Source organism: Scyliorhinus canicula, chromosome 5 (assembly GCF_902713615.1).
Source record: "Scyliorhinus canicula chromosome 5, sScyCan1.1, whole genome shotgun sequence".
Lineage (NCBI taxonomy): Eukaryota > Metazoa > Chordata > Chondrichthyes > Carcharhiniformes > Scyliorhinidae > Scyliorhinus > Scyliorhinus canicula.
The window spans coordinates 115021312-115265104 of NC_052150.1; the positions used below are offsets into that span (position 1 = coordinate 115021312).

The window sequence follows — 243793 nt, forward strand, 5'->3', positions numbered from 1 at the left end:
GTATGCGACTGGAGCCCATGAGGAGGCGTCATCACATTGAAGGAGCACTGCTCCAATGCCAGACTGACTGGATTCAGTGGAGATCTTTGTCTCTTTGGCAGGATCGAAAAATGCCGGGACCTTGGTCAGTTTCGCCCTGAATTCTCGCCACTCCGGTTCGTGGGCAGGGAGCCATTGGAACTCGGTTGTCTTCGTAACCAGATTTCGGAGAGCCGTGGTGTGGGATACGAGGTTGGGGATGAACTTTCCCAGGAAGTTGACCATGCCCAGGAAGCGGAGGACCGCCCTCTTGTCCTCCGGTGTCTTCATGGCAGTAATGGCTGACACCTTGTCAGCATCCGGCTGCACACCAAACTGTGAAATGTGGTCTCCGAGGAATTTAATTTCTGTTTGACCAAAGGAGCATTTGGCTCTGTTGAGGTGGAGGCCATGCTCATGGATTTTCCGGAAGATGCATTGGAGGCGATCAATGTGCTCCTGTGAGGTGGTAGACCAGACAATGATGTTGTCTACGAATACGCAAACCCCTTCGAGGCCCTCCATCATTTGCTCCACTATTCAATGGAACACCCCCGATGCTGAGATGATGCCAAATGACATCCGGTTGTAACAGTACCGGCCAAATGGGGTTTTAAAGGTGCAGAGCTTCCGACTGGACGTGTCAATTTGGATCTGCCAGAACCCCTTGGATGCATCTAGCTTAGTGAAAAATTTGGCGCGAGCACGCTTTGGGATAGGGTAGTGTTCCCTCATTATGTTGTGGTTGAGGTCCTTGGGGTCAGTGCAGATGCGTAGTTCACCGGATGGTTTCTTAACACACACCATGGAACTGACCCAGTCAGTCGGTTCTGTTACTTTGGATATGACACCCTGGTCCTGGAGGTCCTGCAGCTGCTGCTTGAGGCGGTCCTTGAGGGGTGCCGGTACCCAGCAAGGTGCATGAACCACAGGCGTGGCATTTGGTTTTAACAAAATATTATACGTGTATGGGAGTGTGCCCATGCCCTTGAATACACCGTGGTATCGGGTGATGATGTTCTTCAGTTGTGTTTGAAAGTCAGCATCCAGAGATGCTGAAGCCTCAGTGGGTGACAAGGATTGAATCCTTTGGACGAGGTTTAGGAGCTTGCACGCCTGAGCACCGAGCAGGGAAGCTTTAGTGGACCCTACTACCTCAAAGGGCAGGGTGGCCTTTAAGGAACGGTGCAACACCACAAGCTGGCAAGAACCACTGGCAGCAATGGCATTGCCATTGTAGTCAAGAAGCTGGCAGGCTGATGGCAGGATGGTAGGCTTGACGTGGAGGCTTTCGAGGTCAGACCGCGCAATGAGGTTGGCTGAAGCGCCGGTGTCCAGGCGGAATCAGATGCGAGATCGGTTGACCGTGAGGGTGGCACACCACTCGTCGTCCGCATCAATGTTCAGCACTGGGAAGGACTTAGCTTTTGTTTTCTGAAGCACCTTGTGTTTGGTGATGATGCCCACCCGAAGTGGTGGTTTGGGATCCTTGGTGTCAAGGTCCGGAATCATGTCGGAGTCGGAATCGGTGGCCGGTGGCTGGATGATCCGGACATTCCTGCGTGGCTGGTGGGAGCGACGAGGGGTAGTTGGCTGAGCAGACCTGCATAGGTCTGCATAGTGGCCAAGCTTGCCACACTGGAGATAGCGTCGGGATTTTGCAGGACACTGCCGCTTTAAGTGGGCGGAGCCACAGTTGTTGCACGTTGTGATGTCCGAACGTTCGGTGCACCACCACGCATTGGTGTGGTCGTACGTAGTGCACGCCTGCGCGGTGCGGTCGTACGTAGTGCACGCCTGTGCAGTGCGGTCTTCGGACTCGCCGTCCCCTCGGTCGGTGCGCGCATGCGCGGAAGCCCGTGAAAAGCGCGTGAAATGGCCGCCCTCATCCAGGCTCAGGCCCTGGAGCTGTTTTACGGCCTGCACCCACTCTGCCTCGTGGGGGCCTTGCCGTGCCGTCTCTGCTGCTTGAATGTGCAAGTATCGGTTAATGGCGTGTTCATGCAGAACGCAGGTCTCGATGGCTATAGCAAGGGTGAGCTGTTTAACTTTGAGGAGCTGCTGGCGTAGTGGGTCTGATTGCGCACCGAAAACAATCTGGTCGCGGATCATCGAATTGGAGGTGGAGCCGTAATTGTAGGACTGCGCGAGGATGCGAAGGTGGGTGAGGAAAGATTGAAAAGATTCATCCTTACCCTGCAGACGCTGTTGAAAGACGTAGCGCTCAAAACTTTGTTTACCTCGATGTCACAGTGACTGTCGAATTTGAGCAGAACCATCTTGAACTTGGACTTGTCCTCACCTTCAGCGAATGTGAGGGAGTTGAAGATATGGATGGCGTGGTCCCTGGCCGTGGAGAGGAAGAGAGCAATCTTCCTGGCTTCTGAAGCAACTTACAGATCTGTAGCTTCGAGGTACAGTTGAAATCTTTGTTTAAAGATTTTCCAGTTCACACCGAGGTTGCCGGTGATTCGGAGTGGCGGGGGAGGGCGGACGCTGTCCATACTACCGATGGCTGATCGCTGGTCGAAGGCAGATTATTTGAGGGTAGGTCCATCAAACTCTAACATCACGTACTGGTGCCATGATGTGTTGGGTATGACTGTGATGACTGCGTTTACCAGAGCAGTAGAAGAGACAGGTTACCAACACTTGTAGAAGTATAACTCTATTTTATTTAACTATGAGCTGTTAAACATACTTGCACTGTGGGTCGACACTATGTTAGGTTGACTGAAGACCTATGGCTAACCTGACCAGACTATACTGCTGGCGCATGGTAGATGTTTATGCTACTGACAGCGGGCTCTGTCTATCTCAGAGGCTGCATCCCGAATGAGCGGGAAAACTAGTGCCCTCTGGTTTTATAGTGACCGTGTCCTAACTGGTGATTGGCTGCTGTGTTGTGCGTGTTGATTGGTCTTTCAGTGTGTCAGTTAGTGTGTGCCTCTGCACCATCATATACTTGTGTTTTTTCCCACCTGGAATGTGTACCCCGTACTCTGTACCCCGGACACCACATCGACAAGGCACTGGTCCCCACCCTGTGGAACTTACTAACCCTCCAGCCGTGGACTTGTTCTCGGAGCTGTGTCCCATCCCCTGGGTGTTCGGATGTTGGCTGGTGCATGTGTGGTGTTGCCTGCCACAGTGTTCAGGCAGAGTGTCTAGGCATCGCGGTCTGACTAGCATGCTAGGCAATGACACCCACATCTTACATGGGCCGCCAATGATGGGAATTTCCTTGGTTGTGTGAAGTGCTCACTTCATCATGATTGGCAATTCCCTATCAGCAATAGCCTCAGTCACATGGCTAAAGGCCTCAGTAGTCTGTGGGGGTTATGGGTGGTCGGTGGGGCAGACGGGCAGGGACGTGAGGTGCCCCGGAATGGGCACACACAATCCAGGGGTTGGCATGCTGGTGCCATGCGCGGTTGCCCTCTGGTTGCCCTCCCCAGCGCATTCCCTCCACTTTCCCATGGCGGCCAACTCCTGCGAGGGTCCTTGCACCTGCTGAGCCCTTGGGCTCTTTGCCTGCGAGCAAAGATGGCTACTCATCTTCTCGGCTCCCCACAGAAGCTCTTCTGCCAGGTTCACTTTTTCAAAAGGAATACTAATCGGCGCCAGCATGACCACTTGCTGGAGAGGTCACTGAATGACGGAAGGCTGTTGGATAAGAGGAGGCGCTCATTAATTATATAGAAATAGGGCTTAAGTGGTGATAATTGATTTCTCGCCACACTACGGTGAAATCCGTATTTCGCCGACGGGAGCGGGCCGATTGCATCACAAACTATTTGGCGCCTGGTGCCATTCTCATTTTCGGCCTCTCCTGCTATTCACTGGCCTCGTGTCACTTGAGCGGGAGCAAAACAAGGCCGGAGAATCGCACCGTTAGCCTCAGGAACGGACAGGATGCAGAATATTCTGCAGGAGGAAAGGGAATGTGCCAAAAGTTGTCATCCACGTTGGTACAAATCATATATAGAAAGCTGTTAGTGAGGTCCTACAGTCAGATTTTCAGGAACTGGGGAGGAAGTTAAATAGTAGGACCTTGAGGGTAATAACCTCTGGATTACTCCCAGTGTCACGGGGGTGATTCTCCAAAATGGAGCCCATGTGTTCACGCCGTCGTGACCGCCGTCGCGTTTCACAATGGGCATGGGGATGACCCCCACAGGGGCCAGCACGGTTCTGGAGCGGTTCACGCCACTCCAGCCTCCTTTCCTGGCGTCAAATGGGCGTCACGCCAACCCACGCATGCGCAGTTGGGCCGTGCCAACCTGCGCATGCGCGGGAGACTTCTTCAGCGTGCCAGCCCTGACTCAACATGGCGTCGGTGTTCAGGGGCCGGCTGTGCAAGAAAGTAGACCCGGGGGGGGGGGAAGTGGCCGGTCCACCGATCAGTCGGCCCCGATCGCGGGCCAGACCTCATCGGAGGCCCCCCCCCCCCCCCGGTGAAAGATCGCTTTTTCCCGCCCCACAGGCCACCCCCCGAACCTTCGCGCAGAGTTCCCGCCGGCAGCGACCAGGGGTGAACAGCGCCAGCGGGACTCAGTCATATCCGTGCAGCCGCTTGGCCCATCCGGGCCAGAGAATCGGCAGCACCGCCGATTCCAGCGACCCGCAGCCAGCACCACGTCAAACAAATGCACAAATGGCGCCGATTCTGTGCACCTCGGAGAATCGCGCGCCAGCGTCAGGCGTCATGGCGCAGTTGCACCGAATCTCCGGCCCGGCGCGGAGCTCGGAGAATGGCCCCCCCACATGCTAGAGCTGAAAGAAGAAAGTAGGGAGGATCAATGTGTGGCTTGAAGCATAGTGCAGGACGGAAGGCTTCAGATCCTTGGAGCATTGGGACTAGTTCTGGAACAGAAGGAACCTATTCAAAAGGCATGGGTTACAATGTCCTTGTGAAGATATTCACTACTGCGCTTGGGAACATTTAAATTAAAATGGCTGGAGGATGGGCATCAACATATGGAAAAGAAGAAAAGGTGCATAAAGTGAGAAATGTCGAACAGTATGAGAGAGCAGTACCGTATTAGACAGGTGTAGACTAAGGACAAAGGGGAGCACAAAGGTAGGATTACATTACATGCAGGTAAAGGGTGTGTGATGAATAAGGTGGTGAGCTACATAGCCATGTGGGAATCTGAAATATTGGCAATAGTGAAAAAGTGACTTAAAATATTGAAGTCTGAGCAGTTAACAGACAAAGATATAAGATGTTCAGAAAGGAGAAAAGGGGTGGGGAGGTGGTAGTAATGATTAGAGGAGACATTGTAGTATTGGAAAGAGGAGTTTATTGAGGAGGAAAGGACAAAGTCCATTTGGTTTGAGTTGTACAACAGGTTTAGCCAGGCATGGGGCTGTCAATGGGATCCCTGAGGATGCAGAGATAAGTATAACCCCCCGGAGCGTAGTGGGACATGCCCGGGCAATGCATTGGCACTGCCCCTGGACCGGATTGACACAACTGGGTTGGCGCTGCCATGTTGGCAGATTGGCAGTGCCAATCTGTCAGTGCCAACTTGTGCCGGGGGCAGTGCCATAGGCAGAAGCTAGTGGGAGCCCCATAAGAACATAAAAATTAGGAGAAAGATTAGACAATTCAGCCCCTCGAGCCAGCACTGCCATTCAATAGATTATGGCTGATCTCATTTCGGCCTCAACTCCACTTTCCTGCCCGTTCTCCAAAACCCTTGAAACCATTATAAATTAAAAATCTGTCTATCACCTCTGAGGTAGTGAATTCCATAGATTCACGACCCTTTGAGAGAAGTATTGTCTTCTCATCTTTGTTTTAAGTCTGCTACCCCTTATCTTAAAACTATGACCTCTTGTTCTAGATTGCCCCACAAGAGGAAAACTCTGCTCTATGTCCACTTTTATCATCTTATATACCTCAATTATATCTCTCTTTCTTCTAAACTTGAGACTATAGGCCTGAACTGCTCAATCTCTCTTCATCTCTAAAATCAATCCAGTGAACCTCTTCTGAACTGCCTCCAATGCATCTACATCCCTCCTCTCATAAGGGGATCAAAGCTGTACACAGTACTCCAGATACGGTCTCACCAATGCATTGTTCAATTGCTGCAACACTTCCATACTTTTATAGTCTATTCCTTTCACCATAAATGCCAAAATTCCATTTGCCTTCCTTATTACCTACTTTACTTGCATATTAGTTTTCTGTGATTCATACATGAGGACACCCAGATCCCTCTGCATCGAAGAGCTTTGAAGTTTATCTCCATTCAGGTAATAAGTTGCCTTTCTACTTTTCTGACCAAACTGGATAATCGCACACTCATGCATGTTAAACTCCATCTGCCAAATTTTGGCCCACTCACCTAACCTATCTATATACATTTGTAAATGTCTTATTTCCTGATTGAAACTTACTAGCCCACCTATTTAGACAAAGGGGCTGTTTAGCACAGGGCTAAATCGCTGGCTTTGAAAGCAGACCAAGGCAGGCCAGCAGCATGGTTCAATTCCCGTACAGCCTCCCCGAACAGGCGCCGGAATGTGGCGACTAGGGGCTTTTCACAGTAACTTCATTTGAAGCTTACTTGTGGCAATAAGCGATATTCATTTTTCATTTCAGATTTTAGTGTCATGTAGTGATCTCTGTATGTGCATGTACAAAAGGCCTTAATGTGTCATCAGAAGACCACTAGAGGGCAGCACTGATGGGTATAAAAGCCAGCCTCAGGCTGTTCCTCTCTCTCTTTTTGGTTGTACTGTAACGAGAACAGGAACATAGATTTAGCTCGGAGTGATTAGTGTAGTCAAATATAGCTACTATATTTAGATCTTGTAACCTTACTACCAGTATTGATCTTAAAGAACTCACAAAATTGTTGATTTAGTTACTCAATAAGCCATTCATTACTTCGGGATGACTTTGAGTCTTTTTCATCAAGATACAGAAGACCTCATCAGCAACATGATTGAGTAATGTATGTTACGTTCAGTAGTATAACCAAACATACTACAGAAGAGTAACAAAAGAACTTGAAAACTTTGCTCCAGTACCTTCTATCCCCCCCCTCCCCAGTTGCCTGGGGGGGGGAGGGGGGGAGGGGGTGGGGGGGGGGGGGGGGGGTATATGGTGCATATATATGTGGTGGACGGGCTGGGACATTGTGGAGGGATGCTGGGTGTTGGAAAAAAATCCACAAAATCTCTATTATGTGGGCTGGGGGCTGTTAGACTGCAGAACTGGTCAGGGCACCCTTTAAGGATGGAGCCCCGATCTGTTTGGAGCCTGTTCTCACTCACGTTTCTTTGGCAATGTGACTCAAAATCCCATGGGAAATCCCACCGGTCGCATTGGTGGAATTCGCACTGTTTTTCTCACCGGCACTGACACTTCGCTATTTTTGGTAAGATTCTGCCTAGAGTTTCTGTTTCAAGTCCAATATGACTCTTCTTTGGAACTGGTTCCAGGGGCCTAACAAAGAGTCATATTGGACTCAAAATGTGAACTTTGGGTTTTTCAGCATTTTCTGTTTTATTTCAGATCTCCAGCATCTGCAGTATTTTGCGTTCAGAGTAAGGGGGCTTTGCTGGATCTGGTGCTGGGAAATAAAGTGGGCCAAGTGGACCAAGGATCTATGGGGGACCATTTGGGGAAAAGTGATTATCATATTAAAAGGTCTAGATTAGTAATGGAAGAACAAGGAACAATCTATCATAGAACTTCTAAATTGGAAGAGGGCTAACTTCCATGCAATGTGAAGGAATCAAGCTAAAGCAAAAGAGAGGCTGTATGATGCATGTCAGGTGAGCCTTTCAAGTGAATACCAGGAGAAATACAAAAGAATGAAAGGAGAATTGAAGAGAAATGGTAAACAGGTTCTGGACCATATTACGGACAAAGATGGTGATATATGCTTTTAGGCAAAGGGCAAGGCTAGAATATTTAGTATGTTCTTTGTATCAGTGTTTGTTAAGGAATATATCAGTAGAAGTGGAAATAGTAGAAATAATGGATGGTTTGAAAGTTAAAGCTAGGGGCTGCAGGAAATGTTGGCTATGCTTATGGTAGATGAATCGAATTCATAGAATCCCTACATTGCAGAAGGAATTAATTTGGCCCATTGAATCTGCACCGATCCTCTGAAAGAGCACCGACATATGCAAATTCCCCCACCCTATCACTGTAACCTTCCCTAACCTGCACATCACCTGGTCTAGATGCCTTGCATCCCAGGTTAATAAAGACAAAGAGGGTGGAGATAGCAGAAGGGCTTGCAGATAGAGGGGGAGTGCCACAGGATTGGAGAGTGGCAAATGTGACACCCTTATTCAAGAAAGGGTGCAAGAACAGTCCTAGCAACGACAGGCCAGTTAGTTTAAGTTAAGTGGTGGATAAGGTTTTGGGAATCCACAACAGTGGCAAAAAAACAAAAAGCACTTGGAGAGGTTTGAGCTAATTAAGGAGAGTCAACACAGACTTTTAAAAGGCAAATCATGTTTTACTAATCTAATTGTACTTTCTGATGAAGTAACAGAGCAGGTCGATGAAGGGAATACAGTGGATATTGTCTGTGTGAATTTTAAGTAAGTATTTGACAATACCACATAAAAGGCTGGTTAACAAAGTAGAGGTTTCTAGAATAGAAGGCCTGTGAGCAATTGAACAGAAAAACTGGTTTAAGGATAGAAAGTTGTTTTTTGATTGAAGGGAGGTAGGCAGTGGTGTTTCCCAAGATTCAGTGTTAGGCCCACTGTTTTTGTTTTGCTATACATAAATGACTTGCACCTTGGAATACAGAGTAAATTTTAAAATGTATCAAACTTACCAAACTTTGAGGAGTGGCAAACAGATATGAATTATCTGCAACATGACATTGATAGGTCAACAAAATGGCCAGACAAGGGACAGTTGGAGTAATATAGAGAAGTGTGAGGGGATGCATTTTGGCAGAAGGGTTAGGGAAAGGCAATATAGACTTGTTAGCACAGTTCTAAAGAGTGCAGGAAAAGAGGGATCCGAGGATGCAAATACATCAAACCTTGAAGGTGACAGGACACATTGAGAGAGTGATTAGCAAAGTATATCGGATTGTGGGCTTCATACATAGAGGCATTGAATACAAAAGCAGGGAAATTATGCTGAATTTGCATCTGTTTGGCGCCAACAAGAATATTGCAACCAGTTGAAAGGTGGGAAAGTCCTTGAGAGATTGCAGGGGAGATTTATCAGGAGGTTTCTGGGATGGAGGGTTTTAGTTACAAGGTTACATTGGCAAGGCTAGATTATTCTTACTGGAGCAAAGGAGATTGAAGGGAGGCAAAGTGTACACGATTATGTCAGGCTTCGATAGATATGGAAAAACTCTTCCCATTAGTTGATTGTGCAAGGGGTGGGATTTTCCTGCCATTTCTGCAGGTTGGATCTTCTGGTCCTGCCGGCAGCAGAGAGGCTGCAAAAAATGTGAAACCCTGTTGACCATAAGATTGCACAGCAAATCACGCAGTGGGTGGGAGGGAAATCTCAGCCAAGGAAAATCAAATTGAAGGTAAACCTGTTCTAGCCACTGGCGGGAAAAAGGTAAGTAGTGTTCCCCTCACAGGTCCCCATTTCTGATCACCCCCCACCGTCCCCCCCAAGTGTGTCCTGCCTGATTATTTCCTCACCTTGCCTTACATTTGCACCACATCTCTCACACCCTTGGTATCCACAGAGCCTCTTTCTGGCCTGCTGAGTGCCCCCACAATACTTACCTTGCATCCAGCTCCTGGCTCTTCTTCACTGAGACTGAATTCAGCGGTAGCCACTGCTCCTGGTGGCCCTGCTCGGACAAGAGAGCTGCCAGCCATACGGATGCCAGCAACTATCAGAGGTCAGATGTCTCCCCAGATGGGGGTGTAAGACACGCTTCAGACCAATTAACACTCCCCGGAACATTAAATATCTGTGGGGCTGTCATTCAGAATGGGGGTGATTTACCCATCGATGTTTTTGGTGCCGAGATGGGAAACCCTATCACCCGGTCAATTCTGATTTTTGCATATTGATAAGGCCCCTTTGATGTTAACAGGATTCCCCAAAGTACTTTGCAGCCAATAAAGTACTTTTGAAGTGTGATCACTGTCGTGATGTCGGAAACGCAGCAACCAGTTGCAGTGCAGCAATTGCTAACAGACAGCAATGCTACAATGATCAGCTAACATATTTTTTCCTTTGTGCTGTTGATTGAGGGCTAGATATTGTTGAGGACACCGGGAATAACTCTTCAGATGTTCTTCAAAATCGTCCTGTGGAATCTTTTAAAGCAAGTATGTCAAGAGAAAGCATCCGACAGAAGAGAAATGATAGATGCATAACCGGGTCAGAGGAAGGGGAGCAAAGAGAAGGGAAGGGGTTTGGGGGAGGGGGGGGTGGTGGGGTGGGGGTGGGGAAGAAAGATTAATCATCTAATAACTTGTGACATTTGTAGCATTCAATCATCTTTATGGCATTTGGACAAATGATAGCACAACACTGAAATAAAATCAGAATCATATAGCAGCATGACACTGACAGATCAGCCCCATAATATTAGAAAATAGAAACTTGGATGAATTTCAACAACAGATGTCTGAGATGGATTCTAGGAGTACACTGGGTAGAACATGTGATCAACAAAGGAAAGAGAAAGGACTGAGAAACATCTGGCTAACAGTTTTATCTCCAAGGAAAGGCTCACACGCCTCAATAAGAATTAGCAGCACTTGGTGACCCATTGAAGAAAGGTCAGGAAATAGATTGCATTTGAATTCAGTTCATAGAAGGAGTCCAACAGTTGTGGTAATGGAAACTTGCACACGTGCAACATCTTACATATCAGAACCTTCAAAGTGACAGCGAGTTAGACATTGAATTCTTTTCCTAACCCTGCTCAAACAGATGACTGAAGGCACTGTCAGAGAGATAGATTTGTTAATGAATCAGTCTTTGTAATTGAGTCTGTTTAATTGGGATTTCTTGAAGCCTAATAACATGTCATGCATAAAACTCCCTCAACAAAAAAAAGCCTTAATAGTGATTGAAAGCTGTTCTCATCCAGATAGCTATAAGGTGGCCTACTTTATTTTCTCTTTTGATCGCAAAGAGAACACCTTCTTATTCTTCTTATTCCTAGGAGTGTCAGTACCAGTAAATTGTAATATTATTTTATTACCAGCATCAGAAATGCAATGTTACCATAGAATAAAGAAGAAAAATAATACTCTTACTCAAAGGTTATCATAGAATTTACAGTGCAGAAGGAGGCCATTCGGCCCATCGAGTCTGCACCGGCTCTTGGAAAGAGTACCCTACCCAAGGTCAACACCTCCACCTTATCCCCATAACCCAGTAACCCCACCCAACACTAAGGTTTTTTACTTATTACTTAGATATTCCGTTAAACTGCGACACTTTGTAAAATATAGATTTAATAACAAGGTATCCTTTGCAACACCGAGATATGCAGTATTTTTATTTTACTTAGTCGCTTATTTTATTTTACCTTTCCATCGCTGAACTTTTTACACATCCTAAGGAATAAAAATGAATTACAGTTGTATTAATTTTGCATTTATTCTTATGTGACAAATTGGTGAGTCAGGCAAAAGTGGGCTCTACTGGTTCAAGCACAAGGATCAAATTTGCCAGAAACTCCAGGAACAAATCCCACTGGATCTTCTAATGGGAATTTGTCTGTCCTGTTATTTTGAAAAGTTACAAGAGAAGGAAAAGTTTGACAAGAAAATTGGATTTGAGAGTGCAAACCCATTGAACCAGCAGCTCTTAAAGGACTGAGGTTTGCTATAAGTGAGAGTTTTCCTTTGAGATATCCATCTAATGTAGATTTCCATTAAGGGGCTGCACAATGAAGAAATTATGGCTTTTTCATGGTTACAGGTAGCACGGTGGTTAGCACTGCTGCCTCACAGCACCATAGACCTGGGTTCAATTTCGGACTTGGGTGACTGTCTGTGTGGAGTTTGCACATTCTTTCCAAGTCTGTGTGGGTTTCTTCCAGGTGCTTCGGTTTCTTCCCACAGTCCAACAATGTGCGGGTTAGGTGGATTGGCCTTGCTAAATTGCTCATTAGCTGAGGGGATAGGGTGGGGTGATGGGAATAGGGCTGGAGAAGTGGGCCTAGGTAGGGTGTTTTTTTGGAGTGTCGGTGCAGACTTGATGGGCTGAATGACCCCCACCAACGCCCCCACCACACCGCAATCAGTCGCCACCTGCCGGTGGGGGAGGTCACCTGCTGTCAAGGTGATGGTCACCCTGTACCTTTACACCATGGGATCCTTCCAGGTGCCGAGTGGGGACCTGCCCGGAATCTCACAGACCTCAGTGCACTGGTGCATCCGCATAATCACCGGGACCCTATATGCCCAGTCGGCACAATATATCAAATTCAATGTAGACTAAGACCACCATGATACCCAGACAGTGGGATTCGCCGTCATGCCAAGATGCCTTGGATCCAGGGCATGATCGACAGAATGTAATAATAATGATAATAATAATAATAATAATAACCTTTCTTATTGTCACAAGTAAGCTTACATTAACACTGCAATGTTACTGTCAAAAGCCCCAAGTCGCCACATTCCGGTGCCTGTTCGGGTACATGAAGGGAGAATTCAGAATGTCCAAATGACCTAACAGCACGTCTTCCTTGTGGGAGGAAACCGAAGCACCCAGAGGAAACCCACGCAGATAGAGGGAGAACCCAGGTCCCCGGCGCTGTGAAACCATAGTGCTAACCGTGTAGTTCCCCCACGAGCACCGGCCCATGACAGGCCAGTCTCCACAAACCAAAAAGGGCTCCACTCAGTGAACGTGCAGCTGGTTTTTACATAGAATTTACAGTGCAGAAGGAGGCAATTCGGCCCATCGAGTCTGCACCAGGTCTTGGAAAGAGCACCCTACCCAATCCCACACCTCCACCCCATCCCCGTAACCCAGCAACCCCATCTACCCCAAGGACAATTTAGCATGGTCAATCCACCTAAACTGCATATCATTGGACTGTGGGAGGAAACCGGAGCACCCGGAGGAAACCCACACAGACACGGGGAGGAGGTGCAGACTCTGCACAGACAGTGACCCAAGCGGGAATCGAACCTGTGACGCCATAGTGTTAGCCACTATGCTACAGTGCCATGTTGAATGATGACAGCCCGATCTGCGATGAGCTGTGAGCTCAGAATCGTTAGACAAAGTCTGACTCATGGCAATAGCTGAACCATCCATCTCGGTGGTCGCTGAGTTCATCAGGGACACTCCATCACGTGCCCGCGTGGGGTAGCTGGCATCGGAGTGCCGAGGACTACGGTGTCCGACTGTGGGAGGGGGGGGGGAAGGGACTGCACACCCGGCACCGAAGTTTCACCGCTCATCAACCCCAGCGACACTCGGTCACCATCACGATCCCCGTGGCAATTGAAAAATCACACAGTCTTGCAAGTTAGGTGCAACAGTGAGTTTAATGGTAAATATTATGTACAGATGCCCTAGCCCCTACAACTAAACTGTGTCCTTCACCCGTGCCAACCTACTCTGTGTCCCTCTTCATTGCCTTACGGGCCCTACCACAATGTCTAAGTGAATCCCCAGATGGTACAGCAGGAGTGGAGGCGGACTGCTGAGAATCACGCCCTGCGACATGTCTCCTCGTCGGCACTCGTTTCCTGGGGCGACCCGGCCTTGGTGGGCCAGGCTGCTCCTGGACGCGGTTTGACTCCTCTAACTGCGTCTGCAGCTGCTGGAAGACGGCCCTCATCCCGTCATTGTGTCCCTGGGTTTCAAAATGCATCAGATGTTCAGGTGGGTCGAGTAAATCCAGGAACCTGGGAAACGTCTGGGTGGCAGCTGGATGCTGGGCCTGGGCTGCCCTCCGACCATCCAGCCCCTCAACTGCTCCGACCTCCACCTGCTGTACCGGCTCAGCTGTGTGGTGCACACCAGACCGTGACCCAGGAGCCTCATCACTTAATTGCCCAACCGAGGTGAGTGTCTCTGGGATGGTGGATGGTGTGGGAGACAGCAGTGCCGCAAGCTCTAGATCCTCGTCCATCAGAAATTAAGGAGTGTCCTGGTCCCAGTCATGTCCCAGCGCAGGGCGCACGCGGCCCATGTACAGTTCAGCGTCAGGTGAGTCCGTTGACTGCGTCACCGTCCTCTGTGCGTCTGGGTCCACTGACCCCGTCCTGTCCTGTCTCACGGCCCGACCTTCGGGCATCGCACAGCCATGAAAGTCGTCACTGTCCGTCCTCTGTACGTCCCGCTCGAAAGTCCCGGATTTGGAGGATGGCATTCCTGGCCGACCTCCTGCCACCCTCTGGCGTGCGACCCTGGGTGCGGTGGTCGTCACGGATGGTCGCCTGTGTGTGGCACCAGACGGCACTGGACATTCGTCAGCTGGCCCTGGGGAACAGAATAATACGGGGTTAGTTAGATACGCTCGGCCGGGCGTAGGATGGTCCAGTGGGCAGAGTGTGAGGGGACAGAGGATGGGGGGTCCAGTGGGTAGAGTGTGAGGGGACAGAGGATGGGGGGTCCAGTGGGTAGAGTGTGAGGGGACAGAGGATGGGGGGTCCAGTGGGTAGAGTGTGAGGGGACAGAGGATGGGGGGTCCAGTGGGTAGAGTGTGAGGGGACAGAGGATGAGCTGGGGGGGTGGGGGTTGTCATGCAGGGTTGTCTCACTTGGTTCTGCACCTCCAACCTCACATTGCGCGACCTCCCAGGTGGCAGATCCCCCAGCAAGGTCCAGTGCCCTCTGCTCGAACACTGTCAGGGGGTGCATAACGGGTGAACCCGCTCCGGTTCTGTTGTGCTCCCGGCTGTTGTGAGCAATCTTGTCCTGTTGTGGAGGGGCATAGATAGATCAACCCCATAAGACAGGTATCATCAGGGCGTTCAGATATTGGCACAGGGTGGGGGGAAAGTTGCAGCCACACTATGGCATCTCTCCAGGGGGTCGCAGCGCTCATGTGGGTCTGTGACAACTTTGTTAAACACCTTCCACTCACTCTCGCCCCCCTCCCCCTCGTGCCCGTGGGGGGGGGGGGGGGGGGATGAGTGATGAGGGACATGGGGGGGGGGATGGTTGTCACCCGGGGGCACCCTTTTGGCACTCACCCTGGCAGCCCTGGTGAGTTTGTGGAGCTTCTTTCGACACTGCTCCCCGGACCGAGGGGTCTGCCCCACAGCATTGACTGCCCTTGCCACCTCACGCCAGGCCCGTCGCACGACGCTGGAAGGGTGGCGATGCCCTCGTCTTGGGCAGAGGATGCACCTGCGCTGCTCCACCTCATCGAGGAGGGTCTCCAGGTCCGTATCACGGAACCTCGGGGCGGCCCTCCGTGGCTCCAACATTTCCCTCCCTCCTTTCCGTGCGTGGATCGCGCCCTTCTACGACGCGGAGCGGCGTCATTTGGGCGTTGCGCGTTGACGACGTGCATTCAACGTCACTCCCCCCGTGTTCCTCGCGGGCCCGATGCTAGTGCATTCCCGGGACCAGAATCGATCGCGATCGGGGCCGTTTCGCGCCGTCGTTGAACTCGACCGAGTTGACGACGGCTTTCTCGATGCGGCGCGACAACGGAGAATCGCACCCACGGTGGGTCCCAAAGCACCAATACATCTAAAACCAGCAGGTGGTCAGGGTGTTTGTAATTTTATTTTGCTGTGCAAGGATTTGCAACAATCTTAATAATTTTTAAATATGCACCTGCAAGATAATGTGCAAATGGCATGTACATCAATGAATAATTCTGCATAATTTTAGGATGTCTGAAAGCTTGACAATATGTGCAGCTTTCACTTCCCGAGGGGCACTGAGACAAACTGTGCTCCATCATTTACAATTAACCATCACATTTTATAGTTAATTTCTCTTGTTATTCAATGTTGGGCTTAAATAGTTTCACATTATTTGTTTGTGAAAGATTGCCTTTAATAAACTTGTAAGCTGAGTGTCAAGGAGTTGAATATAACAAACCCTACTCAAAATTCAGTTGTGTCCTGAAATGGTGCCCAGTAATACAAGTCACTATACTTGCAGGTACACTCAGTACAACATATGGCTTTTTTTATAGATAGGGATGTGGTATTGGTAATTAAATAAATGGTTTGTAATGAAACTGTCACTGCACTAATAATGTCATGAATCATTCTTGGCGATCTGTTTCAGGAAAACTGACTGGTAATGACTATCATTTTGTTGCTGTTTTCTGCTTTCGAATTACTTAAAGTACTGACTGATTCAACTCAGCAGAAACACTGACATTAACAAATATTAACTGCTGTGACTCTGAAGGCAGAAATAAAAATGTTTTGACTATAACTACAGCACGTTTTTTTCCCCAAGTTATATCATGCAAGGAGCATGCCGATTGTGTTTTTGACCACATTAGCAAATGAAAGATGTGTGAATTTCCACCTCTCCTTCGGCATATGTTGCACTTGGCTGGGAATTGGAAAGCTGGTCAAACCTCAACTGGCTGCTCATAGCGGAAGGAGTACCTTATGGCAATGTAATTGACATGGGAAGCAATATGGCTGAAAGTTCTTAGAAAAAAAATCAAACGACGAACTGCGTTTTTTATACAACTGAAAGGGCCATATTTTCTTTCTTGGTCGAAGAATTGCTGAAGTAAGCATCTTCAAAGATTATTTTCTGTCTGTTTGCAAAATTACAAGAATTTGTGACTTTGAAATGAATTGCACTGAAAAGCACTGAGCATGAGCAGTAAGAAAAATATATGGAAAGAAATGTTGTTCCTGCAATAAACTCGTTTTTATACACATGAAGTAATTAAAAGGCCACTGAAAAGTCAAAATATGGAATCGTTTGGCTCCGGAGCGTTCAAATAAGTTTCAAAACTCGTTGGTGGGGAGTGGGGGAGATTCAAGTGGGCAGATGAGATTGAGCTGCTGTCTTCATGAAGCTAATGGCAAAGCAACACAGATCGCACAAAATCTGTAATGATTCACTTCTCACAGCATATACATCCTTTCTTCGCCACAAACTACATATATTGGAAAACACCATGAAGATTCGCCATTATTTTGGCAGCAAATCCTGAGCTAATGTATAACTGGCAAAGCAATGCAGCAGCTTTGAAGTCTAAACAGGAGCTCTGGAAGAAATTGTATGGCTTAAGGAAGGGCACAAAGACAAGGCGATAATATTACTGCACAATGACCAGATACAGTATATTACAGCAGAAAGGAATGGAGTGAATGCACGATACTGACTCAGAGAAATGTTAGCAAGGATATAGAAGTTAAGGTTAAACAAGAGTTATACAGACAGGAATTATGCAATTTATCTTTAAAACGGCATGATAGTAGAGAAAATAGTAGGAGAAAATTTCTACCAATCAGACCACTTTATTTTCATCCACCCTGCTGTTAGATTTAGAAGCAGAACTGATACATAGTGGCTAGTGGTGTCCTTCAGGGATCCGTGTTGGGCCCACAATTGTTCACAATTTACACAGATGATTTGGAGTTGGGGACCAAGGGCAATGTGTCCAAGTTTGCAAATTACACTAAGATGAGTGGTAAAGCAAAAAGTGCAGAGGAGACTGGAAGTCTGCAGAGGGATTTGGATAGGTTAAGTGAATGGGCTAGGGTCTGGCAGACGGAATACAATGTTGACAAATGTGAGGTTATCCATTTTGGTAGGAATAGCAGCAAACGGGATTATTATTTAAATGATAAAATATTAAAACATGCTGCTGTGCAGAGGGACCTGGGTGTCCTAGTGCATGAGTCACAGAAAGTTGGTTTACAGGTGCAACAGGTAATTAAGAAGGCAAATGGAATTTTGTCCTTGATTGCTAGAGGGATGGAGTTTAAGACGAGGGAAGTTATGCTGCAATTGTATAAGGTGTTAGTGAGGCCACACCTGGAGTATTGTGTTCAGTTTTGGTCTCCTTACTCTAGAAAGGATGTACTGGCACTGGAGGGTGTGCAGAGGACATTCATTAGGTTAATCCCAGAGCTGATGGGGTTGGATTACGAGGAGAGGTTAAGTAGACTGGAACTGTACTCGTTGGAATTTAGAAGGATGAGGGGGGGATCTTATAGAAACATTTTAAATTATGAAGGGGATAGATAGGATAGATGCGGGCAGGTTGTTTCCACTGGCGGGTGAAAGCAGAACTTGGGGGCATAGCCTCAAAATAAGGGGAAGTAGATTTAGGACTGAGTTGAGGAGGAACTTCTTCACCCAAAGGGTTGTGAATCTATGGAATTCCTTGCCCAGTGAAGCAGTTGAGGCTCCTTCATTAAATGTTTTTAAGGTAAAGATAGATAGTTTTTTGAAGAATAAAGGGATTAAGGGTTATGGTGTTCGGGCCGGAAAGTTGAGCTGAGTCCACAAAAGATCAGCCATGATCTCATTGAATGGTGGAGCAGGCTCGAGGGGCCAGATGGCCTACTCCTGCTCCTAGTTCTTATGTTCTTATGTTTGAACCCAGAGCACTGCATTGAACAGATGGCACTGTACCCAAAACCCGGATTAGTTATTTGGGGAGAGAGAGCATGCATGTATTGACAACACAATGCCCAACTGGATAGGTATGCTTGTAATATCCCAGCTTGTGTATTCAAGAAGCAATGAGAATCAAATGGACTGCAAAGAAAACCTAAAGAGCACTATTGACAACACAAAGGATTTGAAATTGCTATAGTTTAGTAATTGTTCACTGTAAGACCCTGGACTGTACCAAACATCAAAAACTTTGCTTCTCAAATTGTTCTGGTGAATATTTATATGTTCCCCACAAATTATCATAAAACACATCTGGTCAATATGGCATTGCTGTTTGTGGGTCCATGTGCAAATTTGCTGTCACATTTCCTACGTTACAGTAATGACTAATTTAATCCCCATAAATGAATTTGGTTCAAGCGGAAAATTTAAATTATTTGTTTAAAAATTAAAATCAACCATCCTACTTCCAATTTTAATGGGGACGGTATGAGGGGTGGATGGTCAATTGGCAGGTCAGTCATTGGAACCTTGCCAGGAGGCTATTTGCCTCCTTTTAACAAAGATTCTATTTTCAATCACAGTCTATTGGCTTTCCCAAGCCTCGAGAAACTCACCAGGTAAAAGGAGGCAAGAAGGTCAGATCCATAAAGTAAATGCTTTTACATCACTGTTGAGGGCCAAGAGGATCAGGAGTGTTTCTGCCCAGCCCAACAAGTTTACCTATGAAACCCTCTACCAGCCCCCTTTCCTCCCACCATCAATCCAAAACCCCAGCTTCATGACCTCTACTCAAACCTGCCTTGTGATCACCAACTCCTTCCCTGCCCAACTCTCACTGTCCCTTTGCCACCACTTCTCAACATTATTGCACCCCTTCCAGGCAGACCAGCTACCTGGCTGTTGGGCAGAAAAGGTGACAAAAAGAGTTGAAACACCTCATCAAGTTTAGAGAAGCCCATGCCTATAGATTTCTCAATAATAACTCCTCCCAGCTACCTGCACCCACAACCCTCTCGAAGAACACATCTCAGTAAATATTGGGGCCTATATTATTTTAAAAAGCACATCAATAGCCGTAAAGCATTTTGGATCTCCTTGAGGAAATGAAAGTTGCTTTAATAGATGAGAGTTCATCTTTCTTTCTTCAAGACCCTAGATACCTGTCAAGTGAGAGCCATAGTTTTATATATGTATTCTTGTATCTCTTATCTCTCGGACTGATGGGTCATGCGTTTGCACAACATAGTTCACATTTCCAAGAATCCAACCCCGTTATATAAGAGCTGTGGTGAGAAATGGAAGTTGACAGCAGTTTGTTCAAGATCTGACTAATGTGAAGAATATTTCTAGTAAAGTTATAAAATTGTTGATAATTTGTTGGATCAGGTCATTAATCCAAGGGAGATAGATGACAGTAAAATAGATCTGAACAAATTAAGTGGGTGATTTAAGAAATGGCAGTGAGAATTCAATGTGAATAATTATAAGGTAATTTATTTTGCTACAAACAACATGGAACTTGCAGACATAATGAATATGTCCATTAGTAAAGAAGGGATAGGATTTAGGTTGTGATTATTGATTGTTCATTGAAAATATCCAATTAATGCAAAGCTGTGATAAAAAAAGATGAATCAAGTACTAGAAGGTGCCTTAAAACAACTGCTATAAAGTCTGAATAGAGTCTATAGAGACTGAATAACTGGGAGGCCATACTTACAATATTGGGCACAATTCAGTGGCCTCATTGCATCTGATTTGGTGTCAGGACAAGGCCGTTTAATCTCACGGGAGGCCTGGATTGAGATTCGCGATGCTGGAAACATCTCGTGAGATTCAACGGAATCTCAAGGCGTGTCGCGGTCTGGATCTCGATCTCGTTGGGACTTTAGTCTCATTTAAATATGCGCTCACCCAATTCACCTGGGGCCCGGGATTCACTGGCCTCACCTGCAAGGCCTCTACTGAGCGTTGTTTGGTACTGATTTACAAAGTCGTGAACCAGTCAGGAAGGCACCTTGGAGGATCTCCCTTGGAATTGAGGCCCCTGGGTGGTCGCGGACATGGCGGAATGATACCCAGGCACTCCCCTGACATCTGGGCACCTTGGCACTGCTGGACAAACAGGGGCACTGCCAGGGTGCCAGTCTGGCAGTGCCAAAGTGCCCAGGTACAAGGTTGTCCTTGTCAGGGGTCAGGCCCGAGAGTGGCCTTGCCCATAAGAGGTGGGGTGAGGGGGCCTCGAGAACCCCGGAAGAAGTAAGTTGGGTGAAGTAAGGGGATTCTGAAGCCATGGTGGGGGCACTGAGAGGGTGCGAAAGATCGGGATGGCCTTTAAAATGCAGGAAATTACTTAATGAGTGGCCTTGGCGGGGAGTTTCTCACTGAAGCCAAAACATAACGGCAAAGTGCTGTTGAATGTCGGGATCTTCCTCGCTGCTGCCACGCTAAATGTGTCATTCAGCAAACTTTAACGTGAGTCCGCTGAATGACATCCATTCTGTGTAATTCAAGATTGACAACCTTCAAAAGATGCATGATGAATATTCAGGAAAGCTCAACATCAGTAATTCTGAAATTTCAAGACTTAAGCTTTTTTTTGAATCAGTTTATATGCATTTAATAAGACTGGGAATACGATGTTTTTAAAAAATGATGAGGCAGTAAACAGATTATTTAGTTTAGACTGCGACCGCAAAACTAACCAATACAAGTACAACATTCATAAACTTCTAATCGAACTTGGAATTAAGTTAAAATAAATTTCTGATATAGTTGTAGCAATTGAATAGATTCTTATCAAAAGTTGTTAATAATATGTTGAAAAAGGTAGATGTCTATCTGGTTAGGAATGGGATTAAAGGTTGCAAAGTTTACTTGGATGTACATGATTAAATGCTTTAATGCAATACAATGGTTCCTTTGCTTTTGGGAGTATAGAAATGTCATCTGTGAAATTAAACTGGTCAGGATTGTAATGTTAAATTGATAACCTGGAGTTTTAATTAATTAGTTCAGAAGTCACAAAGAGATACAACAGAACTTTTACCTTCCTGGAAGTTTTATCTATAGTCACCCTTCGGAGGTGAGTAGAGGCCATGATAGTGTGTAATTTTCATCCTTCCGTTGAATGTGCTGGATTTGATAATCAAATTAGTTAATAGTTCATGCTTTCATGAGACAGCGCAGTCTATTGCAGACAGTTAAATACTGTTCCCAATGCAGGAACAAAGGAATGTTTCCTGAAATAACTTCATAGAAAGGAATCTCGTAACTGCCCCTTCAAAATGCTTCTTCATGAGTGCAAAGGTCAGGGGAAAAGGGTTGAATTGAAACCCATTGAGGCCTATTCGCTGCCTGCCTTAACTTGACATTGGCTTTCCATCCACATGTGAAACCAAGTTCCGCACTGACAATTGAAACACCCTCCAACCTCAATTTCCTATGAGTTTGATATAGCAGCACCTAAAAAAAACCTTTCCCCTGAGTTAAAGATCAAAAAGCGGAAAGGTGAGCAGAACCAAAATTATAGGCCAAACATTTTTTTTAAAATAAAGTGAACCATTGGATCCTTGTGCTTTGGGGCCTGATATAACAACACCCAGAGGTTGTAGAAGTTGATGGCCAGGACCACAATTGCTGGTTGTCCCGTTTACAGGCATGAGACTACCAGGAACAGACCTGTGCCAAAGGTTATGTTTATGGCCCAGCCTACTAAACATGAACATTCGTCCAGTGCCTGGGTGGGAAGTGGCTATATAGTGACACCTTGTGTGGACGCACAACTGGAATAGATGGAGAGTTTCAATCACTCAGAAAACGATAGAGATCAGACTTTTGTATGCTGGATAGATACAGAGGTCCACAGATCCCATTCAAAATTGGTTATTGTCATGAAGGCTGTTCAATGCCAAGAAATCTCTTAAATCTAAAATATACGGGCAGCACGGTAGCACACTGGTTAGCATTGTTGCTTCACAGCTCCAGGGTCCCAAGTTCGATTCCCAGCTTGGGTCACTGTCCGTGCGGACTCTGCACATTCTCCCTGTGTCTGCGTGGGTTTCCTCCGGGTGCTCCGGTTTCCTCCCACAGTCCAAAGATGTGCAGGTTAGGTGGATTGGCCATGCTAAATTGCCCTTAGTGTCCAAAATTGCCCTTAGTGTCCAAAAACGTTTAGGTGGGGGTCACTGGGTTGTGGGGATAGATTGGAAGTGTGGGCTTAAGTGGGGTGCTCTTTCCAGGGGCCGGTGTAGACTCGATAGGCTGAATGGCCTCCTTCTGCACTGTATGTTGTGTGATTCTATATTGCGATAACAATATGTGTCTTAATCATGAACAGGAATACTTTTTTTAAATCATTGCACTTCCTATCTTTCTATTAAAGTTTCACTCTTTCTGTCATTCTCTTCTTTTCTCTACAACGCACATAAACCTTCTCTCATTAATGTCTCCATATTTACATATCTGTTAACCTTGTGTTCTTTGGATCACTCTTCCTCTCTCAATTTCCATGAGAATCTCCTTCCCACTATGACCACTATCATTTTCCGTACATCTCCCATTATGTGTAAAGCTCTCACAAACTTTCCTTCCTTTTCTCTCCATAGCAATAGTTATTGCCAGAATATAAGCCACCAAAAGGAAGTACAATATATTCAAAGGCTCATGCATTGCATGTCTGACCTATTCTTAATGACTATATAAATTGAGCATTCTGCAAAGGCAACTTGCCTTTAATGAGAGAAGAGCTCCTGCAGAGCAGAACATCAAGACACTAAAATCTGTAAAGAGTGAAAAACGTTTTCAGTGGTTCCTTAGCATTAGACTAGTCTGACGGAGATCAGCAAGAACAGAATAGGATTAGAAAATTCATTTGATGAGACACAAAGCATACGATTAAGTCCCATCACTGTACGGTCCATCAAATCAACTACACCAGGCACAGTTACTGGCGAATGAATGAAGGTCGCTGCCTTAGAAAATGAATATCTAACGAGGGATGCAGTGACTTTTCCAACAGAAAGGTCAACAGAAAACATCTAATATTGGTGCAGCAATTCTAGTGGCAACCAGTATAATCACAGCCCTTAGCTTTAATACATTTGCCGCCTTCTCGGTTAGGACTTGGAACCTCCATATTGTCAGCCCATTTGCTATTCATTGATGGACCAAGGAAATCACAGATGTGTTATTGAAAAAAAGCCATTGTTTTCACCAATAGTCAACTATAGTGGCAAGAAAGAATTGCAGAAGTCAATGCATCAGGGTTTTTTTGGGGGGTCCAGGCAAGCATCATTGCACCAAACCCCTGTGTATTATGCTGCGCCCTATGTGAACCAAATTGGCTTTTACTCTGTCTATATGCATATAGGTGGCATGGTAGCACAGTGGGCAGCATTGTTGCTTCACAGCGCCAGAGATCCGGGTTCAATTCCCAGCTTGGGTCACTGTGCGGAGTCTGCACGTTCACCCTGTGTCTGCGTGAGTTTCATCCGGGCACTCCTGTTTCCTCCCACAAGTCCCGAAAGACGTGCTTGTTAGGTGAATTGGACATTCTGAATTCTCTCTCAGTGTACCCGAACAGGTGCCAGAGTTTGGCGACTAGGGGATGATGTGTTGGGTGCTCTGGATCCGTGAAACACATACAGGCCACCAACACTTAAAATAGTACAACACTATTTTATTAAATTATAAACTGCTAAACATACTATGACTGTGGGTTACACGATGCTAGAGTAACTAAAGACCTGTGCCTGTCCTAACCAGTCGAATCACTCGGCACGTGGTGAGAGTCTGTGCTGTAACTTATAAGCTCTTGTGCTTCTGAGAGGCTGCATCCCGAATGAGCGGGAAACGTGATGCCCTCTGTCTTTATAGTGAGTGTGTTCTAACTGGTGATTGGCTGCGGTGTCTGTGCTTGTTGATTGGTCCGAGTGTATGTCCATCAGTGTGTGTGTCTGCACCATGATATACTAGTGTATATTATGACAGGGGATTTTCACAGTAACTTCACTGCAGTGTTAATGTAAGCCTACTTGTGACAATAATAAAGATTATTATTAGTATATGTTTCCCCAGTGGAAACGTCTGCCAGGCATGAAACTAACATGGTCAGATTGGCAGGATTTTGTTTTTACTTTGACCTCAGAGCCTAGAAGCTAAGAGCTGGTTGCAGGGCAGAATCTGATCTCTCCCCTATTGTGGCAGGAGCTACAGTTTGTGTATCTGTGGAGGGAGAACCTCCTCCTGGTCCCTGGTTCCTCTCGGTTGGGGTGAGCCCAGATTCTCGTGAACAACTATATGCTCGACTGATATCTGCAATGAAAGGAGGTTTCTGGATGTTGCCAAAACTACAGGCTCTAGACTCCAAAATCATGGAATAGATTCATAAAATGGTTCTGGCACAGAAGGAGGGCATTCAGCCCATTGTGTCCGTGCTAGCCTTCTTCAAGAACAACTCTACTAGCCACCCTAAGCTACTCTTCCCTGTAGCCGAGTAATTTGTTTGTCTTTCTGTGCTTATCTAATACCCTTTTCAAAACCTCTGCTTCCATCAGACACTCAGGCAGCACATTCCAGGTCCTAATCACTAGCTGCATAGAAATGCTCTTCGTCTTGTCACAGTTGCTGTCAGTTGTCACATATTGTCCGAGAATAACCTTGGATATGAAAATGCAGACAGATGTCCCTTGAAGAACTCTCCTCTTGGGTGAGTACCCATAAGTTCTAGGTCCCTACAAACCTAGAATTTTGAGAACTCTTCTCCTTAGCCTGGAACAAGCTCACGCATGTCCACTCCTGTGGTTCCTTCTACTCTTTAAATTCTGCTCAGTGCCACATTTTCTGGAACATTTTTCAGGATTCTCCGGCCTTCGGGATTCACTGCTTCCGTCGGCAGCACACCCCCACCGATGGGTTTCCTGGCAGCGACAGGTGGCTGAAATGGGAAGTCCCAATGACAAGCAGAGGGAGTAGGGAATCACGCTGCCAGTGAATAACCCGTCGCCTAGAAACACGTAGCTGGGGGACCGGAGAATCCAGCCCATAATTTCCCTTCATATTTGAGCTAGTGCATAGGAATGAGAAAACATAAAACACAGATGGGATGAGATGGAACAATATGAAGCAGAATCATGTACCAGGGATTCTTACATAGCCTTTTCCTTAATATTCTCTTCCTCTGCGCCATCATTCTTTTCATCAGCATCATAGTGTTATGATCCCCTCAGAGACATATAACCTTAAAAAAAGGGATTTGTATTCCCAGTGACTGACTCAAATGATCATACAACATGATGTCACGTTTTAAGACTTCTACTGTTATAAACAAACTAAAATCAACATTGACAAAACATTATTTCAGAGGCAACCAATGCACCAAACTGCAGAAAAATATCCCCCTTAGCTTCCTAACATGACCAGAAAACCCCATTTATACATTAAACCACACTCTGCAGATTGTAATTTTTTCAGAAACCAATCCAGAGTTACTCCAAGCTTCCAACTGGCTCATTACTCAATGTTTTGCTGAGTCATAGGACGAGTTATACTGACCAACCTGCTGCGTATTTTTCGGCAGCAGAGGCAGCACACCAGCAGGATTTTCTGGTCCCGCCGTTGCCAATGGGATTTCCCGTTGTCAATGGGATTTCCCGTTGTCAATGGGATTTCCCGTTGACTGCACCCCTCCGCGCTGGTAAACCCATGTGCCATCAATGGGACCAGAAGATCCTGCTGGCGTGAGCAGCTGGCAAATTCCACCCATAATCTCCAATATCTGTTAAAACTTGTTACCTTCAGTCTTTTGGGATTCCCTGAACCAAATTCGAATAGCAAGGCCCAATCCACCAACCCCCTCTCCTGGCCATGGCAGAGAAGATCTTCAGCGTCCTTAAATCCACACAAGTCCTGTCTCTTGAACCAGAGAATAAGCTCCCACCAGCATTCTGTCTGATGGCTAACAGAAAACAGCCATTTCCCCTGGTGTACACAGCAGTTGTTGTTTTCATGTTTCTCTCTGGGAATTCCTCTATCTGTGGTTTCTGAGACAGTTAATCTGACAGCAGGAAGGTCTGCTGTTTATTCCTTTGTTTCACGGTGTTAAAAATTGGCACTTTGCTTTCAATAGAGCTTGAACTGGGTCCCTGTCTGCATGGTCAAGAAGTTGTGTGGGTTTATTATAAAGCAGTACAAGTAGGAAGTCACATGTTTCTTGCTATTTTTCCATTTTACCTTGAATGAAAGAAGACAGTTTAAAACATAACCACTTTATACAATCGCACATTCGTAATAGCTACTAAAATTAATTTTCTAACCTACTGCTGTTTCTCTTCATCATCATCTTTTTCTTCTTAATAGTCTGTGCTTCCCTCTCTCTGCATTCCACACCACTCCCCCCCAATCCAATTGTTGGGTTAGATCTACAGAAACAGACAGTTTTGAGTATACCTCCAAAGGGATTTAAAAGATAGGAAGGCTACAGAATGTCCTGGTTGTTTGATGCTTTACAGGGATGCTATGGTGACAATATAGGTCGGTACAATTTAATCTGCCCCCTAAAGTGTCTCATAGATCACACCATCTCCCATTCCCTGAGAGATCTCCAGTCTGATTTTCATAGCGAAATCAGTACCCTGATGTTTGATGTCTGGGGCACCCCTTCTGAGCTCCAAACATTTGTGCAACATTGTCCCACATTTAACAAAATTGAAGGAATTAGGTGAGGGCTAACAGTTAAGGGTTGCTCCCAGATCACATTATTCAGCTAGTGTAATAGATCTGTTAGTTCAACCCTGTTCAGGTGGAGCAAGGCGTTTTAAAATCCTACATGCAAGTAATTGCTGTTCGAGGAGATGGTGATGCATTTTGTATGTTCTTGTGTTTGTGACCCTCTTAATCACAAATAGAGTTAGCATAGTTCCTTGTGCAGCTATTAATTTCAGGGTGTCACTGGTGCGTTGATGCCGAAAAAAGAAAAATGATAGTAGCTGCTGTTACCTTGCCTGCCCTCAGAGAGTCATTGAAATTGCTCCAAAACTGGTGTGCAGCTCTGAGCTGAGAGAGGTGATCCAGTGTTACTGTCCATTCCCTTCACACAGCAGAACACACTTTCTGCAGTTTCCACCCATGGGACTCAACAGTCATTTTCTTTTTCTTGCATTTCATTTAAAGAGCAAAGAACAGGGAACAATACAGCACAGGAATAGGCACTTCGTCCCTCAAACCTGTACCGGTCATGACACCAGCAGAGTGTGATGGTCAATCTCATTAGCCGGAACTTTCCGGCCCTTCTGTTGGTGGGATCTTCCGATCCCAGTGAAGCCAATGGACGTTTGAATGGTTCACCGCATCGACTGTGGGGGGACCCACCGCAGCAGGGCCAGAAAATCCCTGTCATCGAAACTGGCCATTTTCATTTCTGCTTCTTTTTCCTCCAATGCTCTAAGAGTGGTATAAACTCACATAAGTCACACACCAGGTACTGTCAATCCTCAGTGCACTTTTCAGAAGCACAGCCACAGCTCAGGGGAAGCAGGGGAGTAGCAGAGCTCACCCCAAACAAAGGACACATGTCCCATGGCCGCTGGCACCCTCCCTGGCACACTGCCCATTTCAGGACAGCGGCCTCACCAGTGACACTGTCAGCCAGCCCACCCCTAAGGACCACCATCTGGATCCAAGCATTGCCTGCCCACTGCACCCCAGCTCTCATCCACCCTGCCCCAGGATAGGTTGTCACAACTTATGTGTCACACCCAGGATCCACATTACACTGTAGTTAAGCTCTCAGCAGACACACATTTCCATTGCTCACCCCCATCTATAGGACTGGCGCACACAAGCCTCTAAGCATGGACTTTCTCCACTGCACAACCAGGTACCACCCTGCTGGCGAGCTAATACACGACCCACCCAATGAGGACACCCAGAGTAACACCCATCGTAGACCCCACTGGGGAGATGGGACAGGGACTGCAGAGCCTATTGTGGCACCCACCAGTATCCCTGTTGACACGGATGGGTGGTGAGGATAGAGGTTCCCCGCTGCCACCCACTGATGGGGGTGGGGGTGCAGTGCAGATGGCAACATATCGGGTGGACCAGCTGAAGGGCCACTTCCACCCAGGCCTTGTTTACAATAGTGGGCTGCAGCCTCCTGCCCACCCTGGGGAAGAAAGTGTCCTCCTCTCCTCCACTGCATCCAGCATACTGTTCAGCTCAGTCTCCAGGAACCTTGGGTAGCTCTCCTTTATGCCACCTTCTTGGCTGAAATGAGTGTGTGTGGGGAGTGGAGGGCTTATAAGTAGCTCCAGCTTGTCAGGCTCTCCAGCGCCAATTCCGGCCCCAGCAAAACGGACACCTGCCGGAATGGGAATTGCTCTAGATTCATGTGGGCAGAGTGCTGTCCTGATTGCATGTCCTGACTCGCTTCCTGAATAGCACCTCCATGGGAACGCGAAACACATGCAATTCAGCCACATAGCAACACTTGCGGAATGATTCTCCGGAAAAGTTTCGCCGTGTGCTAGCAAGCGGGAATTGTCACATGTTTCTCAGTGTTTGGCCCAGCGAGGCCGGAAATTCTATTCAATGTTAATTGGTCCACTTAACGAGGCCTCACGGGCTTCCCGCCCTGAATGACGGTTCACCACCTGATTCGCCGTGATCGTGCTCGTCAGCCCACCTATTAACAGGTTCAATAAGCACTGAAGCTGCACTTGGTCAGCCAACCCCAGCCAGCTAGCAACAATGACGCCAATGAGACCGGCCCCAAGGTTCAGGGACACTGTCCTGGGGAGGCTCCTGGACGTGGTGGAGGCCAGCAGGGGTGTCCTGTTCCCCCGAGGGTCATGGAGGGTGAGCCACAAGGCAGCCAGTGCTGCCTGGGACGAGGTGGCGACACCAGTCAGTTCGGGCAGTGTGACCAGGAGGACTAGCCTCCCTTGAGCAAGATAGAGCCGGAGTGTGTCGGCCCTCTACGATCTCTCACACAGATCCTCTTCTTACATCACCTATAACTGTATTAATCTCTTAAAACTGACATTACCACTAACCTCTTTCTTTTATGTTCTCCTGCAGGTTTGAAGACTCTCAGAGGCCCGTGGAAGGGACCTGATGACCCGACCTGGCAGGACTCCTACAACGACCCAACCCGGAAGTTGAAGACGCCCAAAGCGAAAGTCTTTTTCTCCGCTGTTACCAGACACCATCGCCGGGATGCCCCAGGTCCAGGGGGTCATAGATGCCACACATGTTGCCTTGTGCTCAACAGGCCATCTGAAGCTGCCCTTCCTTAACCAAAAGTGGTTCCACTCCCTCAATAATTTACAGCTTGTGTGTGACCACCAGATGAAGATAATGCACCTGTGTGCACGCTTCCTGGGGAGTTTGCACGACATCTACATACTGGAGCTGTCGGTCATCCCCGGCCTCTTCGAGGAGCACCCCAGGATGGCCGGTTCGCTCTTGGGGGATAAGGGGTATCTGCTGAGGACCTGGCTAATGACGCCAGTATGGAGGCCGAGACTGAAGTGGAGATCTGATATAACGAGGCCCATGCAGCCACCTGGGCTGTGATTGGGCAGTTCCGATGCCTTGACTACTCCGGAGGTGCCCTCCAGTACACCGCCCAGAGGTGCGCCCACTTTGTTGTGGTCTGCTGTGTTCTCCACAACCTCGTACAGCAGCGGGGCGACGAGCTGCAGTTTGGTGATGAAGGACATGTGGCCACCTCGGAGAAGGAGGATGAGGAGGCGGCACCGGACCAGCAGGGACTGGAGGACGAGGTCGGGCAGGAACCTGAGGCCCTGCCAGAGGCTGCAGGCCAGGTGACGGCGATGAGGGTCCAGCAAGCCCAGAGGGGCAGGGAGGCCCTCATACTCACCCGATCCACTGTGCACATGGCCTGGCCCATTGTTGCAGCCTTACCCACATTCCCCACCCCCATTTCCCACCCTCCCAGGGTATGGGGAGCACGGTAGCATGGTGGTTAGCATAAATGCTTCACAGCTCCAGGGTCCCAGGTTCGATTCCCGGCTGGGTCACTGTCTGTGTGGAGTCTGCACGTCCTCCCGTGTGTGCGTGGGTTTCCTCCGGGTGCTCCGGTTTCCTCCCACAGTCCAAAGATGTGCAGGTTAGGTGGATTGGCCATGCTAAATTGCCCGTAGTGTCCTAATAGTAAGGTTAAGGGGGGGAGTTGTTGGGTTACGGGTATAGGGTGGATACATGGGTTTGAGTAGGGTGATCATTGCTCGGCACAACATCGAGGGCCGAAGGGCCTGTTCTGTACTGTTCTATGTTCTATGTTCTATGTGTCACATCACTCCAGGGTGTTGGGACTGTGTTGACACTGCCAGCGGGTCACTGTCCAGGGCAGGGAGGTGATGATAACCCGCAGAGAGCTGGGTGCTGGTGCTCCTCAATCTATGCCATAGTTTGACCCCTGCCTGTCTGCTGAGTGCTCGCTCACACCCATCACCTGCACGCGGTGATGCATTGTGGAAGAAAGTGACAGAGGCTTCCTACTGGTTGTGCACAAGGATGTTTATTGTTCAAAATAAATCCCCACACTCCTAATGGTGCAACCGCCCCCAACCTGTGCCGTCCCATCCCGTGTGTTGACCCTGCGAAGCGGCGTCATTAGAGGGGTGGAGAGCTGGTGGCTAAAATCACCGCCCCATGGGATGGGTCTGGGTGGGCACCCAGCACCCCCTCCCGGTCGGTGCCCACAGGCCCAGGGGTTCACCTTGGGACATAGGGGCAGCTGGTTCAAGCTCAGGCTGCACCTGCATCATCTGGCTCTGCCAACTCTGGCAGTTCTCCATGGGCGGCACTATTATGTCGACGCCCTTGGTGATGCTCCTCAGTGATTGGCCCATGCTCTGCAGTGCATCAGCCATTGCCATCTGAGAGCGGGACATGTCCCGCAGAACCTCATCAAGGTCAGCCTGGTACTGGGTGACATCCCCCAGCGAGGCGGACATACTGCCGAAACCCTGAGCCATAGCCGTTACCGACTGCCCAACGCCTTGGACACCTTCACTCATGGGATTTAACGTCAGAGAAGACTAAACAGTTTGCAAGGCAGGCAGAGCTGCAAAGGCAGAATCAGGTACTCGAGGCTCAGGAGCAGTCGATCCAGAATTTAGACCCAAAATCAGGAGCCCGACTTACTGAAAGCCCACAAAGAGACCCCCAACATCACCGATAGTGCAGGAAGACCCCTTCCAGCTATTTTAAAATGCTCCAGATGCGGTGCCAAAAAGCAGCATTTCCTCGAATAATGCCCAGCAGTAAGAGTCCTTTCTGTGTGGAAAGACAAGACATTTTAAATAATTCTGCAGATCTAAAGTACAGGTTAAGTGAAAAAAGCTGCAACAAGCTTATTCAACTTTCTACAGTACAGAAAATTGGAACTAAAGACATTGAGGATGAAGATTTCTGAGGAGAAATCAAAGATCCTGATAAGCAGTTCTCGTCTGTCGAACAGAATTTAAAGAGGACACTAAGGCCAGGGCCACACAGTCTTATGGGACAAATTGAATTGGCTTCAGGACTTTCTTAAGGAAGTAGAAATCCAACCATCTGAAATAAAGCTAAGGGGTCAGGAGGAGGCACAGTCCTCAAAGTGAAGGATCAGTTCAATACAACCCTTATGAAAGTATAGAAATTGATTAAACTCTTTATATCTTAGTGAACCATTAAATTTCACAGCTCAGCAGGACACCGTGTGCAGGGCTTCGTCCTCTCCAATAGCTTGATGAGGTAATAATAAGTGACAGCAGAGCAATATTCAGGAATGAATTTCCAAAGTTGTCCAGGGCATTGGGAAAGCTCAAAACTGCAGCAGAAATTGAAGTCAACTCATTCTGCAGTGATTCAGTCTTTATTGAAGAAACACCAGGCGCGATTCTCCGCAAATGCGGAGAGTCGTGAAGGCTGCCGTGAAACTGGCCGTGTTTCACGGCAGCCTCTGCGCCCCCTCCCGGGACCCGATTCTGCTCCCCGGTCGGGGCTAGCAGCGGGGCCCCGTGAACCTCGGCATCGCAGGATTAGCGAACTTCGCTAAGCCCACGCGCCAAGGGTAACGACGGCTGACGCGCACGATGACGTCAGCCGCGCATGCGCGGATTGGACGGCTCCAACCCGCTCATGCGCGGATGGCGTCATCACGCATATGCGTGAAACCCGTGCATGCACGGGCCGTTATGCCCCTCAGCCGCCCCGCGGACTGATCCAGCGGGGCGGCGGAGGAACAAAGAGTGCGCGGGGTTCGGACCCTATGCCCGTGATCGGTGCCCACTGATCGCGGGCCCATGCCACCCTTGGCACGGCCGTGGTGCGGCCGTGCCAATCGGTGCCATGGTTCTCGAGAACGGCACTTTGCGGCCGTTTTCACGAAGTGTGAGAGCAGGTGTGTTATAGTTTGTGAAAACGGCCGTAAAGGCCTGGGAACTCGGCCCATCGGATAGGGGAGAATCGCTGCTCGCCGTAAAAAAATGGCGAGCAGCGATTCGTGTCGTGGGGCGGCCGTGGGGGGGGGGGGGGGGAGAATAGCGGGAGGTCGGGAAAAATGTCGGGAAGGCCCTCCCGCTATTCTCCGACCCGTCGTGGGGGGCGGAGAATCACGCCCACCATTCGTGGACCACGGGGGGAGATTGCAGGGGTGGGATTCTCCGAGCCCGCGCGGGCTCGGATAATAGGCATTTACAGTGGAACTGCCCGCAATGCTGTTCCGCTGCCGGTTCACAAACCTCCAGCCCCCCGAAAACCGTGTGATTGCGGCGGGCGCTGCACGGCCCGGAGAATCACAAGAGGTGGGCCGATGAGCGATTCTCCGGGCCCCCAACGATACTGCGTCCCGGATGGGCCGAAGTCCCGATGGCATGACCCAAGATCACACCGGCGTGGTTCTAATCTGGTATTAAAAATCATCAGCCAGTCGCCCTGGCTGGCGATGTGGGTTGAGGGGTTGGGGTGAGGGAGTGGGGTGAGGGGGTGAGATGAGGGGGTGAGGTGAGGCAGGGGGGTCTCACTTGGTTGCGCGCCTCCGATCTCGGAATCGGCAACCTCCCGGTCCTCGGGTCTATCAGCGAGGTCCACTGCCCTCTGCTCATGCACGGTGAGGGGGTGCAATACAAGGTGCACCCGCTCTGGTTTTCCCCCACTCTCTGCAGCTACAGGCATTCTTCTCCTGGGGGGGGCACACAAACGTAAAGTGTTAGATGGTCTGACGCATGCAGCCCAGCGGTTGGGTCTACGATGGCATGGGTGCACAGGGCACCTGGCCAATGCAGCTGGCATGGGTGGATGCAACCATGTGGGTCAGGGCGGGGGTTGACCCATCCCCTTGGGGGGGGATCACATGTGTGGGGGGTAGAGGGGTTGGTGCCAGGGGCACAGTGCTGGGTACTCACCCTGGCTGCCCTGTGTAGCTCGTGCAGCTTCTTACGGCACTGGTCGCCTGTCATGGCTACTGTCCCGACGGCGCTGACAGAGCGCCCACCTCCCAGCACGAACGGCGAACGGTGTTGCCTGGGGTCCTGTAGCCGGATCCGAGGTACGGTCATCTTCTGTGTAGGGGGTCAGGTTGTTTCAATGCGATGTGGCCCGTGTATCAGACGCCAAACACGGGCCTCTCCCCCGCGCTTCTCGCGGCGCCCATGCTGGCCGCCTTGTGGGCCGCAGAATCAGTGAGCTATGGGGCCCTGTTGACGCAGTTGTAAAACGCTCCGATATTTACAACGGTGTCAATGCTCAGCCCCACTATCAGAGAATCCCGCCCCAGATTTCTCACTTCTTTTTGGAGACAGGCTGCATGAGATAGAAACAGAATGCACTGACAAAGATGGTGACCGCTCGCTAGATGAATTTCTAGACCTTCAGTCCCTCTTTCAGGACAGATTTCAATAGAATGAAACCATTCCAGTGGCAGATGATCTGTTGGAAAAGGCCCAAGATCTGAACTACACTCTTTGATTCCACTGCCAATGGTCATGAAGTCTTTGTCGTCTCTTTGAGAAGAATCATTCGCTTGTTGATGAAGGTAATATAGAAGTGAATTTGACAACCTATTCTACAGAACACACTGGTGACATACCTCAACAATTACAATCAACCAGAAAAAAGCTGAATGAAGTGCTTGACTGCAAATTGGATCACGCCAAAAATAAGCAATAGTGTAAGTTCAGGTCTTATTCATTTGCACAAATTCAAGCTGAAGCTCACACTTGAAGCTCACACTTGGAGCTCAACAGTAAAACATGGAAGCTCTTCAAACTTTCTTGAGTAAAGAAGCAAAGGTCCAAACTTTAGAGCTTCTACAGCTGAAGAGTACTATGTAAGAATGGCCTAAAGATCCTGGTCCTAAAGATAATTCCATTGTTGATGATGGTGCAATCCTGCTTTCTCCTGCTGACCCCAAAATCCCATTGTCTGTAGCAGAGTAGCCTGACACTGAAGCAAGCATGGAAGTGAAATTCCTACTCCAAGACTGATAGGGAAGCCCTTCTTTCCTCATATCCAAGAAAGTCTTCAGGATGTTCTTTGTTCTTCCCATCTACCAGATTCATCATTGACTTAGTGTACAATGCAGAAGAAGATAACTGATAGAATTTCAGTTAATTGTCTTCCTTTTCAAGGGGTTGTGATCGTTCAAGTCCTGAAGGGTTCTCACCTGAATCAATTTTCCCTTGAGTCATTTTCACTGCCTCTACATTCAGGCCATTGTAAGAGTCAGAGCTCAGGTGCCAGCAGTCGTAAGAAGCTGCTATCCCACTCCACCAATGTATTTGGTTTGCAAGGAGAAGATAACGGAACATGACGCAAAAGTGACTTGGAGGAGGGGTGGGTAGGAGTTGGATGGAAACTCTAAATAGCACATGAGGTTAACATAAAGTCAGAACGTGATGTAAGTAGTTTCCCAAAATAATGTGCACAAAATTATGAAGGTCATAAATAAGGTAGGTTGGATGCAAATAGTCCTAAATAAATAGTTTCAAGAAAAAACTAAACACTGAATATCTCTAAGTCATTCATAGAGTAAGTAAAACCTTGTTGAACATGGGGACGACACAAACCATGGTAAACACACAAACCATGGCAACAGCACAAACCACGGTGACAGCACAAACCATCATAACAGTAAAAATCATGGTAACAGAAAAAACCATGGTGACAGCACAAACCATGGTAACAGCACAAAGCATCGTAACAGCACAAACCATGGTAACAGCAAAAATCATGGTAACTGTTATAACCTGCACAAGACCTACGGGGTTGGAGCAATCAGTCTCCCCATGGGTCTCACCGAGTACGGGCTCCCCTGCTAAGGGGACGGGAAGCCCAAGGACATTCATGGTTAAGTTCTGTATAAAGTTGACTGGATATGGAACCAAAACAGCTGACCCGGCACATACCATGGTGACAGCATAAACCATGGTGACAGCACAAACTATGATGGCAGCACAACCCATGATGACAGCACAAGCCATGGTAACAGCACAAACCATTGTAACAGCACAAAACCATAGTGCCAGCACAAACCACGTTAACAACTCAAACCATGGTAACAGACAAACCATGGTAACAACACAACCATGGTAACAGACAAACCATGGTGACAGCACAAACCATGGTAACAGCACAAACCATGGTAACAGACAAACCATGGTGACAGCACAAACCATGGTAACAGACACACCATGGTAACAGCACAAACCATGGTAACAGACAAACCATGGTGACAGCACAAACCATGGTAACAGACAAACCATGGTGACAGCACAAACCATGGTAACAGACAAACCATGGTGACAGCACAAACCATGGTAACAGACAAACCATGGTGACAGCACAAACCATGGTAATTGCACAAACCATGGTGACAGCACAAACCATGGTAACAGACAAACCATGGTGACAGCACAAACCATGGTAACAGACAAACCATGGTGACGGCACAAAACATGGTAAAAGACAAACCATGGTGATTGCACAAACCATGGTAACAGACAAGCCATGGTGACAGCACAAACCATGGTAACAGACAAACCATGGTGACGGCACAAAACATGGTAAAAGACAAACCATGGTGACTGCACAAACCATGGTAACAGACAAGCCATGGTGACAGCACAAACTATGGTGACAGCACAAATAGTGACAACCAAAAACAGGGAGGAAGAGTAAGAACACAACCACACTGCTGATGAAGAAACATTGTCACTTAATCCAACACTCACAGACTCCAACTCAGACACTGGCACAGCTCAAACTTGAAATTAATGTTCGGACTTGTGATGAGTCATTAGGCATGAGTGGGCTGCAGCCAATCAGAGGAAAGGATAGTTTCTGTTGCAGATGACCAGAGGGCGAGTTTGGAGATGAATTCTGTCACAGGGGACTGAGATGAGGACTTCAGTGGGGCAGGATACAGGAGAACACTGATGAGCGTGCACACTAACATACTCAGTACATTGGCAGGCCTGCCAGAAAGCCAGTGTGTCACTTTCAGGGAGCATAGAGGAGTCCGTCTCCAACTTGACAGAGGGCATCGCATAGAGCTGGGGCTCATGCTTTCCAGTGTAGAAGTGGTAGCCAACTCCACAAGAGCACTTGCAGATCTAGCCTGATGTCTATTGTCTCAGCTTACATTGCAGCACAGACAGAAGGCACCTAACAGCCCAGGGCTGCAGCAGAAGCTCAGACAGAGGTCATTATAGTTATTTTGGTGCAATTGCAGGCTACACATCTCAGTACTCATGGGCTTTCAAATTCTCATAGAAACTCAGCAATCTGTCCTCCAGCAGATTATGAGGATTGCTGAGATGCCAACATGGGTAGTAACTCCATGGAGCATAAATCTGTTACCATCTCTCAAGAAGATAGCATTTACCTTCTCACTAGTGGCACTCTGCCAGTGCCTTTGACGGTGACTAACAGACTCTTACTGCCTGTGCCAACGTGGGGCAGTTTGAATCTGAGCCACCTGCAGTCTCACCACCTGAAACAGCAACTTTCCACCAGCCATGCTACAGTTGTTGGCATGGCGATCATAAGAGGCCGAGGATTTCACGGCACCTGCAAGATACAGCAAGACAATGGGCCTCAACAACATCCCAGGTGTTGCACTGAAGGCTTGTGCTCCAGTACCTCCCATGCTCCGAGCCAAGCTGTTCCAGTACAGCTACAACACTGGCATTCACCCAGCAATGTGGAAAATTGGCCAGTTGTGCCCCGTACACAAGAAACATGACAAATCCAATCCGACCAATTATCACCCCATCAGTCTCCTCTCAAACATCAGATGTGATGGAGGGGATTGTCGACGGTGATATTAAGCGACACTTACTCAGCAAAAATCTTCTCACCTCTGAACTCATTGCAGCCTTGGTCCAAGCAGGGATTCAGGAGCTGAATTCCAGAGGTGAAGTGAGAGTGATCAATACCTGACATCAAGGCAGTATTTGACTGAGTGTGACATCAAGCAATTCTTACAAAATTAAGTTCAATGGAACTCATGGGGAAAGCTCTCATCTGCTTGCAGTCATTACTAGAATTAAGGAAAATCGTTGTCGTTATTGGAAGCCTAACATCTTAGCCCAGGACATCATTGCTGTAGTTACTTAGGATAGTGTGGGCAGCACGTAGCACAGTGGTTCACAGCTCCAGGATCCCAGGTTCAATTCCTGGCTGGGTCACTGGCTGTGCGGAGTCTGCACATTCTCCCTGTGTCTGCGTGGGTTTCCTCCGGGTGCTCCAGTTTCCTCCCACTAGTCCCAAAAGACGTGCTGTTAGGTAATTTGGGGATTCTAAATACTCTTACTGTTCACCCGAACAGGCGCCGGAATGTGGTGACTGGGGGCTTTTCACAGTAACTTCATTGCAGTGTTAATGTAAGCCTACTTGTGACAATAAAGATTATTATTAGTGTCCAAGACCCAACAAGCTTCAGCTGTTCTTCAGCTTTCTATCCATCATAAGGTCACAAATTAGGATATTCTCTAATGATTGCAGAATGTACAGTACCTTTCACAACTCCTCAGATACTCAATCCGCATGCACGTGCAGCAAGACTTGGACACCATTCAGGCCTGTGTTGATAAGTGGCAAGTAATATTCACACCACACAAGTTCAAGGCAATAACTAATTCCAACATGAGAGAATCTAACCATCTCCCCATGATATTAGTGCGCAGCACGGTAGCATGGTGGTTAGCATAAATGCTTCACAGCTCCAGGGTCCCAGGTTCAGTTCCCGGCTGGGTCACTGTCTGTGTGGAGTCTGCACGTCCTCCCCGTGTGTGCGTGGGTTTCCTCCGGGTGCTCCGGTTTCCTCCCACAGTCCAAAGATGTGTGGGTTAGGTAGATTGGCCATGCTAAATTGCCCGTAGTGTCCTAAAAAGTAAGGTTAAGGTTCGGTTACGGGTACAGGGTGGATACGTGGGTTTGAGTAGGGTGATCATTGCTCGGCACAACATCGAGGGCCGAAGGGCCTGTTCTGTGCTGTACTGTTCTATGTTCTATTCAACAGCAATATTATCACTGAGACCCCCACCGTCACATCATCGGGATTACCATTGACCAGGAAGTTAAATGGACTCCACAAAGCCTGCCCACAGTTTACAAGGAATAAGTCAGGAGTCTTTGCAGTACACTCCACTGACCTGGATGCTCCAACCAAACTCAAGAAACTCAACACTATCAAGGATAAAGCAGCCGGCTTGATTGGAACCCCATCCACCATCTTGAATATTCACTCCCTCTACCACTGGTGCACAGTGGCACGGCTGTGTACCATCAACAAGATGCACAGCAGCAACTCACCAGGGCTCCTTCAACATCACCTTCCAAACAGTGAATTCTATCACCTAAAAGGACAAGGACAGAAGATACCTGGGAACACCACCAAGTCCCCCTCCAAGCTCCACGCCACCCTGACGTGGAATAGTATCACCAATCCTTCACTATTGATGTGTCAAAAACCTGGAACTCCCTTCCTAACAGCATTGTGGAGGTACCCATATACCACATGGGCTGTGATTGTTCAAGAAGTCGGCTGACCATCATCTTCTCAAGGTCATTTAGGGGTGGGCAACAAATACTGGCCTTGCCAGTCACCCCATGAAAGAAAAAGACAACCTTTAAGGCAATGCGCAAATGTGATTGTTCATGAATGTTTTTTGGTAAATCTGCTTTACTGGCAAATCTCCATACTCACTCATCCTCGTCCCTTGGCTTCGAGAGAAAATGATAGATTCATAAAATCCCGACAGTGCAGAAAACGTGCCTCTCTGCAAGGACAGGGTTTCCATCACTTCTTGAACCTGCGACGGATGATGGACTGAATGATGTTTGCTCTCTCACATGTTGCTTCCTGGAACAATCTTGATGTATAGAAATTGACAGTCAAGGTGAACCTGACAGCAGCTATTGTCACTCTGCTGTGAGGCTCTGTTGAAGGAGGCGGCAAAGTTATGTGACCGCCTCGTTGTTGAATCTGAGGTATTGCTCACGGTGAGGAAAAAATACAATGTGCTCCTTAAAAACCTATGGGTTGGGTCTTCTGTGGAGAATCTTCCTCCCTCTCTGCAAAGCTTCGCTTCTCAGCAGCATCAGCTCTATTTAACAGTCATGTGAAATGAAATGAAAATCGCTTATTGTCACAAGTAGGCTTCAAATTAAGTTACTGTGAAAAGCCCTAGTTGCCACATTCCGGTGCCTGTTTGGGGAGGCTAGTACGGGAATTGAAGCATGTTGGCCTGCCTTGGTCTGCTTTAAAAGCCAGCGATTTAGCCCTGTGCTAAACCAGCATGTTGCAGATCCAGAGGCACTGCAACCAAAATCCCATACTTGCAGACATGGGCCTGAATTCTCAGAATGGCCAGGGCGCATCCACCATCATCCGAAGAGTGGGGAAAACATTCCTGCCAACTCCAGCAGGCCCAATTCCATATTACATTCAAATGAGCATTGATTGGCATGTGATGGAACTTCCGCCCTCGCACGGGAGGAAGTCGTACCTTTGTTCAGACAGAGTATCCTGCGGCACAAGCTGTCTATCACCTCCTTGAAATACCAAAATAAGATTGGCTGGCAGCAGTCCCTCCAGGCACAGCATTGCAGTGGCCGGGAGAGGAACTACAGGAACCTGCCTGAAACTTAGTGCAGGGACTCGAAGGACAGCGATCCCAGGGCGGGGATAGTAGGAAATCTGGTGGTTGCTGGGGGGGTTAGGGATGGGGGTGGGACAATCATGATCTCCCGTATAGACTGTGGTGGGAGGGAGACCCAGAGGTCACCAGGTTTTAAGGGGAGGGTATACCTGTCAGCAGGGGGCTTCCAATGGGACCGCCACAACTCCTTTCCTATCCCAGATAAACTTTGCTTTTGCCAATCTGTCTGCCAAACTGTTATCTGCTCACCAGCCTAAAAATTGCAGCTGGGTGGGAAAAGGTCCTGTGTCCATTAAGTGGTGACATAATGGCTTTCATTGGGACAAGGCAGGCTTCCTGGCCGTGTCTCTGCCCATCCCAACGTGAAACCACAAGCAGTTCAGGGTGGCGGAAATCCAGAGGGAATCCCGTTGATACAATTTCACGCTCCCCCCCCCCCCCCCCCCCCCCCCCCCCCCGATCTCAGAACTGACTGGGTGGTTGGGGGGGGGGACATGGAGAAGCATAAAATTCTGAACTTGGTATGAGCAGGTGACCAAATCTTCTGCCCTCCATGAATGAATTTGGGTGCACCAAATCACCCAATGAATCTCCAAAATCAAGCCACAAATGCTTCCATTAATGTTGTCTGAGCAGAAATAAGTCAAAGGCTTTAATCTGCAATTGGATGGCTGGTCCATTAGATAGCTCAATTTGCAGGACGCCCATGCAGATGAACTCACCTTCAGCTGAAAGTTATTAGCACAGGCACACTCTGGATCGGCTGGCAGAAGGTTCCAGAGAGAACTTCGTATCAGCTAGAGTAGCTAATTGACATCACAATCTGACCACTCCTCATGTTTTGAACAGGGGTACAGGGCATGGCATGCCCCAAATCTGAACTAGCCGGGCCCGAAAGTCTGTTGCCTGTTATTTTTTTGCATTGAGTTTCTGCAGTGCCAGCACCAGAGGCACTGCCGAGCCTAATTTCAAGAACAAAAACTTTGTTTGTATAGTTTGAACAAAGTTTGACTTTTTTACAGTTAACAATGGACAATCTGAACAATATTGGTTGGTGGAAATCTTGATTGTTGGGCATAAGACTGGCGTAAAAATTGCTTAATTGAATCCTAAAATCATTTGTATTCATTGTACACATTTACTTATCCACTACAATGGCTTAAAAAAAAGATTTATTTATTGTTCCAGGAACAAATCTAGAAACACTGCACCATCCCTGAGTGGGTGTTTTAGACACTTCAAATTCTTTCAGTGGAGATCTACCCTCCTTTTAAAGCAGCTGCTGATTCACCAAGATCAACTTTACACGCAATCTGCCTGTTTCCAGCCTGACTTCCAGCCAGTGAAGGTCTAAATATTTGCTTACCCAATCTTCTAGTTAGAAATTTGAGAGAAAAAAAATACATGGTATGTACTGTACCTTATTTTCTCTTAAAATCCCACTGGTTGAACTATGAATTTTACATTTATTGAGATGCCAACATGAGCCATACCCATTAGAAAGTGGGTACAATGAGTGGGTACAATGGCTTAATGAGACAGACCTATTCAAGAGAAAATGAGAATGTCAAGTTTTTAAGATAGTTTCATGCTGCGGACTCACATCCACTGAAACTGGATTAAGTCTGTCCAAACCCATTTCCTTCCAGACCCTCAATTCACAAACTATGGTGTGAACAGAATATCTAATAATGTATGATGCACAAAAGTGAGAGGAGATGCTTATTATAAAGTTCAATTGTTCTGTTTGATCATGTGATCCTGCTTACCTTTGAAGCTCACTGAGTTTGATTGGTTAAGCCTGGGTGTGGATTCAGAAAAGTAAACAGAGCTGGAAGCCAGCTGCTAGAAGTATGAGAGATCAGACATTCCTTCACATTGGGAATAGAACTACACACATTGAAACTCATGTGTCATTGCAGCATAGCTCCATGTTCACACGTTCATTCTCTATTTGTGTTTAAAGTGAAGTTTCACTGAGAATGTTGGCATGTGGAGAGCACCAATCATAGAAACCACAACTGTCAGGATGACTGTCCAAACGGCGCTCCGATCTCTCGAACCACCTTGGCATCCTCACCACGGCCTCTTGGCCCCTCCACGTCCCCAACCTACCAGTTAAGGGGTACTTGAGAGCACGCACACACATTCCCCCCCCCCCCCCCCCCCACCGCCCCCCCGCCCCCTGTCACCCTATGTCATAAGGACACCTATCTCTGGCACGGGAAATCTGGCACCCGGGCACCTTGGTACTGTTAGCCTGGCACCATGGCAGGGCCCCTGCCAGTCTGTAAGTTCCACCAGGCACCCTGGAAGGGTGGCACTGTCAACATAGAACATAGAACATACAGTGCAGAAGGAGGCCATTCGGCCCATCGAGTCTGCACCGACCCACTTAAGCCCTCACTTCCGCCCTATCCCCGTAACCCAATAACCCTTCCTAACCTTTTTTTGGTCACTAAGGGCAATTTAGCATGGCCAATCCACCTAACCTACACGTCTTTGACCTGTGGGAGGAAACCGGAGCACCCAAAGGAAACCCACGCAGACACAGGGAGAACGTGCAGACTCCGCACAGACAGTGATCCAGCGGGGAATCGAACCTGGGACCCTGGCGCTGTGAAGCCACAGTGATATCCACTTGTGCTACTGTGCTGCCCAAGGTGTCATGCTGGCAGTGCCAAGGTGCCTGGGTGCCAGCAGAAGTGCCAGGGTACCACCCTGCCCAGTGCCTGACCACCCGGGTGCCTCCGATGGCCTGGTGCAATTACACCTAGTGCATGTTTGTGTGGACCAGTACTGAACAGCGCCATGGCGAGGTCTTCTCGGGAGCACCCACCGTCAACATATATAAGTGAACCTAACTTCTGAATTAAATATGTAAATCTGGATCATGCCGAGTGAGGGCAAGATCCAGATTGCGATGTCTCACGAGATCTCATCAGATCTCACGAGGCTTTACGAGTGTCTCTTTCATTTCTTTGATGTGACAATGTGGAAGAAAATCATTGCCCAGAGAGCAGCACAGTGGCACAAGTGGTTAGCCCTGCAGCCTCACAGCACCGCGGTCCCAGGTTCGATCCTGGCCCTGGGTCACTATCCGTGTGGAGTTTTCACATTCTCCCTGTGTTTGCGTGGGTTTCGCCCCCACAACCCAAAGATGTGCAGGGTAGATGGATTGGCCACGCTAAATAGCCCTTAATTGGAAAAAAAAATTTGGATACTCTAAATTAAAAAAGAAAGAAAATCATTGCCTAATTATATTGTCAATAAATCTGGGCTTCCCTTAAACTTCACCAGGTTAAAATTAATTACTTATTAACAATGTAGAATCAATAATAATAACCAAGAATTGGACACTGGGCCTGATCTGTTTCAAATTGGATTTTAAACCAACAATGATGTAATATTTGGCACTAGAGTAAAATCTAAAGCCAGCTGCCAATTCTTTACTTCTTTTAGTTTGATAAACTAATGATTAAAGGTGTTATTTTACTTCTTAAAATGCAATTGTTACAAACATATAAAATAATTTCCAAAGTTAAACAAAGTAAACTTCTTCATTGAAATGCACTGGCCACGATTTAGCGGCTGTGCTAACCCTGGGTGCAAATCCCATAATGGCCGCTAAACCACACAAGAGATTCAGTTTCCAATCTTCCCCATCCCGTCCGATGACGCGACCAGGTTCACGCCCAGGACGGTGTCAAGCCTGATTTGCATACATTATAATATCATTAGCAGTTTTGATGTCGCGACTTCCGCCCTCAACGTATCTTCCCACCCAGCCGGCGTGACGCCATGTCAGCATGAATCACTACTAATTTTCAAGCACGAGAATCAGTCACGATGGCCATGTAGATATAGCCCCTGGGTAGTGAGGGACATGCCCAGGAAGTCCTCTGGCACTGCCCCAGAACTTCCCTCTGGGAGTGCTAACCTGCCAGTGTCAGGGCAGGCCCATTGGAAGGGTTCCCCCTGAGGGGTGCTGAGTAGGAAAGGTGGCTAACATTGTGGCGTGAGGCAGGATGGTAAAAGAGGCCAACAGCATTTGTGTGTGTGAAAAACTGCATCTCTGCACAATGAATTTCGTGGGAACAGATAAAACAAAGTCTTGCAACTGGACATTTTGCAGACAACACTTTGTTTTAGAATAGCGAGAACAAGGCTCTCTCAAGGACAAATATTGTCTGTTGGGTTGTTTATATGAATGAATTATAAACTACAAGCAAAAACAATGTAAAATAGTACGTATTTCCAAGATTTGGTGGTGATAACATGGGATCAATATTCCCGTGCAAGACCCTGAGCTTGGAAGCTCCCAGCACACACCCTCCAGAATGACCCAGGTCAAGTTCTCTCTAGCAGTTAGTATTTTTGTTCAAGTTATGAGTCTTGAAACTTGCGGAACTATTTAAATAAGAAATCGTAATGAGTTAAATAAAAGCTGTATAAATCAGATAGTTGTGAGAACTGATTTGTCTGTTTCATCAGCTGCCATCAGCAAAGGGCAGCAATACCCATTTGTGTTGAGGGGGTGCACCCCGATGCATGTGAGGGGGGAGAGTGCCCCTATGGTTGTGGGGGTGGGGAGTGCCCATGCTAGTAGAGGGTGGGGTTCCCCGATGCTTGTGGGGGGTGGAGTTTCCCAATACTTGTAGGGGAGGGGGAGGGCCCCTATTCTTGGTGGGGGGGAGGTGCTCTGATGCTTGTGATGATGTGGAGATGCTGGCGTTGGACTGGGTTGAGCACAGTAAGAACTCTTACAACACCAGGTTAAAGTCCAACAGGTTTCACCTGAGGAAGGAGCAGTGCTCCAAAAGCTAGTGATTTGAAACAAACCTGTTGGACTTTAACCTTTGTTGTAAGACTTCTTACTGATGCATGTGGGGAGGGGGAGGAGTTCCCCAATTGCTATGGGGGCGGGAGTGTCCCTGTGCTTGTGGAGGCTGGGGCAGTGATCCGATGCTTGTGGGGGCTGGGGCAGTGATCCGATGCTTGTGGGGCGGGGGGGCGGGGGGGGGGGTGGAAGTGCCCCGATACTTGTGGGTAGGTCCCCCAATGCTTGTGGGGTGGGAGAAAGCCCTGATGCTTGTGGAGGGGGGAGCTCTCTGATGCTTGGGGGGGGGGGGGGGAGTGTCCCGATGCTTGTGGGGGGGGGGTGCCCCAATGCTTGTGGGGGGGGAGGGGGGAGTGCCCTGATGCTTGTGGGAGGTGTGGGAGTGCCCAATGCTTGTGGGAGGTGTGAGTTTCCCAATGCTAGTGGGTGAGTGTCCTGATGTTTGTGGGGGGGGGGGGGGGGGGGGGGGGGGGGGAGAGTACACTGTTGGAGTGCATGAATGGGGTGGGGGTTGCGTCCCTGGAGGTTTGGGAGGCCAATCGCGTAGGAATTTCTCCCATGTGCACCGGGTGTACTCCCAGATTGACTTTTCCATGGTGGACAAGGCTTTGCTGGCGGGGGAGGGGGGGGGGGGGGGGGGGGGGGGCGGGGGCTGGTGAGGGCTGCCATCCAGGGGTATATGGAGCTGAATGATATGGCGGAGGTCACAGCCGCCATGCTGTGGGAGGCACTCAAGCTGGTGTTTGGGGGTGGAGGGGGTTTAATCTCAATTTGGGCGCATAGGGAGAAGGCGGAATGGACGGAGATGGCAAGTCTGGTGGATGAGATCCTGAGGGTGGATAGCAGGTACTCAGAGGCACTGGAGGCAGGGCGGCTGAAGGAGAGGCAGAGGATCCAGGTGGAGTTTGGATTAGTGTCCATGGGAAGGCAATGAGGCAGTTATAGAGAGCCAGAGGGGCAGTATATGAATACACTGAGGAGGTGAACAGGATGCTGGCCCATCAGTTGAGGAAGCAAGAGGCAGCGAGAGAGATTGGCAGAGTTAAAGACAATATGGGAAGGGTGGTATTGGTCCTGGAGGGGGTGAATGGTGTGATTGAGGCGTTCTATAGGCGAATATATCCGTCAGAACCCCAGTCCGGGAGGAGGAGGGAATGTGGTGGCTCTTGGGTGGGTTGGAGTTTTGGCGATGGACTTGGAGAAGGCTTTTGACCGGGTGGGGTGGGAATATTTGTGGGAGGTGCTGGGACAGTTGGGAGTTTGGGCAGGGGTTTGTAGACTGGGTCCGTTGTGCTGTACAAGGCAACGGTCACAAGTGTTCGGACGCACCAAGTGAATTTGGGATATTTTGGGCAGCATCAGGGGACAAAGCAGGGGTTTCCGCTTTCCCTGTTGCTCTTTGCCTTGGCAATAGAGCTGCTGACAATGGTGCTGAGGGCGTTGTGCTCACCGAGCTGCGGTCGACAAGACGCTACCCTTCCAAGTCGAGAGCGATGCATCAGACGTCGCTCTGACCGCCACCCTCATGCCCGTGGCATTCTTTTCACGCACCCTCCATGCCTCTGAAATTCGCCACTCCTCCATCGAGAAGGAGGCCCAAGCCATAGTTGAAGCTGTGCGGCATTGGAGGCATTACCTGGCTGGCAGGCGATTCACTCTCCTCACTGACCAATGGCCGGTTGCCTTCATGGTCAATAACACACAACGGGACAAAATCAAAAATGATAAAATCTTGAGGTGCAGGATTGAGCTCTCCACCTACAATTACGAGATTTTGTATCGCCCCGGTAAGCTCAACGAGCCCCCCGATGCCCTATCCCGAGGTACATATGCCAGCGCACAAGTGGACCGACTCCGGACCCTACACAACGCTCTCTGTTACCCGGGGTCACCCAGTTCTTTCACTTCATAAAGGCCCGTAATCTGCCCTACTCCATCGAGGAAGTACGGACAGTCACCAGAGACTGCCAGGTCTGCGTGGAGTGCAAACTGCACTTCTACCGGCCAGAACGAGCGCACCTGGTGAAGGCCTACCGCCCCTTTGAACGCCTCAGTGTGGATTTCAAAGAGCCCCTCCCCTCCACCGACTGAAACACGTACTTCCTTAATGTGGTCAACGAATACTCCAGATTCCCCTTCGCCGTCCCATGCCCCGATATGACGTCTGCCACAGTCATCAAAGCACTCAAAACCATCTTCGCCCTGTTCGGATTCCCCGCCTACATCCACAGCGACCGGGAATCCTCCTTTATGAGCGATGAGCTGCGCCAGTTCCTGCTCAGCAAGGGCATTTCCACATGCAGGACGACCAGCTACAACCCCCGGGGAAACGGGCAGGTGGAGGGGGAGGATGGGACGGTCTGGAAGGCCGTCCAGCTGGCCCTACCGTCCAAATATCTCCCGGTCTCCCGCTGGCAGAAGGGCCTCCCCAACGCCCTTCACTCCATCCGATCGCTACTTTGCACATCAACCCCCCATGAACGTCTCCTTGCCTTCCCCAGGAAGTCCACTCCGGGGTTTCGCCTCCAATGTGGCTGGCAGCTCCAGGACCCGTTCTCCTCCGCAAGCACGTGCGGATCCACAAGGCAGACCCGTTGGTCGAGAGGGTGCACCTACTCCATGCAAACCCGCAGTATGCCTACGTGGCGTGCCTCGACGGCCACCAAGGCACAGTCTCCCTCAGGGACCTGGCACCAGCTGGTTCCCCACCCACCCACCCCCCCCCATCTGCCCCGGCGTCACCCTTCCTCCCCCCAGCGCACCTCACCACAGGACCCCCGCTCCAGGACGATCCGCCCTCCCCTTGGTCCCACCTGGTGTTGAAAATGAGGTCTACACGCTCCCGGAGTCACCGGCAACCGAGCCGATGCCTGCATCACCACCAGGACTGCGGCGCTCGCAACGGAGGATCAAGGCACCCGATCGGCTGAATATGTGAACTTTCCCCAAAATATAAACTCTCAAATGCTCGCTTACATGTAAATAGTTTTTCCATCACCCCCGCCGAACTCTTTTTTAACAGGGGATGAATGTGATAGTCGCCACTGTTGTATATATCACATACATGAGATGTAATACGGTAAGGCTCCTGTGCTAAAGATACGGGGGTAGATCCCTGCCTGCTGGCTCCGCCCAGTAGGCGGAGTATAAATGTGTGTGCACACCGAGCTGCAGCCATTTCGGCAGCAGCTGCGGGAGGCTACACATCTCTGCTTAATAAAGCCTTGATTACTCTCTACTCTCGTCTCATCGTAATTGATAGTGCATCGAGCGCTGAGAGGGTCGCCCACATCGTGGTGGCATGCTGCGTCCTCCACAACATCTCACAGCAAAGGGGCAATATGCTGAAGGATAAGGATAAACACCAGACCTCGTTCGATGAGGAGGATGTGGGGGAGTGTGGGGATGGGCTGAACATAGTGCCCAGGCAGGCACAGGAGGCTGCTCAACATGTGCAATAGGGCCAACGCACATAGGATACTATAATCACCTCCAGGTTCACCAAATGGAGGGGGGAACAGGTCAACAACATAGACACCTCATCCCTCCTCCTCAACATCCCCCCCTCCCATCACACCGACCACCTCACTGCCTGAAACCCCCTCCATGTCATCTTCCTGCCGCACTATGGGGTGCAGACCTTGGGTTGGCAGTAACAGCGGGTGTGGCCCAAAGGATAGAGGATGATGTCAATCCTCTCTGCGAATGAGCTTTGGTGCTCTGCATCGTTTGACAATGTCTGTCTCCTGCCCACGGTAGCACTTTCCACTGACCAGCTTGGTGATCCCTGCATGTGGGCTGGTCATGCCATCACACGGTGCCATTGGATCCTTGGGGTGGAGGAGGTGGGGACGATGGGTGCGGGGTTGAAAGGGGGTGCTCGGACACCGGAGACACCAAGCCCAGCCCAACATCTGCCCAGTCCCCCAGCCACCCCAAGCCCTCTCTGCAGCCAGCCCAGACCAGCCCACCCCTGACACCCTTCTGATAGAGAACAGAGGCAGGTTGGACACAGGTGTTTGATGTGAACAACTATATACAGCTTTGAGATCTAGACCGTAACGCTACATTGTGCCCTGCATCTAAGCCAAATTAACTGGTGTCTACTTTTCTGGCCTTACGGGCCTGAATGCTATGTCTAGGTGAATCTCCAGATGGTGCAGCAGGAGTGAAGGCAGCCTGCTGCAATTCCTGCTCTGTGGCCTGGGCCCCCTTTTGCGGCTGTCTTCTGGGACGATGGGGCCTTGATGGGCCCAGCTGCTGCTCAATTGTTCCAGGTGGAATAGTACCGCCCCATTCTGCCCGCTAACCATGTGATGTGCCAGGGAAAGGTGGGGGGGGGGGAAAGTCCAAGGTGCTGCGGCATTCCAGCATCTCCCCTGTGGGAGTCACCGGCATGGTCTCCATCACCTCCTCATCCCTTGGGGTGCCCGGTGGCCCCTGGGCTCCTCCATGGGAAGGGAGTGCGAGCGGAGCTAACCCTTGAGGCTTCCCCTCCACCTTCCGCTGCAAGTCCTGGAGGTCCCTGCCCCAACAAGGGTCTGCATGCTCACACCCCTGTAGCACAGGAAGTGGAGAACTTCCCTCTGGGACTGCGCCACATCATGGACTCTGCCGCCACCTTCTGGATCTGTGGCACAACAGCCAGTGACTGCGCCATCCCCCACTGGGACTGGGCCACTTCCCTCTGTGCCTGTGCCAAGTCGGCCAGCGCCTGGGCAATGCCGTTGACGCTCTCAGCCATGGCTCGCTGCAATTTCCAGGTGTCTCTGGCACATGGCTGCCTGTGAGAGGGCAGCCCTGTCCCAGGCCTCAGCCAGCGCCTGTACAGAATGCACCAGGCCATGGTCATATTGACCCTTGGCCGTAATCTTCACCTCCAAGGCCCCCACCGCGGACGCCACCCATGCGGTGTTGGCCTGGGTGGCACACATGGTTGGCACCACCTCCTGCTCCTGCACATGTCTGGACTCCTCCAACTGCACCTGTAGGTACTGGATGCTCACCGACAATCCCTCATGTAGTCCCTAGCTCTGTGACAGGATCTCCACAATCGATGGGACTATCAATTCCGAAGCCCAAAACCCATTTGGACGGCAGCTAGTCCCTGGTGTCGGCCTGCCCTCCGACCGTCCGCCCCCTCGGGAGTTCCTCCCTCCATCTACTGCACCAGTGTATATGTGTGGTCTGCATCAGATTTTTCTCCAGGAGCCTCTTCAGTAAAGTGCCAAACTGAGGTGAGTGTCTCTGGGATGGTGGAGGGTGTTGGAGACAGCTATGACGGAAAGTCCGTGTCCTCCTCCAACCCGAGCTCCGGGGTCTCCTGATTCTCGGGCAGGGGGCTGGTTTTCGGGCTGCTCTCCCTATCAGTGCTCGGCTGTCGGATGGGCATCGGCTCTGGCACTGGCTGGGGGCGGGGTATCCGGATAGACAGGGAGTCAGTGTACCCCCGGACCGGAGCTCCATGGTGTCTCGGGATGCGGATCAATGGCTTCCGTCCCGTCTATGTCAGTCTCATCCTCATCACTGCTCAACACCTGAGGTTCTTGCTGTGGCTGGGTCAGGGTCAGGGGACACCATCACCATCATCATCACCATCAGCTCCCGCAAGACACAAGACAAAATGCATGATCGTATAGTGGGCCGGGGGAGGATTGGGGGTGGTGGGGTTGGTGGTGGAATGGGGGCGAGGGAATGTTGTGGGTGTGCCATGAGGAACCGCAACTCTCACTTTCTCACCCGATGCCGACCTCTGCCCCAGTTAATGCCCATTCATTGGGCCCACCGACCAAGTCCTCTGCTCTTTAGCGGTGAGAAACTGCAAGTCCAGGGGTCCTCCTCCAGTCTTGACCCGCTCCCGGCGGTTGTAGGCAGCCTTCTCCTATGGGGTGTTTGGGGGGGGGGGGGGGGGGGGGGGGCATTTAACAGAAGACGTGCAGTGTTAGACAGTCCAATGCATGCTGCTCAGTGGGTGGGAAGGTGGCAGCTTCAGTGACCAGGGCACCCGGACACGGCGGCCAGTATAGGTATCGGCATGTGGTGCAGGATGGGGGTTTGGCTGCCCTCTGGTTTGAGGGGGGGGGAGGTGACGTTACGGGTGTTTGGGAGGAGGATTGGTGCCAGGGACACACTGCTGCTTACTCATCCTGGCTGCCTTGAGGAAGTTGTGCAGTTACTTCCGGCACAGCAGGCCATTCCAAAAGGTGCTGACTTCCTCTGTCACCTGTGTCCAGGCCCGGCAAATAACGGTGGCTGGCAGCCTCCCCAGCTACCCCCACCCACTCTGCCCCCCGGTACAGGGTAGCCTGCCTCTCCTCCACAGAATCCAACAGGGTGTCTAGTTCCGTGTTGATGAATCTCAGGGCCGTGCGTCCTGCTACCATCTTGTTGGCTGGGATGGTGTGTGTGGGGAGTGAAGTGTGTATTTGCGGCTGTAGCTTGTCAGCTTCCTGAGTGTGAAAACCGGCAAATCCGGCACCGTTTCCTATTGGAATCAAACGTGTTCCACATGGTGCCAGTACTAGCCCCGCGACGGTTATTGAGTCTGTCCAGGAGCGGTGCCAGTTTTGCTGTTGTAGAACTCCACTAAACTTGCCCCGGCAACAACACCTCAGGCTGGATTCTCTGATTTTGAGGCCATGTCCAGAGCATGTGTCGAGCATTACGACCCAAAAATTCGGCGGCGCCCCAGCACCAATGCTCCGCCCAGTGATGAGCTAGCAGCCATGCCACGTAAAACCTCCGGCTTTCTCTGCAGATACGGACGGAGAATTGCCGGGTCCGTGGCCGTGCATGGCGGCGACCTGCAGCAGTCACGGCGTACAACATGGCACTGTCCACATGCCAACCCAGCCTGCCTAGATTGTGCACCCCTGTAACCTCCCTCGCCACCCCGAACAACCATCAGCCATCCAGCACCCGCCCCCCGCGGTAGGCCGCCCCCCCCCCCCCCCCCGACTGTGGCGGCGCTGGGCACAGTCCGCAGCTGCCACGCAAGGTTGACGAGACTTCAGAACACATGTGTCCCGCGCTGTCGGGAAGTCGGCCTTTCGGGGATGGAGCATCGTGGGAGGGCTTTCAGGTGCTGTCCTGAGGCCATCCCAACGGCGTGCGACATACTCACTGATGAAGCCGTTTTGGAGGGGACAGAGCGTCCGAAAAACAGCACTATTTCGGCATCAAAAGGGATTCTCTGGCCAATTGCCGAATGAAATTGCGGCATCAACAATCGGAGAATCCAGCCCCTAGTCTCAGGAACAGAGGCCAGGATTCTCCAAGCCCGCGCCGGGTCGGAGAATCGGCGGGGAGGGGGCACGAGAATCCCGCCACGCCGCTCCGACGCCAGGCCGCCAATTCTCCAGCGACCGGAGACTCAGTGCCAATCGCGCCCATGCGGTTGCCACGGCTCCGGTCAGGGGCCGTTGAAAGCGGCCCCCACGGTGATTCTCCGCGCTCGACGGGCTGAGTGCCCACCGAGTTCCGCTGAGTCCAGCAGGCGTGGTTTACATATGGTCCCACCCGGCGGGATTTCGCCGTTTTGGCTGCGGGGGCCATCCTGGTGTGGGGGCGGGGGGGATTCGACTCCAGGGGGGGTCTCCATGGTGACCTGGCCTGCGATCGGGGACTACCGATCGGCGGGCGCGTTCATTTCGAGGGGGCTATGTTCCTCTGTGCGAGGCCCCTGTAGGGCTCCGCCATGTTGCGCAGGGGCCAGCGCGGAGACGGCAACCATGTGCATGCGCCAGAACGGAGCCGCCCATCGCGCGAATGCGCAGACCTGCGCCGGCCATGCAGGGCCGGCTTTCAGAGCCGGAGCAGCGCACAGCACTCCGGCACCGTTCTAGCCCATGAAGAACAGGAGAATTGCTGCACCTGGAGGTCCGATGATGCTGGTGTCGCTCGCGCCGGTTTTGACGCCGGAGTCAACACTTGGACGCTATATCGCAGAATCCTGTCCAGAGAATCCAGCCGCTCGTCTGTGCAACTGGAGAGATACACGCTGGTTTTCAGACTGAAACTGACACTCTGATAAATGTTGGGACGTTCTATCCCCTGTTTTTTATTCCTCAATCAAAAGGTTTTAAAAATTTAAGTTTGGCAACATATAATAATTGCCTCTTTGTCTATTTTGTCCAAACTTTTTTTCATTCGAACTTTGATGATATTGGACCAATGTGAATTGACTCTTCAATCCAGGCTTTGATTTTAAACCGATTCTTTCCAATATATAGAGCTATAATTGTCTTTCACAATGTGACAACAGACCAGTAACAAAGGTGTCAGATTTTCAATCACACCACTTTTTGAGTCAATTTTGAGTTTGCAGTTGTGACATTTATTAATATACTGCATTAAGAAAATGAAACAAGGAGAAATAATTGGCCAGTGGACATTTTTAGAAACATTGGCGAGTGTAAAATGGATAACTAATCAAAGACCCAGTTTATTTTCCGACCAATTTTTATTCCCATGGAATTCAATAGAAATAAATTTTGGGAGAGATGTAAAATGAGCTGCCGACTCGTTATCACCCACTTGAAACTCGCATAAAATCAAGCTCTACATGATTGTTTTTTTAATTGCGATGTTAAGTCACTGCTTTACCCTCACAAATGAACAAATTAGTCATGCATTCCACACAATTAAAATTAAAAGTTAATGTCACAAAACTTAATAACACTGACTAGAAGCTCCTGTTTGTGGTAATGTTGGTGCCTGGTAACTGTTACAGGAGTGCGACTATTGTGTTAATAATCCTGAATTTTGTGTAATTATTGCGAGTTCTTAAGAAGTTAAACACAGCCATAATAGTTTAGAGCACAATGACTGAAACATTAATTGATGCACTAATTATGCCATTCTGCTATTTTCTGCATTTTGTGTGCTAACCAGCTGCACTATAAGGCACAATGAAGTAGGATTTAATGCTTCCTACACACTTAAACTAGTCATTAATCTCTCTTGCATGTTCTGTTATACATAAATGTTGTTTTAATTTACAGAACTGCAGGGAAGCATTAGCATATTCTGTGATGTAACCCTGGAAGAAATCTGAGATTTTAAAGCAGTACGTGACACATGACGTGACAGATACAGTGATTACATTATACTGGACAGCTGAATGAAGAATTGTACTAAGTATGACATAAGTGGAATTTGTAATATTTCTATATGCATTCACAAAGAATAGGAGAATCCAAAGGATATAGATGCAGTTTTAGAGAACTTGACTGAAAAAGCAAGTCTCAGAGTCACGTTCCAAGAATAATCAGAGTGTGCTGACCAGCACGGAACATATAAGGTGAGGCAATGATTGCCTTCCCTGTGCTCCTCGCGGAATACGAGCTCCCTCGCTTGGGGTGGGGTAGCTTACCCGTATTTATATCAAAGGTCGGCCTGTATGGAACCAACAGAGAGAGAGATTACACTTCATGTACATGTTTGTTGTTTGAATAAATGTCTTTTACTTTTACTCACATCTGGACACCCCGTGCCTTACTAAACATAGAACCATACAATCCCTACAGTGCAGAACGAGGCCATTTGTCCATTGGGTTTGCACTGACCATCTGAAGGAGCACCCTACTTAGGCCCACTCCCCTGCCCTAGCCCCGTAACCCCACATAAGCTGTACATCTTCAGACACTAAGGGGTAATTTAGCATGGCCAATCTCCCTAACCTGCACAATTTTGGATTGAGGGAGGAAACCGGCGCACCCAGAGGGAACCTATGCAGATACGGGAAGAATGTGCAAACTCCACAAAGACAGTGGCCGAGGCCTGAATGGAACCCGAGTTCCTGGCGCTGTCAGGCAGCAATGCTAACCACTGTGCCACCATGTAGCCTCTGCTTTCCTGCTTTTATTTTTATTTGTCATGGCAACCATCTATTTAGCATTAATAAAAGGAACTTAATTGTAAGAGTGATTGAAAGTAATATTTAACCTGAATGAAAAAGGTTTTGTGGTGATTATGATCATACAATTCTAAACTCTGTTTGGAGAATCAGGACACCAGTCCTGACTGCCACCCTTTTGGAAGTGCTGAGCACTCCCAGCATTTGGCAGCTAGTACTATATAAATCTTTAAGGAGAATGAAGTTAACAAACTGTTTTACCTAAATCACAAATTTATCACCAAGCTGCATCAACCTGAAACAACTATCGCCAGACAAGTGAACTCTGAGACCCTGACTAAGCTTACACAACGTAGCTTGGTAAATGGATGTTTTTAAATTTAGTTGTTCAAATATGCTGGGCGCGATTCTCCCAAAACGGGAGAAATCGTAAGGCCCCTTCCCGACCGGGAACCAATTCTGGTCCCCGGTCGGGGCTAGCAGCCCGACGCCGTAAGCTCCGGCATCAGGGGCTTAACGAATTTCGTTAAGCCCGCTTGCCGGAGTTAGCGCCGGCTGACACGTCATATGACGTCAGCCGCGCATGCGCGGATTGGAAGACTCCAACCCGCGCATGCGCGGATGACGTCATCGCGTATTTGCGCGAAACCCGCGCATGCGCGGGCCGGGATGCCCCTCAGCCGCCCCGCGAATGGATACTGCGGGGCGGCGGAAGGACAAATAGTGCGCGGGCATCGGGCCCGCTGCCCGCGATCGGTGGGCACTCTTGGCATGGCCGTGGTACTGCCGTGCCAATCGGTGCCATGGTTATAAAAAGCGAGTTGTTCCCGCCGTTTTTACGAACGGCCAGACCAGGTGTGTTTGCCGTTCGTAAAAACAGCGTAAAGGGCTGGGACTTCGGCCCATCTATCAGCTGTGAATCGCTGCCGGCCGTAAAAAAACGGCGGCAGCGATTCGTGTCGGGTGTTGGGCGGGGGGGGGGGGGAGAATAGCGGGAGGGCGGAAAAAATGTCGGGAAGGCCCTCCCGCTATTCTCCGACCCGTCGTGGGGGGCGGAGAATCGCGCCCGCTGTACTTGTAGATATTTTGTTTTCATTCTCCATGGGTTCCTCTGTTTCTTTAAAATTAAGTAACACAAAATATGCCTGAAACATGGATTACACGTTAGTTTGCTTTCCTACACACTTTCCAGCGTTTGCCAACAATGGAAATTTGTTTGCAGTTTTTATCTATGATCAAATGTGTTGACTTTGTAATATTCAATTTAACTTTGCATTGGATGGTTTAATATTAAAATTGATTGCATAATTTGCTCTTCTCTCAAACTGTATTAAAAACAGATTAACTCATCATTTATTTTGACGCTGTTTGTTGTATCCATCACCTTTGCAAATACCATACAGGACTTGCATATCAGTGGCAGTGTTTGTTCAACATTGCTAGCCCATTCACCAATGTGCTGTTCAAGGAAACCACAGATATTTGTACTGCGTCACTATATCATGCCGATCTAGACCTGCCGCTATTGTCTGAATCTGAATTTATTGCAATTATGAACTCAATAAATCACACAGTTGAGTTTAGTTTTAATGACACTGGGCTGGATTATCCACCCCAGACACCAGCAAATATGGATTGCGATAGGACAGAGAATCAGGCATCCGGCTGAAATCAAAGTTGGCGCCGGGCTCCAAACTGACCACGATGCTTCAGTCCCCCATTGATGGTAAGATCAGGGTTTGCGCCCATGCGCCAGCAAGAGGATGCTCATGGATGCAAATGATTCCTCATGGCCTATTTGCATCCACTTAGCGGGCCCGGTACCAGAGTCACCAGGCCCTCACAATGTACCGGTCCTCCAGGCCGGGAATCAATTGGGCATGGGTCACTATAATAATAATAATCTTTATTGTCACAAGTAGGCTTACATTAACACTGCAATGAAGTTACTGTTTAAAGCCCCTAGTCGCCACATTCCGGAGCCTGTTTGGGTACACAGGGAAAATTGAGAATGTCCAAGTTACCTAACAACACATCTTACCGGACTTGTGGGAGGAAACTGGAGCACCCTGAGGAAATGCACGCAGACACAGGGAGAACATGCAGACTCCACATAGACAGTGACCCAAGGAGAGAATCGAACCTGGGGCACTGGCGATGAAGCAACAGTACTAACCACTGTGCTACTGTGCCGCCCCTACTGGTATTTACCAGCGTGATCCTTACATGGTGGACATCCCCATGAGCCAAGGGAGCTGCACCCAGAGACCCCCTGGATAGAGACACCCTCTGCAGAGACCCATAGCCAGGAAGACCCCCTGAGACTCCTTGAATAGGGAGACCCACCAAGACCCCCTTAATAAGAAGAGGAGGCTCTCTGAAAAAGGGGGACCCCCTCAAGGTCCCCTAACTAAAAGAACCCACCACAGACGCCCCCCCCCTCCCCAGAAAAGAGACCCCTGTCTGGAAACTACAGAGCAGTCCAGACAGTGGCCAGGAAAAAAAATTACTGTTGTAACACTCACCTGCTGGCTCAGACAGAGGAAGCACTATGCGCCCATTCCTGGAAAGAGAATATCAGTGACCTGTGTTTAAACCCCCCGGATCCTTTAATTGCAAGCCATTCATTAATTTAGCTTAGTGGGCTGTTATTGACAGCTTCCACAAACACAGCTTTGCTTCATTTATCTTCTTTCATAGGTGAGCATCTCTAAATGCTATACCCAAAATATTTATAAACATCAACCACATCAAAGAGAGTTCATTCCAATCAGTTCCTTCACACTTGAGTGATTTTGAAGAGCTGAACTGAAAATTGACAGCACTTAACACTCTTTGAAGTGGTTGATGTTTGTAAACATTGTGATTACAATACTTACAGCTACTGATCCATTAAGGAAGATGAATGAAGCAAGGCTGACACCTGTGTTTGGGGAAGCTGTCAATCACAGTGCACTAAGATAAATTAATGAATGGCTTGCAGCTAATGGGTCTGAGGGGTTTAAACACAGTTCACTGCTTTTCTTTTTACAAGAATGAACATGTAGTGCTTCCTCTGTCTGAACCAATAGATGTTTGCACAGATGAGTGTTACAGCAGTGTGTTTTTTACTGCCCCTGTCTGGACTGCACTTTAGCTTCCAGACAGGAGTATCTTTCCTGTGGGCTGTGTGGGGGAATTCCTTTAGTTAGGGGGTCTCTGTGGGGTGCTCATTAGTTAGGGGTCCCTGTGCGGCGCCCTTTAGTTAGGGGGTCTGTGGGAGGTCCCTTTAGTTAGGAAGTTTCTGGGGGGTCCCTGTAGTTAGGGGATCTTTGTTGTGGGCCCTTTAGTTGGGGTCTTTGTTGTGGGTCCTTCTAGTTGGGGGGGTCTGGGAGTGGTCCCCCTATCCTGGTAGTCTCTGTGGATTCCCCCTATCTGGGGGGTGTCAGGGGGAATCCCCTATTCAGCAGGCCAGTGAATCCAGTCACCCCTGTACTTGGGGGAAGGTGGGGAACCCAGAAAATATGGGTTGCGGGCTGAATCGCAATGCGGGGGGTGGGGGGGAGGGGGGGTAGTGGGGGCTGGTTTGTGATGTGGGAGGGGGGTGGGAGGCTGCTCTACAATATGGGCAAAGGGGTAGGGGGCTGCTTTGCGATGTCGGGGAGGGGTAGCTAACCGCGGGACCTCGCTATCTAGCCGCCTGCTCAAAATGGCAGTCCGATTTCGGGATTCCCTCAGGAATCCCTTGTATTCCTCACCATGCATAAATTTTCATGATGAGGAATACTAAAGCCTTTCCTGATTTCCTGATCAGTTCCAATTCACCTCCGGTGGGAGAAAGTCTCCCAAATGGAGAATCCCAGCCACCTTGTATGCCTAAATAGATGCTGTCACTAAGGGATCGCCTCTAGCCCAGTTCGCACAAACATCTTTATTGGTTTCCATGACAAACATGTTTTCAATGAAATGACACCCTTATGTTTCCGATATGTAGATGATAGGTTTGCTATATTTGAATCTGCAGCTACATGTAATAATTTCCTTGCACACCTTAATGGGCTCCATCCTGTGTTCAAATTGACCTTAGAAATTGAGCAGTCAAATGAGTTCCCTTTCCCCGATGTGCTGGTTGAGAAACCTGCCATTGGATTCTCTTCCACTGTCTACCACAAGCCTACCTTGATAGCTCAATATACATGTTGGAATTGCTACAGTTCCATGCGTTTTAAGATTGGCAACCTCGAAAATAGGGCCCAACGCATTTGCTTACCTTGGAAGCTTGGTGCTGAAATAGGGAGCATCAAATCTATCCCACAGGATAATGACTACCCTAATCAGATTACTACTCACCGTAAACCTTGCAAACTCATAAATGGACCTAAGGCTGCCGCTTCTGTCCTGTAAAGTATCCAGCCTAACTCAGATGATCTGGAAGAGTAAGGTGTCTGAAAAATGTGATCAACAATTTGTTTCATGTTGCTACTATGCTAAAGTAACATGAATGGTATTCTTTGCTGACAGGATGCTGCCATCAATTCCACAAATTCTTTAACTTATCTAAAAGGGAACTAGGTTCCACTGTCACATATGCCTGCAGGCCTTGTAGATGATGGAACTGGACTTGGGTGCATGCTCCACTGGACTGCCAGTAACAAAAAGGCTCCCTTCTGTGTGGTGGTGTAAGTGCTTGCACATGGCATCCAAACTGATGAAGCTAGCCAGTAGAAGGGCTTCTTGCCCATGTGAATGCACTGGTGGCTGGTAAGGCTCCAGCAGCAGGCAATGGGAGGCTATACCACATATGTTGGACTGAAAGGACTGCTCACTGTGACAGCACCCCTTTTTTAAATTCTCTCACGGGACATCTGTCACTGGCTAGGCCAGCATTTAGTGTCCATCCCTTGAGAAGGTGGTGCTGAACCGCCTTCTTGAACCACTGCAGTCCATGTGGTGTAGGTGCACCAACAGTGCTGTGAGGAAGAGAGTTCCAGGATTTTGACCCAGTGTTAGTGAAGGAATAGTTCCAAGTCAGGATGGTGCGTGGCTTGGAGGGGAACTTTCAGGTGGTGCTGTCCCCATGCATCTGCTACCCTCGCCCTTCCAGGTGTAGAGGTCACGGGTTTGGAAATTGCTTTCGAAGAAGCCCAGGTGAGTTCCTGCAGTGCATCTTGTAAATTTAAAATGCTGCCACAGTGTATCAGTGGTGGATGAAATGCCGCACACATTGTTGCATTTTAACGAACGTTTCTGCCTTTACCTGGATCTCTTCATTCTAAATTGAAGATATTTTATCACTTCTGGAAAGATAATGAAAAATAAAACTCCAAAGAAGTAACAAACCCCCTAATTAGGGCATAAAGTCTTTGATTTTATCAACCAAGGACAACTACAATTACAAATGCAGGGCACTGAATAACAAGGGGCGCGATTCTCCGCTCCCGGGAAAAATCGTGAAGGCCGTCGTGAACTCGGCCGAGTTTCACGACGGCTTCGGAGGCCGCTCCTCTCACCGAATTCACCCCCACTCGGGGGGCTAGGAGCGGCACTCCGTTATTCTCGGCCGCTGGGCCTTGACGCTTGCATCAAGGCGGCGTGCCTAGAATGACGCGACAGCGGAGCCTATGTGACGTTAGCCGCGCATGCGCAGGTTGGCCGGCTCCAACCTGCGCATGCGCTGCTGACGTCACGACGGCTGACAGCTTGAACCCGCGCATGCGTGGTGGCCATCTTTCCTCTCAGCCGCCCCGCAAGATGTGGCAGCTTGATCTTGCGGGGCGGCGGAGGGGAAATAGTGCGTCCGATTGAGACGCTGGCCCGACGATTGGTGGGTACCGATCGCGGGCCTGTCCCCTCCCGAGCATAGTCGTGGGGCTCATTCCCCACCAGGCCCCCTACAAGCCCCGAAACGGGAATCTCACGGCGATTTCACGACAGCAGCGACCAGGTGTGGTTGCCGCCATCGTGAAATAGTCACGAACGGCAGGCTGCTCGGCCCATCCGGGTCGGAGAATCGCCGGTCGCCGTGAAAAACGGCGAGCGGCGATTCTTCCGAGCGGGGGGGGGGAGAATCGCAGGGGGCACCAGGGGGTCATGAAATTAGTCGGGGGGGCCCTCCCGCGATTCTCCCACCCGGCGTGGGGAGCGGAGAATCACGCCCAAGATCTTCACAAAAGCTAATTTCAGCTCCACTTCACACACTCGACCATTTCACCGGCCTCACATGATATGCACCTTCTTCAGCCATACTGTTCAATCACAGCAGCAGCATGAGCTGTGTAGCCTGCCTGCCTGACACTGAATCAAATTATACCGTGCAGACAGATTCAATCACTCTCCAGCAGACCATTGCACATTCCAGGCAAAGTGTTGGGTGTGTCTTGTCCTCAAAGGAGGCAATCAGAAATCTGATCCCACCTCTTGTGTTGCAATTAGACACTGCGGAAGGTGTAATGTGTTACAGTAGTAAACTGACAGATCTTTATGAGCACTGGCAAACATATCAGTCAAGAAGAAATTTATCAACCAATATGTTGATAACAGCATTGAAATGTATGCATTCACCAGACATGAGAGTTGTGCTGAAAACGATAAGACAAATGTGGAGATAAAAAAGTTTCCAGCCACTATATGACTTGTCATGGATATACTTTGTTGCGGCATTATCTGCATGCTGTCAACTGATAAGCTATCCCATCAATTGTGAAAATTATTCTGTTTTGGAACATGACCATTTCCCACTTGATGTATCCATACTGGTGATTCAAGTCCCAATGAGCCTGATGAAAATCTTGAATTGTTGGGGGATTGGAAAGAGGAGAAGGAAGATAGGAATATGAACAATGAATACATGAAACTCATCAGCTTATGGTGGCGCAGTGATTAGCACTGCTGCCTCACAGCACCAGGGGCCTTGGTTCAATTTCAGCCTGTGTGGAGTTTGCAATCCTCCCCGAGTCTGTGATGGCTTCTTCCGAGTGCTCTGGTTTCCTCCCACAGTCCAAAGATTGCAGGTTAGGTGGATTGGCCGTGCTAAATTGCCCCTTAGTGTCCAAAGTTGCGTAGTCAGGTGAAGGGGTTATTGGGCAAGGACAGGGAGTGAGCTCGGCTGGGGAGCTGTTTCAGAGGGTCGGTGCAGACTCAATGGGCCAAATGGTTTTCTGCGTGTAGGGATGACTCACGACTCTAAGGAGAATGTAACAGCATGAATACAAACATTGGGCAGGATTTTCCCGTACCCGGCGGAGCGGGGGGTCCCGGCGGGACGGAGTAGCGTGAACCATCCGGCGTCGGGTCGCCCCAAAGGTATAGAATCCTCCACATCTTCAGGGGCTATGCCGGCGCCGGAGTGGTTTGGTCCCCGCCGGCCGGCGTGAAGGCCTTTGGCGCCGCACCAGCTGGAGCCAAAGAAACTCCGCAGGAGCATCAGCGGCTGTTGACGTCATCCCCGCGCATGCGCAGGGGTGGGTTCAACTTCGCGTCAGCCATCGCGTAGGCTTACACAGATGGCGCGTAGGAAAAGAGTGCCCCATGACACAGGCCCGCTCACGGATCAGTGGGCCCCAACCGCGGGCCAGGCCACCGTGGGGGCACCCCCAGGACTAGATCACCCCGTCCCCAGGACCCCGGAGCCCCCCCGCGCCGCCAGGTCCCGCCGGTAAGGGACCTAGTCCAATTTACGCCGGCGGGACCTGCATAGAACAAGTGGGACTTCGGCCCATCGTGGGTCGGAGAATCGCCGGGGGGGGCCACTGCAAGCGGCTGCCGACCGGCGTGGCGCGATTCCCGCCCCTGCCAATTCTCCGGCACCGGAGAATTCGACGGCCGGCGGAGGCGGGATTCGCGCCGCCCCCCCCCCCCCCCCCACCGATTCTCCGACCCAGCGGGTGGTCGGAGAATCCCGCCCATTATCACTAATACAGCACTTTTAATGTAGAAAAACATTTGAAGAGCACCACAGAGGTTTAATCAGACAAACGTGAATGCCAAGCCAACAAGGAGATATTAGGATAGGTTTGGTTAGAAAAATAAGTTCTGAAGAGCATCCTGCAGGTGCCGAAGTTTAGCAGCTGTGTTGCAAAGCAGGATATTGACACCTGAAGGCATGGCTGCCAAGAGTTGTACAAGGTTATGGCAGGTTTAGATAAGGTAAACAAAGACATTTGGAGGTTTTTTGGCACTATGGTTAATGTCCCTGCCACTGAGCCAGATGCAGCAGGTTCAAGTCCCACTCCAGGTCTTGATGGTCAAGCAAAGGGTGAATATCAACTTGTAAATCATTCCAACACATGCCAATGGCAGACGGCAAGAGCAGGAGAGATTTCTAGTCAACCATGCATCTGCAGAAGGCAGTGGCAAATCATTGTAGTATCATGTCAAGTATAACCACAGACCACAAAGGCCTTGGTTACCAACGCCGCTTAGGGCACGATACCTGAAGAAGAAGACAGAGAAAAGTTGCTCCCCTCAGCTGATGGTACCAGAACTAGGGAACACAGATTTCAGAATTTGGGCAAAAGGTGCAGGAAGTATGTGAATTGCTCACAAAGAGATGGCATTGACTTTATTGGCCTTTCTATGGCCTGGGTCTCGTGGTCAGCAGCAAAGCAGCGAAGTTTGCCACTTACTGTATGTAAAAAATATGCCCCCCACATTTTCTGTCAGCTACAACAGGAACATGTTCACCCTGCTGCAGTGTAGATCGATCAGTAAATGAACTGGAGAGGTCGAGTGCACATTCCCAGCAAAGCCACAATAACCTCTGATATTACGAGCTGAAGAAGGGCCGCTTGAGATCTATCTTCAGCTCAATTTTAATTCAGTGTTTTAAATCTGTTTTTAAATCTGTTTTTAGATGTGCTTTTAATTGCAGCTACCCCACCACCACCCCACCACTTCCAGTTCCCCACCATCCTCTGGAACTTGTGTCACCCCCAACTCCCAGGCTTCCTGATCCAGCACATTAACACTACAAGCCTGGATGCTTCACCCGATGCAGCTACATTATGTAGTTACATTGTGTACCTTGTGTTGCCCTATTATGTATTTTCTTTTACTTCCTTTTCTTTTCATGTACTTAATGATTTGTTGAGCTGCTCGCAGAAAAATATTTTTCACTGTACCTTGGTACACGTGACAATAAACAAATCCAATCCAGCTCACCCCTTGGCATCCTGGCTTCCCCCAACGACCCCCAGCCAATCCATTGGCTCCCCCAGAATGACCAGCACCAACCCCCAGCTCCCCACAACAGCATGTCCAGCTCCCTCAGCTCCTTCCCCCGCATGTCCAGCTCCCCATCCCACCACCCTCGACTACATACCGCCACTCCTCCAGATCATGCATATGGATGGAACCGAGGTGTTTTACGAAGTGGCCACCCAGAGCTGAATTTTCCTGAATAATGGGAACCTCAGGAGTTCAACTGTACTGGGTGCCCAAGCAAGCCATTTAAGTGCCAATTATGGGCTTCCAAATGCATTCTGCCCTGGTGGCCAACCAATGGGTTTCTGATGGGGGGTGTTTCACTCATTGATGGGCACTCCATGGTCCCCAGAAGGGCTGCCTGTGGTAATGGCCATCCCTCCATCTGACTGGCCACTTTTGCACAACGAGTCCCCTACTCTTCAATCGCTGGGGCCTGCGTGCCAGGTTCTGGCTTTTCCAGATACACCAACCTGACCTTCAAGACACCTCATCATTGAGGAGCTATCATCCTGGAGCTGCAGTCACAGCAGTGGACACCACCAGGAATGGTACTGCTGAGCTGCCAATCCACAGAGTGAAAACACTGCAGTGAAATTAAGAAGGAATTTCGGAAAGCAGAGAGAGGGTATGGAAAGATAGTGGCAAGTACCGTATATACTCGCGTAACTTTCGATCTCGCGTATCATGCGACCCCTAAATTTTCGGCCCAAAAACATGCTTTTATGGTATACTTCATGTATCATGCGAGTGACTTTTTTGGAAATTAATTTTGGAAACTAAAACTTCCAAATGGTATCATTGTGTGTGGTTTCTGCAGAGTGGATTCTGCTGTGAAAGCTGTTCGCGATTCGAACAGCTTTCCAGCTGGCTTTACTCGCGTTGTTCAGCCACTTGCCGTTTCCATTCATAAAAACATGAATGGAAACGTCAAGTGGCTGAACATCTTCCCATCAGAATGCTGTGATCACAATCAGTAGTATTCTGATGAGAAGATGGGAAGAGTGGATTCTGCTGTGAAAGCAGATTCGAACAGCTTTCCAGCTGGCTTTACTTGCGTTAGAACATAGAACAGTACAGCACAGAACAGGCCCTTCGGCCCTCAATGTTGTGCCGAGCAATGATCACCCTACTCAAATCCACCCTATACCCGTAACCCAACAACCCCCCCCCCCCCAACCTTACATTTTTATTAGGACACTACGGGCAATTTAGCATGGCCAATCCACCTAACCCGCACATCTTTGGACTGTGGGAGGAAACCGGAGCACCCAGAGGAAACCCACGCACACAGGGGGAGGACGTGCAGACTCCACACAGACAGTGACCCAGCCGGGAATTGAACCTGGGACCCTGGAGCTGTGAAGCATTTATGCTAACCTGCTGCCCCAATAAAAACATGAATGGAAACGTCAAGTGGCTGAACATCTTCCCATCAGAATGCTGTGGTCAAAATCTGAAGAGTAGTATTCTGATGGGAAGATGGGAAGATTTTGACCACAGCATTCTGATGGGAAGATGTTCAGCCACTTGACGTTTCCATTCATGTTTTTATGAATACAAACGGAAAGTGGCTGAACGACGCTAGTAAAGCCAGCTGGATGCTATGTGACTTATCTTGGCCAGCATTTCACACCCGCGATTTTTGTACCTCGCGTATCATGCGACCCCCGAAATTTAGGCTTCAAATTAGGTGCTCAAAAGTCACATGTTACGCGAGTATATACGGTAAAACATTGGAAAACCCAAAGATGTTTAATGAATGCATAAAGTGTAAGTAGAATATATTAGAGAGCAGGAAGGTAATCTTTCTGTGGAGCAAGAAGATAAGGATATGGGCCGGGATTCTCTCTTACCCGGCGGGGCTGGGGGTCCCGGCGTGTTGGAGTGGCGTGAACCACTCCGGCGTCGGGCCGCCCCAAAGGTGGAACTCTCCGCACCTTTAGGGGCCAAGCCCTCACATTAAGGGGCTAGGCCCGCGCCGGAGTGGTTCCCACTCCGCTGGCTGGCGTGAACGGCCTTTGTCCACGCCAGCCAGGGCCGAAAGGACTTCCTCGGCCGGCGTACGTCCGTGCATGCGCCGGAGCATCAGCAGCTGCTGACGTCATACCGGCACATGCTCGGGGAGAGGGTCTCTTCCGCTCCGGCCATGGTGAAGACCATGGCAAAGGCGGAAGAAAAAGAGTGCCCCCGCGGCACAGGCCCGCCCGCCGATCGGTGGGCCCCGATCGCGGGCCAGGCCACCGTGGGGTCACCCCCGGGGTCAGATCGCCCCGTGCCCTCTCCCAGGACTCCGGCGCCCGCCCGTGCCGCCTGCTCCCGCCGGTCAGGTAGGTGGTTTAATCCACACCGGCGGGAGAGGCTTGTCAGCAGCGGGACTTCGGCCCATCACGGGCCGGAGAATCGCCGCGTGGGGCCCGCCGACCAGCGCGGCGCAATTCCCGCCCCCGCCGAATCTCAGGTGGCGGAGAATTCGGGACACGGCGGGGGCGGGATTGACGCCAGCCCTGGGCGATTCTCCGACCCGGCGGGGGGGTCGGAGAATCCCGCCCATGGTTCTTAATTAATATTTTATGTCTATTTTCACAAAAGAGGGAGATGGTGCAGATATATTGGGATGGATTGTCCATTGCCCGACACTGGTATTAGGATACCGATTGAGCGGAGAATCGAGTACGAGAGAAAAACGGTTTGCCACTGAGTGTCAAACTCATTGCGATGCTCCGATCTCCCACCGGCAGCCTCAATGCGCAACCCGCCCCAAGCCAGTGGGAAGGTGTAAACCACTGATTTTCATCCATTTCCACTTGATTATCGGGCTGGATGCCCAATTTGCCAACCCCCCCCCCCCCTCAAGGTGAGTCGAGGGGATCAGGGCAAAACATTGCCTCCAAAGTCCGTTGGAAGGCCCCCCCTCCACCCCGCAATCCAAATCCTGCCTCCCCTCCTCCCTGTTGATAGGTAACGGCATCCACCCCCCACTACGGGAATAAGAAGTCACCCCCCCCATGCACTGCACATGCATGAGGGTGACCCAACCCACCCACCACTTCAAAGGCAGCTAAGTGTTTTCTGCTATGAAAAAGAGGACGTGAAAGCACTTTGCTCCTTTTGATGTCATGAGGAGCTGCCAATCATAGCAAGAGTATTTATAAACATTGCGATGGGCATCAAAACAGGGTTTAAAAAGGATGCATCAAACATATACAGAAATATAAATAAACAACCCTTGAAGCAGCTGTGTCTGGATCAATAAACCTGTCAATCACTGGCTCCTGCAATGTTTTGCTGTGTGAAATTGAATGGAATGTTTGCATTTCAAAGGTGTCAGTGGATTTGAAACCCTTTGAGGTGTACTTGGCTTTCGAGAAAGTCTCTGACACTTCTTTTAACAATTTTGTCTGACATAGATGTTTCAGAATGATAAATGAAAATGCAGCGATTTTTCACTCTACTGCCTGGACTGGTCTTCAGCATTCAGGCAGTAGACTGATGGAGGTCTCTGATTGGGGTTCTGGTGGGTGTTCTAATTGGAGGAGTGTCTGATGCGGTCTCTGATAGTGATCTCTGTTGGAGGTCCTAGATGGGTGTCCATATTGAGGGTTTTAATGGAGATCTCTGTTGGCAAACTCTGCCGGTGGATATGATGGGGGTCTGATGGGGGGGGGAGGTGGGTCTGACAGCAGCATTGGTGTGGTCAGTGGGGGGGTGTCCTCAGGTCACCCTCATGCATGCGTGCTGTGGGGTGGGCAACCCATTATTCCCATGGTGAGGGGTGGAGGATGCCCCTACTTTTCAGTGGCGAGACCTCGATATTGAGCCGCCCACTCAAAATGGCTGCCCAGTACCAGAATTCCAATGGAATCTGGCGAGCTCTCCCCTATGCATAAATTTGCATGGTAAAGGGGAAATGTATAAAATTATGAAGGGCCGAGAGAAGCTGGAAAGGAGGATGCTATTTCACTCAGCAAATTGGTCAATATCTAGGGGAAAGAGGTTTCAAATAATTGGTAAAAGGATTTAAAGAGAGTTGGAGGGTAATATTTTCACTCAGGCAGTGGTGAGGGATCATGGAGCTGGCAGGTCAGATTAGGCTCGATAATCATTTTCCAGCTGGTACAGACAAAATGGGTGGAACAGCAGTAAATTTTCTGTTTTATAATTCATCCCATCTTCACTAAATTTCCGCAGAAGATAACTGGATGGCGATCCGTTAAACAATCCAGGCTGGTCTTCCACTTCCAGGGACAGTGAGCTATTTTTCTTGCTTATCAGAAGCTTGATTTAAATGTTACAATTGCAAATGGCATAAATGCTGGGCAGCACGGTAGCACAAGTGGACAGGCCTGTGGCTTCACAGCACCAGGGTCCCAGGTTCGATTCCCTGCTGGGTCACTGTCTGTGCGGAGTCTGCATATTCTCCCCGTGTCTGCGTGGGTTTCCTCCGGGTGATCCGGTTTCCTCCCAAAGGCGTGCAGATTAGGTGGATTGCCATGATACATTGCCCTTAGTGCCCAAAAAGGTTAGGAGGGGTTATTGGGTTACGGGGATAGGGTGGAAGTGAGGGCTTAAGTGGGCCGGTGCAGACTCAATGGGCCGAATGGCCTCCTCCTGCACTGTATGTTCTATGTAAAACGTCCACGTTTTTTACAAATGATTGTCTGAGCAATTACCTCGTATTGTTTTCCATTCCTCCTTCATCCACCATTAAGCTTCCTCACTGACGTAGTGTATGACACCAGAGGCATTCTGCTACAGCTGTTTTTGGCACCATTGTAATCCCAATCCCAAATCACCTGTATGTTGCATGGATAAATCAGCAGGATGAGCTCAACTACATCCTTAAACAGTCATGAAAATATATAGGATAAAAAGGGTTGTAAAAAGTTGAATATTGAGTAGTTGTCTGCTCTTATGATGAAAGAACAATACTTGATTGCTATTAGTAAGAGAGAAAATGGAGGCTGGATTCTTCGCCGCCCACCGCCAGCAGCGGAGTTCCCGATACGGCTGAGAATCCAGCGATGGGCAGAAAATGGGATCGGCATCGGGATGCTCTGTTGGCATTATGATTGATGTTTGCACCCTGCACCGGAGGAAGGATGGAAATGGCCATTAAGACCCATTTGCATCCTATTACTGGGCCAGGTTCTCTAAGCCCGTGTGATTCTCCAGTCCTCTGGGCTGGCAACCATGAGGGTGAGAATTGGTGCAGGTCTTGACAAACGTGGCCCTGACCAGTTGAACTCGTGGTGGTCAAGGGGGCAATTGTTTATGGGAGCTGACCCAAAGTCCATCAGAGGGTCACCCTTGCCCCCACAATGCGACCTGTCCACCCCATCCCCACCAGAACACCCCCCCACCCCCCAAACACCCCTATCAGAGGCCCCTTAATTAGAGAGATCCCCACCAGGGATATCACATAAGGGAAAGTCCTGCTTGGAAACCCCCATAAGATAGATCCCTTTCTGGAAGCCCCCCTGTAAAAGAGACCCCTGCATGGAAGCCCCCCCATTAGAGAGACCCCTGCCTGGAAGCCCCCCATAAGAGAGTTCCCTGCCTGGAGTCCCGCCATTAGAGAGACCCCTGCCTGGAAGCTACAGGGCAGTCCAGACAGAGGCAGTGAATACTCATCACTGCTTTAAAAGTCATCTGTGCAATACATTTACTGGCTCAGGCAGAGGAAGCAACAACTGTCAATTCCTGGAATGCGAAACCAGTCAGCTTGGTTTAAACCACCTCAGATCTTTGATCTGCAAGCCTTTGTGCAGGGTACAGTTCTTAATGGAGAGGTGTCAGCAGCAAGGGCAGAGGGGGCGGCTCTCAGCAGGCCCCTCTTCCATATTCCAGATCACATCATCAGGCATTGAGTGCCTCTGAACAAGAGAACCCCACCCCCCCCCCCCCCCCCCCGGGGGGGTCTAACAGCCATCCCACATGAATTTGCTTGTGGGACTTCCTGCAAGGTGCACCCCCACCCCCTCTCACCCCACCCAATGCTGGGCAACTACAGCAGCAGCAGGCTGCAGCCCTTAAGTGGGTATCGCCTGCACACTTAAGGCCCTCAACTTTCAGCAGGAAGGTCCCAACATGGACCTCATTGAGGTAAAGAAAGTAGGTGGTGGGGTCCCCACTTGACATCCTCCCACCTGATTAAATGCCACCCCTGCACCACCAAACCTGCACAAGGTTCCACCCCATGTCACGGAAGCGAAGAAGTAATCCATCCCTCATGCTCATACACAGTGCTATCAACATTGCAGGCCAGGTGCACTGTTAAATTTGCATACTTTGAATTGAATCTTAGCTCCCAAAAATGGGGTGTTGCGGTTTGTGTCAAAGATTAAACCGCATAAAAACAGAACAGGAACTAAGGATGCCTTGTACCCACGTTCTTCCAGTTTCATCAAAGACAGGATAAGGGATGGGCAAGCAACCCACTCTCAAGAATCTGTTAAAATATTATAATGAGGCTGCATGCGTTCATTTTAATAGTTTAATTATTTTTAGCTGCAGAAGTTCAGGTTTCCCAGGCTTCACGACACATGACAGTTTAAAGGAGGCAATAACGTCAGAATTTAATTTTCCCCTCCAAGTCACTCACCAGCCTGACTTGGAAATATATCACAGTTCCTTCGCTGTCGCTTGTTCAAATTCCTGGAACTCCTTCGCTAACAGTACTTTTGGTGTATGTACACCACATGGACTGCAGCGTTTCAAGAAGGCAGACCACCACCACCTTTTCAAGGGCAGTTAGGGATGGGCAATAAATGCCGAGCTAGCCAATGACACCCACATCCCATGAACAGATAAACTTAAAAAGTAATCTTTACAGCATTACTTGTGAGCTTGGAGGAGCAGAGTGCTTACTCCAGACCTAACAACTACCCAGTAAAAACCTTGTTCTACCCTCCTTCATCACAATCTGTCCGCTTTGTCCCCAAAACCAACATTGGGCCCCCTTTGGACCACCATGGGCTGGGCTGGGCTGGGCCACCCCCCCCCCCCCCCCCCCCCCCCCCCCCCCGTTTCATCATGGGATGCCTTCATCCACTGAGGGACATTCCCCTCCAGCCAGAATCCCAGGAAGCACCACCTGACCCTCCCCTCCATGATCTCTGTAACTCCCCCCAACCCACCACTCTGCTGTTTTAGATGTCAGTCCTGTGAGGCGGGTTTCCTTCCTGAGGGCCCTCCCAACAATCAATCAGGCTGCCTGAGGGCTGGAATTTCACAGGATAAAAAGTAGTCCTGCAAACAAATTCTGTTGGTCATTCAGGAAACCCATTCTTTTTGACTTCCCAACTTCACAGCAGACCCCAAAACACAAGTCACCTCCAGGCTAAAATCCAGGCCTTCGTGTTTATGCTTGCTCGCATTAAACTTGAGGAACATTTCAGCTGGCATTCTCTGAGGAGAAAAGGCAAAATATGCCATTTTTAGATGTTTACTCTGAGGGTTGCACCGTTCGCCTCCAACAGTTCCAGTCAACTGTGTTAAATACAAATACAGAGGAAGCCCCATATTGCTATCTAACGAGCTGAGCAGAATTCTAGGACGCGATCTACCCAAATGGAACAGAATCCCATAACGTGTTGATTATCTGGGTGTTTCCCGGCACTTGGAGCGCCGAGAAACACAACGTTATTGAATAGCCATTCTGGTAGATTGAGGGCCTCAGCGGGGAATGGGCAGCCATTTGGTCCAGTTTTCTGTACTGAGAAGCTTTGACCCCTGGCCTGACCCCCCCCCCCCCCCCCCCCCACCCCAACTCATCTACTCATCTATAAGAGGATCCTCTTGCCCCCCGCAACAATCCCTCGCACCCGTGCATGGTACTCCCGGGCCCGATCTACAGTGTGGCAAAATGCCAGTTAGCACCTTGACTGTGCCAGCCTGGCACCATGGCAGTGCCATTGCCAGCTGTCAATGCCACCTGGGCAGTGCTAGGCTGGGACCCAGGTGGCACTGGCAGTGCCAAGGTGGCACCAGCAGTGCCCAGAGGGCAAGTATCTAGTGGCCTCCAATCCCCTGGGAGAACCCCCCATGAGTGCTGTTTCATCTGCTCCCCATTCGCGGAAAGCAGCACTGAACGGCGCTTAACCGAGATTGCCAAGATGAGGGGTTTAGATCCCATGCTTTGGATAGATTGTGGGAGTTCATATCAAAGTCATCCCGCCAGCAATGGGCAGGATTCATACCGTGACATCTTGCAAGATCATGTTAAATCTCGTGAGGCGAGATCACCCGGCATCTACTGGCTACGACGCTCTGCCATCGGACGCAACGCCATAGCTGGATCTCGCCCCTAGATGCTCAGTGTCCATTCAAAATAGGTGCTTTAGGGGACCCTGGCTATAAAAGTATAATCACTGTTTATTGTCAGATGGCCTTTTCCTTCAGATAGGACAAAGCTTTGTGCATTATCTTGGATTTGGATGTTGTTTTATTGTTTTATTGTTTTTAGGGTAGCCAGCAGCCTTTTAGTAATGGTTGATGCCCGATAACTTGCCAATGCAACTCTATTTTTCTTCCAGTGCTTCATGTGTAAGGGTACCACTGAAATATATAAATTAGCTGATTTTGCATGAGTGAGTACGGCCTACGGGCAGCTGCCCCGCAATGTCCTGTTAGATTCCCTCTGAAATAGAAATTCTGTCTTTTAAAAATCACTTTTGTAGGAATTGCCTACATCAATATTAATTGCATTTTTAAGAAATTAACCTAACAGTTTAAACCAAAGTACTTAATTCTATACTACTCTCCAGGGTCAATCCAGGGTCAATGAAAGCAAGTTGACAGCTTGTTTTACATCTCCGCTGATATTTATTTCCACCGAAGTCAATAAAAATAAAAATAAATTCAGGAGAGAAATAAAATGGACTGTAACTAATCATCACCCATTTTACACTAATGTCCAAAATGAAGATCCACCCTCTGGCTTTTCTCCTGCATCAACTGGTATACTTTTACCAACATTATACTTTTTTAAACATGTTTATCAAATCATTGATAAATTAGCAGAATGTGTCTTTTGAATAAAGAACTGTTTCGATCAGACCATTAATAAGTTGATCCTCATTCCATGTTTGAACAATTAAAGATGTGTGCACAGTTTCAATTACAATGTAAGGTGGGATTAAAAAGTGCTGCACTTTTGGAGTCTCTCTGAGGCTAGATACTTGAAAAATATAACTGGATTCAGCTTTGGTAACAACTGAATAAATTTATCAAACACCAATGTAGCAGCAGCTAACATTGTGGCATGTGCCACTGATCAAAATAATCACCCGTAAGTACTCAGTCAAAGTAGTTATGTGAGCAGTGATGCAAAACACATGTTCTGAATGGAAATTTGAATTTGTTCAGGGGTCTGACTCACTCTGCAAGATTCATTCGGCTAAGTTCGTGGAGCAGAAGCATATATATGTATAATATATATACACATTCAGCATCTGAAGAAACAAAGTCTTGAAGAAAGTTTCAAGAATTATTGATGTGACATAATTGGAGGGTATCCACATTTTCAAACTGAAATCTTTTAGTATTTTATTCCTATTTACATATCATATCTTCCAGAAATAAAATACTTTAATACAGCGATGAGTAATATGGTATATGTATACCTCTTAAATTGTTCCTTCACCAGTTACATTAATCTTAATAATTTTCTGTACATGAGTTTGTTGTAAGCTATAGCGGCTACACAAATAAAAGGTTATTTTTCATTTCATTTTTTCTTAAAACCATAAACAAGCAAGAGAGACAGTTACAAGTTAATGTTCATAGGTAGCTCAAATAACACTGGATAAACTATATACAGTACAAACCATTCATACAAATGAAGACTAAGATATAGAATTCATTACAATAACATAATTACAGTAACCGTTTTCTCAGACGCCAATCATGTCACCCTCAGCCAGAGGGGAAATAAGGAGTGTCACTGTGATAATTGTAATCTGGACACACTTTCTGCACTAGTTTATAATCTGTACTGTAAAATGAAATATAAATACATATGACTTTAAAGGGTTTGGAGCAGAGCCATGACACATGGCTTTGAGTCTGCTCCTGGTAACAAGTTTTTGATGGATCATAGTTGCAAAGCGTAGTCTTCTTCGCCTTGTCCACTTTCTCGTACTCAATGCGGCAGTTAAATGTCTTTGAATCTTTGGCATCAATCACCGTCTGTTGAGCCAAGTCAAATTCCACAATTTTTGTAGGGGGCACCAGGCTGACAGAAACATTCCCCTGGCCAGTAGAATTGTGACGAAAGTAGACACTGAAGGTACCATTTCCATGGTCCACTATTTTGCCTGTGATGAGTAGGTTTAGCTTAACGGTTTTGATGTTGGAATGAAAGTCTCCCCAGCCGAACATTTTCTTAAACTTGCCCGTTTTAACTATAGGTCGCCTCTTAAGCCGAGGGCGGGGCTCCTTCTGATCTGAGGCATTTCGTAACCAATCCCATATATCCTGGTCAGAGTAAGGTACTGGAGTTTCATAGTGCAGATCCACAGCAGTAGCATTTTCTTTGCCAGATAATGTCTGTGAAAGCAGGCGGCTGATAGATAGGTCTTTGCTGCTTTCTGTCCATATGTGCTTTTGCGTATTCTTGGGGCTGTCAGTTTTTAGAAGTTCTGATTTTTGAGGATTATTTCCATGAATACAAGTAACCTGTAGGTATGAAAATAGAGATAATGAGTTTTTGCTCATCAAATGTAGAATCTCTGCACATTTGTCTATTTACTGTGTAGACAACATTATCTTACTCACGATAGTAATTATAAAAAGATTACCATCTATATAGGGATGGTCACAATTTTCCAAAATATTTCAAAGTGTTTTAAATACAATGGGTGGGATTCTCTGTCCTGCCGGTCCCGTTTTCCAATGCGCCCCGCCGGCAGTGGGATTCTCCGATCCCACAGCCGGCCAATGGGGTTTCACACTGTCACTACCCCACGCTGTCGGGAAACCCACGGGCATGGGTGCACTGCCAGCAAAGCAGAGGATCCCACCGACGGAGAATCCCGCTGCACATATTACTTTGAAGGATGCAGACTATTATTTAGACGAATGCAGCAACCATTTTTCATATAGCAAGATCGTAAAAGCAATAAAAGAGTTCTGCTGGCGAGAGTGGAATAATAACGAGAACGTGGGGAGAACTCCCGGTTCTTTAACTAGTGGCTGAGGATTTTTAAAATATAGCTAAGTTGCTGGAACAGGCAAATGAAGCTTAACATCTCACCCAAAGAATAGCAGTTTGAACAATCAGGACTCCTCAGGTATTGAACAGGATTCTTAGGCACTGCTGGGGATGGGAGGAGAAGTGGACTGGTACTGAAATATTGCCACAGCTCACCTGATTGTTCCTCAGCTTCACCCCACCCACAGGCCACTTTTCCAGATGGAGGGGCCGAGGGGCCGAGAGGATGGGGGGCGCAATTCTCCGCTCCCCACGCCAGGTGGGAGAATCGCGGGAGGGCCGGTCGAATCACTCCACGCTGCCCTGGCACCCCCCGCGATTCTCCCAGCCCCCCCCAAAATGGCGTGTCGCGCTTTGCTCACACGCCGGCAAAAACGGCGAGCGGCGATTCTCCGGCCCGGATGGCCTAGCGGCCTGACAACCCCGACGGGTTCACGCCGGCAGCAACCACACCTGGTCGCTGTCGGCGTGAACAGCGCGCGACAGGTAAGTGTGGGGCCTCTGGGGTGCGGGGAAAGGATTGATCACCACAGGCGTGCTCGTGAGGGGACTGGCCCGCAATCGGTGCCCACCGATCGTCGTGCCAGCGTCTCTAAGAAACGCACTCTTTCCCCTCCGCCTCCCCGCAAGATCAAGCTGCCACGTCTTGCGGGGCAGCGGAGGGGAAGACGGCAACCGCGCATGCGCGGGTTGGAGCCGGCCAACCTGTGCAGGCGCGGCTGACGTCACTTAGGCGCCACTGGCCGCGTCATTCTCGGCGCGCCGCTTTGACGCTGCTCCTAGCCCCCCCCCCCCCCCCCCCCCCCCCGAAGGGGGGGGGGGGAGAATAGGGGGCGAGGAGCAGCCTCCAATGCCGGGTTTCACTCCAGCGTCGGCACTCAGTCTCGCGCCCGGGATGTGTGTAGGTGGCAGGGATACCCTCCCTGTGATGGGTAGCCAACTAAACTAATTAAAAGCCTATTAAGGCCTTTTATTTGCAGCCCTGTGGGATTTTCCAGTCAGTCTCCAGCTTCCTGCAGTCAGTAGGAGACAATGCAAATGCCAGGAGACAGCCTTCCAGTGGCTAACCAGGGAACCAGTACCGCAGGCAGGCTTAAAGAACCCACTAACCTCTATTGGTTCAGCAAGGCCAGCGGTTGACCCAAGTAGGGGGTTACCCTAGATCCCCCCATCCCCCCCTCTCTCACACACAGTAGTGATCTTCCTGCAAAGTCGTTTCTCAATAGTAAATTTGGAAGCATTGAAATGAAATGAAAATCGCTTATTGTCACGAGTAGGCTTCAATGAAGTTACTGTGAAAAGCCCCTAGTCGCCACATTCCGGCGCCTGTCCGGGGAGGCTGGTACGGGAATCGAACCGTGCTGCTGGCCCCTGGTGCCTCAATTTTGGAATGCCTCCCCCTCAATTACCTTCCGTGGTATCCTACTGCTACACTCAAAGCTCCCCAATCTGTTCATTGGCAGCTTTTATAATCAGCAATGTCAATATTGCTGACAGCTTTTAGAATCAATGTTCACTTCTTAAAGGGTTTGGCTGCAGGCAACAATCACTAAAGGTGTAGACAACGATACCCAGACAGAAACTGCAAGGGCCGCCACAGTTTTCTAAAGCTACTTTAGACGCTTTGGTCAGCAAGAGTAACGGTTTCAAAAAGGCACCAGGAAGATTTCCCAGCAAGCTGCCTAACATGAGTGGGAAGAGATAGAAGAGTAGAAGCATTGCCCTCAGGATATAGTTCAATGCAGGAAGACAGGGCTAGCTAACGTAAGCCTCGTAACTCATCACTCTCCGCCTAGCTATCTATGACTTGTAGCCCCATAATTCTTACTTCTCACGATTACCAGCACTCTCTTCTGATCACTACAGTACACCACTCCACCTCCCACAGCTTCTACAACAGCATATACTGAGATACTTTCCTCACTATTACTGCCTTTCGTTCCTCACATCTATACCATTTTTCACACATCTGCAATGTTAGTCTATCCTGACAAGCCCCTCCTCAAAACACATCACTACTCTGGCACTCACACAATTCCTTCTTTGCTGTAAGGTAAGCTCTCACTCAATAGCAAGGAGCAGGGAGCAGGCAGCCCCAGAAGCACAGCCACATTTCATTTGTGTTCTGTCACAACTGGAAGAGCAGGTGATGGATATTGTGAACAGTGAACGGACAAAGAGAGTGGCATCTGGTGAGGCTGGACGACAAGTCCTGCAGGGTTTGAAACTATCTGGCCCCTCCTTCCCTTCTCACTTGGTGCATGATAAATTGCTGCTTCTGTTTACACACACAAATAAACGCCAACACTTGTCTCTTTCTCCCATTTCAGGTCAAGAAGGTCTACATAGCCCTCATGGAGTACAAGATGAAGAGGACAGCAAAATGTTCTTGTTTTTGCATTCAAGCAAACATGATTGAAAACTAGTAGTTAAACTGTTCATATGCCTATTTGTTAATGAATGATGGATATTTCAACAACAGGTCAATTGTTTGAAAATAAGGTTTAAAAAGTCAATGCAATAATAAAATATCAATTATATAAAGATTGATGCACTATGGATATCTAACACTAGATGGCAAAAGAGCATTTTATACATATTGTACCATAAAATGCTTACAGAACATGTTACAGCCATTTTAATGCACAATATGTTCAATGTATTAGTTTTTACACTTTGATTTGTTGAATCCAATACTGGATTCCTGAAAATGGGACACAGAAATCTAAAGAGAGAATCAATTGCAGGTTTGCCAATCTAACAATTTCATCAGCAACAACCTCCTGAGGGCCCAAAGAGACCCCTATTCAAATCTGCAAGAAGTTAAGGAGAAGAAGACAGCATCTGCTGTAGAGACAATCTTCAAAAACTACAGGAAAAGAAGGCAGCTGCCATGGAGACACAAGGTCTCACAAAACTGCCGAGATGGTCAGGAAGGAGGAGGAATCTGACAATGCAACAAAAGAAAGGATTTGCCTGACCACTTAAAACAATATTATCTAATAAGGTATGCAGCATGTAAATAGATAAATGTGGGCTATTTTAGGAGAACAATATTCTGCTAGGGGGATATTCTGGGGGAGCCTAAGAACCCAGGTAAATGTGACAGCCTCGTCAGGACTAGTCAGGCAGGCTTCAATGAAGTGGAGTGGGTGAAAATGAGGGTCAATCGAAAGGTCAGGGAGGATCTTTTAGTGGGTCCCTCCATTGGGCACAGGGTGGCTGAGCAGGAGAGACCCCCTAAGCTCATGGGAGGCCCACCAGTGTGTATACCTGGTGGCTTGACCACATGGCGTGGTCCCAGGGTCATCTGAAATGGTAGGTCGTGAGCCTTAATTGGCTTGTTATTGGCCAGTGGGAAGTTCCGGTCATATCTAATGAATAAATACATCATTTCATGCCATTCCATGTATTAATCCCTTCATAACAAGTTCCCTAATAGCCTCGCCATTATTTATACACAAAATCTGGATTTTTATATTTGACAGTTCAAAATCTCACTACCAACAGGAAAACGTTATTACATAATTGAACTGCAGAACAAATATGCAGCAGCACTCTCAAAAGACCTGCTATAAGATCTAACGTTTATGACTTCCTCCTGGGTGAACGTGTTAAGGTGTATGATTCATATGTTCTCATGACACATTTATACTGAGCCTTTGGTGTGTGCTTTGCACAGTAGCAACAAAGGTTCCATTTCAGGCTGCACCTGGTGCCAACATGATTGTCTCCAAGGGATAGTCATTGTTCCGAAGCTAAACAGCTACTGCGCAGAAATCCCACATTTCAACTTAAAATCTTTAAAAATCGAGTGCCACAGCTGGCCTCCTTTCGGTTTCTGATTGCAAAGTGCTGATGGTTCCATCATGAGTTCATTACATTCAACAGGAACTAGCCAACCTGTCATTAACCAGTGAACATGTGTCGAGCTCTGTTTAAGTAGTGTAATAGTTAGATGGTTTGCCCAACATCCAAAAAGTCTCTGGTTCGAAACAGGGCAGAAACATTGTGTGGAGCTCTGTCTTAACATTTTTCTCTACAATGGGAGGGGACAATGCAAAGAGCGCCTCTCACTGTTGAAGTACAATTGGACTGTAAGCAGAGTGGAGGGTGGATGGCAAGGGGTGGCAAACTATAAAGGGAACATAAAGTTCTCACAGTAACACTATTGTATTGTTGCCAACAAAAGTGTTAAGGGATAGTGCTGTGCTGTGTTTCCAACCAAGTGAATGGTGTTGTTTCTGTTGTTATTTGGATGTATTTTCACATCAAATTAACTCACCTGATAATTTATGTGCAGGTCATTGATTGCCCTTGTTGCATTTCTGGCATTCCATTTACAAGGTTTTGATTTTCATATAATTATGCAACAGCCCAGATGTTCACAAACCCCCTAATTGATTTGACATGTGAAGATTGAGAAGAAGAAATGAGGAAATATTTGCTCTCGTGATAAATGTTGCTGCTCAGTAGCACAAAATAGCCGCAAGAAAGTTTCTTGTTAGTCTGACTGCCTCCTTGTTAAAAGTGAAGGACATAAGGGTGTCTTATGTATATATAAATATAGAATACGATTGTGATCAATATTTCTACTGTATCATTAGGCATTTATTTGGTTAATCAGCTGGAGTACCTTTACTCCATAGGCATTATTTGTGAGTTATTGATTATTCTACAGTATTTTAACCCCGTATATTAACAATTTTCAGCTGTTCCTTTAGAAAATAATTGGACATCCATCTACATTTAGTTGGACAGGATAGAGAAGACTTTAAACTTTAGAAAGCTGTGATATTTCTAAATAGACTGCTAAGCTTAAAATAACTTTTAAATCAGTGACTACTCTTACTGCCAGCATGGGCTACCTTCATTCTGTGGGGATCTATGGCTCTGATAATAACTCGGAACCTTGTTTAAGGAAGCTGAGGTATTGAATTGAGATTAGTGGTGTCCCTGACCATCAGTGATGGAGAGATTGAAACTTCATAGTTACCTGGTGACAGACTTAAATATCATTGACCCACGTGCCATAGAACCCTCAATCATGCTGATTTGATTTCAACATTGAGCGAGATATGATTATTTTCATAATGCTAATTTGCAACTTTCCTATCTCGCAGGTACTAATTCATGTCTTTTTTCCTCGCCAGGGTCTTCATAGCAGCAGTTAATGGTCTCTTGGGCAATTAATGCTTGGAGCAGCCAATTCCTTCTGAACGTGCTAAAGTACTCAACCTTGCCATGCATCAAGCACAGATACTTGCCCTTGGCCCAATCAGGCTTTTCTTTGATTCTTCACAGTTTACAAATGAGCTCGAGAACTCTCTGGAGAGAGCTGTCAGGCTCAGCTGGACACAGATTCTGCCTTTGGATTCATTGATGAAAAGGATCATCTAAAAGGGGCATAGAAAACCTGTGACATACTGGCAAAAGAAAAAAAAGCAAAAAGGAAAGATTTCCATGCACACTTTCCTTAATTACAGAGAGAATGGAAAAGTTCACATGGTAAGTTCATGCCACAGGGCAGTGCAAGGATGCCTTCTTCCATAGCCAAATTGGCAAACTCTATTGAACATCACTGGTACCAATCAAATTAGACCACGCAGGCCTTGCCCACATGTTATGCAAGTCTTAGATACCAGCATATCTGCTGCTTTGAATAGCATAACAGATGCCTTCACCTTGACCTTACAACACACCATTGATCTGCGATCTGCACCAAGCTGTTCTCCAGTAGTATTAGACATGAAGTGTAGCTGGCCCATGAGATGGATGTGGGTGGAAGGGGTCCTGGAAGAGGGAACTCCACTGAAAGGACTCCCCTCTTCAACCAATACCGAACATGCTGCCAAGTGTCTTGATGGTCAAGTCTGACCTGAGCCAACTGCAGATGGAATAGTCTTTGGAGGGGCTTTCACTGGCTTCAACATCCAGTGGTTATTGACCAAAAGCACCTCAGTAGACAGGATATTGAGCCAAGTAGCCCGAACAGAGAGTAATACAGACGCTGTACCACATAGGGGCAGTGGAAATGGGAAGAGTAAACTTCCACAAAGACATCTGCAGACATTTAACAAAATGTTATGGTGTTAACTTGCTGTTGTTTGGTCGAATCGCAAACATAATTACTCTGCATCACTTTTGTGATGTCCATTCTTGGTCACCAAGCATCAACTAGCCTTTTCAGTAGTTTGTTGATGACGGGAAATTATGAAAATATGAAATGGCTGTTTCCTGCTTTGTGTCATTGGATGGTGGGTGTCGTGTTAAGCACACTGAGATAACATGGGCTGCAACTGGATGCAGCTTTAACTGAAAGATACTCCAGACCTTGAAGTTAGTTCAATCTGATTTATTGAACTTGTAACACAATTAGCACAGTTCTCTGTGAGTTCGACTCTCTGCTCACCTAAGTGTGATTACTCTGTCTGACTGAACCAGATTACCTCCTAGCCACGTGCTGGATGTGTTATGTGATATATATACACCCTGACTCACTCTGCAGATGTCCCCAGTGGAAAGAGGCGGACTGTGAGTGCCTTTTATAGTGGGAAACCACCCCAAGTGTTCTGCCTGCTGATTGGTTATGTCCTGTTCTCTGTGTTCATTAGCTGCCTGTCTGTATCTCATTATGTGCATGTCTGCATATCATGACAGTGGGGAGGGGAGAGTAGCCGTTGGCTGTGATTGTGGCATTAGACCAGTTGTACTGCTGAACTGAACGTTATAGCTAAAACAAATCAATCAATGGCACACTAGGCATCAATGTGATCATAGCTGATGCTGCACTGTAGTCACCATTGTCATCCTCCCCTCCTCTATCTTGTCCTGTCTACTTCCTGATCCTCTTCATTGGAGTCTGCAGTTTGGACACCAAGGAAGAGGAGCAGGAAGAATACAAGGAGGAGATGAAGGTGGGGAAACACAAATGTAAGCACCAATCAACCAGGAATATTTCTAAACAGTTTAGGAAATGTATTTGCCTACAGCTGTTCAAGTTGCCCAACTTCTTTGAACCTGCCAACAGACTCAAAGAGTGGCTGCTAGGACTTCCGGTGGCGGCGATGTCCGAGTGAGCCGCACATTCGGTGGGCTCTCACTCCGGCGGGTCTGAACAGCTGTTTCCCCGCGATAGCGGGACCACGGAGGCGGCAGAAAGGCTGCCGGGAATAGAAGAGGAGAGCGGGCTGCAGAAAATGAAAGTGTGGGAGGCCAGCAGGTGAGGAAGAAAGAGAGAGAGACGGAGGCAAGGAGGAAGCTGACCTGAAGGGTAAGATGGCGGACCCACGGACCTTCCTTCCTCCTGGACAAAGGGAAAAAAAAGTTTGGAGTTGCTGAGGAGGGACAGCTTGGACCCACTTCAGATGCCCAGGAGGGGGTAAAAATTTAAGGTGCTGGGCAAAGGAAAGCGGCAGCGAAGGCGCTGAGGAGCGGGCTGCGGCATATGGAACAGCGGGATTCCAGAAGGCAGAAGAAGAAGGAGAAAAAGGGACAGAGACAAGGACCTGAAGAAAATTACCTGGGACCTAAGATGGCGGACACACGGACCCCGGACTCAGCAATCCAGTTGGCGCTGGATAACATGCTCCAGGTAATGAAGTCCAGTTTTGAAGCGCTGAAGCGGGACAGCTTGGACCCAATCCAGAAAGCGGTGGATCAGCTGAACCAGAGGATGGACGCCCAGGATGTTAAAGTTAAGGAGCTGGGAGAGGCGGTGGAGGAGCAGGCGGATGCGCAAACGGTTGCAGCGGTAGAAGTGGACGGCCTGAAAGAGCGGCAGAGAAGACTGCTGGACAGAGTGGAGGAGCTGGAGAATAGAATCCGCAGGAACAATCTGAGGATGGTCGGCCTCCCGGAGGGGGCGGAGGGAGCTGATGCTGCAGCGTTTGTAGCAGACCTGCTGAAGCAGCTGATGGGAGCCAAAGCCTTTCCACGACCGTTGGAGCTGGAGGGGGCACACAGAGTGCAGGCAAGGCAGGGGCGGCCGGGCGGACCCCCCCGCCCGATGGTGATTAGGTTCCACAGGTTCGTGGACAAGGAGCGGGTGCTGCAGTGGGCAAAGAGCGCCAGGAGCAGCACGTGGAACAACAGTGTTCTCCGCATTTATCAGGATCTAAGCCAGGAGCTGGCTCGGCGGCGAGCAGCCTTTAAGAATGTCAAGGAGGTGCTGTTCAAGAAGCACGTGAAGTTTGGTCTGCTGTTCCCAGCCCGGCTATGGGTCACGCACCAGGGTCAACACCACTACATCTCCGAGCCCGAAGAAGCGATGGATTTTGTGAGGGACCTGGGGCTGGTCCCGAAAGGAGGCCCCAAGGACGCGAGTTAGGGCCCGAGGATTTTTGTGGGAAGGAACGCCGAATGTGCCTGGACCGCTGCTCAACGGTTTGCTGGGCCAAAGGGGCCAAGCGGAACATTTGAGACTCTTTCCTTTGTTCATGGACATTTATGTGCTTTTTCTCTTTTTTCTGTGGTTTTTTCCCTTTTTATGTTTTTTTTTCCTGTTTGGGCTTTTTGTGCAGCTCGTGGAAGACACTGGAACCGGCTTGCCCCAGTGGGGGGGGGAGGAGGACCGGGGAACAAGGGGAATGGGACAGGAAGGCGCCGGAGTGTTGAGTCACCGGGCTAGCAGATTGGCTAGTCAAGGAAGTCAGATGGGGGGGAAGTAACAGCCAGTAGATGGCGGGGGTGGGGGTATCGGGGGATGGGGTTAGGGGAGGGGGGGGTTGTTCTGCTGACGGGAGAGGGACTTGAAATAGGCACTGGAAAGGAGGTCGAGGGTGGAGGCAGCCAAAGGGCGGGCCAGGAATGGCGCGACGCACGGGTCAGGGGCCGGCCCGAGAAAGGCTATGGCTGACCGGCGGGGTGGGGGGGGTGGGATGTGCCCCCCGACCAGGCTGATCACCTGGAACGTCAAGGGACTGAATGGGCCGGTTAAGAGGGCGCGGGTGTTCGCGCACTTGCGGGCCCTGAGGGCGGACGTAATTATGTTGCAGGAGACACATCTGAAAGTGTCAGACCAGACCAGGCTAAGGAAGGGCTGGATTAGCCAGGTCTTCCACTCGGACTTGGACTCGAAGTCCAGAGGGTTGGCAATCATGATCAACAAGCGCATGCAATTTGAGGCAGAGGGCATATCTGCAGACAGGGGGGGCAGATACCTGATGGTACGGGGCAGACTGGAGGGGAGAAGGGTGGTGCTGGTGAATATATATGCCCCGAACTGGGATGACGTGGACTTTATTAAAAGAGTGCTGGGGAAGATCCCGGACTTGGATTCTCGCAGGCTAATAATGGGAGGGGACTTTAACATGGTCCTTGACCCGACTTTGGATCGGTCGTGTCCCAGAACGGGTAGACTCTCAGCAATGGCAAGGGAGCTGAAAGGGTTTATGGGGCAAATGGGGGCAGTGGACCCCTGGAGAGATGGACAGCCAACAGGAAGGGGCTACTCGTTTTACTCGCACGTCCATAAAGTATATTCCAGGATAGATTTCTTTGTAATAAGCAGGGACTGTATGGGGGAGGTAAAGAACACGGAATACTCAGCAATTACCATTTCAGACCATGCCCCGCATTGGGTGGACCTGCAGTTCGGGGGAGCGAGTTATCAACGCCCGCAATGGAGGCTAGATGTGGGACTGCTGTCGGAGGAGGGGATCTGCGAGAGGCTTCGGAAATGTATAAAAAATTATCTGCAGGTGAATGACACTGGGGAGGTCTCAGCGGCGACCGTGTGGGAGGCGCTAAAGGCAGTAGTTCGGGGGGAGCTGATTTCAATTGGGGCCCACAAAGCCAAGGCAGACCGGGCAGAGATGGATAGATTGGTCAGGGAAATGGGCCGGATAGATGAAGAGCACGCGGAGTCCCCGGGGGAGGTTTTACTCAGGGAAAGGCGGAGGCTACAGGCGGAACTGGGGGCACTATCCACGAGCAGGGCCGTGGAACAGCTTAGGAAGGCGAGGGGAGTGGTGTACGAGTATGGGGAAAAGGCTAGCAGACTGTTAGCGCAGCAACTCAGGAGGAGGGAGGCGGCCAGGGAAATAGGTAGAGTGAGGGACGAGGGGGGGCGCAAAGTGGAGGATCCGGCAGAATTGAATAGGGTATTCCGGGACTTCTATCGTAAGCTGTATACTTCGGAGCCGCCGGAAGAACCGGAGGGGATGAAAAGGTTTCTGGACGGGTTAACATTCCCAACAGTTGGGGGGGGCAAGTGGAAGAGCTGGGCGCCCCGATTAGAGTAGAGGAGGTATTGGGGGGCCTAAAGGCCATGCAGTCGGGGAAGTCCCCGGGGCCGGATGGATACCCAGTAGAGTTTTATAGGAAGTTCTCTGAGCTGGTGGGCCCGGTCTTGGCGAGGGTTTTCAATGAGGCAAGGGACAGAGGGACCCTGCCGCCGACAATGTCACAAGCCACCATATCTCTGATATTGAAGCGGGGTAAAGACCCGGAGGTGTGCGGGTCCTACAGGCCAATCTCCCTGATTAATGTAGACGCCAAGCTCCTGGCAAAGGTACTGGCGGGGAGAATGGAGGACTGTGTACCGGAGGTGATTGGGGAGGATCAAACTGGGTTCGTGAAAGGTCGGCAGCTGGCGGCCAATCTGAGGAGATTGCTCAACGTGATAATGATGCCCCCGGCGGGTAGAGAGGTGGAGGTAGTGGTGGCAATGGATACCGAGAAGGCCTTTGACCGGGTAGAGTGGGACTATCTATGGGAGGTGCTCGGACGGTTTGGGTTCGGGGAGGGATTGGTGGATTGGATCAAATTATTATATCAGGCCCCGAGGGCCAGCGTCAGGACCAACAGAGAAGTGTCGGAGTACTTTAGGTTGTACCGAGGGACCAGGCAGGGCTGCCCGCTCTCCCCGCTGCTGTTTGCGCTGGCCATAGAGCCGCTGGCGATGGCGCTGAGAGCCGCAGAGGGTTGGAAGGGGATGGTGAGGGGCGGGGTTGAACACAGGGTTTCTCTTTATGCAGACGACCTGCTCCTGTACGTGTCGGACCCAGTGGCCGGGATGGGAACTATACTGGGAATGCTGAGGGAGTTCGGCCAGTTCTCAGGATACAAATTAAATACGGTCAAGAGTGAAATGTTTGTGGTCCAGGCAAGGGGCCAGGAGAACAGATTGAGAGGGCTACCGTTTAGGCTGGTTGAGGAAAATTTCCGGTATTTGGGAATCCAGGTGGCACGAGACTGGGGCAGGCTGCATAAGTTAAATTTGGCCAGGGTGGTGGAGCAAATGAAGGGAGAGTTTCGGAGATGGGATGCACTCCCGCTGTCGCTGGCAGGGAGGGTGCAGACTGTAAAGATGACAATCCTCCCTCGATTTTTGTTTATTTTTCAGTGCCTCCCGATCTTTATCCCACAGTCCTTCTTCAAAAGAGTTAACGGGCTGATCATGAGCTTTGTCTGGGCGGGAAAGTCTCCGCGGGTAAAGAAGGCGATGTTGGAGAGGAACCGCAGCGAGGGAGGGCTGGCTTTGCCGAGTCTGGTCAATTATTACTGGGCGGCCAACATCGCTATGATAAGGAAGTGGATGGTGGGTACGGGGTCTATTTGGGAGCGGGTGGAGGCGGCTTCGTGCAGGGGCTCCAGTTTGGAAGCCCTGGTCACGGCTCCTCTACCGCTGCCGCCGGCCAAGTACACCACCAGCCCGGTAGTGGTGGCGACCCTGCGGATATGGGGCCAGTGGAGGAGGCATGTGGGGGAGATGGGGGCGTCTGTCTGGGCGCCAATCTGCGACAACCATCGGTTTGCCCCCGGCAGTATGGATGGGGGGTTCCGAGTGTGGCGGCGAGCAGGGGCGGGAAGGGTGGGTGATATGTTCCTGGAAGGGAGCTTCGCGAGTTTGAGGAGCTTGGAGGAGAAATTTGGGGTGGTAAGGGGAAATGATTTTAGATACCTACAGTTGCGGGACTTTGTTCGTAGACAGGTCCCATCTTTCCCGCGCCTCCCGCCAATGGGGATCCTAGACAGAATAGTCTCTGGGAGGGATGAAGGGGAGGGTAGAGTCTCGGGTATTTATAAGGTGCTCATGAGGGAGGAAGGGTCCCAGACAGAGGAACTGAAACTTAAATGGGAGGAGGAGCTAGGCGGGGAAATGGAGGATGGACTGTGGGCAGAGGCCCGGAGTAGGGTAAACTCGACCGCGACATGTGCTAGGCTCGGGCTGATCCAATTTAAGGTCGTTCACCGGGCCCATATGACGGTGGCTCGGATGAGCAAATTTTTCGGGATAGAGGACAAATGCGCTAGGTGCGCGGGAGGACCAGCGAACCATGTTCACATGTTTTGGGCATGCCCTGAGCTGAGGGGGTACTGGAGGGATTTGCGGGGGTCATGTCCCAGGTGCTAAAAACAAGGGTGGTGATGAGCCCAGGGGTGGCAATTTTTGGGGTTTCGGAAGACCCGGGCGTCCAGGGGGAGAAAGAGGCCGATGTGCTGGCCTTTGCTTCCCTGATAGCCCGGCGACGAATATTATTGGCGTGGAGGGACTCAAAGCCCCCGAAGACGGAGTGGTGGCTTGCGGACATGTCGAGTTTCCTGGGGATGGAAAAAATCAAGTTCGCCTTGAGGGGTTCTGTGCAGGGGTTCACCCGGAGGTGGCAACCATTTATTGACTTCTTTGCGGGAGAGTGAGCGTCAGCAGGGGGGGGGGGGGGGGGGGGGGGGTTAGAGTAGAGTAGGAGGGAAAATATGGCGGGTAGTACCGGTGGGAGGGGAGCGGGCTTGTGCAATATGTTACGGTGGAAGTATTGAAAGTACGTGGATGTTTGCACATTTTTGCCCTTTTTGCTTCCTTTCTGATGATGTCTGTAACTGTTTATAAAGCCAAAAACTACCTCAATAAAATTGTTTATTAAAAAAAAAAAGAGTGGCTGCTAGGATCCTGACACTTATGAGGAGCCCTACCAACAAAGCCCAAATGTGGTATAATAACAGTCATACAATCACCAATGTGTCTTTGAATAAGTAACCAGCATGATCAAGATGCATTTCGGGTCCTCAGACAGATCTGGAAATGTTCTTTAGCACTTGTCAGCCAGGATCTCGGGATGATCATGATGTACTACAATCCACACAAAATTGCCCCAAACCGTGTGTGTGTCTGTCTATGTCTGTCTGTCTGTCTATGTGTGTCTGTCTGTGTCTGTGTGTGTGCGCAGCCACGGACTGGGAGATTGAGGATATGTCACCAGCAGAACCCTGGAAGGACCCAGAAGCAAAAATGTTGAAGGCAGTTATCATGTGCACAGCCACTGGTAGTGTAGAGCCAGGAAGCAGCAGGTTTTTTTTGGAAGTGGCAGACGGACACCACCACCTGACATGGCAATCTCCACTTGTGGATGCACTGCTCTTCCAAGTGATCCAGGAAGCAGAGCCTCGGCCTAGCAGCCTGTTACACAGGTGGCACCTCCTTTGAGCTCCACTCTTCTGCTCCACTCTCTGCTGGCAATCAGCTACTACTCCTGCACTCCTCTCCCCTGACCACCTGCACATCTTTCCTTGGCAGATTGTTGTTGCTGCTAATGACCACCTTCTTCCTTGGTTGAGATACAATCTATGGCAGCCATGACATCAGCCATTCTGATCTGGAGTCCCAATACCTTGAACAAAATTGCTTTGCACCACAATGGAGGATTGTACTTGACTATAGAGGAGCACAACAACAGAAAACTTAAAATAATTATCTGAAATTGCCAGAATCACAAATAATTCTATATTATTGTTTATTAACCTTACTTTTAGCAAAACAACATTTTCATGCAAGATCATGATATCTCTTCCATACTTTTTTTTTACACATCTGTGATGTTCTATTCTTAAAACAATGATCCTGGTCCCCAAAAGAGTCTCTCCATCTTCAATATAGAGACAAAAATTCCTGGAATAAAATATATGGCAAGCATAGCTTTAAGAGGCAAACTATTATTTTTTATTCGTTCAGAGGATGTGGGCATCGCTGGCCGGGTCAACATTTTTGCCCATCCCTGAGGGCGTTTAAGAGTCAATCACATTGCTATGGGCCTGGAGACACATGTCGGCCAGACCAGGTAAAGACAACAGATTTCCTTCCCTAAAGATCATTAGTGAACCAGATGGGTTTTTACATCAATCAACAATGCTTTCATGGGCATCATTAGACTTTTAATGACAAATTTTTTATTGGATTCAAATTGCACCATCTGCCTTGGTGGAATTCGAACCCATGGGCGCGATTCTCCGCTGCCCAGGCTGGGTGGGAGAATCGCAGGAGGGCCACTCTGGCACCCCCGCGATTCTCCCACCCCACCCCCCCAAAATGGCGTGTCGCGTCTTGCAACACGCCGCTTGGAGAATCGCGGGTCGCCGGATGGGCCAAGCAGCCTGCCGTTCCCGACCTGTTCACGCCGGCGGCAACCACGCATGGTCGCTGCCGGAGTGAACATATCACGAAGGGTGAGTTTGGGGCCTGTGGGGGGCGGAGAGGGGATTGAGACCACGGCCGTGCTCAGGAGGGGACTGGCCCGCAATCGGTGCCCACCGATCGTCGGGCCGGTGTCTCCGAGAGACGCACTGTTTCCCCTCCGCCGCCCCGCAAGATCAATCCGCCATGTCTTGCGGGGCAGCGGAGGGGAAGACGGCACCCGCGCATGCACGGGTTGGCGCCGGCCAACCTGCGCATGCACGGCTGACGTCATTAGACGCCGCCGGCCGCGTCATTCTCGGCGCGCCGGGTTCTCCCCAACGCTGCTCCTAGCCCCCTGGGGGGGAGAATAGGGGGGCGAGGAGCGGCCTCCGACGCCATTGTGAAACACTCCGGGCGAAATTCTCCGACCCCCACGACGGGTCGGAGAATAGCGGGAGGGCCTTCCCGACATTTTTCCCGCCCTCCCGCTATTCTCCCCCCCCCCCCCCCCCCGCCCAACTCCCGACACGAATCGCTGCCGCCGTTTTTTACGGCCGGCAGCGATTCACAGCTGTTCGATGGGCCGAAGTCCCAGCCCTTTACGCTGTTTTTACGAACGGCAAACAGACCTGGTCTGGCCATTCGTAAAACGGCGGGAACAACTCGCTTTTTATAACCATGGCACCGATTGGCACGGCAGTACCACGGCCGTGCCAAGGGTGCCTTGGGCCCGCGATCGGTGGGCACCGATCGCGGACAGCGGGCCCGATGCCCGCGCACTATTTGTCCTTCCGCCGCCCCGCAGTATCCATTCGCGGGGCGGCTGAGGGGCATCCCGGCCCGCGCATGCGCGGGTTTCGCGCAAATACGCGATGACATCATCCGCGCATGCGCGGGTTGGAGTCTTCCAATCCGCGCATGCGCGGCTGACGTCATATGACGCGTCAGCCGGCGCTAACTCCGGCAAGCGGGCTTAACGAAATTCGTTAAGCCCGTGATGCCGGAGCTTGCGGCGTCGGGCTGCTAGCCCCGACCGGGGACCAGAATCGGTTCCCGGTCGGGAAGGGGCGCGCTGGCGTCAAACCCGCCCGGGTTTGACGCCAGCCTTACGATTTCTCCCGTTTTGGGAGAATCGCGCCCTCCAGGTTTCACGACAGCGTCGGCCGTTGCGGAGAATTCCGCCCCATGTCCCCAAAGCATTACCCTGGGTCTCTGGATTACTAGTTAATTGACAATACCACTACGGCACTGCATCACCGTTCTAATTTTCAAATATAACTCATGTCTATTGTACATCTTCTCAGTAATAAAGTAACATTCACAGAATCACAGAATCACAGAATCATACAATGCAGAAGAGGCTCTTGAGCCCATCGAGTCTGCACCGACACATGAAAAACACCTGATCTACCTACCTAATCCCATTCGTCAGCACTTAGCCCATAGCCTTGAATGGTGTGATGTGTCAAGTGCTCCTCTAGGTGCTTTTTAAAGGAAGTGAGGCAATCTAACTATACCACCCACTCAGACAGTGCATTCCAGACCAGCACCACCCTCTGGGTAAAAATGTTCCTCAAATCCCCCCTAATCCTCCTACCCCTCACTTTGAATTTGTGTCCCTTGTGACTGACCCTTCAATTAAGGGCAAACAGCTGCTCTCCAATCACCCTGTCCATGTGCTTCATAATCTTGTACACCTCAATCAGGTCGGCCCTCAGTCTTCTCTGCTCCAGTGAAAACAACCCAAACCCATCCAACCACTCTTCTTAACTTAAATGTTCCATCCCAGGCAACATTTTCATGAATCTACTCTGCACCTCCTCCAGTGCAATCAGATCCTTCCTCTGATGTGGTGACCAGAATTGCACATAGTACTCCAGCTGTGGCCTGACCAAAATTTTATACAACTTCAACATTATCTCCCTGCTTTTGTAATCTATCTCTCGATTGATAATATTAAGTATCCCAAATGCCATTTTCACCACCCTATTAACCTGCCCTACTGTCTTCAGAAATCTATGGACAAAAACGGCAAGGTACCTTTGTCCCCTGGAACTTCCCAGTGACAGGCCGTTCATTGAATATTTATTTGTCAAATTTCTCCTCCCAAAGTGTATCACTTCACATGTTTCAGTGTTAAATTTAATCTGCCACTTATCTGCCCATTTGACCATCCCGTCTATTTCTTCTTGTAACCCAAGACACTCAACCTCACTATTAACCACCCTACCAATCTTTGTGTCATCCGTAAACCTACTGATCCTACCCCCCAAATAGTCATCTATGTTGTTTATACAAATGACGAATAATAAGGTACACCACTGGTCACTGGCTTCCAGTCACTAAAGCAGCATCTGTCATCACCTCCGCCTCCTACAACTAAGCCAATTTTGAATTCACCTTATTAAACTAGCCTGTATCCCTTGTGCATTTGCCTTCTTTATAGGTTTTCCATTCGGGTCTTTCTCAAAGGCTTTGCTGAAATCCATATAAACTACACTATCAACTGCACCACCCTCATCTATACACCCGGTCACCTTCTCAAAAAAAGCTCTATCCTGCATTTTCTGTACTCCATTAATGCCTCCGCTGATTTTCTCTCTTTGTACTTGCTAAAAGCCTTTTTTCCTTCTCGTCATATCCTGAATAAGTATGGTCATCCATGGTTCTCTGGACTTGTAACTCATTGCTATCACCTAAGAGGGAACATGTTGGACCTGTTCGTCCCCCCATTTCATTTTTGAATGCCCCCCACTATTCCCAGTCTAACTTGGCCAGATCCTGCCTTATTTTACTAAAGTCCACTTTCCCCCAATCCAAAATCTTTTTTGCAACTTGTTTTTTTCTTTGCCCATGACAAACTTAAATTGAACCATGTTGTGGCCGCTATCACTAAAATGCTCCCCCCCACTATCACCTCAACCACCTGTCCGGCTTTATTCCCCAGAATTAGGTCCAGCACTGCATCATCCCTTCTTGGACCTTCTATATATAGACTTTAAAAGTTCTCCTGTATACATTTTAAGAACTCCACCCCATCTAAGCCCTTACCACTATGACTATCCCAATTAATGTTGGGAAAGTTAAAATCACCCACTATAATTACTCTGTTATTATTTTTACACCTCTGTGAATTGTGCACATATTTGCTCCTCAATTTTCCGCTGACTATCTGGGATCTATAGTAAACACCTTACAAGGCAGCTGTCCCTTTTTTTATTCCTAAGCGCTACCCAAAAATCTTCATTTGATACCTCTCCAAGATATCGGGTTGGATTCTCCGCAGCCCCGCGCCAAAATCACATTTGGCGCAGGGGCGGAGAATCGACGTTCACGGCCGAATCGCGCCCGGCGCTGCTCCGGCGATTCTCCAGGCCCCGGAGAATCACTCATCCATGAATCATGGCACGCGGCTGGAGGGGCCATTGCCAGAGGCCCTCCCAGCGATACTCCGATCCCAACCGGCCAATTTCCCGATGGCATGGATATAACCATGTATGGTTGGTCGGGACTCTCGCGCGGCAGCTGCGGACTCAGTCCACGACCGCCTTGGTGGGGGGCAGGGGATCCAACAATGGGGGTGGGGGGGCTTTATGGGCAGCCAGGCCAGTGATCGGACCGGTCTGATGCAGAGGTGTGGGGCCGATCGGGGGGACCTTGTTTCTTCGTGATGGTCCAAGTCTGCCATGGCGCTCGGTGAGGCTGCTGGAGGCCGCCGGCTTGCGCATGCGGAACCGGAAATGCGGAGACCTGTATCCACAGCCAAAGCTGCGTTAAGCTCCCCAGGTCCCTGCTAATCCCCTGTAGGTAAGTGAATCGCTCTTTATTTTTTGCAGGAAACTGTGGAGTGAAATGCCAGTGTTTCTACACCAGCGCGGCAGCATAGACCCATTTTTGGAGAATCCAGCCCATCATCTCTCCTTACTGCAGTAACTGACTCCTTAACTAATAATGCAATGCCTCCTCTTCTTTTACCCCCACCTCTCTCTCACCTGAAGATTCTATATCCTGGGATTTTGAGCTGCCAATCCTACCCTCCCTCAACCATGTTTCCATGATGGCTACTGTATCACAATTCCACCTGTCCATCCTCGCCCTTACCTCATCTCCCGACTACCCCGCAATCTCAATTACCCCCAATAACCCCCCCCATACCCGACTATCTCCACACCCACACAACTAATCCCCTCACATGACTACACTCCTGACATTCCCAAACCCCTCCATCCTCTCACCTCAGATTAATTCTCAATACCTTCCCTCTGCCTTGCCACCCACCTGACTATACCCCACTACATGCCCTCCTTCCCAATATAACTACCACACATCCTCTCACTACCCATCCATCCGCCATTGATTGCCTTGTACCCCGACTACCCCTTCCATAGCCCCCCAGTACCCACAGTACCCAGTCACCTTACATGCTTACCTTCTATCCCTAGCTTCTCAAAGTGGCCTTGAAACAAAAGGACATTTAAATTTACCAGAAAGAGACAGTTAGGATTATAAAAGAAGACTTAGGTTGGCCTCCCCTGACTCTCCTATATTCCAAGGGAAGGACTCCAGGAGCAGGTACGCTCCACATTTCTCAGGAGGCCCGGGTCAGTAAGCAGGGCGAGAAATGTCAGGTCGATGGATTGACCATGCTAATTTGCCCCTTAGTGTCCAAAGATGTGCAAGTTAGATGAGGCTATGGGGTTACGGGGATAGGGTGGATGAGTGGATCCAGGTAGGATGCTCGTTCAGAGGGTTGGTGCACACTCGATGGGCTGAATGGCCTCCTTCTTGACTGTAGGAATTCTAACACAACTATCCACTGCCTCTCAATCCAATCAGAATATCCCACCACACTCCCCACCCCACCAACCATACCAGACCTGACGAGCTAGCCCTCCAACCCAACCTGACTAACCCTCCCAACCAACCAACTATCCCCCACTGTACCAGTCCAACTCGACTAACCCCCAATCTGACCCAATTAACACCCCCTCCCCCCTCCGACCGGACCAAAACCAACCATTCCCTCATCCAAGCTGACCCCGCCCCCGATCACCCAACTACCCACCTGCCAGCAACTCCTGTCACCAACCAGGCCTGATTACCCACCTACCACTTCACCCACACACACACCTATACATACCCATCTTACCCACATATACCCTGACCCATTTAACACCTCACCCAGCTGCACACCTAGCCACTTACCTATCTCACCCACCGACCATCTCAGCTACATACCCTACCCACTTACTCAGTCACTCACCCATTCAAACTGGATCTGTGAACAGTTCTTCCACAAAAAGTGACTGTACCGTGGCTCTACGGTTCTACTCCACTCCTGACTGATGCTACAATGCCTATTTGTGGGAAGTCCAGGCTCGGGAGGTGCTAGTAGAATGGGCAGAAGTTGGGCAATCTTTGTGTTCAACGGCAGATGTAGACCAATATTTCTGCTCAACACTTCCAGAATTAAAAGAGACTTTATTTGAAAAGCAAAGAGTTTTTTCTTTTATTTTCTTACAAATCCCTATCAAACTCACCGCCTAAGTTCACAAGTCCCTGGGGATCTTATTCACCATTCCATTGTGACAGAGAAAAGTACAAGCTCACATACCATAGCGATCTCCTCACAAACAAGAAGTTCCACAAGCCACTGGCAGATATTTACTGTGATGCTCAGTTTAGTCAATGCAATGTCGCAGACAATAGTGATTATCACAGACAGAAACTGAATGTAATTTTCTACACAGTGTAGTGTCTACCTCACCATCAAAGGAAATCAATAGGTTTCTAATATAAAATCCAACCCAAAATCTACCTAACATTGTTTCCCAATTGATGTGGTGCAACACAGCAAAATGAAGCAATTAACCTGTGTTCTTTTAAAAATGGATTTGGCTGAGCAGGTTTCGATTGGCAGTATTTGAATGGCTGAAGGTCAGAACCTTTAAGGGGTTGGCAGTGCCCCAGGTAGGAAAATATTATAAGAAATTATGAAACTTTGTACAGGCCAAATTGCACGGAAGAGCAACTACAGATAAACAGATCAAGAGAGGGGTTCTGGGGATTGTCTATTCCACCAAAAAAAAATCTATAGTTTCACAATTCACAAATATTACATCTGCAACATTTTTCTGATGTTAACCCTTTACATCTGTCCTCATACTCCATATGGCTTGACCTCATTTGATACTCTCCAATTTTTTAACGAATGCAAGCATGCTAAATATTCAGCAACAAGGAAAACTACCAAATTCATGATAAATATGGCCAATATTAAACTTTTTAATAATGCACTATCCTCTCTCACCACAATTATTTCTGCATTTGTGACAGATGAAATATTACAAAGGAGGTTCAGAGCTATATTACGTGATTGGCATGATATATTACATGATTGTGTTCCTATGCATTGGTTTCTATTACAAGTATTACAAATTTGTACACTATAGTGCTCAAATGAGTAACTAGGTAATTGAGCTTTATTATTCACACTGCACTTGCTGCTCATGAACCATAAACATATCATGAACAATCCGGTAAAGCAACAGGCGCATCAGAGGAGCAGTATTCATCCAAACATCAACTCTCACCAAACCCGCTTCCAGCAGATCGAGAAAGCAATGCTGACATGACTGAAAAAATGATAGAAGTACTGAGCTCACCATGACTACAACTACATTCAGTTACCTTTTTTAGGATGCAGTTATACTGACAACTAGGCAAAATGAGTTTGCATGTGCATCAACACAAAAGTGGTGGCATAATTCACGACACAGGAGATTGTTGGAATCTGCAAAGCATGGACTGTAACTGCAGCCGTAAGGAACCTGTGCATGTCAAAGCAGCTCACTGCTTCTGGGTGCTTGGAAGCCTGTGGTTTAAAAGCTAAGGGTAACATTCGCTGCAACTGTGAGAATGTTGGAGGTGGGGAAGTACCGGTCCTCATAAACCAAGTGGCACACTTTAGTGAACGATTTGCTGGCTGCAGTAGGCATTTCTTCACCATATTCTGGTAGCAGATTCAATGGTATATGGCCCATTGCATGTGATTCTTGTGTCTGATACAACCCGTGATACTCAGATCCTCCAACACAACATGGCTGCCAATTATGTTAACTCATGATCACAATCATTTTAATACAGTAAGAAGTCTTACAACACCAGGTTAAAGTCCAACATGTTCGTTTCAAACACGAGCTTTCGGAGCACTGCTCCTTCCTCAGGTGAATGAAGAGGTATGTTCCAGAAACATATATATAGACAAATTCAAAGATGCCAGACAACGCTTACAATACAAGCATTTGCAGGTAATTCAGTCTTTACAGATCCAGAGATAGGTGTAACCGCAGGTTAAAGAGGTGTGAATTGTCTCAAGCCAGGACAGTTGGTAGGATTTCGCAAGCCCAGGCCAGATGGTGGGGGGTGAATGTAATGAGACATGAATCCATTAATGATATTAATGATCAAATAAAACAAAATATGTCCTAATTCTCCTTCAAGGTAAAGAATTTTTGAAGTTTCCTCACTAAGCAAGGACTAGCCTGAATTGTTTTTCGAAATTGAACACCTCTCCTAGCATCACCTGCTGACTAGATATAGTATTACAAGATAATGCAGCATCCTTGCACTTCCTATTAAATCTCAGTGAAAAGATTTCTCTTTTTAAAACATGGTGCAATAATAACAACGATCTTTCATCTAAAATGTCTCAGTATCTAGCTACTTCTAGAAGTTGAACATGCAGTTGCATCTATAACCTCAACTCACAATCTACGCAGGAGCCAAAAACTGTAGCAATATTCAGGAAAGATAAGAAGAGTTTGCAGTGATCAATAAAAGGCAACAGTGTGATTCTGATGCACATTTCACACCAGTAAATGTTCTTTCGATTGGCATAAACATTCCCCATCCACATGCAATATAAAATAAAAGCCACAGGAAAATGTACGTGTGACACATATTTTTCAGACACTAGCACAAATAAAATCAAGCTGTATCGAGAATTGTACCGTTTCAGGCCAAAAACATCAGTGTAAATAGAATACTAGACACAGCTTAATTAACTATTTGAATTCTATGATAAGCAATCCAAGAGAAAAAAGTAAACTTTGCTTCAAAAAGCTACCTGTAATTACAAGTCCAAACCAAGCAGTAGTTACATCGATCAGACGTAGGCTGTAAAATGTCGGATCGATCAGCTGTCAGGTTGAAGTGCGTGTGGATGTGATTTAGAAATTTACATGGCCAATACATGACCATATTTGGACAAAGTACGTATATTTTACTGTTCTGCGTGGGTTTCCTCCGGGTGCTCTCATAAGTCCCAAAAGATGAACTTTCAATGAAAATTGGACATTCTGAATTCTCCCTCAGTGTACACAGATGCCAGAGTGTAGCGATTTTCACAGTAACTTCATTGCAGTGTTAATGTAACCCTACTTGTGACACTAATAAAGATTTATTATTATTATTGATTGAATTTTAACCAAATGAATTTGAATTTTGAAGAAGTGAGGATTTTTTAAAAGTATCATGCTTTTTAGGATGTGCCCACTCACCATGTGCTGGAATAGGAGAGGTCCTTTTGGCAGGAAACACACTCACAAAGTTGTGTTAACTTAAAGAATGTGATCCTTTTACTCACCCACTGGCACATCTCATGACTATCACTGCGGGGTAGATTTCCTTTGTGCATAATGCATAATGAAATGTTAAATCTCAGCTTTATTAATAGGTGTATGATTTTGTTGCATATATCATACAAAAAAAAACTTCATAGAATTTACGGTGCAGAAAGAGGCTATTTGTCCCATGGAGTCTGCACCGGCCCTTGTAAAGAGCACCCCACTTAAGCCCACACCTCCACCCTATCCCCGTAACCCAGTAACCCCACTTAACCTTTTGGACACTAAACGGCAGTTTAGCATGGCCAATCCACATAACCTGCACATCTTTGGATTTACCGCAGTTCCCAACATTGTCTATTGATTTAGTTATATAATCCCTAAAAGTGCCTATATATGGAAAATTATGCATCAAACTAGTGAAGATTCTTAATTGACAGAAACCATAAATGAACGGGGTAAACTAAACACTCACAAAATAGGTGCAAAGTACCAACCCACCCCAAACTCCTTCATTTCTGGCTTTTAGGAGGAGGTATGGGTGTGGGTCACCAACCAATTATTCAGAAGAGAGCCCACATTTAAATATTTTAATAAGTCTGTGCCTGTTCTAATAATCTGCTGAGGCCCTTAACTTGGACGGGACACAAAAAGGGCGATCTAACGGGAGAATCACTAAGTGAGGTAGTGAGCGTGAATTGCTGGGTGCTTCCTGATGGCTGACCCAGTGAGACGGCGACCGGGATCTAGGATCAATTAGGGCCGGTAATGAAGCCCCACAGGCTTCACGGCGGATATGGCTGCCATCAGCTAATTCGCCCACTCCATGCCCAGCTGCTCCCTGCTAACATGGGAGGCAGCTCTTAAACCGATCCCACCAAGCAAACCCCAGACAGCATTATCATACATTTGGGTTCTCCTGAGTGGGTCGGAGGATCAGCCACAGGTCAGGCAGTGCCACCTGGGAGGCAGTGGCAGCTGCCAACAGCGCAGGGAGTGTTACCAGGAGCACCACCACCCAGTGCCGCAAGAAACTCAATGAATGTCATCGGGCAACAGGTGAGTTGGCATCAGCCCCCTGGCAGTGGCTCCACCTGCTACCCCGCCACTCCAACAACCCGCCGGTTGGCACTGCACCCCCCACCCAGCACAATACCATGCCTATGCCCTGACGCCCAGCAGCACATTCCACCCATGCCCAGCGGTGGTTCCCACACCTGCCCCCCACCATAGCTCCCCCTCCCCCATGATGCATGAAGCATGCAGCTCACAATGTCCTTTCTTTGTCCCCACACAAGATGTTGGTCAACAATGGGTGGAAGGGGCAAACAGGCGGCGGGGTCCTCACCCTTATGAAGAATGGGCCCTGGAGGCCATGGGGGTGACTGAGGACAGATAGGTCACTGAAATGGAGATTGGCCTGCTCAGAAGAGTTGAGGGTCCACCAGCCTTCACCCAGATGACCTCTCACACGTGAGTTGTTCATGCCAGACATAATGATCCTTCCCTCCCACTGACCACATGTCCATTCTACCGCAGGGTCTCCATCTGATGGTGCCGGCCCATTCTTGGTGCCGCCCATCACTGCCTTCCAAGAGAACACCTCAGAGGAGAGCTCTGAGGATGCCACCATTGAAGTGTCACAGCTGTCATCCCCACCTTCCACCAGAGCAGACACAAACACGCCAGTGGGCAAACGTAGTGGACAGGCTTCTGGGGCACAATCTGGTGAACACCATACAGTTGGTGATGTACATCAGGTGTACATCAGGTGTACATACACCTGGCAGAGCCAGGCAACACAGGGGCCTCTGGAGCTCACTCCAGTGAGAGGACAGACATAGCTCCGTCCTATGAGTCAATGATGAGGGCCTCCAGTCCTCTGGGCATGCCGGACCCTCACAGCCACTACTGTCCCTATCCTCCATCCTCTGGCTGTCTTCGCTGCTTCTTCCCGGGCTCATCCTCCAGCCCCTCCTGGTCCAGTTTCTCCTCACCCTCCTCCAGACGAAGCCGCATGTCCCTCCTCCTTCACCTCCAGCACGTCGCCCTGTTGCCGTGCCAAGTTGCGGAGGGCACAGCAGACAACTGCAAAGCGGGTCATCCTCTGGGAGGTGAACTGCAGTGTACCATCAGAAGGTTGAGGTATTGGAATCACATTTCCAGCAGTCTGATGCACCGCTCAATGACAGCCTGGGTAGACGCATGGAACTCGTTACATCAGGTCTCCACATCAGTCTCTGGCTTCCGTACTGGCGCTATTAGTCAGATAGTCAGCGGATACCCCTTATCCCACAAGAGCCAACCTGTCATCCTGCGATGGTCCTCAAAGAAGCCAGGGATGTCTGTTTGCCCCAGGATGTGGCTGTCATGCACACTCTCTAGGAAGCGTGCACACACATGCATGATGTTTATATGGTGGTCTCACACGAGTTGGACATTCAAGTTGTGGAATCCTTCCTGTTAATTTAGGGCACTCCCGAACTGCTTGGTGTGTGCAAGGCAATATGTATGTCATCGATTACCCCCTGAACCTGGGGCATCCTGGCGATTGAGGAAAATCCTGCTGCCCGGGTATCTTGATGGGCTTGGTCCAGGTCAAAGTTTAGGTAGTCCACTGCCCGGGCAAACAGGGCATCCACTGCTGTACAAGAACCCCATGGATAGATTCACACCAATACAACTAGTTCAGAATACTTCATTCCGAGCCAGGGTACAAGACAGGGATGCCCATTGTTGTCGCTCCTTTTCGCCCTGACGATAAAACCTCTGCCGATGGTACTAAGGGTTTCTGGGAGATGGAGGTGGATTGACCGGGGGGGGGGGGGGGGGGGGGGCATCAAGGTATTGCTTTACGCTGATGATCTGTTCCTGTATGTTACAGATCTGGTCTCCTCTATCAACAAGAGTATGATTCTGCTGAGCTGCTTTGGCTCCTTTTCGGGCTATAAACTGGGTAAAGCGAGTACTTTACGGTTAATTCTCCAGGGAGGGAAGCCAATTTGAGGGTATTATCCTTCTGCCAAGCCAGAGGTGGCATCCGGTATCTTGGCATTCAAGTGACATGTGATTGGTGAAGGCTTCATAAGTTAAACCTTATACGTTTGTCAGATAAGGTGACTCCCGTTATCTCTGGCGGGCGGAGTTCAAACCATTAAGATGAACGTTCTGCTGAGGTTTATATTTTGGTTCCAATGCTCTCCTGTCTTTATTGCTACATGATTCCTTGCCAGGGTGAACAAATTAGTGAATTCCTTTCAATGGGTGGGTAGGGCACCGCAAATTCACATGGTGTACCTCTAATGGGGCCGGCAGTGGGGGCCTTGGCACTACCCAATTTCCTCATGTATTACTGGGTGGCCAACATGAGAAGGTGTTGGGGTGGTACAGAGAATCGGACACCATATGGGAAGGATGGAGGTAGTGACACTGTGTGAATTAGATATGGAGCAGAAAATAAATCAGGAGATAGAAAAGGCATGTACAAAAGGCAATATTACAATAATCATGTGCTTCTTCAATATGTATGTGGACTGGGAAAATCAGGTTGGTCATGGATATCAAGCAAAGTAATTTGTGGAATGTCTAAGAGATGTTTTTTTGGAGCAGCTTCTGACAGAGCCTACTAGGGAACAGGCAATTCTGGATTTGGTGATGTGTAATGATGCAGACTTGATTTGGGAACTTAAGGTGAAGGAACCTTAATGGGGCAGTGACCACAATATGATAGAATTCACCCTGCAGTTTGAGAGGGAGAAGCTGCAATCAGATGTAACGGTATTACAATTAAATAAGGGTAACTACAAAGACCTTGAGGGAGGGTTTGGCCAGAGTTGATTGGAAAAGGAGCCTAGCAGGGAAGACAGTGGAACAGCAATGGCAGGAGCTTTTGGGGATTATTTGGAAGGCACAACAGAAATTCATCCCAGGGAGGAGGAAACATGCTAAGGGGAGGACAAGGCATCCATGGCTGACGAGGGATGTCAAGGACAACATAAAAGTTAAAGAAAAAGCAAACAAAGTGCCGAGGATTAGTGGGAGGCCAGAGTATTGGGAAGCCTTTAAAAGCGAGCAGAGGACAACTAAAAAAGCAATAACAGGGGAGAAGATGAAGTATGAGTGCCAGCTAGCTAGTAATATAAAGGAAGATAGGAAGAGTTTTATTCTAATATATAAAAGATAAGAGAGAGAGGCAAAACTAGACATTGGACCACTGGAAAATGTGGCTGGAGAAATAATAATAGCAAACAAAGAAATGGCAGATGAACTGAATAGTTACTTTGCATCAGTCTTCCCGTTGGAAGATACCAGTGGAATGCCAGAGCTCCAGGAGAACCAGGGGGCAGAGGTGAGTGCAGTGACCATTACTAAGGAGAAGGTTCTGGGGAAACTGAAAGGTCTGAAGGTGGATAATTCACCTGAACCAGATGGTCTACACCTCAGGGTCCTAAAGGAGGAAATTGTGTCGGCATTGGTGATGATCTTTCAGGAATCACTGGATGCAGGAGTGTCCCAGAGTAGTGAAAGTGGCTAATGTAACACCACTGTTTAAGAAGGGAGGGAGGCAGAAGACGGGAAATTATAGGTCGATTAGCCTGACTTCGTCATTGGTAAGACTTTAGAGTCTGTTATTAAAGATGAGATCGCAAAGTACTTGGAAGTGCATGGTAAAGTCAGACCGAGTCAGCTTTATCAAAGGGAGGTCATGTCTGAAAAATCTTTTAGAGTTCTTTCAGGAGGTAACAAGTAAGTTAGATAAAGGAGAACCAGTGGACGTGATTTATTTAGATTTCGAGAAAGTCTTTGACAAGGTGCCGCATAGGAGACTGTTAAAGAAGTTAAAGGCCCATGGTGTTGAGGGTAAGGTTCTGGCATGGACAGAGGATTTGCTGACTGGCAGAAGGCAGAGAGTGGGAATAAAGGAGTCTTTTTCAGGATGGCAGCCGGTGATGGGTGGTGTGCCTCAGATCTGCGCTGGGACCACAAACTTTCACAATATACATTAATGATCTGGAAGAAGGAACTGAAGGCACTGTTATTAAGTTTGCAAATGAAACAACGATTAGTAGAGGGACAGGTAGTATTGAGGAAGCAAGGGGGTGCAGAAGGATTTGGACAAGCTAGGAGAGTGGGCATTGAAGTGGCAAATGAAATACAATGTGGAAAAGTGTCTGGTTGTGCACTTTGGAAGGAAGAATTTAGGCATAGACTATTTTCTAATTGGGGAAATGCTTAGGAAATCAGAAGCACGAAGGGTCTTGGGAGTCCTTGTTCACGATTCTCTTAAGGTTAAGGTGCAGGTTCAGTCGGCAGTTAAGAAGGCAAATGCAATGTTACCATTCATGTCAAAAGGGCTAGAATACAAGACCAGGGAGGAACTTCTGAGGCTGTATAAGGCTCTGGTCAGACCCCATTTGGAGTATTGTGAGCAGATTTGGGCCCCGTATCTAAGGAAGGATGTGCTGGCCTTGGAAAGGTTCCAGACAAGATTCACAAGAATGGTCCCTGGAATGAAGAACTTGTCGTATGAGGAACGGTTGAGGACTTTGGGTCTGTACTCGTTGGAGTTTAGAAGGATGAGGGGGTGATCTTATTGAAACTTACAGGATACTGTGAGGCCTGGATAGAGTGGACGTGGAGAGGATGTTTCCACTTGTAGGAAAAACTGAAACCAGAGGACACCATCTCAGACTAAAGGGACGATCCTTTAAAACAGAGATGAGGAGGAATTTCTTCAGCCAGAGGGTGGTGAATCTGTGGAACACTTTGCCGCAGAAGGCTGTAGAAGCCAAATCACTGAGTGTCTTTAAGACAGAGATAGATATTTTTTGATTAATAAGGGGATCAGGGGTTATGGGGAGAAGGCTCAATGGGGATGATAAAATATCAGCCATGATTGAATGGCGGAACAGACTCGATGGGCCGAGTGGCCTAAATCTGCTCCTACGTCTTATGGTCTTAATTGCTCATTCGGAGCGCTGGCACAGACTCAATGGGTTGAATGTCCTCTTCTGCTATCACAATTTTGTGATTCTGTGAAGGGGTTTAGCCATTCACCGCTAGATCTGGGTGGACCACGTAAATTGGTATTGAGTGCTGCTGTTGTCTGCAAAAACTGCTCACTAGCCCAGGATCATCCTAGAAGGTAAAGGTAACCCCAGGTTTCTTTTCACTGCTTCAACCCTTCTCCCCTATCTCCCCACATCTCTTTGCAATTTTATGCGTCCATGCTAACAATGCCACCTATCTCTATTACATTAGCAAACTTGGGTATGTGGCTTTTTATCCCAACATCTTCATCATAATAAATATGATGAACAGTCAAGGCTGCAACATACATCCTTGCAGGCACCCCTAGTCACATCCAGCAAATTACAGTGCCTGCCCATTATCCTTCCTCTCGGTCACCCCCTGCTACTCGGTCAATTTTCTACTGAGGTCAATCCTTTCCTTTCAATATCACAAGTTTCAACTTTAGCTAATTTATCTTAGGTTGAACTTTATCAAGTGCTTCTCCGAAGTCCATTAAGTAATATTCATTGACTTTACAATGACCTTAATCACCTCTTCAGAATTTTCAACCAGATTCGTCAGGTCTCGCCCACCCTAGCCATAATGGCTCTCTCTGGAAAGCTGAAAATATTCAAGGTGTTCAGTCACTCTATTCTCTATTATATACTCGTAATTTCCTGACAATAAATGCCAGTCTAACTCATCTTTAATTCCCTGGTTTCCCTCTCTCAGCCTCTAAATTGTGGGGTGACATTTACAATTTTCCACTCTCAAAGGGACAGTTTGTGAATCAAGAGAACTTTGGAAGATTGTAGTTAGGACATCTTCAGCATTCTCACTTACTTCCTATGAAACCCTCGGGTAGAAACCACCCGGTCCTCATGTTCCATTATTCTTCAGCACGATTATTTCCATCATGATTGCTGATGTTAATTTTGGTGAATCCCTAACCCTGATACAGTCTTAGTTTCATTGGAATGTCTAGCCAGCTGTTCTTCTCTACTATCAACAGTGATGCAAAGAAATGATTCAATGTGTTCACCATTTTCTTATTTTCATTGGCATTATTGGCTTCTTTTTGAGAGGTCCACACACATTGCTCCTGACGACTCACTTTTTGCTGATATAATTGCAAAAAGAGTTTTCTATTGACTTATGTATTTCTTGCAAGTTTCCTTTCATGCTCTCTTTTTTGTAGTTCTTATCATCTTTTTTTCACCCTTTGATGTTTTTTGTATTTCTTCTCGATGTGTCTATTTTTGCATTTCTGTGTACTTTTTCTGTCATTTTCACTTTCAATCTCTCTGACAGATAAATGTGTTTACTTGTCTCCTGATAGCACTTCTTGAGAGCATGTGTCAGTGCCTTGGTGATTTAAAAGGTTGTCTCTCTCCCCTGAGCCGCAATAGCCATTCCATGTCATTCTGTTGTCAAGTATTTGAGCAATACAGCAGCCCAGAGCCAAATCTTCCTCTGGGTTTGAGAAAACCTGACCTGCACACTTTTGTATCTTGCAAAGTGCACACCCGCCCCACGTGTGACTTCATATTCCATTTTTATCTTCTCACACTGGGTTTGGGTTCACAATGCAATTTGTGAGCTACGAGCCAGTGCAGGAGTATTGTTGTAGAGGCAAGCTGATTAGAAGTCTAGTCTCAGTTCTTGAAAACAGTAAACCAGCTCCCAACAGTTTCAAGACTTCTAAATGACACCCCAATCTCTACCCCACCTGCTATGCCAGCCTATGTGCCCTCAGACCACCCTTACAACCCCTGCCATTCTTATTCCATTTACCCTCCATGTCCCTTCAGATTCTCCCATGCCATTTCTATGCCCCCATGAATCCTCTACAGCTACTCATCACTAAGCATTATGCACAGTGCTCAGATTTCAGGCAATGTCAATTGAAAATATTTTACATTCCTTGGATGAAAGAAATGAACCTCTCTCATTCTAATAAAAGCCTTCATATCACTGATTTTAATCAATAGAAAAATGCATTCTGACATGCCAAAAAAGCCTTGTAATGCTTGTGTCAATAAGCCAGAAACCATATCAAAAGCACAATTTGTTATTACAACTTCTTGAAATTGTCATTCATTCTCAGATGCCTGAAATCATCATTCATTCTCAGATGAATGGAGAACTTACGGTGTTGAAACACATTAGCACTTGAAACACAGTAAAGCATTTGTAATGCCACAGCTGCCAAAGCTATAGATTACTCTCTGGGAAGGAAAGAAAGAACAGATGCTCATTTTAATTTTAAAGCTGAATGTTTGTCAATCAATGAATGGAAGCAGATGGTTGTTTTTTTTTAAAGTGTCAAAACCATTTTTATTTAGATCACAGTAGAAAAGATGACAGCAGGGGCCAACAGGACATCTTGGGTGGGATTGTCCGCCGGCTGGATTCTCGTTTTGCCGGCGCCCGGTGGTTTACCGACGGCCTGGGGCTGCCCGACCAGCATAACGGAGAATCCCGCCGGCAGGTTGAGGCTGAAAAGTGGCGCGGCGGGGCGGAGAATCAAGCCCCTTGTAACCTTTTCACTACAAAATGATACTTTTTCCATTGGAAATGTATGTGAACAAATACACAAGGTTGGTTAATATAAGGTAAATGCAAAATACTGTCGACCTGAAATAAAAATAAAAAATGCTGGTAGAACTCAGTAGGTCTGGCAGCATCTGTGAAGAGAGAAACAGAGCTTGTTTCTAGTCCAATATAACTTCTTTCGAATAGTTCCTTGCTGCGCCCCTCTCCCTGTAACCCCTACCCTGCAGCCCAGCCCCCCACCTCTACAATACTCACATGTGGCCTTGTCGTTCCATGCGTTTAGGATTTCAACACCTGCCCTTCCAGCAGCAACTATGGTCTCCCCAGTGGCACTGCTGAGCACAAGAGCTGCTGGTCTCTGAATAGCCAACAATTCTTGTTAGGTAAGACTTCCATTCACTGGGGTCTTGATTCCAGGGAAAAGAATATTGCCACTCCCTGATTGGCATGTGGGTCAACAGGCCTTCCCGAAAAGAGGTTTCCCTGGCAGCTGAGACACCTGACACTCAACAAGATTCCACCCTGTGTCTCTGGATCTGTCCTGTCTTCAATGCTATGTCATTTCTCCTTTGGTCTTTTCAGGATCCCACCTAAGGCACTTAATAACTCCCCTATTTTATGTCCACACCTTTCTTTAAACGTTGCTGCTCTTCTTGCTTAGCTTTCCATTTTTCATCTCATCTGGATTGTAGATCACGTCCCTGTTGGTGCACTCATCGTGGCTAAGTTTTAATTCCTGAGAACCACTTACCTCCTCGGTTTAGGTTTGGGATTTTCATAATCTAGTCATAACCAATTGACCCCTTCCTACCCTTTCCATTTTTATCCTCACTCCCATCGGGAAATAATCACTCCATTAACACCTATCATTTCAAACCTTTAACTTGAACATACTCAGGAGACACCAGGGAAAGTACATTTCTTAGTGGATACTGTCACAACAAATACTCAGTTTATGATTCATGGACAAGTAGCTTTTATAACATCAAGGTTCATTATTGTGATTGATTATATCTTCCATTCACAGTAAATGACATACAAATAATACAATCTTGTTTTCAGTCTCCAACTACATCTGAAAACACTCTGATGTCAGAGAACCACACAAGTCCTGGGATATCCAGCTCCCACCCTTCTGACCCATGGTGCCACTTGCATTGCTCTGGAGAGAATGATGTAGAGGTAAAGGGCACCTGTTTCTACTCTTAGACAAGAATACAACCTTGACCTGTGCTTACGTAACGTATAGTTTGACACTTAGCTGAGGTCACAGCTGACAATGTTTTCAACCTCTGCCTTGATGCTACAAGCTGTACTTATAGGCCATTTAATAATAAGTTTTAGGCCATAAGTCTATCTCAGTCCCTAAAGCTTTCATCTTACATCGTGTCAAGATTAAGTTTCCCTTCTCTCACATTGGCTCGATCACTCAAAGTGCTAAAAGAAAGGAATGCTGGCATGGATGGACTTTTAAAATCATCTTTAACTCTTTTAATACTATCCGATTAATTCCTTTCAAAATCCTCAGAGCCTCAATCAAATCACCCGTTAGCCTTCTAAATTCCAAGGAATGTAAGCCTAGTTTATGTAGTCTCTACTCATAACATAATCCTTGGATCTTGATAATTTTTGAATAAATCTGTGCTGCATTTCTCCAAATGTCAAAAATCCTTTTTCAGGTTTGGTGCCTTGAATTGCACATAGTACTGGGATACGTTCCACACAAGCACAGGTGCACACAATGACAGCTCTGCTAAACAGATTAAGTCACTGTTGTATGGGCACTGCAAGTGCATCAGCAAAATCAATGCGCTCCACTCATACTAAAAGGCTAACCATAAGAAAAGTAGGATGCAGCAACACATAAACCTGCTAATGCCGTATTTCACTGACATCCTCTCACAATTTCCTCTGTAGGAGCTCCTCACTGGGGATGGTTCCATGCGCGTCTCTTATGCGCGTCTCTTGCCTCTGACACATCAGTCAAGCGGTCATTCATTAAGACCGAGCCATAACAGCGAGTATCACAGGCTATCTGACTATAGGTTGTTTCCCAAACAAGCTTAGAGCTTGGATCCACAATATTTCTGCACGAGTCAGGAACAACCTTGGTTTATTGTTATTTTTTTAAATCCAGAAGCACTGAAACCAATGGCACTACTCCAATCAGTAGAGTGAATACTGAAAGCAACTGAGCCTGGGACCCTTCCTGGCCTGATTAGCTCAGTAACATATCCAGCTGAGGTATCAGGGCATTATTCAGTAAGCATGTCAGCTCACCATGTATGTGTTCTTCGATTTCTATGAAAATAAACTTTTAAAATGAAAGTCAGCATTTGTTTTCAGATTCTCTCATAGAAAATTTAGCTCAAGACCAATTTAGCTCAAGATCAATTTAACAATGAGTCCCTTTTGCTAAATTGAGGTTTTGAATGACACACATTTCCTTATTTAATCGTGTATTTACTTTTCTAGAAACAGGCTCATTTATGACTTGGTTCTACTTGCAAAAACAACATAGTACTGGACACACAGGGTGAGCTTTTACCTGACAGGCCTTTTCACATGAGGAGAGGTCGGCATGGGAGTCAGGAACCTGATTTGTTTTCCAAGCGGGTTTTGGCATGACCGTTTAATTCAGTCACACAATTAGCATCCCACTTCCTGCTCTTCCAAACAAACACAGAAGAATGTGGGTATGATGACAAGCAATATCTATCAATGGATGGATTTCTATTTTCTATAAGGGACCCACTAGATGTCCAAATGGCTGCATTCTTCATAGGTTCTGGAGAAAGCAGAAGAATGGAAGTGAGTAAGCTGCGCCCTGGTTTTCTAATCTTTCCTGAGAGGCCCTGCTGCTGGCAATGAAGGACTTCAATGAAATGCTTTTTCCCGGGGATGGAAGGAAGAGGCTAGTCTCTCAAACCAAGCAGACAGTAATAAAAGTGGTTGTCATAATATACACCAGTATATCATGGTGCAGACACACACTGATGGACATACACAGGGACCAATCAACATGCACAAACACCGCAGCCAATCACCAGTTAGAACACACTCACTATAAATGCAGACCGCACCACGGTTCCCGCTCATTCTGGGTGCTGCCTCTGAGTGTAACAGGAACTCATCCAGCCCAGCACAGACTTACAACACATGCTGAGAGAATCAACTGGTTCGGACAAGGCTTAGGTCTCTAGTTTAAGTTAGCATCATTTAGACCCACAGTCATTGTGTGTTAGTTAGTTAGAAGTAGTTAATAAAATTGAGTTGAACCTTCATCAGTGTTGGAAGTGTCTGTTCATCTCTCAAGTCTACACTAGCCAACACTTCAGTGGCCAACAAAATGAGCAGGAATATCAGCCTTTCAACCCGAATACGTGTCACAAGACATGTCATGCATTAGGAAAGGCAGGTAGTATCCCACAATTCCTCAGAGAAATACAGCTTGCAGATTCACTTGTCTCTCTCAAGGTACTCCTCAAAACCTCATCTGAACAGTCAACACTGAAGCTCATTCTCACTATTGTCACTTCACACCCATTCTTCTCAATCAGTCTCTGCAGATGTATTCAATCCAGCCTCTCCACCGAAGCTATAGCTTTCTCTGCCTTCTTTCCTTCCAGGAGACAGCACAGAACTCCAGGGAAAGGTAGAAAATTACATGTGCCCCTCAGAAATAACCATCCTGACTGTTGCAGAAACGATCAGCAGGGTGGCATCTCACAGATATCCAGTAACAGAGTTAGATATAACATTGTCACATGACACATGAAAGTCAATAATGTTGATTTTCTATCACCACTAACCGAAATGTGAACATCTGAATAATGGTGACTCCTTTCCTCACGTCAGTACTAATACATGTCTTTCATCTCCTGCAGGTCTATCAAGCATTGCACAGAGTAGGATGAGGCTGACAAGTCCTCGGGGAAGTTTGCTCACTCTGAGGAACCAACATAATATGACATGCGCACCCTCCACCAGCTCAAGCACACACAGTGATGAAGATTCCAAGGGAGATAGCCAATTTGTCACATGATGAGGCAGAGGAGCAGGCTTGTAGTCAAGTACAGTAGTGAAAAGTCCCCCCAGGAGGCCACATGACAGTTCAAACTCTACTCAGCAAGCCAAGATTTTCGTGGAGCAACAGCCTCAGTCACAGCCCCACTTGCTGCATTCTGCCTTGATAGGGAGGCGGTGACATAATGGTACTGTCACTGGACTAGTAACAACACTAACAGCACTGTTGGTGTACTTACACCACATGGGCTGCAGAATTAGAGAAGGCAGCTCACCACCACCTTCTTAAGGGCAATTAGGGATGGGCAATAAATGCCGGCCTAGCCAGCAAAGCCCACGAATTGTGAACAAATAAAAAAAATCAAGTCCATCCCTCCACTAGTGCCTGTCACCAGCTCCACTGAATATGTCAGGGTAGCATCGGGTAGATATAATCCATAAAGTGAAAGAAAGCCGTTTTAGTTGCACAAGGGGTTTTACTTGGGTAATTATAAAAATGTCAGTGTCTTCATGTAGTAGAAATTGTAGATGTATAATAATAATAATGACTCGGGATGCCCACACTGAGTGAAATAAAGACACGTTTTATTTACACACAATACTTACACTGCCTGGTGGATCCCTATCAGCTTCCTGTTCTGGTCAGTGCCTTACTCACCGACCTTCTATAGAGAAGTTAATAGAGGTTTCCCGCCACGAGTGGGGGAGCTCGTATTCCACAAGGACCATGGAGAAGATAATCATCCCCACCCACTGGGCCCCGTGCGGGCCATTACATGTATCATACACATTACCTCATATTTCCATATTCTATTCATCTCAATAATTGCCTCCCATCTTCCAAATGGATGTTAACTTTTTAGGAGGATGGTACTGACCAGATTGGATAATGAAGAAAGGGCAGGAGTGAAATAGGGAATATTGGACTCTGGGAATGATTTGTGTTTGGGTGTTGTGGCAGGTGGTCAGTGAGTGATGGCTTGTGGACAGTGGGTTCAACATCATTGTTCCATGAGGTTCCACACATATCAGTTATTTGAACCACGCCTGGATAAGCCCATCATAGGTTTATCTGGCAGCTAGCTGAGAGGCAGGACACATCAGGCTACTTCTCATCCTTGAAGATGCAGAGCAGTCATTACCTTCCTCTTCTTTGCAATGCCATGTCACACAACAAAAACATACAAATTAGGACGAGGCCACTCAGCCCATTGAGTCTGCTCCACCATTCAATAAGACCATGGCTGATCTGATTGTAACCTCAACCCCACATTCCCACACACCCCAATAACCTTTCACGACCATCACCACCACCCCCCCCCCCCCCCCCACCTTGCTTATCAAAAATCAATGTAGCTTGTCATTAAAATATTCAAAGTCTCTTCTTCCACTGAGTTTTGTGGAAGAAAGTTCCAAAGACTCAAGGGACATGATCGAACGGACACGCTGCGCCCGAAAAGCAGGCTGCCACGGATAACATGGCCTAAACAAACCAGGTGACCCCCCCTCCTGGAATTTTCCTGGCTTGCAACGCGATCTCATGAGACATTGCAATGTGTATCCCGCCCATTGTGGGTACCATCACTTTTAGCAAATCTGCATATTTGAGCGAGACAGCTAGTCTCACTCTAATGTGCACTTTCATAAGGCACTCGAGGAATTTAGATGCATCTCCCTCACCTCGAAGACCTCGTGCCAGGCTGGCACTGCCAAGGTGCCCAAGTGGCACAGCCAGCTAGAAGGGGCACTGCCAGGTACCAGGCTGGCACTACCAAGCTGGCATTTTTCATGCGGTGGTGATCGGGCCGGCGGTGTCCTGCGGAGGGCCCGAGGACCCCCTCATAGTGAGTTGGGATTGGGGGTCACGATGAAGGCTCCAGAGACCAGGACACCATCTAACAATGCCGTCCCAATCTCTCACTACACTGGGGAGTTACAGTGATGGAGCTTTGTGCGGCCTCGGCTGCACATTCCCCACTGAGGCTCCCTTTATAACCCAACTGACATTTGATAGCGTGTTTCTCGGTGCTGTGAGCGCCGGAAAACACACTGCTAAACACGCTCGCTGCTGGACTTTCTTCCAATTTAGTTAAATCGTGCCTTTGATTTTCTGAGAGAAAGACATTTCACCTTATCTCTGTCTTAAATGGGTGAACCCTTATTTTTAAACAGTGACCCCTGGTTCTATATTCTCCGACAAGAGGAAACACCCTCTCCACATCTACCCATCAAGACCCTTCAGGTTCTTGAAGGTTTCAATCAAGTCAGCTCTTACTCTTCTAAACCCGAGTGGATACAAGCCCAGTCAGTTCAATCTTTCCACCCGTTCCTGGTATTAGTCTAGTAAACCTTCTCTGAGCTACTTCAAATGCAGTTTCACCCTTTCTTAAATACGGAGACCAAAACTGTACACAGTCCTCCAGATGTGGTCTCACCAATGCCCTTTATAACTGAAACATAACCTCCCTACTTTTGTATTCAATTCCCTTTACAACAAATGATAACCTCTATTAACTTTCCTAATTACTTGCTGTATCTGCATACTAGCCTTTTGTGATTAATGCACTAGGATATCCAGAACCCTCTGAATCTACGAGCTCTACAACCTCTCACCATTTACACAATACGCTTCTTTTTTATTCTGCATGCCGAAATGGGCAATTTAACAATAGCCCATATTATACTCCATTTGCCAGATCTTTGCCCACTCACTTAACCAATATCCTTTTGTAGTCTCCTTATGTCCACTTCGCAACTTATCTTTGTACCTATCTTTGTTCTCCAGTAAACTTAGCAACCCTATCCTCGCTCCCTTCACCAAGCCATTCATATAAATTGTAAAACGTTACGGTCCGAGCACTGATCACTGGAGCACACCATGCATTACATCTTGCCAAATAGAAAACAACCCATTTATGTAAGCTCTGTTTCCTGTTAGCTGGGCAACATGGTAGCACAGTGCTTAGCACAGTTGCTTCACAGCTCCAGGGTCTCAGGTTCGATTCCCGGCTTGGGTCACTGTCTCTGCAGAGTCTACACGTTCTCCCGTGTCTGTGTGGGTTTCCTCCCGGTGCTCCGGTTTCCTCCCATAGTCCAAAGATTTAGAGGTTAGGTGGATTAGCCATGCTAAATTTCCCTTAGTGCCCAAAAAAAAGATTAACTGGGGTCACGGGGATAGGGTGAAGGTGTGGGCTTCAGTAGGGTGCTCTTTCCAAGAGCCGGTGCAGACTCGATGGGCTGAATGGCCTCCTTCTGCACAGTAAATTCTATGATTCTATGGTCAATCTTCTATACATGGCAACATGTTACCCCCTACATCATGAGCTTTTACTTTTCGTAATAAGTTTGATGCGGCACCTTATCAAATGCCTTCTGGAAATCTAAGTACAATGCAGCCACCAGTTCCTTTTTATCAACAGCACATATGACTCCTTCAAAGAACTCCAAAACATTTTTAAAACTTGATTTCCATTTCACAAAACCATGTTAAGCCAAGGCAGTGTTTGGGGCAGTAAAGTTTTCTTGCCCCATGCAAGGGATGGAAACAAAATCATCTAGTTTTCCTATTCATAATCACTATCCAGTAGCTCCTGGTGTATTAGCCTTCTGTTATTACTGTGCAGAATCTGCTATGAAGGAATATCCAGAAACACTACCCTATGATGAACTTTACTTAAAGTTAATCTCCTTAGGGAAAGTTCTACAAAATTTCCCCATGACTTCAAACAGTTCTCAAGCAATACTTGAGGCGATCTGTGCATTTCCACATCCCTAGCAACTGTGAGAAGCCAAAGGAGCATTATTTTGTGAAGGTTGAAAGACTGCACTCCCAGATATCAGAAAATGAATTAAAAGATATAAAATATTTACAAACTGGTGGTTTTAAAAACACAGAATCTGTTACCTTCCTATTTCAGTGCTCGAAACATTATGCTTCTTGCCACCATTCCAAAAATAGAGTTAAGCATAAACATGTGATTTAGAGGGCAAACTTCAAGTTACCATACACCTGCCGCACTTATCATTCTGTGAACTGGAGGTCACAGATTTGCAAGGCTATGTCACCAAGGAGTATTTCTGGGTTCCACTTCTGGTATTGTTCAAAGTCCTGAAGGGCCTGTAGTTTAGTGTGGTTCAAAATAAATCACCATGAAAATGGATTCTGGTGACAGCTACTGACTCAGCAGTTGAACAAGGCAGGAATGGGGCTAAGGGCAGTGAGCGTGGCGGTGCACAGCCAGCACAAGACATTCATTGCACATGGTTAAGTAAGTGAGCTCAGCGACTATCCTTTGCTTCAATATTTTACCCATCTCTTCTCCCACAGTACTGTCCCACAGTACTCACTCTCACTGGATTGTTCAAGGGATAAGACTGTGTATCCATGAACCTAAATCCTTCACACTTCCCTTAACATCAGAACCCTTCTGGCACTCACCCGCAACCCACCCGTGGGTTAGGACCCACACTTTGAAAAACACTGTACAACAGAACCAATGTTCACTTCATTAACTCCTTTCTTATTTAAATATCTGTAGAAACTCTTACTGTTCATCTTTATATTTCTGGCTAGCTTTCTGTCATACTCTAATTCTTCCCTACTTATTAATTATTTTTGCCATTCTTTGCTGTTCCTTTTATTCTGCCCAATCTTCTGACCTGCCACCGTCTTTGAACAATTATACTTTTTCTTTAAGTTTAATACTGTCTTTAACTTTTTTAGTTCACCACAGATGGTGGGTCCTCCCCTTGTAATTTTTCTTTGTCACTGGAATGTATTCTGAAATATCCTGAGAAATGTCTGTCTGCCATTGCATAGAACATAGAACATAGAACAGTACAGCACAGAACAGGCCCTTCGGCCCTCGATGTTGTGCCGAGCAATGATCACCCTACTCAAACCCACGTATCCACCCTATACCCGTAACCCAACAACCGCCCCCTTAACCTTACTTTTTAGGACACTACGGGCAATTTATCATGGCCAATCCACCTAACCCGCACATCTTTGGACTGTGGGAGGAAACCGGAGCACCCGGAGGAAACCCACGCACACACGGGGAGGACGTGCAGACTCCGCACAGACAGTGACCCAGCCGGGAATCGAACCTGGGACCCTGGAGCTGTGAAGCATTTATGCTAACCACCATGCTACCATGCTGCCCCAATCTCTTAACCCCATCTCTATTAACCTTGTTTGCCAGTTCAATTCAGCTAGCTTTGCTTTGATGCCCTCATAATTGCCCTTATTTAAGTTTAAAATACTAGTTTTGGCCCACTCATTATTCGCTCAAACTAAGTGTAAACATCAATCATATTATGATCGCTGCTATCTAGGGTACCTTCACTATCAGGCTGTCAATGAATCCTATTTCATTGCACCATATCAGGTCTAGTATAGTCTGCTTCCTGGTTGACTCCAGAACATGCTGTTTTGAGAACTATCCCTAAAACAATGAACTTTTCATCTACACTACATCTGTCCATCTGATTTTTCCAGTTTATATGTAGATTAAGGATGCGATTGGATGCCATTATGCAATCGAACGGCCACACTGTGCCCGGAATGCAGTGCACTGCGACGTAATGTTGCTGATAGAACCCGGGAGACCCCGCTCCTGGGATCCACCAAGCTCGCAATGCCATGCAATCTCACGAGACGTTGGGATATAAATCCCACCCATTGTGGGCGAGATTACATTTAGCTGGGGGTTGGGCTGGGGGTTTCCTGCACAGGTGTTGGGGGATGCTGGGGGCCCCGGGGACTCCCTCAGAGTGAGTTGGTGCTTGGGGAGTGGGTCACTTCGGGGCTCCAGAAATCAGGACATCATTTTAAAATGGCATCCTGATCTCTCGCTGCATTGAGGAGTTCTGGCGAGCAGAGATCCTCGATGCAGAAAACAGGGATATGTGCAGTCTCAGTCTCAGCGCTGCCAGCGCCAGGAAGCACACAGCTAAACACGCTCACTATGGGACTGTTCACAATTATTTCAATCACGCCCTAAAATTGCTCATGGTGGAATTTTCAATCATGCACACACAGAGGCAGACTTACACTTTCGGGGGCTCTCCCACTTTGTGGGGGCCCCAGACCACACCCTGCCTCCTGCTGACGTGGCACCCCGCATCAATGATTTTGGACCCCATCCCAATTACATCGAGCCTCATCCCAATGGTGTTGACTCTTAACCACAATGGTGTCAAACCCCACGCCAAATTACATCAATGCCGTCCTCACCCTGCCCAACCTCAGCTCACATAATTGCAAGACCCAGAAACCAGAAATCAATGCTTGGCAGACTGCTATGATGCTCGTTACCTTATAACAACAAAAACCCTGCACCAATTGATAAATTTAAATCCAAGCCTACCTGCGTTCAATACTGCGATCTATGTGTCTTGAGGTGAGCAAACAGGTGCTGCGTAATGCACAAAGTGATGGAGAAATCAACCAATGACTGCAGCTCAGTACTGGCCAGTACAGATCAGAATGAGCCAGAAAAAGTCCAGTGCAGGAGCAAATACTCCAATGAAATATTATGTCCAGTTCAAGTCTAATATCAGTGGCTTTTCTTGCAACTGCCTGGCATGATTCTGTTCTTTAATTGCCCAGAAGAGTAAGAAGAGACTTTCTGAAGGCCAGTAAAAAGCGATGGGGGTTGATGATTACTCACCAGTTATATCTGTATGCATGTGACCACAGCCATTATATCAGAACAACATATGTTCTCTCTGGAAGAACAGAATTCAGACAGGAGAACATGGTTTGCAATCCATGGCAACCTAGATGGCTTTTCTTCAGCAGCTTTTCTTGGTAAAATCATCAATTACATCATTGAAGGTAAAATCTTGTAAGGATGTATTTTCAATTGTCAGTATTACTGAACTTGTCAATTGTTCCTGACTCATCGTACTTCGCAGATAATTTTTCTCTTGTTTCAATACAGGGAAAGAACGCATTTGTGACTGGCACTGTCAGAAAGATCTTCACAATGGTTTCCACATTTGGAAAGGTTGCCTGCGAACCATCATGTACAAGACTGTACAAAGCAACTATTGATCTCATTTCACAGAGCTCATGATTATCAATTAAATGGATGAATTGCTTCAACTCTGCAATTGCACCATTATTGTGTCACAAATTACACTGATGGTCTCAATGATGATCTTCTCTTCCCCTTTTAAAGTGATTTCATTGTCTCTAGTTTCATCAAAACATAACTTCCTGTACCTTTCTTGTACCTTTCTCATCATTAGAGGAACCTGTATTTTTTGTTAATGTTTGGGCCTCTGCTTCCACTGAGGTATCATCATTTGAAATCCATGACAAAACTTCTAACTGAGGCTAACAACTGTGAAGCATTCAATAAAGTTGTATCAACATTTTGCAGCGATTTGTTGACAGCATTAATTCTTTCAAGTAAACGGTTCCACAAAACAGTAGAAACTGCAATGTCTTACTTTTAAAGCTTCTCTGCTCAGGAATTTGCTTCAACTTTCATATGTGGTTTCTCTGAAATTGATGTGGCAATACCTGATGAGCATTCATTTATATCTACAATGTTCAGTATCAAAGCCAGAACAGCATCTGCACAAGCGGACTAGCTAGTGTCATAAATTCTTTTGACCGTGAAATGTTTTCCATGTGCCTGCTCCAAGCATGATTGCAGCATATTCCACTGATGCGTAGAAACTGAAAAAAAGGCTTACAAGTTTTGAACGAAGATTTTTTTAAAGTGTACCGCTACCTCACACCATTCCGCTGCTGCATTGCAGATTCAATTCAAAGAGTGACTGGAACATAGGATGAATAATGCACAGGGGCTTGTATTGTTAAGACTTGTTTATAGACCTGAATATTTTCCCATCATATTTGCAGCATTATCAAAGCTCTTCCCACAACATCTTCTGGTATCCAAACCTAAATTTGAAATGATTTCCAAACCAGTTATCTGTATGTACTCAGAAGTGTGGGATTGTAGCTGGACAAAACAGAAAAATCGCTGTACAACTTCATGATCGCTGGTCACATATCTGGTCTGGCCTGGAGATCAAGAGTTGCCCTGTTGCTCCTCTCAACAGCTGTTGACCAGTGCCTCCTCCTCACCTCACTGAAGGCTTTGCTGGCTCACACCTGATGTTAGGTCAGCAACCTCACCTTTGCCTCTGGCTTCCCGCCGGACCGAATGCCAGAAGGCCAGCTGCTGCTTCGCACTTTTACTCAACGGAAGTACAGAAAATTCACACCAATTCAAGAGATCCATGTCTGAACAGATTTCCTGCTCAAGGGAAGTCCACCAATCAGAGTCCGATGTTGTTCTGTGTTGCCTGCTGATAGGCTCATTCGAATATCTTGAGCCAATCAGCAGATTTAGAGCTACGAAGGCTCTGATTCTTATGGTATTCCTATCACAACAGTCACCTGTCCAAATGGGGCCTCCATTGGGCAGGGCCCTGTGCTGCAGCGCTTTGTGTTTAATTGAAGGTCCATCTCTGCGCACGCTCCATGACCGGAAATTCCTGCCTGAGGACAAATTTAAATGGCCCGTCAAATTTTCCAACCTGCCTGCGCCAATTCCCATGGTGGGTGAAACCAGAAAATTTGCCCCCATGGTTATCACTATGCCTTTCTGACAAGCTCCTATTGCCCCTTCCCTTATACTCTGTCCTATCTTGTAGTTAAAGTTTGGGGACCTATATACCACTCCCACATGCGATATTTCTTGCCATTATCATTTCTAATCTCAACCCAAACTAATTCTACATCCTGGTTTTCTGAACTTAGCCCGTCCCTCTCTAATGTGCTAATACCGCCATTGATTAACAGAGCCACCCCTCCAAACTTTCTTAACTTCCTGTCCTTCCTAAAAGTCACATACATTTCAATATTCAGGCCCCAATCTATGTCATTTTGTTTCTATGTCTCTGTAATAGCCATGAGATCATACCTAATTATTTCTATCATTAATCTGTTTTGTTTTGAATGCTATATGCATTCTGCTAGTTGAGGAACAGCAGTTGTCTACCATTCCAGACCATTGCTATCACTGCTAGTACAAACCGAAGGGCACTTTCAGATTTGTCTGTGTATCTGAATCGCAGCAACCCAATTGTTTGGTCTATTCCCTGGTGCTCATGTGGCTTTGCTTGTACCTTTCCTCTGTATCAATGTTCCTCATAAGTGTCTTCAATCACATCCTCAGAGGATATTTTTGTCTCCAATAAACAACCTGCCAACTTTGTTTAGAGATGTAAAGACCTATTGGAGACGTGGCTGGCATATTATAAAGGCATCATGGCTGGCATGCATAATAACCTTCTAGTGGTCACATACCAGCTGAAAACTGATGAAGTGGAATCTTTTCTGATTAATGCGCACTCCAGACTAATATGGGGACACCTAAATTGCTTCATGTGTGCAGCCTATGACTTCTGAAACCTTTAGAAATCCAGTCACTTCAGCAAAAACAGTTGGTTTTGACTGCTCTCATCAGTCACAAAGTGGGCATCAGTGACAGCCATGTAATATATGGCATCAGTCGTCTGGGAAATCAACGTGCGCATGGAACATTGGAAAATCCTACAAATGTTACCAGTCGATTCCTGGAAGGAGCCAGAGGTGAAGGAATCCAGGGTTGCAGTGACATTGATAGCCATTAGCAACTCCTGTCCAGTTGGTCCAGAAGGTCTTCTTCCAAGTGGGTACAGAATTCAGCAATGATCTGTCCTGAAATCCTGAGCTGCCTGAGGCACTGGTGGTCAGTCATATCGAGAAAGCTGATTTGCAGCCCATATGCCCTTGCTGGGAGTATCACCTCCTTTCAGCTGGATCTCTGTGCCCATCCCTTTTGTCTTGTCCAACAGCATGTGGTTGAGAGGAAGCTGCTGTTCTTCATGTTGGTATCATCACTCTCGTACTTCACCAGAGGTCCAAGGCGGAGTTCCATAAGCTGGTCCCTTGCTGCAGTGAAGGCCAACCACTGGGAAGTCTAGATCAAGGTGAGTAAAGTGCAAGAGAGTTGGAATTATTTCCAACAGGTTTGCAAATGACCTAGTGGTCAGTGAAAGCACTCTCTCGGAAGAAACAGAGGAAGCAGCTATGCAGTTCCATTCCTTTAAAGCTTTGCAGCCTGTCAATTTGACCTTTTGAACCCTGCCAGTTTCACCAAACTCGGCAAATCCACATGCTGAATGTTCAAGCCAGAATGCTGGGTCGAGGTCAGAATTAATTGGCTCTTAGCATATTCAAATTACAGATCTGACATTTTCACAGGGGTTCCCCCAGACCCCTCCAAATGTACGCCGATAAAAACCAGATCATTTGGGGTTTCTGATGTGCGGTCTTTTTTTTAGATTTAACCTACCCGCCCACACCTAAACATGTCCCACTTGTCATTTAGCATTCTGTCCATAATTTGATGAAAGTTTAAACTTACAGTATTTTTATCATCAATTCTCTTTCACAGGGCAGATTCTATGTCATGTTTCAAAAAGCTTTTCAGTAGAATAATTATTTCCAATGTATTATTGTATTATTTCAATGTAATATCCAGCAGATTCAACAGAAGGAATAAATCTCAGATTCAATAGTAATTCATTATATTCATATATTATTGAATTCCTGTACGTTAGAAGGAAGATTTTTTTTTTAATGGATGGCTGTAAATAAAACCTTTGGAGTGAATAAAACATGTTGTAAAGTTCCTCTCTTGCACAGATTAACATCCTGAGAAACACATTCCTTGTTTTTGTATTACATTAGCATTCAGAGAGGCAGGTGCCATTATTCCTTCTGCATAATTTGGCAAGACAGATCAAGTTTATGCCTACCATCAGCTGTGACCTAACTTCTTAGTGGTCTTGACATAATCACTTTAAGTGCTACAAGTCTGCTATGCTGCCACATATAAACAAGTAAAATGGTATCAATAGTGTAGGTCTGTTTTCAGCTCTGATTAATGTTGATGCAGGCTTTATTAAAATGGCAATTTTGAATTATTTGGCACCTAAATGAAATAACTTAAAAGTTACAAATGTTGGTAAATCAGAATTCATGCATACATCACATAGTCTCCAGTACAATCTTGACCTGTATCCTATGTCTCTGCTTCTAGACACCAGTTAAATTGCTCTAAGTTCAAACAGAGATCAAACATGGGCTTTCGACCGGGCTAGGCTGCACTGGTCATTTCAGGAGCATTCATCTGAAATCAGTCAATCCAGCACAAAAGACCAAGGAATTTCAGGTGCAAATTACGTTCAACTGAAGTCAGATTTCTGCCATCTTTTTCACTAGTGCTATGACCAGGATGGGAGGAATGCACAGTTTATCTAGCCCCACAACTCCCCAGGTCACACCATTAATTTAAAAGTTTAATTCATTCAACAAAATGGCTAATTATTAACCTTTGCCTATGTTAGACCCAGAACAGAAGAGACTCTAACCAGTGTTCTTTCAATAAACTCAGAATGATTGATTTATTACAAAACAAAACTTCTCTTTTAAAACAGGTTACAAGAACTGGTTAAGAAGCAATTGTACTCTGGAAGTACAACTATCCATCCTTTTTAAAAATACACCAGAATACACACACACACAGATATAAGGCGGGATTCTCCGGTCCCCCAATCACGTGTTTCTCGGCCGCGCGCTGTTTGCTGGTGGCAGGATTCTCTCTTCCCGCCGCCTGTCAACGGGAAACCACCCCATGCTGCCAGGAAACTGTAAGGGAATTTGTACTGGATATTGTATGAGTTAGGTACCAAGTTTAGAATCATAGGTTTTAGTGAAATGATAAAGTAGATTTAGGTGAGTATTGAGATGAGTGTGTAACCCAGGGTAACTTTGTGTGACCTAATGTAATCAAGTATAGCTAAGGTAATCAAGTATAGCTAATGTAATCAAGTATAGTTAATATGATTAAAGCAGAAGACCCAGAAAAATAGTATAGCTTTACCTAACATTTAAAATACAACAGTCACTTGGGAAAACAATGAACACGGCTCAGGGCTTAACTAAAATGGTTGGCCATAAATAAGGGCCATAAAAAGACAGGAATGAAGGAAGCCTGTTTTTGTATACATTCGGCCTTGGTCAGCAAAAACCACGACACAAGCAGGAAAGTTTACAGAGACGAGATAAGGACTGACTTATGGCTACCATGGTTGACGAAGCAGAGAGAGAAACGACCAGTCTTGACTGAGACAGATAGAGGCTCACTATAAACAGTGGTGGCCAAAGTAAGGAAAGCAAGATAAGAGGGCTGTAAATTAAGATAAGAGTTTAAATCATGGAGTTAAAATGTATATAAAAGGCGGTAAGCCCTGAAGCTTTTTTAGATTGCTCCGGACAATCTCAGCTCTGTTTTTCTCATGCTAAGAAAAATAAAGTTCACTGCTTGGAAGATCGCTCCTCAGACTCTCTGTGTTTTAATATTTGAATAGGTACAAACAAATTGTCGTCCTGGGGAACCACGACAAAACCCGCGGGCAAGGGTGCGCATCTGGCGGGATAAGTCAATTGCAATAACCTGAGAATTCTGCACACGGTTTTAAATAAAAGATATGGGCACAATCTACTGCTGCGCTGTGCCGAAAAGGCGGCCTGGCCGGTACATGCTGGGAGATCCCTCTTCCGGGGTCTACCCAACTCGCTGCGCCTCATAAGATCTAATGTCCATTGTGGGCGGGATTACTATTTTGCATATCTGCATATTAGAGCGAGATAGCTAGCCTCACTCTAATATTCACTGACCTGATCTACCCGAAGCATTGGGGTCTAATACCTTCACCTCAGAGGCCTTGGGTGAATGCCATTCAGTGCTGATCCCCATAAACAGGAGCCAGATGGAACGGCTCTTTGGGAGGGTCTTCCAGGGGATTGCAGGCCCCGAGGTTGTTGCCCTCTGGGCAGGGTGGCACTCTGTCTTGCCAAGGTGCCCAGGTGGCAATTTTATCTTGAAGGGGCACTGCCAGGGTACCAGGTTGGCAGTGCCAAGGAGCCAGGCTGGCATCTTTGCCGCACAGGTGTTCGATCCTATGGGTGCCCGGTACTTGTGAGGTGGGGTGGGGGGGGGACCCAAGGAACCCCTTATAAGTGAATGGGGCTTTGAGGGTGTTCACGGGTCACATCAGGGGTTGGGAGCGAGCGGAGATCCTCAGTGCAGGAAACGGAACTAAATGAAAAATGAAATGAAATGAAAATCGCTTATTGTCACGAGTAGGCTTCAATGAATTTACTGTGAAAAGCCCCTAGTCGCCACATACCGGCGCCTGTTCGGGGAGGCTGGTACGGGAATCGAACCGTGCTGCTGGCCTGCTTGGTAAACCAGCGATTTAGCCTGGTGAGCTAAACCAGCCCCTGGTCTCGGCTTTTCCTGCTGAGATCCCGAATACAAACAGAGTTCCGATTGGTAGAGTTGTATTTCTCGTCAATGGAAGTGCCGGGAAACACACGGCTAAATGGGCTCATCACTGGTCTCGATTCCAATTAGGTTAGATTGCATCCAAAGTTTGATGGTTTTGACACTGCCAACCTGCTGGTCCCTTGTGTGAAACTGATCCAGTAGATCTCTGGAGGTTCTCACTAATGGAGCATCAGCATGGAGGACAATATAATCAGATCAATCCCTGTTGTCTCAGCTTGTCAGGTTTTCACAAACAGACAAGTTCACAGATGCTTTTTCTCCAGTTTGCGAGTTCTAAGGCAAGCAATTCCCACGTGTCGATGAGGATGTTACATTGATTTAGGGAGGCTTTCAGAGTGCCCTTGTAGCATCTCCTCTGCCCTCCTAGTGATCTCTTGCCATTGCGGAGCTCGGAATCGAGCACTTATTTCAGGAGTCTTGTGTTGGGCATGTGGCCAATGTGGCACTCCCATCGCAGCTGGTTGAGCATGATCAGTGCCTCAATACTGGTTTTATTGGTCTAGGAGAGGATGCTCACATTGGTATGCCCATCCTTCCAATGGATTAGCAGGGTTTTGTGGAGGCAATGTTGGTATTATCTCTCCAGGGATTTGAGGTGTCAGCTGTCCATTATCCATATTTCTGATGTATACAAGAAGGCGGGGACCACAGTTGCTCTGTGGATCTTGAGCTTGGTGCTGTATTTGAGGTCTAGGTGATCGAACACTCTGTTCCTCAGGCGTCCGAACAATGCACTGGCACACTGGATTCGATGCTGGATTTTGTCGTCAATGATTGCTCGCATCAAGAGGCGGCTGCCAAGTATGTAAAATGTTCCCCATTGTCCAAGGGCTCACCGTATATCTTGATAATTGAGGGATAGTTTTGTGTGGTAGGAGTGGGCTGGTAGAGAACCTTTGTTTTCCAGATGTTTAGTCTGAGGCCCATTCTCTCATTAGACTCAGTGAATGCATTGGTGATGGTGATGGTATGTAGCTCGGCCTCTGAATGTCTGCACACAGAGGTGTAGTCTGCTAACTGCAGCTTGATGTAGAGATTGGGGTGGTCTTGGTTCAGGCCTGGGAGCATCGGAGTTTCCTGCTTGTCCGGTAGATGAACTATGCTCCAACGGGGAACATGGGGTGATGGGGTGGAGTGTTGCTATGAGGAAGATAGAGAAGAGAGTTGGTGCAATGATGCAGCCCTGTTTGACCCCAGTTTGCACACGCATTGGCTCTGTGGTGGTTCCATTGGTGAGGATCAGGGCTTGCATGTCATCATGGAGCAGGCGGAGAATGGTGATGAATTTTTGAAGAACGAATTTGAACAGGATGTTCCACAATCCCTCACGGTTGACAGAGTCGAAGGCCTTTGTGAGATCAAAGAAGGCCATGTACAGAGGTTGATGCTGCTCTGTGCACTCTCCCTGGATTTATTATGCGCCGCAGATCATGTCCATTGAGCCTCTTGATGGGTGGAAGCCACACTGAATCTTAGGGAGGAGCACTTCAGCCACTGGGAGGAGGTTTCTCATGATGACCATTCTAATGGTGGAGAGTAGGGAAATCCCTCTGTAATTTCCACAGTCGGACCCGTCTCCTTTCTTGAAGATGGTCACGATTAAGGCATCTCTGAGATCGTCCGGCATGCTCTCATCCTTCCAGACAAGGGCGATGAGGTTGTGGATTCTTGTCAAGAGTGCCTCTCCACCATATTTTAATATTTCTGTGAGGATTCCATCTGAGCCAGAGGCCTTGCTGTTCTTCATCTGTCAGATGACCTTTCCGGGCTGGGTTTGCACTGAGATAGTGTTGGGCAACGTGTTGCGGGATGGGTGTCAAAGGAACTTGTGTCAAAGCCTGCGTCTTGATTGAGGAGTTCCTCGAAGTGCTCTCTCCAGTGCACGTTGACTGCCTCTCTGTCTTTGATGAGCACCTCTCCGTTGTTGACACTCAGTGGGGTGAGTTCCTGGGTAGTTGGGCCGTTGATGGTTTTGCTTGCACTGACAAAGCCAAGCACATTGTGGTTGTCGGTGAATAGCTGAGTCTCCTGCGATCTTTCCACCCAACATCCTTTCTGTAGATCGCAGGTTCTTTGGTGCACATCAGCCTTCAGTTCCCTGTGGGCTTGTTTCCTTTCACTCGAGTTTTGGTGGAGCTGCCAGTTCAGGAACACCTTGGGCGGAATTCTCCGCAAGGCCCAACGCCGTCGTGAAACCTGGAGAGATTCACGAAGGCGTTGGAGCCTCTCCCAGCCCCCTATCCTCCCCTACCCGGGGGGATAGACAGGCCGTACCGGGAAACTCGGCGGCCGGGCCTTGTCCCTGGCTTCAAGGGCCGGCGCGCCAAGAATGACGCCGCGGCGGAGCCTATTGACATCAGCCGCGCATGTGCGGGTTGGACAGCTCAAACCCGCGCATACGTGGTTGCCGTCTTTACCCTCAGCCGCCCCGCAAGACGTGATGGCTTGATCTTGCAGGGCGGCGGAAGAGAAAGAGTGCGTCCCCTTGAGATGCCGGGCCGACAATCGGTGGGCACCGATCGCGGGTTAGTCCCCTCCCAAGCACGGTCGTGGTGCTCGATCCCCGATCCGCCCCCCCCAGCCCCACACTTACCTGGCGCACCATGTTCACGGCGGCAGCGACCAGGTGTGGTTGCCGCCGTCGTGAACAGGTGGGGAACGGCAGGCCGCTCGGCCCATCCGGGTCGGAGAATCGCGGGCCGCCATGAAAAACGGCGAGCGGCCGAGCGGTGTGTCGGAAAACAGGACACGCCATTTTGTGGGGGGGTGGGAGAATAGCGGGAGGTGCGGGAGCAGACCTCCCGCTATTCTACCACCCATCGTGGTTGCGGAGAATCGCGCCCCTTGTGCTTGTGGACAAGAATTTCCTGGACCTCCTAATCATTCTCATCGAACCAGTCTTGGTGTTTCCTGGTCGAGAGTCCAAGCATCACCTCGCAGTTGATGACTTCACTAATGAAGCAAAATATGCCAAATATTATTCCATAATAGTTGATTCAACACCAGATGTGAGTCATGTGGACTAATTAACATTAATTTTGTGGCTGCACGATGTTGCAGTGGTTAGCACTGGGACTGCGGCGCTGAGGACCCGGGTTCGAATCCCGACCCTGGGTCACTGTCCATGTAGAGTTTGCACATTCTACCTGTGTCTGCATGGGTTTCACCCCCACAACCCAAAGATGTGCAGGTTAGGTGGATTGGCCACACTAAATTGCCCCTTAATTGGAAACAAATAATTGGGTACTCTAAATTTATTTGAAAAAACATTGATTTTAAGATACGTGAACAACGATGTTGAAGCTGTAGATTGATTCCTTTGTTTTGATCAGTTACAATCCCACACTTGAGTATCTGGAGACAACGGTTTTGGAAATCATTACAAATTTAGGTTTGGACACAAAAATTTGTCATGGGCAAAGCTTTGATAATGCCACAAATATTGCAGGAAATTATTGAGCTCTACAAGCAAGACTGTACAATGCAAGCCACTGTGCATTATTCATCCCATGTTCCAGTCACTCCTTGAATTTAATCTACAAAACTGCAGCTGAATCCTCCGAAAGAACTGTACACTTTTTTGACTTTATCAGTTTCCAGAAATTGGTGGAATATGTTCCAATAACGTGTAGAACAGGCAAATTGAAAACATTTGACAATCAAAAGAATTTGTGACACCTCTAGTCCACTCATGCAGATGCTGTTTTCACTTTGAAAATTAACTTTGCTGAAAAAAAGGAAATTTTATTCGACATAGCCACATCAAATTCAGAAAAAACACATGTAAAAGATGAAGCAAAATCCTTTTTTGTGGAGAAATTTTAAAAGTACAATATTGCTGATTTTACTCTTTTGTGGAACTACTTACTTCAAAGAATTAATGCCATCAGCAAATCACTGTAAAATGTTGATACAAGTTTATTGAATGCTGCACAATTATTAGCCTCAGTTAAACATTTTTTCATGGAAGTTTGAAATGACCATAGCTCGGTGGAAGCAGAGGTATGAACATTAAAAAAAATACAAAGCACGGAATTCTCTGATCCTGAGGCTAAGTGTTGACACCATCGTAAACCCCGTACTGTTTCTCAACGGCCACAACATGGCCTCAGGAGCAGTAATTTTGACCCCTATAGGTGGCCAGCATGGCACTGGAGCGTCCCACGCCACTCCAGCTGCCGATCCCGGCGTCAGATGGGTGCCGTGGGTCTGCGCAATCGCAGTGGGAACGGCGCAATTGCCACACAACATGACGTAGGGCTACAGAGGCCGGCACGGAACAAAAGAGGCCCCCAGCCCGAGAGGCCGGCCCGCCAATTGGTAGGCCACAATCTCGGGCCAGGCCACAGCGGAGGACCCCCCCCCCCCCCCCCCCACCCCGGGTCAGAACCCCTCCCCCCCACCAGGCCGGGTAGAGCGGCCCCCGACCGGCACCGCGCCAACCGCGCCGGCGCCAATGAGCGCCGATTCTCTGCTCTCCGGAGAATTGGCGGACTGGCATTGGGGCATTGGGGCGGCGGCGCACGACTCGCGACCATCCCGGTAATTCTCCGGCCCAGCCTGGGCTGAGAGTATCCCGCCCAAGATTCCTCTCATGATGAGAGGCATACACAGTGTAGGAAGTTATTTTTCGATGAAACTAGAGACAATGAAATCACTTTAAAAGGGAACGAGAGTATATCATTGAGACCGTCAGTGTTATTTGTGACACAATAATGGTGCAATTACAGAGTAGAAGTGACTTTCTGAAGAAAACTGTTGATTTATTTTGCATGATTTTCCACAGAAATTTGGATGAGAATGCTATAAGCCAACACGATATGAAATTAAGTGAATTCTACTGGGAAGACACAGACACAAATCTTTTTGAAGATGAGGTGAAACAATTCATTAATTTCATCGATATTGATGAGCTCTGTGCTTCATAATCACCAGCTGATTTGAACAGACTTGTACATGATGGTTTGCAGGCAACCTTTCCAAATATGGAAACCATTCTGAACATAATTTTAACAGTATCTATCAGAAATGCATCCGGTGAATATTCTTTTTCTGCATTGAAAAAGAGTTAAAATTTAATTGCGAAGTATGTTGAGTCAGAAACATTTGACAAGTTCAGCAACGTTGACTGATTGAAACTGCGTAATTAACAGATTTTACCTACGATGATGTAATTGATGATTTTGTGAAGAAAAAGTATATTAAAAAGGCTATCTAAATTGCCATGCCAAGAAGAGATGAAGCAAAAAAATCTTTAAAATCTGTCCGTCTTCCATATTCCCGTGTTTAAATTCTGTTTTTCAAAATAGACCATTGCTGGTCTGATAATATGGCTGCAGCTGGTGATGACCGCCATTGCTCTCAAGACCGGCCTTCAAAAAGTCTCTTCTCGGACAAAGAACAGAATCCTGCAGACAGAGCCATTGATAATGGACTTGGACTCATTGGCCACTCGGCTCCCGTGAATGTACTGCAATAATTTCTTTGATTTTGTGAGGGGAAGTAAGGAAGTTAACTTTTGAAACCGAATGAGACTCTGAAATATACTGAATGGCAGCATCTGCATCTTGTTGATTGGAGTAATTGCTCCTGCTCTGGCCTGGCTCATTCTGTCCTGCACTGGGCCTATGCTACAGAGATGTAATCTGCTGATTTTTCCACCTCGTTGCACATTCCATGTTTGCTTGCCTCAAGACGCACACATCACAATATTGATCATCATCTTTACTGTCATTCTGACAAGAGATAAGCCTTGATTTTAATTCAGCAATTATTCACACAGGCATATTTTTACATGTTAAAAGCACTACAGCAGCAATCAATTTGTGTATTTTTGTGGCGTGCATCTTTGAGTTCGGTGGGGCGAGGGTGGGCGGACACGGGAGAGGCGTGACATCATGGTGGGGGACGGGGGGGTAGAAACGAAGGTGAGCCTGGGGCCCCACAAATTATAAATCTGCCTCTGGATAAATCCATTTTCCACTCTATTTATAAAACTACACCAGGTTACCACTCTTAAATATTAATGATACTTTAATCCAAAATCATTTATTTTGATTTCATTCAAAAATGCTGCCTGATTGTGCTGGTTTATGTTCAACTCAAATTAATTTAAGTGGAAATTTGAACAAAGGAAAACACTGCTGAAAACCAGTATAATTTCAATTTGTATCCAGCAATCACCAATTATGTATAAAGCAGAAAGTATTGATCTTTGTTGCCATATTTTAACATTGTAAAATTGTAGGGAGCCATTTGGGAGACCCCCAAGGACCCCTTGAATAAAGAGACCTGCCAAGAACCGTCTATCTAAAGGTACCCCCCCCCCCAAAGAGATCTCTAAATAGGGAGACCCCCTAGAGACCCCCGAACTAAATGAGCCCTTCACAGGGACCTCCTAACTAAAGTGACACCCCCTCAGACCCCCCCCCCCCCACCCCAAGAAAAGTGACCCGTCTGGAAGCTAGAGAGCAGTCCAGATAAGGGCAGTGAAAGAAATCACTGTTGTCACGCTCATCTGGAAGCACCATGGGCTGCATTCTCCATTCTGGAGACTAGGCCCCAGGCTGGCGTGAAAACGGTGGTCTTTTACGCCAGGGAAACTGGCATAAAACGACCACCGATTCCCCGTTTTGCTGGGGGCTAACAGGGAGGCAGCTTGGGGCTCGCAGCTCTGGCTGCCGATATGGTCCCCAGCACTTCCGAGGCCGCAACGTGCTCCCTGCCTAACTCGGCCCGTGGACCTTGACCTCCAGTGTAGTGCCCCGCTACAGCCAGTCGTGCGCCCTGGACCACCTGGACCACCTGACCACAGTGCCCAGCCCCAAATGAAGCCTCCCCTGCCCATGGATCGTCCCAACCACGACTGTGGACGGCTGTGAGGTTCCCGAAAGGCTGGGACCATGAGACTCCCACGCCGTCGGGAACCCGGCCGGTCAGGGATGGAGCATTGTGGGGTGGGCCTCAGGCAATAGCCTGAGGAGGTGGATAATCGCGGGGCAGAGAATTCAAAAACCGGCACTGTTTCCAATTTTGGCGCCAAAACAGATTCTCTGCCCCGTCTTCGAACCCGATTTCGGCGTCGGGGTGCGGAGAATCGAGCCCCATGTATCCACTTGTGTAAAGAGAGCAGCTGTGGCCTGTGTTTAAACCCCTCAGATCCTTCAGCTGCAAGCCAGTCATTCATTTCTTTTAGTGGGCTGTGATTGACAGCTTCCACAAAACAGCTGTGAGCCCTGCTTCATTCACCTTCTCCATGGATGAGTAACTCTGTGTACTGTCACCGCAATGTTTACAAATATGAACCACATTAAAGTGGTGCTGTCAATTTCTAGCTCAGCACTTCAACATCGCTCAAGTGTGAAGAGGTTTGTTAAAATGCACAACTCCGTTTAGTTAGGGGTCCCAGTTGGGGGTCCCATTAGTTAGTGAGTCTCGGGGGGGTGGTCCTCTTAATTAGGAGGCCCTGTAAGCAGGCCCTTTAGTTAGGGGGTCTCTGGGGGTTTCATTTGGTTAGGGGTCACGGTGGCAAGTCTCTCCGTTTAGGGGGTCTTTGGGGGGGGTTCCTTAGTTAGGGGGTCCCTGAGGGGATCTCCCTATTTAGGGGATCTCTGTGTGGGGTTCCATTAGTTAGGGAGTTTCTGGGGAGTCTCTTGTTTCAGAGGGTCTCTGTGATGGGTCTCTCTATTTAAGGAGTCTCTGGATGGTGGTCTGGTAGGGAAGGAGTGGGCAGGTCATGCATTGTCGGGGGGGAAGGCTGGCCCTCAGATGGACTTTGGGGGCAATTCCCTTAAGGAGGGTTCCCCTTGGCACACTACGAGTGCCACCATGTCAGGTTCACGTTTGGTAATATGTCATATGATTTTCACGTATGGAACGATCTGTCTGGACTGTACGCAGAACAATCATTTTCACTGTACCTTGGTACACGTGACAATAAATCTAAATATAACTCTAAGTCATGTGTATGAAAAAGGGCTATTAGGAACAATTTGCATCCATTAGCATGCTGCCACTGGAGCGCGGGCAAGAACCGGGCCTGCCGCCAGCAGGGGGCCGGAGCATAGAAGTCAGCACAGCGCCCAGCACGAAACTCAATTTCATACAGACACCCGATTCTCCGCCTGATCATGATCCGCGTTGCCAGCATCACGGGCCAAAGAATCCAGTCCAATATATGAAATATTTCTTTGCTATGAAATTCTGTAATTGCACGATTGACCGTAGTTTTGTTAGCAAAGACCAATCAGACCCTGACCGGACCTCAGAAGTCAGTCATTTTAAATTATCAATTTGATTTTGATTTTTTATATCTGACCAAACTACTCCACCTGACTGAACTGCCTGCCCTGCTCAGCCTGACACTGATCCAACTTGGCTGCTTCCTGTCCAAACCACCTCAAATAGCTGTAGTCACCAATCATCCCATTATAACCAACTGTCCAACAGCTTCTCACTACCTTGATTTACATTCTTCCTGTTGCCTCCATTGCTGCTCTCCCTAGTGTTTAACACTTAATATTGAGCGTTCCTGATTTGAGTTCTTCTTCAGTTGGCAATGGATTCTGCATGGTTGGGTATAGGAGGAAGCACAAAGGATGAAGGGTCAGATTCCCTTAAATTGCCACAGGTCCATATTTTAGCAAAGATTTTTAAAAAACTCATAATTGGCCCACTCACCCATCGCATCCCCATAACCGCACCTAACCTGCACACCTTTGGATGCTCAGTGACAAGGCCAATCCACCTAACCTTCACATTTTTGGACTGTGGGAGAAAACGGAGCACCCGGAGGAAACCCACACAGACACGGGGAGAACATGCAAACTACACATATACAGCCACCTAAGGCTGGAATTGAACTGGGGTCCATGATGCTGTGAGGCATCAGTGCTAACCACTGTGCCATTGTGCCAAAATGTGAACATGTTTGTCAGTTGGTACGTAATTGTTTATGTGGGGAGAAATGGGTGGGAATTCTCCAGTTGTTCGCTGGCGGCAGGATTCTCAGGTCCTGCTAGCAGTGCACCCCACCCATGGGTTTCCAGGTGGCTTGGTGTCGCTTCACTGGGAATTCATGCCGCCAGCAAATGGCGTGCTGCCTCCCCTGCCACGAAACACGTGGTTTAGGGTGATTGAGAAACAAAGAGAGAGGGCAGCATGGTAGTGCAGTGGCTAGCACTGCTGCTTCATGGCGCCGAGGTCCCAGATTCGATCCCGGCTCTGGATCACTGTCCATGTGTGGAGTTTGCGCATTCTCCTCATGTTTGTGTGGGTTTCACCCCCACAACCCAAAGATGTGCAGGGTAGGTGGATTGGCCTCGCTAAATTGCCCCTTAATTGGAAAAATGTAATTGGGTACTCTAAATTTATTTTAAGAAAGAGAAAGAAAGAGAGAAAGACGTCATGAATGCATCCTGTGTCTAATGCGGGACACACTGGTGACAAGAGAGGGACCCGTGGGAAGATATCCCTCTGCCTTTACACTGGCTTTCCCCCTTGCCATCTCACCAGGGGCTCCTGCATCAGCAATCACAGTGGTGCCGCCAGTACTAGAGAGCTGACAGCCTGTGACTGGCGGGAAACTGTAGGAGGTGGGAAATTTCCTGGGGAACTCTGATGGCAGGGAGCAGACTGTCTGACTGGGAGTTACTCTCGACCAGGTTCCCAGAAATGGCCGCAGCAGGGTTACCACTGACTTACCAGCCAATGGATGGGCCCACTGCCACAATCATTAAATTCCACCCAACATGTGGACTCTTCATAGGTAGTCTTTTCCTGAAACATTATATGGTCCAGAGGCCACATACATCCAGATTATTTCTCAAAAGATAACAAGCTGGCCAATTCAGAATGAGACGACAAACTCAAGGGTTGCTAAAAACACTACACTGATGTGCAAGATCACCCTGAAATAATAAAACATTGTGACAATCAGTCTAATTATTTAATGGAATGCATAAGCACATACTTAACTTTATTGTAGTGGGGTGATGAAAATAAGTTGACAATTCTTGGAACATGTTACAATTCTTTGAAATATGTTAAGGCTTGCAAAACTGTCCTTTCTAAAGAATGGTTGTAGTTGTGTTTTCTCAAACGACTTTTAATAGAGACAATGATTTATAACTTGGGAGCAATTGCACACCACCATTGAGACAGTTGCACTTGAAGGGGACAAAGGCAACTGTACCAGACGTGCAGTGATTAAATGACTGTGCAGCAGAAATATGTGGGGAAAACTGACCACCCATGATTTTTGTTATTAATTCAAGGAATGTGAGCTTCATTGGCTAGGCAGCATTTATTGCCCATCCCTAATTGCGCTTGAGAAGGTGGCAGTGAGCTGCCTTCTTCAACCGCTGCTTTCCATATTGTGTAGTACACCCACAGTGCTAATATGGAGGGTGATGAAGGAATTTGACCCAGCGACAGTGACGGAACAGTGATATATTTCCAAGTCAGGATGACGAGTGATCCGGAGGGTAACTTCCAAGTGGTGGTGCTCCCTGGAATGTACTGCCCTTGTCCTTCTAGATGGTCATGGTCATGGGTTTGGAAAGTGCTGTCTAAGGAGCCTTGGTGATCTCCTGCACGGCATCTTGTATATGATACGCACTGCTGCTACTGTTCGGCGGTGGTGAAGGGAGTGAATGTTTATGGAGGGGATGCCAATCAAGTGGGCTGCTTCGTTTTGCTTTGTGTCAAGCTCCTTGAATGTTGTCGGAGCTGCACTCATCCAGGCATTTGGAAAGTATTCCATCACACTCCTGACTTGTGTCTTGCACATTGTAGATAGTTTCTAGAGAGTCAGGAGGTGAGTTATTCAGCACACGATTCCTAACCTCTGGGCTGCTCTTGTAGCCGCAGTATTTATATGGCTAATTCAGTTCAGTTTCTGGAAATGGTAACCCCCAGGGTAATGCTGGTATCGGGATTCAGTGATGGTAATGCTACTGAATTGCATGATATTTTGGATTACATTTAATTTGATGTTGACTGAAGACTGATCAGGTACCACAGAAGCCAATCAAGGGGCACAGAAGGTTTAACAGGAGAACAGTTGCCGTGCATCCAAAGAATTAATGAAGGCTAAGAACCTTCTTTGGCATGGCACCAATGGAGTGAGAAGGCCATCATTGTCCGAATCAAATCAGATCCAATCGGCCTAGACTAATTACCAAGGGAGTAATGGTATATTTTTTTAATTGCTTGCATTGATTTAAGTTTGAATCTTTTTGCTGATAAAAACAGTTGAATTTGCAGTGAAATAGTTAGTTGTGATTCTCAATCTGCCGAACATTAGAAATGCATATATATTTTGTTTTCTCAATGAAAATAATGGCAAAGAAGTACAAAATGGGGTTTGAAAGTTTGGATGGGCAACAATGATACATGAAAGATACATTATAGAACACAGATAAGATTGATCGTATGAGGCATGAGCTGGCTATGATGGACTGGGAAACATTACTGAAAGGAAGGACAGTGGACAGGCAATGGCAGGCATTCAAAGAATGAATAGGTGAACTCCAAAAGATGTTTATTCCTATTTGGCACAAGGGTAGAAAGGGAACTGTGGCCAAACCATGGCTTCCAAGGGGAATTAGAGATAATATTAGATTTAAAGAAGTAGCATAAAATCAGCAAGAAAAAAGCTATAGACCTGAGGATTGGGAACAATTTAAAATTCAGCAGAGGCAGACCAAGGGATTGATTAAGAAGGCAAAATACAATTTGAAAGTAGGCTAGCAAGGAACATGAAAAATGAGTGTAAAAGTTTATATCGGTATGTAAAGACAAAATGGTTGATAATGAAAATGGTTAGTATTAGTAAAGAAATGGTTTGGGGGAAATTAATGGGATTTAAGGCAGACAAATTTCCAGGGCCTGATAATCTTCATCCCAGAGTACTTAAGGAAGTTGCCCTGGAAATAATAGATCCATTGGTGGTCATTTTCCAAAATTCTTTGGACTCTGGAATGGTTCTGACAGATTAGAGGTAGCGAATGTAACTCTACTATTCAAAGAGGGAGATGGAGAGATAAAAGACAAATATAGACCAGTGAGCCTAACGCAGGTAGTTGAGAAGTTGCTGGAGTTCATTATCAAGGATTTCATAGTACAGCATTTGGAGAACAGTAGTGTAATCAGACAAAGTTAGCAAGAATTTATGAAAGGAAAATCATGCTTGACAAATCTACTAGAATTCTTTGAAGATGTAAATAGTAGAGTTGACCAGGGAGAACCGTTGGATGTAGTTTATTTAGACTTTCAGAAGGCTTTCGACAAGGTCTCATATAGCCGATTAATATGTAAAGTTAAAGCGTATGGGATTGCGGGTGGTGTCTTCAGATAGATAGAAAGCTTGTAATAAGACAGGAAGCAAAAGGTTGTAATAAATCGGTCTTTTTCGAATTGTAACCAGCTTTCTATCCATCTCAATATTCATTGGAGTTTAGAAGAGTGAGAGGGGATCTCATGGGAACTTACAAAATTCTAACATGTTTATAATAATATATAATAATCTTTAATGTCACAAGTAGGCCTACATTAACACTGCAATGAAGTTACTGTGAAAAGACAGAGTAGATTCCGAAAGAATGTTCCCAATGATGGAAGAGTCCAGAACTAGGGATCATAGTTTGAGGGATAAGGGGTAAACCTTTTAGGACTGAAGTGAGGAGAAATTTCTTCACTCAGAGAGTGGTAAACTGTGGAAGTCACTACCACAGAAAGTAGTTGAGGCCAAAATACTGTGTAATTTCAAGAAGGAATTAGATTAGCTCTTGGGGCTAAATGGATCAAGAGATATGGGGAGAAGATGGGATCAGGGTTTTGAACTTAATGATCAGCCATGATCATAATGAATGATGGAGGAGGCTCAAAGGACCAAATGGCCTCCTCCTGCTTCTGGTTTCTATGTTTCTATGAAATGATAAAAGTAAAAATAATGAATCAGAATTTAAGCTTCCTGAATTGGAGAACCTATCCAGAAGGAGCAACCTCCATTCGATAGGGTTGTTATGGTTTTGAAATGTAATTAGTCTGATCTCACATCTGACTTTACATAGTCCTGTGATAATGTCATGAGGCTCTCTCAGGGGAGGCAGACATTCTGAGGCAGTTCGATAAAGACCGACAATCATGAAGCACAGAAGAAGCACAGCAGTCTTTAAACTTGCAACATGGCATCAGAAGTGGAGAGAAATTATGATTTTGAACCTTGAAAATGTTGCATAGAAGGCACTGCTTAAAAAGGCACACCAAAATGTTCACTACTGCAAAAAGCTTCTGAAAGCTGCAAGTAAACTACTGAGTCAGTAACACGGCTACAGTAAACTTTCCAATTCCATCTCTAGTAGAAACAAAAGGGATAGGTGGCCAAATTGGCAGCTTTTATGCTTGCAATGACAAAACTACAAGCTCGCAACACAGTTACATAATAAGCTGGGACCAATGACAGAAGCCACATTTCAAACACTGTTGTGGAAAGACGACTACAAAATGTATGCCACTAAAAATCTAATTACAAACAAATAAAATAGATGACAGAGATTTTAAAAGCCTTGAATTAACAATTTGTACCCTGAATGAATATTATTTACGAACACTACGTATTCAACACTGTAGCTCAAAGTGAAAATTAGACCATTGAACAGTATGTGACTTCTGTAACCCAGAATGTAGACTTATGTGAACTTAGACAGCTAAAAGATGATCTGATCAAAGATAATATAGACTGAGGCATATGAGACCCAGTGGTGGGAGAAAGTTTAGTGAAAGAAGAGAAACTTATGCTCAGGAAACAATAGATGTATAAAAAAGAAGAAATTGTGAAAATGGGGAAGAGTGGGGGTGTCAGTTACAAGGGGTCACGATTTCAAGGTGAGAGGGAGAAAGTTTAAGGGAGATGTGTGTGGAAAGTTTTTTACGCAGAGGGTGGTGGGTGTTTGGAACGCTTTACCAGCGGAGGTGGTGGAGGCGGGCACGATAGCATCATTTAAGAAGCATCTAGACAGGTGTATGAATGGGCGGGAACAGAGGGAAGTAGACCTTGGAAAATAGGAGACAGGTTTAGATAAAGGATCTGGATCGGTGCAGGCTGGGAGGGCCGAAGGGCCTGTTCCTGTGCTGTAATTTTCTTTGTTCTTTGTTCTATCAGTTAGAGCTCATGTATGGCAGAACAGACCAAGTGATACATTATGCTGAGAGACATGACAGGCATAAAGAGCAGAGGAATCATAGACAAAGGCAGGTAGATTAAAATTGCACAAGTAAACCAAAGTAAAACAAAATTACATAGGGGAAGTAAGTCGAAGTCTTGGCAAGACAGCTTGGTTGTCTGGAATGCAGGCCTTGTATATGTGGGAAGTCATGGATGCTCCTAGTGTCCTAGATGACCATATGCACCGGAAATGCCACTAGTTGCTGAACCTTGATTTTGAGTGGTGGCTGGAGTCACTGCGACACATCTGCAATACTGAGAGTTACATGGATAGCACAGTCAGAATCATGGTCACCCAGCCGCTTAGGAACCTGCAGGCAGAAATGGAATGGGTGACCATCAGGCAGTTCAAATGAAATAGGCAGGTAGTGCAGAAGCCCACTGAGAACCCACTCAGCAAACGGTTTTCCATTTTGAACACTTGGAGGAGTGCAGTCAGAGCCATGTTCGTGATACCACAGGCAGATCTGCTGTACAGGAGGGGAGAAAAAAGTGGGGAAGAGCAGTCGTGATAGGTGATTTGTTACTTAGGGGAACAGACAGGCATTTCTGAGTCCCTAGATGTGACTCCAGATTGGTATGTTGCCTCCCTGTTGCCAGGGCTAAGGCTTTCACAGAGTGGTTTCTTCTGGGAAGGGTGATCAACCTCATGGTCTATGCTCCTACCAATTAGATAGGAGAGCGAACAATGTCCTGAAAGCAGACTTTAGGGAGCTGGGAAGGAGATTGAAAAGCAGGACCTTTGATGCAGTAATCACAGGATTACTCCCAGTCCGACATGCAAACGAGTATAGAAATAGGTGAATGAAGTGATTAAACATGTGGCTGGAAACCTGGTGTAGGAGGGAGGGCATTAGATTTATGAGGCATTGGGACCAGTTCTAGGGAAGGTGGGGCATGCACAAGACAGACAGTGTACACCTAAAAAGGACTAGGATGAATATCCTCACAGGAGGTTGCTAATGCTGTTGGGGGATGGGGTTTAAGTTAGATTGTCAGGGATATGGGAACCTCAGGGCAAGTTTAGAGTAGGGAACGGGAGATGACGAATTAGCGGGTGTCTGTGAAAGACAGAAGCCACAGAGGTTAAAAAGTGCCACAACATAGAAAGTTGGCAATGTTAAAAGTTATTTATTGGAAAGCAAGGAGCATCGTGAATAAAGCCGATAAGCTGGGGGCACAAATTGACACATGGAAGCATGATACCATTGCTATAATGGAACTTGACTTAAGGATTGGATTGGATTGGTTTATTGTCACGTGTACCGAGGTACAATGAAAAGTATTTTTCTGCAAGCAGCTCAACAGATCATTAAGTACATGAAAATAAAATACATAATAGGGCAACACAAGGTACACAATGTAACTACATAAATACGGGCATCTGTGTTGCAGCCAATTGGATGCTTTCTATGGTGCATCTGTAAAAGTTGGTAAGAGATAATGTGGACATGCCGAATTCCCTTAATTTCCTGAGGAAGTATAAGCGCAGTTGTGCTTTCTTGGTGGTAGCATCGACGTGGTTGGACCAGGACAAATTTTTGATGATGTGTATCCCGAGGAAATTGAAGTTGCTAACCATCTCCACCTCGGCCCCGTTGATGCTGACAGGGGTGTGTACGATACTATGCTTCCTGAAGTCAATGACCAACTTGTTAGTTTTGCTGGCTTTGAGAGGTAGATTGTTGTCGCTGCACCACTGCACTAGGTTCTCTATCTCCAACTGTGGTCGTATCGTCAGTAAACTTGTAGATGGAGCTGGAACCACTTCAAAGCATCTTTCTCAAATTTACTGTCTGCTTCAAAGCATCTGCAAAGAATGCTACTCCATTTGCAAAGGTATCATCTGGATGTGACATACGAACAAGGAAAGCAGATGCACATTGCAAACAGGCTGTCAAGAGCAGCACTCCCCATGAAGAAGACAGAGGAGGCTACAACAGAATGCAACAACTGGGGGTTAGAATACCCAAAAGCACAATTCAGTTGACACAGCATTCCAGATATTGTGATGAGTGGCAATGTCCCTAAATTCACGGCTGACAAATTCAGCCGATTCACAAAGAATTAGGAAATTCAGCGCTACACTTCATCTCCGCATTATCCTCAGTCAAATGGAAAGGCTGAGGCAGTAGTGAAAATCACCAAAGGAATTGTCAGGATATTGAGCACAGGTATATACAAGGAAATCCTGAGGTGAGGAAACACACTGACTGAAGGCATGGAAAGTAGTCCAGTAAAGATCAATGTCACGCCGCATGCAATAACTGTTCCAACAGCAAAACATTTACTGAAACCATGCGTATTAACAGGAACGATTAAAAACAAAAGAACAACAAACAAAGGAAAGTACAGCTTAGGAACAGGCCCTTCGGTCCTCCAGGGCTGTGCCGATCATGGTGCCCTAACTTAAAAAAAGCCTTCTGCCCTATCTCCGTCCATATCCTTCTATTTCCTCCCTATTCATGTACCCATCCAGATGCCTCTTAAATGTTGTTAATGTTCCTGCTTCCTCCACATCCTCTGCCAGTGCATTCCAATCACCCACCACTCTCTGCATGAAAAACCTACCCTGCACATCTCCCTTAAACTTTCCCATCTCACCATGAACCTGTGGCCCTTGTAATTGGCACTTCCACCTTTGGAAAATGACTTCTGTCTCTGCCTCTCATAATTCTCTATCAGATCTCCCCTCAGCCTCTGTCTTTCTAGTGAAACCAATCCTATTTTATTCAACCTCTCCCATAGCTAACACCCTCACAATCAGGCAACATCCTGGTGAAGCTTCTTTTCACTCTCTCCAAAGCTTCCACGTCCTTCTGATAATGTGGTGACCAGAACAGCATACAATACCCCAAATTCAGCCTAACCATGGACTTGTATAGCTGCAACATGATTTCCCAACTCCTGCACTCAATGCCCCTTATGATGAAGGCAAGCATGCCATATGCCTTCTTAATCACTGTTGCCACCTGTGTTGCCATTTTTAGGAAACTGTGGACCTGCACACCCAGATCCCTTTGTATGCCATGAGGAACATTGTCAGACGCCTTACTAAAGTCCATATAAACTACATCCACAACCCTTCCTTCATCGATTTTCTTTGTCACCTCTTCAAAAAAACTCAATCAAGATCAAAGTGAAATGGCAGAAGGTCAAATTTCAGTTTCACAAGACTACGAAACCATTTCCAGAGTTGAGCATTGGCAAGCCAGTCGGGAGGGAAGCCTTCAGCATTCTCAGCTGGTGTCAGTTCATGTGGAAACTTGAGACACGTGTAGAAAAGATTATGGGCGGCATAGTAGCACAGTGGTTAGCACTGTTGCTTCACAGCACCAGGTTTCCATGTTCAATTCCCAGCTTGGGTCACTGTCTGTACGGAGTCTGCATGTTCTCCTTGTGTCTATGTGGGTTTCCTCTGGGTGTTCCGGTTTCCTCCCATAAAGTCCCGAAAGACGTGCATGTTGGGTAAATTGGACATTCTGAATACTTCCTCAGTGTACACGAACAGGGGCTGGAATGTGGCGACTAGGGGAATTTCACAGTAACATCATTGCAGTGTTAATGTAAGCCTACTTGTGACAATAATAAGGATTATTAGAAAAGTCATTGGGCTGGATTCTCCGATTCTGAGACTAAGTAGGAATGGTAGCGTTTTACGACCCATAAAATGGCGCAAAACGGCCACCAATACTCCGTCTGGTGGGGGGTTAGCAGGCACACACTGTAGAGCTCTAGCTGCGGATACGGCCAGTGAATTGCCAGGTTCGTTGCCGCGCATGCGCACAGGACGGCCTGTAGCGGCCGCATCGTGCAGCATGGCGCTGACCGCGCGCGGACCCTGCCTGCCAAATAGTGAACCCCTTTGGCCAAGTCGCCACCCCTGTACCACCTCCCACCAGTGTCCCCAGCCCCACCAAATCCCCCCCTGCCCGCGAATCGGCTCCCCCCCTCCAACTGTGGCAGGGCTGGATTTAGGCCGCAGCCACCACGCCGAGTTCCCGAAAATCAATACCACACGCAACCGACACCATCGGGAACTCAGCCCATCGAGGGCGGAGCATCGGAGGAGGCAACGCAGTTTTGGAGTGGCCGGGGCATCGCAAAAGCGGTGCCGTCCCCGATTTCGGCACCAACGTGTATTCTCTGTCCGATCGCTGGACGCGATTGTGACATCGGAGACCGGAGAATCCTGCCCCAAAAATATCAGCGCAACTGCAAGAATATAGGCACAACTATCAAAGCTGTTCCTTCACAGGAATTGGCTGGTCGGGAAGAAGGGATCACACTGGGTGTACTGAGTACAGAACTACCATCAATCTCAGAGGTCTATGTGTCCCTACCAACCGCACTGGAACAACAACTGTTACCACTGCTACACATGCTATCGGAATTGCACACTCCCAACAAGGACCATCACCCAGACAAACAGCCAATATCAGCACAAATGAGACCTGCAATGTATCTGCAGCGACTGACTAGTAAAACAAATGGTTAATAATGTATAAGAACAGCGGATGCATAGTAGATAACTTGAGTAACTCAGTCATACAAAATTGTGTCCTCTGTTCATTCGAAAAAAGGGAATGTTTGCATCTTTTGTTTGATATAAAAGGTTTGGGTTTTGAAATGTAAATCAGTCTGAGTCACATCTGGAGTTACATCATTATGTGCTTGTGCAATGTCACTGCCTCTCTGGTAGCAGACATTTTAAGGCAGCTCATTAAAGACCAACAATGATAAAGCACTAAAGTAGCACAGCTGTCTTTAAACTTGAAACAAGGGGGGCTTCCATAATCGTGAAAGCTGGAAATTGAACTGAACAGCGACATTAGGGAAGGAAAATTTCACAAGCGTGGCCACTCGATTGAGAATATTCTCCCAGTGAGCATGAAGCAGATTTTGAGCAAATGTGGGAGGAATCTTCATGATTACCTGTCCAATTTGAACTCTTAATGAGCAAAGTTATACTCTAAGCAGAGATTCATAAAATCAGCCCTCAACTTTTATCACCATCAGAAAAGACAAACAGCAGGTTCTATGGGAAACCCCAAGGCTATTGTGTGCATGGATCGTTTGAGCTATTATTCAGCCAACACAGAAAGTCAAGACGTTGGCCATGCTGTGAGCTCAGGTATACCAGCTGTCACTGCAGTGCACAGTTTCTTATTTAGAAAAAGCCCTGAAAAACTGTTGAGAAGGCCAAAAAAAATCTCAACTAACTTCTTAATGAAACTATAGGAATTCATATTGTTTTACGCTCAGCAATATGGCAAGGAGAAACATTGCTGACTGAACCAATCAAATAACCCAGATGAGCTGCAGTAATTATGAACAGAGTGGAGTAATAGCAGGCGGACCCTGCTAAAATTACGATTTACATTTAATTTTGTAATTGTTATGGACTAGGGTTTAGAGAATCCCAAAGTGTATCATGGAGTTCATCTGACCCACAACTTTTAATAGATTGTGGTATGGGGAGCACACGGCTCACTCTACAGGTGTGGTACAGCAGAAATGGACCAGTATTTTTAAAAACAAAACAATGTTTATTCTATGAACTCAAATTAACCTTTTTAAAACAAACAGTGAATATCTTACCAATCATTAATTCAAAGATAACCACCAAAGAATACAACACTAAGTAACCTGTATGCTGACCTTTTACACCCAAAAGACTTAACAAACTTTAAACAGAAGCACATCAGAATTTACATTCAATACTGAAAGCATTTATAATTCTGAATCCACCAAATGATTAAGAGATAGTCCTTCATGGCAGAGAGCTCAACAATACAGCTGCTTTGGCTGACTTCAGCTGCAACACACTGAAAAACAAAAACAAAAACACAGACACACCCAAGCTTTTCTCAAAGTGAAACCAGAAAGCAGAGCTCAGCTCCACCCACACTCTGACATCACTGCAGTAACATGAGCAGCCAAACATTTCTTAAAGCGACACTCTCATGGCATTATGAAATCCTGGGCTAGTGCACGGTCAATTCCAGCCCCACAGGCCCCGGAGTCCCAACACAAGTGAATTAACCAATCATTTGTATAAAGTTTCTGAGATATTTGGCCCTTGACTGCTCCAATGACTTACAGGCACAAGATTCGTATGTGAAACACAACAACTGTTTATTTGTAACAACAATAGAGATAAAGCATGCACTAGTTATACAAGATTAATGGCCAGCTAATCTATTACTCCCCTCCCTTTTATGGTCCCACCCTCTACCTACCTAAACAGATACAAGATATATACATGCAGAGGAAGTGGGAGGGGAAAAATAAAAGAGAATTGCTATCAGATGGAAGTCGAGTGTCCCTCCTTCAGATGTTGAAGTTGTTTTTTTCAGCTGACTGTCCTTCCAGGATGCGGAGTAATTGAGAACCACTGTTTGGATGGCTAACAAGGATCGTCTGGCTGAAACATTCAGTCCTAGTCCCCAGACTATGAGATCCCTCTGGGCCTTCACTCAGAAGATCCGCTTCAGGTCTGGATAATTATTATTTGTTTCCAACTCCATCAGAATGTCCCGTAGCTTACTGAGGAAAAGCAGAGTTCCCCTCATGAAATTTTAAAGAAGGTTCTTGAAACAACTGGCCCTGCCTCCATCTGTTGCTGGACTGAACTTCCTTGCAGTTCAATCTGACTGTAGAGTGAGAAAGGTCATTACTTCTAACCTTTAGACAGATTCAGTCATTTTGAGGAAGATCAGGGGTTTGACCCTCCAGCTTATTCATCAAACCGGAACTAAAAACCAAATGAAGCCTTCCTGTCTCTGGCAGAACATTCTTGAATGGTCAGCACTAATCAGCACAAACTATCTGCAAAGAACCCGGCAAAGGAAACAGCTCATTGGTTGACAGCCAAGTCCATCAAGATGAGTCATCACCGATGCCCGCACATCCTGCTGGATCCTTTTTTCAAATTAAAGGTAATGTTAATCTTAAAGGTGTAGGTTCTAGTAATTGTCCTGGTACAATAATTACAAAAGAAAATAAAGGGAATAAACAAGGGACAAACAGGGATTAACAGGAGGATCCTTACAATTTACAGACTTCTGTACTAACTAGGAGCTTGGACTTGATAAATTCCCATGCAGTCGGTTGAAGCTGAATTGGATAAAGTATGTGAAGCATTTGAGGAGGCAAAGCACTTTACTCTGAAGAAACACTGTAGAATTTTAGTGTAATAACATCAGGAGATGTGGTGTGAAGGGCTAAACTGATTTATTTTAAACTGAAAATTAAACTGCTACCGAGGCACACAAAACAAACGTCCCAGTCCAGGCCTATTGGGAATTGCCAGTCCGAGTGTGGGAACTACATTTAAAGATCCTGCTAACAAGGCCCAGCTTGGCAGGTCTCCACCCACTCATCACAGCAACTCGTATTCTACCACGCCCATGGGGAGATAAATCAGCAATCCCCCAGGTTCCTCAAGAGGGTTATCACCTCTACAGAAACCTCCTGTTTACTAATGAGGGACTTTAATCTGATGTATTACGGTGTCAACAACTTAAATACACTTAGTAACTCTCAGTCATAGAAATTCAAATGTTGTAAAGGCTCAGCAGGTCTGGCAGCATCTGTGAGGAACGAAATATAGTTCATGCTCTGAGTCTATATGACTCCTTCCGAGCTAAAAAGAGGAAAAAATGTGATGGATTATATACTGTGTAAGGGGGGCAGGGGCAGAGCAGCTGGTGCAGAGTGCAGGTCAATGATAGGTGGGAGCTAGGAAAGATTTCAACAGAAATGTGGAGGTAATGAGAGTGAGGAAGTGTAAATGGGAGTGTGAAGGAGTATAGACTGTGGCGGGGGAGTGGCGTAACGGTAAGATATCATAATGTGTAAATGGGTGAACAAAGGTAAGTGCTCAATGAAAGCAAAACTAAAGAACAAGTGGCAGATGGCCCAATTGGGGGGTGGGGGGATACATCGGGGAAAAAATATTTTGGATACAAAAAAAGGGGTGAGCAGGAGGAGAAACGTAATGGACTAAAGTTGTTCATCTCAATGTTGAGTCCCGAGGACTATAACGTCTTAATTGGCAGATGTGTGCTGTTCCTCCAGTTTGCGTTGGGTTTCACTGGAGCACTGCAACAGGCCAAGGATGGACAAGTGGGCATGAGGGCGAGATGCTGGGTAGAAATGACAAGCAACAGGAAAGCTGCCCCTCATGTTTCTAGGCGAAGCGAAGACGTTCCATAAAGCAGTCACCCAGTCTGCCTTTAGTCTCCCCCATTGGGAGACCACATTGGGAGCAGTGAATGCAGGGGACCAAATTTAAGGAGGTGCAAGTGAAATGTTGTTTCATCTGAAAGTAATGTTTGGAGCCTTGAACCGTGAGAAGGGAAGAGATAATGGGGCAGATGTTACACCTTCTGGAGTTGCAAGGGAAGGGGCTGAGGAGTTGAGGGTGATGGAGGAGTGGACAAGGGTGTCACAGAGGGAGCACTCCCTGGGAAATGTTGGCGGGGGTATGAGGAGAAGATGCGTTTCGTGGTGGCATCATGCTGGAGTTGGTGGAAATGATGGGGGATGATCAGACTGGGTTTACCAGGGGCAGACCTGTTTGTGGATTTTTGGAAGGAGATGGAAGCGGGCTATTTGGGGTTGGGGATGCATAAGGTTAGAAGCTGTGGGGAGAAGAATTCAGCATTTTCTGTTTTTGTTTTAATAACCCTCAGTGATGGCACCAAAAAACGGACCTCACAATATGCAACAACAATAAGCTAATGTTGCTGTTTAATATCAGCCAACCTACTTACTGCAATTCCTGCATATTATCCAGTGACTTCATCAGGTTATGTTATCTTCCATCATCTTCCAGAGGATGTTTGCACATTTTCTGTTGGATTCTAACATAGCAAGTTTCCAACTATTATTTAGTGTTCTGTCGTGGGTGGCATGGTGGTACAGTGGTCAGCACTACTGCCTCACAGCGCCAACGACCCTACTTCGATTCTGGCCACTAAGTAGTTCATACGTTCTCCTCGTGTCTGTGTGGATTTCCTCCGGGTGCTCCGGTTTCCTCCCACAGTCCAAAGTTGTGCAGGTTAGGTGGATTGGCCATGATAAATTGTCCCTTATTCTCCAAGGATGTGCAGGTTAGGTTTTAAGGTTACAGGGATACGGTGGGGTTGACGAGTGAGTGGACAGGCATCGAAATGTAGGTGCAAACCCGATGGGCCGAATGGCCTTGTTCTGCATTGTTGGAATTCTATGATTCCATGAGTAGAGTCAAGGATCTGTTCTTCACACTGGGACGGGATTTACGACCAACCCACCCCAAGATTTTTCGGCAGAGGAAGCAAGCGGCCCGCCAGCGGGACTTTATGGCCCCGCTGTTGTCAACAGGATTTCCCGTTGACTGCACACGTTGTTGCTGGGAAACACGTGCACCGTCGGCATGACTGGAATATTCCACCGGCATGATAACTGGTAAATTCCGCCCTGAAGATTTGATTTCAGCCCAAGTTAAAACACCAATAAAAGCAGAAAAATGGTGCCCATATATAGCAGCTATTTAATCTCTTTTGAGATCTTCACGGACCTCAAATGTATCTGTCACTTTTTCTTTTCTTTCAGAATTTCACTGTGTGCTTTTGATTATTTCTCTTTCTTGTTCCATCAGAGTTTGACAGAATCATGTACACAGCTGCACTAGTTGCCGACCTTCACTCAGTGGCAACACTTAGTCTCTGAGTCTGAAGGTCATGTGTTCAAGATTCACTCCAGGCACCTGAGCACGGAATCTAGGCTGAGACCTAAGTGCAGTGTTGAGTGGGTGATGCACTTTTGAAGGTGTTGCATTTCAAATGAGAAGTGAAAACTCCATCTGCGTGTACCACTATTTGAAGAAAAATAGGAATGGTGCTGTGGCCAATATTTATCACCAAAAGAAGCATTATATGGTCAGTTATCTCATTGCTGTTTGTGGGTTCAATTGACAACTAGGCTTCCTTTTCGAACAAATAGTTCAAATAAAACTCAGAAGTCAATATATGCAAGTTAGAAACATACATAGAAAATAGAGACAGGAGGAGGCCACTTGGCCCTTTGAGCCTGCTCCGCCATTCATTATGATCAAGGCTGATCATCAAGTTCAATACCCTATCCTGCCTTAACCCCATATCCTTTGGTCCCTTCAGCCCCAAGAGCTGTATCGAATTCCTCTTGAAATTACACAATGTTTTGGCCTCAACTACTTTCTGTGGTAGTGAATTCCAACGATCCACCACTCTCTGAGTGAATACATTTCTCCTCACCTCAGTCCTAAAAGGTTTACCCCTTATCCTCAAACTACGACCCTTAGTTCTTTAAACCTCCACCACCGCAAACGTTCTTTCTGAATCGACCCAGTCTAATCATGTTAAAATTTTATAATTTCTATGAGATCCTCTCTCACTTTTTTAAACAGCAATGAATATAATCCTAACCGACTTAGTCTCTCCTCATATCACAGTCCCACCTTCCCAGGAATCAGCCTAGTAAATATTCCCTGAACTTTCTCCATAGCAAGTTGTTTCAATTATAATAAATAATGTAATCTTCTTTTTGCTTGAGTTGAGTAGGCATATGGCAGAAACTCTGGCTTCCTCCATTACTGTCTGTAATAGAATCCATAGAATAGAATCCATAGAATCCCTACAATTCAGAAGGTCGCCATTCTGCCCATCAAGTCTGCACGACCCTCTGAAAGAATAGCCTCTCTAGGCTCACACCCCCGTCCTATCCCAGTAACCCCACCCATCCTGCACAATGTTGGACAAAAGGTGCAATTTTAGCTGAGCCAATTCACCTAACCTGTGGCTCTTTGGAATAGAAGCAAATTACTGCGGATGCTGGAATCTGAAAGAAAAGAGAAAATGCTGGAAAATCTCAGCAGGTCTGGCGGCATCTGAAGGGAGAGAAAAGAGCTAACGTTTCAATCCAAGTTGGACTCGAAACGTTAGCTCTTTTCCCTCCCTACAGATGCTGCCAGACCTGCTGAGATTTTCCAGCATTTTCTCTTTAGAATAGGATTGGAAGCTTCTGCAATTTCTAGAAGTAGAGACCCATGTATTTTAGCTGAGGGGTAAAGAGCACAAGTTGGACTTATAAATAGCTGATATATTACAGCACTTGAAGAATCCTGCAAGTGTTTGTGGTATGGCAGTGGTATGGCAACTGCCCAGCCCAAGACCATAAGTAACTACAGTGTCGTGAACACCGCCCAGTCCATCATGCAAACCCACCTCCTATCCATTGACTCTGTCTACACCTCCCACTCCTTGGGAAAGCGGCAGCATAATCAAACCCCCCCCCCCCCCCACCCGGGTTATTCTCTCTTCCAACTTCTTCCATTGGGCAGGAGATGCAAAAGTCTGGGAACACGCACTAACAGGTTCAAAAATAGCTTCATCCCCACTGTTACCAGACTCCTGAATGACTCTCTTATGGACAGAACTGATCTCGCCACACATCTTCTCTACTGAATAGTACTACACTCCGTATACTCACCCGATGCCTGTACCTATGTATTTACATTGTGTATTTATGTATGTCCAATGTTTTTTCATGTATGGAACGATCTGTCTGGACTGTACGCAAAACAATATTTTTCAGTGGTATACGTGACAATAAATCAAATTTAATTCAACCCATTATTCTCTCTCATTCATCTAATGATTTAAAATTCAGGATTAATTCAAGCTTAACTACGGAAAGTTGGGGACAGTTACATTAAATGACAAGTGCCTACTGAGTGAGATCGCAGAGTACAATCATAAATGCTTGTTTAAAGGATTATCTAATTGGATGCAATAAATTACCAAGCTTAATTGCTTATTAGATATGAGTATGGCCAGGCACTTGAGCTCTGTCCAAATACTGTCAGGCATTAGGAAAGGACTTGTGAGCTGAAAAACTCTCACACTGTCATTACTGGGTAAAGTGAACACTCACAATGTAATTCCCAGGAGGATCAAACAGATGCAAGTGAATTTCCTGTAAAAAACAAAACCATCAAGATTAAGTTTAATCAACTGCAGGTAGACAGGTTCATTATGGGGTGAGAGGGACTATTGAATATACTTGATACACAATTTTTCAATGGACACCAAAACTCTAATTAATGGAAGGTTAGTTTCCCTATCATGAAGGATGGAGCTGGAGTAACACAGTGACCAGCACCATATAACCAAGTGCTTATCCTAAAACCGTATCATCGTTTAAAGTTAAAATAAAATAATACAGTGCTCAGGAAAATACTTGCTTTAATATAATGTAGGTTTATGATAGAAATATTACATAACTCTGGTGGTTCCTCATGGGACCTTTAGTTTTTTTATTGGTACTTTTTAGCCATGTACATGTGGGAGAATTTCTCCAAACATTCCAACAATTAAATCAGTAATTCAATTCAACAGGTTCTTTCAACGCCAGACAGCCTGTTACTTCCGAGGTAGGTAAACAGCCAGATTCCTTCAGATTCTGAGAACGTTATCCATAAAAAAACTAATTACGCCAAAGCATCAAATAGCTAGTACAAATTGAGAAATTCGAAATACAAAATTAGCAAAACAGAAAAGACCTGACAGGAGAAATCTTGAAAGAGATTCAACTCTCTTATTTCAATCAGTGTACTGTGGTCAAACGCCGCCAACATTCTATTAATTAAATTAATTCAGCTAAAGATCTTTCATAGATTAATTTATACAATTTGTAAAAGAATTGTGTTATGCCACTTACTGGAGAGTAGATAGTAGCATTGTGACACCGATTGGGGCTCCCTCTTTCACATAACGTTATCCAAAAATATATTTTGTGAAATGGTGATCAGGATAGAGGGGATAACTAAAACAGCCATCAAAAATGAACACAAAGTATGGCATTGGAATGGGTTAATTGAATTTTCATGGACATGCATGCAATGGACCAGATAGCTCCCTCTGTGCTTTAAATTTCTTGGGCGGGATTCTCCGTTTCTGATGACGCCAATGAAGAATCTGTGGACTTTCACAACAGCAAAAAAAGGGTCTCTTTTAGGCCTCGCCCCCATGTAGCCAGCATCAGGCCTCCCACTCCACTGCCCACAGTTGTCAGTACCAGCATCTCCCCATTAAGTGAGCACAACACTGCTATAAGTTCACCAAATGCCCCCCGTGATGACCATGCCCCCACAGCCCCCCTTCACGGCCACGTTTCCTCAACCCTCCCTTAATTGCTATTCCCATTTTCTGGGTCACCACTTGGCAGTGCCCCTGACACCCTGACAGTACCAACTTGGCCTGGGAGTGCCAACTTAGCATCCTGGCAGTGCCAACCTGGCAGTCTCAGTTTGGCACCACCATCACCAGCATCAGGGCTTCAGTGCCCCTTCATCACCACTATCCTCACTGACATCAACCCTCCCCCCCCCCCCCCCCTCCCCCCGCAAGGATCACTGGCATCAGGTCATTGGCTGCAACAGGCCAGGAACATCACATCCTATTTGGCGCCCGGCATATATGCCATTTCGGGCCTCTCCTGCTATTCTCCAAACATAGTGGGATTTGTGCCAGGAGCAACACAGCCAGAAAATCACCCCTGATGATTCAATTTTGTTAACTCAAAATGACCAATCATTAATCTCTAAACTGCACACTTTCACATTGCAGTTCTGAACATAAGAACAGGTGTAAATAATCAACCCTCGAACCAATTCCACCATTCAAAAGGATCACGCCTGATCTATACCTCAATCCATTAACACAGAATATAGAATCCCTCCAGTGCAGAAGGGAGCTATTCGGGCCATCGAGTCTGCACCGACTCTCCAAAGATCACCCTATCTAGGCCCATTCCTCCGTCCTATCCCCGTAACCCCACGCATTGATCATGGACAACCTACCTAACCTGTACATCTTCAGAAACTAAGGGGCAATTTAGCATCCTAATCTGTAGGTCTTTCGACTGGGAGGAAACCGGATCACCAGGAGGAAACACACACAGACACAGGAACAACATGCTAACTCCATACAGACAGTCACGAAAGGCTGGAATCGACCTGGGTCCCTGGTGCTGTGAGGCAGGCATGCTAACCACTAAGCCTTTAATCCATATCCCTTGATAACCTTCCCAATCAAAAATCTATAAATCTGAGCCTTGAAAATTTAAATTAGCACAGCATCCACAACCTTTTGTTGGAATGAGTTCCACATTTCCTCGACCTTTTGTGTGGAAAATTGCTTATTGATTTCACACCTAAATGGCCAAATTCTATTATTAAGATTATGCTCTCTTGTTCTGGAATCCCCAATTAGAAGAAATAATTTCTCAATACCTACCCTATTGAATTTGTTGTCTTTTTTTAATGCCATAATTAATTCAAAAATAATTGTAAAATATGAATAATGTATGATGTGTTATCAATTTACACCAAAAGAGCTCATGGAAAGCTGTAACTCATTCTCTCGACTGAAGATTCCAGTGTGAATCAAAACATCAATGGGCAGCAGGGAATTATCCAAACCAAATATTATGAGACCAGGAGGACAAAGTGTAATTTTAACAATATTGAAATATATATATGCTAAGGTTAGATAAAGGTCTCACTAATCATATGTGAGGTTTCTTCTGACCGTGTTTGTCAATGTAAAAAATTACGGGCTGGACTCTCCGTTTCCCGACGCCAATTTCGTGATCTGCGATCGGGCGGAGAATCCCTTTTTACGACGGAATCAGGGGCTGCGCCTGTTTATTGCAGGTTTTGCATGCTCCACCCCCTCCAAAATGGCATAATTGAGGAGTATGCCGCACGCCGGAGGGACGGCCTCAGGACGTCACCTGAAGGCCCTCCCCGATGCTCCACCCCCGATGGGCCGAGTTCACGACCGCGCAGTTCACTCATGGTCCCAACTGTGCGGGAGCCTGGCATGGCCGCTGCGGACTGTGTCCAGCGCGGGCGCCGTACTGTCGGGCGGGCGCCGTACTGCTGCCCAGGGTGCTACCGTGAGGGCTGGGGGAACTGGTGGGGAGTGTCCAGGGGGCGGCGAGATCTGGCAGGTCGGGTCTGTCACAGATGGCACCATGTTGTATGGCACAATCAGAACCATACCCTCCAGCCACCCGCCCATGACGACCCACCGGTGGGTCGCGACCAGCTGTTCGAAAAACCTGCATTAAATGACATTACACACAGCAAGCACAGAACATAACATTGGCACACACATCGTGCACACAGGAGCAAATGTATGGAAAATAATATCTACTCAATAAATGTTAGACAAATAAACACCAGCTTTTCTTACTCAGCTTACCCTTGAGAAGCCCCCTCATGCTTAACCAGACCCATCAATCAGAAATTAATAGCTATTTAGACCAGAAAATGACTAACCCAAATCAGCTGCAGTAATGTGAAAATTGCTTATTGTCAGAAGTAGGCTTCTAATGAAGTTACTGTGAAAAGCCCCTAGTCGCCACATTCCGGCACATGTTCGGGAAGGCTGTTACAGGAATCAAACCGTGTTGCTGGCCTACTTGGTTTGCTTTCAAAGCCAGCGAGTTAGCCCTGTGCTAAACAGCCTCGCTAATGTCAATTGCAGTACTCAAGTAGCTAGTGAGCCACTGAAGTGTTGTAAGAATCAGCAGGTCACAGCAACAGTTGGCCAGTGCAGATATTTGGAGAATTTAACAAGATAGAACAACACACACAAAAATCTTGTTGAAGGCCGAACTGTGGAGCAGGTTTTGGAAGCCAGCCAAGAAATCAAAGAGTGGCTTCCCAGCAGCGGTATGCCTCGGAATAGAAAATTGGCTGAACTTCAGCTTGCAGTAAATGGACAATGACTAAAGCTCTGACATCACAGCACATCATTGTGTATCATGTTCTCCAAAAAATTGAACTCTCGCTCTCTTCTAAATTCTGCTCCTTTTCAATCACTCCAATGATGCAACATATTTGGAACAGATGGGCAGTAGATTTATTGCTTCATGCTACATTTGCTCAAGCTATCCACCTATTACATTATTCTGATCACTTTTTCTGCTGGCTGATCTCCCTCACTGTGCTTGCTTTGAAAGCAAAACTTTGCTACTCTGCTTGTGACTGACTTCTGACTTGAGGGAATTTGCTGCGTTCACACAGGTTGGCCGGGGCATTGTTTGATTAGGCCCCTCCAGCCTCCCTCCCCAGAACCAACCACGACTATACCTCTGATGAATCTAGAAACAGGCAGTGGATAGAGTCAATGTGATCTCTACTAAGTCATAAAAACATACAGCACTGGGCAGCATGGTGACGCAGTGGTTACCACTGCTGCCTCAAGGCGCTGAGGATCCGGGTTCAACCCGGGCCCCGGATCACGGTCTGTGTGGAGTTTGCACTTTCTCCCCTTGTCTGCAAGGATCTCACCCCCACAACCTAAAGATGTGCAGGGTAGGTGGAATGGCCATGCTAAGTTGCCCCTTAATTGGAAAAAATAGAATTGGGTACTTAAAATTTATTTGAAAAAAGAAACATATATCACTATGTATTAATAGTATGTTAGCATATACTATGTAAATGCTTTGGGCTGGATTGTCCGGTCTCTCAGCTGCATGTTTCTCAGCAATGCAACATTTGTTGGTAGCGGGGTTCTCTATTCCCGCCACTTTTCAAAGGGATTGCCTATTGGAGCCATCCCCACGCTGCCAGGAAACCCGCAGGTTGGGGTGCACTGCCAGTGGGAACAGAGAATCCCAACGGCTGGAGAATTGCGACATTTTGTCTTTTAAAGAAGCTGTCATTCAGTAGAAAATAAAGAAGTAGAAATAGAGTTAAATATAGCAAAAGGCTCTTCTGCCATGGGTAAAGGCCTGATGGCTCTAATTGGCTTTGAAATATTAGGCACTGATGTTTTCCCCACCACCCTGTGCATGTGCATGCTGTACAATGTTTTGATTGCGTCATGTGTTCAGGTAACTAGTGATAAGATGGAAATGCTGCAGAGAAATGTGAGCAAACGTTATGACAGAAAAACATGGAGATGTTGGGCATGCTCTGTAATTAGTGAGAGGGAAACAAGTATAGGAATGTTGACAAAGCAAGATCAGTCTGCCACACTCGAAAAGTCATTATTGCCAATGTATTTATTTGCAATCCAGTCTCAAACATTGCTGCTCGCGGTTGGGGACCACTGGGGCAATCATCAGGGAAGGTTCTGGCACTAGCGATAAACAGTGGAGAGTGAAGAGGTCTTTAAAAGTTTATTATTTTTGCAGCAGATGCCAAACGTATCTGCTGGCAATCATCTGACACAAAATGATGTGGACTAATTTCCAGACATTTTTGAGAGGATGCGGCTGCAATATTTGGAGAGTGCTGACGTGAAGTCTCAGGCAAGCGACCACTCGGAAGCAATGTCTGCAGAAAAGTTTGGTTTTGTTCAAGTTACTCTCCACTCCTCCTACTCCCCAAACGGTCTCCCGCGTCCAGCTCACACCTGTGCCAGGGTATTCATATCCCAGCAGTCGTAAGAAAAGGAGGGTCAGCCCCGTCCCTCATCTGGGTAAATCGTATTCAGGTGAGGTCGTGGGGATCTGATGTTGCATATCTGGGCCGCCTGTAGAGTTACTAAACCCCTACCCCAAGTCCGATACGTCTCCATTTCAACGGAAGGGGAAAAATCCTTTGCCCACTTCGCCAGGGGCTAATTATCCGGCACCCGCCGCTCCGAGCTCAGAGGGGTGTAAAGGACTGGTTAGCATTGCTTCCTGATCAAACATCTGGAAGGTCCCGCAGCCTTTTGTTCAGGGTCACCCCTGGACCTGCGTCGATGTCCATGGGCAAAAACCCCTGTCCTTGGTCTGTTTTCTCATCCCAAGTCTGAATGTCAGTTGGCATGCTCTGCCAACACATTTGATGATGGGTGGTAAGGCACGATGCGGACACAACGGACCCCATTTCACTTCATAAGTTCACAAACTCCGAACTAGTAAGCACGGTGCCACCATCCGACACAAGGACCTACGGGAGTCTGTGAACGGCAAAAGTCTGCCTGAGCTGCTCGGTGGTGGCATGTGATGTAGTCGCCATCATCCGATGTGCATCCGTCCATTTAGAGTGCGTGTCTACACATCAGTAGGTACATTGTCCCCTGGAAAGGCCCCGTGGAATCCACATAGAGGCGGGACTATGGCAGGCCCAGCCATTACCATGAGTACCATAGCAGCAGCGTGGTAGCATACTGGTTAGCACAGTTGCTTCACAACTCCAATTCCAATTCCCGGCTGTGTCACTGTCTGTGCGGAGTCTGCACGTTCTCCCCCTGTCTGCGTGGGTTTCCTCCGGGTGCTCTGGTTTCCTCCCACAGTCCAAATATGTGCGGGTTAGGTGGATTGGCCATGCTAAATTGTCCTTAGTGTCCAAAAGGTTAAGTGGGGGTTACTGGGTTACAGGGATAGGGTAAATACGTGGGCTTGAGTAGGGTGTTAAGGGCTGGTGCAAACTCAATGGGCTGAATGGCCTCCTTCTACACTGTAAATTCTATCATCTATGATGGGTGAAGTTTAGCTGCCCATGGGCAGCTACCGATGCTCCAGGTACACAGTTTTTACTAACTTCTCGATCTCCACATCAATTCTGGGCCACCACATGTAGCTCCATGCCAACATCTTCATTTTTCAGACTCCTGTGTAGCCGCTGTGAAGGTCCTGCAAAAGTGCCTCCTGGCCGCGCTCGGGAATAACCACTCGGGAACCCCACAGGATGATGCCGTCCACCATGCTGAGTTCTGCCACTTTCACAGTAACCGCCCTCAGGCTCTCTGGGAGGGCAAGGTTCTGGGCCCCTCACAGCACAATGTGGCAGACCCTGGCCAGCAGCGGGTCCATCTGTGTCCATGTCTTTACTTGTGCCGCCGTTACCAGCAATGAGTCCATAAAACGTAAGGTTGCAACGACCTTGTCTGATGCCGCCGGTGTTGGCGTTGCTGGTTGCAGCTGAGCGCGTCTGCATGGACATCGTTGTCCTTGCACAATGTTCCAAAATATACTCGGATGCGACCAGAAGGAGAGACCAATGCTGAATGCGGGCAGACGCCACCAGGGGAATTGCCTCGTCCTCTTTAAATGACCCTGCTAAATTGCCCTTAGGGCAGCACGGTAGCATGGTGGTTAGCATAAATGCTTCACAGCTCCAGGGTCCCAGGTTCGATTCCCGGCTGGGTCACTGTCTGTACGGAGTCTGCACGTCCTCCCCGTATGTGCGTGGGTTTCCTCCGGGTGCTCCGGTTTCCTCCCACAGTCCAAAGATGTGCGGGTTAGGTGGATTGGCCATGCTAAATTGCCCGTAGTGTCCTAAAAAAGTAAGGTTAAGGGGGGGGGGGTTGTTGGGTTACGGGTATAGGGTGGATACGTGGGTTTGAGTAGGGTGATCATGGCTCGGCACAACATTGAGGGCCGAAGGGCCTGTTCTGTGCTGTACTGTTCTATGTTCTATGACCCCAAGAGCAGTTTATGGTTGGTATAAGCCGTGAACGCATGGCCTAGGTATATTGATGGAATCATCTAACACCAATCATCAGTGCCAATCCTTCCTTTTCTATTTGAGCGTAATTCCGTTCCGCCGCCAAGGTGCGTGAAGCGAACGCAATGTCCATCCTGTATGCCAGGCCTATCACGATTCCATAGGGCAAGGCATCACATGTGAACAACAAGGGCTTTAACTGGTCGAAGTGAGTCTGCAAGTGGGAGGACAACAGTGGCTGCTTTACTTTGTCGACCACTCTCTGCTGCGGCAAAATCCACCACTGGCCCTTCTTTAACAACTGGTACAGCGGGGCCAAGACCGACAGGATGAATTTCCCTTAATAGCTGACCAGGCCCACAAATGAATGGAGTTCTGTGGGATCCTTTTGTATGGGTGCCTGAAGGATGGCTTGAACATTATCGTACCAGGATGTAGTCTGTGCCTGTCACCCTGGAGTCCAAATAGACCATTTCCTTCATGTGGAACATACACTTTTCACACCGCAAACGGACCCTGTCACTTGAACCTATGCAGCACCTCCTCCAGATTTTTCAGATGCTCCTGGTCAGAGGAACCAGGGTCATCAGTGATCATCCAGGTAAACTGTCGTGGCAATCCGCGGAGGATATTTTCCATCACAGTCTGGAATACGGCACATGTGGACGAGACCCCTTTTGACAGTCTGGTATATTCATACAACCACCCTTGAGTGTCGATGGTTTGTATTTGCGTGAGGACCAATCCAATACCAACTGGAGATAGGCATGGCTCATGATCAAGCTAGGTAAAAGTCCTTCCTCCTCTGAGTCTCATATGTAAGTGTTAAATCTTCAGCACCGGTTAACGATCCAGTTGAGACACTTCATTTTGTAAGCCCAGCAAAGGCAGATGGACCTGTCAGGCTTCATAACCGGCACAACTGGTGGGGCCCAATCCGCAAATTTCCCCGGGCGGATAATTCCCAGCTTCTCCAAGTGGTTCAGTTCAGCATCTATCTTCAGTTTCAAAGCATAAGGCACGTGCCAGGCCTGGAAATAGTGTGGTTGGGTCTCTGGGTCTATTGATATCCTGGCGGAGACTCCCGGATGGTACCGAGGCCTTCTATCATCACCTCTGGGAAATGTGCCAATACCGTGTCCAACCCATCAGGGTAATTTTGGCGTACCCGCTGCCAGTCCAACCAACAGTATTTTAGTCAGTCGCGCCCCAGCATATTTGGGCTGGAACCTTTCATCACAATCAGTGGTAGATTCGCCGACTGAGCTCCATATGCCATGGGAACTTCTGAGGTGCCAATAATCTCCAAAGGTTCCCCTGTATACGCCACCAACCGGGTGTCGGTATCTCTCAACACTAAAGCGCATATCCCTTAGCGGATTTTGACTTATGTGCGGCAGGTGACCACAGAGACCCCGGCTCTGGTATCAAGGTCTATTCGATTCGGGAGCCCGTTGATCCGGATTGTGACCTGGATATGTGCCAGCGATGGTGCCGGAATGCAGTAAAGGTGGTGGGCCTCCTTCAGCTCATCGTCGATGAAATACACCCATGCTCAGCAGCAGTCATTGGTGTGGCAGTGGCAGGTGGGTGGGGTTTCTTGCTGGTGTCTGTCCCGTCACCTGCCTCTGGCACTGGCGCATTCATTCCGTTCATCAGGTATCCCTGGTGTACGGTGCATTGCGTCAGGTATCGGGGACAGGTGCCGTCAGTCCTGGTTCTCTGGAGTGCACCCCCAATGGGAGAAGGTGCTCTGTGCCTGCTGGGCGACGATATTCAGCATGGCCATCCCTCGGATCTCTTGGATACCGCATTCTGTGCCCTCCCAAGACAAAGCTATCTCAGTCGCATTTTCCAGGTCAGTTTCACTCAACAAAGGTTCTTGGGTCACCACGTCTCTGATGCCACAAATCAACTGGTCTTGGAACACCTCTGATAATGCTGGCCCAAACTCGCAGAATCCGGCGAGTTTGCCACCCTAGCCCCTCTACTCAGCCTTTCAGCCCCTCATACCCCCATGCCAACCAATGCCTCTCACATCCCTATAGTCCTTAAAATCCCTTCTGCCAACTTAGTTTCAACTTATGTCAATTCATTCCTCCCCCACCCACCACACTTTGCCCTTTCCCCCTCCATGCCAACTCACCTTATATCCATAATGGAAAAACTTCAGGAATCTTGCTGACATAAAATAAAGTTTGCGTCAATTGATGAAATCACTATTTCAAATAAAGTCTCATTGATAAAAATAACATTCAATACATTGAAATGTTTCAACTAATCTCATGTGAAAACAAACATTTCTCTTAAATACCTAATCTCTTATGAAAACAAAGATCTATATATGACCCTTGAAGTTGTCAATCTGCTCACTCAACAGACACTCCACTGTGAGAAGGTAAGGTTGTAAAATCAGTCATCCAGCACAGATCCTACAATGTGTTTGTGCGCTTTTTACACACATTATTGTCTACCTTTAACAATCCCAAAGGACACCTGGGGCTGGAATCTCCAAAAATGGGGTTATATCCCCACGCCGGCGTAAAAACACTAGCATTTCACTCCAGACTTTCCTAAAAAAAATACAGACCAATTCACTTACCTGCAGGGAGCTGGCAAGGACCTGTCGTGATTCCCACAACTTTGGCTGAGGATAAGGGCCCTTGCACTTCCGGTTCTGAGTCCGTGCATGCGCACGGCGGCAGCCTCCAGCGGACGCACAACGCAGTGGCAGACTCAGCCAGTGGACCTGGACCACCAAACAAGGTCCCAACGATCTGCCCCGTGCCGCTCCATCTAACCCACCCGGTCTCCACCCTGGTCCCCCATAAGGTCCCCTCCGGTGCTTGATCACCCCGCTCCCTACCATGATGACCGTGGACTGAGTCCGCAGCCACCACACATGAGTCCCGACCGGCCAGATGTGGTTAGAACCACGTCGTCGGAAATTCGGCCGGTCGGGATCGGAGTATCGCTGGGAGGGCCTCTGGCAATGGACCCCCAGCCGCACCACATAATTCACGCGGGAGCGGCGCCAGGCCCGATTCTAACGTAAACTTTGATTCTCCGCCCCCGCGCCAAACGCGATTTTGGCGCGGGGCTGCGTAGAATCCAACCCCTGATCTCTCCCAAAGGATACCTTATCTCTAACAAAGTGGACCTCTCCAAATGTGTACTCTGGCTGTGCAAATATATCCATTATGTTCAGACATGTTACTACCAGGTACTTCAGCTTTCAGGCACCTTCCTCACCAAAATCATACATTCGTGGAGGCAGCTGCTGATTTATGTAGGCAGCTGCCTCTGATGTGCAATTTGGAATGCGGGTCCCTGGCACTGTGAGGCAGCAGTGTTAACCACTGTGCCACCGTGTAGGGATTGTACACTCTGTACCTTCATTTTGGGACAAGCACCAGGTCCCAGTAATATTGTTTTAATTTTGGAGAACTTCATCAATATAAGTCTGCTTGCTGTGAAGTTTTTTTTATAAATAAACTTACAGACTCGTTACATTTACACAAAATAACTCAATAAAGTTACAAAATAATCCAGCACCCAGAAGCAAGGAAGGGAAAACAAAACAGAAACTGCTTAACCCACAGGAGTACAATGTGCAACAGGAGAACAACATCACAGTTGGTTAATACCGTCATTAGACAAAACTAGATGCCCACATCACCCTAGCAGAGGTTGCGGGAGAAACAGGATAAGATCATGAAGGCATGACAGCATGACATATGGCACTAACACCCTCATGCCATGGAAGGTCAGGGAAAGCTTCTCATGCCATGGCCGGGTACACACCTCAATGCATCTCCCTCAACTCCAGCAACACCAATGACAACAATGACCCAACGCAGCCATCCCTTTCTGGATTTCTATCCACCAAACCCATGCAAGAGCCAAGGAAGGGATTTGTCATGCCCAGCCTTGCAAAAACAAAATAAAATGCGCAGAAACCCCAGATCTACATGGAGTTACAGACATTGTAACTCCCGGTACAGACATACAGGCAGAACTACAATTATAACGAGACGAGAGGAAGAGAGGACCGGCAACATTAATAGCATTTTCAGACTATGGTCAAGCCCACAGGGCCTCGTAACGTGAGAAGGAAGAGCGAAAAGAACAGACACACCAGGGCTATCCCACCAAATGGCAACACTCACCAGTGAAGAGGAGAACAGGCCACTCAATCAACAAAGGGGTGACCCATCCCCCAGAAGGAACCACAATCCATCCACCAAGGCACCAAACTCCACTCATCTCCCGGCCCCAGTACATCAGAGAAACAATGAGAAAAACCCAGCACCCCCCCCCCCCCCCCCCCCCCCCCCCAGGAAGCCCCTCCCCACATCCTCTGAGAAAGACATCCCAGGCCCTCGGGATAACAGGATAACAGCCACAGCACTAAGCCTGGCCTAGCCCAGCACCAATTAACACATAAAAAACTATACAAACTAAACCCCAGGGCCTCAAGCACACCCCCACAAGGAAACCCTGTACCCTAGTTGAGCCTAAACCCCATCTGGAGCAACCCACAACAAAAGGAATTCCCGGCTGAGAAGAAGAAGATTCAGCAAAACACACATTAGTTAGGAGCCCCGGGAGGGAGTGCGAACTCCATCCTCCCCAGGACAAACACAACTCCTCCCCCCCCCCCCCCCCCCACCAACTCAGACCAGGCCAAGAAAGCAATATCATGCTCACGTGAGCGAAGAGAAGAAAGAAAGAGAAGTGAACCCCCAGAAAGGGGACATCCAGCTTAGCCCAAAGCCACCTTGGTCACAGAAAGAATATCCAGACCTATCTCCGTCAACTACCCAACCACCACAAAAGCGCAGGGGAGGAACATGAAGAGAGACACAAACAAGGGGAAAGAAAAAACGCATCCTCAAGATGAAGACGGAAGGAATTCAGCCCTCCCAGGATACAACTCTGCCAAGGTTAAAGAAGGATAAGATATGGATTCTTTGTTCAAAGATTATATAAATCTGAAAGAAAAGCCGAAAATGGATTAGCTTTAACCGGTGGGGGGGGGTGTCGCCTCCCCCAACCACTAGGATTATAAGACACAATAACCAGAAGGAGTAAAATTGTGCACAAATCATACTTCCCATAACTGACTCAAAGTGATCTTACTAACTCAGGATAACAGGTTAAGGATAATCAGTGGAACAGGCCACCGTGCTCACATTTCACAGGAAAAAAGACAACAATAAAAATAGAAAAGTCAACAACATGATCATCAAGGATCATGATCAGGATTCTCAAAAAAATCCGGTAAATTGTAGGATAAAGACATCTTCCATGTTGCACAAGAAGGCGAAGGATGAGGCAGGATCAATGAGCATTCTCCAAGACCGTTCCAGGAATCCATCAATCGAAGCACAAGACATCATTACTTCTACCATGCCATCTCTCTGACACCCAGGCAGTCCACAGCCCAGGCCTTAGCCGGGGGAATGATTCAACCCGCTTGGCCATCTCCAACCTCTCATGATCAGCATCGAGAATAGGACAATATAGGACCAATGATCGGCAGGCCCTCCCGGCTCCTGGCCTCGCAGACAGGATGCATTATGCTCCATTGAATCTGATGCACCCAGTCTCCAAATTAAGATTACGAAAGCATGGCAGCCAATTCTCGAACTCAATCGGGAATTCATTCTCCACCTTTCACCAAGGACCCAGTTCAGAGGAGCATCCTGCCCTACCTTCATCCCCCAAACCCATCAGAATACCCGACACACCATGCAGTAGGATTTTGATGACTCAAAAGCAGTCTCTGACCAGGGAGTGTGCTCTTTTGAGTGCAGGAATCCTCCACTGCTCTTCTAAAAGTATCCTCCAATCCTTCGAAGTGAGCTCTGATGACCTGAACCACACAGCCGAAATTCTCTGTCAAGTCAACATCTTCAAAGGCGGCCATCATCCAATGCATAGGGCACCACCAAGGCGGGAGCACAATCAGAAGCAACTACACCTCTCCCACCTCAGTTCAGTCTGACTGCCACAGCTTATTTAAGCTTTCTCAAAAAAAAGGTCAATCAGGAAATTCCTGGGACACGGCACAAGCCACATAGCCGAAGAAGAAAACAAGGAAGAAATGTGCATCAGGATGAAATTACAGATTAAAAGACAAGCAGAGTAGGAGCTTGCAAAAACACAACTGCTCCTGCGCTCACATCGCATGACAACCCCTCCCCACTGTGATGTTTAGGAAGGAACAGAAATTAAATATCTAGATCTGGAAAGTCTCACTTTAAACTCAATTCTCAGTGAGTTCAGATTTCGGGTGCAATTTAGCGACATTGTCACGCCCAACTCGCGAGATTTGCAATGCTCAAAATGCCTTGCGCATTTTTAAAAATACATTTAGAGTAACCAATTCATTTTTTCCAATTAAGGGGCAATTTAGCGTGCCAATCCACCTACCCTGCACATCTTTGGGTTGTGGGGATGAAACCCTTACAAACACGGGGAGAATGTGCAAACTCCACAAGAACAGTAACCCAGAGGCTGGATAGAAGCTGTGACCTCGGCATCGTGAGGCAGCTGTGCTAACCACAGCGCCACCATGCTGCCCTTGCCTTGTGAGATTTAATGAAATTTCACGAGATGCTATGATTTGAATCTCACCCTCACTGGGCATGATCCAGATCTACATACTCACAGGATTCTCCCGGCGCCCGGGACCTAACGGCCGCGCCTGGGGGATCGTGTCAGGGAGCCATTTAGTTACGGTTTCCGCAAACGTGGACCAGTTGTAATGGCACCAGGGGGTTCTCCCAGGCCATTAGAGACACCCAGGTGGTCAGGTCAGGGCAGGATGTCACCCTGGAACCCCCTCTGTCACCTGGGCACCTAGGCACTGCCAGCCTGGCACACTGGCAGGGTCACCTGGATATTCTAGCAGGGACACCTTGGCACTGCTAGTGTTCCAGCGTGCCCAGTTGCCAGGTTGGCATTGCCAGGCTCGGTCCTTGGGGGGGGGGGGGGGGGGGGGGGCTTATCAGATGGAGGGGGCTGGGTGAAGAAATGTTCCCAGTGGCCTCCCTGAGGTCAGGGGGAAAGGGGAATGGATCCAAAATGAGGGCGGGGTGCTGAAACTGGGATAGAGAGATAGGGGCAACCAGACAAAATGGTGCCCCGATCCACAAGGAGCCTTTCCTGCTGGGATTGCTATATATTGCATAATATTTTGTGTTCAAGGCTGAGAGAGACAGATTTTAAATCAGTAAGAGAAACGAGGGTTATGGGGATAAGGCAGGAAAGTGGAGTTGAGAATTATCACATCAGATTATCTTTGATGTCATTGAATGGTGGAGCAGACTCAATGGGCTTAATTCGGACCCTGCATCTTATGGTTTAACGGTGTATCTATAACAAGATGGTGTATCTATATTCAATTTTTAAGCATTTTTAATATTTATAATACCTCATACTCGTGGAGTTGTGGCCATGATGATATTAGCCATGATCGTATTGAATGGTGGAGCAGACTCGAGAAGCTACGTTTCCTGCTCCTGCTTCTAGTTCTTTAGTTCTTATGTTCTAAGAAAGATCTATTCTGACCAATTCCACCTTCCAGCTCTTGGTCTGTAGGTAACGGCGCCTCAAGCACAAATCTGGTGTTCTTGATTAATATGGGGATTTTTTGATTCATAAGGGAATCAGGGATTATGGGAGAAGGCAGGAGAATGGGGATGAGGAACATATCAGCCATGTTCAAATGGCGGAGTATACTCGATGGGCAGAATGGCATTTGCGGAGAATCGCGCCCACTGAGTACACAGAACAGTCTGAGATGGCATTCTATGCAGGGAAATTTTTAATTTGATAAAGCTTGAACTGATAAAGACAAATCATGATATTTTCTTATATTTTCTAGTTGTACACGAATCACAGTGCATTGGTAGAAAAAAAGCAAGCAAAATGCTAATAGGATGCCAGCCTTTATCTCAAAATGAAAGGAATTCAAAAATGATGAAGCAATGCAGAAGTTTGGTCAAAATTCATATTGACTACTGTATTCATAATAAGTGGGTGTGATTTAGCGACTGTGTTGCAGCAGGCGCAGATCCGGGTGCAACTGCTGAATCACGCGAGAGCCCCAAATTGGACTCCGCGGGGCGTGATCCAAATCAGCATATTTAAATGAGCCATTAGGCTCATTTAAATACCTGGATGCCGTACGCATCCGGCACCCAGGAGTCAGCGGCCGTGGCTGCGAGACCTCGCCAGGGCGCTGTTTACCACTGGTTTCCACGGACATGGATCAAGGTGAAAGCGCCTTGGGGGTCTTGCAAGCCATTAGAGACCCCCGGGTGATCAGCAACAGGGCGGGATGGTACCCCGGGCACTCCCATGGCACCTGGGTACCTTGGCACTCACAGCCTGGCATCCTGGCTGGCAGTGCCAAGCGTCACCCTGCGAGGCCTAAAGTCTGGCCTCTGCAGGGAGGAACTCCCGAGGCCCAAACAAACAGCAAACTACTGGTGAATAGTGGGGTGAATTTCGGCACTGCTGTCGCCGAGAAACACCCCCCTAAACGTGCCCAAAAACGGACTTTCTCGGCTGAATCGGGCCCTATTATTATTGAGAATAATTGGCCACTTAAGGACCTCAGTTAGAACAAGTGGGCCACCACTGCCTTGCCCGTGCTCCACTAAATTGTGGACTTTCCAATAGCTGGGAAACAGGAAAGTCTCCGACAAAATTTAATAAACACTGCCCCCTCCCCCGCACCCCAACCAGCAAACGCACTGGGAGGAGAGAATACAATTCTGCCCCATGTTAAGTATTGTGCACTGAACATCAAAAAACATACATTAGCCTTGAAAAAAGTATAGTGCATATTTACCTGAAATAACAGACAGGATTTACTCAGTTAAATTATATGCCCAGGTTCACAGGGTCGGATCCTTCGACCCCCCCCCGCCAAATTCTCCGGCACCGTTTTTTGAGCAGGGGCGGGATTCACGCCACACCGGTCGGGGGACGTTGGCAGCTCCCCCCCCCCCCCCCCCCCCCCCCCCCCCCCCCCCCGGGGCAATCCTCTGGGCCCAGATGGGCCGAGCAGCCGTCCGTTTTGGGCCAATCCCGTCGGACTGGGTTACGCATGGTCCCACATGGCGGGACCTGGCAGGTAAGTCAGCGGGGGCAGTCCTCGGGAGGGCGCGGGGGGATCCCCATGGAGGCCTGGTCTGCGATCAGGGCCCACCAATCTGCGGGGGGGCCTGTTCCGTGGGGGTACTTCTTCCTTCTGCGCCGGCCCCTTTAGGGCTCCACCATGGTCGGCGCGGAGAAGAGAACTCCAATTAGAAGAAACTCCAGAGAGAGGGAAAATTCCATTTAAATGCCAAAGGCAATGAGAGGCCCCAGAAAGAGGACAACAAGAGGCTACAGAGGTAAATCAACAAAAGATCCAAGAGCGAAGGAGCCAAAAAGCTCCAGAGCAAATGATACAGAAGACCCCAGAGTGAGAGAGACAATATTCAAACACACCACAAATGGTTGCCAACCATGTCCGTGCAATGAAACGCACGAGCCGAAGAATTTGGTGCAGAAGAAATAAATGGCTGAGAAGCAGCCAAAAGGCTAATAAATAGAGGGCGGGATTCTCCATTGCCCGACACGGATATCGTAATCGGCGATCAGGCGGAGAATCCACCCCGACATGCAAATTAGGGGGCGGCGCAGGTTTGACGCCGGTGAGCCATGCTCTGACCCTCAGAAGGGGCATAATTGGGTCATGCACCGCACGCCATTGCAACAGCATTAGCGCGTCATTGGCAGGCTCTCCCGCAATGCTCTGCTCCTGATGGGCTGCGGTTGATGTGTAATCTCAGCGGTCGGGAATCCAGTGTGGCAGCTGCGGACTGTGTCCAACGCCGCCACATTCAGCCATAATCCGTGCCGCTGGCTGGGGGGGGGTGGGGCTTCCACGAGGGCTGGGGGGGGCTAGTGGGGGGTGGTCAGGGGGAGGCCTGTGGGGTAGAGGATGACGGTCGGGTCCATGTTGTACGGCATGACCACTGCAGGTCATCGCTGTGCGCATGCACGGCCAGGGACATGGCCATTCTTCGGGCATTTTTGGTGCGGGAGCCGGGAGTTTCACCCAGCGTCATTGCTAACCCCTCACCGGTTATGGAATTGGTGAGGGTTTGGCGCTGATTTTGACGTCGTAAAACGGCAATGAATTGTTTATTTCAGCCTGCACTTAGTCGGTCAAAGTGCATTCCTCAGGAATATTACAAAGAGAAGCAAAATTAATTTAATGTCACTCTGAACAAATTGCCGAACCAGTTGGCAGAGACAGCTCAGTAATGTTCCGTATTTCAGTAGGAAGCCAAAAGCTACAAGGAACAGACTGAAAAACCGAAGAAGCATTTGAATGAAGACAAGGAGGCATTGAAGGAAAATCTGTGGAACTTTCCAAGCTGCAAGCTGATAATGAAGCTAGGGTTGCACAATCACAGAACTGAAACAAGTTAAGACTTTGTCAGAGACTGATCTGGCCAACGGTGAAACCAAAATGAAAGACAAGCACAAAGTTCAGCTGCAAGAGGAGAAAGAAAACACAGAAATAAGATTGAAAAATGTAACTGTAAAACTGAAGTGCAAATAACTTGAAGAAGAAAAAGCACTGCATGTCGCAGTCATACTTAAAACCATTGCTGTTTCATTTTTCAATAACTCAAACAACTATTTGGCTGAGATTGTCAAGCAGGTGAAAATGAAGATTCTATTTGCAAAATGTTGAGCAGGAAAATGGCAGAAACCATGGAAAAAGAAAATTTGAGCCCACTCTAGGAATAAATGGAGTGCACACTTCCTTCGGAAGGAACGGGACAAATCCACAGAGTGCAGGAAAAGCAAACGTGTTGTTAACATAGGGAATCACAACTATTGGAGCACAAGCGAACCAAATGGAGATGACCGAGTACCAGCGTGTAAATGTGCTCAGCAGAGCAAGTGTTAATGTGCCCACGGTTTGATGTATCACATGGTAAGAGACCCTGAGAGAGAACACTCTGAATTCAGCCTGCATGGAGAAGTAGCTCCATGCATGACAATTGTTAACAGTAACAATGAACAGATGATGTTTAAACATGCAAGTCTTAAGACCCTATCAATAAACAATTACAGAACCCATATTACAAAAGCATCTGCCCCTCCCTGAGGCTTAGCATCGCACATGGACCCCAAGCCGCAGGTAAATGAAAGCAGGATGGGTGGCACAGAACAAGGGTTGCAGCAGACAGAGTGTCAGAGGCAAGGACAGTAGGGTGACTCTCAACAGTTGCCCTTGTCTAATGGCAGACAGGTTTTGCTGGGCGATCCTTCAGGGGCACAGGAGACCCATTCGGCTTCTATTTAATCCCTGAACCTTCACCGAATTGTGATGAGCTCAAAGATAAAGGGCTTATTAATGAGCTGGATTGGCATCCAGTCAAGGAATTTTGTGTCAGTCTCTTCCTCCCTCCAATTTAATGGAGGAGGTTTTCCCACTACTGAGTAGGGTCTCTCCTGTGGCTAAGTGGGTCCAGTTACCATGGTTCCCACTGTGATGGCCTAATAGCCCAAAGAACGATAACGCTCATGGATATAAAACCAATCCCCATTAAAAAGTGAGATCCACATGAATATTGCACCCTGCAACATTGGAAATCCAGCCAGTCTGACAAATTGACTCCTGCTTCTCTCTGAGCAGTGAGAAGACAGAAAAATCCTTTCTCCTTCGATGCAGCAGCTGATAGCAAGGTGTGTCACATTGCTAATGTCACCTGCTCACACCTGAATTAATCCAATGAGATAGAAATTGAGACTGACGGTGATCTTGAAGTCTAATGGCACAACCATCCTTGCCCAGCTGTGAGACTGCAGGTCATGTTTTAGGAGGTGGAACATTCAGTATTACCTCCTGGTGAAACTCATGCACCTCAAAAAATAATCCTGGCTGAAGTGGGGATAGAAATACTCTCTGAGATGCCAAGGTGGGTTGGGCCTTCTATCCGGAACCCTCCTCCTCCTCCCTCTGAGCACAGGTTCTGCTCCCTGATGTCTGTGCTCCATTTCCATATCCTGCTGCAGCCCAAGACGTATGGCAACAAGACTCACCATTACAGAAGCAGACTTTCTCCTGACAGACCTTCCAACTCCTCTGACCCTCTTGTCAAAATCTAGCACCACTCCCTTGTAAATCCAAAAGGTTTTCAAAACTTCCTCAATAATATTCAGCACAGTAATTCCACTAACTCTGCAAAAGCAAAATTGAATCAGAAGTACCTCAGCTGAAAGTTGGATGATTTAACATGCAACACAATGCACGCTCAGCTAGGAGTGGACAGGAAAGGGTGCGAACAGGACCTCCATGGTCCAAATGACAGTTTGTGTGTCAAAATAGCATTTGAGGCTGTTTGGCACCATGAATTTTCCACTCGGCCTGATTCCAGGGTATGCATGGCATGCTCACGCTTGTGCCCTGTTAGGACCTGCCAAGCAGGCCAGTGGCCAGAAACACTCCAGCCAACTTTCCTTTAGAGGTTACTGCAGCCAATACCAGTAGCACCAGGGAGTCCAATTTCACAGCCCCGGTTCTTTGGCCATAGCGTGGAGTAATTGAAATTATGCAAGGAAATAATTTGGTCTTTGTTGCACCAGCTTTACAGGTTGATACCAAAAGGACTCATGTGTGTCTGCAGTGACTTGAACCCCAAAGATGCCTAAAAACTATCCAAGTCAAAATTGAATTGTGTTGTTTTTCAGACATGCAGAGCAGCTGCCTGCCAATGAGGTGTTAATGTCTGTTTGAGGAACTTGACCAGAAATTAAGTTGCCATGAGGAAAGCAAGTGACAGGTCTGATAGGCTCTGGGTCTAAGCCCAGTGGTTCGCTGGTCTCCCTCTGTCCTCCCAACCCTCTCTTGAGATTTACCTGAGGGCAGTTGTTGCCGATACAGCCAGCCTTACGTGCATTGGTGAGCTGTCAGTGGAGGCATGACAGGAGCTGGCAGCTCATGCTCAATGCTTAGAGGAGACCCAACAAACTCCCTACATCCCTTTGCTATTGGAAGAATTGCCAACATGAATTTCTAGACATATAAATCTATTTATTAATGCATTCTGATTGTATTTTTAATCTTATTTATGCTTTGTTGCTGATTTTCATGTTTTCCTTACATAAATAATAATTTGGGAAGTTTTATCACTGTTTATACTGGGTAATGGAACAAAATGTACATTACATTTAGCATAAAATTGATTGTTTATTTACTTGAGCTACTGAAAACTTTTGCCGATTATAGTCCTTTTTTCAGTAAGGTGGCCAAATTGGGGATGGAACAGTGGTTAACACTGTTGTCTCACAGCGCCAGGGAACCGGGTCCTATTCCTGCCTTGGGTGACTGTATGGAGTTTGCACATTCTCCCCATGTCTGCGTAGGTTTCCTCCAGGTGCTCCGCTTTCCTCCCACGGTCCAAAGATGTGCAGATTCGGTGGATTGGCCCTGCTAAATTGACCTTTAGTGTCCAAAGATGTGCAGGTTAGGTGTGGTTATGAGGTTACAGGAATAGGACAGGGGATTGGATCTAGATAGGGTGTTTTTTCAGAGGGTTGGTGCAGACTCGATGGGCTGAATGGCCTCCTTCTGCACTGTAGGAATTCTATTGAAAATATGTCACTCATATTGACATATGGGACTCGTGTAATGCTAAAGCAGTTATAATTAGGATAAAATTGTGTGTAGTCTTCTGCACACAGTCAAATAATACCACCCTATGTCCATAGCTCTACTACAACATGCATGTAAACAGTGTAACTTGGTGGACTATAATACACCAAGATGGACAGGAAGGGGTGGCAGGGGATGGGGAGCAGATGGTTGTGGTAGGACAAAAAAGTAAACTTACACAACACCAAGCCATGGTGTACATGCCTATAGCTCTTTATTTTTGATACCTGGTTGCATTGTGTGTCTCACTTTGGAAAAATAGGACACCTCATAATAATATTTAAATCAGGCTCCCATGGTGCAATTAGTAACCTGAATAACATTTAACACTGGTGGACTTGGTTTCCCAGAGCTCAGAAAATCCGTCAGCTAGATGGAAATGGAAGCAGTCAAAACAAGCAGCTAAATGTTTCTTTATATACCATTGCTTGTGAGCCAGGGAGAGCAAATGTCCTCAATGCCCCTCCCCCCTCCTCCCATCTCAAGTAAAGCAGCTACTGAAGTAATTGCTTCGCTGTTGTGTATTCCTGTTTGTTCCGAGTTGGAACAAGGTCACTTTAAGCATCCGTTCACATGACATATTGTTGATGTCACCGGCCGCTTGACAGACTGTTGCATAAACACCTTTTCAATAAAGCTCTTGTTTGTTTGTACCTTCGTGGTATGCAAGCCTATCCTTTAAAAATACCACACTGGCTCCCTCAATACGTTGCACCGCCCCACCCACCACCACGACCACCACCACTACCACCATGCCTCAATCTTTGCCACTCTCCCATTCCTCCTTGATACCATTCTGCAAGTTCACCAAAAAGGACCTTTGCAATTTGCTGGGGACTATCCATAACAGTGTGAAAGAGAAAAGAGAAGTACTGAGGTCCTGCCACTAAGTTTGGAAGAACCACTGTAATCCTGATATTTCCAGAATACACTCTGCAACCCCAGCTCCCTGCAAAATTCACAAATATCTCAGGACCAGTGAGTTGCAATGCGCTTTCAAAAGGCTCGATTTGAGAGAGTGGGAGAGAGGCAGGCCTGCTGTGCCATCGGATGGCCTGCATTCAAATCACAGCCTTTGCCTTTACCTTCACTGGCAGCACCATCCCTCTCTCAGTTGGCCGCCTCACACCTCAATGTATTCGCACACAAGCGCACAGTGGACACTCCGCTCTGGAAAAAAGTTCCAGCACTCAAGATCCAATTGCCTTTGATCGAGAACCTGAGTCTGTACATCCATTTGTTTTGACACCCAGGGTGCTTTCTGGGTGATGTCGATGCCTTTAACCACACTCTCATCATTCCATGCAGGCACCAGCCCACAGAACTACAAGAGTCATCCTCACATCAAGATGGCAGAGTGGGCTGGGGAGGAAGACCGGCAGTTGTATCAACAGCAAGGCCAGGGGCAGCCGGAGTCTGAGACAGGGTAAAGAAAAAATGCATCTTGCCTCCTTCACAGTCTTCATGAAATTATTATCGGCGATATTAATCTCCAACACTTCAGGGGCGTGAGTGGATGGGTGGGTGAGTGAATGAGAATGAACACTGAGACTGTGGAACGATTTACCAGCCCCACCCCACCGGAATCGAGACTCCCCCCTGGTATTCCCAACAGCCATAACGCCTCGTGAATCTAACGGGCTCTCGCAAGACATTGTGATCAGGATTCCGCCCACAATTGGGTGGGACCCAGACTCACTTGGTTAAGTGCGTTTAAGGAACCACTTGACTTTACTGATGCCAGATCAAACCGGCTCCCGGCATTTATTGGCCTCTCCAAGGAGACCCCAGCCGGGCGCCGATTAGTACTGGTGCACACAAATGTCCTCACCTGCAGGAGGGGGTAATACCCATGTGTGTGGGGGGGTGACACTACCCATGGGTGGGGGATTTGGGGGACCCTCAAGCTCACTTGGCGATCAGGGCACCCTTTCAAAATGGTGGCCTGATCTCTGAGGAACCAGTCTGGCCAGCGAGTTCTACCCCTCTGTGATGAAAACGATTCTGGGCTAAACTGGTGAGAAACACCCCAAGGCCCAAAAAAGTGGCTAAGAATGGTTAAATAGTCGTTGGGAACTCGTGGGGACAGAGCCAGGGGAGGAACTCCCAGCCAAACCCTCCTGAAATGATACTTAGAAACCTTTTAATTATATCATGCCGTGGGAGTGAGCCAGACACATGCACCACATACACACACACACACACATACACACATACACCCCCTCCTCAAAATCTAATTCATGCAAGGATGATGTTAGTTAAACCTCTGTACTTTGCTCAACCCCAGTCCCCTCCACCTTCTCTGGCAATCAGGATGTTGGGCATTGTCTGTCACTTTAGCTCTGCTTCTGAAGTGAAAAGGCAAAAATGCTTTTATTAGTTAGATCTGTTACTTGGCCCTTATTAAGGGTCGTTATAATTAATCACTCATTTTTTAAATTATCAATTTATGGCTTTGACATTGGGGGATTGGGGGGGGGGGGGGGGGGTTTGTTGCCCGGTTAGTTGTCTATGTTTTCTTCATACCTCTACTTTTTTATTTGAAATTAATGTTTAATATCTGCCAAGCCAGATCTCAGGCAGTTGCTGCTGCTTCTTGTTGAAGGGGAATGAAAGGCTCACAACAAGTCTGATTTATCTTTTGGAGCGATGGCAAAAGGGATTATTTTTGCTCCAATAGAAATGGGAAATGTTGGAAAAGCTCAGCACATCTGGCAGCATTTGTGTAGCAATAAGCAGATGTCAGTGACCCTTCATTAGAACTAGTGCAGATCATGAATCTGAAACATTGCCTCTGTTTCTCTCTCCACAGATGCATGCTGGCCTGCTGAGTATTACCAGTATTTCCTATCTATATTTCAGCTTTCCAGCATTGTGCAGTACTTTGCTGGCCTACTGTATGCCCCATGCTGGACATTTGTAAGCATGGTTAGTTTAAATTTCAAATGAGAAAATATTCATCACTCAATGCAAAAAATATATTTTCTGTTAGCAAAGCTCACTTGTGTGGATGAAGTAGCACAGTATCACAGGTGACTATGTTGGAGCTAAGTTACAAGTCAATTTTGCCATTTTTAACATTGGAAGTGAAACCAAGGGTCATGTGCCAATCCAATATGTCACTGTTAAAATTACAGAATCTCTAGGCAGCATGGTGGCGCAATGGTTAGCATTGCTGCCTCACGGCACCGAAGTCCCAGGTTCGATCCCGGTTCTGGGTCACTGTCCGTGTGGTATTTGCACATTCTCCCTGTGTTTGCGTGGGTTTCACCCCCACAACACAAAAGATGTGCAAGGTAGGTGCATTGGCCACACTAAATTGCCCCTTAATTGGAAATAATGAATTGCTACTCAAAATTTATTTTAAAAAGAATTATAGAATCTCAACAGTGCAGAAGGAGGCCATTCAACCCACCACATCTGCAATGACCCTTGGAAAGAGCACCTTACTTAAGCCCATGCATCCACCCTATCCCCGTAGCCTCACCTAACCTTATGAACACTAAGGGCAATTTAGCATGGCCAATCCACCTAACCTGCACTTCTTTGGACTGTGGGAGGAAACCAGAGCACCCAGAGGAAACCCACGCAGACACAGGGAGAAGGTGCAAGCTCCACACAAATAGTTACTCAAGGCAGGAGCTGAACCCGGGTCCCTGGCACTGTGAGGTAGTTGTGCTAACCACTGTGCTACCGTGCCGTCCTAATATATATTCCCATTGTACAGAGGATTGGTGTTTGCACTGCTTGTGACGTTGAAGTCTTTTGGATGCTCCGGATATTGCATTGGGTCAGGTTCAAAGAAGTAAAGCTGGTTGCATAGCATGAATGAGCAAGTTGTGAGTAATTGGCTGACAACGCCATGTTTGTAAAGTATATCACACTGAAATCTAAGCTTTCAATAGGTAAATTATAACAAGAAGTTATGTTAAACCTACATAAAACAGTTTGACCCCACTGTGACTATGGTTCCCAATGTTGGGTACGCAAAGGATGTGAGGGGGAGGAAGAATGGTGTGGGGTGGGTTGAAAAAGCGGCCCAGAAACTGGAGGATCACCAGGATCTATGATTCTTGCCCTGATCCTGCACTTTCAAACTAAAGTTGATCTCACTCTGAACGTTTTCACAATAAAGTCTGTTTTGGAAAGCTTCAAATATAGCCTTGGTTCTTCTGAAAGCATCGGACATGGCACTGCAAACATTAAAGGGAAGAATTTGAATGCTGAAAATTGAAGGGGATTGGGTTAGGAGTGACATCAAAATGTCAAAAATACCAGACACAAACCCAACCCGCCTTGAACCAGCCTACTGTTCAGTTCAAATAGAGATGACACTGGACACAGGGGATCAACTATTCCCAAAAGAAAAATCACTAAACTACATTTTTAATGAAGCTGTGAGCCTCAAATTTAATCTCATTTGAAACTTTATGTTGGATGGACAGTTTTCCCTGATGTCCGGTGACCTGACAGCTAAAGAGAGGAGAGGATTGCTGGTTCAGGCACTGTTTGTAGCCAGGTACAGTAGGAATGCTTCTCCTTTCTCCCTTGTCATAAACTACAACCACAACTGGCTGACCCACCAAGATAACCCACGTCACTCCATTCCACAATCAGCCCTTCCACAACTTCCGTTTCCAATGCTTGTGATCAGAGTCTTCTGTCATGTTTCTCCCCACATAGCCACAATCCCCACCCAACAGATCCAACTTTTGCAAATCAGATCTTCAATCCTCCGCACTCCCTGGCTTTGGCCTCTGATGTCTCCCCCATCCCGATCTGATAAATCTCCCTCTCCCCTGAACTTTCTGATCTCATATCCTTGTTGGCCTCTGATTTCCCACAGCGACCCCCGCACCCCCATTCTCTGCGCATCCCAACCTTGGATCTTTCCGATTATTCACTCCCTCCTCTCAGATACCCAAGCCCAGTCTGATGATACAGGCCTACCTCTCAATGAGGCTGGGAAAGGGGGAAAAAACATTTATGTGGTCCGGCTGTTTAATTTGGTACAACCTGAGGGAGTTCTGTTCCACTGGGGTTTCTCAAGAATAGAAATGCCCCCACTTGCCCACAGCCACCTCCCTGTAAATATCAATGGCATCATGTGGTGAAGAACATATTTATATAGCCTTCTCTTTCCAGACACTGGAGTTAAATGCCGTTCTCCAAACAAAAGGCACAGTCATTGCATGAATGGATAAATCAATCTGTTAATGATGTTCACAATGTCTCCTCGATGTCTAAAAATAGTGAGGGTCAGTCCCAAGAATGTTGTTCATTAAAATATTAAACTTTGTCTATAATAAAAGAATTAGCATATCAAATCAATAAGCCAGCAATTCAATTATTACTCAGAGTCTTCAATGTCTTGTACGTCAACAGAGAGTAAACTAAAAGGGATGCAATCATCTGAAATATATCGTACCCGACATATTTCTGAAGCGTTTGAAAATCTGTTGGTCAATCTAGATATTTATTATCCTTGAGGCAATAGTTCAAAACATATTCCAAGTTTTACATCAAATAAATTAACTAATGGTCAGTGTTTTTTGTTAGAAATATTTACAAATGAGCATTGAATTTATTACTATGGAAGAATGGTTCAGTCTTTGTGCAGATAACAATGCAGCAATTAGGACAATGATTAAAGTATACATACAAGAAAATGAAATTACTGGGCGTTTATGGTTTGGAGTGTTGCATGTAAAAGTACTCTTCAAATCTTATGTAAAGAAAGAATAGTTTGAATGATTCCATTGGCTCTGTACCGCTTCATGTAAAGCACAGGATAGAAAGACTTAAGTCATTTATTTCTTTTCAGCAACAAGGAAAATAAAATAAAAATAATTTTCATTTGATTTAATATCAGGGTTAATAAACCCAGATTCTATCCAATCATGATTATAGATACACCTCCCAATGCAATTGCCACAGCAGATCAATACAATTTGATGGGAGCCATTAGTTCTTCTGAAAATATGTAAAAAAGGAATTCCAACATATAATGCACATTATTACTCAAATAAACAAATGGTAAGCATCAATCACCATTGGTTCTGTCCATGAGCATAAAGATGCACTTTCAGAGACTCCATTAGTGAAAACAAAAGATATTTATCAATGGGAATTGTACAACAATCTCATAGCTGTGACCAGCTCTTTGCCCAAAGTGGCTCCACCCATTGGGGTGATTCCCTACTCTGAGTCCCAATTGGTCGCACAGGCCATGTGACCCTTACTCTGCTGTGTTGCCCTTAAAAGGACAATCGCCATATCCCTCACCTTTTTAAGTCCTTTATACAATCTTCAGTAACTAATTCACTCCATTCTAAATACTAACTAAACATTATATACATGAGTTGGACAATTATAAATCAAGTGGTTCTATTGAGTATTTGAGTGGGTTTTCTGGTTCTTGTAGAGTGGCATTGTTCTGTTGCCAGACATGCTTCCACAGGATTGATATTAACAGGAACTGCAATAACGGGTACCCTTATGGTAGAGGTGGTTCATCACTATTTGCTTCCATGTCGATCTCAGTTATGTTGATAACAGATCGATCAGGCACTTCAGTTCTTATGGATTCAAAGACATTCCTTGATAGCAACACTGACAGCTGCCGCTTTCCTCTGCTCCTCAAGTGGTCCATGTGTTTATGAACGATCCATTCCGCCATGTCAAATTGGTATGAAAGGGGTCAGGTCTTCGGGACAATAATTCTGGGATGCAACTTGATCCACGACTGAAGTTTCTCATATATACAGTTTCATTTACCAGAAATGATCGTGCTGTACTATATGACTCATGACTTGCTTTCTGATTACTTTGGCTGGCTTCTACCCTCCCTGGCAAATTTTGAAACATTAGGTTCACTCTCATCCTGAGACGTTTCATTAGCAGTTCTGTTGATGGAACTCCTGTTGTTGTACATGGAGCGTACGATAGCTAAGGGAGAATTGTGAGCATTTGGTCTCCAAGGTTCCTCTTGACAGTTTCTTTCAGTCATACTTGAATGTTTGGACAGCTCTCTCAGCTAGTTCATTTGATACAGTTCTGTGATGTGAGTGTCTCTTTAAGAAAGGTTTTTGTCTTCTCACATGGCTTCAGTGATGTCATTTTTGTGGGTGGAGCTAAGCTGTGGCTGTGAGTTTTTTGGTTTCGCTTTCACATTTGGCTGCTGTGGACTGAGACAGAGAACAGAAGTATTTTTGGCCTGCCTCTCTATCTTCAGTTTAAAAGCTGTTCCATACTGTTTGCGAACTTAAAAGAGATAATTGCTTTCTGGAAGGAATTCAAATCTGTTGCGTGAAAAGATGAACAGAGTATCAATAACAACAGTCTTATACAAGTGAGAATGCCGTGTGCTGGGACACACCTTTGAAAAAGGGTTTCTGGTTTTACTTGGATTTTGTTATTTAATTGGAACAGTTAAGAGGGAATTCATTAAGGGTTATACATAGATTACTGTAGCTGTGTGGGGTCTTTATATCTGTAATTGATTTTTAAAAATCTTGCTGTGTGTGTTTATACAAATGTTAACTAAGTTCTTAGAATACAGGTTGTTTTTTTTATTAAAAGCACCTAAGGAGTCCGTTGAATAACACCTGAAAGGCAGGCTCTTGTACTCATTCTAGCCAATTTTAAAAAACAAGTTATATGTCAGGTGAACTCCATAATATACTTTGGAGTTTTTTAAACCCTGGCCGATAACAGTTCTAATGTGCTTGAAGTGGTGAAGTTTTGAAATTCAGCATTTGTGAATACAGTTCCATAGTCTGATACCATGACTTCAGGTAATCGGTGAGTTGAAAAACTTTGGCATCATCTTTTGATGGTAGCATGCGATGTAGGTGACTTCACCCTAAAATCGTCCATCCGTTTAGTGTGTGCATCAATCATGAGCAAAAACGTTTTGCCCACAAATGGACCTATATATATCGATATGGATTTTTACCCATGGCAGGCTGGGCCATTCCCAAGATTGTTGAATTTTGTATTGTTGACAGTGCTTGACTAACTTTGTGATATAAACATCAATACCAGGCCACCACTATTTGCTTCCATGGAGTCAGCAGTTATGTCGATTACAGGTCAATTAGGTACTTCAGTGCTTTCGGAAAAACTCCTGGCAAGCATTTTTATCTGGGAGATAGCAGGATGAGTGCTGTGTAATTCAGTTAGAAGCCTGGTACAGGAATGACTAGAGTTTGATGCAATGCTGATAACTCAACTCTTCCTTGCAGGTAAAGAATGGCTTCTGGCTCATTTACCCATAAGTATTTTGTCTATCACATTGAACAAAAGTGAATCTCGATTGGTCCACTTTCTGATCTGCGTCACCAAGACTGGTAATCAGTCTAAATAATTTAATGCCATGAAGATTATGGTACAGGAGTACATGTGATACTTTTTTGCAAGCGTAGGCAGCTAAGAGCATCCACATTCATTATGTGTGTTCCAGTTCAGTACTTAAAAGTATGTTAATTGGCGACAGAGTTAGCCATCGTTGACTTCTTGCCAAGGCGATTGGTGGGATGGTCTTGTCCTCTTTGAAGAGACCCAAGTTTGTTTGTGGTCAGAAACAATGGTAAAGTGTCAACTATGTAAGTACTGGTGGTATTTCTTGACGCCAAAGACTATTGATAGTTCTTCCTTCTCAATTTGTGAGCACCCTTTTTTGGCCTCTGAGAGGGTTTTTGACACATACCCTACTGGCCTTTCAGAGACGTCGTCCATCTCATGGGACAACACCACACCAATCCTACTGACCTTTCAGAGACATCGTCCATCTCATGGGACAACACCACACCAATCCTACTGGCCTTTCAGAGACATCATCCATCTCATGGGACAACACCATACCAATCCTACTGGCCTTTCAGAGACATCATCCATCTCATGGGACAACACCACACCAACACCAAATAGAGTGGCACCGAAGGTCAATATCAGTTCTTTAAATAGGCTGAATTTTGAGGAACGCAGCAATTGCTTTACTCCGTTGAAAGCTTCCTCCTGGGGAGCTATCCAAGACCAATGATAGTGTTTTTGAAGCAGAATATGCAAGTGGTCAATACTGTGGATAAGTTTGGTTAAATATGTCCTTAATAGTTTAGTGTCCCCAAAAACAATTTGAGTTCACTTGTGTTTGTGGGGGCAGGTGCCTCCTTTACTGCCTTGACACTGCATTCCATGGGGTTTAATCTTTGTACACCTACACAGTTCCCCAATTAGGTCACCTCAGTGGCTCAAAGGGTGCACGTCTCTTTCTTAAGGTGAACCTCACCCCTAAATTTCTTAAACACCTCTTCGAGGTTGCCTTTGTCAGTCCAGTTATAAAGAAGTCATGAAGGAATACTACAACCCACAGTAGCCCCTGTAGCAGACTCTCCATTGTCCTATGGAATATTACAAATGGCAAAGACACACCAAAAAGCAGGCGCATCTACTGGAAACGACCTATGTGTATGTTTATCGTGCCATTCTCCCGGGAAGCATCATCAAATTTGCTTTGGTACATGTGACTCATTTCCAACTTTGTACAATATTGGCTTTCTGCCAGCTTTGCATACAGGTCTTCAATTCTTGGGATTAGATATTATCCAGCTTTTCAGCCTCATTAACTGCTATCTTATAATCACCGAAAATGAGGACGATCTTGTCCGGTTTCAATACGAGGACTATAAGTGCTCCCCATCACGAGAACTGAACTGGCTGGATAATTCCTACTTCTTCCAACCTGTTTAACTCAGTATCCACTTTATTTCATAAGACATAGAGTACCAGTCTTGACCTAAAAAATTAGGAAATCACATCTGGTCCACATCAATCTTAGGTTGTAGCCCTTTGATTTTGCCTAATTCATCACAGAAGACGCTCTTGTATTTTCTTACCAGTTTGGGCAGTCCCCGTCCCACACTTGAAACATCTCGGCCCAATTCAACTTGATTTCTTCCATCTACCTGCAGCGAAGAAGGCTTGGTCCTTCACCCGTCGCTACCACTGGGGGCTGATTAGACTGTTGTCCGTAGATTATTGGTACCATTGTGGTGCCTTTTAGATACATTGCTTCTCTCGTATAATTCTTCAACTTGGCAGAAGTGCTCTTCAAGTTCAATGATTGGGCACCCACTCTGCACTTTGGTATGACATCCTGGGCCAGTGCACAGTCAATTTCAGATCCATTTGACCCAGAGTTGCAACACAGTTGGAATTAACTTTTATTTTAAAATATCTGAGATCCTTAGCTGCCCAATAACTGCAGTCAGCAGGTTTCTAAATTTAAACGCAATTAACGTTTTATTATTAGCGGTAACTATAATTAAATAGGCAACAAATACAACTGGTTAACTACTAACTAATCTCCAACAACCACCCTTTTTAACTCACCCCACCCTCTACAAACAAACACAGGGTAAACGAGAGGTGTAAAATAATGATGAAAGTAAATGGATAAGAGTATTTGTTTCAGATGTATGTCTTCCAGTTAGTTTCTTCTTCAATTTCGGCTTTCAGGTGAATGTTACCTTTTATTTCAGCTTGTAATAGATTTTACTGTGGACTCTCAGAATTAGTAGGCAGCCATCATTCGATAGAGAGAGAGAGAGACAGCGTCTTCTTTCAGGGTCTAGAAACTTCTGCCTTCAAACAGGAGAGCAGAAAGAGAGAGACGCTTCAACCTTGAGGGTCCAGTGGTTTCTCTCGGGTTGTGACAATAAAAACACTCAGCCTCGTTAAACCAATATGATTCAAGAGAGTCGTCATCTCCACTTTGGTAACATTGCCCTTTTAGCATTACTGACTGATTGCCTATTCTGTACCTTTTTGTTTTGTTGGCCACCACTTTGTGGCTGCTTCAGTGGTTTTGGTGCCATGGCTGGCTGTCGGTTCCTGCCCGAACTGGCGAACGGTGCCATTTTGTGCACTCTGCAGACTTTGTGCACCTTTTGCAGTGATTTCCAATACCAGTGCTATCTGCATTGCTTGTTTAAAATCTATGTCTCCCTCTGAAAGCAATCTGAACTGAGTAGCATAATTGTTCACGCCACAGAGTAACCTATCCTGTAACATGTCATTTAGGGTGAGTCCAAAATCACAATACTCTGATTACTGCTTTGGTTTAGCAATGTAAGTCAGGATCAATTCACCTGGGGTTCTCACCCGTGAATTAAATTTGAATCTCTGGAGACTGATTGATGGTTGAAATTGGAATTGATCCTTCACTAAATCCTCCAGCTCGCTAAATTATTTGGATTGCTTGAGAATTGCTTCATGTTTCACTTCCTCCCCTATTTTGTTTGCTTGGAAATAATTCCCAAGGCGCTCAATGTATTGTGTCCTGTCTTCTGCGGAGGAGTCAATTGAGCCATTTGCCCAAAGAGAGGCATTCTGCTGAGTACTTCATTTGTAAAGATACACTTTCACAGACTCAATTAGTGAAAACAGAAGATATTTATTAATAGCTTGCTCCCAAAATGTCCAAAGAGGCTCCATCCCCTGGGGTGATTCCCTACTCTGTGTCCCAATTGGTTGCACAGGCCATTTGGCCCTAACTTTGCTGTGTTTCCCTTAAAGGAACAATCACCACAATGAGCTAAAATAAAGTGGCTAAAATTAAACAAGAACCATTCAGGAGGACTCAAAGAAAAATTGAAACTGAATGAAGTCATTTGATTTCTCTGAGCAAACAATTAGGACTTTTGTCTCTGAATATATTATAGGTACATTTCCTATCTTAACAGGCTACCAACAGACCACCTTGGTAAACCCCTGAGTATACAATGTTCTGGTCTTACTCAGGTTTAATATCAGTGGCACACAAAGGGTGGAATTTTGCTTCCCCACCAAGGTCAATGGACCTTTGAACAGCTCGCCATATTTTACGGACAACTCCACTATGACAGGACCATAAAATTTCACCCATAATACATTGGATTTCCTGATCAGAAGCCAAATTGAAAGACATTACTGTTTGTTGAGTAGGGATGTAATCTGGAAAAAGTGGCAGTCCAGGTTCAATAACAGCAATAAAGTATATTCTTAGCCCTTTTTTACATAATAAACATTCCCAAGCTGCTTCACAGGAGCATTATAAAACAAAATATGACACCATAGTCTTGGGGCTATAGATCATCCATGAGGCAAGTTGTGGTTGGACCATTGATGAAGATGATAGGAATAATTTGGGGGGGGGGGGGGGGGGGGGGGGGCAGGGGGATTAAAATTAATGGATAATTTTCACGTTGGCAAACTGTAACAAGTGGAGTGTCACAGGGATCATTGTGGGGCCCTCAACTATTTATAATGTATGTTCACGACTTGGATTAAAGGGCCAACTGTATTGTACCAAATTTGCTGACATTACAAAGATAGCAAGTTTTGAGGAGAATACAAAGTGTTTGCAAAAAAGGAACATAGATAGAATCATAGAATTTACAGTGCAGAAGGAGGCCATTTGGCCCATCGAGCCTCCACCAGCCCTTGGAAAGGGTATCCTACTTAATCTCATGCCTCCACCCTATCCTCGTAAATGAGTAACCCCACCTAACCTTTTGGACACAAGGGACAATTTAGCATGGCCAATCCACCTAACCTTAACATCTTTGGAATGTGGGAGGAAACTGGAACATCCGGAGGAAACCCACGCAGACACAGGGAGAACGTTCAAACTCCACACAGAGAGTGACCCAATTGAATGCAGGACCCTAGAGCTGTGAGGCAACAGTGCTAACCACTGTGCCGCCATGCCGCCGGTGGCACAGTGGGGAACATTTTAACAGGTGGAGTATAATATGGGGAAATGTGAGGTTGTCCACTTTGCCGAAAACAATAGAAAGCAGAATGTTATTTAATAGTACTAGTCTTTTTAGTGTCACAAGTAGGTTTACATTAACACTGCAATGAAGATACTGTGAAAAGCCCCTGGTTGCCACATTCCGCCGCCTGTTCGGGTACACAGAGGGAGAATTCAGAATGTCCAAATTCCGAACAGCATGCCTTTCAGGACTTGTTGGAGGAAACCGGAGCACCTGGAGGAAACCCATGCAGACACGGGGAGAACGTGCAGGCTCCGCACAGACAGTGACCCAAGCCGGGATTCAAACCTGGGACCCTGACACCGTGAAGCAACAGTGCTAACCACTGTGCTATTTAAATGGAGAGATACTCAGACTCTGCTATCACCATCCAGGAAGTGGGCAGGGAACGTGTCCCCACTGATCACAGCATCCCCCAGCAATTTAGCAGTCTGAGGAGTGTTGATTGGCTGGAGATAGGACTTCCACTCTCACACAATTTGCAGTCCCACCTCAGTTCTGTAGCCCCAGCAACACCAATGTCAGCAGTGGCCAGGACTAGGATTACAAGCATTCCTCTGATTCGAGGTCTTGGAGTCTAGGACCAGTAATTTTATGGAATGGTGGATCAGGCTCTAGGGTCAAATGCCTACTTATTCCTAATTATGTTTTTATACTATTCTCAGCAAGGATCAAAGTTCCACTTTGGAAGGATGTATCCGTACATTTCTGACTAGAGTCAACAGTCTTAGCACACTCCTGTGTTTCTGATTCCAGCATCATTTGTAACCTACTATGACAGTCATGGAGTCCCATCACATAAGTGAATTTACTAATGCAATTACAGCACATAACATGAAACAAAAGTCTCTCCAGTGGCTTCCATCTGACAAGCTCCAACAGTTTTAAATAAACTGTCAAAACTCATAAATTTATTTAACATCAAACTAGGATAACTTTGCAGGAAAAAATGACACAGAACACAAAAACAGTCTTGGTGAACAGTGCCATCACACATTAGCTAATTGAACATGGTTAACGTTACCTATGCAAATTCTTTAGCGATCTGTACCAGAACTGAAAACTAGGAACAAAGCTAAGATATGAACAATTTTGAAAGAAAATAGTAGTGATGTCTAATACTACTGAACACCAGATGAAATATTTTCCTGATTGTAATAGACAAAGCTCCACAAAAGAGACATATTTCCATTTTCCGGCTAAATTCTACAAATACAAAGGTGATGATATTACCATAGAGAGTGTGTATACATGAGAACTTGTACAAAATTTCACTGACATAAAAGTTAATAAGAAATTCCATCAACTGTAACAACCAAGAAGGCTACTTTGAAATACTTTGGGCGTGATTTAGCGGGCCCGTTAGCTGCGGGTGCTCTGTGCCTCCATTAAGCAGAAAGCAATTGTGCCTCTAACATTCCTGAGACTCACGATCAGACTAAGTGGCCATTAAGAGTAAACCCTTAAAAATGTCAACTCCCTATTGTCTCGCAGTCAAGGAACTCAAAAATAGCTCTACGTCAAGGAATGGGATGAATACTCAGGGTTCAAGGCTCAAAGTTTGGTTGCACGGGATTAAGAAGCACTGGAGTCGCTTCTCTGTTGGGAACACAGCACATACTAGTCAGGATCCATTAGCGCCCCCAAGGTGGGCTTAACTGTCCAGTTTACCCTGGCCATTCAGGATGAACGAGAAGATAACCCTCCTGTCAGTCGCAGATCCCTTGAATCTTCAAGGGCCAACCCAGGCTACAGGGATGTCTCCTTAGGGACAAGGGATATACCCTTAAGTCGTGACCGATGACACCAGTGTGGAGGCAACAGACCGAAGCGGAGACCAGATGCAATGAGGCTCACAGTGCTGTCATCAAGCAATGCATCAGTCTGCTAAAGATGCAGGTTCGCTGCCTCAACTGCTCCACTGGGGCTCGGCAATACTGCCCCCAGAGGGTCTGCTGTGCTCTCTACAATCAGACTCTGCAGCATGGTGAGGAGTTTCCTGAGGATGGCCTCGGGGAGAGGCATGTGATCTCGAACAAGGAGAATGTGCAGTAGGGCGTCAGGGAAGAGCCCGCTGAGGATTCAGAGCATGGTCACCAGGCGGGAGCAAAGGTGTGCATGGGCAGGCAGGCTAAGGACACCCTCATCGCCTCATGCTTCACCTCATGGAGGAGGACCAACTCGCTGCCCGGCAGCGTGACCACCCCAAGACGTTATTACCCCCCTGCGACCAAGGGATGAAGGTGGCTGAGGTAGCCGCCATCAGGGTTCCAGAGCTGGGGAGTCCTTGAGTGCCTGCTACCCGGTCAATGCAGGAGGGTGATGATGACTCACAGTGAGGAATGGTTTGTGATGCTCCTCAGCTATGGCTTATGACTGACTCCTGTCTGTCTGCTGCCAGCATGCCAACTCCCCGGCTCATGTCTGAGTGAGGGTTTGCCTTCATTCCCTTTGCCTTTGCTCTAGAGGGAGATAAGGAGCAAGGGTCTAGGGGTCACTGCATCATGCCTGAGTCCTATCACTGTGACTGAAACATTCACTCTGAGAGGGTCGAAACGTATGGTGGGCATGGAGGTCACCTCTGTCCCGATCAGAGAATCACCATGCCACTGGGCGAAGGGATACAATTCTGAGTCGTTAAGATGGTGAGCAACTAGAATATTTAATGCAATGGCATATCAAAATGTTACAAGTGACAATGTCCCCCAACTACTAGTGCCCATGCTCTGCCTCTAGACTTCCTTACACTGGCAAACTCTCCCACTATGTCTAGGTGTGTTTCCAGGAAGCACATCAGAGATGGAGGCGGCCTGCTGCCTTCCACACCCTGTTGCCTGAGATGCCCTTTGTGCGCATCCTCTGGAAGGCAGAGACCTAAAGGGCACCTGCCTACTTTCGGGTGGCACTGATGTTGTTGCATTATCCTGTTTTGCCCGCAGTGCCTGAGTTGTGCAAGTCTCAGGAAGAGAGAATTCAGATTGGCTGGTCACTCAATATCATCTGGCCCTGCCAGTCCTAGAGGCACACCATTGTCCGAAACATCCAGTTGAATCCCTCAGCCATAGTTCTCAGGGACTGAGCCATGCTTCATCATGAATCCGACCTCTTGCCCCAAGCTTTCCACTGTGGATGCCACCTTGTTGGCCTGGATGCCACGCATTACTGGCATCATCTCCTGCAACAAAAAGCAGTGGGACTCCTCCACTTGACCTTGCAGTTGCAGGAGTGTCGCTTACACGCTCGACTGGCATTCCCAGCTTTGTCTTTAAATCTCAAGCAGCTGAGGGATGAATATGTCCAAAGGCACAGCACCTGGGTGGGGCATAGCTGAGTCCTGGGATCCAGCAGACCTTTAACTATCCAACCCCTGGGATATTCCTGCCTCCACCTGATGTGCATCAGAAGCAGTGTGGTGCTCACTAGGTAGTGACCAAGAAGCCTGCCTGCTAAGTTTTCCCACTGAAGTGTGTGTTTCTGCGATGGTGGATGGTGCAGGTAACAGCCATGATGCTTCTTTTGTGTCCTCCACAGATGGTATCGAGGGTGAGTTGTGGGACACTGCTGGTGGAGGTTGTTCTGCTGATGTTCCTGTAAGGCAAGGAACTAGTTATTAGTACATGGCCAAAGGTTTGGAATACACAGAACTCTCTTGGATTTGGTAACTAGGATGAACATGCAGTGGCTCCTCACTTTTTTCTCACCGACCCACCTCATTCTCAGCATACGCCCATTCTCCCTCCTCCCTGCGAGCTCCAGGGTTTTCTCCTCAAAAGGAGTCAGGATCGTCAGCTTGGGCATTGCACCAGCTGTCTTCTCTCGGTCATGGTGGATGTGAGCAAGCTTATCATGCAGGGACACAAATGGGGATGATGTGAACTGGCCACCTGGCAGGTCAGATGTCGATACCTGGCATGTGTGTGGGCACTGCGCACAAGCAGGGAGGCGTTGTGATGAGGAGTGTCAGGGACTGTGAAGAAACTTGGGAGAGGCCGGGTGCTGGGGCCCTGCAAGGTGGCAGTGTGTGAGATCAAGGTGACATTGCGAGGGGTAATGACAAGGTAGCATCCAGAGAAGATACAGGGAGAACTTACCCTGGCAGAACAGAGTAGGTCATTTATCATCTTGTGGCATTGCACTCCCGCCCTCTTGTACAGGCAGCTGGCATGACTGGTGCTGGGACTGTTTCCCAAATAGGATTCATTATCTTTCAGGGGGTGTCCTACCAGTACGAGGGTCTCCTGTCAGCACAAAGGTATATAGTTGTCCGTCACTCCTCCACGGCAGCCACCATACAGGTGAGGGCCCTCTTTGTGAGTCGAGGACCAAGCTTTCTCCCTATCATCCTCCTGGCTTGAATGAGTGCAAATGCTGTGGAGCCATTTAAATGCAGTTCCCCCTTAATTAAAGTGTTCAGATGACCCCAAGGTGAGCCAATCAGATGCTTCACCCTCACACATGGTGTTTTTCACATGGGGAACAATTGTTTTTTCTCAGTCCCAGAAAATTGGGATCCAGATTGTGCTGCCAGGGTCAGCAGGAATCATACTGAGTTTTGCACTGAAAATGACACGGTAATTTTTTTCAGCATATTTCACCCTTGTCAATATTGAAATATGAAGCTACAATCTCAAAATGGCATATACTTCACTCCTCCTGTTAGGTATACGCAAACTGAAGTGGTTATCTGCACTTGATCAATGTTCTCAAATATTAAACTTTCACTGAAGTTAAATAAATACGCCCCCCACAATTCAACAGGTATTGTCCATTAGGATGAGATTTTCCCAAAGTAGCAACTGAAGACTGTTAACATTTTTGAAATTTTTGCATGAGTTAGGTACATTCAGATTTCACATCCCCCCTCAGCAGCAATGATTGTGTACGATTGAGCTTGTTCTCACTTCAAAGATCAAGGCTGGCTTAGAGCAATACTGTCAACCTCTACTACAAATCTAGATTAAAGTGGAAATGAACGCAGATAGTTCGCAGTGCAGCACGGTAGCATAATGGTTAGCACAATTGCTTCACAGCTCCAGGGTCCCAGGTTCGATTCCCAGCTGGATCACTGTCTTTGCGGAGTCCACACCTTCTCCCCATGTGTGCGTGGGTTTCCTCCGGGTGCTCCGGTTTCCTCCCACTGTCCAAAGATGTGCAGGTTAGGTGGATTGGCCATGCTAAATTGCCCTTAGTGTCCAGATTGCCCTTAGTGTTGGTTGAGTGGGGTTACTGGGTTATGGGGATAGGGGGGTGTGGGCTTGGGTAGGGTGCTCTTTCCAAGAACCGGTGCAGACACGATGGGCTGAATGGCCTCCTTCTGCACTGTAAATTCTATGAACATCTATGAACAAAAATCTAGTAAACAGGGCTAATTACTGGCATCATATATCAGACATAACATTGAATCAGACTTTAAGAACATAAGGGTCCAGGTTTTGGTAATGATGGCAAAAACTATCAGCATTCATTGTCATTACTCTACTGTAACGGACAACGCCAGGGGCTGGATTCTCCGCCGACGGGATGTCTGTTTTGCCGGCAGCCCAGGGGTTTCCCGATGGCGTGGGGCTACCCTATAATGGGAAACCCCATTGACCAGCCGGCATAACGGAGCAGCCCACCGGCGTGCTGAATTGGAAAACTGGCGCGGCGAGACGGAGAATCTAGTCCCTGCAGGAGTCTGCACATGTGCAGAATAACGTGGAACTCCAGACATTTCCATCAGTAATTTTCTACTCCTCCACAGAGTACGCTCATGGGGCCCCCAGGAGTAAAAATCCGAATCAACCAGTGAATTGATGAAACTATCCACTTTTACACAGTTAGTCCCACTATTAAAGCATTGAAAAAGTTAGAGGTTGTTAAATGAGGTGCAATTGGCTTTTTAGCAGTGGGCTCTGTTCTTAATTATCGCTAAATGCTCTCATTGGTCCTGAAAATATCATTTTACATTTATGGAGTGTCAAATTCCTCCATCATGATAAAAAAGATCCCACATTTTTAAAAATTATTTGAATTGTGTTTAGAACATTTTAGCTTCTATCTTAATCCTAGCATACTCATTTATTTCACTAGCTGAAAGGGTTCAGCCCTTTTAACTTCCTGGTTTGTTGTCTGTGAGAATACTTTAACGTGATTCGCCGTTTGCCCTTCTTTCTAGCTGCTGGACACCTGTAAATCCCATTGACAAGCTGCCATCAAGAAAGAGGAACTTTGTACCACAGAGATCTCTCGAACTTTACAGGCAGCTTCCTTTGAGGTCAGCGGTGAGCACTATTGCTTTGTCGCTGAACACAAAACCCAGTCAGGAAATAGAAGCTGGAATAATTAATTCAACCCAATGGGTCTGCTTCATCATTCACTAATTGCTTCTACCTCAGCTCCACCTTACTTATAGATTCCCACATCCCACAGTCCAAAGATGTGCAGGTTAGGTGGATTGGCCATGCTAAATTGCCCTTAGTGTCCAAAAGGGGTAGATGGGGTTACTGGATTCCCGGGATAGTGTGGAGGAGTGGGCTTAGGTAGGGTGCGCTTTCCAAGGGCCGGTGCCGACACAATGGGCCGAATGGTCTCCTTCTGCACTGTAAATTCTATGATACAATGATTCTATCCCTCAATTCTTACAGCATCCAAAAATTAATCTCTATGTTGAATATATTCAACATCTGGATATCCACAGATATCGGTGGTAGAGAATTCCAAAGATTCACACCCCATTGAAGAGATGAAATTTAACCTCCACTCAGTCCTAAATGGTCAACCCCTTTTTCCAAGATTGTGACCACTCAGGGGAAATATTCTCAGCAAACCTCCTGTCAAGTCCCTTAAAATTTTTATTTGTTTCAACACAATCACGCTCTTCTAAACTCTAGGGAATCAGGCTTAGTCAAATTCTCCACTTAGGTCAATCACCTCATTCAGGATTCAGTTCAGTGAAATGTTGTTACGCTCCTTCTAAGACAAGTACATCTTTCTTAGATAAAGGTTTCACGGTAGCTCAATGGGTAGCAATGCTGCTTCACAGCGCCAGGGTCCCAGGTTCGATTCCCGCTTGGGTAATTGTCTATGTGAAGTCTACACGTTCTCTCTGTGTCTGCGTGTGTTTCCTCTGGGTGCTCCTGTTCCTCCCACAAGTCCCAAAAGACTTGCTGTTAGGTAAATTAGATAATTTGGACATTCTGAATTCTCCCTCCATGTTCCCGAACGGACGCCGGAATGTGGCGACTCAGGACTTTTCACAGTAACTTCATTGCAGTGTTAATGTAAGCCTACTTGTGACAATAAAGATGATTATTATTACTTTAAAACAGTACACAGTCTGCACGTCACCAAGGCTCCTGTAATATATTATTTGCTTTTCCAATCGCTCACTGTACCTGCATGTTAACTTCCTGTGATCCATATGCAAGGTCCAGGTCGCTCTGAATACCAATATTTCTCCATCCCACACCATCATTCATTTAAAATAATGATTGAAAATAAGCCGATCAACGCTCACCATTTAAAAAAAGTAAATTGGACTGCAACTTCTAACAACCACACATATGCAGCTAAATACATAAATTAGGAAGCTGCTATCTGAGAGGCTATGATTCTTCAGAAGCTATGGGGAGACTCACCATAGATATATATGGATTCACATAAAGGTGTTGTAGCTTTCCTATATAACCGCATAGAAAAGTTAGGACTTGGCCATCATAATTGCTGTCAAACAATCTCTTTGGCACAGAAAATTGACTTTAACAAATGTTGTGTCTCATTCCTTCAGATCTAAATATTGTGTAGCAATTGTTTTTGTACTTTACCTTTCTGGCACTTTTATCTCTCTCACTCTTGCAGTCCAATCTTTCCCTCTTTCTCTTTATTTTGTTTTCTATATCTGTTTTGACTCTGAATTTCTATTCTAGCTGAGGCTTTCTGGTTCAGACTCTGTGATGCTCATTATCGATTTTACGATTTGATTGAATAAAGAAATATACAGTTGCTTACCCTGTTAACCTCTGTCCCAGATGGTCGCTTTTTTGATAGTTGGCTAACAGGATTATTTTTATTATTTGTTTATCGGATGTGAGCATTGCTGGAAATGCAAGCAGTTATTGCTTATCCCGAATTTCCCTTGAGAAGGGTGATGAGCTCCTTTCTTGACTGGAAGCAGTCTATGTGGTGCAGATACACCCAAAGTGGATGTAGGAAAGCAGTTAGATGGTTTTGACCCAGCAACAGTGAAGGAAGAGTGATATATTTCCAAGTCAGGATGGTGTGTGATTTGGAGGAAGACTTGCATTTGGCAATGGCCCAAGTAGGCAGGAGAGAGCTAGAGTCCAGCCTGCTAACCTCAGAAGCAGATTGCAGGTAGCCAAGGCCAGCTAGTTAGAAGGCCTGTCTCAGTTCTCTGCATCTTAGTCCCAGTTGTTTTAGAAACTGTTAGATCCCCTAGCCCTCACCTCTCACACACCCTCCCAGCCCCACCCATCCCCATTCCACTCATACATTCCATACTCCTCCTTTCCAAATGTTGCCCCACCCACTACCCATGCTCTCTTATACTCCTAAGCCACCTTAATGACAACTCATGCATCTCACCCACACCTATGGCCCTCATACCAACTATGCCACCTCCATAGCTATGCATCCAGTATCCACCATGGGAAAACCTCAGGATACATGAAAAATGAACTTCTAACAATCTAATGCAGCTCTTAATTATACACACTCCATAGAAAAAGATCTCCCATTCATGGAAACCATTCAGAGCTTTGAAGTATCAAATAGTTAATCTCTTGGAAATCAAAGAAACCTCAATTCAGAGCAGCATGGTGGCACAGTGGTTGGCATTTCTGCCTCATGGCTCCAAGGACCAGGATTCAATCTCGGCCCCAGTCACTGTCCATGTGGATTTTGCACATGTTCCCTGTGCCTATGTGGGTCTCAGCACCACAACTCAAAGATGTACAACATAGGTGGATTGGCCACACTCTATTGCCTCTTAATTGGAATCAAAGGGACACAATCCTTTAATAGCTTCTTTAAACTGTATATCAAACTGCAAACTCAGGACCATCTGCTGAAATAAATGACTCTTTTGAAACACAGCCAAGCATTCATAAGGACATGAAAATAGCCATTTACAAATGTCAACAAAAAACTCTATTGAAACCACACAAATGGGTGTAATGATTTATCTAACCTACAACAGATAACCTGTTAATCATAGCAGTCAGGCAGAGTTTTTTTAATAATCACTGACAGCTTAAGTCTGATTTTTTTTCAAGCTGAATGGGGCAGAGGATGAAATTGGCTTCAGAACATGTCAATTAAACTGACCTTATCCTCCCTTCAAGAGCATATGTCTACTCAATCTATTTGTGGCTCCCATACTGTGGGTTAAGACCCTGAGAACAGCTAAACTGGGGTCTCTTTGAACTCAGCACAAAGTTCAAATGGTCCTGCTGAGTTTGGGCATCCAACCTTAAGGCGTTATGCCTGACCCATGCCCGCTGCTTGCAAAAAGATAAACATTTTGCATTTGGTTCCTACCTGCCATACTTAAAGGTCTGTGGTATCTTCCTGACTGTGCAAAGATCTGGTCCAACATATCTGGACAAATTTACGCCTTGTTGGTTAATGCCAATGTTGTCGCTATTCTGGCGCAGCTTGGCTAGGGGCATGGATCATTCCGGATCACAATTCTTCAATTTAAAAGCTCGCATGCCAGAACTCATACCCTTTGCTGTATCCAGCACTCCCAGTGGAAAAGTCTATAAAATGTCAATGGACACGTGTGACTGCAAAAAATGGTATACACTACTCATTTGTCACCAAACATAAAACCTGGTTCCACTGTTCCCCAAAGTTTACGCAAAAAGTATATGTCACCTACTGGCCCCTCCTCCAATTGCACCAAAAATATCTAAAACCAAAGTAATTCAATACTAATATCTATTTAATTAAATAATTTTAATGTATTGACTTCAAATTATAGTAACTCTAGTTCTAAATAACAGTAAATGACAAAAGTGTTTAATTAATCAAATAATGTGCTCTAATAGCTTAAATCTAGACCTTCAGATAACAGTGCATCATTCTTAAACACTGTGCACCAGCATGTTAGAATGCTGTACAGTGAGTACACAGCATCAGACACATTCCCTGGGGTATCTGTATTTCCTCACTGACAACAAAATAAATTTGTGGTGACTTAGCCGAAGCCACTACCGACAAGTAAGCTAAAGAGTAGCAAAGTGCAGGAGCAACATTCCCAGCTAGGGTGCCGGAATGCTATGCCAAGTCCCCACATAAAGGAAGGGGCAGAAAGTCAAGATAATTTGATCCCCCAAAATATTTTCTATATTTGAGCAATGACCAGCTTCCAAGCATCTGATCATCATTTGTTCATTTTAAGTTGTCCACTGGGATTAGACACAAAGGTTTTCATAAACTGTTTGCATAAATTAAGATGTTTAGAATCTCCAATAATTCGAACATCAGCTGCTTCTATTTGGTGAGTGATACCTGATCACCACTTTTGGCAATTACCAATTTGCATTAATTGTTTCCCATCGGTGTAACTTGTGCTGAAAATAATAAATCATCTGTCCAATTATGTTAAATTTCTCAGTTAATCAACCATTCATGTCATTCATTCATTTATTTCAAAACTCCCAACTTCTTCTGTCATGGGTTCACCTATGATTGAATAACTAGAAAAGAAATGCATAGGTGTTCCTCAAACAGGAGTAGAATCATTATAGCATGATGTTATATATGATATATGTAAATTACTAGCCACTCGCAAATAAACATAAGACATCAATTGTGGTTAGTAATCAGGCAATGGGGGTGGGGTGGGGGATTGAAGCCACGGAGGTGGGACTGTGATCCAGATATTGGCGATTGGGGGGGGGGGGGGGGGGGGGTGGAAGTGTGGGGATGGGGAGTGATGGTGTGGTGCAGATAGCTTGAAGGGAGGAGGCAGTTGGGAGGCGTGAAGAAGAACCTGGCGGGAAAGGGAGGCTGATATTGATTGGGAATGGGGGCCTGCGAGGGAGACACCTCCCTGCCCACACGAGGTCTCAGCAAGCTAACTACCAAGTGTCCACCACTCTCCACCATCACTATCCCTGGGAAATGGGCGGGATTCTCCAATAATGGGGCTATGTCCCCACTCCAGCATGAAAACATGGGCGAATCACTCTGGTCTTTCCTGAAGAAAGTCCAGAGTGATTCTCCGATCTGGAGGGGACTAGCAGGGCCCCGGAAACAGTCCTCGCAGCTCCGGCTGCCGATACAGGGCCCTGCATTTCAGGTCAGGGGATCGCCCAAGCGCATAGCGGCTGCCTGCGTCGGCTGCGCCGCGCGACATGGTGGACCCACACCTTGGACCAGCACCAAAAAGATATGCCCCCCCCCCCGAGATAGCGCACGCCAGCAGATCGGCGGCCCCCGATCGATAGCCTGGCCACCTGTGAGCCCCCCCCCCGGTGAATGATCCTCCCGCCCACCCCACCCCCACCCCCCCCCCCCCCCCCAACACCAGGGCGGCCGCAGACTGAGTCCGTAGCCGCCGCGCCGAGTTCCCAACGGGTGGGACCATGAGAGAACCACGCCATCGGTAACTCAGCCTGTTACACTTGGAGAATCACCGGGGGGGCCTCTGTCAATGGCCCCCTACCTACGCCGCGTAGACCGTGCACGCGCAATTCGCAGCGATTCTCCGGCGACTGGAGAATCATGGGAGCGGCGTCGTGCCGGATTTCGGCGTCGACATCCATTCTCCGCCCCCGCACCGATCGCAATTTCGGTGCGGAGGCTCGGAGAATCCCACCCAGGATATGGGCAGCAGAGACCTGGATGTGTTGAATATTAGCAAGGATGGGGCTGGGAGGCTAGGCAGAAGAGCATTATAATTGTTCAGTCCAGAGGTGATGATGTGACCATCAATTCACACAAAACCAGAAGTAGAAGTAAACTGTGGCTTTAATCAACTAGAACAGTGCCTGCCTGCAGCTGATCTGTTAGTGGGAGCTGCCTACAGGGCGACTGCTCTTTACACCTCCCCTCAAGGGGTGTAGCCGGGGCAGAGCCCACACAGGCCCCAACATGCTACATTATAGGTAATACCATACAATGGTCCAAAGGTGGAGCCCACATGGGCAACAGCGTAATACAGATAAACACATGGTGAATTGTTACAGCAATACATTCACAGGTGACAAAGTCGAGAATGATGATTTCAGTGATGAACAGATGGAGCAAGGGATGCCACAGAAGTGGAAATCATCTATCTTGTGCTGTCGAAGATACAGGTTGGATGTTCAATGGATTATACAGTGTTACACTATTGTGTAGTGTCAAGAAATGCTAAAGAATGGAGAACTGGGAATGTACAGAACAGAAGAGATGATATCCTATGGGTCTGTTCTGTACCTGGCTACCAACTACACAAGGGCGGAAAAAAGCATTACATCATATTGAATATTCCTCATACATCTAAGAATCAGCTTTTTGCTATCCCAGCACAGAGGTGATTGCATAGTGAATTTGTCACTCGGCTAATAACCCAGATACCCAGGGTAATGCTCTGAGGACCGGGGTTCACATTTCACCATGGCAGATGGTGAAATTTTAATTCAATAAAAATCTGGAATTAAAACTCTAATATAAAAACCCATCTGGTTCACTAACAAAGGAAATCTGCTGTCCTTATCTGGTCTGACCTACATGTAACTTCAGATCCATAGTATCGTGGTTGACTCTTGTGAGGGTCATTCCTGTTTGTTCTTGTTTGTTCCTTATTTCCCTTTTTCTTACTTTTGCCATTACATTTTTGATCCATAGATCATTTATGGACTTGTGTCTTTAAGGCAGCCGAACACTTTAATTCAAGCAGAATGAAGCAGTCGCATGAATTCAAGCAGAAACCTGTGCTGGTTTGAACAAGAAACCATAGGCTGACTACAACAATGACGGAGATTGGCTGGGACACGGTTTGATTGATTTGGCTGGTGGGCCAAAGAATTAACCCAAAAGACTGTATTCTTCCCAGTAACATATGGTGATTGAATCTGATCCCACTGGGCTGTGTTCAGACTCATGACGTTCCATTTTGGTTTCACTCTTGATTCTGTAGTCTGGATGAAGGGATCTGACTAACATTCCCCACAAAATATCCAACTAAACCTCTACTAAAGGTCACCGTGAGGGATGGCTCCCTCTCCAGCAAGTCTGGGTGTCATTCATTTGGGACTGCAAAAGCCTGAAGTCAAACCACGAGCTGAAAGCAAGGTTTGATGTGAAACAAAGTGACTGTACAAAAAGATATGGGCCTGAATGTGAACCTCAAGCTGAAGGCCCAGAAAGCTTGCTGCATGTAAGTACCATGCTTTTTAGGCTGCAAGACCCTGAATTAATGACTCTGCAAGGAAAACCATTACCAGCCACAAACCAAAGACTTTAATCAACCAGCAGGCTGTGAGGACAATATGCTAAAGAAACACCATTTGAAGTAAAGATTGACCTTCATCCTTATTATCTTTACCCCTTTCTACCTCTTTGTGTTTTTATGTCTTGTGTCTGTGAGTAGAGAGTGGGACAGTTAAAGGGGGGAGGGGGGTAGTAGGTATTATCCTATTGCTATCCAGTTGTATTTACTGCATATTTCATGATAGTCCTTGGTATAAATAAACAGCAATTGTCATTCAGCTTACAAGCCTGGTGACTTTACTTATTGGGCAGCCAAGTACCAAAACCTTCAGGAATTTTTATAAGAATTATTGGTTAAATCACTTGTGTGTGACTCTGGGGCACATGGGGCTGGAATTGACTGCCTAGGGTGGCGTAACACTCTAAAATGGTCAGCCATTCAGTTTAAGGGCAATAGCCCAGCCAGCCCATGAATGAATTTTAAGAAAACATAATTGCAATACATTTTAGATTCTATGTTTTGAAACATGAACTTTATTTTCAGATTAATTTCATTTCAGGATTACTGTACTAAAATGAGAGTTTACATTGGAATTTATCTGTGCAAAAGATCATGGCATTTTAAAAGTAAATTATATCCAGCTTATAAAGTGTTTCCACTATCTTTAACACTGCTTTAAAAGCATTGCGCTGGAAAATTAATCTCATCCCCCTCTCCTCCCACACACACACAAAAAACTGGCCATGCTGCCAAATTGAAATAATAAGCAGGCTGTGATTCTGTTGATTGTGCTCATTTATGACCCTTCGAGGAGAGTCTTCAAATTAAACTCATTTTCAGCGACACAGGCACTAGTCCGCACATTTTTTAAAGTTTTAAATATTATTTTAAAGTTTTAAATATTAAAAAATATTTAATTTACTACAAAACTGACCAGTGAACACTAATAAACAGTTCAACATATCTTTGTGAAGTAATTTTCAGCGGTGTAACATTAGATTGCACACAAACAAGAATTTGTCATGTTGCTACTGGCTGCTTTGGAGAATTCTGACAACACTCAGTAAGATAGTCGAGGAAAAATGTACACATGGAGCAATAAACACAGTCACAACCCCAATTGATCCATGTTTTCAATATTTCCTTCAAATTGAATACAAAATGCATTTTACTTTCTGGATTTGAAAAATGGCCAGTCTGTAAAATAGACTCCCAATTCACTATTGCCCATTTCGTATTAAGTTCAAATAAAATGAGACTGAATATATGGAAACTATGGACCATTAGGCAAGTGTCCACATTATAAATCTCTGTCTGAAATTTTGAACTTAATTGTCACTAATTCCATCATGATGAATAGGTATTTTTAGTAATTGAAATGTTCTTGTTAACATAATTTATTCACCTGTGGTTGGCTGAACTGACAGATAAATAGCTTGCTTCTGAGTTATAATTTCATGCTACACCCATTACAAGCCTGCATGATACACTCACTTTTATACCCAAATCTGGTATTCTTATTTCAACAAGCACAGTAAAAATCTCTCTCTTGTTTCATTTATATCGATAATGCTAAAGTGAGACACAGTCCCATGATCAAGCGATTGTTTATGCAAGATGAGAATGAACAGATTGGTAATAGGGTTACTGATTTACATGGTGCCCTACACTACGTTTGATCTGATGTGCACAATTATCTTTCATTTCGTCATTTGATCCATTTATACAACTAAATTGCTCCATTTATATTATTAAGAACTTTACATCTTTGTACAATCTTTGGCTGCATAACTTGAGTTCTTGATATCAGTTTTGTCAGACATCCTCGTTAGAATTTTCAGAGGCCATTGAGGGCTGGAAAAGAAGCAGGCAAGGCTGCAATTTCAAGCTGCCGGCCGGCTTGTGGGTTTGCTGGCACCATCCCACCCCTTCACCATTTTCAGGAGGCCAGATCAGGAATAGAACGGCTACTCACTTACAATGGTGGGTAGTTTGTAAGGTAATTAAAAGGCCAACTAAAGCCTTTGGTCAGAGGTTGACTGGGCTTTTCCAATGGCCTGCAGGCTGCCTGGAAGCGACCGCCCTATGGCAGACAGGTGGAATGGGCTGAAGGCAATTCTCAACAGTCTCCCCCCCCACCTACCTGGCCACAGCTCAAGCCACAGGACACTATGTGCATCATGTGCACCCCTCCACAATTGCTATCCAGCAACTGTGGCAGTTTTCTATTTCAAAACATTTAAAAGTGCTGTGTGGGCAGCTCAAGATAAAGATGCCCTGCCTCTCCCCTACCTGAAATACTCCCATGCTCGAGACCCTCCTATTAGCCCTCCATTTTAGAGAGCCCACCCACCATATATAATTGGACAATGGGTATGGTCACTGGCCATTAAGTGTCCAATCCAGGAAAATTAACATTGGGTGACTGCTCCCAACAGAATGCAGATTTGGACCCCACATTTGACTCCAGTGCCTGTGTCCCAACACAAAATGGAAAATCGTGCCACTGAGGCAACCTTTTCCATTACAAATTTGTTTGTCCCAGTGTCCGCTCTCAGCATCAGTGGCATGAATGCACCCTTCCCATAGGGCTCCCACTAGGGCCCGCCCTGGCACTGTTTCTTGGCATAGTTGGCACAGCCTGATTGGCACTGCACCAAGCTGGCAGTGCCAACCCGTGCCAAGGGGGAGTGTCAGGGCACTGCCTGGCCAGGTCCCTACCCTCCACCCTCCCCCGCATGCTAATGTTACCTCTTTGCTCTGAAGGGATCCCATTCACTAACTTTAGTCTGGCCAAACCTGCTGTAAACCTCACCAAAGTGACATCACATCGGTGAGGTGTGAATATTTAGTGAGGGGGGCAGGGGGGACATCATGTGGCAGGGTGCCTACTAATAAGATGTAAATTGATGGAATGAATTCAAATGAGGATCACAGCCTTGTCATATTGCTGGCTAGAATCTTTCCCACAGACGGCTAGCACGAGCTCAAAATCGCTCCTGTTGTTTAAATGCCTGAGTTTTTAGTTGAAGCACTTGATCTCTCCGAAAACCAAGGGTTTGGACTTAATGACCCAAAATCGAGAGCGTTTTTACAGTTTCTAGATTATGGCCATATCTACATCTCAATCTTTACATCACTCTGTAAGATTTTCAAAGAAGTGATTTGAGTGTTGATGAATTTCATTTCCTGGGTGGCTGTCTCTGAAGATTCTTGAAGAGGACTAACCACAACTGGATGCTGAAATAAACTATTAAACTATGCTGTGATCAATTGCATGGTGAGGGGGGTGATGTTTTTACTACTAAGGTCACAGGATCTCTCGGCACAACATTCTTTGAAGTCAGAAGCAAGCACACTGGCTTCACCAATGATCACCAAATATGTGCCAATATTTCTGAAATATTGTAAACTGAATTTGGATTGTGCAGTCTGTGAGGTTACCACAGATGCATCAAATCTATTCAATCATATATGTTTATAATTATTTAAAGACAAACTATAGGACAAATGAGAATATCATTACGGAGAAAAGGCTATGAGCTACTTTGTTCAGGAAGTAGTGTTCAAACTTGTGTTGATTCTAGAGAGATCTAGGTGTACAGGTCCACAGGTCACTGAAATCGGCAACACAGGTGGAGAAGGTAGTCAAGAAGGCATACGGCATGCTTGCCTTCATTGGCCGGGGCATTGAGTATAAGAATTGGCAAGTCATGCTGCAGCTATATAGAACTTTAGTTAGGCCACACTTGGAGTATAGTGTTCAGTTCTAGTCGCCACACTACCAGAAGGATGTGGAGGTTTTAGAGAGGGTGCAGAAGAGATTTACCAGGATGTTGCCTGGTATGGAGGGCATTAGCTATGAGGAGCGGTTTAATAAACCCGGTTTGTTCTCACTGGAACGACGGAGGTTGAGGGGCGACCTGATAGAGGTCTACAAAATTATGAGGGTCATAGACAGAGTGGATAGTCAGAGGCTTTTTCCCAGGGTAGAGGGGTCAATTACTAGGGGGCATAGGTTTATGGTACGAGGGGCAAGGTTTAGAGGAGATGTACGAGGCAAGTATTTTTACACAGAGGGTAGTGGGTGCCTGGAACTCGCTGCCGGAGGAGGTGGTGGAAGCAGAGACGACAGTGACATTTAAGGGGCATCTTGACAAATATATGAATAGGATGGGAATAGAGGGATACAGGCCCAGGGAGTGTAGAAGATTTTAGTTTAGACGGGCAGCATGGTCGGCACAGGCTTGGAGGGCCGAAGGGCCTGTTCCTGTGCTGTACTTTTCTTTGTTCTTTGTTCTTTGATTCCCTTTGGTCAGACACTACCACAGTCCATTATCTCATTGATATATTTGAAGAAATCCATACAAGCTGCCCCCTGTGCATCTATTTTGCAACAGTGTGGGAGCAGTGCATCGGAGAGAAAGAAAGAGAGGAAGAAAATACAGTGTGAAGAAATGAAAGATGGACTTCTGGTGGCGGCCATGGAGTAGGAGGTCACTTATTTGATTGCTCCTGCTCTTGATGGACGTTTGGAATCTTTTCTCCTGACCTTTGTGGGATCTGATCGGTAAAATTGGAGGCAGGTGAAGCAGAGAGGAGGAATCCCGCACCAGTTTATGAAGATGTGGACCAGAAGTGGTCTGAAAAGAAGAAATTGCCAGGCAAACAATAAGGGTGTGGGACCTATAGCACAAAAAAACATGGCGGAGGTACAGGAACTGGGATTGGCGGCCCAGTGGTCAACAGAGCAGCTGGTGAAATTTATACGGGAGAGTGTCGCCAGGCAAAAGTGGGAATGTTTAGATCCGATTAAGACAGGGATTGATCGGGTGGAAAAATGACCAGAAGCCCAGGGACTGGCGATCCAGAAGATGGAAGAGAAGGTGGCTGAGCACGAGGACCAGCTAACCATGATGGAGGCAGATATGGGGCTGATGAGGGACCACCAGAAAAGGCTGCAGGAGAATGTGGAGGATCTGGAGAACAGGTCCCGCCGGCAGAACCTGAGGATCGTTGGCCTCCCGGAGGGCATTGAGGGATTGGACGCAGGGGCATACATGGCTGCTGGCCGATGGGGCGTTTGCTCGACCCTTGGAAGTGGACAGGGCGCATAGAGCACTTTCAAACAGACCGCGTGTGAATGAGCCGCCAAGGGCAATGGTGGTGCGAATGCACCGGTTCCTCGATAAGGAACAGATTTTGCGGTGGGCCAATCAGACACGGAGCTGCAAATGGGATAACAATGAGATGCCCATCTATCAGGACTTGGGTCCAGAACTGGCCAAAAGAAGAGAGAGCTTCAATAGGGTAAATCGGCCCTTTTCAAGAAGAGGTGAAGTTCGGTATGTTGTATCCAACTCATTCGTGGGTCACCTACGATGGTCAAGAACATTACTTTGGATCGCCGGACGAGGCAATGGGTCTTTGTTAAGGACAAAAGACTGGCAGATGATTGAGGACATTGAATTTGGGAGGTGAGTAATGCAGTACCTGTGCTGTTAAATTTATTTTCATTTTGGGCTGTACATGGAGTGCTTTATGTATCAATTTTTGGGCCGTTGCTCAGTTTTGTATGTGAGTTAACTTTGTTCTTGTAGGGGGATGGTAGGTTGAGTTTTCTTCTTTGTGTTTGTTGGGGATTGTGATATTTTGAATATGTATGTTCGAGCGTGGGGGAGGGAGAACAATAGGGGGTAGGATGTTTGGCGCCATGGGCAGGGGCTACCAGGCTAGCTGGGCGGGCTAGCTCACAGAAGCGCAGTGGGATGGTGAGCAGGTGATATGTTTGCTAAGGGGGTTGGGATTGTTGGTTTGGGGGGCGGGGGGGGTGGGAGGGGGGATTTCTCTACTGACATGGGAGGGACTGTTGTTGGGAGACAAATTGGAGGTCAAGGACAAAGCGCGCCCGTGGGCAGGCCTGAGGAGGAACGGGGGGGGGGGGGGGGGGGGGGTGCGGGAGCGGGAGTGGGGTGCCCTCTGATCAGGCCAATCACATGGAACGTTAGAGGGCTGAATGGGCCAGTTAAGAGGGCTTGCGTGTTCGCGCATTTGAGGAGATTGAAGGCGGACGTGGCAAACTTCAAAAGACACACCTGAGGGTTGTGAATCTGACTAGACTGAGGAAGGGGTGGGTCGGGCAAGTACTTCATTCGGGGTTAGACTCTAAGACTAGGGGGGGTGCAATCCTGATCAATATGTCATTTGAGACAGGGAATATAGTTGCGGACTCGGGGGGTAGGTATATCATGGTGAGCGGGAAGTTGGAGGGGATGCCGGTGGTGTTAGTAAATATTTACGCATCACATTGGGATGGCGCGGAGTTTATGAGGTGGGTGTTGGGGAAGATTCTGGACCTGGACTCGCATAGGCTGATCATGGTGGGGGGACTTCAATACGGTCATTGATCCAAGGTTGGATCGGTTGAGTCCAAGGACAGGGAGGGTGCCAATCGCGGAGAAGGAAAGGGGTTTATGGAGTAGATGGGGGTGGGAGGGGGTAGACCCGTGGAGGTTCAGATGGCCAAGAGCAAAGGAGTTTTATTTATTTTCCCACATGCACAAAGTATACTCTCTGACCTATTTTTTCATTCTGAACAGGACTCTACTGGCGGGGGTGGTGGATACTGAGTATTCGGCAATTATTGTGTGGGACCATGCCTCACACTGGGTGGATCTATGGGTGAGCAATGAGGGTGGTCAGTGCCCGCAATGGAGATTGGATGTAAGACTGTTAGCGGATGAGGGGGTGTGCAGGCATTGAGGGAGGCCATCCAGAACTACTTGGAAATAATGATACGGGGGAAGTCTCGGCAGCAACGGTGTGGGAAGCGCTGAAGGCAGCGGTTAGGGTGGAGCTAATTTCGATACGGGCCCATGAGGAGAAGGCAGAGCGAGCAGAGATAAATAGGCTGGTTAGGGAAATACTCCAGGTGGACAGGAGATATTCGGAGGCCCCGGAAGCAGGGTTATTGAAGGAGCGACAGAAGCTACAGATGGAGTTTGGTCTGTTATCTACAGGAAAGGCGGTGGAGCAACTGAGGAAGGTGAGGAGGGCGATATATGAGTATAGGGGAGAAGGCCAGCAGGATGCTTGCATATCAGCTAAGGAAAATGGAGGCTGCCAGGGAGATAGGAAGAGTGAAGGATGGAGGAGAGAATACGGTCATGGACCCAGCAGGGGCGAACAGGTTGTTTAAGGAGTTTTATAGTCGGCTGCATGAGTCGGAACCCCCAGCTGGGGTGGAGGGGATGAGGTAATTCTTGGAGGGTTTAGTGTTTCCAAAGGTGGAGGAAAGGTTGGTGGAGGGTTGGGAGCCCCCATTGGGATTGCAGCAGTAGGAGAGGGATTGTAGGCCATGCAGTTGGGCAAGGCCCCAGGCCCAGAGGGATACCCTGTGGAGTTTTATAAGAAATTTTCTGGGATGCTGGGCCCTCTGCTGGTGAGGGCATTTAACGAGGCTAGGGACCGAGGTGTCCTCCCACCAATAATGTTGCAGGGTTTCATATCATTAATCCTGAAGCGAAAGAAGGACCCAGAGCTTTTTGGGTCATACAGGACAATCTCTGTACTGAATGTTGATGTTAAACTGCTAGCTAAAATCTTGACCGTAAGGATAGAAGATTGTGTCCTGGAGGTGATAGGGGAAGACCAGACGGGGTTTGTTAAAGGCAGGCAGCTAACGGCCAACGTTAGAAGGCTCCTAAATGTGATCATAATGCCCTCCGAGGGGAGGGAGATGGAGGTAACGGTCGCTATGGACGCGGAAAAGACCTTCGACCGGGTGGAGTGGAATTATTTGCGATAGATGTTTTGGACCGTTCAGGTTTGGGCAGGGCTTGATTGACTGGGTCCGGTTGCCGTACCAGGCACTGGTGGCGAGTGTACGGACAAATCGGCTGACGTCGGTCTACTTTAAACTGCACCGGGTGATAAGGCAAGGATGTACCCTCTCCCCATTGCTGTTTGCTTTGGCCATAGAGCCACAGGCGATGGTGCTAAGGGCATCAAAGGACTGGAAGGTTTGTCTGGGGAGGGGGGTGGAATATAGGGTCTCGCGAGACGCAGATGACCTGCTCCTATATATTTCTGACCGATTAGGGGGGATGGGGGAAATTATGTGGATATTAGGGGAATTTGGCCGGTTTTCGGGGTACAAAGTGAACATGGGTAAAATTAGGTGTTTGCGATCCAGACGAGGGGACAGGATAGGAGACTGGGGGAGCTGCCGTTCAGAGTGGTGAGAGGGAGTTTCCGTTATTTGGGAATTCAGGTGGCACGGGGATGGGAGCAGCTACATATGTTAGATTTGACCCGGCTAGTTGAACAAATTAAGGACTTCCGGAGACGGGACATGCTCCCGCTGTCACTGGCGGGGAGGGTACAGACCATGAAAATGACGGCCCTCCTGAGATTTTTGTTCGTTTTCCAGTGCCTCCCTATTTTTATACCAAAGGCCTTTTGTAAACGGGTAAAAACGGTAATTTCTGGTTTTGTGTGGGCGGATATAACCCCGCAAGTAAAGAAAGTGCTGCTGGAGTGTAGTCGTGGGGTAGGTGGACTGGCACTGCCAAACTTTGGTAACTACCATTGGTGGCAAGTATAGCCATGATCAGGAAGTGGGTAGTAGGGAGGGGGGGCCGATGTGGGAGCGGGTAGAGGCAGCATCGTGCAAGGGCAGAAGTTTGGGGGTATTGGTAACGGCTCCTCTGCTGTTCTCTCCAGCCCGGTACTTCACAAGCCCGGTGGTAGTGGCGTCCCAGAGAGGCTGGGGACAGTGGAGGAAGCATATGAGAGTGGAGGGAGCATCGGTGTTGGCTCCAATCTGTGACAATCACCGGTTTGTTCCAGATGGAGGGTTTCGGAGGTGGCAGAGAGCAGGAATTGAGAGGATGGGAGATTTATTTATAGATGGGAGCTTTCCCTGTTTGGAGGATTTGGAGGAGAAGTTTGAATTCCAAGGAGGGAATGGGTTTCGACATCTAGATATTTAGATATGGAATTTTGTGCGAAGGCAGGTTTCGACCTTTCCACTCCTACCGTCACAGGGGATACAGGGCAGGGTAGTTTCTAGAACGGGGGTGGGGGAGGGGAAGGTTTTGGATATCTACAAAGAGCTTATGGAGTGGGAGGAAACCCAGATAGATGAGCTAAAGGGTAAATGGGAAGATGACCTGGGGGAGGGAGGTAGAGGCGGGTCTGTGGACGGATGTTTCAAGCAGAGTCAACACATCCTCATCATGTGCCAGGCTTGGCCTGTTACAATTCAAGGTTGTTCACCTGGCACACATGAAGGTGGCCCGTATGAGCACGTTTTCCGGGATAGGGGACAACTATGCCAGGTGTGCGGGAGGGCCAGCAAACCATGTCCATATGTTTTGGGCACGCCCGAAGCTTACGGGATACTTGCATGGATTTGCGGATGTCATGTCCACGGTACTTAAAACAAGGGTGGCGCCGAGTCCAGAGGTGGCGATCTTTGGAATGTCGGATGACCCGGATGTCCAGGGGGCGAGAGAGGCTGACGTTTTGGCCTTTACTTCCCTGGTAGCCCGGAGATGGATATTGTTAGCGTGGAGGGACTCGAAGCTCGCGAAATAAGAGGTTTGGGTTAGCGACATGGCTGGGTTTAAATTAAGTTCGCCCTGAGAGGGTCAACGTTGGGGGTCGTCCGGAGATGGCAGCCATTTATCGACTTTTTCGGGGAAAGCTGAATTGTCGGCAAAGGCTATAAAGGGGGACGAGGATGGGGGGGCGTTAGGCTATTTTGTGTTTAGGGTAGGTGGGATTAGTGAGAGATAGAGATGTTTTTTGCATGATGTTTATATTTGTACCCTTACTGTTATAAAATTATAAATGCCTTAATAAAATGGTTTTTTTAAATAAAAGAAATGAAAGATAGAGTGAAGCATTGAAAATAAGGCAAAATGAAAGAGCGGGAAAGGGACTGTGATCTATTGTGACCTGCACCCAAATGTCACTCTCCCAGTGTGTTCCCTCCCCATATTTAATTGCTATTCCAGCTGATCTGTTCTCAGCTGACTCCTCCAAGCCTCAGGGCGCGATTCTCCGCAAATGTGGAGAGTCGTAAAGGCTGCCGTGAAACTGGCCGTGTTTCACGGCAGCCTCCGCGCCCCCTCCCGGGATCCGATTCTCCTCCCCGGGCAGAGCTAGCAGCGCGGCCCCGCGAAGCACGGCATCGCAGGCTTAGCGACCGTCGCTAAGTCCGCGCACCAAGCGGCACGGCAGCTGACGCGCACGATGACATCATCCACGCATGCGCGGATTGGACGGCTCCAACCCGCGCATGCGCGGATGACGTCATCACGCATATGCATCAAACCCGCGCATGCGCGGGCCGTCATGCCCCTCAGCTGCCCCGCGGACTGATCCTGCAGGGCGGCAGAGAAACAAAGAGTGCGCGGGTATCGGACCCGCTGCCCACGATCGGTGGGCACCGATCGCGGGCCCATGCCACCCTTGGCACAGCCATGGTGCGGCCGTGCCAATAGGTGCCATGGTTGTCCGGAACGGCACTTTGCGGCCGTTTTCACGAACAATGAGAGCAGGTGTGTTTGCGTTCGTGAAAACGGCCGTAAAGGCCTGGGAACTCAGCCCATCGGCCACGGGAGAATCGCTGTTCGCCGTAAAAAACGGCGAGCAGCGATTCGTGTCGTGGGGCGGCCATGGGGGGGAGAGAATAGCGGGAGGTCGGAAAAAATGTCGGGAAGGCCCTCCCGCTATTCTCCGACCCGTCGTGGGCAGCGGAGAATCGCGCCCTAAGTTCTTCACAGCTATCAATTCTCCCCATCTCTTTATCCATCTCTAACCAGCTCCTATCTATCAAGTTCCCAGGCCACAGACTAAGACACATTGGCCGGGGTTATCAGTTTGGTAAAGTATCTTCTCCTACTATACTCAGTATACACACATAACAGCTTGGCAAAACTTGGCTCCAAACTCCATCCACAAGTTTGCTGATGACATAACCATAGTGATCGGATCTCGAACAATGAGTCAGAATACAGGAGGGAGATAGAGAACCTAGTACAGGGCGTAACAACAACAATCTCTCCCTCAATTTCAGCAAAAATAAAGAGCTAGTCATTGACTTCAGGAAGCAAAGTCTGCATCAACAGGGTCGAGGTGGAGATTGTTGATGGCTTCAAATTCCTAGTTGTGCACATCACCAACGTCCTGGTCCACCCACGTTAACGGTACAGCCAAGAAAGCACAACAGCGCCTATACTTTCTCAGGAAACTAAGGAAATTCGGCATGTCCACATTGACTCTTACCAACTTTTACAGTTACACCATAGAAAGCTATCTGGCTGCATCACAGCCTGGTATGGCAACTGCTCGGCCCAAGACTGAAAGGAACCATAGAGAGTTGTGAACACCGCCCTGTCCATCACACAAATCCGCCTCCCATCTATTGATTCTGTCTACACCTCCCGAAAACGGGCAGCATAATCAAAGACTCCTCCCACCCGGCTTATTTACTCTTCCAACTTCTTCTAACGGGCAGGAGATACAAAAGTCTGAGAACACGCACTAATAGATTCACAAACAGCTTCTTCCCTGCTGTTACCAGACTCCTAAACAACCCTCCTATGGACTGATCTGATCTCTTCACACATCTCTACTGAGTAGTATTACACTCCTGTATGCTTCACCCGATGCCTGTGTCTATGTATTTACATTGTGTATTTATGTTTGCCTTATGTATTTTCTTTTCATGTACGGAATGATCTGTCTGAGCTGTAGGCCGAACAATACTTTTCACTGCACCTCAGTACACGTGACAATAAACAAATCCAATCCTGCCGGAGCTGAATCACACCTGATTGTGAGCGCAAATCAGGAAGCGATTCCCAATCCTTCGCTATGCAATTTTATGCATGGTAAGGATTGCGAGGGATTCCCCGGGGAATCACAGTATCAGTCGGCCATTTTGAGCAGACAGCCCGATAGCGAGGTCTGCAGCTGGGCCCACCCACAACTCAATTCATCACCCCCACCCCACCGCAATGCAATACAACATCCCTCCACCCCTGAAATTTTCTGGGTCAGCCCCCCCCCCCCCCCCCCCCCCCGGCCACAGTGCGAGGTGACCCAACCCCACCCCCCTTACTAGAGATCCCCTAACTAAAGAGACCCTCAGCAGAGAGCCCTAATTAAAGAGGAACTTTGGGGGAAACTCCCTGCAGATATTACCCCATTGGCGCACCTCAAGGTCCAACCCATCAGGCTTATGTTTAGTGATACTTGTAGTAATCCCACCCCCGCCAACCACCATGCCCCAAGCCCCCCAAACCCCCCTCCCTCCCCCACCCACCACCACCACCCCATGATTCCCAGCCGAGAGGACCAGAGAATCACAGGGGCCCAGAGACTCTGGTGCCCGGCCTGCTACATGGATGCAAATGGGTCAATAGGTTCCATTTACATCCATTAACATCCTTCCTCTGGACTGCGGGCATGAAGACAAATCCCACCGCTAGCGGGGGGGACCGGAGCATTGCGATCGGTTCGGCACCCAGCAAGAACCTCGATTTCAGCCAAGTGCCTAATTCTCTGCCCGCCACAATTTGCGATCCCTGCATCATGGGTCAGATATTCCTGGCCTGTATAGAATCATAGAATCCCTACAATGCAGAAGTAGGCCATTCGGTCCATTGAGTCTGCACCGGCACTTGGAAAAAGCACCCTACTTAAGCCCATGCCTCCACTCTATCCCCATAACCCTGTAACCCCACCTAACCTTTTGGACACTAAGGGGCAATTTAGCATGACCAATCCACCTAACCTGCACTTCTTTGGTTATGGGAGGAAATCGAAGCACCCGGAGGAAACCCATGCAGACAACGGGAGAAAGTGCAAACCCCACACAGTCACCCAAGGCCAGAATTGAACCCAGATTCCTGGAGCTGTGAGGCTAATCATTATGCCACAGTGCCATTCCCAAATTGGCTACATTACTGCAATCTTCCAAACTACTATGAACAGTTTAATGGAATATCCATTATTATATGAAAAAAAATAATTCTAATTGCCTTTTGAAGAAAAAAGCATACAAATTGTGACCATCGTTTTTTTTAATGCTCGCAAATGCAATATTCAAATACGATTTTCCACATCACAACATACAAGTATTTTTTGAATATTCCATTTAATTTATCCTTCCTATTCTGTTAAGATATCACAAGAGTATTTTCCTGAATCATATTGCTATACATGTGATGATAAGGTTATAGTAACTGTACACACTTGACAGTACAAATTCCTCTAAACGCCACAGTGCCATTGCACATATACAGGTATGTATATATTAAAGGCAGCACGGTTGCACAGTGGTCTCACTCCCACAACCCAAAGATGTGCAGTGTAGTTGGATTGGCCACACTAAATTGCCCTTTAATTGGAAAAATACCTAAAAATATACATATTAAAAAAGGTATGTATATATTCTATTGTTTATTGCTTTAATATACAAGGTGCACCAAGTTTCCAAGGAAGTTGGAATATCTAATACATAATGTACACAATTGTAGCTACCTATGATGCACTTCATAGTTACAGCGGACACTAGGTATAGAGCACAGGGGCACCAGTAAGACGTTTTTGGGTATATTTCACTAAAATATGGACCAATATTCAAATACGATTTTCCACATCACAACATACAAGCATTTTTTAAATATTCCATTTAATTTGTCCTTCCTATTATGTTAAGATATCACATCACTTTATTCTTGTCCCCAGTATCTCCATCCTGCATGGGTAATGCAGCACTTACAGCGGACATTATGAATGACCAATCTGTTCCAATTCTTCACACTTGTTGCTCTGAACCAGTTGCAAGAATATGAGTGACAGTTGCACTGGAATGATCATTCCATATTTCTGTACCCATGATGATGCAGTGTTTTCCCAGGGTTAGAATCACAAAATAGAATCATAGCATTGATATAGTGCAGAAGGAGGCCTTTCAGCCCATCGAATCTGCACCGACTCTCTGAGTAAAGCTCTCGACCCCGGCCCACTCCGCCACCCTAACCCCATAACCCCACCTAACCTGCACATTTTTGGACACTAAGGGGCAATTTGGCGTAGCCAGTCCACCTAACCTGCGCATCTGTGGACTGTGGTAGGAAACCAGAGCATCCGGAGAAAACCCACGCAGACACGGGGAGAAAGTGAAAACTCCACACAGACAGCGATCCAAGGTCAGAATTGAACTCGGGCCGCTGGCGCTGTGAGACAGCAGGGCTAACCACTGTGCCACCCCATTGTGCAGCTTGTTTTGTTATGCTCTTGACGTAGCATAAGCTGCTTCCTTGATGTGCACTCTGACAAAGGAAGGTTCAGACTTGGAGATAGCCTTAACACATTTATTAAATTGTTAACGATTCCCCTACTTGGATTTGACTCTCCTGTTAATCCTGCTATAGCTACTCAGACTAACTAACCAGTCTGCTACAATCCACGTGGTGGGTGTGATGTGTTACAATCAACCCTGTGTACTCATTAAGTGTCTCCACTGGAAAGAGGAAGATCATGTGTGCTGTGTCCTTATATATGGGTTGGTGTAATGCCCTCCTGTGGTAGTGTCACTTCTGTGTGTGTCGTGACTGCTCATTGGTCGTGTCCTATTTTACTGGCCTATTGGTTGAATGTCTGTGTGTTATGATGTCTCTGATGCTCCCTCTAGTGTCTAGCTAGGTGTAGTGTGTTCACATTAACCCCTTGTGTATTTACAGTGTCCTAGTGTATCTATATTAACCCCTTGTGTATTTACAGTAATGCATATCACCACATCCCCCTTTTTCGTGTTATATATTTTCTGTACAGTTTTAAAGAAAATTGAACAAAACAGGTAGATAAGTGATGCTATTTACAAGTTATGATGACTGTGATGACTATACAATAGTATACAAGACCAAATAATAGTTGTGATGACTTTGAGGATAAAACAATACAAAATAAAAGTTATGAGTCCAATAGTTCACAAATTTATATGGTCTGGTATAGAAGTGTCAATAGTGATGTTGTCATTCCCTTGTGAATGCCGTCAGTGTCCTGGTGTTAGGTCATCAGGAGGCGTTCAAGTGTTCAAATCACTTCATTGACTGATTTGGAGTCTTTTTCCTTTTTTTCCAATGCTTATGGTAGCAATTCTTGATGGCAGCTTTCCTGAAAGCTGGGTTGCCTGTTGGTAGTGTAGCAAACGTGAATTAGTAAGATGCATTGTCCTGCCGTGGTATGTCATTGCACTGAGCTGAGCAGTAACAGTGTGCCGCAGTTGCAGAGTTGTACCATGTCGTAGTTCCATTGGTGCTGTTTTTGTCGTGCTTGTTGTCGATGCTGTTGCCTTTGGTATGCTTCTTGTTATTGTCTTTGATGTTGTTGTTGTGTTGGTTGGTTTTGTTGTCGTGTTTGCTGCACTCAAGGACCACACTCTGTGGATAATACGAGTCCTTCACACAGTTACTCGTGTCAGCGTGCTTTGTGGCATCTGCTGTTTCCTTGAGCGTGCCAGCACTGAGACCGCGGCGCTCCCCATCTGGAGTCATGTCCGGCTTACTTGAAACAGCTTTGGCTTGTCGATGCTCCCCATCTGGAGTCTGGTCTGTTTCACCTGAGTCAGTTTTGGCTTGTCGGCGCTCCCCGTCTGGAGCCCTTTCTGGTTCACCTGAATCAGCTTTGGTTTCTTGATGCTCCCCGTCTGGAGTCATTTCAGGTTCACTTGCATCTTCTGAGGTTTCTTGATGCTCCACGTTCGGAGTCAAAACATTCAGGAATTAATTTGCTTGTGGAAAGGCTCGAGCGGATGTGGATTGAATTAACTTGGTGTCACCGGAGTCACCAGTAGTCTCACTGTGATTGTCGAGTGCCTCTGTACATTCTAGCTGAGGTCTGTCATGTTGCACATCTGGTATGGGAAGTGGGATGCCGTCTTCACGTGTCTCACATACAATAGGTAGTGCCTCAGTGTCATCTTGATGTTCACTTGACCGTGGTCGACTGTCATAGTAACCTTGCTGTGCACTTGAGCTTGACAGACCTGTATTGTCTGCTGCTGGTTGCTCAGAGGAGGTTGCTAGACCCTCATGGTCTTGTTCCTGCAAGAACTGCGCTCTGGAGTATTGCATTCCTTCCATTGTGGAGTCTGTCCACGAGCTCGCTGTGGAGGTTTGTGTCACTCCCTCTGTGGAGTCTTGCAGCGTTCCCTGTGTGGAATTGTGCATTAGTCTCTCTGTGGAAACTGTCATCACTTCTTGTTCATACAAGGACTGCGCTCTGGAGTCTTGCATTGCTTCTATTGTGGAGGCTGTCCACGAGCTCGCTGTGGAGGCCTGTGTCACTGGAGTCACTTTCTGTGTGGAGACGTGCAGTTGTCTCGCTGTGGAGTCTTTCATCGCTTTGTGTGTGGAGGCTGGGACACTTCGTGGTGCGTGGACCACTCTCTGTGTGGAGTCAGGGACTCTTCGCTGTGCGTGGACCACTCTCTGTGTGGCAGCAGGCCGCTCTCTGTGGGCTCGTACCGCTCTCTGTCTCTTGGCGTCAGGCCGCAGCATAATCCTTCACTCATGAGTCGGGATGTCATATATGCTGGGCTGAGGATTCCCCAATCCGAAGAACTTGTCATAGGGGTCTGCAATGTACAACACCTCTAGCTGCAGTTCGGATTTGGTACTGGGGTAGCCACGTCCCAAGATGAAATCTTCATCCGTGTCATAGTCTTCCAGGACTATATCATCTTCTAGGGCGGTGCTAACTGCTTGTTGCAGGGTTCTGCGGAGGTTACTTTCAGCTACTGGTTGAATTTCAGGCATTGTGCTGTCATTCCAGATGAAAGAATCGCTTTGAGGCTTGAAACTTTTTTTTTCTTGTTTTGGGACATTTCCCCTTTAAATGGGCGTGGTCCGGGGCCTCTGACGTCACGAAGCGTTTGACGTAGAGCATAGGAAGCGATTACGCATGCGCAGATCGCTGTTCCTTTACTTGGAGTGTTTTTCGCAATTGCGCATGCGCGGCTTCTCGCGCATGTGCAAACGGACCTTCCCGTTCTGTGCGCTTCTCGCGCAACTGCGCATGTGCGGCTCCTTTTCGAAGATGGCTGAAAATCAAAACTGCTGTTTGTTGCTGCAAGCCTACCTCGTGGTGAGTGTTGGCGCCTCTTTTACCGATTTTTCTTATTGTATCTTCCTCGCAGAATTCTTGGAATTTGTCCAGGACTGCCTGGAAGTCGCTCTTGTTTTGGGCCTTTGAGTATTTGAAAGTCTGGAAGATTTCAGCTGCTCTTGGACCCGCGATGGTAAGTAGAAGCTTTATTTTCTCTGCATCCGCCACGCCATCTAAGTCGGACACTACCAGGTAGATCTCAAATCTCTGCCTGAACGCACGTCGGTTTTCACTGAGATTGCCTTGGTACCTGAGCTGCTGTGGAACCGGAATCTCGAACACCATCTTGCCTGGCTGCTGTTGATGGTTGTCACTGTTTGCTGAGTTGTAACTATATGGATTCAAACAGTTCACTCACTGGTACCATGTTTTGTTATGCTCTTGGCGTAGCATAAGCTGCTTCCTTGATGTGCACTCTGACAAAGGAAGGTTCAGACTTGGAGATAGGTTTAACACATTTATTAAACTGTTCATGATTCTCCTACTTGGATTCGACTCTCCTGTTAATCCTGCTATAGCTACTCAGACTAACTAATCAGTCTGCTACAATCCACGTGGTGGGTGTGATGTGTTCAATCAACCCTGTGTACACACTAAGTGTCTCCACTGGAAAGAGGAAGATCATGTGTGCTGTGTCCTTATATATGGGTTGGTGTAATGCCTTCCTGTGGTAGTGTCACTTCTGTGTGTGTCGTGACTGCACATTGGTTGTGTCCTATCTTACTGGCCTATTGGTTGAATGTCTGTGTATTATGATGTCTCTGGTGCTCCGTCTAGTGTCTAGCTAGGTGTAGTGTGTTCACATTAACCGCTTGTGTATTTACAGTGATGCATATCACCACACAGCTTAGATTAACAATTCAGTTATAATCAATCAAGCACACATACCCCAATGCCAATGTGCCATATATAATTTAATTAGGTTATTGCTGTAGCTATCCCTACCAATTGTGGATTTGGCAACTCTATTAGAAACCTCAACAATCGCTCACAAGATTATTGCCATGCCCAAATCCCAGTACCGCAATTTGGCGAGATGGAATTGTTTATGTTGTATTTCACTTTGCTTATTCCACTTTAAATTATGATGTTTAGAAAATGTGTTGCTAGTACAGAATGCACGATTAATACATAGTCTTTGTGGAAGATGAAACTCCTCTATTAGACTTTTTGAGCTTACTTGAGGAATATTAGTCAGGACAGCTACTTACTTTAAGTAGTGCCATGGGATCTTGTAGAGTCACTACTGGCAGACAGGAATTAGTTTAACATCACATCGAAAGGATGACACCCCTGACATATCACCCATCAATGCTGCACTGAAGTGCCAGCTTAGATTGTGAGCTTAAGTATCTAATGTGGTCTTCAGTTCACCACAATTTAACCTAGAGGTGAAAATAGGACTAAATAACAAACTGACCCATGTTAGGCTCATGCATGTGATTCGACATGATGAGTTTACAATCTGAAATTTATCACCAATGAAGTGCTAAAATGCCTCCCAACAGGGAAAAGAAAAAAAACTAAATGCTGGTCATCTCGGACTATTATCATTAGCTTTGCAGGAACCAGTTATGAAGTAATATTGATGGAGGCCTGACAGGAAATTTCAAATCACTTCTCTGTTTGGAGAAGATTTCTCTAGAGAAAAGAGCATGAAAAATGCGTGCCCAACTATTTTCTGTTTCAGGAATTAATGCCTCACCAAATTTCTGTATTAAGATTATGGTATATGAGTGCAGCGCACACCTGATTTTCTGCCACCCTTAAATTCATATTTCAATATCCATATAGAGAAAAATAATTTAGGCAATATCTATTTGATAATGGTAACTACTCGAACGCCACACATGACAGCTGTATAATAATTAATAGGTTTAATGAGAAAATAGAAACTACGTGTGATAATAAAATAGGATACCTATGATAAGTATTTGAATTACCTGTTCCCTTTAAACATGCAGAATAGATTATTAATCTCTTCAATAATCTTTGTTCTGTTAAGAGGAAGTACTGGTTTTACCACATTGATGAACTGTGGTGGTAGATACAATTCATGAAAGTAGCAATCTGATTGGCCAATGGTAAAAGCCTTTATTCACGAAATTACTGTTATCTGCTCATGGCAATATTGAAAGTTTCAGCATGTTTTATGGTGGAACAAAAGACCTTGAGCTGATTAAAGCGCACAGCTGTACCTCATTTTTAATCATCTAGCTGCCCCCTGCTCCACTATAAAGCTGGAGTATTCATCATGTAAAATTTATCTACCAGCATTTTATACCTATGATGCATACCTACATTACAGAGGAATTTAATTAAAACTGGGTTCTTAATCCCATTATAATTTTGCTTTGATATTGAAAATAGCCTTCCACCACTAATGGTATAGACCGCAGGGAGGTCCCAGAATTTTGTTCCTGTCGATGCTGACCTCAGCTTGGGTGGTTATAAAGATTGGCCTCAGTGTCTCTGTATTTCAGATATTCTACTCCTGGCTATATTAAGTAACAATTCATGAAAAGTGGACATGTCAGCATTCGATGAGGACATTGATCTCCAGCCAAAGTTGAATAACTTAAAATATTTACTCTTCAGCCTTACTCATGAAAAACAAGAAATAAGATGTGGTACCGGAGGTGAGCAATGCAAACATTACAGTACCTCAGAAGCCAGATTTTTCTGAAAAAAAAGGTGGAAATCTAGATAATGGGTGCAAAGGGGGACAGTTGAATAAAAATAATGTGCAAATTTAATTCTTCATTGAATCATTGGACGGCCGGGGCAACATGGTGGTGCAATGGTTAGCACTGCTGCCTACGGTGCTGAGGACCCAGGTTCAATACCAGCCCCGGGTCACTGTCCATGTGGAGTTTGCACATTCTCCCCATGAGTCTCACCCCCACAACCCAAAGATGTGCAGGTTAGGTGGACTGGCCGTGATAAATTGCCCCTTAATTGGAAAAAAATATTTGGGTCCTCTAAATTTACAAAAAAAAAACATCGGACAGCATTATTATGTAGTTGTGAGATCACAGGACTTCATGAAAAATGAAATGAAAATCGCTTATTGTCACGAGTAGGCTTCAAATGAAGTTACTGTGAAAAGCCCCTAGTCGCCACATTCCGGCGCCTGTTCGGGGAGGCTGTTACGGGAATCGAACCGTGCTGCTGGCTTGCCTTGGTTTGCTTTCAAAGCCAGCGATTAGCCCTGTGAGCTAAACAGTCCTCAGTCAATGTACTCTCAGTAATTTTCTCACCGCCAACAAATCAACTTTAATTTGGGGATGGTGATATGCTTTATCTTTAAAAAATGAATAGTTAGATATGAATTACAAGGTTGTAATATAACTGTAGGATTTGCTGACACCTACAAGGCATTCACAAAGATTTGGACCAGGAATTTCCAAATCACTACCCAAAGGTCACATACATAAGTTCATATGAGCATAAAACCTGCCAACCCCAGCGATCCATTTACAAAAACCCAGACAATTTGATGAGATGTGAATTTATATTTCTTACTAGCTGATTTGTAGCCGTTTTAATTTCAGGTGTATTTGATTTGTAAAGAGCTATTAGTATCAATGTTGTCTGATTTATGGGTATCAGAATACTGATGGGATCAGAATTAGCATCAATAGCTTCACATATTAAATTTAATAGGAATAGATACATTATTGTAATATATGGCGTTAAACATGGTGCATGCAACTCTATGATATGCAATCAAGCAGGCCACACAATAACTTGGACAATCTTGCCTTGTAATAAATTAACTTATAGAGTTCTATTTATATTATCTGTAAAGGATGTATATTGTGCAACAGAACATTTTTTGTGCCATTTAAACTTCTGCTTAGCTACCATTAAACTTTCCCCATGTTACAATGAAGGTATAATTGACAGCCACAAAAAATATGAATGCCAAATATGACACATACTAAACATACTCAGTACATGGCCAAGCTAAATAGTAAAAGTAAATATTAAGGAAGAAACAAATAAAAATCACACAAAGGTCTAAGTTGTTTTTTGTCACTATGACCCTGAGCCTATGATATAGTGAGACAGGAATCCAGTACCTTAATCCAGCACACTTTGGGAAAATAACCCAAATTGAAAAAGGAAGGCTTACAAGGGGAGGGGATCTTATAACTAAAACTCAGGGTACAGCACTATCAAATCACCAATCCAACTTTTTTCTCAAGAGGAGGGTTTGGTGTGTGATTAGTTCAATGTCTGTTCAATATAAGTTAACTCAATTTAGTATTTTATAACATGTAGGCCATGTGAATGTGAAGATCTATTGTTATCATGGGTGAGATCTTCATATCTCTAGACCCTGTACACAGGATGCCAAAGAAGTATTGGAACAAACATCTCCATATTTGAAAATAATAATGTAGAGGGCCAAAAGGAGGGACCGGTTATTGTAGAAGATATACAGAAAAACTCACTAAACGAGAAGCCAAATACCCCAGTTGGGCAAAGATTATGCGCTGATTCATGACACTGGTGTAGTTGTTAGGAGAAAGACTGATCATCTTTGTATCCAAGGTATAAATGAGTCTTTGAGGATGTACTGTGTGTAATTGTTTTAACGCATTATTTGTAATTATGTCTAAATAGATTAATAAATCTATCAAATCCAATTGCTGAGTTCTTCTTTTAATCAATACCAAATGGGCAAGTAAGATTAAACCACCCACAAATACAATCAGACTTAATAGAGTTTATATACCAAATGAAAAGTGTCACATCATGCAAAAGATCACATCTATTGTAACTCAGAACAGGCCTTCAGCAAAAACACATTCAGCTTAAAAGAAGTCAGCACTTAATACACTGATGGTGAAATTAATGTGTGAGATCTTGGCTCAGTAAGAACAGGAGAAAATGGATTAAAAGTGACTGATACTCTGAGGAACCAGAAGATCAAGCACATGTGGGTCGAGTCTTGCAGCCGGTCCTTCAGCAAGAAGGCATTCACTTAAAAGAAGCAAATAATTAAAATTCCAAAGAAAGTACAGTTAAAAGGCTGTTTGTAATTGACAGTTTTCAGAAATAGACAAAATTTTGTTTCCCAGCAGTCTACAGAACCTTTTCATAGGTCCTAAAAAAAACCTTGATGCAAAACAAAAGATGGCAGATGTGATCAGACCACACAATGGGCATTCAACTATCCAGTTAAATTATTTGTCTCAACCATTAATGGCCTGTGAGCCAAACTTTAGAACTGCAAATAATACTTGCAGGCTCATGAGCTAGATGAAACCACAGGGTGGATTTTACGCCCCCCACTCCCCAGCACCCCCTTACCCCCCCAAACTCCCATGGCATCTTTTCCGGCAGTGGAAGCAGCTCGTCATTGGCCAGCAGTGGAATCTTCCAGTCCCGCCAATGTCTATGCCATTTTGCGTGGTTTGCCTGTCCTGCCGCCAGAGAACTTGCTGTGTGTGTGTGTGTGTGTGGGGGGGGGTTTATTAGAGTGAAACCTGATGATGTGATAACCAGGATTTTCCCCAGCAAAAACAATTTCATCTGTTAACGGACTATTGATGAACCCATGCTATGATATTCTTGCTATATGTAATATATGCAATATGTAAGAAAGTACAGATTTTTGCAGCAAACATTGTCATGGGTGATGTGCTTAGCCACAACTGGAGGAGCAAGTACTGCAGCAGCAGCACTATGCAGTTTGGACATTGTCAGAAAAAACCTGCAATGATAGGTTTGGATGAAATAAAAGAGGACAACTAAGCTAGAGGGACAGCAGTAACAGTGCATCAACTTGTTTGAAGTAGCAACTCATCAAAGGTCAAGAGGGTTAGTGGAGCACAGAAATAATACAACCAATGGCCTGGTAGCAGGGATCAAGATGGCTTGGTGAATCAAGCACCAAGCAAACAATTGGTTTTATGATGCATTGCAGCACAAGCCCACTAATCCCCATCTCTCCTCCATCTTAGGAGGTGAGCTTCAGGGGGGCTTGTGCTAGGTTGGAGAGGCCCAGGTCAAGGGTATTTTCTGGAATGGGAGTTTTTTGGTAGGTCATTACAAGGGGTGGGTTTAGCACAGTGGACTAAATAGCTGGCTTGTAAAGCAGAACAAGGCCAGCAGCATGGGTTCAATTCCCGTACCAGCCTCCCCGAAAAGGTGCCGGAATGTGGCGACTAGGGACTTTTCACAGTAACTTCATTTGAAGCCTACTTGTGACAATAAGCGATTTTCATTTTTCATTTAATTTGCAGCCTTTAAACACTTATCTGAGAATAAAGTGAATATATTCCCATCTGCAGATTTTCAAAGAGGCTGTCTCTTTGTCCTCAAGAGATTCCAGATGCTGAGAACAAAGAGACAGCCTTAGAAAAAACTACAGTTAGAAAATCAGCTGTTCCTCAGAGTTAATGGACCTCTATAGAGCTGTATGAATAAACAATGTTAATCCTCCTTTTGAAACTCATTGGACCTGTTAATCAAAAAACGTGTAAAGGCATGATCCCTGATATTTAATGTGAACAGTACAGTTCAAAGCCTTTAGGCTTCTAGACATTCAAACAGGCTAGAAAAGGTTACAGGGCAGTGCAATTGACAGTGAAAAAGCCACTTCAAAGGTTTTCACTACATTAAAGGGAATACTTTTACCTTCATAACACAGATATTTGAACTTGGCATGCTGACAGACAGTTGAAAGGGTTTAAGGTCGCAGATGGAAAGATTTTCACTTCATTGTCAGAGAAACTTAATTTTGAGATACTGACAGACTGTTTACACGGTTGAAAGGATGCAGATGAAAAGACCAGCCAAATTACCCCATCCCAGAAAAGACCGCAATCTGAGCCTCACCAGACCAGCAGCAGCAGCCCCCCCCCCCCCCCCCCCCCCACCCCCCGCCGACCTCCCTCTTCCTGGAGGCAATTGTAAGGAGGGTACTCACCCCTTTGCCACCCCTCGGAGTGCAAGCCACTAATTGGCATTGCCTGGCACCAGGCCTGAAGGGGGGGAATCAGAGCGGGCTGAAGGAGTGGATTGCAGAGGTAAGACAGAATGGCATGGAAACCCTGGTCCTGAGTACAAACTTTCTAAGTGCCATTGAATGGCATGTTGGGTTTGCTCCTAGCTCCAGCGTGATCACTTTGGTTTTCCAGCTGGCATATGTGGGTTCCCCTACCTCCAGAAGAGTACCATTGGCATCTTCAACAAAATCTCAATAATTCACAACAGCATTATTGCTTTAACCTCAACCTATAAGTTTGTGTCATTTTTACTTTTTTCTTCACAACTGTGCTATGCCGTCATGTTACTCCCCGAGTTTTAACCTTAAATTGGCTATCCAGAGTACAGCAGGATCACATTGAGTGACTATCACGCCACAGTGAAAATGAAAACAGCACATGTGAAGAATAATAATTTAAATAAAGAACTGTATTCAAATATTTAATAAGATCTCTTGGAATTGATAGTAGACATTGTGGAAATAGAGCATATCAGCAATTGATGCTTTACAATAAATGCACCACTTATTTCATAGTTACCATAACTCACTTCAATTTGTGGCACCTAGAAGTCATACTGGAGTCATTCGGTAGTTTATTTTCCAAAAAACATTGCACCTCAACATATTCGACTCTTCGACTTACTATTTTTAATTCTGTTTTATAGTTATAAACATGTATTTTCATAATATTTTGTAAATCAAAGCCTATATTGACCCAGATTGTTTCAGTCTTGTGGTCTTAAATCAATGCAATTTTAATTGCTTTTAACTTTCATTACCAATACTTTAGGTTTATTATGGTCATGGTATGTGCCATTAAAAAAATTATGGATAAAGGGGAGTAACATTTTTTTTTAATATTTGAAAATCAAGTGATGTATGTAAACCAAGCATCTAATGCTATATATATAGAGAGATATAGGTTCTGAGGTTGTCAAATTATTAGCTTACATTTATATTAAATATAATAATTCCTCAGGCTCTCCATTGCCATTTCATTTACAGAACATTTTGCCACCAAATACCATGGATAATTACATGCTTCAGGAATCACAATTTTTTTTACTACTTTAGGGCTTAAAACTACAGTTCTATCACTTTTACACCAATACCAGTACAAATCACCTGTACATGCCAATCTGTAACCAAGTCCACTAAAGCCAAGGCTTGTGAGCTCCTGCCTGGGGATTATCTCACACCATGTTGTGGAACATATGGGTCATAGCATATGACCAGAGCACAATTTTATGTTTCCTGCTAGCTTTTAAAACTTAGCATGGAATGTCACTCTTATGCATGCTCTCACTTGAAGGTAGATATTCCTTCTTTTGCCCTAGTCCAGGAATGCCAGGATTTCCTATCCAGGGTGATTAACATGGCCATGGTCACCCCTGCCATATCCCCTAGACTGCTGGAAGCGGCAAGAAAATAAAGCACAGTAGTTGACCGTGAAGCTTAACACTGGATGTTTGGCGTGCAAGATCAGAACCTTTTGATTATTCATGGAGATTAGTAGCCAGAAAATCTCAGTTTTACATTCTTCATAAATATGAGGTTTGAAAGATTATAATGTTTTGGGACTTTATCTAAAATTTAGGGGTTATTTGACCTGTTCACCTATGTGTCTGCCTCACAGACAGCCTATTTGTTTGATTGCTGGAGATTAAAGGGGGCTCAGATTGCTTTACACAGAAGTCCAAGGTCTTTATGCTGGGAGGCAATGGCAGATGCTTATGTGCTAACAGTGTCTCAAAAGTCCCAGAAAGGTATTGCGAATGTTAGGTTGCAAACAGTTGTGCTTTGAACTCTTTATTTACTTCCAAGATAAAAGAGCATTGAGTTGCCAAGGATTGCTAATCAGCATTTCTACCTGTTTCATGGCCTGGTCCTACCCTTGATTCATGTTGCCATGGTGATGGGCTTTGAGATGAGAAAGTATAGAGGAAGCCATTGCAATATTGGGTTACAGACTTTCTAAGCATATCACTGAATGTGAGACAGGTGGGTTAGTCTGCTAGAATCTGGGAGAAAGAGAAAACAGCTAGAGACTAAAGGTTTCCGAGGTTCAACGGCCAGAATGTGGATCGACGTTCACGCTTGGAACGAAAAGGCCGAATTTGGGAGGAGTTAAAATGAACCTGGGAGATTAGCCGAGCATGAGTTACAAAGGGACTCTCCAGTAAAATGCTTGCTGTGATGGACAGGTCACAGGTTAGAAGTTGCCTGGTTGGGAAAGAAAAAGTAATTTAGTGACTGGTTTGGGGAGAATTAAATGCTTACTTACCTTATACCGGTGAAGTGTGTTTTTTTTTGGCTGTGCTAAAAATAAGGGAGCATTTCATTCTGTGTTTTAAGTATAGGTTGCCTAAAAATAGTGTTTAGTCAATGCTGCTTTTCCTGATTTGTTACAATAAACATCTTAAAAGGAGAAAGCCTGTCCTGTTATCCTTTCAGCTTTTAACAATAAGTTAGTTTTTTTAAGCTACCAGTGTCTACAGAGATCATAACGCATTAATACCCTCCTTGGGAAGGAGAGGGGAATGTTAATGCACTCATAATCTTTTCCTCCTGTACCTCCCAGGAGCCTCTGCCTTGTCTCTCTTGGGCTCAGACGTGTCCAGTGATCCAGCAGGGGGGTGAGGCAGGAAAACTAAAATGCACAATTCACCTGACTTCTGATCCCCATTAATTTGATGGGGAGATGCTGGTGTTGGACTGGGTGGGCACAGTACCAAGTCTTACAACACCAGGTTAAAGTCCAACATGATCACCTGATGAAGGAGCTGCACTCCGAAAGCTAGTGGTTCCAAATAAACCTATTGGGCTTTACCCTGGTGGTGTAAGACTTCTTACTATGCCCATTACTTTGCGCCCAGACCGTCTGAAAACAAAATTGGCCTCCTTTCCAGTCTTCCTGGGGGAAATGAGCATTACTCAGAGGCAGGAAAGCCTACCCTTAAAAGTGCGTGCGTGCCAGACAGGCATCTGTTGTTCCGTTTATGGTTACAAATTAGGGCAAAGTTTTCTATGACTGGGACCCCGCCTGCAACGAGTGGTTGCGCTCCAACTTTGGCGACTTATTAACAGGCGCTCAAATGCAACGTCTGATCCAGAAAGGCTAACGTTAATGTGGGGGCATTGCTATTTCCTCCTACATTACAACAGTTTAAAAATACACACTTCAAAAGTACTTCACTGGTTGCAAAGTTCTTTGGAATGATCCCGAGGTTTCGATCGGCACAATATAAATACAAGTCTTTATGTCAGAGGGTGAGACGAAATCCTTGCACAAAATAAGACTGAACTGATCCAGCAACTGGTGGCCAGGCGGCGCTTTAATTTGGCTCCACCTCCTCCAATGGACCACTTGGTCTTTTGACAGCAATTACACAACTTGGCAGTGACAACGTGTTCAAAGTTATTTGACAGTCCACTTAAATTTAGCCGGGTTTTGTTCATGTAATGCTCGACAGCGCCGACATTGCAAAGCACTTTTAGACAAATTAAAGACATCCCCGCCCCACTCACACCCCGTGGTTGCCATTTCCCCGCCTACCCACCTCCAGTCAAGCGAGGGTGATCGACAGTGAGTGGCCCCCGGCTGCTACTCAATGGCATGGAGGAACGAGGAGGGCCGAAGCTGGCCTGAGGACTGCAGCATCCTAACTGTAAGCAGTTAGGCCGTCACCTTGTGATGGAAAATCCACCATCCCAAAACATAATTTGGCTGTAATCTCAGAAACCCTCGGCGGAATAGCGCGGGGTAAAAACATGAATCCAGCATGTATGGAATTATGTCAATAAAAGTTGCATTTTACCGATGTGAACAAGGTTCTCTCGGAGGATATAATCCTCACTCATCGATACCATCTCATATAAAAATACTAATCCGAATACCGGTGATAATAATATCCTAATGTTGTCCAGGCACGCATGATTCGCATAGTTTAATCGCTTCATATCAAATAGTGAGAATTATGTAAATGATGTAAATAAAAGTTGTTTATGTGGACTGGCATCCATTTCGCTCCGTGAATGGAGCAAAATAACAACGTGCTGGCAGAAAAGCCTCTATATTATTTCCACAATATACTCAATTACAATTACATTTCATTGATCAAAAACACCATGAATCACAGCCTTGTCAGTCAATAACCATGCATTCAATGACAGATCCTCCTCAACTGCTAGCTCTCTGGAGGTGCGGTATGTCAATAGAAGATTAGTGTTCATAGGATTGTGGTAAATTACCTTGGATCGCCTCTTATTTTCAAATAGAGAAGACTGCAACAAGAGTCGCACAGTGTCTAGCAATGTGTACGATCACTGTGCTTGAGTGCTGATCCTTTTGTAAGGATTGCCTTTGACAGGTTATCTATCAGTCGGCCTGACACTGATCAGGTTTTTGGAACTAACTAATAAGAGGCTGCTCAGAGAGCCTTTTCATGGAGGGGGAGCTATTATTCCCAGATTATACTGAGGCAAACCAATTTTATGGTTCCAACCTACAGGGGAGAAAGCAACAGCCTCCTACGAATACACGATGTACATTGTATATGGACATTATGGACCAGCAGGTGTCCATGTGCAGATTGTGGATTTCAAACACCGCCTAACCTGCTCTTAGTCCGCTGCTATTCCTGTTCCTATAACTGAAATACTCAGACATTTTATTATCTACGGCATAGACTTAATTATTGCATTGTAGATTTATGGAACTATAAATCGCAAGAGCTCATTAACAGCTCACGGCAAAAGATAGATGTAGAGTTTGCCAAGCCATGTCGCTCCGAGAGATAGTGAGAGGCAAGTCCAAATCCTGCGAATGTGGTGGAACTTATTGTGAAATCATGAGAGTAAATTGTTAATGTTTCAGTTAAAACCCTCATTACGGCAGAGAAGCAGTCGTTAGCCAACTGTTCTGGGATACACAGTTACATTATTGTGCATCTGAAAAAGAAATCCGGGGAGAGAATTTGCCTACTGATACCAATTAGAAACAGTCTCTAAATGGGTTACTACCCTTTGTGTCATGTAGGTAGCAGAATGGTGAACAAAAAAATGAACTCAGAGTGCTGAAAAGGCAAGATACAATTATGAAAATAAATCGTGTAACCGTCGATATAAAAATATTCAGATATCCATATTGTATTGATAATGTTCTCGATGCACCAATGTGCATTAGTGCTTATTGGCAAACTTACTCGATAATTCAGATGCCGTTTAGTGTTTGGTAGAATATATGCAGCATTATTACCTCAGAAGCACCTAATTTCCACAGTACAATAAATGCACGGTATATTTAAAATATACTGAAGGCCAGAGGAGTGATTCTGGGGGAGTTGGGCGGGCCGTGGAAGCTCAGGCAATGCTGGGAGGTAAGGTCCAAAGCTTCCCATTCTATTTAACAACCACTGGAGATGTGGCAGTTTACCAATTAATTTGGGGTTAATGCGCTCATGGGCTCAAGGGACTTGAAGAAAGGATTTGTATGGTCTGGAGAGTTAGCGCTATCTAACAATGCAATTATACGTGAAGGTGATCGCAATAAAACTGATCCCATAACTCCTCAGCCTCCTTATTAGATTCCACTGGAACAGGCTTAAAAGTGTCCTCTCACTATCGCCAAGACCTTTAGCGCTTTCTCGAAGTTACTGAAGGTCAGATGACTTTTGCACTGTCTCCATTCGCTTGTTTTTCAATCATTTTCAGACACAGGTATGTAACCGTTTACAAAGGCTGTTTACACGGAGGGAGACAACGTTCAAATGGCCAGGACCCGGAGAAGTGGGTCAATGTTACAGCGACTGGAGACGTCACTTCTCTGCTGCATCGAAAACCTTCTGCGCGGAGCAAGCACTTTGCTTTGGGGCTGATGTCTTGTACGTGGTCTTGCAAGAAGTGTGTTCTCCAATTATACAAAATCCTTGTATTTATGCAGTCACAGAAATTCTAGATCTGTACCTGATTATTCTGTGTTTAATCTGGCGCTGAGAAGGCCTGGTGGCGACAGGCCCCTCACCAAGCAAAACTGCAGGAAAGGGGAGGTTAATTTTTCGAGATCATTCTTACCCTCTGAAACTATTCCCATATGTTTACCGCCCTCCAGTTATCAGTTTAGTTTGTTGACTCCCAATCTTACCGCTCAACATGTTTGAAGCTGTTCTGCAGGGGGAGGGATATTCCTTGCATGTTGAATACAACACAAGGCAGGCATCCCTCCAAGGGACCTACGCTATGCTTCCCGCAAAATGGGCTGGACTCGTTGTAAGCGGGTACCGGCAAAGTAGCAGTAGCCACAAACAAGGTGATTTCAGATAGGTCTGATCTAGTATGGCAATTCTGATGAGCTGGCAGCCGACTGCATTGGTAATGTTCTGGTAAATGCAGCTGTCTTCGTTTTGGAAGCCTGCCTTTTCGGATTATGTGGGTGTTTCTGTCGAGTTCCGCTCCATCTTCTCAGAACAATACACTGATGGGAATAGGAAACGCGCTGCTCCTCGAATCTGCTGTCAGAACACCATTTCACCTCCCCTCCCATCAGTCATACCCTTTGGAAAGTGTCGGTCGCCTGAATTACCATCGTTTGCGGCAGTGATTCTTTTAACGTGTTAGAGAAGAACTGTTATAAGGCTTTTTTTAATGGGCCTTTGTACCAGGTTGTTGGCCTGTTAGGATGCTCCTTTAGAAATGCTAAGGCCCAAGAAAGGACGCATGATAATCCTTCCACACCTGCTACATTGCTGTTTTGCCCACCTTGTTTTTTTATAGACGAAACCATATTGAAAGCTCTTCACGAGTGATGGTCATATCGCAAGAAACTGAGGATAATTGGTATGGGAATAATAAGCAAACCTTATATTCTAGCCTGGCTTTCCCGTTACTATGCTCTCCTACTTCAGTAATGTAACTCACTCGCAAGTAGAAGACTAATTTGCACTTAACCAACTTATGCTTTTGGTTGAGGATAACATTAAGGTTGTTTCTTCTCCAGGTAACACATCAGGATGGATTGTATCAATTCTTAACAACCCTTTCTTCCAAATCTAATCAAAACTTTAAGGTTAATCCTTTAACCATCTGATCCTAAAGTTGCCCAATTATTCCATGGATTTGCCTCTTTCTCTGTTTTCCCAAATTCCGCCCTAACATCTCGCTTGATGTCAAATTTTTGTTTGACTGAGATAACATGAAGCGACTTGGGGTGTTTTGCTACATAAAGGGTGCTCTTTCAATGCAAGTTGTTATTAATGAAGCAGCAGTCAGTTTCCAATCATTTCCCGCTTCTGTGTAACTGATCAAACATTGGGAACCTGGTCTGAATCCTGAACTAAAGGACTTTTGCACGACGCTGTAAATTTCACCTGTCTGTTGTAATTGCGCTTTGTATTAACAATAATGATCTGAGCTTTCTGGCATTAAATGATGGCAAAATATCTCCGGCAGATTACTTTTATGACTTTGAGTATTGATGCCAAGCCCCCACACTTTCTATCCTGTCAATGCTTTTCTGTGACACTGAAAAACCTGAGCTCAGCGAGATGTGTATGGGCAGTGTGGCCGAAGCTCCAAAGTAATGCCAACAGGTGCAACCGAAACTTACAAATTTTAAAATGCCCCAGCAGATATGTCAAAGAGCACACGGAGTCGAATTTATGGCAATAGCTCAGTACGACCAGCGTTCAGGATAATATAAGAAGTGTAGGACTGATCTCAAAGGAAATTAGAAAAGTGGAGAGAGGGCATAAAAACTATTGAGAGGCATAAAAACTATTGAGAAGCAAAATCAAGATATACACTATAAAATGCATTTTAAAAGGTTACTGAGGCGGGGTCAGAGAACAAAAAGACAACGTGCGTGAGGCAGAAGATGCGAGCATGGTTCAGAATGTATACTTTGCATCTGTCTTCAAAAATGACATTGGAGATATTGTGGTTAAGGGGAGAGTTGTGAAATATTGGGCGGAATAAGCATAATGAGAAAGGAAAGAGTAAAGTGTTTAGCAGTTCTTGAAAGTGGCTAAGTTGCCAGGCCCAGATTAAATACCTCCCCACATTGCGAAGCAAAGACTCCTAGTCATTTTGCAATCAGAAACTCACTGCCTGAAAGGCTGTTAGAGGCAGAAGCCCTAATAACATTTAAACAAATTAGATCTTCACTTGAAGTGTCATGATCTACAGGCGACTGCCCAGGAGCTAGAACGTGGGGGGGGGGAGGGGGGGGGGAGCGTGAACTGCTTAGCTCTTACTGTCGACGCAGTTATGATGCACCGAATGTGCAATACATCTGTCTATATCTCTAACAAATGTACCTTAGGACAACGATTGTATTGGGACCTCAACTGCATTAGCATTGGGAATTCACATCCAGAAAGACCCGCCCTACAAGCTATGTGTTATTCCTGGTCCTGTCCAGTTCCAACTAATGGTCCAAATTGGGTAAACTGTCCAGTTTTAGCTTGCGGCGGTTGATCAGCCGGTTCACTCCACCAGTGGATCCGAGAAGACTATCTGCGGCTCAGGGCTTCAAAAATACCGAAACACCAAATACTGCGGGTGCTGGAAATCTGAAACGGAAACAGAAATTGTTTGATGGGAGAGTGGTCAGCAGATCTGGCAGCATCTGTGGAGAAAGAAAGCGGGTTAATGTTTTGAGTCAAATGTGACTCTTAATTGGAGAGGTAAGTAGATAGAATATGTGTACATTATTTCTGATGAAGAGTCAGATAGGACTCGAAAGCTTAACTATGTTTCTCTCTCCTCAGATGCTGTCAGTCCTCCAAAGAAACTGTCCATTTGCCCATCAAATAGCGAAATATCTCGGTGTAATGTTTTCAAAGTGACTCCCGCAGACGACGCCAGTAGCTGCAACGATATATGGTCGCTACAGCAAAAGTTTGCAAGTTTCCGAGGCTTCTGTCATTTTTTTTCTCACCGTGGGGACCTGGAGCAGAGGAGCGGCGAGTGGAGGGAGGCGGAACCCAGCCTCGCCTACCATTTGCTGGGTCAATAGCCCAAGACAATGGAGATTTCCTGGCCGATTAGTTGATTGCTGCTAAACCTTTCTACTTTATGCCATCGTCCTAAAGCGTGTTCAGCAAATTACCAATCCACCCTGCAATCCGATTCGGGCTACTCGCGGCCAACGTTACAGATTCGAGTCAGTATCTTCCATTTATTTTCAGGTATTTAATTCCGGGGGCAAGTCTTTGTATGAGAGGTTAAGGAAATTACAGTTCACGACATAGTGGACGAAGTTTCCGGAGGTGGCGGGGTTCTGATGAGGACAGGTAATTTGATTTCTACTCAAGAGGCAGATGTTTCTATCTTAGGTAGTAGTATTAGTCAGCCTTCGCCCTCGCATTCATGTGGTAATCTTCGTAAAGTTAGTCATTTCAAATGAACTGTTTTCTTGAACAAAAGTAACCTTTTTGTTTCGTTGAGTTTGTTATGGGTCAACCGGGCATTTGGCGACGCCCAGAATGCAGGTTTGGGGACTACACATTCCGTGTTGAAGCTTAAATCCCAACAGGGAGGCCAGATTTGTTTCGTGAACAAGATGTAGAATGTGTTTGGTGTACGCGAGGGAAAGGTGGGCCATGAAAGGGGTGTGGGTGACAAAGTAAGCTCATTTCAGGCGACCTTAAAGAAATGGGATGTCCATTTAGAAAGAGCTTGATGATCTGGTCCTTGACTCTTCCAAAGTGTTTTACAACTTGTCGGTTACTCTCCAAGGTACAATCGCTGGTTCCTTTCATTCATTTTTTACGGGATCTGAGTGTTCACTAGCTAGGCCAGCATTTATTGTCCCGTCCCTAACTGCCCTCCATTTCAGAGGGCATTTTACAGTGAACCACATTGCTGTGGATCTGGAGTCACATGTCAGGCCAGTCCTTTTGTGAGTGAGTTAATAGTCCAATTGTAGCTAGAATGAGATAATGTGACATATTTCAGTAATTCCTGCCTCCAAAATTCGGTAGGCAGGTACAATAAACCGGTAATGAAAATGTAACATCTCTAGAAATAATCAGATGGGAAAATGCACATTTTAGAGCAGCGAAGATTATTCGAAGCTGTTACAATTATCATTCAACCATATGACGTAGTCTTTGTAACAGTCGTATTACAGGATAAGAGTGTTAAATATTGACTGATTCAATATCACCACCACCACCACCCCCCCCCCCCCCCCCCCCCCCCCCCCCCATATCCCAAGAGAACGCGCCATCTGCATTAAAGTGGTTTGTTTGCACAAAACACTCGGTTCATCTTCCATTTTCAAATCTGTAGAAAGCACAGAAATGGTCATTATACAGTAAGTGAAGTGTGTACGCAAAATGGGAAGTTATGAAAGAAAGAGCAGATTCATGTGGTTAAAAACAAATCGTGGGACTTTATTCCTTTAGGTTCAACTTGTTTTCTTTGACAGTCTCTGGTTAGAATTGATTCCGGCATAAAAACCGGTGATCTTTTTTCCGAATTTCATAAAAGACGCGTGAAGCGACCCCACGATCCAATTCGAGGAATGGCCGGTGTCCATCCAGGAGTACTGATAGCTTAATCGCGCTAGTGAAGTACAGTTTCAGCACACACCTACTTCAAACACATCCTCACTTCCCTGTTACCAAATGTCACAGTGACCAAATACTATCTGGATATTTGATTTGGACAAATCGTTTATATTGTGTGAAAAATATATCGCTTTCTGTTTTTCATGAAAAATAGTGGAAATTGCCGTCAGCCTAAACATCATTATTAACAGCAGTGGTGCTTTTGTAGTGCAATACAGTGTTTTAATTTATTGTCTGTTAATTGGGAAGCAGAGGTTTGAGTTTGTAATATTCCTCCCATTGCACTGGTGTTAACCAGGTCTAGACTGTCATCTGGAGCTGGAGCCGGAAGTGTGTTATCATTGCTGGACACATGTAGCAACTTTCAAAAGCACGTTTCTCCACCAAGAGATGGGTTCAAAAATAATGACTGATGTGGGAATGTGCTTGCTTTGTTATATCGGTGTGTCTGCGTGTTGTCTTTCTGTACTGTGCTGGATTCCCCTGGGCCTTGCAAATATGTTCCTGATGGCAGGGTCAGATATGAGCCTCTCTCTCTCTCTCTCTCTCATTACTTCCCCAAGCCTCTGAATTTCGATAATCGGAATGAAAATACTTCAAGATTTTATCTGTGTCAAAACCAATTGGGTCATTTTCTTTCGAGGGTGGGTTATTGTTTTATTTTTTGTTTGAAACCCCACTCTCATCTGGAATAAGTCTTCAGGGAGAATAAAACTCTCAGTGAAAAACGTTAGCAGCATTTCCGAACTGTAGTCAGCTTCAAAACAATTTGGTCAAATTCAGGTCCCCTCCCACCCCTCTGAGTGGGAGACACGGAGTGCTGCAATATTTTTATACAGCTGAGGGACGGAGTTCCATAAAATCTGAAAGAGTGATGTGCGTTTTTAATGCGTTTCAAAGTTCAAGAGATTGAGAATAAAAGATTAAAGATATCACTTTGTCTGACGGCGGAATGTTCTGCGTTGAAAATATGCACCGCGTTCCTTTCTGAATGTGGTGTGTATCTTTCGGCCTACATAAGATGCCAATGGAATACTAACCCCTCTCCTGCTAATATTCTTTATATCAAAAAAACTGTCAGGGAAAATTGTTGCTTTATATGTAAAGATGATTGGATCGCTGGGACAGCTAATAAATCAGGGAAATTACAAAACGACCATTTCCTTCAATCGTAAATCCAGAAGCGGCATCTATCATTTTGTCAATTCCAGCGCAAGTGGCTGCAATTAATATCCATTAAGTAAGCATGTAATATGAATGGTACAGTGAGTATCCACTCCAGTATTGCATTTAAATCGGCGTTAAATAGGTGAAGCTTTTTCATGGCTGCCACGGGTTTGTTGCAGACATTGAAAGTCTATCTGACCCGCTGCATGGGGAACTCCAATTCACATTGGACCGTGTTTACATGTGAGTGTGTTAGAGCAATTGGCAATAATGAAATGGCCATGGAAATCGTGATGGAAAGCCCTTCAGCATTTGGTGTCTATTGAAATATCATGCTCCGTTGTCTCCCGGATGGAATATCACTGCTTGGGGCTACAGATGATGTATTTTAATGGAATGTGATGGCAAATCTTTAATTAACAACAAGCAAAAGTGGAACTGGCTGCAGTCAGTGCCAAGGGCGGGATAACCCAGGCTCTTCTTTACTAGCCTACAGCACCCATCAAATAGCCGAGATCTTAGCTTGTAAAGCCAACAAATGATTTTGTTGTCGGAATGTGGCATTTATTATCTCACCAACAAATGATTCTTGACAAATCTCCGATTAATATGCATTCCCAACCACTATATTCATTTAGATTCATGTATCTCCGTCATTCAATGATATAATCTTTTACCCCGATTTATCTTTATTTGCGTGTAGTTCGCTAATTAAGTTCGAAGAGCTTTTTAAAGGACGTGTTCTTTCAGCCAGATACCTTCTATTAAATTGCATCAGATACCCTTGGAGTGGTGTGTGACAGAGCAAACAGAAAAATCGCTGCTAATATTCATCTTGGGAGCACTTTCATTAAACGTAATTCATTCGACTTTCAAGCTAAATTAAATGACATTCTTACAACAGAAGCTGTTTTTTTTTACTGACGGAAAGCTAACTGTTTTTATTTCACTTTATTGGCACTTTGATAAAATGCAGCTCGTCAACTGGACAATCTTCTGTATGTAAAATCTATTAACTGTGTTCACAGAGAGTCGGCTAGGTTGTTTAAGTTTGGCTTAGAGCGGACGCGGTGTAAGGAAGCAGAGGAATCTTGTCCTGCTTTTTGCTTTCAGCATTCCAATCGCTGGATCAGCGGCAGATCGGAATGGCAAGATAATTCTGCTTGGAAAGGCTCGGTAACCATTTCGGCACGAGAGCTGCTTCCAATATTCCTGCTCGCGTTCACCAGCAATGGAACCGCCTCTGCATTCTGAAAGACGTGTGCATCCCAGAACAGTACAGAATTTAGTGAATTAGAAGAACCGTCTGGTATTTCGATGTCTTGGTTGCACCTTAATCAAACCCAAACGTTTAACTTACGGCGCTCTCTCCATGCGCCCAGAAACCCAAATAGCGTTGTTTTAGAAAGTTGTGGGAAGATAACCGAAATCATTCCCTTAATGCTATTGCTGTTTTATTGCCAACATAAATATCTAACTTAACCGTCCAGTCCCCTACACCGTTTTACAGCCAATATCTCAGCATGCTTGCGCAACTGTGCATTGGACTACAGCCAAATTATGAGCTCCTCAAACATTGACAATTACAACAGAGCTACCTGGAATTCCAAGAGAATCAAATAAATGAACATTCCCTTCTTATTTAATAAGCCAGCTAAAAGGAACTCAACAACACTGTTGGACGTATTGGAAGTAAAGGAGCAGGGAAACATGTCTACACTCACATGTATAGACACAGGCCTCGCCAAAGCAACACAAAAATTTACTTAAAGTCAACAATATATTGTGGAAGCATCTCCATTATTAACAACAGCGATGAGGAATGTTGTTCCAGTCTAGATTGGGCTTCAGACTTGGTTCGCCTTCCCATACCCTCTGAGCAGAGGGAACCACTGCACAGCGCCAACCACAGGCCAAGCGGTGACCACTTCATTACTCAGGTACGCTGTCCAAACCAAACGAAAAACAAAATAGGCACCGACCACCTCGCCCCAAAAATATGCACTTGGGAAAAATGCTTTGAAATCGAACTCACGGGAATGCTCCCAAGTTCAGGACAATGGCATTCTCAATCAACCATATGAAAGGATTAAAGCAATGTTGTGGAACATTACCGTTGCGTTCATTAGAAATGACAATTCCCCTCTCTAAAAACTAGAGAGGTATTAAAACTATACCCAATCCTTTACCAATGGACTGATCCCTTACCAATGGACAAAAGTCTGAAAGGAATGCACAACATTGAGGGCCGAAGGGCCTGTTCTGTGCTGTACTGTTCTATGTTCTATGTTCTATGAAGTTGTTGGGGTAAAACAGTCTACTCGCCCGATAGTCCATGTCCTGAAGATACATCAACAATTGTTATTTGACACTTCGGAAAATGAAGGCTTCGGTTATGTACTTATGGGATATGCCTGTTTGGCAATTAGTACATAACGAAATGCTTTATCTATTTTGTCATAAATGCAGCCGAATGCACGCAGGACTATCCCCGGAATGTGGTAATAAACCTTGGTGAGCGAGCCGTTTAAATGACTGAAATTTGGAAACAGCCGCCAAAGCAGCTTTGTCATTTATTGTACGGCAGTGTCACTAAATAGCATTCAACAGTGATAAATCCAATGCCGACCCGGCGTTTATAGCGTAAATGAAGTGTCAACAATGATACAAAACTACTTCAATTGTCCTTTTTAGTATCAGAATTAGTGGTACCCACACTTATTCCTGATCTGTACAAAGGCCTGTACAAAAAAACTGTACAAAAGCCTAAGGTTATTACCAACAAACACTTTCGTGGTCACACTGCTATGTTGCGCTTTTTTTTTGTTTGCATTGTCGATATATACTATCTATTGCCTCTGTCTCCATGTGAAGGAAATCCTTTTGCACACCCTTGCCTCCTAACTTGGGAACTCTGAGCTTCTGTCCATTTCGATAACCAGGCTTGCACCATATGCTGCAGTCACCTCCTAGCTGATTGTCATCGTCCCTTTGTATAACAGCAGCCCATTGCGTTATGCTTTACTTCCCCTGCACAAGGCTTCTGTCTATCCGGTGTTTGGCTAATGTCGAGGAATTTCTTCTTTTAAAGCTTGCAGATAAGCTTGTCAAATACATTTCTCGTCCTTGGACTCAGGGCAGATCGAAGTCCATTTACGAGACTAAATAGCTGGAGTGGTGGTGGTGATGGTGGGGCGGAGGTGCGAGAGGAGGGCTGAGGTGGGGTGAGGTTGTAGGGCGAGGGGGGGTCAGATATGCTATCGGTAAAAAAAAACAACCTGTCCTTTTCAGGATCTCAGTTCTCCAATTCCCGCGTCATTCTGCTTGTGAAGGATTTTTCTTTTCCTTCACATTACACGCTTAAATACGACATGTATATTTCTGTATTGTCTATCTGAAACAAACACTGTAAAGTATGTGCTCCAAAGAAGTATAAAAGGGCTCAGAAAAGTTGTCTTGAAAAGCTCTCCATTTCCGGGTAGCTGTCTTTGCTCAGAATGCAGGAATGTCATGCTGGCATTGTAGCTTTGCGTCATTGTTAGGTAGTGTCGTTTCGAAATACTTGGAGGATTACACATTTATGTCTGCGATCTGTCTATTTAACAATGAACAACCTGGTGTTTAAAGTCATTTTGTCTTCGCATCAAAGGTTAAAGGAGCCTTGCTTATTTTCGATAAACATGTAATAGTGAATTGTTCATCTAGCCCGCAAGGGCATGTCATAAGTGTTTGATGTCCCATTGTAACATTCACCCGAAATTAGCCAATTGTAGGCTGGCTCTTTGTGATCGCTGTGATTAAACACATCTTTGCAATTTATTTTGATCTACGGCTGTTCAATATTTCGAGACCTGCCCCAATTCCCTTTCCCCACTTCAGCTCTTAACCGTTTTGTTGGAGTCTTTGATAACATCGTGCCATCATTGAGCACGCTGTTTATTGACTTTGAAAATACAATATCCACTCAATGAGATATTTCCCATTAATATTATTAATTGGACGCTTAACTTCACCATTATAAGCTAAATAAGAATTGGACTGAAAAACCTTACTGTACGAACGAGTTTGCACCAAGAAGGCATTGCAGCTAATGAAGTCTGTGACTACGCGATAATTAAATCAGCATAATCCTTAGGTTGTATGGTCCCATTTCACAATTTCAAGAAAATAAATGCGGCTCTGGTGAAAACAGTACGAGATTGACACAACCATTGCGGCAATATTAGAAAAGATGGACTGCTACTCAAAACCATTGCATGGACGTTAAAGTGTTGGAAAGCAACCAAAGCCATTTGTCAATCAGGAGGATCCTCTTCGAGTTTTTACATGTTCGTGGTTGTGAGTTAAGGTGACTCACTCAAACGTTTCTTTATATATTGTCCCTCAGTTGATAACAACTGGAAGAAAAGGCCTCTTGCTGCGCTCCAGGAGTTAACCATCAGATATTTTATTTGCATGTTTTCTAACAGCTGACTGAATTCAACAACACATAAAGAATGTATAACTACAACATGAAATGCAGATCTCATCTGGAGATACTTTGCGCTTCCCTTTTGTTCTCTTTATTTCACGGCCCACGTGGTCATTTTCTCCATCGTTTTGTCCCTTCTCTTTCTGCCCATTTCTCTCTCGGTTTTGGCGCCGCTTTGCTGCTGATTATCCCTCTGTTACATTATTTATCTCTTCATTTTCACTATTTGAAGAACAAACCAGTTAAATGCCTTCCGCAGTCCTACCTGTACAATCTTTAGCGGGACATTGAAAATTAGCAGGGGCCTATAGGTTATCAGTAGTTGGAGCAAATTTCAACCTCAATACCCCACAGAACAACCTACCCATTAAGGAAGATGGAGAGATCGAAGTAAGAAATATTTGTCCATTGTGTTGAAAGAAGCGTTGGTCCCCGGCAATAAAATGTATGCGTTCCTCGCCCTAAATTGTACAGTTAAGCATGTAAGAACATGTTGTGATCTACAGCACTCTCTGTCGACGTAATGTCCTAACTACAATCAGCGTTGTCTGTTCTCCATTTACAAAAAGCAACTCCACAGAGACCATCGTAAGTGTCCAAGACGCCAGGCGTTCTTCGTTAAGACACGTTTTCCCTTTTAACCGTTAAAATACCGCGAAAGAGCTACAAACCCATGCCATCATAAATCAAAAGCAAACTAAAGTGTTACCATGAATGTTTATCCGGCGACCTAAGGACCGATCGGATGTGTTCCTGAAGCTTAGCGTATCTGAGCTAAAGTATGTGTCTCAGAGGTTGTAGCTTGAAGTGACAGAACTCACATTGGTGTTAATGCAGAAGCAACTAAAAATAATTCCGCTCATTCAACCTACACAATTGTTACCCCGACGCGAAGAATGTAACTCTGACAGAAGGGGTGGGGGAATCAAAGGAACCCTAACAGATATATATTAATCAGTTGTTACACTGCCGTTAATATTCTCTCCGACTCTCCAGTCAGCTTGCACTTAACCATGTTACACTTAAAAATCAGCAAATCTGAGAGCATTTATTTTCAGGTCTAGGAACTGATATCAGAACTCCCAGATTCCCAGTCATTTGCAATCCTATTCTGCCACCGGGAGGTATAAAGCGGTACGCGTTGATTATCAATATGAAGTCTGCTGGAATTTAAACTGTTTAACTGAGCAATTGAGCTAAACATATAGGGGAATGTCTCAATTCACTAAATCAGCAGCATCAGACAACATTCCATGATTCCTTCTTCCAGATCCACAACGCAACCTGTAAATAGGTGCATCGCTCATCACTACAGCGTTTTAAATATTGCATTTAAAAAGCGGACGCAAACTTACCAGATAAAGACTGCTCTGAAGGAGAAGGACAGCGTACCAATAAACAGCCTGCATTCTCCTCTCTTAAACTTCCTCTGCTTTCCGTTTGCTTCTTAACATAGATCCACCTTGTATCCGCCAGAGCAAAGAGGGAGCTTTCACCAGCCTGTACATCTAAACAAAAATGAAATTATAGACCCCATGACCACTAAACAAGGTTACTTCAGATAAAAAAAAATACGATTAAATGCGAATTAATCCAGCAAAACAGTGAAGCAATCTCATAATTCAGTGCCTGCCAAGTTTCAATTCAGGGACGATTAAATCTGATCATTGGTGATCAGCCCCTCTCTGCCGCCGCCTCAACTCGGTTCCAAACGCCAATCGAGTCCGGGCTGGCTGCACTCGAGCACGTCACTGCCCGTGACATCGCAGCCGGCTGCCTATCAGCGGCCGGCAGCAGCACCCCCCCCCCCCCCCCCCCCCCTCCAACCCAGCCCCAGTCTCAGACACAGCTCCAGTCCCAGCCTCTGCTTCAGTCCCAGCCCCAAGTCTCAGCAGCCACCCCCAGCCTGTCAGCCTCAGTCCACAGCCCCTCAGCCCCTCAACCTCCAGCCTCTCAGCCCCCCAGCCTCTCACCCTCAATCCCTCAACCCTCCAGCCCCTTAGCCCCCAGCTCCTCAACCCCCAGCCTCTCAGCCCCCCAGCCTCTCACCCTCAACCCGCCAACCTCTTAGCCCCCAGCTCCTCAACCCCCAGCCTCTCAGCCCCAGTCCCTCAGCCCCCAGCCTCTCAGTTCCTTAGCTCCTCAACCCCAATCCCCAGCCTCTCAGCCCCTCAGTCCCCCAGCCCTTAGTCCCTCAGCCCCTCAGCCTCTCGACCCTCAGCCCTTCAACCCCTCAGCCCCAGCTCCTCAACCCCCAGCCTCTCAGCCTCAGTCCCTCAAACCCTCAGGCCCCAGCCTCTCAGTTCCTTAGCTCCTCAACCCCAGCCCCCAGTCTCTCAGCCACCAGCCCCTCAGTCCTCCAGCCCTTCAGTCCTCCAGCCCCTCAGTCCCCCAGCCCCCAGCCCCTCAGTCCCCCAGCCCTCAGCCCCCCAGCCCCTCAGTCCCCCAGCCCCCCCAGCCCTCAGCCCCTCAGTCTATGTGAAATACATAAACATTGGAACGATATCTATTCAGTTTGTGAGCCCCTCAGTCCCCCAGCCCTTAGCCCCTCTGTCCCTCAGCCTCTCAGTCCCTCAGCCCCAAGCCTCTCAATCTCTCAACGCCTCAGGCCCCAGTCTCTCAGCCCCCAGCCCCAACAGGAGGGAAGGGAAGAGAGGGAAATAACCTCGAAAAACCTGGGGTCTGAGCGACAGATAAAGCACTGCAGCAAGAACACGTTTGCATGCATGTTCCGCTTTCAGGCCAGCTGTTTTTTGCTTGTGGGTAGTTTAAAGATGTTAGCGAGCGAAGTAAATGTTTGCCTTGAGGTTCTTGACGCCCCTCTATTCATTTAGTCAATAGGTATCTTGGCTGCTAGATACAGGTGCTTGCAGAGTGCAACTGGTAAAGGGAAGGGAGTGTGCACACTACAGTACTGCCTGTGCTGCTCCATTTGTGTTATACACCCGCATTGTTGTATTCTCAAGGCACCATCTGATTAGTAATAACAATGCCCAATATTTATGCAAGAACAATGGTCCCATAATTCACAAATTCAGCATCTATTGATTATAATTGTTAGATTGCTAGAATTTCATCAGCTGAATTGTAATGTTGACATATGTTATGGTGTTAATCACATTGTTATTATTTCTGCAGATTGACGAGATTACTTTCCTCTCATTAAGACCTCACAAACTGAATAGATATCGTTCCAATGTTTATGTATTTCACATGGATATTTGAACTACTGCGTGACATTATTTTGAAGGATCATGAATACATTTTGCATTGTTCTGCACAGATTATTGTTGTGTTTAGATGTCATTAGATGAGCATAAGTGCCGCACTCAGATTTTAAGCATGCTTATTATTTTCACTCTTCTGAATTTGAAATACCACTCACGTTGTTTACACAATCAACCTCCCTTTGAATTGATGGCATCATTATTAATAATATATAATTACCGAAGCGTTATCAGACGGATAATAATACCTTACTGATTCACTGGAACTGTGCTGATGATAGTAAGGTGTAACCAGCCCTTTTCCGTACATTGGGCTGCACAGATTACCTGCTGCTTGTTCTGTCTCAGCATAAGGCGCGAAGAGTTTATTTTTTTAAAGCAATATTTTTGCCCCTATTTAAGACCAGGGGGTAAAGTACCCGCCCCGTGTGATATTCTGTGCTCCCTGGCATTTGAAAGATTTAGTGATTGGGAATTTCCACAATAAACGATTGTTTGTCTCCCCCTCACACACACACTCGCAGAGGGAGGGGAGTTAATGTCACTGCAGCTCACCGACCGGGACCCTCCTCTTGTCCCGATTTCACAGAGGAACTCTGTGATGGAGAGCAGAGAGCAGAGAGCTTGTGGAGGGGAGCACCGCAGTTACAAAAGTAGCTGCTTCAACAACAGCCGAGAGGCAGTTTCGGGGGAGTTAGATTAAAACATGAGGCGAGTTCTTTCGCTGTTTAGCCTGGACCGGCGGTGTCTGGATTCGCTCTCTTCACATTTCTCTTGTATTAGACGAGGGTCAGACTATGAACGAGGAGCATGGCGCAAACATAAGACAAAGCCTTCACTGATATGTTGGCGCGAGTGAGGGCTTCCCAGTGAGAGGTCTGCCTCCCTTTAAACCCCAGCACAGAGAAAGGACTCCCTCAAAAGGAAGAGAGTTTCCGAGCAGCCGAATATTACATTGTGAAGGGGGGGGGGGGGGGCATGTTCTGTTCACATATACCCCGATTGACGTATTAAATGAGCGGTATTTCTATCTTTGTCGGGGAGGGAATCTGGGTCTGAGAAGAGAGAGGACGAGGAGGAGTCCACTGTTGAAACTACAACGTGGCATCTTGTGACTATTTATGAGTTGTTCTGGACTCAAAATAGTGTGGGCTACAAAGTTGTTGCCGGAGAAGCTGAAGTGTATCATGGCGGGATTCCCGCCTCCATTCAGGGGTCTTGAAGAATAGGAGGCGGCAAAGACAGACTTTGACTTGCCGTGGTGTGGGTCCCTGAGCCGAAGCTTGAGACTTGTTTCATTTTTCAAATATCTAGGTTTGTGGAAATATATTGGCGCCAAGCGATTCCTGGGGCGCGCTCTGAAATAACATTCTGACAACCTTCTGTCATCATTAAACTCCCCTGACGAAGTGAGAATTGTAACGAATAGTGCGGAGTCAAACATACAATAAAAACACTGGAAGCTCCTGGAGGCGCCATGGGGTCAGTGATGATGGAGAGGGTCCCTTTACTTCCATCGCAGGCACAACCCAGATTGTCAGCTTGTTGTGTCGCTTCTGTAAACCGCAGCCCCAACAGGGAAGAGTTGAGAGCTGATACCTCTCTCCAGTGAGAGGCGAATTAATCTTCCACTCGCAGTTCCAT

General features: G+C 46.6%; 1 protein-coding gene across 3 annotated transcripts; it reads right to left on the reverse strand.

Moving 5' to 3' along the window:
• Positions 1-74105: 74105 nt before the first annotated feature.
• Positions 74106-240668, reverse strand: LOC119966191 (neurexophilin-1). 3 transcript variants are annotated; one of them, XM_038797506.1, is made up of 3 exons: positions 240552-240668; positions 240278-240430; positions 74106-75262 (listed from the first exon to the last, which is right to left on the reverse strand). In XM_038797506.1, exons 2-3 carry the CDS (start codon positions 240329-240331, stop codon positions 74501-74503), a joined length of 816 nt encoding a protein of 271 aa, XP_038653434.1. In that variant the 5' UTR covers positions 240332-240430; positions 240552-240668; the 3' UTR covers positions 74106-74500. The 3 variants fall into 3 exon arrangements, with proteins under 3 accessions (XP_038653434.1, XP_038653435.1, XP_038653433.1); XM_038797507.1 differs by having other exon boundaries at positions 240556-240573; XM_038797505.1 differs by having other exon boundaries at positions 240278-240634.
• Positions 240669-243793: the final 3125 nt, after the last annotated feature.

Bases quoted from the DNA above. Each gene is read 5' to 3' on its own strand.
- LOC119966191 (XM_038797506.1), bottom strand. From the start codon at position 240,331: ATGCAGGCTGTTTATTGGTACGCTGTCCTTCTCCTTCAGAGCAGTCTT. The intron at 75,263-240,277 runs GTAAGTTTGCGT...TCATACCTACAG, and splicing joins TTCAGAGCAGTCTTTATCTG to GTTACTTGTATTCATGGAAA.